The 288,358-nt window shown below is 40.0% G+C and overlaps 2 protein-coding genes across 3 annotated transcripts; one reads left to right on the top strand and one right to left on the bottom strand.

Annotated features, from left to right (window-relative positions):
• Positions 1-13,027: 13,027 nt before the first annotated feature.
• On the bottom strand, positions 13,028-13,759 carry LOC149183721 (uncharacterized). Its single transcript, XM_089415043.1, has one exon. The coding sequence runs from the start codon at positions 13,757-13,759 to the stop codon at positions 13,028-13,030; it is 732 nt and encodes a 243-aa protein (XP_089271169.1).
• Positions 13,760-25,187: 11,428 nt separating this feature from the next.
• On the top strand, positions 25,188-218,873 carry LOC149183722 (DNA repair protein XRCC4-like). 2 transcript variants are annotated; one of them, XM_089417225.1, is made up of 6 exons: positions 25,189-25,566; positions 25,818-25,960; positions 91,367-91,495; positions 125,449-125,571; positions 216,750-217,221; positions 218,507-218,873. In XM_089417225.1, the coding sequence occupies exons 1-5, from the start codon at positions 25,428-25,430 to the stop codon at positions 217,218-217,220; spliced, it is 1,005 nt and encodes a 334-aa protein (XP_089273351.1). In that variant the 5' UTR covers positions 25,189-25,427; the 3' UTR covers position 217,221; positions 218,507-218,873. The 2 variants fall into 2 exon arrangements, with proteins under 2 accessions (XP_089273353.1, XP_089273351.1); XM_089417227.1 differs by lacking the exon at positions 218,507-218,873 and having other exon boundaries at positions 25,188-25,566; positions 216,750-217,674.
• The last annotated feature ends 69,485 nt before the right edge of the window (positions 218,874-288,358 follow it).

Below are 288,358 nucleotides of genomic sequence, written 5' to 3' on the forward strand. Positions count from 1 at the left end.
AGAGGTAGGTTATATAGTTTTACCCACACAGGCATTTTGGAGACCACCATGGTGTTTGGATCAAAGTCCGGAAATCATGATGTCAAAAAAAGGCCAGCATTACCCCAGAACCATGGTCCCTCATTCAATGCATATTCCTTGTCATTGACTGTGTAGAATTTGACAATGAAGAAACCTTTTGAGCATAGGTGTATATCACAGTTTTTTGTCCATATGGAGTAAATCCATTGACTTAGGGCTTCCAGTTTGGGCCAAAACCCGTTAAATCTGCATATCACTGCTTTTGATAAATAATCATCATGTATTTCATTTACCTCAGGTATAGCGATCGATAGAGCAGGGTTCTGAGTTGTCTGCTCGACGATGTAGGCACCAGGAGTCGTGGCTTGCTATTCTGATTGTATTTGAGGCCCCATTTTCCCTTTTACTGCATCTTTGAAAGAAACAGGTCCTTTGGAGCTTGTACCAGAGCAGCCACCACGGAGTCTTGTATTGAGGTAGATAGTTGAGTCTCTGCCTATGTCGTATTCTTTTAGCTTGTATTCCTCCTGCAATACTTTTCCTGCGTGGGTCAAGAGTTGTTTGCAAGGTGGAATGCCCATCCTTTCTTGTATCCTCTGTTTGAGGGTTTTGATCTTCTCCCAACTCCCTATTTTTAAGCATACTATGTTTCCTTCTATGGATCTGATAAAAAGGGTAATTTGTTTACCTTCGAGCGGCTCTGCTACCGGGGCTTCAAGATCTAGTGGTGAGTTGATCGCTGCTTCCTGTCGTTCATGTTCAATCGCCAAAGCTTGTTGTAGATCTGGGCCGATTTGTTTGCAGGCTCGCGGTACCCACCAGTAATCGCCATATGCATGCCAGAGGTAAGCCATATCCCATGGCTTTATGTGCCTTTCTACCCTCAAACAATATATCATGGCTACCTCTGCTCCGTTGATGTCGCGAAACTTCGTCCTAGCGCCCCATTTTGCATACTGTGGATAACGCCAATCCTTAGGCTGAGGAAAACCCTGCAAGCGTGTTGTCTGACCAGTCCTCCTCGTGTCCAAAGCAACGGCGAGGGTCTCAGCCCAGATCTCCGTTGCATATTTCCTCTGCCCCGACTTCCTCCATTCGTCAGGTTTTCCAGAAAGCCCAGATTTGTATTTTATCTCTAGATCCGTGGATTTGCAGAGAGTAAGCCCAAAAATAGTGAATGCTTCCAGATCTGACCAATGCGGCATTTGATCTATGTGCTGGATGAACCCGTCTGATGATATTTGACCTTCTTCATAGCTATAAATTTGATCTGAAGCAGAGTCGATCTGGTGATATTTTCGGTAGGCTTGCAGTTCGTCATCGGTTGCAACTCCCTCTTCCAGCCTGTTGTGGCGGCTACGAGATTCCTCCCTACCGCCTTTATTGTGTCCCAGATCGCTGGGAAAAATAAAAGCTCCGTCGCAGGCACTATGTACAGAAACCCTTGCCATCGCCATCTCCATCTCGTGCTCCACTCCATAAGGTTTTGTTCACGGCTCTAAGTACGAATCTGGCCAGACAAAACGCACTCTAGGTAGAGGCTTCAGCTTCTCAGAGAGCTCCTCAGGGATTTTCCATCCAATTGCGAGGTAAAGCCTGGTGGACACAGAGTAAATAGCCTTCTTGGCTTCTTCATTGTTGCCCGTAACTATTTCGAGTGTCTGAACATACTTGGTGATGAGGTCCTCATGGGAGACTTCGGGCCTGAGCCATCATTTGTGCGCGGACGCGGAAGCCATGGGAGATCTGCAGCTCGAAACCCAACAAATATGATATATATATATATATATATATATATATATATATATATATATATCTTGAATATCAAACAAAAGAAAATATTAAGGGTCGGGGTCGCGGGTGACCTAGACCCCGCCCACGGCCACATCCAATGGTCACACTATTAACGTGAGGTCGACGAGGTTTAAACCCGCCCAACACGGTGGGGTCGGCCTGCCAAACGGGCAGCCTCGTCACTAGTTGAGTTTTCCTTCTCCTCTTTTTATCTTGTTCCTGGTTAGCATGAGTGAATGCTAACGAGGAACAAGCTATAAAGAGGAGAAGGAAAACTCAAATCCTTTGATCCCGGAGTGGGGCATGCAACACGAAGACGAAACATGGCAGATGAGGAAGCTCAATTGGAGGAAGAGCAAAATTGTCGCAAGATCTTCTTCACCATGGCAGAGAAAGTTAACAAGTTGTTTGCAGAATATGAGAAGACAATCAAGCCTGAGAATAAAGAACTAGATGATCATGCCTCGGTAAATCATGAAGGTGGAGGAGAAGATCCTCCTCCCTCTCCATCCTCCAGTCAAAGTTCTTCTGCTTCCTTGTCTCATCATTCTAACAAGAATAAGAGGAATGCATCTAAAAATCCCTTTTCAAGCTGAATGTCAAGTTTGATTTACCTGTATTTAGTGGAGAATCTAATACAGAAAATCTAGATAACTGGATAAGACAGGTTGAAGTGTATTGCTGCATACAACAAATCAAAGAGGATGAAGCCAAGATCCAACTAGCATCCCTTCAATTGAGTGACACTCCTCTCGTCTGGTGGGAAGGCAATCTTGTAAGAGTAGTCGTAAACTTCTTTCATCTTGGTTTGAGTTCTTTTTTGCTTTAAGAGGACAATTTTACCCATTGGGTTACAGGCAGAAGGCCATGATGGAATATCAACATTTGAAACAAAGTAAAGGTCAAACTATTCATAATTTTACAGAGGAGTTTATAAAACAAGTACTATCATTGAATGTTCCACTATATACTTCTAAGACGTTGATGAAATATATTGTCTCTTTGCATACTTATTTGCGTCATTCATTATTACTTTTTGAACCTAAGTCTCTTGATGAAGCTAGTGTGAAGGTTGTACATCTTGAAAGTAGGGGGAAGTATGAGCAAGATGACCATGTGAAGAAGGCAACACCAACAAAGAGAAGAGAAGCAAGGCCTTATTGTATTCATTGTGAGAAAGAAGGGCATGATGACAAGAATTGTTGGAAACTGCATCCAGAATTGAGGCCTACGAGGAACAATAGAAGAGAGAAGCAGAAGACAGTTGTAATTGTGCAATAAGACCAAGCATCTGAATCAAAGGATGATGAGAGGATTACAATTGTGAGATTTGCAAGTGTTGGACCAATTGACTTGGGTCCAGACTTAGGTGATGAAATGAAGATTGCAACTCTTGGGATTGCAGAAGGGACGAGACATCAAGGTGGCCACATCTTTACAAGGGCGATTCAAAATTCGACATCATATACTAGACACTCCTAGAAGGGAAGGAAGTTCTAAGTTTTCACCTTTAGGATGCACTATTATGCCACCTGGGACACATATGTGTTCCTTCAAGTGAGCGTGCCAAGATGATTTGGGAGGCGCACTATAGTCGGGTCGTTGGACATTTTGGAGTAGAGAAAACAGTGGCAATATTGCAGAAGTATTTTTATTGGTCGAAACTTCATCATGATGTTGGGAAGTCCATTAGATCCTGCACCACCTATGCCATTGACAAACCAACCATCAAGAAGTAAGGCCTGTATACTCCTCTACCTACTCCTAGCCAGCCTTGGGAATCTATCTCCATGGATTACATGTCGGGCCTTCCTTCTACTGACCATGACAACGATTGTGTTTTTATGGTCGTCAACAGATTCTCTAAGATGGCCATCATGACAACCTGCAAGAAGAGTATCACAGTAGAGTTTGCTACTAAGCTCTTCTTTGATCGAGTGTGGGTACACTTTGGGATCCCACAGTCCATTGTCTTAGATTGGGACAACAAATTCCTGAGTGCATTTTGGTCAAGTCTCTGGTCAATGTTGGATACAAAACTTACTAAGTCCACGACTTTCCATCCCCAAACTGATGGCCAAACAGAGGTTGTCAATAGGATGATCGTACACATTCTGCACATGTACAACTCGAAGCATCCATGCACATGGGATGAAATTATCCCCTATCTCCAACACAACTACAATATAGCTCTCCACAACTCAACAGGCCATAGCCCCTTTCAGGTAGGGCTAGGATTTCAACCATTATGCCCCATTGATGTGGCCAGACCATTTGCATCCACTCAAGTAGATTCGCCTCATGGTTAGTCCAAAGCTGAAAGGCCTAACAACTCCATTGAGTGCATTCAGCACATCTGCCAAGAGGTCCATGATATATTGGACAAACCCAATGCTAAGTACAAGCAGCGCCATGATCAACATCGAGTATCGCACAAGTTCTAGGTGGGCAAAAAAGTTTGGCTACATCTGTAGAAGGAGCACCTTGCTAGACCCCACCTCAAGCTTGGCCCGCTCTAATATGGGCCATACACCATCACCAAGGCCATCGGTGACAATGCCTTCGAGCTCATCATCCCACCATTCCTTGATATCCACCCAGTGTTCAATGTAGATCACCTTCGACCATACTTTCCACCATTGTTGGACACATATGACATTGCAGAACAACTCACACCAATAAAGCTCAACTGGAACTGCATGGAACATGCCACAATTGATAAGATCATGGACACACAAATTAAGAACACTCGCTAACAGAGGATGCAGTTATATCAAGTTGTCAAAGCAGGCCAACTCCTTCACCAAGGACTAGGTTCAACAAAAATTTCCTCACCTCATGGAGGCTCTACACGTAATGGGAACCATTACTTCCTAAGGGGGGAGGAATGATCTAGGTGGATATTGGTGGCCACCCGCCTATTCCACCTACACCCCCCAGTCAATTTCATCTGTATCCTTGTTCATTTCATTATTTACTATTTTTAGCAGTTTTTCGTGTCCTGAACTTCCGGAGCAATTTTGACCCCCCTAAATGACATTTTTTGGGGTCCACAACAGGCCCGTGGCCATAGGCAGGTGCTTGCGGAAAAACCTATAGTACTTGGTGAGACCTTTCCAACAAGGTATCGTGCGCACCAAACAGAGATAATATGACCAAGTTAAGACCCTGAGAAGTTGGCTGCCCAACTAACCCCAACGGGGCCCACAAACTCTTGGTGTTACATCTCTTAGGGTTAGGGTTTTGGTTGTTTAGGGTTTTCTCATGTTTTCCAATAATAAATAGGCCCTTGAGCCTAATTGTAACATAGTTCATAGGCATATAGCCGTCACATCTCTTCTCAGATATAAGCTACCATCGACCTAGCTATCTTATTTCCATTTTGTTTGTAAGCATAGTTCAATATTTTTCTATTAATGAAATGAAGACTTTTTCTGTTGCATCTCTGTGTTTATTATTATACATGTTAGTTGTTGTGTTCCTGTTTAAGTTTGGATCATTACTTAGCCATTCACACACATGTCTTTAACAAAGCCCATATATCAAGCGTTCTCAACAACTCCTCATTGTTACACCACAATGGCTCCTCGTTGTTGCAGTGGTTCATGTAGAGCATAGAGAAACTTAGTTCAACCTTGGAGAGAGATATATAGTTAATAGTGAAGAGGTTTTATCAGTTGTGTTACTCCCGAAGGAATAAGAGTGCACTGTCTAGCAACTTCTTAATGGAACTACCACCTGTGTTCTCAACCGAACCCCATGGAACTACCATAAGGTGTTATCAACCCACTAGTCCTGGGTGCCTCAACCTCTCAAAAATTGACAACCAACATAGTCTCTAGTGTATTTATCAACCCCATAAGGCACAACCACTGCTTAGTGATTATCAACCAACAAGCCTCTTAGGTTTCTCAACTAGGTTATCACTTGAGCTTGCTCTGTGATTATCAGCCAGCAAGCCTCATGGGTTTCTCAGTTGTGTTATCATTAGAATTATGTTTCGCGATGATCAACCAACAAGCCTCATGGATTTATCAAATATGTTATCATCAGAGCTTATCTACTCCACCGAACTCCCTTATGGTATCATTGATCAACGTAACGCTAAGTGGAGTACATACTCAATCTTGCAATCAAGGATTCCAATTATTAGTTAATATACATGTTGGCACAACCATCAACATTTCCTTGTCATCTGAATGACACGGCATCAACATATAAAAATCATATTCTCATGACATTAAAATCATCGGTCTAGGGCTTTCACCGCCCATCAATTCCTCACACAAATAGGATTCTCATTTGACAGCTTATTATGTCATCCCATCTAGCCATTTTCATTTGCATCAATTAGTTTTTTAATTTTTTTATACAATCATTCTTCCAAAAGAATGATTTATGACAAGACCTTGTCAGACAAAATGGCATTTATATATATACATTAGCATGATCATGAACATACATTAGCATATGTAATTAGAGTTTGGGTCAAAATAACATCCTTTGTATTATTTTCATGACTGTCTCAGTCCCGTCCATTATCTCGTGGATCAAACCAACCCACTTGGCTATCATATTGTTTTCCACTTAGTCATGGATATATTATACATTAACATATGTCAATTTAAATAAGAGTTTATATAACTCCCTACCTTATGCAAGCATGCATTAGTCACAAGAATTCTTTTACCATAATTCCTCCCTTTATCTTTTACACCTTACTATTTATTCCAACACCTTTGGATATTGTTTTATATCAACACTATTTGCACAACTAATTTCCAATCATTCATGTTTCCTCACTTATGATTGTTGTTATGTTTAGGAGCAATGCTCCAACACGCACAAACGATGGTCTTTCTCGACCCATCATCTAAGCCCAACCTTTCTCATGTTCTTTAATTATGCGTAGGGCCTTATTGGCTCTCTTACCAACCAATGTTCCTAAGGCCCCCGAAGCTTGGAAATCGAAAGGAAAATTTAAATAGAAACAAATGATAATCAGCAAAAGAAAGAAGCCACAACAACCGCTATCAAAATTCCACACAGTAGAATGGCCATGCGCAATTCATTAATCAAAATACAATCAATCCATGAAGCCAACACCTTAAGGCCTCGACAAATAAGCATAAAACAAGGTCATTCCAAAAATCAACTCAATCCCCATGAGTCCAACATTTCTAATGGTTCGTGAATAAGACTCAACCCAAGCCTTCTTCATGCTTTTGAGACAACTTTTAATTTTGTGGTGCCCCTCCAATTTCTCCTATAGGGAATTCTTTCAATGCTTATCATAGGGTCTCAAGGGAATGCCCCCTCCTCTTTCTTTTCTTCTAACACTTTACCTTGTTTTTTCAAGTGTTTGAGAGCTCTTACTAACTACTATTTTCTTGGTGTACCAACCTCTTTATGTGCTTCCACTTGCAGTCAATTGTTAGTTTTATTAGTGAAAAATACATGTTGGTTGTTGCCCTGCCATGCTATACCAAGCATGTTGTCTTGCAGCTACACACATATCTCAGTTTGTTCACTAGTCACATGTCTCAAAATCTAGGACATAATTCGGCATACTTATTTCTCAACAAAATTCTCAAAATTTAAAGTTCTCATACACATGAGCATATTGGTCCATTTTTCATCATGCCATCACTAATTTTAGAAATTAGTCTCTTTACCAAGACCATCAATATTAATTAAAATCAACCTCGTTATTTTTTTTTTTGACAGTAACGGTTAGATTTATTTGGGCGGTAAACAAGCTACCGTGTGCTTTTACAATTCTGGAGATTCATAGACAGAGAACTGGGGAATTCTTAGTGGTGCAGAGATTGATCGCTTCTAATCCGGAGATTTGCTGGTCCAACCGGTGTTTTGAGACGGAGAAGTAAGCAACGTCGACTTTGACATAGGGTCGCTTAGTATTGGCTGTAGAACGCACAATGCCATAGGACTTCAAACGGGGCTTGAGCTTACTGTGCCACAGAACATCGCTGCTAATGATCTTCCTGCGGATCTTTAAATTGCTGATCCAAAAGGCGTCATTGGCATAGGAACCTGATTGACCGCGATTTGGGGAGAATGCTTCATCAGCTGGAAGCCCCAACGCAAGATTTGGGTAGAACCGCTATTGCTGCTTTCCGGAAGTGATAGGCTCTGATTATGCTGAACCAAACCTTCAGGATAGAGAGCGTGGAGAAGATCCAACTGAAACTGGGATGCGCCCTTGAGGTTCCTTTGAGGGCTCTTGTGAAGCAGGAGCAAACAGAAAACAGAGGTCAATAAACGGAGATTGATATCAGGCTTGAATTGTCGGATTACTTGAACAGAGGTCCCGAGGAGCAGGAAAGAGGGGGAATAGGAAGCCCTTAATTCAAGGAGGATAGGAGGATCGAACAGCAGGAATTTTAAGGAATGAAACAAGAAGATTCTGTTGAGTTAACCACCAAGGATCTCCGAGAACATAGGGCACCGAGATTGGCCTCTGTATCAGCTTGGGAATTGAGGTTTCTTAAGATATGGAAGAAGGAGATTTTATTGAATTTGGGCAGCAATAGTCTGATTTTTCTGATGATGGTGGCTAACTGAACCTGGTGGGAGGTCTTAGGGCGAAGCATGGCCTGGATGATAAGTCTTGAATCTCCAAAGACTGAGAGAGAAAGGATATTTCTTTTAATCGCCAGTGTCAGCCCCTGCCATAATGCTAGAGCCTCCGCTCTGTTGTTGGTTTCAGTTCCCAGACCCCAATGAAATCTCAACTCCGAGAAACCTCCAGGGCTCATTAGAACTCCACCACTGCCAGCAACCCCAGGGTTTCCTTTAGAGGCCCCATCGAAGAATAAACAGTGATCTTCCAGGGCCGATCTCCACTTGATGAACTCTTGTTCTTCCAGTCTAATCTCCCAATCGGCATGTACGGAAACAGGATGAAAGGGCCTTTCCTTCAGATTTGGAACCAATTCTTTGAACCATTTCTCCTCTTCTTTGAGCAGACTCATTTCGTTCCTTGATGAAGTATTGGCTTCCAATGCCTCGCCCAGCAAAGCTTTTATTTTTGAGATAACTCTTATTGCAGTGCAACTTTCTTCTCGAAAAATTCTGTTGTTCCTTTCCAACCAAAGTTTCCAACAAATAAATTTAGGGATCCACATCCAGCTGGTTTTAAGAAGACTTTTATTTTTAAGGCAGAAGGGAGATAAGCTGGCCCAAGTTCTGAACAGGGCAGGGATGTTATCTGGAAGATCAAGGTTAGTTGGCTCTAACAGCATAACTCCCCTCCAGACTTCTTGAGCGAAGGGGCAAAGCAGCAACAGATGACTGATAGTTTCTTCATCAGACCGACAGAGAGGACATCTGGAAGGTCCTTCCATCCCTCTTCTTCTCAAGTTATCTCTGGTAAGAATGCTTTGGTGGGCAGCGGTCCAACAGAAGAAGTCGATTTTTGGAAGAGCTGGGAAATCCCATATAAATTTCCATTGGGCTGGATTTGGAGGAGCATGTGGGACAGCCATAGTTCTTTTATAACCTTCGGAAATAGTATAATGGCCAGAGATGGATCCCCAGCCTCTTTTGTCTTTAGCATTGGCCTTTGAAGGAGATTTACCTTGGAGCATATCTAGAAGTAAAGAGGCTTCCCCCTGCAGCATTATGGGGACCTCCCCCAGATATCAACCATCCCAGGTTCTATCAGGAGCTTCCTTCCAATTCGAGATGTCCCACAATGTGTGCAGATTGCAAGACTGGAGCCAATCTTTGATGTTTGCAAGACCATCCACATGATTCAATGGCTGGTCACCCAAGATCGAATCATCCCAGATTTTGATTTTCCTTCCATTACCGGGGATCCAATAAAGGTGTTGGCTGAATTGCTCCCTAGCAGCATTGCAAAGATTGAATATTGGTGAACCTTTTAGCATTCTTGGAGGCTTATCCAGGCATCTCAAGCGCTGCCCTTGGAAGTATTTCTTCCAAATAACTCTTTTACTCCAGCTAGTGTTTCCAGAGACTAAATTCCACAGAATCTTGGATCCCAAAGCAAGATTTTGGGCAGCCAAGTTGCGCAGATGGAGGCCTCCTTCCAGAAATGGTCGCTTGAGAGTTTCCCAGCTCACTAAATGGATCCTTCTATCATTGTTATTCCCACCTTCCCACAGAAATCTTCTCAACAGGCTATCTAGCTTACTGAGAAAGGTTTTTGGGGCAAGGAGAATAGAGTTTTGGAATAGAGGCATACTTATTAGGACCGATTTCAAAAGGATGACTTTCCCTGCATTGTTCAGCCAAGAGGCACCCCAAGCTTGGATTCTATTCTTTATCTTATCAAGCAGAGGCAACCAGTGAGCAACTTTAGGCTTAGATTTGAAGATTGGAATCCCGAGGTATTTAAATGACTCCCAGTTTCGAATTCCATCCATTTCTAAAAGTCTTGCTATGTCAGACAGCTCTTTGGTCGAACAGTTCCAGCCATAGATAGAGCATTTTCGATAGTTGATTTTGCTGCCCGAGATCAACCTGTAAATGTCCAGTTCCCTCTTGAAGTGTCTGGCAGAGATCATGCTGGCTCCTCCAAGCAGCAAAGTGTCGTCGGCGAATTGGGCATGATTAATGTCTTTCACCTTGTGAGTAGTTCTGAGGCCAGGCAGAGTTTGATTTTGCTGGTTATGATCTAATTGGAAACTAAGCACCGAGGCCTGGACTGCATATAGGAGCGGAGACAAAGGGCATCCCTGTCTCAGGCCCCTAGAAGCTTGGAAGAAGTCAGAAGAACGGCCGTTGACCAAAGGCGCAATCCAAGGCGAGGCAATACAGGCTTTCACCCAGTTTATGAAGTTTGTTGAGAAGCCTAGCTTCTTCATCACAGCAAACAGAAATTCATGTCTCACCCTATCGAATGCGTTAGCCAAGTCGAGCTTAATCACCATACCTTTCTCCTTTCTTTGGCAACTAGAGTGAACTGCTTCTTGGACCAGCACAATGTTATCCAAAATCTTTCTTCCTTTTATGAAACCGCCTTGATTTTCAGGGATGATGTCTGGCAAAATGTTTTTCAGCCTGTTGGCTATTATTTTGGACACCAACTTATAACTGGAATTGCACAAGGATATTGGCCTAAATCTACTGAAATCAGTGGCGCCTTTCTCTTTTGGGATCAAGGCGAGAAAGGCTGAGTTGATGCCACCGCCTATCTTTACACAATTCTGGGATTTTCTGACCATCCTCAATAGATCTTTTTTAATTGTTGACCAGCAAGTCAAAAGGAACCTGATAGAGAACCCATCTGGGCCTGGGGCTTTATCAGGCTCCATGTTGTTCAGCACCTCCTCTAGCTCTTCCATACTAATCGGAGCTGTCAGCATGGCGTTGTCCGAATCCTTGACACATTTGGGGATTAAATCGATCGGATAGGAATGGGGATCAATAGCTGGTTCTTCAGGAGCCGAATAAAGATCTTGGTAGAAGGAATATGCAGCTCTCTTGATGCCTTCGAAATCCTTAATCACAGTATTTTGGTAATGAATCTCTGAGACTGATTTGAAGTTCTTTCGGGCTTCCGCTTGCTTATGAAAGAAGCTGGTGTTCTTATCTTCGGATTTCAGCCAAAGGTTCCTAGACTTCTGTCGCCAAAATTCTTCCTCCTCCCTGCTAGATCTATGAACCTCTTTTTGGAGCTCGACTTCTTTTAGTAGCAGACTTTGAGAAACAGGACTGTGCTCCATATCTAGCTGATGAGCAGCAAGCCTATTTAGATTTTCTTTTCTTTTGGCTGTGGGGGATTGCAGTCTTTTAGCCCAATCTTTAAGATTTCTTTTTAGAACCCTGATTTTCTCTTCCCAGACAAAGAATGGAGAACCATGGACGGGCCTATTCCAAGAGTCGGAGACCACCTCTTGAAAGCCTTCTTGCTGGATCCACAGAGGGCTGAACCGAAATGGGATGGGGCCAAGATTGCAATCTAGGGAAAGCTCGAGAAGAATGGGCTTATGATCAGAGGTGAGATTTGGGAGAATTTTAGAGGATGCCATAAGACCGCAGGTTAGGAAAGAAGAGTGGACAAGGAATCTATCCAACCGGGCAGCAATGTGATTGGGGGCTATTCTTTTATTGGACCAAGTGAATTTACCTGAAGAAGGTTTAATATCCTCCAGGTCCCAGCCCAGCATTATGTCTTCAACCCATTCTCTGGCAGGATCCCTGACAATGGAACCTCCCTTTTTCTCATCAAGAGCAAGGGTGACATTCAGGTCACCTGCAATGATGATATTCTCGGGATTTTGCTCTAAAAGAAATGAATGAAGCGAATTCCAACAGATTTTTTTCTCGTTTGGCAAAACAGGAGCATAAACATTAAACATACTTACTTGCTGACCTGAATCCTTGTGGAGTAGCTGAGTGAAGAGCCAGTGAGGGCTGCTTTTTTCTTGAATAAAGTCATAAATGGCGCTGTTCCAGAAGGTGGCTATTCCACCAGAGGCGCCTCTTGCACTAACCGCTCTTCCATGGCCTTTTTTCCAAAAAACTTTACTAGATTGGAGGAGAGAAAGATCCTCCAGCTTTGTCTCCTGGATGAGGAGGATTTCAGGCGAGTATATTCTCACTATATCTTTCAGGGCTTCCTCTTTCGACCTGCTACCTAAACCTCTGCAATTCCAGGAGACGTATTTCATTATTTACTTTTTTGGGGAGATGAGGCTCCTATTGGAGCCTTGTTACTCTTGCGCCCAGATCTGGTATTCATCATTGATTTGAGAGTTTTTTGGGAGCCTTGGAGGACATCTTTGTAAGTTTCTTCCTCTCTCTGTTTCTTCTTGGATTTCCGCCCTCTAGTCGTCTTGATTGGAGTGACTAACGAGTTGTCAGTTTCAGAATCTCTCTCTTCTGATTCTCCCTCAGAGTCTGAGGCTAGACTAATGTGTTCTTCATTGCCTTCATTTCCCCTCTGACACTCCTCGGGTGGGGGGACTGATGGTTCTACTTCATTTACATTCCCTTGTTTCTCCTTATTTTCGGTTTCCTCTTGGGTCTCCTTATCATCCACCTTTTCTCCAGAGGGGGATCCATCTTTAGAAGCAGCAACGGTTTTTGGGTTGAAGTGAGGCTTCCCCGTTGGAGCGGAGATGTTCTGTCCCGGAGGCTTTGGAACAGCCTTTCCCTTTCTGATTTCTTTCCATCCTTCTTCTTCAACTGTGTTCCCTGTTGGAGCTTTTGGGCAGTTTCTCTAGAAGTGTCCATGCTCATGACAGGTTCGACATTTGAAAGGCAGTTGTTCGTAGTCCAACTTCTGGTAGTGCTGCCAATCTCCAACTTTGAGTTTGATCGCTTCTGGTAGCCCGGCTTCCAAGTCGACTTCCACGCAGATTCTAGCACATGTATATTGGCCCTTGTGATCAGCTTTGTCAATGAATCGACCCAACCCGTTACCAATCTTCTGCAGGGATTGATAGCTCCAACAGTGAAGAGGGAGATTGGGTAAACGAACCCAGACCGGCGCCTCCTTGGGGACATCGACGGATGGGTCAAAATCAGGACTCCATTTGTTGAGATACAACCCCTGATTTCCCATAAAATACGACCTGTTTCTGAATACCAGGTCGCGGTCTTCTTTGGTGGTAAATTCAAAGATGAAATAGCCTCGTCCTATAGCATAACAAATCACATTGTTTTCCAGCTGCGGTCTCCAGTTTTGCTGAATCCAATCGTCCGTGGTTTTAGTGGACGACCATCGGCCCATAAACTGCCCTACCAGGCCTCTGTCAGACAGCGCAAGAGCAATTTTAATCGGTTGTTCCTCTGGAAGTGCTATCTCTGGTATTTCATCGAGCTTTTCTATGAATTTCGGCACCTCAATGTGTTGTTGCTTCTTCCCTTTCTGCGTTAACAGTCTTCTGAATGCATCTGCGGAGGATAATGGAGGGGTGGGAGCGGACTCCCCACCCCCAGGTCCGCTCATGGCTGCGTCCAAGAACTTTGGCGGCGGCAAACCTACTCTCGGCTCCGTGGATCAGAGCAGCGCACGCGGGTTTCAGTTTTTTTGAAAATCAACCTCTTTATTAAGACCACCATTTCCAAAATTTTAAAGAAAAGTAAGTAGCCATTTTCTTTTAAATTTTAACCAACATTATCAATTCTAGAGATCAACCTTCTTACTAAAGCAAACAATAACCATTAAGTTCAGCCTCGTTGTCAACGCCAACAACCATGGTATTTGCAATCTCAAGGGGGTCAGTTAGGAAGCCACGTGCATCAATCATATTCATAATTTTTTCACATATACAAAATACATCATAGAACCTGCATGCAATCCCAAGTTAGCACATAAACATTCCATTACAATGCTACACCTTGCATTTTCTTGCACATGCAAACAACCAACATACAGTCCATGATTATAATGTTCTAACCAACACATACAACAAGCAATTTTCAGACCATTCGACTCTCTAATAGACTCACAAACATTATTCCTCCAATTCATCGAGGCCCTCTATCATATAACATACAGATCATGGGATTCTCTGATCCAAGTGGCTCCAGAAATATAAGTGGCCTTGAAAATAGCTCAAAATAAAAGTCATCAGATGGAAGTGAAAATGGGACCAGATCGTAGTGCTTATCGCTCTGATTCTAACAATGTGAACGACACTCAAATCCAAGTTCGTATGCTCAAGATATTGCCGGTCAAATTAGACCAAGTCGCAATCACTAACGAGGCAACAATTTGGCAGAATCTAGGCACACGGAACCTAGCCATCGAAACTGGCAAATTTTTTGCCTTGTTAATTTTTCTTAATCCCAATTTTGGCTGATGGATTTTTGAACCAATTTGTTCTTCGAAAAAAAAAAAAAAAAAACAAACAAACAAACAAACAAAACAAAAACAAACAAACAAACAAACAAACAAAACAAGCCCACGGGGCTTTGGATTGATGGTGAATGGGTGCACTGTTAAGGCACTCCTTGCGATAGGTCATCAGTTCAAATCCCCCGTGGGTACTTAGGTTAGTCTTAACTAGAAAAAAAAAACAAACAAAAAACAAAAAACAAAACAAACAAACAAACAAACAAACAAAAACAAACCGAGTGGCAGGTTGTCAACCCTGCCACCAAACAAATATGATATATTTTTCCAAAAAGAAAAATTGTAATTTTATTCATATTGAGCAAAATTACATGTTGTAGATGCTACATTTGCATATGTTGTATAAACTTGTCCTGATGCACAGGATCTAAAATGACAATAAATTATGAACTATCTATGCTTTCCTACCTTTCTTTTTTTCGACTTTCTGCCAACCTCTAGTGTTGGCAGTGGATGTTACAATGGACATTTCTGCCTCTTTGGTAGTATTTGGGGTTTCTTTGTCAGAATATTAGCTTTCTGTTGAGTGTATTGGCTTGCTGCCACCAATTTCCTTCCCTGGGATGAGTTGCTCATTTTTCTGCTGTGGATCGATTATCATTGGCACTAAAGCGACGCAGTTCTGGTTCTCATCATTTTGTGAGTTAAGTTGGGTGCTTTGTTCATTCAAAGCTGAGATATTTCTTACGTGTTCTGCTTCTTGGAATGTGGTGTTTGTGGTAGTTTCTGCATTTCCTTCCTCTTCTATATCATCTACTAGAGCGGCTGAATTATGCCATCCTTTAGGCTTTGGTGGTTGTCTTCTTTTCCTGTCTTTTTTATTTTATAGGCAAGCACTTTGTAGATGACCAGTTTGATGACAAATGCGACATCTAAAGGTATTGTTTTCATAATCAAGAGACTGGGACCATTTCTTTTCATTTTGGAATAAGAGGATGTGGTCTAGCAATCCTTGATTGAGATCAACCTCCATGCAGATTCTGGCGAAAGTGTAGATGTCCTTGGTAAGACACTCACTATGTACTTTTAAAAATTTCCCAGGAGCATTGCCAATGCCTACTAATACTTTGATGTGCCAAAAATGCAGAGGTAGGTTATATAGTTTTACCCACACAGGCATTTTGGAGACCACCATGGTGTTTGGATCAAAGTCAGGAAATCATGATGTCAAAAAAAGGCCAACATTACCCCAGAACCATGGTCCCTCATTCAATGCATATTCATTGTCATTGACTGTGTAGAATTTGACAATGAAGAAACCTTTTGAGCATTGGTGTATATCACAGTTTTCTGTCCATATGGAGTAAATTCATTGACTTAGGGCTTCCGGTTTAGGCCAAAACCCGTTAAATCTGCATATCACTGCTTTTGATAAATAATCATCATGTATTTCATTTACCTCAGGTATAGCGATCAATAGAGCAGGGTTCTGAGTTCTCTGCTCGACGATGTAGGCACCAGGAGTCGTGGTTTGCTATTCTGATTGTATTTGAGGCCCCATTTTCCCTTTTACTGCATCTTTGAAAGAAACAGGTCCTTTGGAGCTTGTACCAGAGCAGCCACCACGAAGTCTTGTATTGAGGTAGATAGTTGAGTCTCTGCCTATGTCGTATTCTTTTAGCTTGTATTCCTCCTGCAATACTTTTCCTGTGTGGGTCAAGAGTTGTTTGCAAGGTGGAATGCCCATCCTTTCTTGTATCCTCTGTTTGAGGGTTTTGATCTTCTCCCAACTCCCTATTTTTAAGCATACTATGTTTCCTTCTATGGATCTGATAAAAAGGGTGATTTCTTTACCTTCGAGCGGCTCTGCTACAGGGGCTTCAAGATCTAATGGTGAGTTGATTGCTGCTTCCTGTCATTCATGTTCAATCGCTAAAGCTTGTTATAGATCTGGGGCCGATTTGTTTGCAGGCTCGCGATATCCACCAGTAATCTCCATATGCATGCTAGATGTAATCCATATCCCGTGGCTTTATGTGCCTTTCTACCCTCAAACAATATATCATGGCTACCTCTGCTCCGTTGATGTCGTGAAACTTCGTCCTAGCGCCCCATTTTGCATACTGTGGATAACGCCAATCCTTAGGCTGAGGAAAACCCTACAAGTGTGTTGTCTGATCAGTCCTCCTCGTGTCCAGAGCAACGACGAGGGTCTCAGCTGAGATCTCCGTTGCATATTTCCTCTGCCCCGACTTCCTCCATTCTTGAGGTTTTCCAAACAACCCAGATTTGTATTTTATCTCTAGATATGTGGATTTGCAAAGAGTAAGCCCAAAAATAGTGAATGATTCCATATTTCACCAATGCGGCATTTGACCTATGTGCTGGATGAACCCATCTGATGATATTTGACCTTCTTCATAGTTATAAATTTGATCCAAAGCAGAGTCGATCTGGTGATATTTTCGGTAGGGTTGCAGTTCGTCATCGGTTGCAGCTCCCTCTTCCAGCCTGCTGTGGCGGCTACGAGATTCCTCCCTACCGCCTTTATTGTGTCCCAGATCGCTGGGAAAAATAAAAGCTCCGTCGCAGGCACTATGTACAGAAACCCTTGCCATCGCCATCTCCATCCCGTGCTCCACTCCATAGGGTTTTGTTCGCGGCTTTAAGTACGAATTTGACCAGACAAAACGCACTCTAGGTAGAGGCTTCAACTTCTCAGAGAGCTCCTCAGGGATTTTCCATCCAATTGCGAGGTAAAGCATGGTGGATACAGAGTAAGTAGCCTTCTTGGCTTCTTCATTGCTGCCCGTAACTATTTCGAGTGTCTGAACATACTTGGTGATGAGGTCCTCACGGGAGACTTCGGGCCTGAGCCATCGTTTGTGCGCGGACGTGGAAGCCATGGGAGATCTGCAGCTCGAAACCCAACAAATATGATATCTATATATATATATATATATATATATATATATATATATATATATATATATATATATATATATATATATATATATATATATATATATATATATATATCTTGAATATCAAACAAAAGAAAATATTAAGGGTCGGGGTCGCGGGTGACCTAAACCCCGCCCACGGCCACAGCCAATGGTCACACTATTAACGTGAGGTCGACGAGGTTTAAACCCGCCCAATACGGTGGGGCCGACCTGCCAAACGGGCAGCCTCGTCACTAGTTGAGTTTTCCTTCTCCTCTTTGGACTTGTTCCTGGTTAGCATGAGTGAATGCTAACCAGGAACAAGCTCTAAAGAGGAGAAGGAAAACTCAAATCCTTTGATCCCAAAGTGGGGCATGCAACATGAAGATGAAACATGGCAGATGAGGAAGCTCAATTGGAGGAAGAGCGAAATTATCGCAAGATCTTCTTCACCATGGCAGAGAAAGTTGACAAGTTGTTTGCAGAATATGAGAAGACAATCAAGCCTGAGAAGAAAGAACCAGATGATCATGCCTCGGTAAATCATGAAGGTGGAGGAGAAGATCCTCCTCCCTCTCCATCCTCCAGTGAAAGTTCTTCTTCTTCCTCTTCTCATCATTCTAACAAGAATAAGAGGAATGCATCTAAAAAGCCCTTTTCAAGCTGAATGTCAAGTTTGATTTACCTGTATTTAGTGGAGAATCTAATGCAGAAAATCTAGATAATTGGATAAGACAGGTTGAAGTGTATTGCTGCATACAACAAATCAAAGAGGATGAAGCCAAGATCCAACTAGCATCCCTTCGATTGAGTGACACTGCTCTCGTCTGGTGGGAAGGCAATCTTGTAAGAGTAGTCGTAAACTTCTTTCATCTTGGTTTGAGTTCATTTTTGCTTTAAGAGGACAATTATACCCATTAGGTTATAGGCAGAAGGCCATGATGGAATATCAACATTTGAAACAAGGTAAAGGTCAAACTATTCATAATTTTACAGAGGAGTTTATAAAACAAGTACTATCATTGAATGTTCCACTAGATACTTCTAAGACGTTGATGAAATATATTGTCTCTTTGCATACTTATTTGAGTCATTCATTATTACTATTTGAACCTAAGTCTCTTGATGAAGCTAGTGTGAAGGTTGTACATCTTGAAAGTAGGGGGAAGTATGAGCAAGATGACCATCTGAAGAAGGCAACACCAACAAAGAGAAGAGAAGCAAGGCCTTCTTGTATTCATTGTGAGAAAGAAGGGCATGATGACAAGAATTGTTGGAAACTGCATCCAGAATTGAGGCCTACGAGGAACAATAGAAGAGAGAAGCAGAAGACAGTTGCAATTGTGCAATAAGACCAAGAATCTGAATCAAAGGATGATGAGAGGATTACAATTGTGAGATTTTCAAGTGTTGGACCAATTGACTTGGGTCCAGACTTAGGTGATGAAATGAAGATTGCAACTCTTGGGATTGCAGAAGATGGACCTATTGATTTGGGTTTTGATATGACCGATGAGATAAAGATTTCAGCAGATGTTGTGCCAAAAATGAAAAGGACACCAAATGCGGCATGGCTCCAAGAAATCTAAGAAATAAAACAAAGCATTCAGGCGGAGAAGGTTGAACTAAGGAGACTCCTACAAGAAGCAAAGAAGGAGAAACAAAGGTTGCAACGTCGGTTACAAGCCAAGGAGGAGGACTTGGAAAAGTTGCAACATAACAAGCCTAAGGTAAAAAAATGATTCTTCAATTTCTTGTACTTTTTATGATGATGATTTCGTTGATTTTGAGAAACATACTATACGAATTGGATCAAAATTGTTGAAGAAAATGGGGAATCAATGAAAGGGCCTCAACATTAATGGCCAAGGCATCATGAATCCCATCTAAGTAGAGGAATTGCCTTGTTATGCAGGACTTGGATATGTCAAAAAAGAGGTTGGAGAATGCTCCAAGACAACCAATGACCAACCAACGACAAATGATGAGAGCACTTCATCACATTCCAGTGATAGTGAGGGTTCCCTGGGCACTTATCAGAGGCGCACCAGAAATAAACATTACAAGACAATCCAGAAAGTTTGGAGGAGAAAGAATCATTGTAGCCACTACAACAAGGTTGGACACGAGAGAGCCACATGTCAGATGCTCCAGGCCCAGAAAACACCTTTGAAGAAACCAATAGGAAAAGTTTTTTCATAAAGTGATCAGCTCCATGATGATGACCCCTTCACTTTGATGATTAAGAGATGGTTTTACTAGATATAGTAGCTTGTCATGGCCACATTTTGTAAATCATGTGTTGCGAATAATTGTAAAAGTGATGATGTGTTTTCCATCACTTATTAAAGCAATGATGATGTTTTTGGCCTTTTGTTGATAGTTGGGGTATTGGTTTCTATTATGATGTAAACTTGACCAAAGAGTGTGTGTTATAAACTCTTGGAAAGTATGGGGTTGTTTGAGTCATGTGTGGTTTTGTATGTGATTGCAAAGAATGTACCAGATTTGCATGCAATGCAGATGTTGAAAGTGTGGCTTGACGAGGACACAGGCAATGTGCAGGCTTTTGGAGGGCCAAAATCTCCTTAGTGGGGAGGAATGATCCAGGTGGCTCCACAAATAGAAGCATCTTGAAAACAACTAAAAAATAAAAGTCACATATGGAAGTGAAACCATAATCAGATTGTAATGATCGTCACCTTGATTCCAATGGTGCGAACGACACTTAAATCCAAGTTCGTATGCTCAAGACACAGTCTTCATAGGCAAACTAGGTCAAGAGGCAGTCATTAACGAGGTAACAAATTGGCAGAATCTTGGTGTGTGGAACCCAGTCACCAGAAACAGCGAATTTGTCCAATGACCCCAATTTTGGCCGACAGATTTTTGCACTAATTTGTTCTATATATATCAAAAAATATATATTAAAAAGATGGGTATATATATATCAAACAAAATAAAATGTTAAGGATTAGGGTCGCAGGTGACCCGGACCCCGCCCACGACCACAACCAATGGTCACACTATTAACGTGAGGTCGACAAGGTTTGAACCCCACCCGACCTGATGAGGTTGGCTCACCAAATGGGCGACCTCATCACTATATAACAAAACCTCCACCAAAATTAACAACGTCACGTATTTAAAAACTATTTTGAACCTTTATATGAGGTGCGGTAGGTTTCGAACCCGGTTTGCCCCCATGTTATTTGCCACCGCCACCAACGAGCCAATGACCCAACGTTGGTAGGTCCACCCACTTTTTAATATAAAGACTACACTCTTTGCCATTCGAGGGGGCAACGGAGGAGCGGAGCGGCATAACCAAGAGCGGCCAGAGGGGGTGGAACCCTAAAGAAGGGAATCTTTGAGATGCTAAAAAAATTCCTTTGGGGTCTAGAAGTGCAAGTGTTAAAATTTGACAAATTTATAGACATTTTTATATGGTTTCGCAACACAAATCCAACGGTGATCTCTATTTCTGCATCTAAGCTACCCCAAACCTCGTGCATGGGGCTGTTGGCGCCTTGCAAACCCCCCGCTGCGCTCGTTGCAACATACGACACATGGGGCTAGTTGTGAAAAGAATATAACACAGACCCAACAATGTTGAACCTGGAAGCTCTAATACCACTTTGTAACATGCCCCATAATATCCCCAACCCTAACTAAGGGTAGAAAGAGACAATTACTATGATGAACCATACGTCCATGGTTTAGTTATGGAAATGGGGTCCAAAATTATTGCTTTCTTTTACGCTCGAGAAACTCAAAACGAATTACACCATTGTGTTTGTATCGTCAAAACCTTTCCAACGATATAAATTTTACCTCGATCCAACTTACGAATTAAAATATATGGCCATTCAAAGTTAGGCCCAACAAGATCCTATCACATTATTAATGACTACCATATGGCATCCACATAGTCTCTAACATGGAGATCACGTGGCTATTCTGCCACTATGGATGAATCCATGTGTGAGGCAAGTTCCCTGTGTAGTCGAGAGTCAACCTACTCGGGAAAAAATACCAATGTAGTTCAAGAAAAAGCCTCGACTTGTGACCACACAACAAACTTGACTTGCACAGGGGCCCTGACCAGGGGTCCCACCCAACTAGCTCAATGTTGCTCCTTTCGTTGGGCACGAACTCACGTCGAGTTACATTTATCATCTGACTTGCTTGACCCCTGATTTGGACTCTTTAAAAGCTTGGGATGACGTGGTCCGTGTATGAGGCTTCCCTGCACCACTACGACGCATCCACTGACCCACCTTGCCACGTCCTCCTAGAGATAATATCCCAGGAGTTTTCCATAGTTCGTCTATTTGAAACCTACGAAGAAGAAGTTCTAGGACACGTGGATGAGACGAAAGCTTGACTCAATTTAATGATCCAGATTTCTCCACCCTTCATGCTTGGTCATAACGTCTTAACATATGGTTTAACAGAATCAAGCCTCTTGGACCCTCCGGGTCGTAGTCTTCCATCCCCACATCATATGCATATAGATATACATAAGGCTTGGATCCAATGGTTTTCAAGGGACTCTTCACTTAGACCTTGTCATATATATGTACAAGTTGAGACTTAGTCCAAGTCTTGGTTGTGGTGGTTATGTTGTGAATTTGGGAGTCCGACTCCAAGTTCAACTTCATATACATATAATTTTGTAAAGCCCCTTGGCCTCTAACCTGCAAAGAACATATATATAACTGTGTGCTACCCCTCCTAAGATTTTAACAGGGCTCGACGCAACCCATTTAACACATATATTTATATACATTAATCATATAACTAACGTTATCCTTCCTGAGCTTATGAGCAAAAACCTACCTAGTAGCCAAGACATTTCTAAAGTAGATATTCATATGACTAGGAGAGATTAAACTATCTCTTCCTACACAGGCCACTCAGACCAATTTGCAGACTGAAATAGTTACAAGAATTAAACCATTCATAAGATAATATTCATGGAACACTTATGCACAGGAAATCACATTCCATATTATTAGCATGTGCCAGTTAATAACACAGAGACCAAATATACCAACATGTCTGCACCACTAAATTACCCATTTACATAGATTTCAATCCCTTCATGCACATACATGCTTAAGCTATTTTGGGATTAGCACATCCACAGGTAATGAACCATATCACAAGATCTTTACACAATCATTTACATTCTCCATTTATGTAAGAACAACACTCCACAACATTAACATAACATTATTTCCATGCAAAAAACAGAGACATATTAACAAACTCAAGCAAAAAACATACGAGTGAAATTATCTTATTAGAGACATGGCAATTGAGAATCAAACTCTATCTCTCCACCTAACAATAGATAAGCTACATCCACAATCACTTGTAGTTGTCACCCCCGAGCCAGATTCTAGTGCTTGAAGTGGAATGCTTCTGAGGAATTTCAACCAATAGAACAACTGAAACATGATACCACATGACCACACTACCTTCACCCACTAGCTAAAAACGTTATCATTTAGTCTTTTCAAGCATAATCACATCCATGCCAAGATACCACATTGCATATAGTTTTTAGTTTTTAGCTGCAAGTTGTGATGTGTAGATAAATCAATAATATAAATTATAATGTAAAGCATAGACTATATAACAAAATCCTTCCAATGCTTGTAGACCAAGTAAAATAGCCACACAATGGCTAGTCCCTGCCTGTGTAATTAAATAAAATGAAAATAAATTATTGAAAGTATCAACTTTTCTGTAGTAGAGCGTGTAGGTGAGAGCTCGACCATCGACTCAATTCTCGTAGAAGTCAAGAGCTAGAGAGGTTGTACAAATATCCATTCACACTGAGCTGAGCCACCCATTCAGAACAAAGGCTCCTAGACTAGTGGGATACATTCATGAGACCAAGGTTGTTGGGAGGTCACAGACAACAAAGTATCGACCCTATTAATGAGATTTGGGAGTTGCACCCAAGGGTGATCATAATTCCATCCACCTTGGAGTGAGCCTAGGCACATCCCCAATGCTAGCACAAGAGTCAAGTGACATTGGACATATGACTAAAGAAGCATGCAAAGGTTTGGGTTAAACTTGGCATGGATAGGCATACAACAACACAAAATTGGGAGCATCGTGCCAACATCCGGATACAAGGTCATCAGACTCAATCAAAGTTTGAGTGATGAAGTCAAATAGTAAAGACCTAAACCATAATGGATTTGAGTTGTTTTATATCTAGTGTGGGGCCTAGTCTAGACTATATTAGGCTTAAGGAAGTCCAGGCCTCCATGGAATTGTGTCATTTTGATTAATCTAGATCTTTGGATTATCCTAGATCGGACAAATTCATCTTCAAACAAATCCTTGCACCCGTCTCTGCATTGGAATTTGACTACTAAACTCTTGGGCCAACATGGGACCCTCGCTCAAAAATCCAATTTTGCACTGAGGTTCCAGACTCAATACCTTGTGGAGCTGCAATTCACTAGCACTATAGATTATCATTTCCCAAATTGTAGCCATTGGATCAGGGCCCTCGACATTAAGAGTGCTGGTCACCCGCCAGGTAAAGCACTTGGGTTCAAGTGCATTCTTTTTTGGGGCCCAGTCCGGACTAGATATGGCTTAAGGAAGTTTGAGCCTTGACATAATTGTGTCTTGCCGATTAATCCAAATCATTGAATTGTCCCAGACCGAACAAATTTGTCTTTAAACAAATTCAGGCACCTGACTCTTTGTTGGAATTGGACTACCGAACTCCCATAACAATGTGGGACCCTCGCTTGGAAATTTGGTTTTGCATTGAGGTTCCAGACTCAATACCTTGTGGAGTCGTAATCCACTAGCGTTGTAGATTATCATCTGCCAAATTATAGTCATTTAATCGAGACCCTCATAAGCTATTGACTATTGCAAACCATCGACTATAATGCTAATTGTCTACTACAAATCAATCATGACAATGATGATAAATAGTGTCAGAGCCTTTATAGCAACCAATAATATATATATATATATATATATAATTTTTCTAATATCTAACAAATATTAAAATTAAATCCCTCTCCACCAAAAGTATTATATCACAATAATATTAACTAAACCAATTAAAAAATAAAATTTTAAATTTAAAAATTAGAAATATAATTTTTAATTATAGGAAAAATGAAATTAGTAAACATTTTTTTGGGTTAAATTCAAGAAAATTTCATAAACTAATACACAATCAAGAGTATTTAAGTGGGAGAATAAACCTATATTCCCTATTAAAACATAAACAAATAAATTAATTTGAGTATCAATTCATATTCAATCAAGGTACAACTTAAACTAAGGAAAGTTTAATGGTGGCAATAACCTAGGGTCAACATATTCATTCTTCTAGTTTTTCCTTAAATACTAAGGAGAGTTTAATGGAGGCAAGATCCTAGGGTCAACATATTCATTCTTTTATTTTTTTCTTACATAATAATTGGCATTTCTTATTATTTTAAGAATAATTTTGAAAACTGGCATTTTTTTGCAAATCCTTGGATTAGTTTTAACTATAATAGAATATTTTAGTCGACTATTAATTTTTTTTTAATCCATTCTTGTGAGGAGAACATATGTCATTTCCGAAGCTGACTAGTTATTTTATTTATCTTAGAGGACAATATACTTCTGAAGTCCACTCCACTCGTATCGTCGCGGGAAATGCATTCGAAGCTCCGCAACAAAACGTCAGCCAATACGCCCAACCTCTGAATTCCTTAAAAATCGTCATTCATATCCAAAAACTGCCCGCCAATGAAACCAGCAAATTTAGTGACAAAGCCGATGCAGATCTCTTCAGAAATTAACTGAAAATATCGAAACCCTCGTGCACAGACATGGCGTCCAGCGCGGATACCTGCGTTCGTATAGAAGCAAACGGTGCGAATAAGGATGTCATATACGTCAAGGGTACATGGTTTCCAACCCACTTTAGTCTCTCTATCACAGACGGTCTCCATGCCTGGATTTGTGACGGTACGCTTTCATTTTCTCCTTTCCCCTTTCTGTTCCTCAAAATTGTTTTAAATTTAACCAAGTAATGCTCGTTATATTATTGTTTCGCTTTTAATTTTCATTCTCTGGTATTAATCTCAGATCAAAGTCTGTAGATAGTGGGTTTGAGAGGCTTGTACGTTAATCTTGAAGACTATTAACTGTTATTTAATTATGTATTTTTCCATTTAATTTATTGGACCAGTGTTTTTTTTTTTTTGGTATTGGAGTAGGTTCAGAGAAGAGTGTGGCTGATCGTGCTAGCCAATGGGACCAGTCTGTCTCGGAGTATCTGGAAGATGCACAACGGTATCTCAGTCACCAGCAACCTGGATCGGTGTACACTTTTAAAGATGCTGGAAATGGGTCCATGAGGGTACTGTGTTATTTATTTATTTATTTAATTTTAAATTTTATTTTTAACTAAGCTTTCTCTTATAACGATGAGTCGAACGTGCCCGGATTTAGTGTTATGGGGATTCGTTACCTTACTCATTTGCTCTTCCACTAATGGCGAGTGGGCTCTGTATTCTGCCTGTACCTGGCTCTAACCACTTTTGCATGAGTGGGCTCTGTATTCTGCCTGTACCTGGCTCTAACCAATTTTGCATGTATTGGCGTGCGTCCATAGGCGTGGCCACAAGTACAAGCATGTCATTTGATAGGTTTTGAACCTTCGTGAAGCTGTGTTAACTCTTGGCTTTAACCAACTCAGTCCTCTACACTCTAGAGTCTAACTTGATTAATTTACAATCTTAATCTTCGAAATTTAAAGGAGTTATTCTTCATTACAGCACTAGCAGCTGTTAAAAGATGACTGCATGCTTTTAGAGTCCCTTTCTTGTGATTGTTGCCTTTATGATGCCTTCTTAACCTAGTTATGACATAAGGCCTAAGTTGCATGGTATGGGGAAACCGATACGCGTATCTGAAACTAGAACACGCTGGAAACATGACCCCCCCAAAATCAGGAAATGGGGAAATGTGATGTATGTGTGTATTGAAAGAAAGCACTTAAGCTGAAAGTTTTAACATTATATTTTACCCTCGACTAGGGTGCGAGCCGGACGACGGCCCCATTAAGGCAGAGTAAATGCTGAGTACGCCAAGGTATAGGACCACCACCCCCCACACGCTCGAGGCGATGTGTAAGGACCTGCAGTCCTGAACACTTTCCGCTCGAAGTGCAACCGCGAAGGGCGCGCGGTTGGGGGTTGAACGAACAGCACGGTTTGAACGAGGAGCGAGCTCAGACTTATGCGATGGCATTATGTTATAATGCGTGTGCATAGAGAGGAGGGCGAGCTGGTTATATATGCGTGGAGGCATGATTTAAGGCTTATGGAGGCCGACCCATACTTGAAGACAAGCTGACATGGTATTGCGACGGAGTAGGGGTGCGTTGAGGCGTGGAGGACGAGTCGGCCGGGTAGGCTAACTCGCCCTGCCACCCGTATAAAGAAGAGATGCGTTGGAGTCATTTAAACCATCGCTCAACAAACGAACTCGCTCATCATGTGAAGAAAAGGCACAGGTCTAGTGTGGACGCAGCAAAGAAGAGGAAGGCGCAGATTTGGATGATGCGCCCGCTCTTGGGCAAGGCCACACAGAGATAGCGTGTTTCTTGGTTTTGGGTGAGGGCGCGGGTAGAGGTCGCCCGCCGGTTGGAGAAGGGCGTGCACGGGTGTGGCGCCCGGGTTGTGCGAAGGAGAGCCCGATGGTGAACAAAGGTGTGGGTGCCCGGTTTGTGCGACGACTTGGCACGGGTTCTTGGGTGACTCGGGTGAGCACCCGCCCGTCGTGCAAGTGTGCACGGTATAACTTTTGAAGTGTTGAGATTGTGAACGGAGGTGCGACTCGTGCAGAGGCGCCCGTGTGTGGCGACTTGGAGGCGCGCCCAAGTTGGGCAAACAACACGATCGTGCGACGAGGTGAACGAAGGGTTGGTGAGTCATGCGGCGATCGTGCGGAGGTACCGACGAGCTGGGCAACCGAGTTTGCCGAAGTTGAAAATTGGCTAAGTGCAAATTTAGGGTTTCCCAAGATTTAACTTGTACCTTGTAAAAGTGAAGATTGTATAATATATTGATTCGGGCAGACTCATATTGCAGGGAGTTGCCCCTCCCTTTATACTGTTGTGCGTTTCTATTGTATAATGCTGTTATGTGAATGTTATGGTCTTTCACTTGTATAAAGGAACACATTAATAATATTTGGTAACGAAAATAAAACTAAGTATGGAATGTAAGGCGTAGTCTACAATCGCCAGTATTGGTGAAAAGAAAACGATTGGTAGTGCCGCACCTCGCTATAAACGGTTGAAAGACTACCGCAGGTGTAGGGGCGTGACAGTTGGTATCAGAGCAAGGTTGCTCGTGACGATGGTGTTGAAGCATTGAAGCTGATTCAGGGTTGAAGAAGCTTGACAGTTGATGACAGTGGAAGCAAGTACTTACAAGAGAATGAAGATGGTTTCACATACAAGTGGAACAAGCACTAGTTCATGGTTGCAGGGAACTTGGTGACGCTGGTGAATGGTGAAACAGGTTTAGCAGGGGTGAAGCTTAGTGCTTGGGCCAAGCTGAACGACAAGGCATGGCAGGTTTGGAAGAATGTGAAGGGAAGCTCTTGCTTACCTTATACAGGTTGAAGCGGATGAAAGAAGAGAACCCCCGGATTTGAAAGGAACTTGAAGTCTTGGAAAAAAATGTTGAAGACGAACTTGTTCAACTTGGTTGGACGATGGAGCAGGATGAAGTTGCAGATTGTGTCGACAAGGAAGAGGAAGTCGTGATGATCGAGGATGTTGCAGACATGACAATGATGGAGGATGAACTTGAGATTGATCAAGTTGGACCAGGATCGTGCAGTTTGCAGACATGGGTGGATGAGGATACTCACATGGAGGAGCCTCATGATGATGAAGTAAGTATTGATACTTGTGTTTCATTTGAGCATTTGGTAGATGGACCGTATGCAGGGAAGAGCAAAATCAGTTTGCCGATGCTAGGGAGGATCTTACCATGGATGACTATGATGAGACCTTGTATGGAGAAGCAAGGATTGTTGATTGTTGTAGGACTTGTTGGGGTTGTTTGTGACCTTATGGTAGAAGGTACAAAGGCCCGTGACAAGGGAGGAACATGATGATCGTTGCGGAGGATTGGGTCATGCTTTAGCCACATGGAGAATTGGCTAAGTGCCCGGCATGACTCATGGACAAGATAGCAGGAGGGCACACACTTGAGGTATGATGATGCTTGGGTAGACTTCTCATGGCCGAGACCAAGAGCAAGTCTTGGTGGAACCTTTAGTGGGGGAGCTATGATGGAAGAGACTCATGATATGATGATGATATGGTTGGGTGACCGAGTTCACTAGACCGAAGATTGCAGACTTGGATGAGGATGACCGATTGTTGTGATGGGTCTACTTAGTTGGACTACATGGGCAACTTAGTCATGGACATCAGGTTGGAGACATGGAGCATGGCAGTCTTATGCGGGGACATTATGCAGCAACACTTGTAGAGGTGTCACTTATGGGCATCCAATGAGGAGTGCCAAGGCAGGGATGTTGTGCAAGTGGATTTGCTAGTGTGACATGGAGATGTTTTACTTATGAGCCGATGGAGAGGTTGTGCACTCTTGTACAACAAGGCCATGGACTTGGATGGAGTTGTGAGCCGACTATGGAGCATTCCTGCTACATGGAGAGCTGAGGCATCTTGCAGAGACCTTTGGGCCGAGACTTGTATGCTCGCTGAGATGTTGGTTGGAAATGACTCATGGAGCTCATGATGACATGAGATTGTTGTGACTTTCAGGGAGACTTCATATATAGTGGACTGGAGGATCTGATGCATTAAGGAGCTGAGGTCAGAGACTTTGATGCAGGATGGGGTGCATACTTTCGAGTACATGTATGGGAATGGCTTGAAAGAGTGATTTGATGTGGAGGATCGATATGAGACACTTTGGAGTGATGGAGTTACAACGATGATGATGCCTTGGTGGCAACACTTGGGCATGGGTTGAGCTGAGACTCAACTACTTTTGACACATGGGAGCTGATTGATCTATGATCATCGGCAGCACATGGATAGATGAGACAGGTATATACTTGTTTCTATGGTAGACTTGAGGGATGGCACATACAGATGTGATGGAGGTAGCTTCGTGGACCTGGATGTGGCACATCGAGAGTCGGAATTTGATGAGGTGGTCTCTTCATGTTGAGGAGGCACACATATGGATGATGATGTTGGGGTAGATGTAGCTGATTTCATGCAACACATTAGTACCAGACATCATGGACAGCATGTTGCAGATGAGATGAGGGCTACTTCATGGACCTGAGCATGGCTTACACTTATATGGAAATGGATTCTTGATAGAGTTGAGGATGTGACAGGATGTTCTGAGAAACAACTGATGATGGCATGGGGATGTGCATTCTCATGGTTTGAGCGTGACAGTTGGATTAGCTACCCAACTAGTTCAGACATGGGGGACGTCAGTGTACAGAGATGTGTTAGCATTTGTTGAGGTATCATGACAACAGTTCACACGAGGACGACACATGATGAGGTCGACACAAGATGTTGCAGGAAGCATGTAGCTTGAGATGGAGGGATCAGCCTTCCACGATGGGGAGCAGCATGTGGAGATTGTGACAGGGTGGTTGATGATCATGGATTGAGATGATTTCTGATGTATGACATATCGATGGGGTGTATACCTTGGTATGGTGATCTTGGTGACAGATGGTTGCCGGGACGAGACATGATGGAGACGGTGGTTCTACATATGTTGCAGTATGTGCAGTAGTTGACATCATGGATGAGACAGATATTGATGATCTTGGTGGATGGTTACCAGGATGGTATGTTGTCGAGGACGACAACGACTTCAGGTGGAGGAGGATGTAAGGACCTGCAGTCCTGAACGCGTTCCGCACGAAGTGCAACCGCGAAGGGCGCGCGGTTGGGGGTTGAACGAACAGCACGGTTTGAATGAGGAGCGAACTCAGACTTATGCGATGGCATTATGTTATAATGCGTGTGCATAGAGAGGAGGGCGAGCTGGTTATATATGCGTGGAGGCATGATTTAAGACTTATGGAGGCTGACCCATACTTGAAGACAAGCCGACATGGTATTGCGACGGAGTAGGGGTGCGTTGAGGCGTGGAGGACGAGTCGGCCGGGTAGGCTAACTCGCCCTGCCACCCGTATAAAGAAGAGATGCGTTGGAGTCATTTCAACCATTGCTCAAGAAACGAACTCGCTCATCATGTGAAGAAAAGGCGCAGGTCTAGTGTGGACGCAGCAAAGAAGAGGAAGGCACAGATTTGGATGATGCGCCCGCTCTTAGGCAAGGTCGCACAGAGATAGCGTCTTTCTTGGTTTTGGGTGAGGGTGCGGGTAGAGGTCACCCGCCGGTTGGAGAAGGGCGTGCACGGGTGTGGCGCTCGGGTTGTGCGAAGGAGCGCCGACGGTGAACAAAGGCGTGGGCGCCCAGTTTGTGCGATGACTTGGCACGGGTTCTTGGGTGACTCGGGTGAGCACCCGCCCGTCGTGCAAGTGTGCACGATATAACTTTTGAAGTGTTGAGATTGTGAACGGAGGTGCGACTTGTGCAGAGGCGCCCGTGTGTGGCGACTTGGAGGTGTGCCCAAGTTGGGCAAACAACACGATTGTGCAACGAGGTGAACGAAGGGTTGGTGAGTCGTGCGGCGACCGTGCGGAGGTGTCGACGAGCTGGGCAACCGAGTTTGCCAAAGTTGAAAATTGGCTAAGTGTAAATTTGGGGTTTCCCAAGATTTAACTTGTACCTTGTAAAAGTGAAGATTGTATAATATATTGATTCGGGCAGACTCATATTGCAGGGAGTTGCCCCTCCCTTTATATTGTTGTGCATTTCTATTGTATAATGTTGTTATGTGAATGTTATGGGCTTTCACTTGTATAAAGGAACACATTATTAATACTTGGTAACGAAAATAAAACTAAGTATGGAATGTTAGGCGTAGTCTACAATTGCAAGTATTGGTGAAAAGAAAACGATTGGTAGTGCCGCACCTCGCTATAAGCGGTTGAAAGACTACCGTAGGTGTAGGGGCGTGACACGATGTGTGCGGTGGCCTTTTACATGCATAAGACTACTGCCACAGAGAAAGGTGGCAGAGATCTGCGGGTAAGTTTTCCGGTTAGTGGCGATTATAGTGGGAAGGAAGTTGGTAGTTTCTGCGACCAAGTGAGTGTGGTTCAGTGTGTGAGGCAAGGGGACTCTGGTATCGGGTCGTTGCAGCGTCTCCAGAAGCGATGAAGGTTCCATCAGCTCCAAACGAAGGAAATCGGGTATGTAAATTGTTTTCTCCTCCCCTCCATCATGCTCCCCTGTCTCTGGTTTGGTTTGTGGGTTCTGCATGGGGGCAACTGTCTGGCGTGCGAGGGCAATTGGGGTTGGGGGAATGGTCTGGCGTCGGTAGCGTGGAAGAAGAACTTGAGTCCTATTGGAACCTCTTCAAGTTAATTGGGCTATGGGGCAGGGTGACAACCGTGAGGAATGGTACTGCCTTTGGTTCGAAGGCCAGGGGGTCGGGTGCTAGGATAGTGTTCATACCTGTCTTAATGTTGAAGCTTTCTGTCTTATGGTTGGGTGGCTTCTAGCTTTTGGCCTGGGTCGAAAGGTCTTTGGGATTGTTGTTATGCGGAAGTGTTGTTGGGGGTTTGGGAATTGGCATGCAAAAGGGACTGGCTACACCAGAATTGGAATATTGGGTGAAGGCTGTTTGGCTAATGGGTCTCTGGCTGGTTGGCTTTCGAGGTTGGGCAACCAAGGCTTGCGTCGTAATGGCCGCAAGGTCACTATAGAGGGGGTGAGCCACCTGAGGGTCTGCAGGGTTGTCGAGGTGGTGTTGCATTACCTAGGATTGGGGAATGGTCACAAAAGGGTTGGAATTGGGTGCGAGAGGCTTGGAATTTGCGTTTTGGGTCACTATGTTACAGGGCCTGTGGTCGACTGGCTGTCGGGGTGCTGCACCCATGGCCTGGGTTGCAGTGTATGCAAGGTTGTTGCAGTGGTGGTGCGCTAGTCGAGGCACAGGAATTTTCACGCGAGCGCGAGAATGGGTCAAACTGGGTGTGGGATTGTTTATTTTGCTTGTTATGCAAGAGGTCAGGGGGGCACGAAACTGCATGCGCAATGGGGATGCTAGACTTCGGTGGGTGGCAGAGCTTGTGGGTGATGGAACGACACAGTATAATTGATTGCCAAATCTAGTTTCTTGCCTCCATGACAAGTACGTAGAGTGGTAAGCCTCCTTGGGCGCAAGGGGTTTCGAGGCTCGCCTCGCCACCAACACAGGGATCGACTAGCTTATATTTGATTACCAGGTGTCAGGCCTGTGTGGCTATGGCTCGAACTGCAAAGACTAGAGGCCGAGGCAAGAGGCTGCGGGGGACTAAGCAAGAAAATGAACCCAGTTCCTCGAGAGGAAAACGCGGCAGGCAGCCTGTCGCTAACCTCATCGATGAAGCGATAACTGTTTATCGGGAGGGGACCAGCAAGGAGATCAGGAGACTGATAGAGGAATGGGAAGCTGATCTGAACCGCCAGGCGAGCTTGACTGTGTTAGAGAGGGAAGACGGGCAAATCCTCATGTTGGATCCTGGACGCACCTGCGGACGAGTGACTCAGTTTAAGCAGACCTTTTATTTGTATTCGCTGATGAAAAGTCTCTTGGGCAAGGCCATGGAGCAGATTTCGGTGAGCATTGTGAAAATTTCTGAATCGAACAAACCATAAATCCTATTGCAATAAATTGATTTGCGTTACCTACTTGTGTTCTTCATTTTAACAAGTTATTTTAAGAAATATTCAAAAAATATTAATGCAAATACACTGCAACCTACACCACTATACAGATCAAGTACTGAAAAATAAATGAGACAACGATACAAAGGACACACTTATTTTTGGATTAAACGTCCTCGGAAAAACCCAATGCGGGAAAACCGGTGCAACAACTCTGAGGGTTTTCTATTATTAAGCAGAAGTTCTGAATACAAATGTTGGTTGCCCTCCCGACAAACCAGTGACAGAGAAATACAATGGTGAAGAACTTGAGTGAGTTTTACCTCACTTCACCTGGCAGAATTCGGCTGATGCGACAACAAATCTGGCTGGCCCTGGCTACAACTGTGTTGCCCCTTCGTAGTAACTGCGTGTTCCTGCGTGGAGCTCTTTGAGGCTCTGCGTCAGCACTACTGCCCACTGTGTCAGCTTTTTTAGTAGTTTCCGGCAGCTCCCTGACTTTCTGCGTGGAAGGCAGCTCTTCCTCTGCGCTGGCTCTGCATCAAGGTTGTGTGGGTCCAGACTAGCCCAACGCCAGCTCTCTCGGCTACTGCGCTGCCTCCACAAGTTTCTCTCCGCCTCTCTGTCTGTATTCCCGAACTATCATTGCCCTTCAGCTGCAACATCTCCCCAATCGATTTCCCTCCCAAGAACTTTTCACCTCAGAAAATCGATTCCCTCAATCTCTCTGTGTGTCTTCTCCAACTAAACCCAAGCCTCCATTTATACTTTTCCTGTTGAGAAATCAATGTTCGAGATTAAGTCTCTAATCAACGACTAAGATTAAATTAGACTTGATTCTCATCTCTTAGAATCTTCTCACCCATATTTTCATTAATACCCATTAATATTTTAATTTTCCTAAGTTTAGACTTAGGAACCCCATTAAAAATATTAATTATTTTAATAATATATAATTCGTGTGGAATTTCACCAAACAATTTTTGGGTCTTGGAGATCTCATGTGTTCTAGCCCCTCCACAAAATTTTGGAGCTAGAGCACATCCGATGCTATCCAAAAATCAACACTCCCTCTTAGCGAAGAATGTGCTCTAACAATATTTCCCAACAAAAGTATCACACTGATCCACGACATCTGTCCTCTGCGTTGCTGTTGCTCGGCTTGCTGCCCCTCATCCACTGCGCTACTGCAATTTGTACTGTTGCCCATGACACTACCATTGTCACTGTTGCATCTGTACTACAACTCCTTCTCAATATGCTGCACCATGCTGCCCATAGCATTTCCACTGCTAACTGTTTCACTACAACTCAGTTGCTGAGAAGTAAGCAACTGAAAAAGCCACCCAAATGCTGACATGCTGGTTAGTCTGGATCAATGTTTTAAAACTCCGACTTCAACTCTGACTCGGCCGAGGGTCAACTCCGACTCCGACTCCGAATCGGTATCGACTCGGCCGGGTCGATTTCAATGACTCGATCATTGTAAAAAATACATTAAATATTTATTTTTTTATAAAAACACATAATTTTAAAGATTTTCATTCATGTTTTCAAACACACAGCATTAAATATAGATAGAAAACAACATATTATCAAAGTAGGCTCATGAATATATCCATTATATCAAAATGGCACCCAGTGCATTGTCCAATACATACACGATGATGATATAGAGATCAAAACAAAAACAAATAACCAAGGAGGCTATAAATGGCCTCTACAACAAAAGTTTGTGACCAGTACTACTGGCTACTGCTAGACTTGCCAACATCATCTGGCTCAGTGTTACTTGGGAGCGGGAGCGAAAGTGGGGAGCAAGAGCGAAAACGGGAGTGGGAGCGACATTTTCAGAAGCTCCTGGTTTGGGAGTGAATCCTGGAGAAGTTCGACAACCAATGTCACTAACATCAAGGTACAAAGAGGGATTGGTGCTCTTGGTTAAATACGAGTTCCATACCCTAATACAAGACAAAATTCAATGGAAACATTGCAATCCTCCAATCCTGAAATCCTGAAAAACTGATAAGTCTGCTGAATTTTGAATGAAATCTAAAATTCTACTTTCTCCATATGAAATCCAATGAGGCTGGAACCACTCTCAAACATCCTGAGTCATTTCATGGTAATGTTAAAAATTTAAGTAAAAGGATGAAAATTAAGATTAAGGAGAATGTCACTTTTACTTTAAGAATTTAACATTACCATGATATTTGAGTAGCATATCAATACTAGGAGAGGTGAATGGACCCCAAATAACACTTAACCAATTTAGAAAACACCTTGGAGTCCCCAACAATCAGCTAAATGTTAAAAAGTTCAAAAAAAATTAGAAAAATCATTGTTTTTTGGGGGGACTGGCTGGATTTAATGACTCGGCCGAGTAGATGTGGAAACGGCCGGGTTGACCGAGTCATGATTGACTCGGCCGAGTCATGCAATAACTCGGCCGAGTCAGTCATGACTCGGCCTCCCGAACTGGTTTTTCTGCCGGGTCATAAAATTCTTCAATGGCTCGAATCAACTTGGCCGTTTCGGATTCGATTCGGTCGAATTTTAAAACTATGGTCTGGATGTCCCTGGACGCTGAAGCTACCTCTGTTGCTAATCTGTGCTGACCCTTTGATGCTATTGCGCTGTTGTTGTATCTGCTCTGTGCCTCTCGCATTGCTGCAACACTCCACTGCGCTGCTTCAGACTTTGGCACTCTAGCTCTGCCACTGTTGCTCCATCATCCCTCGCACCAACTGACTCCCGTCATTCTGCTACTGTCATTAAGGGCTCCCGTAGCCATATGTGATCCAAGAGTTTGGGAACCTCAAGGATCTTGCCCCTTACTGTAGTCCTCCCGACTACAGCTCAATATTGCCCCACCTCTTCTCTAGAGGTGCATGAGCACTCATGGCGCAATCATCATTGTCCTCTTTGTTAGCTTGCGCTGGAGCAGCCTTTGAGTCAGACTTCTCTTCTTTGCCCTTCTTTCGAGGGCACTGCATGGCAAAATGACCCATTTCTCCAGATTTGAAGCATCTGACTTTGGATATGTCCTTTTTCTTTCTCTTCTGCTGCCCTTTGCTATCTCGCTGATGCGAGAGACGCATCCTCTTCCTCCTTCTTGACTCTGATCCCTTTGTTGCTGCTTCTTGCCTTGGTCAACCGTCTGATCTCTTCTTGTCGAAGAGCTGCCCACATCTCCTCCCAACTGGGAAGAGAAGCCTTGCCCAAGATACTTTGGACAAAGGTTTCGTAGTCTTCAGTGACTGCATTTAGGGTAGTCCTGACCATAAACTCAGCATTTGCTGCAGACCCTACGGAAGTTAGCTAGTCATGGATCCTTTGCAACCTGAGAAGGAAGGGATCGATTTATTCTCCCTTCTGCATCTGAAACAGTCTCAGTTGACTCTCAAGCAACATTTTCCGCTGAATGAAAGTTCCCTCGTACAATGTGGTCAAGGCCTCCCACATTTCCCTTGCTGTGTCTTTCTCGACAATATGTGGGATCACATGATCCTTGATCCCGTCCAAGATCATGCACTTTGCTTTTGCCTGAGCCTCCTCGTACTTCTTGAGAGGATCAACATCAACCGGAACAACAACTGTCCTCAAGGCATAATCCTTGATGTGATTTTTATCCAAAACTGCCAGGATCTTGGCCTTCCAGATGACGAAGTTGGATGCTCCATCCAACCTGTCCCGATACCTCAGTTTGTTAATGACCATCTCTACTCAAATAAATGTCGAACTAGTTCTCTTCTCCCTCTTTCGCTGTTGCCCCAACAAAACTCGGATCTGGATTTCTTTGGTGCTAGAAATCCTCTAATGAACAAGCTCCCTCTGAATTTCCTTCACGGAATCCTTCTGCCAACCACTGTCGAACCACCCCTCTCTGATATCTCTTTGTTGTTTCTTAGCACTAGATCTAGATTTCTTGGCAAGAAATCTTCTGAGGAACTGATTCCCTCTACTTTGCTTCTGCCCCACTAGGTACTGTTATGCACCAACAGAATCAACACCTCACCAACAACTCTAGCTGAAATCTGTGTTGCACCTCTAGCCATGACAACCGGAAAAATGAGACTCAACATTCTCTGTGTTGGCCCAGTAACCATTGCACTGCCCTCTGCAGCAACAGTGTCACCCAATCAGGCTGATGCAGGCTTTGCGTGAGCCTCCCTTGGTGACTGCGTCACCCCTCCTCTGCACTCTCAGGCAGACGCTGCGCTGTCTCTCGGGACAGCTGTCTTCACACACAAATTTTCCTCTGTCCCTTCGTTGATGGCTTCAATCCTCCTTGATTTGCAATTGCTCTGATACCATGTGAAAATTTCTGAATCGAACAAACCATAAATCTTACTGCAGTAAACTGATTTGCATTACCTACTTGTGTTCTTCATTTTAATAAGTTATTTTAAGAAATATTCAGAAAATATTAATGCAAATACACTGTAGCCTACACCACTATACAAATCAAGTATTGAAAAATAAATGAGACAACCATACAAAGGACACACTTATTTTTGGACTAAACGTCCCCAGAAAAACCCAATGCGGGAAAGTCGATGCAACAACTCTGAGGGTTTTCTATTATTTTGTAGCGACTATAACCACCCTCCAAAATTTTGGCTCGCATGCAAATTTCGGAGCCTACTTTGGATCCTGCGATTGATCATCCTTGGTCGTTTGTTGGTAAGCTGATGATTTCAAGCTCCCCTCCTTGATCCTAAAGAGTTGTCTGCATTCTCATCTTTTTGTAGCATATGTCATTTTCGAGCATAGCGGTTGTTGTCTGTCATGCAAAGGGAATGTTGTCTTGCTTCAAGGGAATTGTGTGCGTATGAGTGGTTGTCATCACATAGACATGTTTCACACTCACCTCATGCACTCACGTCACGAAGGTTGTTGCATCAAGCAAAGTATGTATTACGTATTCTGGATGGTCTACGTGTCCGTGTGCGATCACAGTCGAGTCCTATCAATGTTTGCATATGTTTCACTGATCTCACACTTAGCCATTTTCCCAAGCAACCTAGCCTCATCTAGCTTCCCGGAACTATGCGCTTTGTTTTTGCAACCATCAAGCTTCCTCCCTTGCCTGCTGAAACCCCGCAGTGCGCAGAGACACCAACCTCCCTTGCCTACTGAAACCCCGCAGTGCGCAGAGACACCAACCTCCCTTGCCTGTTGAAACCCTGCAGCCTGCAAAGGCCCCAACCAACACTGCTCTCCAGAAATGCACAGAGCAGTCCAGCAGCACTGCACTCAGAAATTGCGCAGAGGTGTCCTCTTGGGACCCCTGTCCCGTAGTAGTGCTTTGAGCCTCAAAACTGCGCAGTGTTGTCCAAGTTGTCTTGTCGGCCTTGCATGCAGAAATTGCGCAGACGGGCCTCCCAGGGCCTCATCCCGGCAGCAGCCACTGTCCGCTGAAATTGCGTAGACCTACCTCTCAGTGACTACAGGAAAAGGTGACATGCTGAAATCGCTTCCAAGGAGTTGAGGAGAAGGACCAAGGAACTGAGTAATGGAAAAGATCAGGACCACATGCAAACTCCGTCGAATGCATGATCATCTTGAGGGTAAGTATGGTAAGTACGGAACATCTTTCGAAGTACACCTCTTAGTTGAGTTTGCAGGATTGCTTGTCATTATCATATCATCCTGTCCTTAGTAACATGCATGTGTGCAAATGCGAAAAGTCACTTTATGTGTTGCTTCTACATGTTGTGCTTCTTTTTCACTTGTTTGACCAACTGTCGTCTTCTGCATGTTGATTGCTATGTCATGCTCGCGACCATGTTCTGGTCGTGGCACGTGCACAAGGTCTTCGCTGCGTGTGTACATGTTGTGTTCGCTATGAAAACTTATGTCACTCTCACACACGAAGTTGTATGCACTGTCACACAAGCGTCGCACTTGTCGCTCGCATCATTGGTCAGTCATGTTGAACATGTTTGTCTTGATGGTTTGAGGTGTCTTGTTGTCAAGTCATGTGAGTGTGTTTGCAAGGTCGCGTATGCACATTTTCACTTGTTCGCACACTTAGTCGTTTTGCTGAAGTTCTGACGACCAGATCACCCTCTAATAGCCGGACCTTCACCCCGCCATTGAATCGACTGACTGTCACTCAGAACAACACAGAAGTACCCAGCAAGCCATTTCAAGTTGCATTGCCCGCAAGCTGATCAATCAGTGCTCCTGTTGGTCAACCAGAGAGTTTGACCGGACAGACCCTGGGACTCACTCCCCTCAAAAATTGCACAGAGGCTGCAGACCATGCTTGCTCCGCTGACTGAGAAAATTGCGCAGACAGGCCGGACAGACACCTAGTGCCCGTCCCTGTCTCCCTCAGAAAATTGCGCAGTTTTCCCAGCCAGCCCACCAGTCAGCCGATTGAGTGCTCACCCAGAAAACTGTGCAGATTTCATGAGCAAGCCCTCTGCTGCCCAACAGTCTGCTCAGCTCAGAAATTGTGCTGAGGTGGTCGGTAGGGCAGCCTCCTAGCATCAACGCAGTTTTTCTCGCCAGTAGCTCCCTCCACGAACCGCGCAATTTTTGCTGCCAAGCTCCCGCAGCCTGCTGCCAGCTCCCTCCAGGAATTCCGCAGTTTATGCTGCCAAGTTGCCGCTGCCCACTCCCTCCAGAAATTGCACAGATTTTGTCTGCCCAACTTTCCTGTAGCCTGGACTGCTCCTCCCAAAAATTGCACAGTTTTGTCCTCTAGCCGAGCCGGATCCCGCGGACAGTCACTGTCGATCCATATAGCCCGTCACTGTCTCCTAGTGACTTCTGCACAGTTTTCACTAGCAGTGCCCGGAGCTCGCATCCCAGCTCGAAACTTGTCTCACGCAGTTTCGTAACCTTGTCCTCTCTCCCGATCACCTGCATCCGAAATAATCATGCATCATGGTAGACTAGGAGGTTTATGGATTTGATATCGTCTCGTCATGAGTGACTGTAGATACAGGTACACGAATAAACATGGCGTGATGACAGATGGGATGAACAAAGGGAGTACATGCAAAAGGACATGTTCGCGAATGAACAAATAAACGATGCATGCAAAGAGTTGTGTTCGCAAACGGACGGTCATGCAAAGATGTGTTCACGAACAGACAGACGAACATGCGAAGATGTGTTTGCGGACGAACGAACGAACATGCGAAGATGTGTTTGCGGACGGACGGACGAACATACACTTTTCGCGAACGGACGAACCTGTCAAGCATGCCAACATACAAGCAAGGAGCAACGTGCGAATGCAACATCAAGCGAACCCAACGACCATCGAAGACTCCGCGCACCTTGCCATGTGGAGGTGAAGCTGTGACACACCATGAGGACATCCATCACCCAACAACACTGCAACTCGACATGCACACCAGCAGCAACACGAATGTACCAACACTGCCATGTCGAGTCTTGTCATCCACATCACTACTGTGGGCCATATTGTTGATCAATGTAATATAATGTGGAAGGCCAAGAGACCCACTTGTAATCTGAAGAGTCATGTAAGTCAAACAATCATGAGGGAAGTTGAACAATCATAAGGGTTAGTTTCACTCTTGGCTATAAATACCCCTCATTTGTACATGCAAAATACTTTTCACCTTGGCTCCTCCCACATAGCCTTGAGAGTCTGTAATCTTTTCTTTGAGGAGTAAGTAGTGGCTCCAACGCCCCGCTCATGGGGTTAGTTATGTATGGTGTATCGATGTGTCTTGGAACTTTCGCTTAATTCAAAAACTTGTTAACAGGCCAACATGTTTTCACACGTGTTGTAACTGTTTGTAAGATTCGTCTTGAACACTTGTAATGCATGTTGCTTTAACCTGTGTTTAACACTTGGATTCATTCAACTGTTCTAATACATATATATTAATCAAAATGTGTTGTATAAGTTGTTAACGCTATCCTGCCTGTGTTGGTTACCTCCCGGACATCAGACAAAACCTTTCATGTAAACTTGCTATAACGACTGTCGCACTCGCGCCGATTGTTCACTGAGTGTTGTACATGCTATTTTCTCTTGTGTGTTGTGACTGCCACATCCATGTCGATTGCTCCTCAGGAAGCTGCGCACGTCCTGTTGTGTTGTGTGTTCCTAACAGAGTTGGGCTTCCTCCCATTCAACTTGGGGCTCACTCCCACCCTCTCTCTCTGTGGTGAAAGAACCTTGACACAAGTAACACTATCAATCACCAAGCACGTGAACCTCGCTACTCGGAGACAAAACAAACCACTCTCCTGCGCTGACAAGCAAAAGCTAAGGCATATCTTTAAGATAATGGCAACTGGGCTATCGTACCAGATGGGACTCCTACCCCAAACGGTGTGAAGTCTAGTTGGGACTTCATATCGGGGAGATCCCCTGATGTTGGCGGGTCCAGCACAGTCAACATATTATTCAGCAGAAGTTCTAAATACAAATGCTGGTTGCCCTCCTGGCAAACCAATGACAGAGAAATACAACGGTGGAGAACTTGAGTGAGTTTTACCTCACTTCACCCGATAGAATCCGACTGATCCGACAACAAATCTGGTTGGCCTCGACTACAACTGCGCTGCCCCTTCGCAGTAATTGCGTGGGTCTGCGTGGAGCACTTTGAGGCTCTGCATCAGCACAACTGCCCACTGCATCAGCTTTTCCGGCTCTTCCGAGAGTTTTCGGCAACTCCCCAACTTTTTGCGTGGAAGGCAACTCTTCCTCTGCGCTGGCCCTCCTGGCTCTGCGTCAAGGTTGCGTGGGCCCAGATTGGCCCAACGTCAGCTCTCCCAGCTACTGCGCTGCCTCCACAAGTTTCTCTCTGCCTCTTTGTCTGTATTCCCGAACTATCACTGCCCCTCAGTTGCAAGATCTCCCCAATCGATTTCCCTCTTGAGAACTTCTCACCTCAGAAAATCGATTTCCTCAATCTCTCTGTGTGTCTTCTCCAACTGACCCCAAGCCTCCATTTATACTTTTCTTGTTGAGAAATCAACAGTCGAGATTAAGTCTTTAATCAACGACTAAGATTAAATTAGACTTGATCCTCGTCTCTTAGAAGCTTTTCACCCATATTTTCATTAATACCCATTAATATTTTATTTTTCCTAAGTTTAGACTTAGGAACCCTATTAAAAATATGAATTATTTTAATAAAATACAATCTGGGTGGAATTTCACCGAACTATTTCTGGGTCTTGGAGATCTCATGTGTTCTAGCCACTCCTCAAAATTTTGGAGCTAGAGCACATTTGATGCTACCCAAAAATCAACAAGCATGGTGACAACGGTTAAGGATTTCCCAAACTGCAAACAGGATTTTTAGACGCTGCAATTTCAAATGCAGAAACAAGGACGCCTTAGTCGCAATGGGAAACACCTTCCCTGTCTGCTCTCATAGATAGAGTTGCCAGGCTCCAATGCCAAAGATCCGACTTCGGTTGAATCTACCTCTGCTGAGCAGGAAGATTAGAATGTTTGCTTACTGTTAGTTTTTGTTCAATACTTATGGGGATAGCTTTTACTTTTCAGTATGCAGTTATATATGAGTATAGGAAACTAGAGTATGGTTGTGGACATGAGAATCAAACTTATATAGCTTGGGTAGAAAGACTCATAATTTTTTGCTACTGGATGGCTTATCATGTGGTTAGGTGGCCAACAGACTTGGTTTCCCACTGGGCAAGTTGAGGCCACCTAACCTGTTTTATGTGGTGTTAATTTGCTTATTATTAATGAAAAAGAAGGATCTACCAAGCTTACAAAAAAAAACATTATATTTTAGAATCTAAATACAAATTCATGAATAAATGAGCAAGTGCCAAGGCCCATGAAAATCATGCTTCAACAAATACCTACATATTATCAAAATCATTACCTATATTGGGATACTTATCATTAATATCACCCTCGAAGCATTAAAATAAGATAGAAAAAGCTTAACATGTCAAATCCATATTTTATTTGATTGATGGGTACACTTTTACTAGGGTATGATAGAGGAGTTCAACTATCAATGGCACTAACATTAAGGTACATAAAGGGCTTGGTGCTCTTGATTAAATGCTAGTTCCATACTTTTGTACACAACAAAATCCAATAGAAACATTGATCCCCTCGGTCTTGAAATCCTAAAAACTGTTAAGTCTACTGGATTTGGAGTGGGACCTAAAATTTTAGTTTCTCCATATAAAATCCAATGAAGTTGGAACCACTATTAAACATCCCGAGTCAATTAATGGTAATGTTAAAAGTTCAATTAAAAGGATAAAAAATGACACTCTGCTTTATCTTCATCATGGAATGAAGATAAAGGAGAGTATCACTTTTTCATCCTTTTAATTGAACTTTTAACATTACCATTAATTTCATAACATATTTTTAACATTACCATTAATTACATAGCATTAATAGGGCCTTATGGTTGAATATTAGGCTACTTCACTCAAATTATCTTTCTTTCAAAAATAATTTGCATTCGGCCCACAAGTGCCACACAAGTATATTGTACTGCCCCACATGTATGGATGTTGAAACACGATGTATGGACATTGAAACACTGGGTTTGGTGACTGAAACACATTTCATCCCGGCTGAAACGTGTTTCTGGCGCGTTTTAGACGTGTTTCAGGGTTTTCATACCCAAATGTGGTTAGTACGAGGGGTGTCACGACCCCCTCTCTAGTAGTGACTTAACTCCCACTTGTGAGCATGGTGCGACATCGCCTAACTCTTTCGTTTTCCACTACTTGATCTTACAGACTTCGCAACTCCAACACTTAGTCAATTTTTCTTAAGTGTTCACAATGTCGCAAAATAACATTACTTTCATTTATCGTTTATTCAATTATCTTTTATTAGTAGCAAAATCATAAACATCATCAAAACATAATGTACACCAATTATAAATGGGAGGGGCAACTGCCTAACAAGTCTGCCCAATCACTTTACAATTCTGTAACTTCGATTTTACAAAATTCAACAATTTACAATGTCATGCAGCGCCTGCACGTTGCTGTCCAAACACTACCCAACATACAGCCCACAATGGGTCACGTTTAGACAAATACGACTTGGGGCTTTCGTTCACTCCACAATGCCTATCGTTTAGCAAAGTAAGGCTTGCGGCCCACAACACCCATTGTTCAACAAAGTACGGCCTGCGGCCCATGTTCAGCCCACAGTGTCCACCTTTCATCAAAGTACGTTTTGCGGCCCACGTTCAACCCACAACACCCACCGTTTAGCAAAGTACGACTTGCGGCTCACTTGTTCAGCAAGTAGCAGCCTACAGCGCACGTTCAGCGAGTAGTGGCTTGACCGCCCTACAACAACCCTGAGTTTTGATCCTCCAAAGTTCACTTGTACTTAGCTTGCCCACCCTGTGGGCTCATGCCAAGTTCGCTCCTTTTCTTATCCTCTGAACTCTTGGTTGAATTGCTTGTGTCCAAATGAATGGCAACCTCCGCCAATATATATGCTTTGCTGCCTGTTCACTTTTCCAAAGGTCGCGTCTCTTGGCCATCTTCATGGGTCGGTCCGCCCATACGTCGCCCAACTGACCTGTCCTCTGTCCAACACGTGACCCTTCAATTTTCACTAAGTCATGGGATGAACTACATTTGGTCAGGTGGGCGCCTGGCTCGTCCCCACGCACTTGCCCATTGTACCGCTTGGTCGCCCAACGTCCCTCACACTGCTTGGTCGCCCAACGATCGTCAGACTCTCCACTGAGTCGTCTTTAACTGAACTTGCTCCTCGCGCGCCTTCAACTAAACATGAGCGCTTGTCGCTATGGCGCGCCTGCCACTACATCCACACGCCCGTTGCATAACTTGGGCGCGCTCGTACCTGCGTTGTCGGTTTTTCGACTCTCTCGCTCGTGGGTGGTTGACTTGGGCGCTCGCTAACTCAGAGCCTTGACATCCTCCCCCACTCTAAAATGGTTGTCGTCCTCGACAACATCGTCTCAGCAAACTCTATTTCCAAGACCAAATGTCGCAAAGTGTCACCAACTCCAACATCAAATGTCCATGTTGCTCAACCCCTTGCTCTCATCGCACGAACCTCCACCAAGGTCCATGACTCTATGTGGGAAAGACTCCTCAATCCACAGTCATCAACCACACTCGTCACAATCCTCCATGCTGCCTCATCTTATGGAAGGCTGCTCCCTTCAACTCAGCTGCATGCTACGGTCTTAACTCATATCGTGCTAATTCACCATGTATCATCATCATGTGAATTGTTGCTACAATACTCCAACTCAACTTCAACACATCTCAACACATTTGTCGGCCTCGTGACTCGAACTAGTTGGGTGATCAATCCAACTGTCACGCTCAACCCATGAGAATGCACCTCCTCATGCCTTCGTCAGTTGTTTCTTTTGCATTTTGTCACATTTTCAACTCGATCAATCCAATGCTCAATGTGCCATACCCAGGTTCATGAAGAAACTCCATCTCATCTGCGATATGTAGCCCATCAATGCTTTCAAAGTGGCAAGTTTACACCTGCTTCATCATCTCATCCATGTGTTGCCCATGGTCATAGATCAACGACCTCCATGTCCATAAAAAATGGCTAAGTCCAAACAACTCAACCCATGCCTAAGTGCTCCCACCAAGGCACCTCCATCGTTGTAACTCCATCCAACTCCAAGGTGTCTCCTCCTATCGTATCCATCAAGTCACTCCTCACGAACATATCCCATACTATGTCCAAGGTATGTGCCCCATACCACATCAAAGTCAAGTACAAAACTGACCTTAGCTCCTCAACGAATCAGATCCTCCAAGACCACCATAGTATGAAATTTTCACTGGCTGCAACTCTCTCATGTCATCATAAGCTCCCATGAACCATCTCCATCCAACACTCCGGCAAGCATACTTGTCTTGGTCACAAGTGCCATTGCAAGTTGGCTTTGCCCTCTTGGTCGCATGAATGTCCTCATGTTGCATCGACCAATTCATCCACACAACATCCTCACATTGGCACTTCTGCTTGATGCCCATATGTGACATCTCCATAAGTGCACTTGCTTGATGCCCCTGCACGATGTCTGCCATGTGCCCTTCCTCTTCAATTCGATGTCCATGACTTTAGCTGCCCAATTTGCCCACTCTAGTAGACCCAACACAACTTCAACCATCACATCCTTGTCTTCGTTCAGGTTAGTGCCCTCAGTCACTCTACTTTCATATCGCATCATAGGTCCATTCCATCATCGTTGACTCCCTCACTAAAGGTCTTCCCAAGATTGCCTCTTGGCCTCAACAAAACTGCAATGAAGAAGTCCACCCAAGTGTGTATCATGTCCACTTCACCTCGGTGTGCCCTCCCTTCTGTCTGTCCATGAGTCATGCCGGGCACTTAGCCAATTCTCCATTTGGCTAAGGATGACTCATCCGTCGCAAAGCTCATCATGTTCCACCCTTGTCACGGGCATTCACACCTCCTGCCACAGGGTCACAAATTGTCCCAACAAGTTCTGCAACAAACAATGTTCCTTGCTGCCCCAATTCACAAGGTCTCATCGTAATCTTCTAAGGAAAGACTACCCATTACATCGGCAAACAAACACCTCCTTTGCCCATCCCTACATATGGCTCATCTTCCAAAAGTTCCAACAGAACACAAGTCACTTCATCTTCATGAGGTCTCTCCATATGAGTGCCTTCTTCCATCAATGGTTGCGTTGTGCATGAATCTGGTCCAACTTGGGCAAGTAATGGTGCCCCAAGTTCCTTCTCTTTCGTCAGTACATCTGCAACACATGCAACTTCCTCCTCTTTGTCACAATCGGTAGCTTCATCCTGCTCCATTGCCCAACCAAGTCGAAGAATCTCTCTTTTGACATTTTCTTCCAAGATTTCAAGCTTAATCTGAATCCTTGTCTTTTCTTCTTTCATGTGCTTCAACCTGTACAATGTTTGCACAAGTCTCTCACAACAATCTTCCATCGTTCAACTTGATTCGGCCCTTTGGTGTGCCTTTGCCCAAACCAAACTTCCCTTGTGTTGCACTGCGACCAAATACTTTTTTTGCAAAGCCCACTTTCTGCAAAACCAGCTCTTATACCATCTGTCACGGCCACACTCTAGTGGTGACTTAACTCCCACTTGTGAGCACGGTTTGACACTGCCTAACTCTTTCGTTTCCCACTACTTGAGCTTATGGACTATGCTTATCCAACACTGTCAATTTTTCTTAAGTGTTCACAATGCAGCAAAATAACATTACTTCATTTATCTTTCATTAGTAGCGGAATCATAAACATCATCAAAACATTGTGTACAACAATTATAAATGGGAGGGGCAACTCCCTAACAAGTCCGCCCAATCACTTTACAATTCTTTAACTTCGATTTTACAAAATTCAACAATTTACAATGTCATGCAGCCCTTGGACATTGCTGTCTAAACACTTCCTAGTGTACAGCCCACAACAGCCCACATTCAGACAAATATGACCTGTGGCCCTTATTCAGTCCACAGTGCCTGTCGTTTAGCAAAGTACGGCCTATGGCCCACGTTTAGCCCACAACGCCCATCGTTCAACAAAGTACGGCCTGCGGCCCATGTTCAGCCCACAACTCCCACCGTTAAGCAAAGTATGACCTGTGGCCCACGTTCAACGGGTAGTGGCCTGCCCGCCTTACGGAAATCCCGAGTTCTAATCCTCCAAAGTTCGCCTGTACTTAGCTTGCCTCCCTTGCGGGCTCATGCCAAGTTCACTGTTTTTCTTATGCTCTGAACTCTTGGTCGAATTGGTTGTGTCGAAATGAATGGAAACCTCCGCCAATATATATGCTTTGCTGCCCATTCACTTTTCCAAAGGCATGTCTCTTGGCCATCTTCATGGGTTGGTCCGCCCATACGCTTCCCAATCCCTGTCCTCTACCCAACACACGCCCCTTCAACTTTCACTAAGTCATGGGCCAACCTACGTTCAGTTGGGTGGGTTCCCTACTCCTCTACGCGCGTCCGCCCATCGCACTGCCTGGTCGCCCAACGCTCGTCGCACTCTCCACCGAGTCGCCTTTAACCGAACTTGCTCCTCGCGCGCCTTTAACCGAACATAAGTCGCCTTTAACCGAACATGGGCGCCTGTCGTTACGGCGCGTCCGCCACAATGTCCGCACGCCCACCGCACAACTCGGGCGCGCCCATACCCAAGTTGTCGGTTTTTCGACTCTCTCGCCAGTGGGTGGTTGACTTGGGCGCTCGACAACTCGAAGCCTTGACATCCTCCCCCACTCTAAAAAGGTTGTCGTCTTCAACAACACCGTCTCAACAAATTTTATCGCCAAGACCAAATGTCACGAAGTGTCACCAGCTCCAACATCAAATGTCCATGCTACTCAACCCCTTGCTCTTATCGCGTGAACCTCCACCAAGGTCCATGACTCTATGTGAGAAAGACTCCTCCATCCATGGTCATCAACCACACTCGTCGGAATCCTCCACGCTACCTCATCTCGTGGAAGGGTGCTCCCTCCAACTCAACTGCATGCTACGACTGTAATTCATATTGTGCTAATTCACCATGTATCGTCATCATGTGAACTACTGCTACAATACTCCAACTCAAGTTCAACACATCTCACCACATTTGTCGGCCTCATGACTCGAACTAGTTGGGTGATCAATCCAACTGTCACTCTCAACACATGAGAATGCACCTCCTCATGCCTTCGTTAGTTATTTCTTTTGCATTCTATAACATCTTCAACTTAATCAATCCAATGCTCAATGTGCCATAACCAGGTCCATGAATAAACTCCATCTCATTTGTGATATGCTGCCCATCAATGCTATCAAAGTGGCAAGTTTACACCTACCTCATCATCTCGTCCATGTGCTGCCCATGGTCATAGACCAACAACCTCCATGTCCATAAAAAATGGCTAAGTCCAAACAACTCAACCCATGCCTAAGTGCTCCCACCAAGGCACCTCCATCACTGCAACTCCATCCAACTCCAAGGTGTCTCTTCCTATTGTATCCATCAAGTCACTCCTCACGAACATATCCCATACTATGTCCAAGGTATGTGTCCCATACCACATCAAAGTCAAGTACAAAACTGACCTCAGCTCCTCAATGAATCAGATACTCCAAGACCACCATAGTATGAAGTCTTCATTGGCTGCAACTCTCTCAAGTCATCATAAGCTCCCATGAACCATCTCCATCCAACACTTCAACAAGCATACTTGTCTTGGTCACAAGTGCCATTTCAAGTTGCCTCTGTCCTCTTGGTCGTATGAATGTCCTCATAGGCTGCCCATGTCTCCTTTCGAAAACGACCATGGCCTTGTTGTTAAGATGTGCACAACATCCCCATCGGTCCATCTACAAAATATCCTCATGTCACATCAACTAGTCCATCTACACAACATCCTCACATTGGCACTTCACCTTGATGCCCATATGCGACATCTCCATAAGTGCACTTGCTTGATGCCCCTGCATGATGTCTGCCATGCACCCTTCCTCTTCAATTCGATGTCCATGACTTTAATTGCCTAATTTGTCCACTCTAGTAGACCCAACACAACTATAGCCATCACATCCTTGTCTTCGTTCAAATTAGTCACTCTACCTTCATATCGCATCACAAGTCCCTTCCATCATTGTTGCCTCCCCCACTAAAGGTCTACCTTGGCCTCAATGGAATTGCAATGAAGAAGTCCACCCAAGTGTGTATCATGTCCACTTCACCTCGGTGTGCCCTCCCTTTGGTCTATGAGTCATGCCGGGCACTTAGCCAATTATCCATTTGGATAAGCATGACTCATCCATCGCAAAGCTCATCATGTTCCACCCTTGTCATGGGCATTCGCACTTCCTGCCACAAGGTCACAAATTGCCCCAACAAGTTCTGCAGCAAACAATGTTCCTTGCTGCCCCAATGCACAAGGTCTCATCGTTATCTTCCAAGGAAAGACTGCCCATCACATCGGCAAACAAACACCTCCTTTGCCCATCCCTTCATATGGCTCATCTTCCAAAAGTTCCAACGAAACACAAGTCACTTCATCTTCATGAGGTCTCTCCATTTGAGTGCCTCCTTCCATCAATGGCGGCGCTGTGCACGAATTTGGTTCAACTTGGGCAAGTAATGGTGCCCCAAGTTCCTCCTCTTTCGTCGGTACATTTGCAACACATGCAGCTTTCTCCTCTTTGTCGCAATCGGTAGCTCCATCCTACTCCATTGCCCAACCAAGTCGAAGAAGCTCTCTTTTGACATTTTCTTCCAAGACTTCAAGCTCAGCTCAAATCCTTGGCTTTTCTTCTTTCATGTGCTTCACCCTATACAATGTTTGCACAAGTCTCTAACAACACTCTTCCATCGTTCAGCTTGATTCGGTTCCTTGGTGTGCCTTTGCCCAAACCAAACTTCCCTTGTGTTGCACTGCGGCCAATTTTTTTTTTGCAAAGCCCACTTTCTGCAAAATGGGCTTTGATACCATCTGTCACGGCCCCACTCTAGTGGTGACTTCACTGTCACTTATGAGCACAGTGCGGCTACCTAACTCTTTCGTTTCCCACTACTTGAGCTTACGGACTGTTGACCCCTACTGGTCAACTACCCATGCAGTGCACCCCGTTTTTCTTGACAGAAAGAAGCAGCACCTGATCAGCATGTCCGTGCCATCCTGCCATCATCAGCAACTTGATCATTTTTTTTGTAAACCCAGTCTGCATGTATGAATTGTAAATAATCTAAGCAGATCAGAGTCATGTATGTAAAATTGCCTAGGTGGACCTAACTTTCTATGATAATCTATGTCCCGGAAGGTTTTTCGTCTCACCGATCCATGGATCGGCAAAGTTTTCCTTCAAACCTGACCCCAAAGCCGGGATTGATTTTGTCATTAGAACTTTAGGAGAATCCTAGTGTGTTGATCTGCTAGATTATCGTTGTGTCGCAGAACTGGGTGTTTTGTGAGGGTCTGTATTAAATGGGTTTGTCCCTTAAGATGTATTTTTGTAAAAGTCATGATGTAATGTGTCCTGAGGGTCGAGAAATGTTTTAAATCCCCTCGTGAGTCCTAAGTCCTAGGTCCTAGGGGATGTTTCCAACGGTTTGGTTCAAATGATCCATTTAGAAAATAAATAAAATATTAAAATAAAATTAAAAAAATAAAAAATAAAAATAAAAATATAAAAATATAAAAAAATAAAAAAATAAAAAAATAAAAAATAATAAAAAATTAAAAAATCAAGCAAAAACCCTAACTAATAAAATAATAATATTTTAAGTGAATAAATCGACGGATGAGATCAAGAGATGTCTTGATCCTCATCAACGGTCGAGATCATTTCTACATGGATCACTCGAACTAGCCGTTAGGATCATTTCCTTTATATAGGGTCTTAGGGGGTCATTTCAAATCATCTGATCTGTGAGTCTGTACTGAAAAAGCTCTCTTGTAATCTGATTTTCTGGTTAATAAAAAGACTTTGGGGTCCAAATCGTGTTGGTGTTGCTCTCTGGAATTGCTGTGAGATCTTTAATTTTCTGCATATTTCAGTTTTCAGCCATTAATCATAGCTTGTTTTTAGAGTAGTGTGAGCACAGGTATCTTGTTCACCTGCTAGGGTTTGAGGGCTGCTAGGGTTTCTGAAATAATGGCAGGTATCTCCATTATTTCCTGAGATCTAGCAGCTTTCTCTCTCTCTTTGCTGATGGTTGCTTGAGATGTGCAGGAAAACATTTTTTGAAGGAAATTTTGTGGGCGTTCGGGGAAGTTCTCGGCTGAACCAGCCAACTCCCGCAGGCTCTTCTGTGCAGAGCCCAGCTGATTGTGCCCTGGGTTAATCATTAGGAGTTTCTTTTCTGTTTTACATTGAGAGATTTTCTTTCTGTTCACAGTGAAGTTCAAGTTTTTCTGATATTTCGAAAGTATTACTGTTGTTATAGCTAAATCTGGCATTTCAGGGGCCACAATTTGTAAATTATTGGGCTGTCTTAGGGTTTCAATTTTTTTTCTGTTCTGGGGTTTCATATTTTGGTTCAGTTTTCATTAGGGTTTTTAGCTTATTTTCTGGCATACTTCATCAGGGTTTTGTTTTTCTTTTGCAGGTATAGGGTTTTGTCTTTGCAAGACCATCGTCAATCTTCTCAGCCCCAAGCACCTGCAAACGCATAAGCTGCTCAGCCAGCAAATCCAAGACAAATCGAAATACCTTGAGCTGAGCCAGTGTGCAGCGAGAGGTTATTATGCTGTCGACAAGGGCGAAGTGGAGAAAGCAATGTATCTCAGGCAGCCGACAAACAGTTTCAGTATAAATCTCAATACCGCCGTCAAAGTCCTTTGCTGGCAAATAGAAAGCCGTGACCCTATCTGCTGCTATCAAATCCAAAAGAAAAAGCGTTGAAACATTAGGGAAATGAGACAGCGTTCCAAGTCCACCATCAAAACACACGGGTATCAAAGCATTTGCATTCACCGCCTTTTGCAACGAGAAATGGCTCCCCACAGGTAATGCGTGTTTATTCTTGAATGAAAACGTATGACTGGTAATGGGTTTTGTTCCTGTCAGACAGCATTAGAAATACGACTCTCAGTTGACGGCTAGGGTTCTCTGCAAAATCCGAATCCAACTGAACTCTGTTAACAGAAGTTCTTCAGGTAAACAATCTAATCGTTCAACTCGCGCCTCAGGTAACAAATATGTATCGTTTCTTTGATTTCTGCTGAGAGGTATCATAATGCCCAGGCAAAACGACTTCAGTCTTTGGTCACGTATATCACTGCGTATTCGTTTTTTTGATTTGCGTCCATGTTAGCATAGGGTTTTCAGACGTAGCTCCTCGCTGGTTGCATGTGTTATATCGCAGGTAATCTCCAGTCTTTAAGTCGATCTCGCTCTGCTTGGTTACGCCCAGCCTTGTTTCCATTTTAACGCAGTTGATAACCTGCAAATCGTGATTCGTTTTTTTTGGTTTAGCGTAGTTTTGGTCAGATGTAACGCTTTGGTTATTCGATATACATATGCGTGATTCATGGCTTAGTTTATGTTTAGGGTTTGAATTTAGTTACGTTTCATTTGATTTCGATTTTGTTAGGCATAGCTTAGATTGTAGCTTTAATTTCAATTTAAATTTTTTAGTTTTGTGACAGTTTTTTTTATAGTTACGTATTTCATTTTTTTTAGATTTTAATTCTTTTAGAATAGTTTCATTCCTTTTAATTGTAATTTCAAAAAAGATCAAAAAAAAAAAAAAAAAAAAAAATGTTTTTGTTTTAGCCATAGTTTTGTTTTTTTTTTTAGTTTTAGATTAATTTTTAAATTTCATTTTTTAAATTTATTTAAAAAAAAAAAAATAAAAAAAATTGAAAAAATAAAAATTTTGCGGAAATTTTATTTTGCCAAGTTTCAGTGGTTTTCATGCTATATCTTTTATGCTGAAGATCTAAATTTTTTTCGAGATGCGAACCTGATATCTGGTTAATGGTTTATGATTCGTGGTGTTTTGAAACATTCATTTTTTTCAAATTTTTCAGTTGCCGGATATCATTCTAAGAGCATTGTGATCTAGCTGATGATAGATGATCGCTGTTCATGGTCCATGTTTTTATATCATTTAACAAAGTAATCGTTTCTACATTAGTCTCTTAAGGCACTGGTCTGCTCAATTAATTAAATCTTTCAAGTGCTTTTATATCGTATCTCGTGTCTCCCAACCAACTGTTAGGCAGTTGGTCTTCATTATCTCACAGGGTCTACCCCCCTTAGCCGCGGGAGACAGGCTTAAACGGAGGGATCGGGGATCAGAGTGACAGCCCCCGGTCTGAGCGTTGTCGTGTCAATCTGCGCGACAACATTTTTTGGCGCCGTTGCCGGGGACAGAGTTTTTCTGTTCCTGGGGTTTCATCGACATTCATCTTCTCATCTTCTCATCTCTCATTTGAGCTGGCAGATTCAAATATTTTGGCATCTTTTCATCACATATCAGCAGCATCTCTTCAGTTTTGTTTCTTGTTTGGGTGGCGACTCCATTTTTCTCATTTTTCCCAGACACGAAGCTTTCCTCATATCTGCTTGTGGTTACTTTTGGATCCTAGAATCAGATTTATTGTTCAAGTGGCGACTCCATTTCTCTCACCTCTTAATTTTCTTGAGCAGAAATCTCTTTCTATCATCCATTTGATCCCTTACTGTTCATCATGGATTATTCATGTAAGCCATGTCATTTTACTAATAATCTCCATGATCTTCCGAAAGAGGCCATTTCTAAATTACTTAAGTTCTCGGGTGATGATCCGGTCGCTGTTAAACATCATTTAAACATATTTACTTGTGTAAAGATCTTGTATTGTAGATTTCCTCAATATAATCATGAAGACTTCAAGATGCGTCTATTTGTCCATTCTTTAGAGGGTGATGCCTTGAATTGGTTTAATAATTTTCCTAATGATTTTTTCACTTCTTTACAAGACATTCTCGATGCTTTTAAAGATAGATATGATAGTCCAAACAGCTTGCCTTCTACCTCTAAAACTGTGCAAAAAGAAGAAAGTAATCATATTAAAGGTCAAGCTGTTGAAGAAAGTTTTCAGGATCAGAATGTGTCATCCACCGGAAATATTGTAGATCAAGTTCATGATAGTGAAAAATCAGGGACAAATAATAGTGAAAGGGAAGAACAAAAGCAAATTATACAAGATCTAATGATGCTGGTAAGAAACATGGAAAGCAATCAAACTAGTCTTATCAATGATGTTAAAACTTTAGGCACCCACCTGGAAAAACGTAATAGGGAGTTGGAGGTCACGCAAAATCAGCATGCTAAGGAAATTGAGGCCATGAAAATTAAGTATGAAACAGAAATTAGAAGCATGCAAAACAAGATGTCAGTCTTAGAGGAAAATATGGTGACCATGAAAGCTGATCATGATAAGGAAATTGACTCTATGACATTCAATCATAACAATCAGTTGGCTGACATGCAAGCGAAACATAAAGAAGAAATAAATTTCATGCAACATTGCTTGATGGACATAGAGGAAAAGAATGATAAAGTAATAAAACACATGCAAGAACACCATGCCATGCAAATCAGTGCTATAAGGGATGAATGCTCTAGTCAGATGGATGCCATTAGAATACAAGTTCAAAAGATTCAACAATGGTCAGATGATAAGAGAAACCAGGAGCCTTCTCATTTGCCGCAACAAGTTCCATCTTACTATGAGGAGGTCATTAGGTGGATAATTGAAGATGATCCAGATAAGCTTAAAAACGATAAAAATCAGATGCAAGACACAAAAAGACTTAGCATGCATATCTTACACACTTCATCTGATAGTTTCGAAACAGAAAGTTTCAGGTCATCAATAATTCATCCTGCCAGAAAGAAGAAGCGCAAGAGGAAGAAGATTAGACGAAGATTTGATGCATCAGACGGCCGTGAGCAGCTTGATTTTCGGATAGGAAGGAGTCCTACCATATGCAAAATTGGACATGGCACATCCGACAAGCAGCCGACAGATTTGCCTGAAAGCAGGCAAATGCTCAGTATGCACTATATTGAAAACATCTGATGCCGTAGGGCATCCTTTGTATCGTATTTCTAACCCTACTCCTTGTTTTTTCCGCATTTTCGTTTCTGTTTTAGATAGTTAATAAATGAAGAGCTTTTATCTTTATTGTGCTTAACGTATATGCTGATTTTTGGATGGACGCTACTTATTTTTGTGTTGTATGGATGCAGATTCTGGATTCTCACATTCCTGCAAGCAGCAACGTGTCCCCAAGTAGAGCCAGATGTTGACCCCTACTGGTCAACTACCCATGCAATGCACCCCGTTTTTCTTGACAGAAAGAAGCAGCACCTGATCAGCATGTCCGTGCCATCCTGCCATCCTCAGCAACTTGATCATTTTTTTTGTAAACCCAGTCTGCATGTATGAATTGTAAATAATCTAAGCAGATCAGAGTCATGTATGTAAAATTGCCTAGGTGGACCTAACTTTCTATGATAATCTATGTCCCGGAAGGTTTTTCGTCTCACCGATCCATGGATCAGCAGAGTTTTCCTTCAAACCTGACCCCAAAGCCGGGATTGATTTTGTCATTAGAACTTTAGGAGAATCCTAGTGTGTTGATCTGCTAGATTATCGTTGTGTCGCAGAACTGGGTGTTTTGTGAGGGTCTGTATTAAATGGGTTTGTCCCTTAAGATGTATTTTTGTAAAAGTCATGATGTAATGTGTCCTGAGGGTCGAGAAATGTTTTAAATCCCCTCGTGAGTCCTAAGTCCTAGGTCCTAGGGGATGTTTCCAACGGTTTGGTTCAAATGATCCATTTAGAAAATAAATAAAATATTAAAATAAAATTAAAAAAATAAAAACTAAAAATAAAAATATAAAAATATAAAAAAAATAAAAAAATAAAAAATAATAAAAAATTAAAAAATCAAGCAAAAACCCTAACTAATAAAATAATAATATTTTAAGTGAATAAATCGACGGATGAGATCAAGAGATGTCTTGATCCTCATCAACGGTCGAGATCATTTCTACATGGATCACTCGAACTAGCCGTTAGGATCATTTCCTTTATATAGGGGCTTAGGGGGTCATTTCAAATCATCTGATCTGTGAGTCTGTGTCAGGCCAGGGTAACTCCAGCAATTTATGAGTGCAATACTGAACTGACTATTTCACATTAGATAACTATTATTTATATACACAAGAAACAGATCAGTTCATCTTCTAGATGACTGTCCGGCTTCACCTCATCCGTTTCGGATTAGGTGTCAACATTCCCCCCCTTAATCTGAAGGGATGTTGGTGAGTCCAAGCATCGTTCTGAATCTTTCAAGCTTTTCTCTTCCAAGCGCTTTGGTGAAGATGTCTGCAATTTGTTCGTTTGTGGAACAATGACGGAGATGGATTGTTTTGGCCTCAACATGATGTCGGATCAGATGATATTTAGTATTGATGTGCTTAGTACGATCATGGAACTTTGGATTCTTGGCCAACTTTATTGCAGATGTGTTATCAATCATGAGTGGAGTAGATTGTATTTGTTTTACTTGCAAATCTTCAAGAATTTTCCTGAGCCACACAATTTCTTTCGTTGCTTCAGCTGCTGCCACGTATTCTGCTTCTGTTGTGGAATCTGCTGGTACTGATTGTTTGCGTGATCTCCAGGAGACAGCTCCTGATCCAAGACTCATAGCATATCCTGAAGTAGATACCCCAGTTTCTTTGTCTCCATCGAAGTCTGAATCAGAGTATCCAATCAAGTTGAAGTCGTCCACCTGTGTATACTTGATTCCAAGGTCTTGAGTTCCCTTCAAGTACCTTAGAACTCTTTTTGCAGCAGACCAATGTCCCTCACAAGGCTTTTGCATAAACCTGGAGAGGATTCCAACAACAAATGAAATGTCTGGTCTGGTAGTAGTGAGGTAGATGAGACTTCCTACAAGCTGTCTATACCTTGTTGCATCCTCAAATTCCTTTCCTTCAGTAGATGTGAGCTTCAAGTTTTGTTCCATTGGAGTAGAAAGGGGATTGCACTCTGTCATGCCAAATCTGTATAACAAATCTCCAATGTATTTCTTTTGAGAAAGAAATATGGACTTTGGATGTTGGGTTACTTCAATGCCAAGATAGTAATGAACATAGCCCAAATCAGTCATTTCAAAAATTTTTCCTAATTCTTTCTTTATGGATGCAATATAGCTTTCATTGTTCCCTGTCATTAAAAGATCATCTACATATACCACAAGATATACAACTGTTTTGCCAACTTTCTTGACAAATAAAGTTGCATCATCAAGATCAAAATGTTTGAAGTTGAGTTTCAGAAGATGCTCAGTTAGTTTTTCATACCAGGCTCGTGGTGCTTGTTTGAGGCCATACAAGGACTTCACAAGTTTGCATACTTTGTGTTCATGTCCTTTCACAGCAAATCCTTCAGGCTGGGACATAAAAACATTCTCTTTTAGATCTCCATTCAAGAATGCAGTTTTTACATCCATTTGATGGACTTTCCAACCGTTCTGAGCAGCTAGTGCAAAGAGTGTCCGGATGGTGGCCCATTTTGCTGTGGGAGCAAAAGTTTCCTCGTAATCGACCCCTTCTTTCTGTGCAAAACCTTTTGCCACAAGCCTAGCTTTGTGCTTGTCAAGTGAGCCATCAGCTTTGTACTTGTTCTTGTAGACCCACTTGCAGCCAATTGGTTTGGTTCCAAATGGAGGATCAACCAGCTTCCAAGTGCCATTCTTTATGAGGGCATCATACTCCTTCTGCATCGCTTCTTTCCATTCATCATAAGAAGCAGCTTCTTTGAAGGAAGTTGGTTCAAAATCTTTAGACAAGTTCAATTCACAATCATAAGTAACATCCATATCAACAGGTGAATTAGAGTTATCTACATCACCTCCATCTTGTCGATTTGAATTTCGGGTTCCTGTTTTTCCAATTTCATCAGGATGAACACTTTCAAGTGTCTTTGTCAGCCACTTTGGGGGACCTTTCTGAGATGGTCCAGGCTGTTCTGTTGATTGAGTTGGGTCTGAATCAAGATTGAGTCTCCCAATTCTATCAATTACATCACTTAAAGCATCATCCGTTGTTGGAGTGTCATGCAGGGGAGATTGTTCTTCAGAAGAAGATTCCACATGTTGATCTAGTATAGGAATCCTCCCTTCAAGATGTGGAATCTGATTATCAAACTCTTGGAATGATTTTGGTTTTGTGAATCTATCCAAGCGATCAAGTTGCCGCTCAACAACACCGTCAGATTTGGATGATTCAAGAAAAATGACATCTCTAGATAAAACAAACTTTTTATTTACTTCATCATAAAGGCGGTATGCTTTAGATGTGTTTGAATACCCCAGGAATATACACTTACGACTTCTAGCACCAAGTTTGTTTCTATGTACCTTTGGTATTAAAGCATAACAGGTGGAACCAAATATCCTGAGATGTTTTACCGAAGGAACATGTCCATACCACAATTCATAAGGAGTCTTGTTTCTTATAGCACTAGATGGACATCTATTCTTTATATATGTAGCACATAGAACAGCATCAGCCCAAAACATTGTCTTTACATTTTTGAAGAAAAGCATGGATCGTACCATATTCAAAATTGTTCTGTTCATTCTTTCAGCTACACCATTCTGTTGAGGATTATAAGGCACAGTTGTTTGATGTTTAATCCCATGTTGGCGAAGATAGTGTTCAAATTCATTTGATGTATATTCTTTTCCATTATCAGTGCGAATAGACCCAATATGAGATTGTGCATCATTTTCAATCCACTTATGAAAATTCTTAAATGTTTGAAAAGCATCAGATTTGTTCTTCAATAAGTAAACCCAACACATTCTGGTGTAATCATCAATAAATGTCATGATATATTTATTTCTATTTGCAGAAGGAACAGGCATTGGACCACATAAATCTGAATGAATAAGTTCAAGCTTCCTATGTGCTCTTGAATGTGAATCATGAAAACACTGTTTGCTATGCTTTCCTAGAATGCAAGCATCACATTGTTTATGTTTTCTAGGAATTGTAGGCAAACCAGCAACACCATTTTTCTTCAACAAGCGGAGACTATCATAGTTTAAATGTCCAAATCTAGCATGCCATAATAAACTTGATGGAAGTGCACCTTCTTCATGATGAGAAATATATGAGAAATGCTGTGCATGAGCAGAGGTTCCTTGCAGTTTAAGGAGTCTTTCTTCTTCTATACCCCTCATGACAAGTGAGTGGTCAGATGCCTTTCTTACCTCAAGCTTGCCATCAAACATGTGAATGGAGTGACCTTGCTGGCGGATGTGGACCAGGGACAACAAGTTTCTCTTCAGCTGTGGGAGATATAGAACATGATCCAGAAGAAAGTCTGGAAGACCAGGCAGTTTAAGCCTGATTGTGCCAAGCCCTGATGGCTTGATTTTTGACTGATCTGCAAAGTATACTGCTCCATCAACATTGTTAGTGAAATCTTCAAAGAAATCTCTCCTATGAGTCATATGACAGGTTGCTCCTGAATCAAGCAACCAATCATTTTTTGAAGAAGCAAGTGAAGCATTAAACAAGTCTTCATTTACTCCAATGTTACATTGTGCCTCAATATAGTGTGCAGATTCAGGTGCTTTACCTTTGTCTGAGTCATCAGTTTTACCTTTCTGCTGATTTCTTCTCTGCTCAACTTTGTCCCATGGTAGCTTGCATGTAGAAGCATCATGTGATCCATTTCGTTTGCAGCGAATGCAATGCAAATCTGCCTTTTCTGCTTGAGAATGTCTGCCCCCCCTGCCTCTGAAGTATCTTCCTCTTCCTCTTCGTCCACCTCTTCCTCTTGTAGAATCTTGAGCAGGCTGCCTTTCTTTATGAGCAAGACAAACAGTCTCTTCAGAAGATTCAGGGACTGTTTTCTTTCCAAAGGCTTTCTCTCTTTCAGCAAACTTTTTCACAAGAGTGTCAAAGGTTATATCTTTAAGATTTCCATTTGCTTGTAAAGACTCAAGATAGTTAAAGTAGGTAGGATAGAGTACTTTGAGAAAGGCAATAAGAGAGATATCCAGCTCAACCTTAGTGGATTTTATATCATGCATTATAGACTTTATTTCAGATGCAAGAGCAAGAGGATCATTATTTTTCAGTTCAAGAGTGAAGAGTTTAATCATGAGCTGAACAACTTCAAGTGCAGAATGTGTATCATAGAGTTCTTTAAGCTTTTGTAAAGCTTCAAAGGCAGTGGAATAGCATGAAATATGACGACTTACTTCCTCATTTACAGATGCTGCGATCAATGCAAAGGCTTTGCTGTTCTTGTTTTCCCAAATGGCGAGTTCTTTGTCTGATGTGGGCTGCACAGGGTCTCTGTCTTCTTCTCCAACACACACTCCTTTCCACAGTTCATTGTAGATAAGGGTGTGTTTTACCATCCGGGACCATTCAGAATAGTTCTCCTTGCCAGTGAGAACTATTCCGACCATAGAAATGATTGAATGCATTCTGTAAAAAAAATCTCTGCCAAAAACTTCTGTAAACAAAATCCTTCTGAAAAAATATCTCTGCCAGAAACTTCTGTAAAAATATCCTTATATCATAGCCTTATGCATTTTATTTTTCTTCCTATGTTTGCAATATTACTATGTTTGAATGCATTCACTTCAAAACACATAAAGGATATATTACTTCAATATATATTAAGCAATACTAAAGCATTCTGGAAACATAGAAGCAATGCTCTCATATAAACTGCTCTCATAAAACGCATTCCCACTATAAAAAACGCATCTCCATATAAACTTCTCATATAAACTTCTCTTTTTAAAAAACTCAGGAAAGCTGATATGGAAGATCAATACCACTGTTTTGAAAATGAGGGCGCTCAGCATATACCACTGTTCACATATATATCACAAGAGTCTTCAATAAAAAAAACCGCAGTTACCATATACCACTGTTCACATATATATCACAAGAGTCTTCAAAAAAAAAACCGCAGTTACCATATACCACTGTTCACATATATATCACAAGAGTCTTCAAAAAAACCGCAGTTACCATATACCACTGTTCACATATATATCACAAGAGTCTTCAAAAAAAACCGCAGTTACCATATACCACTGTTCACATATATATCACAAGAGTCTTCAAAAAAACCGCAGTTACCATATACCACTGTTCACATATATATCACAAGAGTCTTCAAAAAAACCGCAGTTACTATATACCACAGTCACCAACAAACAATACATTACAGGCTTTCATGTACCGGCTTCAATACAACGTAAGGCAGACAAAAACGCAGTCACTCAATGTATCAAAGAGCCAGAAGGTTGGCCGTATTCCATTCATCTGCTGGGGCACATCTACATACACGAAGAGGTATACTAACGCCTTTATGGAAAGACAATTTTGGGCACAAAATTAACAGTCATGAGCACGTGAATTGTCGAGCATATATGTTGGTACCATGTCATCAGTGCTATCTGAATGGGCAATACAGTATTGTAAGACAGGCAAGTATTGTTACATCGGGTTGAACACCAGGGGCTGCATCAAATAAGAAGCTTTTCGATACCACAGTATTAATACCACAGTCTTAGTACCATCACCATTCACCAAAGCTTCAAAACGCAGGCTTCTTCAAAAACGTTAAACGCTGGCTTCAATACATTAAAGGCATTAAAGGCGCAGTCACCACAGTTCTATATACCCACAGCTCTCTTTTTTTTTAAAAAACGCAGTCTCAGCTTGCATCAATACACCAAAAAACGCAGTCATGAAGGCACCAGCGATTACCTGGAAACGCATACCATTTTTCTTGAATGGAATGAGGTAGGTTTGAGCAGAAACGCATCAACGGGCGCAGTCTTCATGTCTCAGCAGTCTCAGCAGTGTCAGGAATCCCTCAGCAGAGGGCGCAGTCTCAGCAGGAGTTACACTATTTTAGGGACTGGGACCTGAGCTCTGATACCATGTCAGGCCAGGGTAACTCCAACAATTTATGAGTGCAATACTGAACTGACTATTTCACATTAGATAACTATTATTTATATACACAAGAAACGGATCAGTTCATCTTCTAGATGACTGTCCGACTTCACCTCATCCGTTTCGGATTAGGTGTCAACAGTCTGTACTGAAAAAGCTCTCTTGTAATCTGATTTTCTGGTTAATAAAAAGACTTTGGGGTCCAAATCGTGTTGGTGTTGCTCTCTGGAATTGCTGTGAGATCTTTAATTTTCTGCATATTTCAGTTTTCAGCCATTAATCATAGCTTGTTTTTAGAGTAGTGTGAACACAGGTATCTTGTTCACCTGCTAGGGTTTGAGGGCTGCTAGGGTTTCTGAAATAATGGCAGGTATCTCCATTATTTCCTGAGATCTAGCAGCTTTCTCTCTCTCTTTGCTGATGGTTGGTTGAGATGTGCAGGAAAACATTTTTTGAAGGAAATTTCGTGGGCGTTCGGGGAAGTTCTCGGCTGAACCAGCCAACTCCCGCAGGCTCTTCTGTGCAGAGCCCAGCTGATTGTGCCCTGGGTTAATCATTAGGAGTTTCTTTTTTGTTTTACATTGAGAGATTTTCTTTCTGTTCACAGTGAAGTTCAAGTTTTTCTGATATTTCGAAAGTATTACTGTTGTTATAGCTAAATCTGGCATTTCAGGGGCCACAATCTGTAAATTATTGGGCTGTCTTAGGGTTTCAATTTTTTTTTCTGTTCTGGGGTTTCATATTTTGGTTCAGTTTTCATTAGGGTTTTTAGCTTATTTTCTGGCATACTTCATCAGGGTTTTGTTTTTCTTTTGCAGGTATAGGGTTTTGTCTTTGCAAGACCATCGTCAATCTTCTCAGCCCCAAGCACCTGCAAACGCATAAGCTGCTCAGCCAGCAAATCCAAGACAAATTGAAATACCTTGAGCTGAGCCAGTGTGCAGCGAGAGGTTATTATGCTGTCAACAAGGGCGAAGTGGAGAAAGCAACGTATCTCAGGCAGCCGACAAACAGTTTCAGTATAAATCTCAATACCGCCGTCAAATTCCTTTGCTGGCAAATAGAAAGCCGTGACCCTATCTGCTGCTATCAAATCCAAAAGAAAAAGCGTTGAAACATTAGGGAAATGAGACAACGTTCCAAGTCCACCATCAAAACACACGGGTATCAAAGCATTTGCATTCACCGCCTTTTGCAACGAGAAATGGCTCCCCACAGGTAATGCGTGTTTATTCTTGAATGAAAACGTATGACTGGTAATGCGTTTTGTTCCTGTCAGACAGCATTAGAAATATGACTCTCAGTTGACGGCTAGGGTTCTCTGCAAAATCCGAATCCAACTGAAGTCTGTTAACAGAAGTTCTTCAGGTAAACAATCTAATCGTTCAACTCGCGCCTCAGGTAACAAATATGTATCGTTTCTTTGATTTCTGCTGAGAGGTATCATAATGCCCAGGCAAAACGACTTCAGTCTTTGGTCACATATATCACTGCGTATTCGTTTTTTATTTGCGTCCATGTTAGCATAGGGTTTTCAGACGTAGCTCCTCGCTGGTTGCATGTGTTATATCGCAGGTAATCTCCAGTCTTTAAGTTGATCTCGCTCTGCTTGGTTACGCCCAACCTTGTTTCCATTTTAACGCAGTTGATAACCTGCAAATCGTGATTCGTTTTTTTGGTTTAGCGTAGTTTTGGTCAGATGTAACGCTTTGGTTTTTCGATATACATATGCGTGATTCATGGCTTAGTTTATGTTTAGGGTTTGAATGTAGTTACGTTTCATTTGATTTTGATTTTGTTAGGCATAGCTTAGATTGTAGCTTTAATTTCAATTTAAATTTTTTAGTTTTGTGACAGTTTTTTTTATAGTTACGTATTTCATTTTTTTAGATTTTAATTCTTTTAGAATAGTTTCATTCCTTTTAATTGTAATTTCAAAAAAGATCAAAAAAAAAAAAAAAAAAAAAATGTTTTTGTTTTAGCCATAGTTTTGTTTTTTTTTTTAGTTTTAGATTAATTTTTAAATTTCATTTTTTAAATTTATTTAAAAAAAAATAAAATTGAAAAAATAAAAATTTTGCGGAAATTTTATTTTGCCAAGTTTCAGTGGTTTTCATGCTATATCTTTTATGCTGAAGATCTAAATTTTTTTCGAGATGCGAACCTGATATCTGGTTAATGGTTTATGATTCGTGGTGTTTTGAAACATTCATTTTTTTCAAATTTTTCAGTTGCCGGATATCATTCTAAGAGCATTGTGATCTAGCTGATGATAGATGATCGCTGTTCATGGTCCATGTTTCTATATCATTTAAAAAGCAATCGTTTCTACATTAGTCTCTTAAGGCACTGGTCTGCTCAATTAATTAAATCTTTCAAGTGCTTTTATTTCGTATCTCGTGTCTCCCAACCAACTGTTAGGCAGTTGGTCTTCATTATCTCACAGGGTCTACCCCCCTTAGCCGCGGGAGACAGGCTTAAACGGAGGGATCGGGGATCAGAGTGACAGCCCCCGGTCTGAGCGTTGTCGTGTCAATCTGCGCGACAACACGAACTACGCATATCCAACACTTTTAAGTGTTCACAATGCAACGGAATAACATTACTTCATTTATCTTTTATTCAATTATCTTTCATTAGTAGCGAAATCATAAACATCATCAAAACATAGTGTACAACAGTTATAAATGGGAGGGGCAACTCCCTAACAAGTCTGTCCAATCACTTTACAATTCTGTAACTTCGATTTTACAAAATTCAACAATTTACATTGTCATGGAGCTTTTGCATGTCGCTGTCCAAACACTGCCCAACATACAACCCACAACAGCCCATGTTCAGACAAATACGGCTTGTGGCCCTCATTCAACAAAGTAGGTCCTGCGGCACATGTTCAGCCCATAACGGCCATCGTTCAACAAATTACAGCCTGTGACCCACGTTCAGCCCATAGTACCTGTCCATCGTTTAGCAAAGTACGGCCAGTGGCCCACATTCAACCCACAACACCCACTGTTCAACAAAGTACAACCTGCGGCCCACTCATTCAGCGAGTAGTGGCCCGGGTTCAACTAAGTGTGGCCTGTGGCCCACGTTCAACGAGTAGCGGCCTGCCCGCCCTGCGAAAACCCCGAGTTTCGATCCTCCAAAGTTTGCATGTACTTAGCTTGCCCGCCCTACGGGTTCATTCTAAGTTCACTCTTTTTCTTATCCTCTGAACTCTTGGTCGAATTGGTTGTGTCCAAATGAATGGAAACCTTCACCAATATATATGCTTTGTTGCTCGTTCACTTTTCCAAAGGCCGCATCTCTTGGCCATCTTCATGGGTTGACCCACCCATATTTTTCCTTGACCAAATTAAATTCTTCCAAGGGCAAAGAGGGTCTTCTCTGGATGAGGAAGACTGTTCAAAGGAGTGAATTTGTCCCTGAGCTACCAAATTAACACTTCCTCTCAACTAGGGTAAAATTTCTGATTGCATCATGAATTTCATCTCAAAGATCTCGTCATCGTTATCACTAAATCAAGTCATGTCTCGTCTTTGCTCATCTTTGCTCATTTTCGCTCATCTGTTGAACACTCAAATCTAAATAAGAAGAATTTGACATCATAGGGGAGGTCAAGCTACCACCCTCTATCCAAGGACAATAGGTGAGATCTACTTACCACAAGGGTAAGGATCACACCCTATTCTATGGTTTGTTGATCTTCCCATCGAGACCCTCGAGAGTCAAGTGGTAGAACACTTGCATCCATTACCTTGGGGGAGATGCACACTTACCATGCGACGTAAGGATCAGACACACCCAAGGCACTTGGGGGAGATACACACTTACCATGAGAGGTAAGGATTAGACACGCCCAAGTCTCCCACCCATTGGCAAGATGGGTGGTAATCCTGACAAGCCTAGCTTATGGGTAGGATGCATACTGGGGTATACTCGGTAGGGGTAGATACACACTTACCAGGCGGTAAGAATTAGACACAACCCTACGATGACAATAGGGGAGATGCGCACTTACCATAGGGTAAGGATTAGAGACACCTCTTGTCCACGAGTTCTCTCAACCCCAGGAGCTCTCCTGCTCAAGTCCTCTCTTGGGAGCTCAGACAGGGGGGGAGAGCATAGCTTAGTGTCCTCGATCAGCCGAGACCCTTACCTGGGAGGGTCACATCCATTAGTCCAAGCTACTATCTGAAGACGAAGAACTTCCCTTTTGGCAAAGCCTTGGTGAGAATGTCTGCTATTTGCTCGTCAGTTGAAATATGATGGAATCTCACAACTCCTCTCTGCGCCATGTCTCGTATATAGTTACACCTGATCTCAATATGCTTGGACTTGTCATGAAACATGGGATTCTCTGCTAATCGGATACCACTCTTGTTGTCGCAATATATCGCCATCATATCTAGGACCTACCCAAACAACTCTCCAAAGATCTTCCTCAACCATATTGCCTCATAGCTAGCCATGCTAGCAACAATATACCCTACCTCGACCGTGCTCAAAGCTATGTGTTGAGAAATCAATGCTTATAGGAATTAGGGTTTGATTCCTTTTTCTTGATAATTACTTGTGAACTATGTTGGCTTCTTTTACTTCTTTATTAGTTTATCTTTCACCAAGCAATTACCAAATTATATGTATATAAAGACCACAAGAACAAGAGACACAAGATGTAGGCATTTAGCTAGGGAAAAACCCAGTCCAACTCTTCCACTAGTAGATTCAAATCACGATGAGACAATCCAAGACTCTTTAGACCTAGACAAAGACATTCTCTAATCACCAAGTCAACCCCTCCTTCCAATAGATGATCCTTGTCAAAGTCTCAAGGTGACAGCTTCCCAGTAGCAGCTACAATCCAGAATTTCAGCCCCCAACAATAGATTTTCGGCCCCGAGCAACAGATTTTCAGCCCCAAGCAACAGATTTTCGGCCCTGCAGCAGATTCAAAATTTTGACCCCAACAACTACCCAAAAACTTCGTACGTGTGAGCTATAGATAGCCCAAAAACTCGTTTTAGGTCTTCCCAACTTCTTTCTTCCTTCTCCAGCGACTTTGCTCTCTTTTTCTACTTCTCTTTCTTGTAGATCAAACTTGTTGAGTGAGTGCTCCAAATAGGTCGAGTTACCTCTCTATATCATAGTTTTAAAACTTTGACTCGGATTTAGAACTGGCCGAAGGTCGACATCAATTCCGACTCCGTATCGACTCAGCCTGGTTGATTTCAATGATTCAGTCGTTGTAAAAAATACACATATATATATATATATATATTTTCTTTTCTTTTAATGAAAAAACATATTTTTAAAGATTTTCATTCATGTTTCCAAACTCAAAGCATTAGAATATAGAGAAAAGACAACATATGATCAAAGTATGCTCATGAATATATCTATTATATCAAAATGGCACCCAATGCACTGTCCAATACATGTAATATATAGAGACCAGAATAAAAACACATTACCAAGTAGGCTCTAAATGGCCTTTACAACAAAACGTCACTAGTCACTACTGCTAAACAAGGCAAGATCTTCTGGCTCAGACTCTAAATTAGAGTCAAACGGGGAAACCCATGAAACCCATGGCTCCTGTTGACACCTAATCATAGGGATTGGGTGAACAACTGTAATTAGTGTAAATAAATAATAGAGAAAATGGAGAGTTATCGGGAGATGAACTGAACAATCACTCCCTCTTGTATATAATAATGAACAACCTGAATGAATAATACAATTACATTTGAGGAGTTACCTCCTGGTCTGACATGGTATCAGAGCCAGCTCCATTTTTGGCATCCCTTTCTGCCCTTGTAACTCCCTTCTGCCATTTTTTTTTGCAGTCTGTCCTTTGCCTCTCTCCTTTGACAGAAAATCTGTCCTGCAATGCATAACCCTGGTGTCCCAAATCTCTGCGTGAAAGCTATGAAAGATTAAACACTGGTGCATTGAAGCCGAAGGAGCTATCTGGTATATCTGTTGGTATTCTGTGGAGCTCGTTGATATATCAAGGTGAACGGTATGCCAACTCCTCTTTTTTAGACTGTGCGCTGTGTCGTTGGCAACACTATGTTGTTAGCATAACTATGTGTTGGTTCATGGTTATGGGTATTGTGTTACATCGCCCATACTGCCTAACTCCATTCCCATTCACGTTTTTTTTTCACATATTATCTGCGGGTGTTAATACAGTTGTGGTTGTTAATACAGCTCCACTTAACCATACTACGCTTGCTCCCGCACTCATACACAGTGAACCACGTTCCCATACCACACTTGCTCCCACGCTCATATACAATGAAACACACTCCCAGTTGATTACGTTGGTGCGGTGGGCACCCAGTCATACACCCGCAATAGTCATACAACGTATGGTATGCGCCTCCCAGTCCTCGTTACAATAACGTATGGTATACGCCTCTTGGAGCTATCAATGTATGATATGCGCTTCCCAGTCCCCGTTGTATTAATCGTTGCGCTATCACCTCCACACTGTCCTATTAATTTTTGCGCCTCCACGTTGTCCCATTAATTCCTCTCCATATAGAGGTTAACGCTACCATACCTCGTTGGTATACCTCTGTCCCATAAATATCAGATTACATTTTTTTTGCATTCCAACCACCAGAACTGCATTTTTTGCCACCAAAAGTATTTTTTATAGTACAAAGATTTTACAATGCATTCATTGATATCTATTGTGGGAGTGGTTCTCACCAGGAAGGAGAACTATCCAGAATGGTCGCGGAAAATCAAACACACTCTCATTTTTAATGAGCTGTGGAAAGGAGTGTGTGTTGGAAACGGAGACAAAGAGCCAGAACAGCCTACCTCAGACAAGGAATTCGCCATTTAGGAAAATAAGAACAGCAAGGCTTATGCATTGATTGCAGCATCAGTAAATGAAGAGGTGAGTCGCCATATTTCTCCATTTTCAAATGCTTTCGAAGCCTTACAAAAACTGAAGGAACTCTATGACTCACACTCTGCACTTGAAGTTGTTCAACTCATGATTAAATTGTTCACCCTTGAATTACAAAATGATGATCCTCTTGCTCTTGCATTAGAAGTAAAATCTATTATGCATGATATCAAAGTCACTAATGTTGAACTGGATATTCCTCTGATAGCTTTTCTCAAGGCACTTTATCCCACTTACTCAAATTATCTTGAGTCATTGCAAGCAAATGGAAACCTCAAAGATATTACCTTTGACTCCCTTGTGAAAAAATTTGCTGAAAGAGAGAAAGCTTTTGGGAATAAGATAGCTCCTCAGTCTTCTGAAGAGGTTGTGTGCCTTGCACATAGAGAAAAGAATCTTGCTCAAGATTCTTCTAGAGGAAGAGGTGGTCGAAGAGGAAGAGGAAGAAATTTCAGAGGCAGGGGGGGCAGACACTCTCAAGGAGAAAATTCAGATTTGCATTGCATACGTTGCAAAAGAGATGGATCACATGATGCATCCACATGCAAGTTGCGTTGGGACAGAATTGAGCAAGAAAGAAACCAACCCAAAGGTAAAACTAATGACAAGGAGAAAGGTAAAGCACCTGAATCTGCTCACTATGTTGTGGCACACTGTAATATTGGAGTAAATGAAGACTTATTTAATGCTTCACTTGCTTCTTGGAAAAATGATTGGTTGCTTGATTCAGGAGCAACTTGCCACATGACTTTTAGAAGAGATATTTTTGAAGAATTTACTGACAATGTTGATGGAATAGTATACTTTGCAGACAAATCAAAACTCAAGCCATCAGGGCTTGGCACAATCAGGCTTAAATTGCTTGGTCTTCCAGACTTTCTTCTGCATCATGTTCTATATCTCCCACAGTTGAGGAGAAACTTGTTGTCCTTCGTCCACATTCGCCAACAAGGACACTCCATTCATATGTTTGATGGCAAGCTTGAGGTGAGAAAAGCATCAGACCACTCACTTGTCATGACGGGGATAGAAGAAGAAAGGCTTCTCAAGCTACAAGGTACCTCTGCTTGTGCACAAAATCTCTCATACAATTCTCATTATGAAGAAGGTACATTTCCATCAAGTTTATTATGGCATGCTAGATTTGGACACTTGAACTATGACAGCCTCCGCTTGTTGAAGAAAAATGGTGTTACTGGTTTGCCTACAATTCCTAGGAAACTTAAGCAATGTCATGCTTGCATTCTAGGAAAGCATAGCAAACAGTCTTTTCATGATTCACATTCCAGAGCACATAGAAAACTTGAACTCATTCATTCAGATTTATGTGGTCCAATACCCGTTCCTTCTGCAAATGGAAATAAATATATGATGACATTTATTGATGACTACACCAGAATGTGTTGGGTTTATTTATTGAAGAATAAATTTGATGCTTTTCAAACATTCAAGAACTTTCATACATGGATTGAAAATGATGCAAAATCTCATATTGGCTCTATTCGCGCTGACAATGGAAAAGAATACACTTAAATGAATTTGAAAACTATCTTCGCCAACATGGGATCAAACATCAAACAACTGTGCCTTATAATCCCCAACAGAACGGAGTAGCTGAAAGAATGAATAGGACAATCTTAAATATGGTGCGCTCCATGATGTTTTTCAAAAATGTAAAATTGATGTTTTGGGTTGATGCAATTCTATGTGCTGTATATGTAAAGAATATATGTCCATCTAATGCTATTAGAAACAAGACTCCTTACAAAATGTGGTATGGGCACATTCCTTCCGTAAAGCATCTCAGGGTCTTTGGTTCCACATGTTATGCCTTGATACCGAAGGTACATAGAAACAAACTTGGTGCAAGAAGTCGTAAGTGTATCTTCCTTGGGTATTCAAACACCTCCAAATCATACTGTCTCTATGATGAAGTCAATAAAAAGTTTGTTGTATCTAGAGATGTAATCTTTCTTGAATCATCCATAACTGACAATGTTGTTGAGCGACAACTTGATCGCTTGGATAGATTCGCAAATGCAAAATCATTTCAAGAATTTGATAATCAGATTCCACATCTTGAAGGGGGGATTCCTATAATAGATCAACCTGTGGAATCTTCTTCTTAAGTACTCTCTCCCCCACATGAAACTCCAACAACGGAGGATACTTTGAGTGATGTGATTGACAAAATTGGGAGACTCAATCTTGATTCAGTCCCAACTCAATCAACGAAGCAGCCTAGACCATCTTAGAAAGGTCCCCCAAAGTGGCTGACAAAGACACTTGAAAGTGTTCATCCTGATGAGGTTGGAAAGATAGGAACTAGAAATTCAACCTGACAAAATGAAGGTGATGTAGATGACTCTGATTCACCTGTTGATATGGATGATTCTTATGATTGTGAATTGAATTTGTCTACAGATTTTGAACCAACTTCCTTCAAAGAAGCTGCTTCTCATGATGAATGAAAAGAAGCAATGCAAAAGGAGTATGATGCCTTGATAAAGAATGACACGTGGAAGCTGGTTGATCCTCCATTGGGAACCAAACCAATTGGCTGCAAGTGGGTCTACAAGAACAAGTATAAAGCTGATGGCTCACTTGACAAGCACAAAGCCAGGCTTGTGGCAAAAGGTTTTGCACAGAAGGAAGGGGTCGATTATGAGGGGACTTTTGCCCCCACAGCGAAATGGGCTACCATGCGGACACTCTTTGCCCTAGCAGCTCAGAATGGTTGGAAAGTCCATCAAATGGATGTAAAAACTGCTTTCTTGAATGGAGATCTAAAAGAAAATGTTTTTATGTCTCAGCTTGAAGGATTTGTTGTGAAAGGACATGAACATAAAGTATGCAAAACTAACTGAGCATTTTCTGAAACTCAATTTCAAACATTATGATCTTGATGATGCAACTTTCTTTGTCAAGAAGGTTGGCAAAATAGTGGTATATCTTGTGGTATATGTAGACGATCTTTTGATGACAGGGAACAATGAGAGCTACATTATATCCATAAAGAAGGAATTGAGGAAAGGTTTTGAGATCACTGATTTGGGCTATGTTCATTACTATCTTGGTATTGAAGTAACTCAACATCCGAAGTCCATATTCCTTTCTCAAAAGAGGTACATTGGAGATCTGTTGAACAGGTTTGGCATGACTAAATGCAATCCTTTGACTACTCCAATGGAACAAACCTTAAAGCTCACATCCATTGAAGGAAAAGAATTTGAGGATGCAACAAAGTATAGACAGCTTGTAGGAAGTCTCAACTACCTAACTACTACCAAACCAGACATTTCGTTTGCCGTTGGAACCCTCTCCAAGTTTATGCAAAAGCCTTGTGAGGGAGATTGGTCTGCTGCAAAAAGAGTTATAAAGTACTTAAAGGGAACTCAAGACTTTGGAATCAAGTATACACAGGTGGGTGACCTCAGCTTGATTGGATACTCTGATTCAGACTTCGATGGAGATAAAGAAACTGGGGTATCTACTTCAGGTTATGCTATGAATCTTGGATCAGAAGTTGTGTCCTGGAGATCACGCAAACAATTAGTTCCAGCAGATTCCACAACAGAGGCAGAATATGTGGCAGCGGCTGAGGCAACAATAGAAATTGTGTAGCTCAGGAAAATTCTTGAAGATTTGTAGGTAAAACAAGTACAATCAACTCCACTCATGATTGACAATACCTCGGCAATAAAGTTGGCCAAGAACCCAAAGTTCCATGATCAAACAAAGCACATCAATACAAAATATCATCTGATTCGACATCATGTTGAGGCCAAAACAATCCATCTTCGCCATTGTTCCACTAATGAGCAGATTGCAGACATCTTCACCAAAGCGCTTGGAAGAGAAAAGCTTGAAAGATTCAGAATGATGCTTGGACTCACCAACATCCCTTCAGATTAAGGGGGGAATGTTGACACCTAATCATAGGGATTGGGTGAACAACTGTAATTAGTGTAAATAAATAATAGAGAAAATGGAGAGTCATCGGGAGATGAACTGAACAGTCACTCCCTCTTGTATATAATAATGAACAACCTGAATGAATAATACAATTACATTTGAGGAGTTACCTCCTGGTTTGACAACGCCTCCTCACTACTGCTCCAAAAACGAACTCCAACTCTTCACAAACTCCTCACAAATGCTCACACAAATGTAATGAGATAGCTGTGAGTAAAAGGGTTGGGTCACTTTTATAAGCTTGGGAGAGGGGTAGAGGCCTTAAGAAAAAAGAAAAAACCATTTTTTTTGAGTTTGAAGTCCGAGTTGCCGCCTTTTATCCCCTTGGACTAGCTTGGTCAGTTTAAGACGGGTTCGGCCAAACCAGCCGATCCGTTACTGAACCGACCGAATCGGTGTCTTGCTCGGCTGGTTTGGTAACAGACCGACGTCAGACTGGTTTTTCTACCTAGCCGACTCGGGCATGGGTTTGGCTCGGTCTACCAGGCTGAATCCGATTTAGACCGACCTAGTTTTAAAACATTGCTCTATATAGCGCCTTTTTGTTGGGTCGAATTGCCCTAATGTAGGCTGACTTCATGGGGACAGGGCCGACTTGGTGTGGAGGTGACAAATAACCTTTTTGACTCAAAAATAATTCTTTTTACATGATACAAAAGCCCAAGAAGGGTCTAATAAAAATGACAATGACTCTATTGACTCAAGACAAAACCTAGAAGCCTTCAATGGAGGCTTTGACCTAGAAAACATTGACCCAAGCATGAAACCCATGCTTTAATAAGTCATTTTCTTTAATAATAAAATTTCTTTTGACAAGTACAATTATGAAGACTGACACTAGTTACATTCTTCAACACTCCCTCTTAACTAGGGAGGTATTCATAATTACATACATATAAAGGTACATGGAAGATCTCAAAATGATATGAACTATGAAGAGTTCTAGCACATGCAGTGCTACAGATTAGATACCTGACTAAGGTACTCTAATTGGGTGGGACTAAGGTGAACTCAAGCTTTAACCTCTCTAGGTACCATCATGCTTCTAAGCTCTATCACCAACCCAGGGATCTAGGTGCGTATCCAAGTTTGGAGCTCCATGACCAACGTTACCCTCCCTACTTTGGGATCTAGACATTAACACTTAGGCTGAGCCGCTGACCAAATGTCTTCCCAAGCATTTTATTGCCACAAGATATCTCATCTCTCCATATCAACTAAATCTGTAACATCAACCAATCCAAGCATGCTTCTGAAACATTTAAACTTCTTATTCGGAAGAGATTTCGTCAACACATCAACTACGTGTTCATCCGTCAAAATATATTTTAGCTTCACGACCCCATCTTGTACCAAATTCCTAATGTAATGGTACTTTTTGTTGATATGCTTCGTCCTGGCATGGAATACGGGGTCTTCAGACATCTGGATGTTGCTTTGATTATCACAATTTATCACTGTAGGACCAGACAAATCTAACAATAGTTTTTCCTACTTCACATGCAACAACATATTCTGCTTCAACACTACTTAACACAACAAGATTTTGTTTTCTACTCATCCATGAAACCATTGCAGATCCCAAACAGAAACAACCACCAATAATGCTTCTTCCATCAGTCTCACTGCCACTTCCATCAGTCTCACTGCCACCCCAATCGGAATCGGTAAAGCCTGTTAACTTAACTTCTTTTCCATCATACTTTAGGCAGTGATTTATTGTACCACGTATGTATCTCAAGATATGCTTGGTAGTTATCCAATGGTAATGACGAGGCTCCAACTGAAATTTACTAAGAACATTTACAACAAAACATATATTGGGTCTTGTATTTACCAAGTACATTAAAGAGCTTACCAACTTACGATAGCTTGTAGGATTGACGAGACTAAAGTCAGAGCTTCTCAACTTTTTGAGATTAGTGATCATGGGAGTGGTCATAGGCTTGGAATCCATCATACCGAAAATTTGTAACATCTTGATTATGTACTTACCTTGACCAAGATATATCTCACTGGGTTTCTGCCAAACTTCCAAGCCCAAGTAATAGTGCATGAGTCCCAGATCTTTCATTTCAAATTCTGCTGCCAACATTTTCTTGCATTCTAGAATTCTGTGCTCCACACATGTAATAAACAAATCATCCACATATAGTAGTATAATGACTGGTTCATTCTTCACTATCTTGATGTAGAGGTTTGCATCGACAAAACTTTTGACGAATCCAATCCTTAAGAGATATGCATCCATTCTTGCATACCAAGCCCTAGAAGCTTGCTTCAAGCCATATATTCTTGAGTTTGCAAACTTGTGTTTCGCTGCTATTTATCTCAAAGCCTTGCGGTTGTTCGATATATACATCTCCATCAATGGTTTCATTTAGAAATGATATTTTGACATCCATTTGATGGATATGCCATCCCACAGTAGCAGCTAGTGAAACCAAATATCTAATAGTAGTATACCTGTCAGTAGGGGCAAAGGTTTCTTCATAATCTATTCCTTCCTTTTGTGAGAAACCCCTTGCAACAAATCTAGCTTTGTATTTGTCTATGCTTCCATCAACGACATGTATGATATGGTAGATCCATTTGGAGGTGACGACCAATTTGTCACTTGGACTAGGAATCTTTTCCCAAACCCCATTCTTTATGATGGATTGGTATTCTTCTTGCATTGCCTTCTTCCATTCTTCTTGATGAGCCGCTTCTTCAAAGGTAGTTGGTTTTGCTTCAATTAATTTCGTCATGTATGTGCCATATCCTGAATATCTCTGCAGTCTTTTGCTTTCTCTAAAAGATCCTTTAATTTATCCACGTCCTTTGACATTTTCAAGTGTAGCTTTTATCCAATTTTGCCTCTTCTTTGTTTCAAGAATGATTATAGGTTGAATAGGCTCACTTGGTCCTTCTTCTTCTTCTTCTTGGTTTGTAGGTGCCTTGTCATGATGCTCTTCTTCTTCAAATAGCAGTTCATCTTCCTCATCGGATTCAATTGGTATATCTTTGGATCTTTTGTAGGCATGGGTTTCATCAAATATAACATCCTTGCTAATTTCAATTTGTCTTCCTTCCTTGATGTAGATTTTATAAGTCTTTGATGAAAGGCTATAGCCAATGAAGATACCTTTTATACTTGTAGAGTCCAACTTCTTTCTCTTGTCTTTTGGAACATGGATGTATGCGGGACACCCAAAAATTGAGAGTTTGTCTACACATGGCTTCTTCCCTGTGAATGCTTTTTTTGGTGTCATATTATCAAGGATTCTATGAGGACTTCTATTTTGTACATACACTGTTGTTATCGCTGCTTCTCCCCATAAAAAATTTGGTAGATCTTTGATCAAATATCATAGTCCTTATACATTCTTCAATGGTTCTATTCTTCCTTTCTGCAACTCCATTCTGCTTGGGGATGTAGGTAACAATGAGCTCCCTCTTAATACCCGCTTCTTTACAATATGCAATCAACGCTTTTGAAGTGGATTCCCCTCCATTGTCGGATCTCAAAGTATTTATCTTTCTATCGGTTAGGGTCTCAACTTTAGATCTAAATTCCTTGAATTTTCCAAATACTTCGCCCTTTGTCTTGAGAAGATAGAGCCATGTCTTTCTAGAGTGATCATCAATGAAAGTCACATAGTAAAGATGGCCTCCAAGAGATTTATTAGACATTGGCCCACACACATTAGAATGAATGAGGTCTAATATCTCCTTAGACCTTCTATTACTGCTTGTAAAAGGTTTCCTAGTATTCTTTCCCAAAGCACATGCCTTGCATACTCCTCCATGATCTTCCTTGATGTTGGGGATGCCTTTTACCATTTGACTAAGAGAGAGTATTATCTTGTAATGAATATGCCCATATCTTCTATGCCAAAGTTCGATGGGATTGATCTCCATGTGAACTATGGCTTGAAGAGATGGTGTTATAACTCTATATAGTCTTCCTTCATGAACGCCAATAACTTTTGTCTTTTCAATACTTGAATCTTTCCCCAAACCAAAACTTTCCATCTACAAAACCAACCCTATCTCCTTTATCTTCTAAACAAGAAATGGAAAGTAAATTCTTTTTCAAACCTGGGGTGTAGCTTTGCTCCACTTTCCAGCTTTAATGATGTAGATCCAAGGTCCTTGATTGCATAACTGTTGTTGTTTCTTAGCTCCACTGCATGTGATGATGGTTCCTTTGATAGAGTATGAAATTGTCCACTTTCTCGTGTCATATGTCTTGAGGCTCCACTATCAATGATCCATGCGTTGTCATCATCAAGTGTACTTGTAAATGCAACCAAGAATCCTTCACTCTTGCCTCTCTTAGATAGATTGTAGATGATCCTTCCAATCCAACTTCCTGCAAATTTCATGATATTGATACCCATCTTCAAATAACTTATCAATGATCCATGCGTTGTCATCATCAAGTGTACTTGTAAGTGCAACCAAGAATCATTCACTCTTGCCTCTCCTAGATAGATTGTAGATGATCCTTCCAATCCAACTTCCTGCAATTTTCATGATATTGATACACATCTTCAAATAACTTGCCATAGAGGGAGTAACCTTTCCTTCCAAGACTGCCTCTCCCTTCTTCAAATGATAGCCAACAAAGTGATCTTCATCCTTCTTCGACCTTAGCTTTGATACCATGTTTAGAAATCAATGCTTATAGGAATTAGGGTTTGATTCCTCTTTCTTGATTTTTACTTGTGAAGTATGTTGGCTTCTTTTACTTCTTTATTAGTTTATCTTTCATCAAGCAATTACCAAATTATATGTATATGAAGATCGCAAGAACAAGAGACACAAGTTGTAGGCACTCAACCAGGGAAAACCCCTCCAAGGGGAAAACCTAATCCAACTCTTCCGCTAGTAGATTCAAATCAAGATGAGACAATCCAAGACTCTTTAGACCTAGACAAAGACCTTCTCCAATCACCAAGTCAACCCTTTCTTCCAATAACTGATCCCTGTCAAAGTGTCCAAGTGACAACTTCCCAGTAGCAGCTACAATCTAGAATTTCGTCTCCCAGCTACAAAATTTCGGACCTGCAGTAGATTCAGAATTTCAACCCCAACAACTGCCCAGAAACTTCGTACGTGTGAGAGATAGATAGCCCAAGAACTCGTTTTAGGTGTTTCGAGCTTCTCTCTTCTTTCTCCAAGTACTTCGCTCTCTTTTTCTGCTTCTCTTTCTTGTAGATCGAACTTGTTGAGTGAGTGCTCCAAATAGGTCAAGTTGCCTCTCTATATATAGCCTTTCTATTGGCTCGAATTGCCCTAATGTAGGCCACTTCATGGGGACAAGGCCGACTTGGTGTGGAGGTGACAAATAACCTTTTTGACTCAAAAAAAAATCTTTTTACATGATAGAAAAGCCGAAGAAGGGTTTAATAAAAATGACAATGACTCCATTGACTCAAGACAAAACCTAGAAGTCTTCAATGGAGGCTTTGACCTAGAAAACATTGACCCAAGCATGAAATCCATGTTTTAATAAGTCATTTTCTTTAATAATAAAATTTCTTTTGACAAGTACAATTATGAAGACCAACACTAGTTACATTCTTCAACACTACGAACTTTTGTTTCCTGCTCATCCAAGATATCATGGAAAAACCCAAACTAAAGCAACACCCTGATGTGCTCTTCCTGTTAATAACATTTTTGGTCCAGTCAGTGTCAGTGTACCCATGAAGTTTCACATCTCCGACAATATATCTCAGACCAAGATTAATCGTCCCATGCAAATATCTCAGTACATGCTTGGCAACAACCCAGTGTGCATGAAGAGGCTCCGTCATGAATTGACTCAGAGTGTTAACTGCGAAACATATGTCCGAACGGGTGTTTACGAGGAACATAAATGCCCCAATCAACTATCAATACTCAAAGGGATTCACCAAGTCAGGTCCAGCAACATCTCCACATAACTTCTTGAAGTTCATTTCCATTGGTGTGCGTAGGGACTTGTATTCTACCATGCCAAATCTTTCCAATAGTTTCACGACATATTTTCCTTGAGAAAGGAAAATCTCACCGGGTCTTTGCCAAACCTCTAAGCTCAGGAAGTAGTGCATCAAACCAAGATCTTTCATTTCAAATTCAAAGGCCAGCTCACTCTTACACTTGAGCATTAGAGGATCACTACCTGTCAAGAATGAATCGTCAACATATAAAACCAAAATCAAAGGCATACCTTGGACCACTTTGAAGTAGAGGTTCAAATCAACATTACTTTTTGTGAATCCAAGTTTCACTAAGTAACTATCAATGCAAGCATACCAGGCTCTGGGGGCTTGCTTCAAACCATATAGTGCTTTCTTCAACCTGCAAACATGAGTCTTCCTGTCTTGAACTTTGAAGCCTAGTGGTTGCTCAACGAATACTTATTCTTGTAGTATGCCATGAAGAAACATAGTCTTCACATCCATCTGGTGAAGAGCCCATCCTTGACTAGAAACAAGGGCAACAATAGACCTAATAGTGGTATAGCGGGCAACAGGTGCAAATATATCATCATAATCTTCTCCCTCTTGCTGGGAGAAACCTCTAGCCATGAACATCACTTTATATTTCTCAGTACTCCCATCAACTCCATGCTTGATTTTGAATAGCCATTTCAAAGTCACGACAAACTTTCCTTTGGGTTTCAGAACAACATCCCGTTGAAAAATCTAGGGCATCTATGTATAGTGAGATTCTTCTGACGATGATAACAATTTGTGAAGTACTTTTTACTTTTCTTATTGACACAATCTTCTCTTATTATTATTAGTGTGAGTTTTCTTACTTCATCTAACAGTTACCAAAAACAAAAGAGACAAGAACACAAGATGTTTGGCTCTCAGCTAGGGCAAAACCTCTCTCCTAGAGAGGAAACCCTTCTGCAAATTTCTCTTATTGAAGCCTTGATTGACAAATTCCAAACCCTAGACCCTTGACTTCAGTATGCTTCCAAGACCTTGTCACTGCTCTTCTTAGTCACCTTATGTTGATCTTCCTTTCTGCACTGCTTTGCACCAGGACTAGGGAAACTCATTCCCTAGTCTAATAGCCCTTTACCATAAGCTTCTTTCCAACCTTCCTTAGATTTAAACTCAACCTTCTAGAGATTCCTTTTCGATCCTTTTTGTACACACTTGATACACCGTGTCAAGTTCTCTTTCTCACTGTGGAAACCTTCCTTCTCGTTGTGTATATTTTCGGTCTCTTCTAGGAATTTCTGAGATCAAAATAGAGACTAATATTGTCTCTCTTTCTCATACTTCGCAGTCCCTTACTTCTTGCGGTATGGTCTTTCCTTTTTCGTAATTCCTTTCAGCACTAGATAGTAGACTTCTTTACTGTCTTTTCCTGAAGTAAACCTCGGCCTATCTCAGAGATGCGAGGTAGGTACATAGCCAAAATATAATGCCCTTATCACTGCGCTATACTTCTTTTTGTTCTTCACTGAATTGCCTCTTCCTAATGCATCAGAACACTGGCTTTTCCTCGCACTTGATCTCAGAGCTTGACTGAATCTGATCTCCAAATGAGGACGAAATTCCTCGTTTATAAAGGGGCTGTCTCCCTCTTCTAGGCTGACTTGACTTCTGTGGGTAGGCTGACTTCATCAAGGGGTATGTTTAATCATATTTGAGCTGACCTTTATGGAGCTTCTTGACAAGGTCTTGGAGCATACAATTACTTCAATAAATTGCCCTTTTTCAAGTGTAACAATACTTCATATACATGACTCTAAAATATATTTATGACTAGATGAAAAATCCCTAAAGACATCAAGAAGAAGTCTTTGACCTATAAAAAGTTCTTGCTCATGAAACCCATGAGGCAAGCTTTACAAAAATACATTTTAAAATCTTTGTCTCTTCATTACTTAATTACTTAGTCAATATGAAGACCAAACCTAGTTACACTTTCTTCAACACATCCCACACATCATTCTTCATAATGGATTCATAATCTTTGGCCATGGCATCCTTCCAAACCCGTTCTTTCACAACTTCTTCAAAAGTGGGAGGTTCACGCTGTATGATGGTTCTCATAGCTACAACATATCCTTGGTACTGGCATGGCTTCTTACTTTCTCTAAAGGTTCCTTTGGCAGTGACATGTCTCTCAGCATCCTGTAATGTATCACGAAGCCAAAGGCGTCTCTTTCTTGTAGGGGGATAACATGGAGGAGGATCCAAGGGGTCCATATGGTCCATGGGATCATCAACAATATCCTTCTCAGATTTCGGCACAGAAGGACTTTCTAGTAGGTCCATGTTATTATCCTTCTTCTCAACAAGGAGAGGCAGGAGAAGGTCTATTGCTTTTCCAAGGGAAGCATATTCATCAAAAGTTACATCCCTGCTAAACTCGATTTTCCTTCGACCATACACATATATTCCAAAGGCATTAGAATTTTCACAATATCCAACAAACGTATCTTTCTTTCTGGTGGCTTCCAGCTTGTTCCTCTTATCCTTCGACACATGAAAGTATATAGGGCAACCAAATATTCTCGGATGTCCAACATCGGGCTTCACACCAGTGAACACTTCTTCAGGAGTCTTGTCACTTAGGGCTTGATGAGGAGTCTTGTTTTGAACATATATTGCTGTATTAGTGGCTTCTCCCAAGGAAACTTCGACAACTTTCGATCATGCAACATGGCTTGGGCAACTTCCACGACGGTCTTGTTCTTTCTTTCAGCCACACCATTATGTTTGGGACTATAAGGTATAATGGTCTCTTTCTTGATTCCAGCCTTCTTATAAAAGTCAACGAACTCATTTGAAGTATATTCTCCACCATTGTCAGACCTGAAAACTTTAATCCTCTTCCCTGTTTGATTTTCTATCAATGATTTGAAATCCTTGAACATATCAAATGCTTCGTCCTTATGTTTCAAATAAAATATCCATGTCTTCCTGGAAAAGTTATCAACAAAGATTATACAGTAAAGGTAGCCACCAAGGGAGTGCACTGGCATCAGTCCACATAAGTCAGAATGAATGAGTTGAAGAATGTCATTGGTCCTACTTATGCTAGAGGGGAATGGTCCCGTTGACTTCTTTCCACTGACACGTCTCAGACATACTCCATCATGGCTAGATTGAACATAGATCATTCCATAAACCTTCCTTGTAACTTTAGGTAGGGATTCATAATGTAGATGTGCAAATCTTTGATGCCATAACTCACTTTGGTTATTGCTATCATGAATCATTGGTTGCAATGGTCTTCCATTGACTTTATAGAGTCCGTCGACTCTAGATCCCAAGGTTAATGCATCTCTCATGCGAGATTCCATAGGCTAGGTGAGGAACTTTCCTCTTATGATGTCAACTCTCATCCCTTTGTCTTCGAAGGCAGATATAAATACCAAGTTCTTCTTCAATCCTGGAACATACATAACATCATGAAAAAGAACGATTCCCTAGAGTCCAAATGAAATTTAACAGAACTGAAATCTGTCACAGGATGAGTAGAGTAGTCCCCAAGGATAATCTTTAGATTAGTCTCCTTATCAACTAGATTTGAGAGGACTTCTTGGTATCCAAAGAAGTGTCTAGAAGCCCCACTATCTGCCAACTAACTATCACACGAATCAGGAGGAGAAGAACTAGAAAGAGTAGAAATAAGAATATATTCAGATTGAGTGGCAACGACATTATTTCCATACCTTGAGTTCCTTGATCTCTTTTGTGTTGAAATTTCTAAGTCTAACCCGTTAGAAATTCTTCCTGCACTATCTGGTTTATTTCACCAACTTGTTTAATTTCTTAACAAGTTATTTAACCATATAAACACTGAAAATAAACACAAATGCAGTCTCAACCATCTATAGATCATCAACCGAAAGAAATAGACAAACACACAAGGGACACCATTATTTTTGGACAATCGTACCCGGAAAAACCCAATGCGGGAAAACCGGTGCAACAGTTTTGAGGGTTTTATTATTAAACAACTTTTCTTGAGTACAACTAGGTGCCAAACTGGCTCACCCTATAGAGAAATCAATCTGGCAGTAATACCTCTCTTTGGAAGCAGATATTTGGCAAGTCTTCTCCACGAAAATCTCTCCAACGCCTCTCTGAGGCTTTGCGTCGACCCTCCTGGCCTCTGCGTCAACCTTTTGATGCTCTGCGTTGGCTCTTTGGCCCTCTGCGTCACCCACGCAGGCCCTAGTAGCCTCTGCGCAATCCTCTGGCCCTCTGCGTGGCTCCTGCTGGCTCTGCGCAACCTTTTTTGCCTCAACACTGATCCTTTGGCACTATCTCTGCCTCTCTGCTATGCACTCACTGCCCCTCGCTACAACTCTGATCATTGGTTCAATTTCTCTTAACAAACCCTGCTCCAGAAAATCGAACTAACTGATCAACTTGGTGTCTCTCCAACTGACCCTCAAGCCTCCTCTTATACTTTTTCTGTTGAGTCTTCAACGATCGAGATTAAATCTCTAATCAACGGCTAAGATTAGATTTGGCTTGATCCATGTCATTTAGAACTTTCTCACCCAATTTTATATTAATACCCCTTAATATTTTAATTTTCCTAAGTTTAGACTTAGGAACTCCATTAAAAATATTAATTATTTTAATATCTCTCTAACCAGGTGGAATTTCCCAAACCATTTATGGGTCTTGGAGATCTCATGTGCTTTAGCCTCTCCACCAATTTTCATGGCTAGAGCACATCCGATGCTACCCCAAATCAACACTCTCTCTTAGCGATAAATGTGTTCTAGTAATGCTCCACAACTAAACATCACCCTGATTATCTGGCACCAGTGCCTGTGCTGATGTTAGGCCTGCTGCCCAACATCCTCTGCACCGCTGCCTCCTATACTACTGCCCATGGCTCTGCCACTGCTACATCTGTACTGCAGCTCCCTTTGCATCTGTGCTGCTGTTGGTCCTTTCTCCCAACACTGCATCTACAATGGAACCCTCTCTCAGCATACTGCATTGTGCTGCCTATAGCACTACCATTGCTACCGCTGCACTGCAACTCAGTTACTGAGACTTTGGTAACTGATCTACCCAACTACTGACGTCCTTGTCAGGTTAGAAACCCTCCTGATGCTAAAGCTCTCTCTGCTGCTCTCCTGTGCTCCCTCTGCTGCCTCTGCGCTGCTGCAACAACTCTGTGCCTCTCGCACTGCTGCAACCCTCTCTGCGCTGCTACAGATCCCTGCACTCTAGCACTGTTTTGCCGCTCCATCTGCATCTTGCTTCTACCGACATCTGTCATCCTGCTACTGTTAATCGGGGCTCCCGTAGTCGGATATGATCCAGGAGTTTGGGTACCTCAAGGATCCTGCCCCTCATCTCCTGTAGTCCTCCTGACTATAGCTCGATGTCACCCCACCTCTTCTCTAGAGGTGCATGAGCACTCATGGCACAGTCATCATCAGTCTCCACTTCCTTCTCCACCTTAGCTGGCGCTGCCTTGGAGTCAAAAGCCTCTCCCTTATTCTTCTTCCTGGGACACTGGGTTGCATAATGGCCCAACTCCCCACAATGGAAGCACTTTATCTTGGAGATGTCCTTCTTCTTCCTCTTCCCTTGCTGTCCCGCAGATGCTAGAGCCGCATCCTCTTCCTCCTCTTTCTCGATTCGACTTCTTTTGCTGCTACTTCCCGCCTTGGTTAGCCATCTGATCTCTTCTTGGCGAAGACCTATCCACAATTCTTTCCATCCTGGAAGAGTCGCTCTACCCAAAATGCTTTGGACGAATGTCTCCCACTCCTCGGAGATTGCGTTCAGGGCGATCCTCACCATTAACTCCTGATCCGGCGTGGCCCCTATGGAAGTAAGTTGGTCCCGAATCTCCTGCAACCTGCTGAGGAATAGATCTATCTGCTCCCCCTTCCGCATTTGATATGACTGTAGTTGATTCTCCAGTAGCATCTTCCTCTGCACAGAAATGCCTTGATACAATGTTGTCAAGGTATCCCACATCTTCTTTGCTGTATTCTTCTTGGCAATATGTTGAACTACATGATCCTTGACCCCATCAAGGATTATGCACTTTGCCTTGGCCATTGCATCCTCATACCTTTCGTTATCAGCTGGGTCGACTGGGATAGCCATGGTTCTTAAGGCGAAGGCCTTGATGCGATGTCTATCCAGAACAGACAGGATCCTGGCCTTCCAGATGACAAAGTTGGACGCCCCGTCCAACCTGTCTTGATCCCTCAGTCTGTTCATTGCCATCTCCGCTCTTCTCTTCGATTGCCTCTGAGTCTCTACTTACCTCCTGGAAGTTCTCTCTTAGACTCCCTCTGAGTCTCGATTTCCCTCCTGGAAATCCTCCTGCCAACTGTCGAACCGCTCCTCTTCGATCCCTTTTTTCTGTAATACTAATCTGGATTTCTTGGCTAGAAATCTGCCTAGGTAGCGATTCTCTCTACCTTGGTTCTGTCCCGTTAGGTACTGTTCTGCTTCGACAACAACAACACTCCACCAACTTCACACTCCACAATCTGCCCACAGCTCCCTAGGCCCCAACAGTTGAAGAAACTGAGCCTCTTAGCTCTACGCAATCCCAGCAAGGCTGAATCGCTCCTTTGGCCAACTGTGTCAAGCCTACCTGACTGAGTAGGATGACGTGGCTCTTCGTGAGCCTCTTCTACCTCTCTCTGCCTCTGCGTTGGCCCTCTTTCTGGCTCGAAATGATGATGCAGGCCCTTTGCGTCACTCCTCTGCTACTTTCTGCTTAGGAACAACTTCTGTTTCTCGAGACAGCTGTTTCTGCTGCAAATTTTATGATTTAGTTGGTGCCTTCAACTCTCTTGTGATCTGCAATGCTCTGATACCATGTTGAAATTTCTAAGTCTAACCCGTTAGAAATTCTTCCTGCACTATCTGGTTTATTTCACCTACTTGTTTAATTTCTTAACAAGTTATTTAACCATATAAATACTGAAAATAAACACAAATGCAGTCTCAACCATCTATAGATCATCAACTGAAAGAAATAGACAAACACACAAGGGACACCGTTATTTTTGGACAATCGTTCCCGGAAAAACACAATGCGGGAAAACCGATGCAGCCTTTTTGAGGGTTTTATTATTAAACAACTTTTCTTGAGTACAACTGGGTGTCAAACTGGCTCACCCTACAGAGAAATCAATTTGGCAGTAATACCTCTCTTCGGAAGCAGATATTTGGCAAGTCTGCTCCACGAAAATCTCTCCAACGCCTCTTTGAGGCTCTACGTCAGCCCTTTTGGCCTCTGCGTCAACCTGGAACCCTTTGCGTCAACCTGGAACCCTCTACGTCAATCTTCTGATGCTCTGCGTTGGCTCTCTGGCCCTCTGCATCACCCACACGGGCCCTGGTAGCCTCTGCGCAATCCCTCTGGCCCTCTGCGTCGCCCACGCAGGCCCTGGTAGCCTTTGTGCAATCCCTCTAGCCCTCTGTGTGGCTCCTGCTGGCTTTGTGCAACCTTCTCTGTCTCAATGCTGATCCTTCGACATTATCTTTGCGTCTCTGCTATGCACTCATTGCCCCTCGCTGCAACTCTGATCACTGGTTCGATTTCTCTCAGCAAACCCCGCTCCAAAAAATCGAACTGACTAATCAACTTGGTGTCTCTCCAACTGACCCTCAAGCCTCCTCTTATACTTTTTTTGTTGAGTCTTCAACGGTCGAGATTAAATCTCTAATCAATGGCTAAGATTAGATTTGGCTTGATCCATGTCATTTAGAACCTTTTCACCCAGTTTTATATTAATATCCATTAATATTTTAATTTTCCTAAGTTTAGACTTAGGAACTCCATTAAAAATATTAATTATTTTAATATCTCGCTAACTGGGTGGAATTTCCCCAAACCATTTCTGGGTCTTGGAGATCTCATGTGCTTTAGCCTCTTCACCAATTTTCATGGCTAGAGCACATCTGTTGCTACCCCAAATCAACATTTTGTAGACGATAGCCTTCTTCACGATCATCAAGAGCATCTCTTCTTCTTTGATCATCTCCTCTTCTTCTATCATTGAACCTGTTGTTGTTGAAGCCACGATTATTGTTGTAATTGGATCTTGGAGCATCTCTCTTTTCCAGATAGTCTCGGGTATAGTGACCATGCTTGTGGCAGTTGAAGCATTCAACTTGAGGCCTGTCTTTTCTATACCTTCTCTTGGAGTCCTTGGATTCAGGAGAAGACTTTCTTGGATTAGATGGTCTCCCTCTACCTTTCCTCTTCTTGTCTTGAGCAACAAATGTAGAGGGATCTCCTTCTTCATGCTTTTGAATCCTCCCTCTAGATATCGTCTTGGTTTCTTCTTGAGTGCACTTAGAAACGAGCTCATCAAATGTTGGGAACTTATGATTGTTACTTATAGTAGTAATGAAGGTTTTCCAAATCAGAGGATAACCTTGAAGAGTAACAAGCACCAAGTCTCTGTCAGATATAGGCTCTCCAACAGTCTGCAATTGATCCATTAGTTGGGAATTGCGATATCCTCATGACATAGGATTGCACAAATTCCCCTTTGTTCATTTTAATGTCCGTGAGTTGATTATTCAAGGAGAGGATATGATTCAAATTGTTGACCTCATACATCACAACCAACTTTTCAAAGATATTCTTAGACTTGTTCAATTTTCCAACATAAGTAAGCAATTGCTCTTTCAAATAATCAATAAGAATTTTCTTGGCTTTGAGCTCACCTTTCTTATATTTGGCCTTGGTAGCAGCAAGAGCATTTTCCGGTGGCTCAAGTACTTTGCTTTCCACATATTCCAAACATCATTATCAGCCAATATCACTTCCACCCTGATCTTCGAAGCAACAAAATTTGACGAGTCACCCAACTTCTGTGTATCCTTGAAGTATGAATCAGGTGGACATCTTGACTAAGTCAAATAGGCTCCTTCAACTTCTTTCAAATATGATTGCTCCAAAGATGATTTCTTTAGTCTCTTGTCTCCTTGGTCTTGTGTTCACCTTAGCTCTGATACCATGTAAATTTTCCATTGTTCTATGCTAGTATAATCACTTAGCCCAATTCTTTTGTCAATTAACAATCATTTTTTAAACAAAATTAATCTTCCAATGACAATGGCAATTGTAGATAGAACAATAAATGCAATATACAATAGAAGACAGCCAATAGCAATGACAAGAGACACAAGATTTGGTCAAAGACCAAGGAAAAGCCCCACAAGGGAAAACTTTTTTAAATTCTTCTTCCATTAGATTCTCATCAAATGTTCAACAGAGAGATACAATGATCCACTTTGTCAATAAAAGAGTCAAAGGTCAACAGCTTTGACTATCCAAATATACTAACCAATATCCAATGAGAGATGAGCCCAAAAGACAAATTTGATCCAAAGTCAAAGTCTGCATTTTTTTTGTCAAAGTCAACAGCAATCAAAGATGCCTTAACCAGTCAACATTCAGCGGTCAAAGATGCTTCATATCAGCTCGGTCAACAGTCAAAATATTCGGTCTTCCTTGCTAGTCAAAGTCAAGTGAAAAAAGCCCCAAAAGACCATGGTCAAAGGAGAGAGAAAGCTGTGTTCAAACTTTAGATTTATGCAGTCAAACTTCAGTCAATGGACCTGCAGTCAACCCCAGTCAAGCAGCCCAGAAAAGTTCGATCTCTCCACAGAAAAATTCGGCCTCCAAAAATCAAAATTTTGCAAGTCAAAGTGAGTGAAAATGCCAAGTCAAACTTGGTCAATGGTTGCCCAAATACAAGGTCAATGCAGAAAATCAGAATGCCCTTCTTCCCTTCACATGTGTGAGCTCGGCTACCTTGCTTCAGACCTGTACGAACCAATCACAAGAGGAGAGAGAGAGATGTGTGTTGATGTGATGTCCAAATGAGGTTGCCTTGATGTGTATTTATATGCATCTTTGAAGACCCAATTATGACTTTAGACTGACCTGAACTTTTGTGCACTTGTGGGTTTTTCATTAAAAATAACATTTTTCCTTGACAAAATTAAATTCTTCCAAGGGCAAAGAGGGTCTTCTCTAGATGAGGAAGACTGTCCAAAGGAGGGAATTTGTCCCTGAGATGCTAAATTAACATTTTGCCAGATAGGTGAGAAGTCATATAGCTGATGCAGGTGGTGGAGATGAAATGGCTTGTTGTCATCATCTACTGGTGGCTGTCAGGCCAGCTGGATGCAAAGTGTAGGAGAAAGATTTCTCCTATGTGATCTCCCACTTTTGATGGATAACATGTACCAAATTACACTAAGCAATAGGTGGATCAATACTGGTTTGAAAATCAATTGAGTTGGAGATATGGTCTTTGTTTGCATACAACCATACAAGGTAAGAACAAACGTAGGTTCTATGGGCCATATAGAGCACGGGCAGGAGTTGTGATTTGTGGAGGTTGCATATGCACCTTATATTCCCAACAAGGGGACACTCTATGATGTGTTCCTTGTCATCTCTTTAAAAATGAAGTTTGGTAGTGAGGTGGTTGCCCAAATTGAGTTTGTCTCATGGATAAGGAAGGTAAACTCATATTGGAGGTAATGGTGAACTCTTTCAAGGCATGCATTTTGCTGTCTTGGTATAGATGAGGTCTAGGACCTTATTATTGGCCTTATAGAATCCCAAATTGGAAAATTTCATAAGAAAGTTTCCAAGATATTCCTAAAATTTAAATTGATTGTTGGGTTGCTGCCAATGGAGAAATTTATAACCCTTGTGTAATTACCATTGCCATGCAGACTATACAATTTACAAACAACTTACTGAAGTACCCCCTGAACCGTTGGCATCCTTTGTGCTGTCATAGTATCTCCACAAGGAGTGCTAGGATTACGAGCATGCTTGACATTTTTGGAATATGGAAATAAAAATGAAAATATGAGGATTACGAAGGCTCATTTGATGGCCTTTTTAGCTTTTGTGGACTGGGACTTTCCTGGTTCTCCTGTTGTCTGTATGATGTAACTATCTTGAACTCTCTTGTATTTATTTGTTCTTTGAGGTAAAATATGAAGCATTAAAAAAAGAAATGAGGACTTTGAATTGCTGGGAAAACCCACTGCTTCTAAAAAATTAAATGCTGGAACCTGTGCTGGAGAAAGCTTTCTTTGAGGTAAAATATGAAGCATTAAAAAAAGAAATGAGGACTTTGAATTGCTGGGAAAACCCACTGCTTCTAAAAAAACTAAATGCTGCAACCTGTGCTGGAGAAATCCAATTCTTGAGAAAAAATTGGTTCTGGCTTTCCCAACTCTTGAAATGCTAGCTGTAGATGCCATGCACACTTATCATACTGTGCCACCATTGATTAGAAATTCTCTTGCTGGGAAAACACCTTTGCTGCTACCAAAACCTGCAATGATTAAAATGGAAGTGGCCAAGTGAAAACAGTTAGAAAAGGTATATAAGGTTACTATTTATGTTTTCTTCTGTTGGGAAAAGTCGTCCTAGGGGTTCTACCCTTTGCCCCATTTGATTGATGTTTTTTCTTGCATATTTTTCTGTTTTTGGGTGGGGGAATATCACCTGTTTCCTACTGCAGCTAAGCTGATATTAATTTGATTTGGTTTTAATACATTTGAAGACTACATTGTGTTGCAGTTGTCATGGACCTTAGAGAAAGAAGGAACAAAGCTGGAATGGCGATGGAGATGTGACAAAGCACCAAATGACCAGAAAGTCAATTCTGAAATACTGGATTTTCTGATGGATGCAAATACGAGATTAAGTGTAAGAAATCACCACTAATTTGGTCTTTGTTATTAATTCAGGTCATCTATGATTCTATTGGTATAAGCTCTATTGATTGCTTTGTTTATCATTCACATCAAAAGAAGTTCAAGGTTAATTTGTTCCATTACTAGTATATTCTGAAGTTTGCACAGCATATCTCTTTTGATTTCCTTATTCAAGTTAATGTTTGGTTTGTACTGGAGTTTAAAGAAAAACCAAATTTAGCTCAATTTTTTGCTAATGCTGCTTTTGCTGTTTGTTATTCTGAAAATGAATATTCAAACTTATAGAAAGAAACAACAGAGAAAGAAGTCCCATTACTTATAAGAAATGTAATGAATGACTTTAAAGCAAGTTGGGCACGCTTGCATTCAGTAACATTACCATAATGGTGTTAACAAGGATGGTCTATCGTTCAGGCTTTGAAGGATTTACCTTACAAAATTTATTGCCATCAATCTAATTTTCTCCTATTTCAGGAAAGACTATGTTTGAATGGTTATAAAGTTTGGACTATACCATTTCTTTTAAAATGAATGTTGGATATAATCTTTTTCTCATTATGGATATAATGTTGTCCGATGCATCTGCAACAACAGCTGTAAACTTATAAAACTGTTAGGAAATGTGAAATTGGATATCACTAGTTTCTTCCGGTTCAGATAATCTTATTTGATGCATCTACATTGTGCAACAACAGCATTAAACTTATAAAACTTTTAGGAACTGTGAAATCTGATATCACTATTTTCTTCTGGTGCTTCTTAAAGCATTGAAATTGATAATTATATACATGTTCCTCCCATCATTTATCCTTACATTATCATTTGTGCTATAATGTGTGTCGTTAAAGAATTTGTGTTTGCCATGGTTATTCCTATGCATTTTTTATGCTATGGTTATTTTGATCACTGTCCAGCTGCTTTTACTATCCAGATAGCCTGATTGCGGTAGCTATCTTGGAATAATGGTGTGATGGAGCATGGTTGATGATATATAGCATGGTCCCAGAAACCTAAATGAAAGCAGTGTTTCATTTGCTTGATAAACATATTTGTTGAATCTCACATTTGTATCTCTAGAAAATTTCTCAGGAGTCGGAATATTATGAGATGGTGCAAATAAAGCAAATAGCCCAGTGTAAGTGAACAGCATAACATTTTTCATACCATCTTAAATCAATCGTTTCCCAGAAGTTTCAGTAAGACTAGTTTCCTTCTTTCCTTTTATGATAGAATCTTTTTAGATGCTTGACTTAAAGATATTGATAATCTATCCATTGAATAATTGCTAAAACATCTTAATCTTGATGGCTATGGAACTTATCCACCTAAGGTGGAGATTGTACGACCTTTGATTGGCTGCACAGGGGCAATAGTTAGACTTCTTCACATCAGCTCATGTTCTTGACCTGACAAATTATTTCCTCTGTCAGCTCATTCTTCATCTCCAATTTGTATCACCATTTTTTATCTTTTTGCTTTCTGGTGTCAATTCTTGTGTTGATGATGAGCATTATGAGGATTGTGATTGAGTGTCTAATCATAATGTATTAATTTTCCACTGTTCTATGCTGTTACAATCACTTTAGCCCAAACTTTTCTTAAATTAGCAATCAAATATAATCTTCCAATGATAAATAACAATTGTAGATAGAACAGTAAATGCAATGACAGTAGAAGACAATCAAGAGCAATAACAAGAGAAAGCAAATTTGGTCAAAGACCAGGGAAAAAAACCCCACAAGGTGGAAAACCCTTTCAAATTCTTTTTCTTATCAAACTGTCATAAAATGTTCAGCAGAGAGATTACTATGCTCCAATTCACCAAGAGTCAAAGTTCAACAGCTTTGAATTTCTAACAAACCAATATCCAAAATCCAAGAGATGAGCCCAAAAGTCAAATTTTGTCAAACTGTCAAATCTGGTCAAAGCCAACAGCAGTCAAAGATGCCCTAACCAGTCACAAGTCAATGGTCAAACAGCTTCCAAAAGAGCTCGGTCAACTGCCTAAGAATGTGGCCTCAAATGCTGGTCAAAATGAAGTCAAAACAGTCCCAAACAATTTGGTCAAATCTGGTCAATGGAGAGAGAAAGTACACGGCCAAATTTGCGGTCAAAGTCTGGTCAACTGCAGTCAAAGTGCCCAGATCTCTGTGCCAAAGAATGTAGCCTCCAAAAACAGTCCAAAATGCTAAGTCAAACCAAGTCAAACTATGCCCAATCTCTAAAAGTCAACGCTGGTCAAAGGCTGATTCATGATAGATTTCGGCACTCCTGAAATTCTCTCTCTCCTACTTGCACGTGTGAAAAGAAGACCTGCAGTTTCAGATTGTACAAACGTCCAAAGAAGAAGAAGAAGATGTGTGAGATGTGTGTCCAAATGAGGTGCCATTGAGCTGTATTTATAGGTGTTGGAGGAGACCCCATTTGTCTTTAAAGGTGACCTGTACTTTTGGGCGCATGTGGGTTTTCACATTAAAAATATTTTTTTCCTTGACCAAATTAAATTCTTCCAAATTAAATTGACTTCCCAGGTTAAGTAAGGATCACACCCTATCTTAAGTCACCTCAAGCCATTGGCCAGATGGGAAGGACCAATCCCAACAAGCCCATCTTTTGGGTAGGATGCCAACAGGGTATACTCTGCCCAGTCCTAGACTTGATGGTAGGGGGAGATACCCACTTGTCATAAATGACAAGAATCACAAACACACCCTACAACGACAATAGGCAAAATCGACTTACTATAAGGGTAAGGATCACACCCTATCCTATTGTCAAATCCAGGAGCCCTTATTGCTCCATTTCTCACCCTGTGAGCTCTGTTATCACTCAGACTAGTTGGGTTCCTAGGGGGGGATCCTATAGAGCAACTATTAGGTCAAGGGGCAACAATGGACTGATAGCCCAATGTCACCTTAGCTAAGGCTCCCTGCTCTTTACGGAATTTCACCTATGGGAGGAGACCTGGTATAAGGGGAATCACAATGATTAATGGACAATGATCGGATAAGAAGTGATTCCTAAAGCCTATTCACGGGAGAGACTCAATTAAATAGCTTGCTTGAGAAGCAAGAAGCCCTTCTCTCTAAGAAGGGCTATGAGGATCCCTTGGCCTAGGGTTGGAGGATATGCCTTGATAAGGGGCTTCCTGGACTTAAGGATCTTTATGGAGAAATGGATTCTATGTAGTCCTTGTGGAATTTGAGTTATAAATTTGCGGGACCACAAAGAACCCAAGTGGGCCCTGTTACCCGCCATTTTGTGGGTGATATCCCTAGGAGATTTTTTTTTTCCAAGATGGCCCTCAGTTGATAGCCAACAACGCCTTGCAGCCACCAGCTAGCTCATTGTGCCATTTCTCCACCACTTGAGCCAGCGATGTGGTCCCTCTCCCATTTGCCATGATCGTATGTTTGAAGGTGGGCCTCCTGAACCTAAAGCTATGCCTTGTCATTTGGTAATTGAGTATTGTAATTCACTTATCATGGACACTTCTGGGCATGGATTAATGGGTGATTCGGCGAAAATAATGGGCTAGGTCTATGCTCTTGTCGTCTAAGACCCCTTTTGGATATTAACCTTAGATTCTAGTCCCGTAGTCCCATGGGATCTCTTTCCTTGACCATTAGGCTTTAGGGATGGTATTTCACGGGAAACACTGATTTTGGTTGTGTGGTCCTACTCCCTTATCCACATATATTTCCCCATTTCCACTCATTATTACCCCATTCATCATTTCTCCCACTTGAGTCCACATTCCTCCACTAGGTCCACATAAGGTTAGCTGTCCCCTTCCCCTTGCCCCACACCTTGGGCTAGGCCTGGAATGATGCCCCACAGGTTGATGCAGCTAAAAAGAAAGATAAAAGCATAACTGGCCACATTCAACAAGAAAATGTATCACAAAATGCAAAAGATGGTTGGGACAAACACATTTAGCACGTGGGCAAAAGCCAATACATGAGCTTTACCCCATTAGCATGGCCATCACTTGGTTTCTACAGGTTCTATGAGCCTCCTTCATCATACGGAAACTCATGATTGTCCCAACCCTTGGTGGGCAATGAACCGCCCTACCTCTAAAAGGGAGTATCCACTGCTACATCTCACATATCATGCTCTTACCCCTTGAGCCTCGAGCAGTTAATCAAAGAAAATCATAAAAAGGCAAAAGGCATATAAAGAAGGGTGGAAAAATCAAGGTCGGGGCACCTCATGTACCACGATTTCTCCCTCTTATACATTATAAACCCAAGTGTGGGCTTCTCTTTTATTAGCTACACTGTACCCCAGCATGTGGCCCAAGGTTGCCTCTTCTCATCCCCTACTTCATTCACTTATTTGTCACATGCCACCACCTTTTGAAGGATGTACCTTGAACATATTATCCCCTTTAGAAGTAGAAACCACCTAATAGGATACTTGGTTAACCCCATTTGGAGTTTAGGAGACATTGGCACATCCCGAAGCCCATTATGGAAGAGCAGGCCATTATGAAGTCTCCACCTGTGGTCCATGGTTGGTAAGCTCATTTACTCGATTTCTCTAATGACTTGTTGTACTGGAAGGCTAGGGGACACATTGGATCTTATGCAGGATTGTTGATGGTCTCCATCTTGTTAGAAAATTATATATTAAGGAGCAATGGAACACATAAAATATTGCAGAAATATAAACACAGAAAACGCATAAAACAAGAGAGACACAGATATACGTGGTTCACCCAGTTTGGGCTACGTCCACCCCGAAGACACAAAATTTCCTCATCTTTTTCTCTTAATTTTTGTTCCAGTTTTGCAAGTTTTTCCTCTCGTTCTGTCATTTGCATCAGTACATCATCTTGACATTCTTTCACATTAAATAATTTTCCACATGTTGGACGACATAATTTGCAATTTTTATGAATCCAAGGATATTCAATGTATGTTATATAGAATAGACATTTAGTCCAAAATAATAATTGTTGTGTGGAACTCATCTGGACTTCATCATTTTCGAGTTGGACTCCATTTGTTTGTCAAATATTAATTATTTTGTGTTCATCAAAGAACTTAGGGTTTGTAAATAACCCCTTTTTTTCTTAATTTGTATAATTGTGTTGATTTGATTTGATTTGATTTTTTAATATATTATTTAACTAAATAGTATTCTTTTTAACTTTTTTTTTTATAATTTTTTTATCTTCATTGGTTTTTTATTAGTTTTTTTTGAATGATTTTTTTTTGATAATTTTATTTATAATTTTTTTTTTCCCTTTATAGATATATATATGATTATACCGTTGGCGGTTTTTTTTCAAATACCTCACATGAAACTTTTTATTAATTTTTTTTACCTTACTCCATCTAATGTTGATAAGTCCTAATCCTTTCTCATATATATATATATATATATATATATGTATATATATATATATATTATAAACTAGCTATATTATTATACCGTTGGCTGGCAAGTTTGGAGACAGAACACGTGAACAGTCGGCGGCCAGCGGAAAAAGCGAGTCAGCGGAAGAAAAAAATGTTGTGACTGTTGGCAAAAGTAGGTGACGATTGACTTGGATACAAGAAGGTGGTGGGACAGTGGTGGTAGATGATAAGAGATGTGACCGGTGAATAATGGCAATGACAAACAAGATGTCTAATGTAGAGGTTGGTGGCAAAGACCTATACAACGAAGAATGAGAGGGATCAACAAATTGTCAAAAAATTATAAAAAAATAGAGTCGCTGGTTGAAAATTCCTCAACACACAATATCACAAGCGAGTTGTCCAGGGTTGGGAAGATGGCAGACAAGGTGGATTGCATCGAGCGACACTGTCTATCGGAATTTCCTCAACAGAAAGATCGTATGTGCGTTGTCTGGGTTGGGGTGATGACGGATAGGAGGCTATCGAGTTGAAAGATGGCAAACAGTGGAAATGTGGCGGTCGAACTATGGATGAAGGATAACAGAGGTAAATCGTAGGGGTGGTTTGTGATTGTGATGGTGAGGATGGTGGACTTGGTCGATGGTTGACACGATGGGGGCGACTGCGCTGCAAGTACGCTGACCCAACGGTTTTCCTTTTTATTCTATTTTGTTTTTTTTTATAATATTTTTTTATACATATATATATAGATATATTTTTTTTTTAACTCTTTTTTTCTTTATTTTTCTTAAATTTTATTTCATATAGTTTCTTTTATCCTTTTCTCATATATTCCTTTTTTATAATATTTGCTTTAATATATACTTTTCTTCTTTTTTCCTTTTTTTTTCAATATCCAAGGGCTTGTTACCCACCATTTCATGGGTAATATCCTTAGGAGATTTTTTTTTTTCTCCAAGATGGTCCTTAGCCGGCAACTAACAACCCATTGCAGCCATTAGCTAGCTCATTGTGCCATTTTCTCCACCACCTGCGCCAACCGTGTGGTCCCTCGCCCATCTGCCATGATCGTATGTTTGAAGGTGGACCTCCCGAATCTAAAGGTATGCCTTGTCATTTTGAAATTGAGTATTGTAGTTTGCTTATCATGGACACTTTTGGGTGTGGATTAATGGGGGGATTCGACGAAAAGAATGGGCTAGGTCTGTGCTTTTGTCCCCTAGACCACTTCTAGGAATTAACCTTGGATTCTAGTCTTGTGGGATCTCTTTTTCTGACCATTTGGTTCTAGGGATGGTATTTCACGGGAAACCCCAATTTTGGTCGCGTGATCCTGCTCCCTTTTTCACTTATATTATCCTCTTTCCATTCATTATTACCCCATCCATCATTTTTCCCGCCTAGGTCCACATTCCTCCATTCGGTCCACATAGGGTCAGCTTGCCCCTTCCCCTTGCTCACACCTTGGGTCATGGCCTAGAATGAAGCCCGGAGGTTGATGCAATTGAAAAGAAAGTTAAAAGCATATATGGCCACATTCAACACGAAAGGTACCACAAAATGTAAAAGATGGTTGGGAGTCGGGACAAAAACATTTTAGCTTGTGGGCAAAAGCCAATACATGAGTTGTGTGAAAATTCCTCAACCGAAATTCTTACTGCAACAACTGATGATATTACTCCTATTTGTTAAATTCCTTTAAACAAATTACTCGCAGCTTCATACGGCAAATATCGTAATACATACACTGCAGCCTTCACTTAAATATTATGCGGAAACAAGAGGCTGAGTAAGAAATAAAATACAACACAAATGACACCATTATTTTTGGACAAATGTCCCCAGAAAAGCCCAATGCGGGAAAACGGGTGCAACAGATCTGAGGGTTTATTATTATTAAGCAGTAGCAAATTCTGAATACATCTCTGAATACCTCTCGAGTTATTCAGTTACAGAGAGAAATACTGGCAGAAAGATTTGTGATATTACCTCACACAATCACTGAGAAAATCCCGGCTGATCCAGACACTAGATGAAGTGCCTCTGGCAGGCCCTACGTTGCCTCTGGCAGGCCCTACGTTGCCTCTGCGCAGTCCTCACCCAGTCCCTGCATCAACCTCTCTAGGCACTGTGTCATCCAGTTTGCTGATTGATTTGCTACCTAGAGTCTTTGCTCTCAGCCTCACGGTCTCACACCCCGACTCCGGCTTCTGAAACTGATTCTGCCCAGCAAAATTTCGTGGCCCTGCGTCAGCGTCCGCGTCTGGGCCACTGGATCACTCTCTGCCTCTCTCTACTGATGATTCTCCAGCTGAGAAAATCTCTCTCTTCAGATGTTATCACTGCCCATCAACTGCAAGAAATCTCCTTGATCATAACTTCCTCCTGAGAACTTCTCACTTTAGAAATTCGATCTCTTGATCTCTTGGTGTGTTTTCCAAATGACCCTCAAGCTCCCTTAAATAATCTTTTCGTTGACATTCAACGACCCAGATTAAAATCTAATCAATGGCTAATATCATTTTAGTTTGATCCTCGTCTTCTTCTAGAAGTTACACCCACAATTAGATTAATACCCATTAATATTTTTAATTTCCTAAGTTTAGACTTAGGGGCCCATTAAAAAATATTAAATATTTTTAATAAAATTGCTTATGGGTGGAATTTCCCAAAACTCTTTCTGGGTTCCTTGGAATACATGTGCCCAAGCCTCCCTGCAAAATTTTAGGCCTAGAGCACATCCGATGCTACCCTAAATCAACAAGCTCTACTCCATTGTCATGGCCATCACCCTGGTCCCTACAAGTTCTATGAGCCTTCTTCATCATATAGGAACTCATGATTGTCCTAACCCTTGGTGGGCGATGAACCGCCCCACCTTAAAAGGGGGAATCCACTGCTATATCCTACACATCATGCTCTAACCCCTTTAGCTCCGAGCAGTTAATAAAAAAAAATCATAAAAGGCAAAAGACATATAAAGAAGGGTGGAAAAACCAAGGCCGGGGCACTTCATGTACCATGATTGCTCCCTCCTACACATTATAAACCCAAAGTGTGGGCTTCCTTCTTATTGGCTACCCTTGTACCGTAGCATGTGACCCAGGGATGCCCCTTCTCATCCCATACCTTCATTCACCTATTTGTCACATTTCATCACCTTTAGACAGATGTACCTTGACTATATTATCCCCTTTAGAGGTGGAAACCACCTAATAGGATGCTTGGTTAACCCATTTGGAGTTTAGGAGACATTGGGACATCTTGAAGCCCATTATGGAAGGGCAGACCATTATGATGTCCCCACCTGTGGTCCATGATTAGGTAAGCTCATTTACTTGATTTCTCTCATGACTTGTTGTACTGGAAGGCTAGGGGACGCATTGGATCTTATGCAGGATTGTAGATGGTTTCCATTTGGGGTTTGGTCTACCTATACGAGGTCCTAATCCTCCAGAGGGCTACATTGGCGTATGTAGGGTGAGTGTTGAAAGCCATGGGCTTCCACAATAGTAGATTACACTCCATGGATCCCCACAACCATTCAGCGATTGCTTGTGGTTCACCTATTGGATGAGGAGGATGAACTTGATCCATCATGCCAATTGGTCCCAGATCTACACTGTACACTTGGCAGATGATCCAGGACTTCCACGATGATGTGGCATCACCTACACCATCATCCTAGCCCTTGAGGGCAACCTACAGGCATCTCTATAGGCATCTTTGATTTGTTTGGAGACCCATGAGGACACTTATGTGTCCCTAGATGTCATTTGGAGCGCCACAGGTTATTACAAGGGGCCACCCCCTTGTCCACTGCTTTTGAGGGTCCTTCTCTTCATTATGGCACACATGGACCTCATTAGGCCTCTTAGAGGGCCCTACGACATGCATAGATTATTATTTGACCTCTTGAGAGGCTTATATTTTCATTCATGAGCTAGTTTGGTGGGCTTGTCACCAAAGGTTGTATTATTAGCACATTATTTTATTTTTGGGGCTTATGTAGGCCAAGGAGGCTAATTCAAACTCCTTAGATGTGTATAAATACAAGTGAGGTGAGATCATTTCTCATCATCACTTTGGATTGGATCTCTCTCTTCTTTAGAGAATTTCGCACTTTTTTCTAGAGGATGAATTGGAGCATTTATGGATGAATTTTGATGTATGGTTAGAGGATGAATTGGAGCATTTATGGATGAATTTTGGTGTATGGTTATTGGTCTACCTTCTCTTGGAGCTTCTCTATTGTCATTTGTGAATGGTTGGATATATTCTACTGCATGTAAGTACAAAATTTTGATGTTATTCTTGTTACTTTTGTCATATATGCTGGATGGGATTTTCGTTGTTTAGGGCTAATTGTTGCATGCAAATTATTGCTTAATATTGTGGGATTATCTCTGTTATAACGTTCTCTCCATGTATGGGCCATGTAGTATGAGCGAAATCTCCTAGGGGTACATCTGACCTTAATAAGCCATTCCTCTTGTGCATTTGAAGTATAAAAGCTGCAAGATTGCTTTCACTTGACCTAGAGGGGTTTGTGAAGTAATTTTGAGGCCTCCTTGAATGGGAACCAAGAAACCTTACACATAATCAACATAGACTCCATTCTCCCAAGGATTAAGACATTGATCTACCAAGGGTGGTCACCAAAACAATTGTTCTTTCACCTTCTCCCAAACCTAGCCACATTGGGGTGCCTAGGGCATCAGTTTCCGCAAGTTAGGCACTGAAAAAGTTCAATCTCCTAGGGTCTCTTGTGCTGGCCTTTCCTCTAGCCTGTGAAAATTCGGAAAACCCCGAATCCTACTGCAACAACTGATTAAGTTTATTCTATTTGTTAAATAAACTGAACAAATTATTTACCGTGTTCTACGGTAAATATCGAAACTAATATACTGCAACCTTCACAAATAAAATACTGCAGAAGAAAAATAACGCTGGAAGAATAGATGCATACACACACAAGTACACACTTATTTTTGGACCAATGTCCTTGGAAAAACCCATCTTGGGAAAACTGATGCAATAGTTGAGGGTTTTATTATTATGTAGTAGTAAATCTGAGTACAAAACTATGGATGCTCAAATATAGCAATCCATACAGAGAAATGACTGACAGAAAGTCTAGTGAGAAAAATCTCACTCCCATTGGCAATCTGACATTGACCTTGGCTCAAGATGAGTTGCTCTCTGCTGCCTTTGCGCAGTCCCTACGTTAGCCTATGCAGTACTGCATCCCAAAACTCGGAACTGCGTCTCTCTCGCTATCTGATCAACTACTGTTTGGAAGATGGACTCTCCTGGCCTCCGGGCTCCCACTCTGGCTTCTGGCATTGAATCACTGCTTCTCCCCAACAAAATATGGATTCCCCTCGAAATCACTGCGTTGCCTGTCTATGGTACTCACTGCCTCTCTGCTATGCACTCACTGGACTGGAAAATCTCCCTCTGGCCTTACTATCCCTGCCCCTCTCTCATTGCTTCAAGCTCACTAGCTCTCTCTCCGGCAACTTAGCGTTGCTACTCTAGAGTTCGATTTGTTAGTGAATTCGAGTCGCTGGTGGCTTCATGTGTGTTCTCCAACCCCCATCGAATTACTTCTTGTAATCTCGTTGAGACATCAACGACCAAGATTAAAACATAATCGATGGCTAAGATTAACTAGAACTAGATCCATGTCTTCTTCTAGAAGATTCTCACCATGACTTAATTAATACCCTTTAATTAATAAGATTTCCTAAGTTAAACTTAGGAAACATTGAAAAACGATTAATTATTTTAATTAAGTTGTCTCTAGGTAGAATTTCCAGAAACGATTTCTGGGTTTCGGAGAATACATGTATTCTAGCCTCTCCACCAAATTTCGTGGCTAGAACACATTCGATGCTAAAAAAACCAACATTCCCTCTTAGCGAGGAATGTGTTCTAGCGCTGCAACCCATTGAAGCAACACCCTGACTCTGCACCACCCCCTGTCATGTTGCTGCCCACCAACTACTGTGCAACTCTGATAAACGTTGCATTCGTGTTGCTGCTGGCCCTACTGAACTGTTGCCAACACTGCGACTCCCTCTCCATCTGCTACTGTTGCAACTACAACTGAAAAACATCCAAAATATTGAATCAACTGTGATCAGTATGATGCATCTGTCACTCGAGTCCTGATTATTGCTAGACTCTGTGCTGTCACTAAAGCCTCTGTGCTACTGCTGACTCTGCTCTGTGCCAATTACACTGCTGTCAACTCTACACTGCGCTGCCCACTATGTGACCAATGCTAGTTACTGCATCTGTCACTCTCGCATTTGATTGCACCATCTGCCACTGATCCATCCTGCCACTGCATGCTATGGGCTCCCGTAGCAAGGTATTGATTCATAAGGCGAACCTCCTCAGGAATCCTGCCCATCCTGTAGCTCTCTGGGGCTACAAAACCAAATCACCCCACCTCACTCCTGAAGGTATATCGATGATCATGGCAAACTCTTCCTCCAATCTAGAGGACAACCTGTCGATCTCTGCGGATGCAGCTTGTTGATCTTGCTTCTCCTCTTTGTCCTTCTTTCTAAGAGGACATTGAGTGCTGTAGTGGCCAGGCTCACCACATCTGAAGCATTTCACCTTGGAAATGTCCTTCTTCCTCTTGTGCTACTCCTCCTGCTCCTTTGATGCGAGGGCCACATTTTCTTCTTCCTTCACTTGCTTTGTCCCACTGCTGCTGTTGGTGCTCTTCACCAAATCTCGCCTCATCTCCTGCTGTTGTAGATCAGCCCACATTCGATCCCAATTTGGCAACTTTTCTCTGCCCATAATTCTTTGGACAAAGACCTGCTCTTTGGAAATGCTGTTTAGAGCTAACCACACCAATTCTATAGGTTGGGGCGTTGACCCTACTGCAGACAACTGGGCTCGGATATCCTGAAGCCTAGTGAGGAAGGGGTCTATGCGCTACCCTTTTTGCATCCTTGCGCATCTCAGCTTCTCCTCAAGATACATCTTCCGCTGCATGGAGGATCCCTCATATAACATAGCAAGTGCCTCCCACATCTGTCGGGCAATATCTTTGCCAATGATGTGAGACACCACGTGATCTCGAACCCTGTCAAGAATCAACCTCTTTTCTTTTGCCATCTCCTTCTTGTAGGCCTTCAGTGGATCTGCATTTGCGGGTACAACCACCACGCTATCGATGTAAGTTTTGAGATCGTATTCATCTAGAAGACTGGAAATTCTTGCCTTCCAGATAACATAGTTGGAGGCTCTCCCTCCAACCGATCTTGATCTCTTAGCCCTGTTGATGCCATCTCTGAAAAAAGTCGAATTCCTCCTCTTCTCCTCTGCACAACTGCTGACTGGCTCTACGCCCTCCCTGTTGGAGTGGACAAATCTGCTCACAACTATCATTGCTTTGCTAGGAAAAATCGAACTTCTGGGCTAGAAGTTCCTTGAGAAAGGAATTACCTTAGTGTATGCTCTTCCTTCCACCTGATGCTATTTTGCACTAGCAAACTGCTGCAAAATATCTGCATTCCAACTGAAGATCTGCTCTGCAAGGAAAATGTTGTTGCTCCCTCTGCCTTTGGTAATCTTTGATTTGGAAATTTTTATTCTATCGACTCTCTCAGAGCAATAAACTTTCCGCAAAAACTGACCTTCCTGGCCAAGGAACTTTGCTGCCTCCGAGGGTTTCGAACTGCTGCCTACGCAGAGTTTTGAAATTCCTCTTCCCTTATGCTACTGAGCTCTCCAACTTCTATGTGCGCTCTGATACCATGTGAAAATTCGGAAAACCCTGAATCCTACTGCAACAACTGATTAAGTTTCTTCTATTTGTTAAATAAACTGAACAAATTATTTACTGTGTTCTACAGTAAATATCAAAACTAATACAATGCAACCTTCACAAATAAAATACTGCGGAAGAAAAATAATGCTGGAGGAATAGCTGCATACACAGACAAGTACACAGTAATTTTTGGACCAATGTCCCCGGAAAAACCCATCTTGGGAAAACTGGTGCAACAACTGAGGGTTTTATTATTACGCAGTAGTAAATCTGAGTACAAAATTATGGATGCTCAAATCTAGCAATCCATACAGAGAAATGATTGACAAAAAGTCTAGTGAGGAAAATCTCACTCCCACTGGCGATCCAACATTGACCTTGGCTCAAGATGAGTTGCTCTCTATTGCCTTTGCGCAGTCCCTACGTCAGCCTACGCAGTACCACGTCCCACAACTCGGAACTGCGTCTCTCTTGCTATCTGATCAGCTGCTGTCTGGAAGATGGGCTCTCCTGGCCTCCGGGCTCCCACTCCGACTTTTGGCATTGAATCACTGGTTCTTCCCAACAAAATACAGATTTCCCTCGGAAGCACTGTGCTGCCTCTCTATGGCACTCACTATCTCTCTGCTATGAACTCACTGGACTGGAAAATCTCCCTCCGGCCTTACTATCCCTGCCCCTCTCTCACTGCTTCGAGTTCACTAGCTCTCTCTTCGGCAAATCAACGCTGCTACTCTGGAGTTCGATCTGCAGTGAAATCGAATTGCTGGTGGCTTCAAGTATGTTCTCCAACCCCCATCGAATTTCTTTTTATAATCTCTCGTTGAGACATCAATGACCAAGATTAAAACATAATCGATGACTAAGATTAACTAGAAGTCGATCCATGTCTTCTTCTAGAAGATTCTCACCATGACTTAATTAATACCCTTTAACTAATCAGATTTCCTAAGTTTAGACTTAGGAAACATTAAAAAAAATTAATTATTGTAATTAAGTCGTCTCTAGTTGGAATTTCCAGAAACGATTTCTGGGTTTTGGAGAATACATGTATTCTAGTCTCTCCACCAAATTTCGTGGCTAGAACACATCCGATGCTACAAAAACTAACATAGCCCTCCAAATTTGAAGACATTCTGACAGTGGAGTTGGGAGAAAAGCCAACCCCTAGCTCCGGGACTAAAACTTGTCCTGCCATCCCCAAGGTTGGCACTTCCCAAGGTCAAAACAACATCATTGAGTGAAAATACTTTCTTTGATCCTTCCCACCTTGGCTAGGGTAAGAATATCATTAATTGTTTCATACCTTCCCCATACCCTATACCGAGTCCACTTGGCCCTCTGTGGTCCCACTCCTTCAAAGGACCATTATTTAAGAACCATCCAGGATTCTAATTCTAACAAGGATTTAGGGTGCGGAGAACTCCGTTCAAAGCCTATTCCCATACACCTAACCCCCCAAATCCTCTTCCTTTCCCTAGAAGCACATAGTACCTTGCTTAGAAAGCAAGCAAGCTCCATGCTTCAAAACCTTTCGGGAGGCACATAGTACCTTGCTTAGAAAGCAAGCAAGCTCCATCCTTCAAAACCTTTCGGGAAAGGGTCTGGGTCACTCATATCCATTGGCTTATCATTAATTAGTGACTCCATGCATATCGGGTCTCCTCCCATCGATGAAAGTTCATAAATAGAAGGGAGCCTTAATTGAGGTGATAGTGGGCTAAGACTCCGTTTGTTGCCCTTGGCCTAGCATATGCCCTTTAGGGTTTCCCCTTAGGTCCCCTGCTAGTTTGAGTGGTAAGGGCCAATTGGCAAAAATGGGGGAACTCCAAAAGCTTGTAGTGAAACGCTGTTGACGAATTTCAATGGCCAAAGACCTCATTTGACCTCATTATTCATCATTTGACCTCTTACGAGGCTTATTCTTTCATTTGTGAGCTAGTTTGGTGGACTTGTCACCAAAAGTTAGATTATTAGCACATTATTTTATTTTTGGGGCTTACGTAGGCCAAGGAGACTAAGTCAAACTCCTCATTACTGTATAAATACAAGTAAGACGAGTTCATTTGCTCATCATCACTTTGGATTGCATCTCTTCTCTCTCTTGAGAAATTCACACTTTTCTTGGAGGATGAATTGGAGCTTTATGGATGAATTTTGATGTGTGGATTTGGTTTATCTTATCTTAGAGCTTCTCTATTGTCAAATTGTGGGTGGTTGGATATGTTCTATTACATGTAAGTACATGCTTTTAATGCTATTCTTGTTTTACTTTGTCACATACATTGGATTGGGATTTGCACTATTTCTAGGGCTAATCGCTGCATGCATTTACTGCTTAAATTGTGGAATTTGGTCTCTATATAGCATCTCTCAATGTATGGGCCATGTAATTTGAATGAAAATTCCTAGTGATAATTCTATCAACAAATTCATCTTGATAAGCCATCACCTTTTGCACATCGAAGTATAAAAGCTGCAAGATTGCTTCTCTTTGCCCTAAAAGGCTAGCGAGGTAGTCTTGAGGCCTCCTTGACTAAGAACCAAGGTCCTCATTCATATTTATCATAGACTCCATTCTCCCAAGACTAAGGCACTGATCTACCAAGAGGCGGTCACCCAAAATCAAACTCTTTTTCACCTTTTCCTAGGTCTAGCCAAGTTGGGTCACCTAGGGCATTATTTTCTTGACAAAATAGCCCCCCAAAAAGTTTGATCTTCTAGCCTCTCCTGTGTTGGTGTCTCATCAAGGCCTCCTCCAATTTTGAAGCCATTTCGATGGTGGAGTTGTGAGAAAAGCCAAGTTTTAGTTCCGAGATCAAACTTTGCCCTAGTATCCCCAAGGCTAGTGCCTCATAGGATCAATTCAACACCTTTAAGTGAAAATTATTTCTTTGATCCTTCCCCCCCCCTTGTCTGGGTTAAGAACATCATTGGTTGCTAAACTCTCACCTCCTAACCTAGGATGGGTCTACTTGGTCCCGTGTTGTCCCATTCCTTTGAAAAGATAATTCTTCAAGAACCATCCGGGATACCAATTTCAACAAGGATTTTAGGGATTGAGAAACTCTTTCACAAGTCATATTCCCTAAACCTAACCCTCAAATTGTCCCATCCTTCTCCTAGAAGACATTGTACCTTGCTTAGAAAGCAAACAAGCTATATTCTTCAACCTCTTTTGGAAAGGGATTATTGATTTATCCTTCTTTGGTGACTCTATAACATACCAGGTCTCCTCCCATTGGTGAAAGTCCGTAAATAGTAGGGAGCCTTAGTTGAGGTGACAATGGGCTAAGTCTCCATTTGTTGCCCTTGGTCTGACATTTGCCCTTTAGGTCCCCTGCTAGTTTGAGCGGTAACAAACCCAAACTAGGTCAAGGGTATGGAGTTGATCGACCAAAGAGGGGCTTGACCGAATTAGGGAAGAGAATAGGATCAAAGAACTAATTTTCTTTCGAAATTTGAATGCAATGATCCAAGTGAGGACACTAACCCAAAATCAGCGTAGGGAGAGAAATGATCCTCAAGCTAGGGCTTGTGATATCTTGGGATTCCACCGTCGGATTGTGCTCAAATTTGGAGGACCCCTTGAGAAGACCCCAATGCAGTTGTGGACCAATTTTCAAGGTGTTTGGATGGCTACAAAAGATTTCGTGTGATGCCCTAGGAGACTTTTTGGGGTTAGGCCTAGAATTGGGAAAAGTGAAGAAAAGAGAGGGAAATTTGACCACCAAAGGGATATGAGGATCAATGCCTTATTGCTTGGGCTTAATGGAGTGAAGATACGCATAGATCGAGAATTTTCGTGTGCTGAGGAGCCCTAATTGATCTTTGCTAGCCTCTCCAAGGGCAACAACTAGGTCAATAGGAATTTATACTTCAAATTTTCCAAAGAGATGAAGTTTTGCGGTCTTTCAACCTAAGATGTGCCTCTAGGAACATTCACCCACTCTCTTCAAGTACAACACATGCATTAAATCACTTATTCAAGGTTCCCAAAAGAATTTTACATTTACTTTAACCCATACATGAATAATGATAACAATAACATGCAGTAAACTAGTAAAATAACAAGAATAGAGTGAAAATTCGACTTACATGAGAGAGAGTGTATATCCATTCATCAACTTTGCATTACAAAGAAACTCCAAAAATGATAGCTAAAATCCAAACATCATAGTGCATCAAGAAATCTCCAAAAAGTTCACCCAACAAAAAGTGCGAAAATCTCTCAAGAGATACTAATCCGATCCAAGTGATGATGATGAAAATGAATCATCTTACTTCTATTTATACAATCCTCTAAGGGATTCGAATGGCCTAATTTGGACTAATAATGCCCCCTAAAATAAAATAATGTGTATAATAATAATACTTTTGGTGACAAGCCCGCCAAAATAGCTCAATAAAACAAGAATAAGCCTCTCAAGTGGGCAGAATGATCAATATAGTGAGTTGTTGGGTCTTTGAGGAGGCCTAATGAAGTCCTAGGGGTGCCATGATGTAACATTGAACTCCAAACATAGTGGACAAGGGGTTGCCCCCCTGTTTTCCAAGCAAAAACCTGTGGTGCTCCCAAGTGGGTGTGGGGGCATAAGGACATCCGCATGGGTCGGGGCATAAGGACATCCGCATGGGTCTCCAAGTGGATCGGAAATGGCTGTAGACCATCTGTAAGGGCTAGGATGATGACATAAGCCCTCCCTCTATAGCGGGAGACATCCTCTGACCTTGGAACATCTGCGAAGTTTATGGTGCATGTGTGGAGCTAGTTGGGCATGGTAAACCAGGTGCATCATCCTCATCCAAAAGGTGGAACATGAGCAATCAACAAGTGGTGTTGGGGATCCATGACGTACTCTCTGCTATGGTGGAGGCCCATGGCTCTCACCGCTCACCCTACAAGTGCCAATGTGGCCCTTTGTGGACCTTGTGTACGGTGACCAAGCCCAATATGGAGACCCACTTGCAATTCTGAGTATGATCCAATGCGTCCCCTTGCCCTCCAATACAACAAATCATTAGAATAATCAAGTAAAAGAGCTTACAAATCATGGGAATCAATGGGGCACTTCATGGTGGCATGCCATTCCATAGTGGGCTTTGGCATGTACAGGTGTCTCTAAGCTCATTAAGGGGCTAATTAAGGACCCTATTAGGTGGTTTTAACCTTTAAAGGGGGGTGACATGTCCATTTTACATCTCTCAAGTGGTAGGTGGCAAATGATATAGTAATGGAACAGAGTGGGGATCAGAGGATTCATCCAGACCACAGGTCATGGTACAAGGGCAGCTATTATAAGGGAGGCCCACACCTGGGTATGTGAGTGTAGGAGGGAGCAAATTGTGGTACATGAGTTACCCTGACCTTTGTTTTTCCACCCTTCTTGATATGCCTTTTGCCTCTGATTGATTTTTCTTCATAACTACTCGAGGCTCCAGTGTATGAGAGTATGATGCGTAGTATATGGCAGTGGATATCCCCTTAAGGCGGGGCGGTTAATTGGCCACTAGGGGTTGGGATAATCATGGGCTCCTTAATGATGGAGGAGGCTTAGCTAGGGCCTGTTAACCTCTACCGATCAACTACCCATGCAGTACACCCCCTTTTTTGCAAGAAAGGGGCAGCACCTGAACGATGTGTCCGTGCCAGCCTACAGTCATCAGCAGCTTGATCATTTTGATTGTAAACCCAGTCTGCATGTATGAATTGTAAATAATCTAAGCAGATCAGAGTCATGTATGTAAAATTGCCAAGGTGGACCTAACTTTCTATGATAATCTATGTCCCGGAAGGTTTTTCGTCTCACCGATCCATGGGTCGGCAGAGTTTTCCTTCAAACCTGACCACAAAGCCGGGATGGATTTTGTCATTATAACTTTAGGAGAATCCTAGTGTGTTGATCTGCTAGATTATAGTTGTGTCGCAGAACTGGGTGTTTTGTGAGGGTCTGTATTAAGTGGGTTTGTCCCCTTGAGATGTAAATTGTAAAAAGTCATCATGAAATGTGTCTTGAGGGTTGAAAATGTTTTAAATCCCCTCGTGAGTCGTGAGTCTTAAGTCCTAGGTCCTAGGTGATGTTTCCAAAGGCTTAGTTCGATGATCCATTTTAAAAAAAAATGAAATAAAATAATAAAATAAATAAAAAATTAAGAAATTTAAAAATTAAAAAAAATGAAATAAAATAATAAATAATAAAAAAACTAAAAAAATTTAAAAATTTAAAAAATAATAATAAAAAATTAATTGAATAAATCGACGGATGAGATCAAGAGATGTCTTGATCCTCATCAACGGTCGAGATCATTTCTACATGGATCATTCGAACTAGCCGTTGGGATCATTTCCTTTATATAGGGTCTTAGGTGGTCATTTCAGTGAATCTGATCTGGGAGTCTGTACTGAAAAAGCTCTCTTGTAATCTGATTTCTGGTTAATAAAAGAAGACTTTGGGGTCCAGATCGTGCTGGTGTTACTCTCTGGAATTGCTGTGAGATCTTTAATTTTCTGCATATTTCAGTTTTCAGCCATTAATCATAGCTTGTTTTTAGAGTATTGTGAGCACAGGTATCTTGTTCACTTGCTAGGGTTTGAGTGTTTCTAGGGTTTCTGAAATAATGGCAGGTATCTCCATTATTTCCTAAGATCTAGCAGCATTCTCTCTCTCTTTGCTGATGGTTGCTTGAGATGTGCAGGAAAACCTTTTAGTAGAGAATATTGGTGGGCGTTTGGAGAAGTTCTAGGCTGAACCAGCCGACTCCCACAGGCTTTTCTTTGCAGAGCCCAGCTGATTGTTCCCTGGGTTAATCATTCAAAGTTTATTTCCTGTTTTACATGAGAGATTTTCTTTCTGTTCACAGTAAAGTTCAAAATTTCTGATATATTGAAAACATCACTACAATTATTGTTAAATCTGGCTGTCCAGAGCTATAAATTTCTGTGACTTCTGGTGAATTTTGAAGGGTTTACTGCAAAATTTTGTGTATGTCCGCCAGATTTCGCTTTCGTCTTTGCAGGTTACAACCTACAGCCGTCATCAGGACCGGGAAATCTGTGGGTCGTGTCTCACAACGCCTTTAGCACAAACAAACACTGCCAAATCTGGGTGAGACATCCACACAGTCTCTGTCGGCGTAGCAGCTACACGGTTTTCGTCAAGAGCATTTTTTTTTGAAGGAGTTCAAGGCTGCCCAGCATTTTTCGGTGTAATTTTGATCAAAGGAAACTATACATTAGTGTTCCATGCGTGTGGCTGAATTTTTTACATACGCAAGTGAAGAATGGCAATGACTGAGAACCTTTTTCAACTTAAAACGTTCCATCTCTAGTGAATTTGTGAATTGACTGCATAAAGGAAAACGCAGTTACTGTATCCAGCGCCAAAAGCTTCAAGTGAAACTGCGGATTAACCAGTTCTATCGGGATCAAGCTATCAAAATACCCACGTGTCTTGTTAAATCTCTGTCGTTTTGGTTGTTGGTTTCAAGCAATAGCATGGTGGACGGTTTCGGCGTGGGCATCAGCAAAAATTTTGTTGCTGCACAAATTCTATTCACGCAGGCATAGCGTGTGAAAAACGTCAGAGAGCGCAGCCTTTTGGATACCCTTCAATGTATTCTGCGCCGGACAACAAATCGCCAGATCTGATCTCAGTCGAAAATCGATCTTCAGGTGAGTTTTGAATCGATTCAAGTTTTCCTTCGCCACTGTCTGAGGACTGGAAACTGCAGACTCGCAAACAGCCATCGAAGAAGCATCGCCTGAACCCTTTCATGTGAGCCGCTTTTCTCCCGAACGCCAGGTAAAATTCCGAAAAACATAAGCCGTAAATCTTTTAAATCTATGCGGCTAGGGTTTCAGGTATCAAATTTTCATAGCGTATCTTTGTTAGCACGAAGGATAGTTTTTCGATTTATTTTTAGGAACTTTTGTATATGTTATGACCATAGAATGCGTTGTTGGATCTTAGTCGTAGCGTTTAGATTTTAATTTCTATTTTTTTTTTTTTTTTAGAGTTTAATTTTAGATCGCATTTTTTATGAAAATTAAAAAGGATTTATTTGAATTAGTTTAGGCTTAGTTTATGTTTTAGATTTTTGTTTAATTAGGTTTTATTTTGTTTATTTAGATTTGTTTTCATTAATTTTTAAATGTGTTAGCGTTTAGTTTTAATATAGTTAGATTTTAGATTTTTTTTTAGTTTTTTTTGTATATATTAAATCATGTTTTAAATTTTCTTTAGTTTAGATTAGTTTTATTCTTAGATTTAAATTTGATTTTAAATTTTGATTTAAAAAAAAAATAAAAAAAATAAAAAAATAAATAAATTTTAGTCTTGACTCGGAAGTTACCTGTGTTTTATCTTTTATGTTGAGATTGAAATTTTTAACGTGGGAATTAGTGTTTAACTTGATTGAATTTTCAGCTGATGATTAATTGCATGAATGTGGCCTCCTGTTGTTATTTTACATGGTCATGCAAAACACTTTATATTTCGAAAATCTTAATTTGCTGGAGTATCACTAAGTCGTCAAGCATTTTTTTTCACTTGATAAAAGTTAAATGATAAATGATTGCTCCTAATGAGATTATATTCCTGCCAGCATCTGGTACTTAATCATTTAAACATTAACTCCGCAAGGCACTGGTCTTTTAAATTTCTAAATCCATCTAGTGCTTATCATATCGTGTATCGCGTCTCCCACCCAACTGTTTGGCAGTTGGTCTTCATTATCTCGCAGGGTCTACCCCCCTTAGCCGCGGGAGGCAGGCTTAGACGGAGGGATCGGGGATCAGAGTGACAGCCCCCGGTCTGAGCGTTGTCGTGCCAATCTGCGCGACAACATTTTTTGGCGCCGTTGCCGGGGATACTTTTTCTCGGTGTTTCAAACGACAAATCATCCTTCTCATTTTTTATCTTTTCATCTGGCCCGGCAACGCCAACATTTTTTGGCGTCGTTGCCGGGGACAGAGTTTTTCTGTTCCTGGAGTTTCATCGACATTCACCTTCTCATCTCTCATCTCTCAGTTGAGCTGGCAAATTCAATATTTTTGGCATCTTTTCATCCCATATCAGCAACATCTCTTGGGTTTATTTCTTGTTTGGGTGGCGACTCCATTTTCTCATTTTTCCCAGACAAGAAGCCTCCTGCATATCTGTTTGTTGATTACTTCTTGGATCTTAGAATCAGATTCATTGTTCAAGTGGCGACTCCACTTCTTTCATCGTTTGATTTTCTTGAGCAGAGATCTAGTTCTATCATCCATCTGATCCCTTATTGTTCATCATGGATTATTCGTGTAAACCATGTCATTTTACTGATAATCTCCATGATCTTCCGAAAGAAGCCATTGGTAAATTATTTAAGTTCTCGGGTGGTGATTCGGTCACTGTTGGACAACATTTAAACAGGTTTACTTGTGTAATGATCTTATATTGTAGATTTCCTCAATATAATCATGAAGATTTCAAGATGCGTCTATTTGTCCATTCTTTAGAGGGTGATGCCTTGAATTGGTTTAATAATTTTCCTAATGATTTTTTCACTTCTTTACAAGACATTCTCAATGCTTTTAACGATAGATATGATAGTCCAAACAACTTGCCTTCTGCCTCTAAAATTGTGCAACAGAAAGATGAATCTTCAGATCAGAATGTGTCATCAACCAAAAATATTGCAGATCAAGTTCATGATAGTGAAAAATCAGGGACAAATGACAATGAAAGGGAAGAGCAAAAACAAATTTTACGAGATCTAGTGATGTTGGTAAGAAATATGGAAATCAACCAAACTAATTATGTCAATGATGTGAAAACTTTATGCACCCACCTGGAAAAACGTAATAGGGAGATTGAGGTCACGCAAAATCAGCATGCTAAAGAAATTGAGGCCATGAAAACTAAATATGAAACAGAAATTGGAAACATGCATAGCAAGATGTCAGTCTTAGAGAAAAATATGGTGACCATGAAAGCTGATCATGATAAGGAAATTGACTCTATGCAAAACAAGTTATTAACTATGGATGAGGAAATAACTATCATGACGTTCAATCATAATAATCAGTTGGCTGACATGCAAGCGAATCATAAAGAAGAAATAAATTTCATGCAGCATTGCTTGATGGACATAAAAGAAAAGAATGATAAAGTAATAAAACACATGCAAGAGCACCATGCCATACAAATCAGTGCTATAAGGGATGAACACTCTAGACAGATGGGTGCCATTAGAATACAGGTTCAAAGGTTTCAGCAATTGGAAGATGAAAGAAACCAGGTGATATCAATAGATCATGAGTCTTCTCATGTGCTGCAACAAGCTCCATCTTATTATGAGGAGGTTATTGATTCAATTGAAAGATGGTTAATTGAAGGTGATCCGGATAGACTTAAGAATGATAAAGATCAGATGCGGGCTAGAGAAAGACATATCACGCATACTTCATCTGATAGTTTTGAAACAAAAAGTTCCAGGTCATCAGTAATTCAACCTGCCAGAAAGAAAAAACGTAAGAGAAAGAAGATAAGACGAAGATTTGATGCATCAGACGGCCGTGAACAGCTTGATTTTCGGATAGGAAAGAGTCCTACCATATGCAAAATTGGACATGGCACATCCGACAAGCAGCCGACAGATTTGCCTGAAAGCAGGCAAATGCTCAGTATGCACTATATTGAACACATCTGATGCTGTAGGGCATCCTTTGTATCGTATTTCTAACCCTACTCCTTGTTTTTTCCGCATTTTCGTTTCTGCTTTAGATAGTTAATAAATGAAGAGCTTTTATCTTTATTGTGCTTAATGTATATGATGATTTTTGGATGGACGCTACTTATTTTTGTGTTGTATGGATGCAGATTCTGGATTCTCACATTCTTGCAAGCAGCAACGTGTCCCCAAGTAGAGCCAGATGTTGACCTCTACCGATCAACTACCCATGCAGTACACCCCCTTTTTTGCAAGAAAGGGGCAGCACCTGAACGACGTGTCCGTGCCAGCCTACAGTCATCAGCAGCTTGATCATTTTGATTGTAAACCCAGTCTGCATGTATGAATTGTAAATAATCTAAGCAGATCAGAGTCATGTATGTAAAATTGCCTAGGTGGACCTAACTTTCTATGATAATCTATGTCCCGGAAGGTTTTTCGTCTCACCGATCCATGGGTCGGCAAAGTTTTCCTTCAAACCTGACCCCAAAGCCGGGATGGATTTTGTCATTAGAACTTTAGGAGAATCCTAGTGTGTTGATCTGCTAGATTATAGTTGTGTCGCAGAACTGGGTGTTTTGTGAGGGTCTATATTAAGTGGGTTTGTCCCCTTGAGATGTAAATTGTAAAAAGTCATCATGAAATGTGTCTTGAGGGTTGAAAATGTTTTAAATCCCCTCGTGAGTCGTGAGTCCTAAGTTCTAGGTCCTAGGTGATGTTTCCAAAGGCTTAGTTCGATGATCCATTTTAAAAAAAAATGAAATAAAATAATAAAATAAATAAAAAACTAAGAAATTTAAAAATTTAAAAAAATGAAATAAAATAATAAATAATAAAAAAATTAAAAAAATTTAAAAATTTAAAAAATAATAATAAAAAATTAATTGAATAAATCGACGGATGAGATCAAGAGATGTCTTGATCCTCATCAACGGTCGAGATCATTTCTACATGGATCATTCGAACTAGCCGTTGGGATCATTTCCTTTATATAGAGTCTTAGGTGGTCATTTCAGTGAATCTGATCTGGGAGTCTGTACTGAAAAAGCTCTCTTGTAATCTGATTTCTGGTTAATAAAAGAAGACTTTGGGGTCCAGATCGTGCTGGTGTTACTCTCTGGAATTGCTGTGAGATCTTTAATTTTCTGCATATTTCAGTTTTCAGCCATTAATCATAGCTTGTTTTTAGAGTATTGTGAGCACAGGTATCTTGTTCACTTGCTAGGGTTTGAGTGTTTCTAGGGTTTCTGAAATAATGGCAGGTATCTCCATTATTTCCTGAGATCTAGCAGCATTCTCTCTCTCTTTGCTGATGGTTGCTTGAGATGTGCAGGAAAACCTTTTAGTAGAGAATATTGGTGGGCGTTTGGGGAAGTTCTAGGCTGAACCAGCCGACTCCCACAGGCTTTTCTTTGCAGAGCCCAGCTGATTGTTCCCTGGGTTAATTATTCAAAGTTTATTTCCTGTTTTACATGAGAGATTTTCTTTCTGTTCACAGTAAAGTTCAAAATTTCTGATATATTGAAAACATCACTACAATTATTGTTAAATCTGGCTGTCCAGAGCTATAAATTTCCGTGACTTCTGGTGAAATTTGAAGGGTTTACTGCAAAATTTTGTGTATGTCCGCCAGATTTCGCTTTCGTCTTTGCAGGTTACAACCTACAGCCGTCATCAGGACCGGGAAATCTGTGGGTCGTGTCTCACAACGCCTTTAGCACAAACAAACACTGCCAAATCTGGGTGAGACATCCACACAGTCTCTGTCGGCGTAGCAGCTACACGGTTTTCGTCAAGAGCATTTTTTTTTGAAGGAGTTCAAGGCTGCCCAGCATTTTTCGGTGTAGTTTTGATCAAAGGAACGTATACATTAGTGTTCCATGCGTGTGGCTGATTTTTTACATACGCAAGTGAAGAATGGCAATGACTGAGAACCTTTTTCAACTTAAAACGTTCCATCTCTAGTGAATTTGTGCATTGACTGCATAAAGGAAAACGCAGTTACTGTATCCAGCACTAAAAGCTTCAAGTGAAACTGCGGATTAACCAGTTCTATTGGGATCAAGCTATCAAAATACCCACGCGTCTTGTTAAATCTCTGTCGTTTTGGTTGCTGGTTTCAAGCAATAGCGTAAAGTTCTGACATAGTGGACGGTTTCGGCGTGGGCATCAACAAAAATTTGTTGCTGCGCAAATTCTATTCACGCAGGCATAGCGTGTGAAAAACGTCAGAGAACGCAGCCTTTTGGATACCCTTCAATGTATTCTGCGCCGGACAGCAAATCGCCAGATCTGATCTCAGTCGAAAATCGATCTTCAGGTGAGTTTTGAATCAATTCAAGTTTTCCTTCGCCACTGTCTGAGGACTGGAAATTGCAGACTCGCAAACAGCCATCGAAGAAGCATCGCCTGAACCCTTTCATGTGAGCCGCTTTTCTCTCGAACGCCAGGTAAAATTCCTAAAAACATAAGCCGTAAATCTTTTAAATCTATGCGGCTAGGGTTTCAGGTATCAAAATTTTCATAGCGTATCTTTGTTAGCACGAAGGATAGTTTTTTTTCGATTTATTTTTAGGAACTTTTGTATATGTTATGACCATAGAATGCGTTGTTGGATCTTAGTTGTAGCGTTTAGATTTTAATTTCTATTTTTTTTTTTTTTTTAGAGTTTAATTTTAGATCGCATTTTTTATGAAAATTAAAAAAGGATTTATTTGAATTAGTTTAGGCTTAGTTTATGTTTTAGATTTTTGTTTAATTAGGTTTTATTTTGTTTATTTAGATTTGTTTTCATTAATTTTTAAATGTGTTAGCGTTTAGTTTTAATATAGTTAGATTTTAGATTTTTTTTTAGTTTTTTTTGTATATATTAAATCATGTTTTAAATTTTCTTTAGTTTAGATTAGTTTTATTCTTAGATTTAAATTTGATTTTAAATTTTGATTTAAAAAATAAAATAAAATAAATAAATAAATAAATTTTAGTCTTGACTCGGAAATTACCTGTGTTTTATCTTTTATGTTGAGATTGAAATTTTTAACGTGGGAATTAGTGTTTAACTTGATTGAATTTTCAGTTGATGATTAATTGCATGAATGTGGCCTCCTGTTGTTATTTTACATGGTCATGCAAAACACTTTATATTTCGAAAATCTTAATTTGCTGGAGTATCACTAAGTCGTCAAGCATTTTTTTTCACTTGATAAAAGTTAAATGATAAATGATTGCTCCTAATGAGATTATATTCCTGCCAGCATCTGGTACTTAATCATTTAAACATTAACTCTGCAAGGCACTGGTCTTTTAAATTTCTAAATCCATCTAGTGCTTATCATATCGTGTATCGCGTCTCCCACCCAACTGTTTGGCAGTTGGTCTTCATTATCTCGCAGGGTCTACCCCCCTTAGCCGCGGGAGGCAGGCTTAGACGGAGGGATCGGGGATCAGAGTGACAGCCCCCGGTCTGAGCGTTGTCGTGCCAATCTGCGCGACAACAGGGCCCATAGGAATTAGGGTGATGGCCATGGATAACGGGTAGAGCTCATGCTTGGCTTTTGCTCACGTTCTAAATTTGTATATCCCAGCCATCTTTTGAATTTTGTGGTACATTTTCTGTTGAGAGTGGCCAAATTATGCTTTTTCTTTTCTTTTTAGCTGCATCAACCTTCGGGCATCGTTCTAGGCCTGACCCAAGGTGTGGACAAGGGGAGGGGGAGGCCAACCCTATGTGGACCCAGTGGACACATGTAGACCAGGATGGGAAAAGAGATGAATAGGGCTAAATGAGTGGAAGGGGGTGATGTATGTGGTGTCGGGAAGCGGGACCACGCAACGAAAGTCAAGATTTTCCAAGTAGTACCAACCCTAAAGCTAGTGGCAAGTAAAGGAGATCCTAGTGGAATCCCCCCCAATCCATGCCCCAAAGTGCCCAGGACAAGTAAGGAAAATTACTCAACTATATTAATGAAAAGACATACCTTTGGGGTTTGGAGGCCCACCTTCAAACATACAATCATAACAAGTGGGCGAGGGACCGCATGGTTGACTCAGGTGGCGGAGATAATGGCACATCGAGCTATCTGGTGGTTGCAAGGGGCTGATGGCTATCGGATGCTGGCTGAGGACCATCTAGGAGAAATTTTTTCTCCTATATACACTACCTACATGTGGTGGGTAACAAGCTCAACAGGGGGAAGAGCTACTCTCAGTGTTCTAGATCAGTCGGGACCCTTACCCAGGAGGGTCACATCCATCAGTCCAAGTTGCTCTTTGAAGACCAAGAACTTCCCTTTCACAAAGTTTGGTGAGTATGCCAGCTATCTGCTCATCGGTCGAAATATGATGGAGTCTCACTGCTCCTCTCTGCACCATGTCTCGTATATAATGATACGGGATCTCAATATACTTGGACTTGTCATGAAATACAGGATTCTCTGCTAATCAGATGCAACTTTTGCATTCGAGCATCGAAGGATCGCTACTTGTCAAGAATAAATCGTCAACATATAAAACCAAAATCAAAGGCATACCTTGGACCACTTTGAAGTAGAGGTTCGGGTCAGCACTGCTTCTTGTGAATCCAAGCTTCACCAGGTAATTGTCAATGCAGGCATACTAGGCTCTGGGGGCTTGCTTCAAACCATATAGTGCTTTCTTCAACTTGCAAACATGAGTCTTCCTGTCCTTCACTTCAAATCCCCAAGGTTCAACTTGCAAACATAAGTCTTCTTGTCCTTCACTTCAAATCCTTGAGGCTGCTCAACATATACTTCTTCTTGTAGTATGCCATGAAGAAATGTAGTCTTCACATCCATCTGGTGAAGAGTCCATCCTTGACTAGCAGCAAGGGCAACAATTGATCTAATGGTGGTGTAGCGGGCAATAGGTGCAAATATGTCATCATAATCTTCTCCCTCTTTCTGGGAGAAATTTCTTGCCACGAACCTTGCTTTATACTTCTCAATGCTTCCATCAGCTTCATGCTTGATCTTGTATAGCCATTTTGAAGTCACAACAAATTTTCCTTTAGGTCTCAGAACAACATCCTACACATCATTCTTCATAATCGATTCATATTCTCCAGCCATAACATCCTTCCAAACCTATTATTTCATTGCCTCTTCAAAAGTGGGAGGTTCAGCTTGTATGATGGAGCTCATAGCTACAACGTTTCCCTGGTATCAACATGGTTTCTTGCTTTCTCTAAAGGTACCTCTGGCAATGACTTGTTTCTCAGCATCTTTTAACGTGTCATGAAGCCAAAGTGGTCTCTTCCTGGCATGGGGATCACTTGTAGGAGCATCCATGGGGTCCATAGGCTCCATGGGATCATCAACAATATCGTTCTCAGATTTCGGCACAAAAGGACCTTCTAGTAGGTCCATGTCATCATCATTCTTCTCAATAGGAGGAGGCGGAGGAAGGTCCTTGGCTTTTCCAAGGGAAACATCTTCATCAAAAGTTACATCCTTGATAAACTTGATTTTCCTTTGACCATGCACATATAATCTAAAATCTTTAGAATTGTCACAATACCCAACAAATGTACCTTTCTTTCCGATGGCTTCCATCGTGTTCCCTTTGTCCTTTGGCACATGAAAATACATTGGGCAACTAAATATCCTTAGATGACCAATATGGGGCTTCACACCTGTAAACACTTCTTCGAGAGTTTTGTTATCCAAGGCTTGATGAAGAACTTTATTTTGAACATAGACCGTTGTATTTGAAGTTTCTCCCTAAAGGAACTTCAACAACTTTTGATCATGCAACATCGCTCAGGTAGTTTCCATGATAGACATGTTCTTTCTTTCAACCACACCATTCTACTCGGGATTGTATGGTACAATAGTTTCCTTCTTGTTTCCAAATTCCTTACAAAAGTCAATGAACTCGTCGAAGAATGTTCTCCACCATTGTCAGTCCTAAAGATATCTTCTTCCCGGTTTGATTTTCTATCAACGCCTTGAAGTCTTTGAACATATCAAATGCCTCATCTTTATGCTTCAAATAAAATATCAAAGTTTTCTTGGAGAAGTCATCAATAAAGATTATGTAGTAGAGATTGCCACCAAGAGAAGATTATGTAGTAGAGATTGCCACCAAGAGAGTGCACTGGCATGGTCCACATAGGTCAAAATGAATGAGTTGAAGAATATCACTGGTCTTGTTCTTGCTGGAGGGGAATGATTCCCTTGTCTTCTTTCGACTGGCACATCTTGGACATACTCCATCATGACTAGCTTGAACATCAAGCATCCCATAAACCAACTTCTTTAATTTAGGCAGGGCTTCATAATGTAGATGTGCCAACCTTCAGTGCCATAACTCACTTTGATGATTGATGTTGTGGACCATTGCTTGCAGAGGTCTTCCATTGACTCTATAGAGTCCTTCGATTGTAGATCCCAAGGTAAAAGCATCCCTCATGCGAGATTCCATATGCCATGTGAGGACTTTTCTCTTATGAAAACTACCCTCATCCCTTTGTCTTCCAAAGAAGATATAGATGCTAAGTTCTTCTTTAGTCCCGAAATGTACATAACATCATGAAGAAGAATGAATTCCTCGTAGTCCAAATGAAATTTGCCAGAATCAAAGCCCTTTATAGGATAAGTAGATTTGTCTGCAAGGATGATTTTTAGATATGTCTCCCTCTCAACTAGGTTTGAGAGGACTTCCCTGTATCCAAAGAAATGTCTAGAAGCCCCACTATCTACCAACCAACTATCATACGAATTTGGAGGGGAAGAACTAGAAAGAGTGGAAATAAGAATATATTTAGATTGGCTAGCAGTGACATTATTTTCATACTTGGAGTTCTTTGACCTCTTTTTGAGGACGATGGCCTTCTTCACGATCATCCGGAGCATCTCTTCTTCTTATTCTTCTATCATCTCCTCTTCTTCCATTATTGAACCTGCTATTGTTGAAGCCACAATTGTTGTTGAAGTTGGATCTTGAATCATTTCTCTTTTCTGGACATTCTCGAGCATAGTGACCATGCTTGTGATAGTTAAAGCATTCAATTCTTCTTCCTCTTCTATTGAAGTCCTTTGATTCAGGGGGAGGCCTTCTTGAACCAGATGGTCTTCCTCTTCCTTTTCTCTTCTTGTCTTGAGCAACAAATGCAGAGGGCTCTCCTTCTTCATGCTTTTGAATCCTCCCTCTGGCAATCATCTTGGTCTCCTCTTGAGTGCATTTACCAACAAGCTCATCAAATGTCGGGAGTATATTATTGTTGCTTATAGTAGTGATGAAGGTTTCCCAAATAGGAGGAAGACCTTGAAGAGTGACCACCACCAACTCTCTATTAGATATAGGCTCACCAACAGTCTGCAATTGATCCCTTAGTTGGGATACCCTCATGACATAGGATTGCACAGATTCCCCCTTTTTCATCTTCATTTCCTTGAGTTTATTCTTCAAGGAGAGGATATGATTCAAGTTGTTGACCTCATACATCCCAACCAACTTATCATAGATTTCCTTAGACTTCTTCAATTTTCCAACATAAACAAGCAAATGATCTTGCAAAGAATCAATAAGAATTTTCTTAGATTTGATCTCACCTTTCTTATACTTGGACTTGGTAGCAGCAGGAGCATTTTCTGGAGGCTCAGGAACTTTTCCTTCCACATATTCCAAGACATCATTTTCATCCAATATCACTTCCAACTTGATCTTCCAAGTTGCAAATATTGATGAGTCACCCAGTTTCTCATTATCCTTGAAGAAAGAGGTAGACATCTTGACCAAGTCAAATAGGTCCCTTTAGCGTCTTCCAAAGATGATTGCTCTTGTCTCTTGTCTCCTTGGGCTTGTTTTCACCTTAGCTCTAATAGCATGTTAATTTTCCACTATTCTATGTTGTTACAATCACTTTAGCCCAATCTTTTCTTCAATTAGCTATCGAATATATTTTTCCAATGATAAATAGCAAATTGTGGATAGAACAGTAAATGCAATCGCAGTAGAAGACAATCAAGAGCAATAACAAGAGACACAAAATTTGGTCAAAGATCAGGACAAAAATCCCACAAGGGGGAAAACACTTTCAAATTCTTCTTCTTATTAGATTGTCATAAAATGTTCAGCATAAAGATTACAATGCTCCAATTCACCAACCAAGAGTCAAAGGTCAACAACTTTGACTTTCCAACAAACCAATATCCAAAATCCAAGAGATGAGCCCAAAAGTAAAATCTGGTCAAACTGTCAAATCTGGTCAAAGTCAGCAGCAGTCAAAGATGCCCTAACCAGTCACATGTCAACAGTCAAACAGCTTCCAAAAGAGCTTGGTCAACTGCCTAAGAACGTGGCCTCAAATGCTGGTCAAAATGAAGTCAAAACAGTCCCAAACAACTTGGTAAAACCTGGCCAATGGAGAGAGAAAGTCCATGGTGAAAATTGCGGTCAAAGTCTGCAGTCAACTGCTGTGCCCAGAAAACCTCGATCTCTGCACCAAAGAATTCGGCCTCCAAAAACAGTCCAAAATGCTAGGTCAAACCACGTCAAACTATGCCCAATCTCCAAAAAGTCAACGTTGGTCAAAGGCTGATCCAAGACAGATTTCGGCTTTCCTGAAATTCTCTCTCCTACTCGCACGTGTGAAAAGAAGACCTACAATTTCAGATTGTACGAACCTCCAAAGAAGAAGAAGATGTGTGAGATGTGTGTCCAAATGAGGGGCCATTAAACTGTATTTATAGGTGTTGGAGGAGAACCAATTTATTTTTAAAGCCAACCTGTACTTTTGGGCACATGTGGGTTTTCACATTAAAAATATATTTTTCCTTGACCAAATTAAATTCTTCCAAGGTCAAAGAGGGACTTCGCTGGATGAGGAAGGCTGTCCAAAGGAGGGAATTTTTTCCTGAGCTGCCAAATTAACATAATGCTATTCTTTCAAGGAAAAACTCCATTGCATTTAGGAAAAGGTCAAATTTTGTGCTTATCCCACCGATTTTTGCATTGTTATTAGGTAATCTGCCTTTAAATAAAATTCTGGATGTATTTTTCTCCTTCAGGTCTATCAACATTAGAAGCTTATAATTTATTCTGTGCCAAAAGTATATAATGCATTATATTGATTTTAGTTTCTTCAATCTGATTTACTTATCAATGTTGTTAGGTTTTGATCTATCCGCTGTCATTGCGGGAAAATGTGAATTTTTAAGATTCTAGATGCCCCAAGTTTCGAATTTGTTGGGCCTAGGTAAAGTGAGTTTATCTATTTGTTACCAGGTTTAGTCACACTGTTGTGAAAATTACTATAATAAAAACGAAATCTGAGTAATATAACAAAATATATTTACTATTGAAAGCTAAACACTTAAAGGTTATTTAATATATTTGCAATCTATCCATTTACAACTTCTCAACGAGATTTTGATTCCAGATTCCAAACTGCACATCTGAAATTCACACGTTCTTTGAGATGGAAAACGATTGTTTATAGGGATCTCATGGCTTGACTCTACACAGATTGCCCTGAGTCTCACTATATCTACCCCCACAAATCACGATTACTTATACACATGTTGCTCTTTAAGATACTCTATGTTTACTATTGAAAAGAGATTCAACCTTTTTTCAACTGAAGAAATCATGCCTGGAGCAACTCTCAGGCATACATACTCTGCCCAGGATTGGACCACAAGACCTGTGGGGACCAAACCTCCCCACCTAACCATTGGACCACATTCTCAGGACTAAAAGAGATTCAACCTATCCATAGCTATTTGCTAACTTTAGAACACATTAAATTCAATGTACTTTTTTTTCCTTTAAATTTTTTATAAGAACATTATGCGTACTTTGGTTGTTTTGCCTATTATACCTGAACTTGTATGGTCTTGGTTTTCAATAAATGCGTACTAATAGTGTTTCTGATCATTGTGATTGAAAGGTTAACTAGTTTAGGAAAGAAATTGTGAAGCATGTATTTAGAGTAAAATGTTTGTCACCTATCATGCAAAAATTGAAAGTCGATTATAAATCATAATAGTGTTTTTAAGAAATGAATTGATTCTAAAATTCATTTTATTGTTGTTCATGTAGGAAGAAGTTGTTCGGAAGACACGATCATTTGATAGAATGAAAGTAGAAGCTGAAAAATGCTTAGCACAGAGTGAAAAATTTAAGAATGAGAAAACAGAGTTTGAAACTGCTGTTTTTGCAAAGGTATTTCCGTAGTTAGAGTTTTAATGATTTTTGATATTGTTGGATAGAATGAAACTATTCTTAATTAGGAGGATGGCAAATGAATGTCCCCTCAAGGCATTGTGTTGAGTATTTTACAAGTAAAATTAATTATTAATTTAAAGCAAAATAAACATGCAATATTAATCCCTTGCGAAAAATAACCTTACATTGTAGGCGATTAGTTTCGGTGTATTTTCTAGGTGTAAGATTTTTTTTTTTTTCTCTTTTTGTTCTCCTTTTATTGTAGGTGTGGGTAGGAATGTCGACTGGTGAGCTTTTATATATATCTCTCCAAGGAAAACCTTGCACAATCCCATCCTCTTCCTTAGAAATATAGGATGGAAGGTGACTGAATCTCTAGCCACAATATATATCCAAGGAAAACCTTATGGGATCCCTCCCTCTTCCTTTGAAATATTTGAACAGAGGGTGACTCTATTGCCAGCCACAAATTTCCAAGGAAAACCTTGCAGGAACCCTCCCTCTTCCTTGGAAATATTTATATGGAGGGTGACTCAATCACTAGCCACGATAGCAATGAGTAACCTCAAGGGACTTGACTTTCTACTTGTGACCTATGGCCTTCTTGTTCGCAACATGCCTTTGGTAGATGGTTTAACTGTTTGAGCTAACACTCGGGGCTAGATATTTATGCATGTATTTTTTTTCCCTATGTAATCACACACAGGAAATCTTAGAAATTTCATTGTTTTCAATGGATGGTAAGTTGTAACCAAGGTAAATCATAGATGTAGATTGTAGATTCACACAAAGAAAATCAATAATTCATCTCCCAGCCCTAGATTAATCATATTTCAATCAATCTTGATTCTTAATCTTACACTCTCACCAACCAATTTTTCGTCCCTGCCTCTTCCTTCCCTAAACCATCCTTAACCCCCACTATGGCCATGTTGCTAGGTTATCATGAGTTTATGCTTAGTGTATAAACACACACACATGATGTGTTAGTAGGTTAGGTTTGTTGTTGACCTATTGTATGGAACCTAAAATCACATCTTGGATGGAATCAACTTGCTTCTTTGAGAGCAACTTTTTAACTACGATAATTGATCCATAGTAGAGTGCAATTTCTTTATTTGTGCTTATTTCTATGTTTGTATGTATGATACATAGTTCATGGCTTGAACTCATTCCATCAAAAAATGCATTACAAAAGAGAAATTGTTTACAAGGAGATTTGCATAAAAGTCACACGAGTACAACTTTTTGACACAATATAGTGCCTAAAATTGTTGTTTGACTGGAGACTACCCAATTGCAAACAATATCATGCTAAATTTTTTCCCAATCTATAGAAATGATGTGAACATATAGTCACAAGTTGCATAGCTAATCATCTTGGTGCTGAACCCAAGGGAGAAGTTATAAGTATCACTTCTATTGACAACAAAGGCCATGATCAAAAGCTCCTTTATTGTATGAAGCAAATTGCATCATCTACAAGCACATGTTTGCAACTAATAGATCATGGTTACCATCCAGTGAAATGATAACAAGGACATGACAATAAGTTGTTGGCCATATGAGATCAAGGCTAGAAATCCTCTCTAAAACAAAGTACTAGGAAGCTTGTTAACATGTCATGACAACTTATTTCAACCTGTATGTTCCTAAAATCTCATTGGCCAAAATTAAAGCAAATGATAGTAAGGACATGATATGAACTTGTTGGCCATATGAGATCAGGGCTAGGAATTCTCTATTAATATAGAGTATAAGGAAGTTCTCTAATATAACATGGCATGTTCCTTTAAATGTTAATGTCTATAAAAGTTTCAAAGGGAAGCAAGATTAGGTTTTTTCTACCATTTGTGGAAAATATATGACATCAACTATGTTGCACGAGGACCCATCTGTGCCAAAATTCATAACGTTTCCTTCATCTCGACGATCTGAGTACTTTGGAACTCATTGGAAACGTTCCCAATTGGCCAGGGATGTCATTGGGGACAGGGGGACCTCTAGGTTATTCCTGGGCCATCCCTCGAAAAAACGAGGACTTTTAGGGGACGTCCCTTCATTAGTTTCACAATCACGTGTAGTTTTTTGTTCCAATTTCTGCTGGGCTTTAAAGTACTTTCTACTTTCTAATGTCCAACAGATCGTAGAAGGGTCAACCTTGCTATCAATCCACTGGTAGTAAGACGTTTGTAGAGGTGGTTGGCGAAGGTATTTTTCACATCCACACCTCGACGATTAATAAATGCATGCCAATCACAATGAAAATAAGAAGTTAAGGCAGAAGAGGAAGCCATGGAGGAAAAAGAAGTGTCAACACTCGGATAAGATGCAGTTAGGTTTTCCATTGTGTTAAAAATTGGCAGCGCAAGGATGACTTTCCTTAAATAAAATTTCATTTCTGACAATTCTGTAGTGACTTTCTAAAATTAGAAAGTCATGTCTAGTATCTCAAGCATGACTTTCCAAAAATAGTAAATCATCTTGCATCAATTGGTAATCAAGTATAGATGTTGGAAAATCACTTAAATTTTCATTAATCAATCTTAATAGTTCAATTTTTGACGTAATCATTAATATTATCATTACCTTTATTATTATCCTTATTGCACTATGACATTATTATTATTAAAAGGAACTTCAAGTCACCTTAACTTCATCACTCAATCACTTCGTACTTCTATGTCTCACATAGCAAATCATAACTCTGTCTCTCTTAATGGATACATTTCACTCTCATTGAAGTCATGTCATAAAAGATTCTCTTACACTTTCATTAATGCAAACATTAGTCTCTCTCTTACACACTCATTAAGACATGGCATATTCCTCTTACAATAAAAGCATGTCAAAAGATTTCTCTTAAACCTCCTTAATAGCATGTGTTACGAAGGCATGCGTACCTCATTAATGGCATGAGTTACAAAGGCATGTGTACCTCCCTAAATGGCATATGTAACTCTTCCTCAAGGCATGCATATTGCTCCTTCTTTATGACCAAAATTTGTTGCTCCTCCTATATATGTATCTCATATCATCTCATTCTCACTACTTGTGCATGTTGAAGAATCTAGGGCAATGGGGTATAGTAGGATTCTTCAAGACTTGATAACAGTTTGTGAAGTACTTTTTATAATTTATCTTGTTAGCTTAATCTTCTTCTTCTTCTTATTAATGCATGTGTGTTTACTTCATCAAACTGCTACCAAAAACATAAGAACAAGAACACAAGATGTTGGCTCTCTGCCAGGGCAAAACCTCTCTCTCTTAGAGAGGAAAACCCTTTTGTAAATTTCTCTTATTGAAGCTTCTTATTGATCAATGCCAAACCCTTGACCCTTGACAAGAATATCCTCCAAGCACAAGTCAAGTCCTTCCTTCTTCCTACACTTTGTCCTCCTTCCGGCACTTCGTTCCTCGACACTTCCGACAATTGATGATAGACCTTGTTATGCTTAGTTCTAGAAGAGATATTTCTCCTTGATCCTTAGTGAACTCTTTCACATAAGATGATGCCTTCCTTCTCTTAACCAATTGAGCTCCTTCTTGATGTGAAGTTGCAGACTTGATGTGACAGCACTGCAGCCCTAGTTTTTTGCACGTGTGGGAGGTTTCCCTTAGGTTTTGACCCTTTTCTTCTTCGCTTGAGAGAGTCTCTTCTTCGCTATAGTGGGAGGCCTTATAGGCCTTAGTTTCTAGCCCAAACAATGAGAGATGAGCAACTTTGATGTTGCTGTTGTAGTGACCGCAGACAACCCTCCTTTTCCTCGCACGTGTGACTGCAATTCACCCTAAAACAGTCCTTTAAACTTCGGTTATGTCTCCTCCTTCTTCGCTGCACTAGAGGCTCCTTTAAACTCGACTTTTCCACCCTTTACTTGACTTCACTTGCTCGCTGATTTCAGGTGTAATCATGATGTCGTTGGAGGAGTGGACAACCTCTATATATAGAGGACCGTCCCTCCCTTAGGTTGACTTGACTTCCTTTGCATCGTTTTTGCTCCTTTGATGATGTCGTTGCATGGAGAGGACTTTGACTTTGCTTGGAGAGATATTATTTAACTCTCATACAAATATATACATGGTGTAACATGCCCTTAAGGTCTTCAACATATTTCTTTTGACTCTTTGACTCACCTATAGCACTTTAACATATGCTAGACCTATTTCAATGAGCAAGAAACTCATTGATAAATATAATTTTTTTTTTTTAATTTCTTGAATAAATATTAAATACAAATATCAAAAGTACAGTTATGAAGACCGAACCTAGTTACACTTTCTTCAACACTCCCTTTTAACTAGGGAGCTATTCATAAATCATTATAAGGTGTTTGGCTATTTTTCAATCTTGAAGAATTCACATAAGAGAAACCGGATTGGCAATCCATTTGTTATAGCATCATAGTAACCAACATTGTCCATAGCAAGGCCTTGACTAACAACTCTATCTCTCATTAGATCATAGCACAATGTTGGCGAGACCAATGATTTATAAACACCTTCGTCATTGTCTCTCAAGGTACATACCCACCCGAGTGTTCACTGAGTATGACCTTCTAGGACTATTCTTGTCTTGGGTTCCCAACCCTCAAAGAATATCGGTCCTCTTGCCTACTCTTGTCTTGGATGCCCTACACATCCTCAAAGAGTATCAAATGCTAGATGATTACCCAATCCTTCCATTCTTTCTTCCCAAGTGAAGAGAAGAATGTTGTGTCTATCTCTTCCTCTCAATTGAGGAAGATATGCCCAAGTATCCTCTGACAAGGTACTTGTCCAAGTTCCTTTGTGTTAAAATTGGCAACTAGGGCCAAACTCCACAGGGATCATCTTATTTATGACAACTAATATTTTCTTGGATTCCTCTCTCCGAGAGGTGTAGGATTGATCTAAAGATCATCCGATTCTGACATGTACAAATGAAGTTATGAATTTATTTTGATTATGGTCAAATTGTCAAGGTTGGCCATCAAACTTATGTAGGCTCAGAAGCCCAACAGTCATGTCTATTCATCCTCAAAGTTGCATATAAATAGAATGTGACTTAGCTTCATTTGGACACACTCATCTTCACACTTCTCTCTCTCTCCTCATTGATTGGGTACGGATTTCTGGGCCTCTCTCTCTCCACACGTCCGAAATTTCAAGAGAGCGAAATTTGAGGAGGCCGAAATTTCAAGAGATCGAATTTTTGGACAGTTTGACCATGCGTTGACCAACATCGTTGACCTGTTTGACTGCGTTTTTTGGTGAGGTATTTCTATTTGGGCAGGTTGCATTTCTGGGCACAAAAATCGAGGCCAGGCATTGACTTTGACCAATGTTGATTGTAGCTAGGGCTGACCGCAGGGTTGGTTGTTTGACCAAATTTGACAACGTTGTTTTTGGGTTGTTTTGAGGGTTGATTCATCTTGCCGTTTGGAGGCCAAAGTTGACCAATTTGTTGAGGGTCAAATTTTCCCTGTTGACCAATGTTGACTTTTCTGGTTAGGGCTCTTTTGTTGCTGTTATAAATTATTAGATTTGTAAATTGTACTATCTCTCTCTCTGCTGAACTATTGAAGACTATAAGAAGAATTAATCAAGGGTTTCCCACATTGGGGTTTGTCCCTGGTCATGTTGATGTGATCGCTAATCTGAATATTGGGCTAATAAAGAAATTGAAGTAAAATTGCTCTAAAGCATAGAACATACCATCGTTGCCTAAAATTACCACTTTGTAATTGGGAACTTGTTATAACTCCCTCTTAGCTAGGGACTTGTCCATTCATCAACAACTTCTTCTTTGTGGGTCCTTCAACTGCTTGATCTCCTTCTTTGATGTCATGAATTCTTTGTTCTAACTTCTTCTTGGTAGGGCACTGACCATCAATCACTTTCCTTCTTGGCTTGTCATGTCATTGCTTCTTCGTGGAAAGTGTCCTTCTAGATGTGTGTCAGGTTCTTTCATCATTTGGCTACTCCTTTGTCATCTATCTATGCTTTTAGAATACTTATCACATAGATGCTTAGTTGTACTTGCTTGTTTCCATGCTTCGATTTGGTAGCCCTTCATGACTTCCTCTTGACTTGATTCAACATTAGATAGTGCTTTTGTTGGATGGCCTCTTCATCATGTCATCTTTGTAGAGTTGAATCAACTATTTGCACCTTAATATCTCAAAGGCCTTCATAGGTGTCAAGGGTCCTTTGATCTTTTTCTTGCTTTGTCAGAGTTGTCATGCCTTCTTTCGGGAGATGTCTTTAATGGATCTTGTCGGATAGTGATTCCTTATGACCATGGTGTTCTTCACATGCTTGATCTCTTTCTTCATCTGCTTCTTCTTGAGTTGTTTAGATAACAACCTTATATTTCCCCATGAGAGCACTTTTCTTTTTTTCCTGCTTACTTGAACTAGTCAGCATTTCTTCTTCACATGTCTTTATGGAGTAGTCAACAACTTTATGCTCCTTATGTGAGCACTTCTCTTGTTGACTTGTATATGCTCTTGAGTATGTCTTCGGTGAAGGAGATCTTTTTGTACTTGATCATGTCTTAGATCTATTCCCATGACTTTAATAATATATAATATGACATGACTTTACCTTTTAGTGCATACATACCTCATCTTGATTTTGCTTTGATCATCTCGGCTTCATTTGATGGTCCTTGATTGATGTAGCCCTTCTTTGCTTCATCCATTCTTGCCTGCACATCATTCTTCCTTGTATTCCATGAACGAAATTCTTGTTGACACATTTGCTCTTATTTATGAACCTTCTTTTGAAGATTCTTGTCATAGGATCTTGTAGATCCTCATCCTGCAAATGTCTCTTTCTTTTGATGATGGTGGCCTTCTAGGATTTACAATCATGATCACTTATTCTTTTATCATGGATGAGGTCTTATAATAGGTATGCTCCTTCTATATGAATATATTGAGCTATATGTACACTATGCTCCTATATTCTAGAAGATATTTCTAACCATGCATTTTGTTCTATTTCTAAATGCTCCTTCTACATGAGTATTTTGAACTTTATGTACATCATGCTTCTAGATTCTAGAAGATGTTTCTAGCCATGCATTTTTATTCTATTCCTACATGCTCCTATACTACTCAAAACTTTGAAAGAAGACTTTAAGTAAAGAAGTAGACTTAGGTTGTTGTCCTTCTTAAGTTTTGGACAATTCCTTTTGTGCTGTCCATATTTTTGGCATCCAAAGCATTGAATTTTGGACATATCTCTATTGTTTGTTCTTCGTGGACCAAATTTGCCAAACTTTCCCTTTTTCTTGGCCATGGTTGCAAATGCTTGATCCTTTGATCCCACATCCTCTTTTGCTTCTAGTCTAGTTTCCTCTATCTTGCATAGAGACCATAATTCACTTAGTGGGGTAGCTTCCATCTTGCCATATATGCTTGATGTGAAGTTGCCCCAATCCTTAGGTAGAACATTGAGTACTACGATTGTCATTTCTCTGTCAGACATGACTTCTCCCAACTCTTGAAGTTGATCCCTCATCTCAGAGATCTTCATGAAATACGAAGCTATTCCTTCCTTTGATATCTTCATCTTATACAAATCATTTCGAAGAGATATCACTTCTCCAACTGTGCTTACCAAGAATAGCTCTATTAGCTTGTCAAGATTTCTTTTGATGTTTCAAGTTTGGAGACATAAGGAATGAGAGTCTTTGATGGATTCTATTAAAATCCTTTGAGCTCTTGTCTCATCCTTATTGTATTTGTCTAAGGCTTGAATTTGTTCCTTAGCAGGGATAGCGATATTCCCTTTGATGTGTTCTAGAAGTTCATTCTCTTTGAAGTAAATCAGTCCTCTTCTTCCATTCAAGGAAGTTAGTGGTTCCAACCAATTTATTGCTTTCCTTGCAAAAAGACGTTGATGTATAATTAGAAGGGGACATATACTTACTTGATAGAGTTTGAGATGTAGTGGACTTGCTTTCTTCTTGAAGACTTGATGGCTTGCCTTCCTTGGATCTTGATGTTCTTCAAGTTTCTTTCTTCAAATGGACTTGATTGATTGCTTGATGACTTGGCTTGTAGTGCTTTTCCTTTTGAAGATGGTGTGGCTTGATGTAGGTCCCTCCTTGATTTTCTCTTATTGTAGGTGCCTTTATATAAAAAGGCTTCTCCTCTTGCTTTGTAGTCTTCTTGTGGCCCTTTCTTGTTCTTGATGTGATTGAGGCTTCTTGGCTTGATGCTTCAACCTTGTAGATGTCCTTGAGATGTTTTTCCTTGATGAGTCACCTTATGAGTGTTCTTGAGATGCCCTTTCTTTGATGTGTCACCTTAGCTCCGATACCATGTTGAAGAATCTAGGGCAATGGGGTATAGTAGGATTCTTCAAGTTGATAACAATTTGTGAAGCACTTTTTACAATTTATCTTGTTAGCTTAATCTTCTTCTTCTTCTTCTTATTAATGTATGTGTGTTTACCTCATCAAACTGCTACCAAAAACATAAGAAGAATAACAGAAGTGTTGGCTCTCTGCCAGGGCAAAACCTCTCTCTCTTAGAGAGGAAAACCCTTTCGTAAATTTCTCTTATTGAAGCTTCTTATTGATAAATGCCAAACCCTAGACCCTTGACAAAAATATCCTCCGAGCACAAGTTAAGTCCTTCCTTCTTCCTGCACTTTGTTTCCCGGCACTACGTCCTCCTTTTTCCGGCACTTCATTCCTCTGCAATTCGTCCTCTTTATTCCGGCACTTCGTTCCTCGGCACTTCGTCCTCCTTCTTTCGGCAATTGATGATAAACCTTGTTATGCTTATTTCTAGAAGAGATATTTCTCCTTGATCCTTAGTGAACTCTTTGACATAAGATGATGCCTTCCTTCTCTTAACCAACCAAGCTCCTTCTTGATGTGAAGTTGTAGACTTGATGTGACAACACTGCAGCCCTAGTTGTTTGCACGTGTGGGAGGTTTCCCTTAGGTTTTGACCCTTTTCTTCTTCGCTTGAGAGAGTCTCTTCTTCGCTATAGTGGGAGACCTTATAGGCCTTAGTTTCTAGCCCAAACAATGAGAGATGAGCAACTTTGATGTTGCTGTTGTAGTGATTGTATATGACCCTCCTTTTCCTCGCAAGTGTGACTGCAATTCACCCTAAAACAGTCCTTTAAACTTCAGTTATGTCTCCTCCTTCTTCATTGCACTAGAGGCTCCTTTAAACTCGACTTTTCCACCCTTTACTTGACTTCACTTTCTCGTTGATTTCAGGTGTAATGATGATGTCGTTGGAGGAGTGGACAACCTCTATATATAGAGGACTGTCCCTCCCTTAGGCCGACTTGAGGACAGTAGGCCGACTTGACTTCCTTTGCATCGTTTTTGCTCCTTTGATGATGTCGTTGCATGGAGAGGACTTTGACTTTGCTTGGAGAGATATTCTTTGACTCTTATACAAATATATACATGGTGTAACATGCCCTTAAGGTCTTCAACATTTTTCTTTTGATTCTTTGACTCACCTATAGCACTTTAACATGTGCTAGAGCTATTTCAATGAGTAAGAAACTCATTGATAAATATAACAAAAATAATATTTCTTTTCTTGAATAAATACAAATATCAAAAGTACATTTATGAAGACCAAACCTAGTTACACTTTCTTCAACAGTGGATTGTGAAAGAAGGATTTGAACTTGAGAGAGAGAGTTGGAGAGACTTGAAGAAGATTGAGAGAGAGAGGGCGTTGGAGAGACTTGAAGAAGATTGTGAGATAGAGAGACTTGGAGAGTAAGAGCAAAACTTGAAGGTTGATTCAATGTGTGCATCAACTGCTGCTACCAGTTAGTTATCTTCATGCTGCAACTTGTTCAAATTTGGGTGAACTTACTTATTCTCTTGATCTCTCATTATACTTTGTATCTCTGCTGAACAATTGATATCTAATAGAAAAAAATCTGGTTGGGTTTCCCCCTTTGGGTTTTGCCTTGGTCATTGGACCTAAATTCTTTGTGTCTTATCTTGTTCTTGGCTGTTTTCAATTGTGGATTTGGTTTATGTTCTATCTACACGTGCTTAACTAATATTGCAACAAAAAAATGTTTTGCAACAAGTAATTGTTACAGCATAGAACATCACAATTTTAACATGGCATCAGAGCTTTGGTGAAGACAAGCCCAAGAAGATAAGAGCGATCATCTTTCTATTTTCTGCTGAAATATCACTTGCTGCTCTTATTTACTGCTGAAATATCACTTGCTGATCCTTCTATTTACTGCTGAAATATCACTTGTAGCTCCTTCTTCTTGCTGCTGAAATCTGTTTGACTAGATCAAGATGTCTCCTTCTTACTTCAAGAATGAAGAGAAACTGAATGATGCTTCAAATTTTTGACCATGGAAGGCAAGATTGGATATTACTCTTGAGGAACATGATGCATTGGAATACGTTGAAGGTGAGGTAGAAGAATCACTAGAAAATTCGAATGTTGCTATCAAGATTAGATACAAGAAAGGAAAAGTCAAGGCTAAAATGATTATCTTTGATTCTCTTGGAGACCATCTCATCACCTATGTCTCCAACTTGAAGAAATCTAAGGAAATGTATGACAAGCTGATTGGAATGTATCAAGTAAACAACTTGAGTCAAATCCTTGCTTTGAAGAATCAACTCAAGGACATTAAGATGAATAGAGGAGAGACCATTCAAGCATACTTCATGAGGATATCAAAAATCAAGGATCAGCTGTCAACTGTTGGTGAAATTGTATCTGATAAAGAGTTGGTGCTGATTATGCTTGGAGGTCTTTCTCCTACTTGGGAGACTTTTATTACTACCATTAGCAACAATGATAAGTTTCCCACATTTGATGAGCTCCTGGGAAAGTGCAGTCAAGAAGAGGTCAAAATGATTTCCAGAGGAAGAATTCCCAAGCATGAAGAGGGAGAACTTACTGCCTTTGCTGTCCAAGGCAAGAAGCAGAAAGGAAGAAGAGGTCATCATTTTTCAAGAAATCTTGCTCCTAGATCCAACAGTTCCTATAAATGGAACAGGGACTTATCAAAAGTTCAATGCTACAACTGCCATAAGCATGGCCACTATGCCTGTGATTGTCTTGAAAACAAAAGAGCACTAAGATCCAACTTCAACAATCGTAGCAACAACTTTAGATCTGATTATAGAAGAAGAAGAGAAGCTTCTATTGTTCGTAAAGAAAACCACCATTTTTCCAAGACTTCAAGGAACCCAAGGTATGATAATAATGCAGTTGAGACAGTCAAAGTACTTTCTTGTTTCTGCTCTTTCTAGTTCCTCTCCTACATATTCTTGTGATAATTGGTTGATTGATAGTGGTGCTTCAAGGAACTTTACTAGTTATAAAGAAGTTCTCTCAAATCTGGTTGAGAGAGAGACAGATATGAAAATCCTACATGGAGATAGCTCTACATATCCTATAAAGGGATTTGGCTCTGTTTCTTTCCATCTGGATGAAGGTAAAACTATTTCTCTTCAAGAAGTTTTGTATGTACTTGGTTTGAAAAATAATCTTGTATCTATATCTGCTTTAGAAGATAAATTAATCAAAATTGCTTTCATAAATGGAAAAGTTCTCACTTGGCCAATGAGATCTAGCATGAGAGATGCCTTCAGTCTGGGATCGAGGTTTGAAGGTCTCTATAAAGTCAATGGAAGACCAATGCATGCACTAATTCATGATAACAATCATCAATGTGAACTTTGGCACCAAAGGTTCACTCATCTGCACTATAAAGCATTGCCCCATGTGAGAAAGATGGTTTCCAGAATGCCGAAGATTAGATTGGATCATGATGGAGTTTGCCAAGGGTGTGCAAGTGGAAAGCATGTAAAGGGACAATACCCTTCACGCAAAAGCAAAACCAATTAGGTATTTTATCTTGTACATTCTGATTTACGTGGACCTATGCCTGTAAATTCTCTTGGTGGCTACTTGTATTATTATAATCTTTGTGGATGATTTTTCTTGCAAAACTTGGAATTTTTTTGTTTGAAAAACAAAAGTCAAGCATTTAACATGTTCAAAGACTTTAAAGCTTTGGGAGAAAATCAAACTGGAAAGCAAATCAAAATCTTCAGATTTGACAATGGAGGAGAGTTCACTTCAAATAATTTCATTGACTTCTACAAAGAAGGTGGAATCAGGTAAGAGACCACCATACCATATAACCCATAACAAAATATTAAAACTTGATGTTTTATGCTGAAACAATTACTTAAAATGAAACTTCTTCCAGCGACAATATCAGATAAGCAATTGTAGATAGAACATACACCATATAAACCATATGCAAAATAAAAGACAACTAAGAACACATTGAGACACAAAGAATTTAGGTCTAATGACCAAGGCAAAACCCACAAGGGGAAAACCCAACTAGATTATTTTTCTATTAGAAACCAATTGTTCAACAGAGAAACCAAATATAATAAGATATCAAGAGAATGAAGAAGTTCACCCAAATCTGAACTAGTTGTAGCAAGAAGATCTCTGATAGTAGCAACTGATGCAAACACTGAATCACTTTGGCTCACCAAGTTCTGCTCTTACTCTCCAAGTCTCTCTCTCTCTCTCTCTCAATCCTTCTCTAGTCTCTCCAACTCTCTCTTTCACAAGTTCAAATTCTCCTTTCACAATGCACAAGTGAGTAAGAAGTGAAGATGAGAGGCACATATATATAGGAGGAGCAAGGAGTTCGAGCCATGAAGGAGGAGTAACTCGCATGCCTTGAGGGAGAGTTACATATGCCATTTAGGGAGGTATGCATGCCTTTGTAACTCATGCCATTAAGGAGGTATGCTTGCCTTTGTAACTCATGCCATAAAGAGGAATATGCATGCCTTGAAGGAGAGAGTGTAACATATGCATTGAAGAGTGCGTAAGAGGAATCTTTTATGACGAGTCTTTAATGTGTGTAAGAGGAGTGCTATGACGAGTCTTTAATGCGCGTAAGAGAGAGTAAGAGGAGTGCAACGAATCCATTAAGAGAGAGAGAGAGGGTAATGCATCATTAAGTGAGAGAGGGGTATGAGTGCCATCAAGGAGAGAGAGAGGTGAAGTGGCATGATTGAGTGCCAAGTAGGAAAGATGACATGTATTTCCTTTTTAATAATAATATTATAGTATCATAAGAATAATAATAATATTAATGATAATATTGATTATTAAGTAAAAATTGAGCAATTAAGATTGATATAGGACAAGTTAAGTGATCTTCTGTCATTTAGACTTGATTACCAATTGAAGCAGGGTGATTTACTATTTTTGGAAAGTCATGCTTGAAATGATAGACATGACTTTCTAATTTTAGAAAGTCACTCTAGACTAGTTAGAAATGAGATTTTATTAAAAGAAATTCATCCCTTAGCTACCAATTTTGAACCCTCCGTCTCAGCTAGGGAGGAATTTCTTTTTGAAACAAGGATATCTATGTTGGAACAATGATGTTACAATCTAATGAAGAAGAATCATCATAGGGGAGATTCATCCATCACCCTATATTCACTTGGGGGGATTACCACTTGCCAACATTGTTGAGATTTGTAGCTTGGGAGGTACTCCAAGACTTGAGGATCAAGGGTTTGGAGGAAGGAGCTCCACAAGTGGCCTTATGGGCTTGAAACCCAAGCTTGGGTTTTGCACCCATCGATGTTTGGGCCAAAACTGTGATGATATTGCAACATGTGATGGATGAGGATGATAGTAGATGACGAGACGAATCCAACGCATTGAGAATCGTCCAATTCCGAGTTGTTGTTGAAGAGATATTAATTTTTGAAGATATGATGGGTTAATTTGTCTAGTTGGGCAAGTTGGCTTGAGGTCAAAGTGGTGCCAAAAGACAAATTCGTTGGAGCCACTTGATGCATATAAATATAGGTGAAGTGTGAGGTTATTGACACATCCAAGAGCATTCACATCAAAAGAATACCTCTGCGATTGAACAAAAGCTTGGAGAAGGATGACAAGGCAAGGAGCTCTGTTTTAGCGCCTGTTTATGGTGTGGTTTCTTGAGCAGTAGGGTCGCAGCCCTAAGACACCTTGCATGGAGGTAAGGAGGACAATTTAGGGAAGTTTATCCCTTGACAGAAGTGTGAGTATCCTTGCAGGTCCAACCGCTTGATTGAGGTAAGTTTTTGGGATTGTTAGTGCATGTTTTGGTGTTCTGTTTGGGCCGCAGGGGGTGCTGAAGCTACAACAACGTGTGGAGGGCTATTTGGAAGAGGGAGAGGGCTAGGAAGGATCCTCCAACCCAACCGCAGTCATCTCTAGGAGGCCATAGCTCAAACAAGGCCTTCTTCCTTGGTTTTAAGGCCAGTTTGTCTTGCTGTTAGGGTAAGCCACCTGTAGGGTGCCTTGTGTGGATATTACAAGGGCCATAACAGTTGTTTAGGAGCAATGTTGCACGAAGCGGGGACACGGAAGCGTCATTTTCCAAAAATCTAGGAAGCGGAGCGTCTGCGGAAGCATCTGCTATATATATATATTTATATTTTTTTGCATTTATACTCAAAACAAACATACCAAATGCCAAATTAGTTGTAGAAGACATGAAAACATGCATATTTTTGCATAAATCAAGATAGATATGTCATCCATGATTCCATTGTAGTTACTAGTATGTACATCAACCATCTATATTCTAGCGATTACAAACATACATCAAATTTTTAAGCATATTATAAAACATAAAACATTTAAGCATATTATAAAACATAAAACATAGAGCATATTATGATTTATCTAGCAAGTGAGCAACTGTCAACATTTGTCATGTCCAAAATTCAAATAATAATGTTTACAAAATATGTCACTTGGTCACCGCCAAGACAAAAAAGGTTCAAAATTCAAATTCACAAGCCTACAAGTCTAATGAGTAATCTATGACAAAAGTAGTAAATTGTGAATATATCTACTAATCTCTCCTCCTTCCACCACGAAGAGAATGTGGCGGCGGGCTTCCACGTGGTGGCAATGAAGAAGATGGTGCCTGTGGAATGAGCAAATGAGGAATGAATGGGGGCTTTATTCCCTTCATTCCTCACCCTAACCTCACCCTAACCCAAGGTGGACCCACCCCCTTTATGCCAAGTCAGCTAAAATTTAAAAAAAATTAAAAAAAAATCGCATTTCTTCCCTTCGCGCGACGCTTTTCTGGAATCGTACGGAACTGTACGGGAAGCGTATGCTTTGCCCTCCGAAGTGCCATGCTTCGGAGATTTGGAAGTGCGCTTCGGAAATTTCTAGGAAGCATCCAAAATAAGCGGAACTGCGCTTCCGAATTTTGGAGTCGCGCTTCCGGGGACGCTTCCTGTACGAATCCGTATGGGACGCGCTTCAGGCCTTAGAACCGTGGGGGGGACGCTTCCTACAACATTGTTTAGGAGCATAGAATAGAAAACAAGTAGGAGCAGTCCAATGGGAGAGGGTTCACAGGGTTTTGAGCAAGGGTTAAGGGTTGTTAAGGGTGCCCTAACCAGACTTGCAGGTGCACAGATCCCAAGGCAAGGTGGCAGCAACAGGGAGTTGCAGATGTCATCTTGTTTGATGGTTGGATGCTAGAGAACATAGTTTCCTAGGAGAGGACAAGTTGAGAAGTCTGTTAGCAGCCATGTGGAAGGGTCTCCATAGGTGTTGGATGCCTTAACTAGGAGCAGATGCTACAACAAGGATTGGTCACTCGTGGTCTATTGGAGGGCAGTGTGAGAGTGGACCAAGTGTGGACATGGATTGGGCATTTATGGTCTGTTGGAGGACAACGTGATAGTGCCCAAGTTGGAGCCTGATGTGCACCATCTTCATGGACCTAAGTGGTTGCTAGAGTGGCAGTTGTTGAGCTCATGGGTCTGATAAGCCAGATGAGCAGTTTGTGCAGCCCTCGACTTGTGTGTGGAGAAGGACTTCTACAGCAAATGATGGGCAATCCTCCTAGCCCGTGTTCATCGCGGGAGATGGACATCTTGCAGTGATAGGTGGCAGCCCTCCATGCCCTATGTTGGTCTTCATTGGAGCAGCGCAGGAAGAGCATAGTGGGCTAAAGACCCTGAGTGGATGAGGAGCAACAATGGGCAGATTGAGAGTTGTTTGTTGAATTTCCATGATCTTGGGTCTAGGATAGAATCTTAGAATCTCTGACATTACCAAACCAAGAATCTTAACAGAACTACTTTGCACAACGGAAAAATATAAAGCAGTAAATCACATATGCACAAGTATACACAATTTTTAACAAAATATTGTACAATAATGTACAATCCTTAAACCAATCAGAATAATACAACAGTATATGGAATACAAGATACAATGACAATCATGTTGCAGACTCTATGTCGTATCTTGTCCTGTCGGTCCTTTGCTCCTGATCTGCTCTCTAGCTGCCCCTTAGTCCATCAAAGGACAACACATAGAGTCTCCAGGAGGGCTGCCACCTATCACTACTGCATGTCACTTCTGCTACAATGAACACGAGCTGATCCAATCTGCTCTCTAGGTTGGCCAATACCTGAGCTCCAAACTGCCAATCTAGTAGCCTCTTTCGTCCATCAAAGAGCTACACATAGGCTCCAATCTTCACCCAATCACGTAACAATCAATGTCCTTCTTGTATGCTACTTTAGGGCTACTTTGGGTTATCAACACGTTCCCTCCAACAAACCAATGATGCCCAATACACTCACTACAAGATCTGCTCCTAGGAGGGACTTTCAACCATCAAGACAAGTCCTCCAAATGGCTCTCACAGGCTTCTACAAATTCCCATCCAAACTGATCCAAATACTAGGATCCAACACAAGACAAAATTCAGTCAAACACACCTTTTGACTGTTGTTCCAAACTGAAGTGAACTACTGTGATGAGGCTGCCTGGTTAGGGCTTCCAATAACCACTTGTCAGCCCACTCATTTACCCTCAACAAGCCTCCTACAACTGTGAAAATTCCCAACCGGAACCCCTACTGCACACACTGATGTTACTTCTCCTACTTATGAATTCGTACAAGTTATTTACTGTGTTCTATGGTAAATATCGAAGTAAATACTATTGCAACCTTCACTTCATTAAATTATAAGCGGAAACAAGATACTGAGCAAGAAAGAAAGTACAACACAATGGACACTGTTATTTTTGGACAAATGTCCCCAGAAAAACCCAATGTGGGAAAACTGGTGCAACAACTCTGAGGGTTTTATATTATTAAGCAGTAGCAAATTCTGAATACATCTCTGAATACCTCTCAGGTTATTCAGTTACAAAGAGAGAAATACTGGCAGAAAGATTTGTGAGATTACCTCACACAATCACTGAGAAAATCCTGGCTGATCTGGATACTGAATGAATGGCCTTTGGCAGGCCCTACGCTACTCTGCGCAGTCCTCATGCAGGCTCTGCGTCACTCAGTCTGCTGATCGATTTGCTGCCCGGAGTCTCTGTTCTCAGCCTCCTAGTATCATACCCAGCTCTCAGCTTCTGAAACTGACTCTCCTCAGCGAAATCGCAGACTCTCTCTCACCCTCTGCGCTGCCTCTGCATGGCCCTTTGTGGCCCTGTGTTAGCCTCTGCCTCTGGGCTATTGGATCACTCTCTTCCTCTCTTTGCTAATGATTCTCCGGCTGAGAAAATCTCTCTCTCTCCGGATGCTATCCCTACCCCTCAACTGCAAGAAATCTCCTCAATCGAATTTTCCTCCTGAGAACTTCTCACTTCAGAAAATCGATTTCTTGATCTCTCTTGGTGTGTTTTCCAAATGACCCTCAAGCCCCTTCTTATATCTTCCTGTTGGACAACCAACGGCCTAGATTAACTCCTAATCAAAGGCTTAGATCGTTTTGACTTGATCTCCGTCTTTTTCTAGAAGTTACACCCACAATTAGATTAATACCCATTAATATTTTAATTTTCCTAAGTTTAGACTTAGGAACTCCATTAAAAATATTAATTATTTTAATAAAATCGTCTCTGGGTGGAATTTCCCAAAATGGTTTTTGGGTTCTTTGGAATACATGTGCCCAAGCCTCCCTGCAAAATTTGAGGCCTAGATCACATCCGATGCTACCCCAAATCAACACTCCCTCTTAGCGAGGAATGTGCTATAGCAATATACTGCTGCTGCATACTGCTTTGGCTCTGAAGCATTGTCCTATGTGCTGCTGATGTCTAACATGTTGTCCACCAACTACTGCGCTGCTGCTGTATCTGTACTGTTGCCTATGACACTGCCACTGCCAAGGCTACATCTGTACTACAACTCCCTCTCAAATGCTGCATCTGCTATGCTGCTAGCATTGCCACTGCTAACACTACATCCGTACTGCAAATCAGTTGCTGAGAGAAGCAATTGAAAAACATCCAAAATTACTGAAGTAATTGTGTTCAGTATGATACCACGTGAATGCTGGAATTGACTGCTCGTAGTCTCTGCGCCGACCCTCTGAATCTACTGCACCACTGTTGACCTCTGCTCTGTGCCATATGCATTGCTACCAACTCTGCTCTGTGCTATTTAGTCTCTGGTGCTCCTAGCCACTGCAACTGTCTCCCCGAAATTCCTAGACACCATCCGACACTAGTTCATCCTTCTACTGCAGAACTGGGCTCCCGTAGCAAGGTATTGATCCAAGAGGTGGACTCCTCAAGGATCCTGCCCATTTGTAGCTCTTTCGAACTACAACTCCAAATCAGCTCACCTCCCTCCTGGAGTTATCTCGGCTGTCATGGCGAACTCCTCCTGTTCGATCTTCGCGGCTGTAACCTTAGGATCGTGCTTCTCATCCTTGTCATTTTTCTTCAAAGGACACTTGGATGCATTGTGGCCCATCTTGCCACATCTAAAACACTTCACCTTGGAGACATCCTTCTTTCGTCTCTGTTGCCCCTGCTGCCCATTCGATGCAAGGGCTGCATTATCCTCCTCCTCCTTGGGCTTCGACCCACTCTTGCTGCTTCCGTCAAGTTTGACCTTGACCAGGTCTCTCCTAGCTCCTCTTGTTTTAGAGATGCCCAGATCTCATCCCAATTAGGCAATGCTGCTCTGCCCCGGATACTCTGGAGTCTGGACAAAGACTTGCCACTCATCTGAGACAGAATTGAGGGCTAGTCTAACTAACTCTGAATCCTGAGGTGTATGCCCTGCAACAAACAACTCATCTCAGGTTTCCTTTAGCTCCGTGAGGAATGGATCCACATGCTTTCCATTCTGCATTTGAGCAAATCTCAGCTTCTGTTCCAAGTACATCTTCCGCTGCTCGGAAGATCCCTAATATAATGTGGCCAAGGCATCCCACATCTCCTTAGCAGTTGCTCTGCTAGCAACGTGACACACTACATGATCCTTGACTCCATCCAGGATCATCCTCTTGGCCTTTGCCATCTCAGCCTTGTACTTTTTCAGCAAATCTGCATCCACAGGTTCAACCACCATGTTATCGACGTATGTCTTGAGGGCATGCTCATCTAGAAGGAAAGACATTCTAGCCTTCTAGATGACGTAGTTGGATGCTCCGTCCAACCTGTCCTGATCCCTCAAGCCACTGGTTGCCATATCTGCCAAAAATGTCGAAAATCCCCTCTCTGCTTCTCACTGTTGCTACTTAGCCAATGAGAAAATAGACTTCTCAGCGGGAAGTCTACTGAGGAAAAGTTCCCTCAAGGTGCTTCTCTTCCTTCTTCTGACATTTTTCAGCCCAACAAATGACCTACTGAAAATCTGCGTCCCACCAACTCTCTCACGTTGAGGCTTCAACACTGCTCCCTCTGCCCCTACAAAAATTCGAACTGGAAGTCCTTCTCTTCGTCGGCTCACTCGGAGAGAGACTAGCTCGAAAATCTGCACTCCCAGCTTGGAATGACGTCAACCTTTGGGGTTTTCGAACTGCCTTCTCTTGCAGCTTTTTCAAACTCCCTTCTTTTGCTCAACACTGGATCTACTGGCTCTGCTCTTCTTGCTTCGCCTGCAGCTCTGATACCATGTGAAAATTCCTAGATCTAACAATCTCAGGAATTCTACTGCAACCAGTTAAATCTACTTCACCTAGATCGTAAATTACATTACAAACTTATTTCAAATTTCTTCTTGAAATATTGAAGTAAATTACTGAAGCAACCTACACCAAATTAAATATGATTATGAAACATAGAAACTGAGCAAGGAAATACAAACACATAGGACACCGTTATTTTTGGACAAATGTCCCCGGAAAAACCCAACGTGGGAAAATCGGTGCAACAACTTTGAGGGTTTTATATTATTAAGCAGTAGCAAATTTTGAATACATCTCTGAATACCTCTCAGGTTATTCAGTTACAGAGAGAGGAATACTGACAGAAAGATTTGTGAGATTACCTCACACAGTCATTGAGAAAATCTCGGCCGATCTAGATACTGAATGAATGGCCTCTCGCAGGCCCTACGCTGCTCTGCGTAGTCCTCACACAGGCTCTACGTCACTCAGTCTGCTGATTGATTTGCTGCCTGGAGTCTCTGCTCTTAGCCTCCTGATCTCACACCCTGGCTCCCAACTTCTGAAAATGACTCTCCTCAGCAAAATGTCAGACTCTCTCTCATCCTCTGCGCTGCTTCTGCATGGCCCTTCGTGGCCCTGCATCAGCCTCTGCGTCTGGGCTACTGGATCACTCTCTGCTTATCTCTATTGATGATTCACTGACCGAGAAAATCTCTCTCTGGATGCTATCCTTGCCCCTCAACTGCAAGAAATCTCCTCAATCGAATTTTCCTCCTGAGAACTTCTCACTTCAGAAAATCGATTTCTTGCTCTCTCTTGGTGTGTATTGCAAATGACCCTCAAGCCCCTTCTTATATCTTCCTGTTGGACAACCAACGACCTATATTAACTCCTAATCAAAGGCTCAGATTGTTTTGATTTGATCTCCGTCTTTGTTTAGAACTTACACCCACAATTAGATTAATAACCATTAATATCTTAATTTTCCTAAGTTTATGTTAGATGATCCAAAAATACAATTTTATCATAGGTTATAAAATTAGAATAAAATAATTATTAATTTAAGATATTAAATTAATAATTATTATTCTAGAATGTTTAATTATTTAATGGAGATTTTTAGAATTAGCATATTGTTGTAACTAGATATGACTCTCCAAATGTGTCGTATCTTAGGCTCTATTTTAGGAGATTTGTTAGCTAGTTGGTTTGAATAGCATTTATTGTAAATGGACACTTGTTATTTAATAAGTGATCCATAATTAGAGGTAGTTAGGACATGGAGCTTATAAATAGCTCATTGCAAGAGTGTTTGGTTGTTCGGGTGTAAACTCTTGCAAAATCAAATTATGTAATTATTTTTTCTGATTAATAAAATTACGTGTCTGAGGACACTTCTGCCATTATTGTGGTATCGGAGCTCCAGTAATGCTGCAGTGGATGTGAGGAGGAGATTCCAGCTCTACAAGTTTTTGGAAACCTCCATTGAAGTGATCAGCAAAAGATTGAGACAAACTGTGACAGCGTGTTGTGCAGAGGCAGATGCGGATGAATGGAGTTGGAGCTGGGTTATTGAAGCAGTGATTGATAAAGTCAATTCTGCAACGTTCAGCAAGAACCGGATCAGCGTTGAAGTAGTGGACCAATTTCCTGAGGCTGAAAAGTACGATGACAGTCATCGATTCCAAGCTGCGTTAGTTTTGGAGTGTACACAGGAATAAACTGTGTGTCAACGATTCTTACCGGTGCGTGTCTCATAAGAAAACTGTAAGTGTTTTCCCTGCGTGGAATCGCTGATTGGTGTGAGTATGTTATAAGCTGAGCATAATCGTTGTGCAAAAAGAAATCGATGTGAATGTGATGGCCATCGATTTTTTTTCCTGTGATAATCGATTGAAGTTTGGGTTCTTTGTTGTGATAATCGATATGAATGTTAGAACATCGATTAATTGTCGTGATGGTTGATATGAATGTTGGGTGTTTGCTGTGATGGTCGATTGTTATAGCCATTGGTACTTAAATTCCAATGCAAGTATAAATTGCTGCGTATTTTTCATAATTCATTGCATTTTCAGTCTTTATCTGAACCAGCGTTTTAAAGGTGTTAAGAAGAGCGTTTTGAAATCTGCAAGATCGATTTTGAATAATCGATTATGAACCAGCGTTTTGAAATCTGCAAGATCGATTTTGAACGGATGTGGTGATAACAGCCTCAGCGTTGAACGGATATGAACCAGCTTTCCAGCATTGAACGGATGTGGCATCAGATTTGATTGATTCCAGCATTCCAGCGTTGAACGATTTGAGCCAGCATTCTGCACTTTGAACCAGCGTACTATGAACCTTGAAAGCGTTGAACCAATTTGAAATGAGATCCTTCATTGCACGGTAGTCATTGGTGCGTTTTAGTTAAAGACTGTTAGGCTCTCTGCTAAACTGAACCTTGGCACTACTATTCGATTTTATAAATTACATTGTGATTGGCTAAAGAAAGCAAGAAAGAGGATCACGATGGAACCGGTTGCCAACCTCCCGAAGGGCCTCTTTTGTGGGCGAACAACTGTGGATTTTTCAGTACAGCTACAACGAATTTTTGCTCCAAATGTACATAATTTTATGTAAAGTTTTATTATTGGAGTAATAAGGGTTTTTGTAATATTTGTAGAGTAATAAGGTGATTTGTTTTTTTTTGGAGCATTCAGGAGTTTTATTTGTAATTTTTATTTGGAGAGATAAGTGTGGCATTGTAACTCAAAGTAATTTTACTTTGAGGGGGGTAACTTTTTTTTACCAAGTTTTGCAAGAGCATCATTGTAAAAGTAAAATTTTGAAAGTTGCCCTGTAATTTTTGAGAAATTGACTAGAGCCAAGTGCAAAGCTCAGTCATTTTTCTCCTGCTTCAACGACTATACGAGGGTCAAGGCCAAGCCCTGATAGATCGTGTTTTTTGCGTGGTGTGTTGTGTTGTCCATCTTATCATTTTTGTTCTGATTCTTGGTGCGAAGCTTCAACTACAATGTCTAAGTTGATTAATTTGTTTTCTGATTCCGACAAACTTGAAGGCACAAAATCTTATAAAACATGGCATCGTCTCATCGAAAGCACTCTCATTTACAATGAATTATGGCAGGGTATATGTGATGGAGATGTTAAGCCGAATAAACCCACAGATGCAGCTGCACTAGCAAAATGGGAAGTTAAGAATGCCAAAGCCTTAGCTCTTATTAAATCTTCTGTGAATGATGAAATGTATGTCCATATAGAAAATGCTACAGATGCATGGTTTGCTTTGAAAACTTTTAAAGACCTCTTTGATACTCAGCCTGAATCAAAGAAAGTTGATCTACAATTAAAATTGTTACAACAAAAATTGACTGAAGGAGGTGATGTACTTGAATATATCTCAAGACTTAAGAATATTAGGCAGGAAATCATTAATGCTGGTTTTCCAGCAATTGATGATAGCTTTATGGTAACAATTGTAATTGCTGGACTTCCTTCTTCCTACACGCATTTTTTTGAAACTCTACAATTAACTGGGAAATTAGAGAAACTAAAGTTTGATGAGCTTTGTGAAATGTTGACACAACATGATAAAACCTTTGGGAAGAAGAAGAAAGTTGGTGAAGATGTTTTTCTCACAGAGGCCAGCACTAGCAAATCATCAGCAGACAGTTCTCGAGGCAGAGGTAGAGGCAATCAGAATCAAGCAGCACATAATGTACAAAGTCGAGGTCGAAGCCAAAGCAGAGGAAACAACTTTAACAGAGGCAACAGTTCAGGAAGGAATAATTTTCAAGGTAGAGGAAACAATCAAGGAAGAGGCAAGTTTCAAGGACAAGGAAACAATAATCAAGGTAGAGGACAATCTCAACATAGAAGTCAAAGTAGAGGCAGAGGAAAATCTTAAGGAAGAGGAAGAGACTTAAATCAAATTGTGTGTCGAAGATGTAACAAAGTTGGCCATTATGCTGAAGATTGTCGAACATCTCTTAATAAAATTCCCAAGTTTCAGCAGCACTCAACGCAATTTGCAAATGATCAAGATGACGATAACTCAGAATATGTTTTTACTTCCTCACTAGCATCACAACTTTCATCCCATCTTAGAAGTGACTATGAAGATGCCTGGATCTTGGATTCAGGGGCAACTCAGCACATGACTTGTTGACGTGATTTTTTTTGGAATTTTCAAGATTGCCAACTTAATTCATTTTTCTTGTTGATGATACAAAACATACTCCTTATGGAAAAGGAGTAGTGAAAATTTTTCTCCCTGGCATTGGAGAAAAAATGATTTCCAATGTATGGTATGTACCAAGTTTTAAGAAAAATTTGCTCTCTTTAGTCACGATTCGACAAGCAGGACATCAGGTAATTATGGAAGATGGTTTAGTCAAGATTAATTCAGTTAAACGAAGTTTGAAAATTGTCATGACAGGATATGAAGATGGAAAACTGTTATGGATGAAAGGGACAGTTATTCCAAGGCATTCTGATTTTGCAGGGGCAGTGACTACAGGTATTTCACTTGTAAGACTATGGCATGTAAGATATGGACATTTAAATTTTGAGAGTCTTTCTCAATTGCAGAAACAAGGAATGGTTAAAGGACTTCCCACATTCAAAAGGGAAAATGCAAAATGTGAAGCTTGCATTTATGGCAAACAAAGTCGAGGAAGTTTTCCAACAAGTTCATGGCGTGCAAACAGGCGGCTACAACTAGTTCACAGTGATGTTTGTGGTCCACTAAAAACTTCATTTGGTGGTTGCAAATATTTCTTACTATTCATTGATGATTTCAATAGAATGACTTGGGTTTACTTCTTGAAGAACAAGTCAGAAGCATTTGATAAGTTTAAAATTTTTCGCCAACTTGTTGAAAATGAAGTCAAAGAAAAGATAGGTACTCTCAGGACAGATAATGGGGGAGAATTCACTTCAAATGAATTCAAAACTTATTGCAGTGAAAATGGCATAAGACGACATCTTACTAATGTCTACACTCCACAACAAAATGGAGTAGTCGAAAGAATGAATCGCACTTTGTTAGGAATGACGAGATCCATGTTAACTTTCAAGAGGTTAAGTCCAACATATTGGGCAGAAGCAATTCATACAGCGGTCTACTTAAGAAACATATCTCCAACTGCTTCTTTAGATGGAATCACACCTTATGAAGCTTGGTTTGGTTTCAAACCTCGAGTTAAACATCTTAGAGTTTTTGGATCAGTATGTTATGCTTTAGTTCCGAAAGAAAAACGAACTAAGCTTGACTCAAGAAGTTTAAAATGCACAATGATTGGCTATTCTGATGAGAAGAAAGGGTATCGTCTTTTGACCAATGGAAAATTCATTATGAGCAGGGATGTCATTTTTGATGAAACAGAGAGTAAGAGTGCTGAAGAAATTGAAAATCTTCTTCACAAGTTAGAAACTAAGGGAAGTAAAAGAAATGGAAAAATGCAAAGTCAACCAACTTCACCAAATTGGTATGAACTTGATTTTCCTTCCTCTGAAGATGAGTCATCCAGTCCATCTACATCAACAATATCATCTGGGTCTTCTAGCAGTTCATCCGCATCTCCAAGCAGTAGCAGTTCTTTTGACAGTGATTCTCCAGATTCTTCACCTGAACGAAGAACATCAATTTATATTAATCCTCTTTACAATGATGGAGATTTTACAGAAGCGCAAACAAGTGAGCACCAACTACCAAAATGGGCAGTTCAACTTTTGAAAGATGTAAAGCCTGATGAGCAGAATAAAACAAGCACGAGAAGGGCACATAGAAGTGAAGGCAATTTTGCCTTGATAGCAAATGATTTTACTGAACCTTCTACATACAAAGAAGCAGTAAAACATAAAGAATGGCAACAGGGTATGGTTGAAGAATATCAAGCAGTAATTGATAACAACACTTGGAAACTTGTTGATTGTCCAGCAAATGTTAAACCCATAGGATGCAAATGGGTTTACAGAATTAAGTATAATCACAAGGGAGAACTTGAAAAGTATAAAGCATGACTTGCCGCAAAAGGTTTTGCGCAGCAGGAAGGCATTGATTATGAGGAAACTTTTGCTCCTATAGCTAAATGGAACACCATCCGATTAACACTTGCATTGGCCGCTCAGAAAGGATGGAAAGTTCATCAAATGGATGTGAAATGTGCTTTTCTCAACGGGGATTTACAGGAGGAAGTGTATATGACCCAACCACCAGGTTTTGAAGTTGAAGGACAAGAACATAAAGTCTGTAAATTGATCAAGGCTTTATATGGATTAAAACAAGCTCCGCAAGCTTGGTATGCAAAGATGGATGAATATCTTAAGAGAGTTGGTTTTCAATGAAGTGAATCTGATGATACTTTGTATGTGCGACAACAGGGAAAATATCTGGTAATTCTTGTTATGTATGTAGATGATTTGATCATTACTGGCAACCATGATGATCATATTGCACAGGTGAAAAAGGAGTTGCATGCAGGTTTTAAGATGACAGATTTGGGATTACTTCACTATTATCTTGGAGTTGAAGTCTTCCAACGTCCACATCATATTTTCATTTCTCAGAGTAAGTATGCAGCGGAGGTTCTTCAGCGATTTGGCATGCAGGATTGCAAGCCCGTTCTCACCCCCATGGAGCAAAACTTGAAACTTTCAAAATTTGAAGGGGGGGAAAAGGTGGACAGTACAACTTACAGACAGTTGATTGGCAGCTTGATTTATTTGACAAATACTCGTCCTGATCTATCTTATGCAGTCAGTATTCTTTCATGTTTTATGCAGGAACCACGAGACAGCCACTGGAATGCAGCCAAAAGAGTTCTTCGATATATCCAAGGAACAAAAATTTTTGGTCTTCTTTACATTAAGACTAAAAATTTTGTACTTGGTGGATATTCCAATGCCGGCTTTACTGGAAGTATTGATGATCGAGCATCAACATCAGGTTATTTAATGAACATGGGGTCAGCAGCAGTATCTTGGAGTTGTAAGAAACAAGCTACAGTGGCCACTTCTTCAACAGAAGCAGAGTACATTTCAGCATGGGAAGTAGCATGTGAAATTGTTTGGTTGCGCAGAATTTTGCAGGACTTGGGCATTTCTCAGACAGAAGCTACATCATTATTCATTGACCAATGACAGCCAGTCAACCATCAAACTTGCCAAGAACCCAGTTTTTCATTCAAAGACAAAGCATGTGGACACCAAGTATCATCATATCAGATCTCTCATTGCCAAAGATGTCCTCATGCCAGTTTATTGTCCTTCCGAAGATCAGATCTCCGACATTTTCACAAAACCACTTGGCAGAATAAAATTTACTAAGTTCAGGGATGAACTTGGTATCTGTTGTAATGTATCTTTGGATCATAGGGGGGAATGTTAGATGATCCAAAAATACAATTTTATCATAGGTTATGAAATTAGAATAAAATAATTATTAATTTAAGATATTAAATTAATAACTATTATTCTAGAATGTTTAATTATTTAATGGAGACTTTTAGAATTTGCATATTGTTGTAACTAGATATGACTCTCCAAATGTGTCGTATCTTAGGCTCTATTTTAGGAGATTTGTTAGCTAGTTGGTTTTAATAACATTTATTGTAAATGGACACTTATTATTTAATAAGTGATCCATAATTAGAGGTAGTTAGAACATGGAGCTTATAAATAGCTCATTGCAAGAATGTTTGGTTGTTCGGGTGTAAACTCTTGCAAAATCAAATTATGTAATTATTTTTTCTGATTAATAAAATTACGTGTCTGAGGACACTTCTGCCATTAGTTTAGACTTAGGAACTCCATTAAAAATATTAATTATTTTAATAAAATCATCTCTGGGTGAAATTTCCCAAAATGGTTTTTAGGTTCTTTGGTGTTGATTTGGGGTAGCATCGGATGTGCTCTAGCCACGAAACTTGGTGGAGAGGCTAAGGCACATGAGATCTTCAATACCCAGAAAGGGTTTGGGCAGATTCTAAAAAGTTTGGGAGATATTAAAATAATTAATATTTTTAATGTAATCCCTAAGTCTAAACTTAAGGAAAATAAAATATTAATGTGAATTAATATGAAACTGTGTTAGAATGGTCCAAAAGTCATGGATCAAGCCAAATCTAATCTTAGCTATGATTAGGGACTTAATCTCGACTGTTGATTTATCAACGAGAAAAGTATAAGAGGAGGCTTGAGGGGCACTTGGAGAATATATTGAGGGAGACCAGTCAGTTCAATTTCTGGAGTGGGGTTAGCTGAGAAATTGAACCAGTGGTCTAGAGAGCAGTCAGGAGGCAGCAAGTACAGAACAGAGAGACGTGAGATCAACGCAAAGGCAGAAAAGGCAGACGCAGGGCCAGAGGGAGCCATGCAGAGATTGCGCAGAGCCAGCAAGGCCTGCGTCATCCACGCAGAGGCTGCAGGAGTGACGTAGAAGGCTAGAGAGGCTACGCAGAGTCTCAACAGGCTGACGCAGAGGGTTTCAGGTCACGCAAAGGTCAGTAGGGCTGACGTTGGGTTCAGAAGAAGTGCTGGAGAATTTGTCTATCTATGGGTAAGCCAGTTTGGCACCCTGTTGTACTAGAAAATTGCTGAATAATAAAATCCTCCCTTGCTGCACCGGTTTTCCCACATTGGGTTTTTCCGGGGACATTAGTCCAAAATAACTGTGTCAATGTGTTGATTCTTGTGCATATGTTTGTTTCTGTATTACGATGTGATATCTGCAACAATATTTATTTTAATATTTATTGAAGTAATTTCATGAATAACTTATGGTGAAATAAGTAGGAAAAGTAAATTAGTTGCTGCAGTGATAGAATTTTCACATTTGGAATACATGTGCCCAAGCCTCCTTGCAAAATTTTAGGCCTAGAGCACATCTGATGCTATCCCAAATCAACAACAACTGCGACATAGTCTCTCCTTCTTGCTGTTGTCCAATGCTAGAATATATGGCTAAAATCAGTCCTTATACACACCCTACAACTCACTGTTTAGGGCTCGACCTACCTGCAATATCTCCTGTGCAATCTGTTGCCCAAATAGTGTGAACCTAGCCACAAACACCCTCACAAACAACTCAGAAATAACCTCTAGTAATGCGGCCTTACTGCTGGTTCACTTGCACTTCAAAACAGTCATGAGAGTGACCCTAACGTCCCTCCCTTCCTCGCTGAAGTTTCCCTAACCTGCGGCCCAAAAATAGAGACCCTTCTCCTTCCTTGAATGAGCTATCTTCTCCTTCTACACTGCCTTGTATTGCTCTTTGGATGTGCTTCTAAATGAATCAATTCACCTCCTATTTATACACTTAAAGGAGGGCTTCATTGGACATCAATATGGTCTTGTACAACTATCATTAGCCTTTTAATCATTAGGCCGACTTGACCATCAATGTGCAAAACCCAACCATATACTTCAAAAATTCATAACTCCATTTCTACAACTCGGAATCGGATGATTTTCGTTGCGTCGGATTCGTCTCGATGAGAGCTATCATCCTCATCCATCACATGTCGAAATGTGTCTATGGTTTTGGCCCAAATCACGATGGGTGCAAAATCCCAAGCTTGGGTTCGAAGCCCACAAGTGACTCTTGTGGCGCTTTGCCCTCCAAACCCCGAATCCTAGGGCTTGGAGTACCTCCCAAGCTACTCAAAAATCAACATTGTTCACAAATAGAGTTGTGAACAACTCAACAGGAGTTTCGATGTGTTGTGCCCTTGATGGACTGAGGCACAACTAGTGAGCAGACTGGATAGCCGAGGTATAATGGCCAAATGGCCAAAAGGCCAAAAGGACTTGGATCGTTGATAGAGGCAATGCTACAAATCGGGAGCCAAAGGACCGGGCAGGTACATGGTATGACCGAGAGGAACTGAGAGAGCATGCGACAGCCAGATGGTCAGAGTATCTTGTTGAGGGTAGATTGGTTGTTGATGGATTGACACCAAGCCCCAGTTTTGTATTCTTGTACTAGTGGATGTATGAGGGCCATTATCCCTGGTACAGGAGCCCTAGACTGTTGTATTATTCAGTTTGATTAATATAACAAAGTTGGGTTAATTTTTTAAAAAAGTTGTCTATATTTTGTGCACTAGTAGATTTATTGTTTATATTCCGTTGTGCAAAGTAGTTTCGTTGTGATCCTTGGTTTGGTAGTGTCAGTGATTTAAGATTCTATCCCAGACACCAAGATCGTGGAAAAACAACAAACATATGACAAGGATCTTGCACAACTAATTCTGATCTCTCTTTGGGGGGATTACCACTTCTCAAGGATCACGCACAACCAAGTCTCTGCTTGAGGGGATTACCACTTGACAAGGATCACGCACAACCAATTCTCATCTTTGCTTGGGGTGGTTACCACTTGTCAAGGATCACACACAACCAAGTCTCTGCTTGGGGGGCTTACAACTTGACAAGGATCATGCACAACCAAGTCTATCTCTATCATCCATGACAGCCCCCTCCATCCAGGGTCACATCCGCCAGTCCTGTTGCCGCCTCACTTGCACACCTAGGTTAGTGTGGGAAAAATCCTCAACCCCACAAGGTGTAACTTGGTGGCAAACTAAGAGAAGGGGTTGTCACCTATTCCTAACCCTCTCCGTTAAAACTCTCTCCTAGTTAAAGCCAAGGGGTGTGGTACCCAGGAAGGTTAAAGGAAATGTGACTTTCTAAGACACTAAAATGAATGGAGAGCTTGTCACAATCAATTTGATTCCATAATATGAACAAGTAATGGAATATATATGAGAAACATTCAATGATTCATTCAAAAATATACAATCAAGACTAGTGCTTAAAACAAATAATTGTTCAAAATAAATAGTATGTACTTGCTCAAATAGAAATTTCCAAGTAAGATGACAAACAATCCCGCAAAAAGAAAAATGTTAGAGCGATAAATGAAATATCACTTGCAAGATGGAAATATTCTACTTATAAAGAAATGCCCAAGTAAAAAGACAATATCATCACATAATCATGAGCTTAACATCAAGTACATGAGATAACAACTTAGCAAGTGAAGTAAAGATTGCAAATGAAAGATCCACACTGCTTGCAAAATGCTACTTGAAAGATAGATAATGCTTGCAAATGAGATTCAATAAGCCCAAAAATATTACTTGCGAAATGTGAATAGAGGTTGCACTTGTTAAGGGAAGTGCTTAGATGACAAGAGATACTAACATCAAAGAATAATGAAGACATCCTTCATGACAAGTACATAAAACCAATAAAATTGCAAGTAGATCTCAATGTGCTTTAAGATGAGTAAATTAGAATGCTATACAATCGATTTAATGTGGAATGCAATTATCTTGGTAAATTTTAAGTTAAATGCCTATCTAGATGTGACATTTTTCTCGACTGTTTTGAAACAAGTCTCTAGTGTGAGTTGTGGAGGGACACTAGGAAAAGACAGCTGAGGCTATATTAACGATAGCTCCCTTGGAATATCCAACCATCCGATGCCTCTGGCAGCTATAGAGAATGTGGCTTTGACTACTGCAAGGTCACCATGTTAACCACAAAAGAGGGTCTATGTTCATCAAGTTGGGCGAGAAAAAGGGTCCTAAAAGTCTTTCAACCAAGTGTTAATTTTCCTTAGTGCTATATTGTTCTTTACTTTGATAATTGCATTTCATTATTCCCATATTTAAATTCACTCTATAGCATCATATCATTATTCAGATTTACATCATTATTCAAAAACATATGCAACTATGTAGAAAGAACAATATCATCATCAATGCAATGGAACGTAAAGGAACAATTGAAGAAAAACATTCACACATAGAGACACCAAGATTGGTCGGAGACCAAGGAAAAACCTACTACGGGGAAAACCTTTTCAAATTCTTCTTCTTATTAGATTGTCATTGAATGATTCAACAAAAGATAGTACAATGATCCATATCTTCATCCATACAACAATCTAGCAAAATCAACTAAACAATATCCTAAAGATGAACCCAACCATGCTAATAATCCAAAAATCCTGATTTAGGAAACCTATAGTCAATTGTCATTGACTATAGTCAACTGCGAAACTCTACGGTCAACAAGGAAAAACTTCTGTCAACTAAAAAAGTTCAACCTTTAGGTTCTAGTTGCAGGGAAGATATGTCATGCATGCGGCTTGTTCCACACATTTTTTCAACATTCCAAGGAAGTAGGATCTAGGGACTTAAGGAATTTCTTCAAAGTTAGAATCATCAACGAACACTCTATTTTATGTCATTGTAAACCCATTATGCAAAATTATAATGTAAATGATGCTAATACAATCGTCTTATTATGTAACAACCTAGGTAAGCCTATAATTTTGGCAACAGATTTCATCCTAGGAGGTTTTTTGTCTCACTGATTCGTTTGTGTTTCTAAACATGAATGATCGGCAAAGTTTTTCCCTCCAACCTCACCCCAAAGCTAGGGTGGAATTTATCGTCGAAATCTTAGGTGAGTCCTAGTGTTTTAGTCGAGTCTTTTGTAAAAATGATTTGGGAATAATTTAAACTAATTCGCTAAATTATTTTATTACAAATCACTTGGTTTACTACATCATATTGTGTCGTAGAATTGGGTAAATATTTTGAGAGTCTATAACGAACAGGTCTTCCCCCTTAGAGGGTTGAATTTGTAAAATCTTATGTAAAAAATATTTTAGTGCATGGTCCCTCGTATTTAGACACCATGGCTAAAATATTTAAGGGTGGAAAAAATAATTAATCCCCTCAAGTGTCAATTAATTAATTTTTCTAGCAAAAAATAAAATTAAGTCGTAAGCTAGAAATTAATTAATTAGAGTAAAAAATTAAAATGTTAGAGAAGTTAAATTCTCCAAGTGGAAAAATTCGTGGGTCTAAAAGAAATTAATTTTTGGAGGTATTCCACCAAGGGAATATTGGAAGTTTCAAGAAAATTTGGACCCTTGGACCTTGGTGGTTAAGTCAAAGTCAAATTTTTGAGGAAATTAATTCAAAATAATTATTTTTAAGTTAATAAAAAATGGTTTTAATGAGAAATTCGAAAATTCCTTAAAAATAAATATTTTCGATGACAAAGATTATAAGTTGATCAAGGGTTTATCAACGGTCGAGATTATTTTGACGAGGATCAAACCAACTAGCCGTTATTTTCCACTTGGAGGAATTTTTCTATAAATAGAAGGCCCGTTGCCTCTATTTTCATATTATGATGAGCTGAGCTCTGATGTAATTTCGCAAACGCTGGTGTGAAGCCACTGTTTTGCTAAGAATGTTTGAATATCATAATAAAAGACTTTGGGGTGCAGTTCATGGTGTCTTTGTCTCATTGATCTGTGGTATTTACTGGGTATGTGCATTGAGCATTCTTATATTGTGCTTTAATATTATCTAAATCGTTATTTCATTTATAGATGATAGGAACATTCTATTGGTAAGTTTTGGGCTCATCTTAGGTGATCCGATTCATTGCATGTTCTAACGATTTTTTCTTGAGAAAATATATAGGTTCCCCAACCCTTGGGCGCCAAGTGTTGATTTTGGGTAGCATCGAATGTGCTCTAGGTTAGAAATTTTGTGGAGAGGCTAGAATACATGAGATCTCCAAGACTCAGAAATTGTTTGGAGAAATTCCACCCGGATGAGGAGTTATTAAAATAATCAATATTTTTAATGGGTTCCTAAGTCTAAACTTAGGAAAATAAAAATATTAATGGGTATTAATAAAAATATTGGTGAGAAGCTTCTAAGAGACGAGGATCAAGTTTGTTTTAATCTTAGCCGTTGATTAGGGACTTAATCTCAGCCGTTGATTCATCAACAGGAAAATTATAAGAGGAGGCTTGAGGGTTAGTTGGAGAGACACCATATTGATCAATCAGTTCGATTTTTCTGGGGCATGGTTTGCTGAGAAAATCGAATAGGTGACCTAAGTTACAGCAGAGGGGTAGAGATAGTTGGGGCTAGAGGATCTTCTCCAGGACCTCGAATACTTAGCAGAGAGAGGTAGAGATATGCCAGAGGAGGCAGCACAGACCAAGGAACGCTGACGCTGGGCCGGGAGGGCCCACGCATTGCTTGACACAGGGGAAGAGTTGCTCTCATGCAGAAGTCTGAATTCAGCCGGGGAGTAGCAGGATCAACCGAGAAGGCTGATGTCAGAGCTCTAGGAGGCAGAGGAGGCAGCGCAAAGCTGACGTAGTGTCTCAAAGTGCTCCACGCAGCCCATGCAGCTACTGCTAAGGGGCAACACAGTTGTAGTCGGGGATAGTCAGTCCAGTTGTCGAATCAGAGGGATTTTGCTGGGTGAAGTGAGGTAATCTCACTTAGGTTTTTGCTAGTATATTTTATCTCTGTAACTGGATAGCTGAGAGGGCATCCAGAGTTGTATTCAGAACCACTGCTTAATAATAGAAAACCCTCAGAGCTGCTGCACCCGTTTTCCTGCATTGGGTTTTTCCGGGGACGTGTCGTCCAAAAATAACGGTGTCCCTTATATGTTTGTCTCATATTTGTTTCAGTTTATGATCTGTATGTCAGTGTAGTCTGCAGTAGTGTTTTTTATCATTGTTTATAAATTAAATAACTTGTTGAATCTAATAACAAGTAGTAGATGATAAACCAGTGATTGCAGTAGGATTTCTGATGAGTAGATTCATAAATTTTCACATGGTATCAGAGCATTGCAGATCATAGGACATTGAAGACATCAACCAGGAGATCTAGTGAATTTGCTACAGAGACGCAACTGTCTCGAGTGACAGTGCTATTTCAGAGGTGGAGGAGCAGCTGAAGGAGTGACGCAGAGCCAAATAAGTGACACAGAGGCTCATGCAGTGCTTGCGTCAACATTTCAAGCTTGTTGAGGGTGACACAGTACCCGAGAGGAGCTCACGCAGTGACTGCGTCAGCTCTTTGGGCCAACGTAGAGCCTGAGAGGCTCAAATCAGTGAGTTGCTGGGGTTGGAGGAGCAGAGTAGATTTGATCAGTGGAGTTGGTGGGATGTTGTTGCTGTTGGTGCAGAACAGTGTCTGTGGAGACAAAGCCGAGGTAGAGGGAGTCATTGCCTTGACAAATTTCTAGCCAAAGAAATCTAGATCCGGGTTGCAGCAGCAAAGGAGGATTGGAAAGGAGTGATTCGACATTTGGTAGGAGGATTTCCGTGAAGGAAATCAGGGCTCAGAGGGAGTCTAGAGGAGCTTGTTCCTTAGAGGATTTCTAGCGCCGAAGAAATCCAGATCCGAGTCTTGCTGGATTAACAATAGGAGGGAGAAGAGAACCAATCCTATAATTGTTGAGTAGATATGGCAGTCAATGGACCGAAGGATCAGGATAGATTGGATGGAGCATCCAATTTTGTCATTTGGAAGGCTAAGATCCTAGCAGTCCTAGACAAGAATCGCATCAAGGACTATGCCTTGAAGGTAGTTGCTATTCCAGTCGACGCTGATTTGCTGAAGAAGTACGAGGAGGCCTAGGCGAAGGCTAAATGCATGATTCTAGATGGGGTCAAAGATTATGTGGTTCCACACATTGCTGAGAAGGAAACAAGGGAGATGTGGGAGACGCTGACCAACTTGTAACAGGGGACTTCTGTTCAATGGAAGATGCTATTGGATAATCAGCTGAAGCCTGAGACAATACCGAAGCAGAAAGGAGAAGAGATCGATCCCTTCCTTCTCAGGTTGCAAGGGATTTGAGACCAACAGACTTTCGTGGGGTCTACACCAAATCCTGAGTTCATGGTCAGGACTACCCTGAATGCAGTCATCGAAGGCTGGGAGACATTTGTCCAGAGTATCTTGGGCAGAGCTTCTCTCTGCAGTTGGGAGGAAATTGTTGAAGGAAGTGTAACTAGGTTCGGTCTTCATAAATGTACTTTTGATATTTGTACTTATTCAAGAAAAGAAATATTATTTTATAATATATGTCAATGAGATTCTTGCTCATTGAAGTAGGTCTAGCACATGTCAAAGTGATATAGGTGAGTCAAATAGTCAAGAGAAAATATTGAAGGCCTTAAGGGCATGTTACACCATGTATAAATATATATTAAGTCAAAGGGAAAACCTCCAAGCAAAGTCAAGTCTACTCCTATGCAATGGCACTTTCAAGAAGCTCCTTCAAGCATGCTACACTACCATGGAAACCTTCCGAAGTTTGCTCAACGAATTAGCCTCCAAAACAACCCTCAAAGTCGGCTTACATGTTGGCCTTCTAGTCGGCCTAAATGGAGGGACAACCCTTTATTTATAGAGGCTGCCCACTCCAAAGACAACGCATCAATTGAGCTCTGAAATCCGCAAGAGAAAGAGGACTAGAAGAACAAGGAAAAGGGTCTACTAGGGTAGCAAGATAAGGAGGAAGAACATCGAAGTCTAAAGGACTGTTTTCCAGGGTTTACATAGTCACACGTGCGAGAAAGTGAAGGAAAGTCTACGGCTATATCAACAGTAAAATCACAGTTGTATATTCTTCATTGTTTGGGCTAGTAACTAGACCTACAAAGGCGTCCTACTCCAGCGTGGAAGGAAGACACTCAAGCAAAGGAGAGAAGAGCATATAACACCTAGTAATCCTCCCACACGTGCGAGAAACTAGGGCAAAAAAAACAACAACACTGTCATACTCTCATATCTCAGTAAGGGTCTCAGTTGGTCAACGTTGAAGTCTACTTGTGCAAGGGATAAAAGAGGAATACCTCACCTAGAAGGCTTACTCAAGAAGTGTTGGTTTGGGGTAGCATCAGATGTGCTCTAGCCACGAAAATTGGTGGAGAGGCTAAAGCACATGAGATCTCCAATACCCAGAAATGGTTTGGGTAGAATCTATCCACTTTGGGAGATATTAAAATAATTAATATTTTTAATGGATTCCCTAAGTCTAAACTTAGGGAAAATAAAATATTAATGTGAATTAATATAAAACTGAGTTAGAATGGTTCAAAAGTCATGGATCAAGCCAAATCTAATCTTAGCAGTTGATTAGGGACTTAATCTCTGCTGTTGAATTGTCAACGAGAAAAGTATAAGAGGAGGCTTGAGGGTCGCTTGGAGAACACACCAAGTTGATCAAGAATTCGATTTTCTGGGGCAAGGCTTGTTGAGGAAATCGAAGGAGTGATCAAAGTTGCAGCTGAGGGGCAGTGAATGCAGTAGCAGAGAGGCAGAGATAGTACCGGGAGCATCAGCACAGAAGCCGGGAGAGGGTTGACGCAGAGCCAGCTAGAGGCCACGCAGAAGCAGCCAAGAGCTGCGTAGAGCCTAAGGAGGGCCAACGTGGGAGACGCAGAGCCTCCAGAGGCTGACGCAGAGCCCCAAGAGGCTGACGCAGGGCTAGAAAGGCTGACACTGGGCCAGAGAGGCTGACGTAGACCCTAGAGGTTGGCGCTGGGAGATTTTGTGGGGCAAATTGGGGCTGATATCTATCTCTGACTGAGAGGTACTGCTGCCAAGGGCATTCTTTGTTGGGTGAGACATTTTTGGCACCCATATTGTATTCTGAAACTGCTTAATAATAAAACCTTCAGATAGCTGCACCGGTTTTCCCACATTGGGTTTTTCCAGGGACATTAGTCCAAAAATAACCGTGTCACTTGTGTGCTTGTTTTTCCTTCAGTTGATGATTTGTATGTTTTGAGACTGTACTTGTATTTATTTTCAGTGTTTACATGGTAAATAACTTTTTAATTAACATAACAAGTAGGAAGAAATAAAGTAGAAAGTATAGGAAGGATTTCTAACAGTTAGACTTAGAATTCCAACAAGAAGGTCCATCTCTAGACAAGATTCATAAGAGAACGAAGTGCCAGAAGGAGGAAGAAGTGCCGGAGAACAAAGTGCCGAGGAATAGGGTGCAAAAAGAAGGAAGGACTTGACTTGTGCTTGGAGGATACTCTTGTCAGGTGTCTAGGGTTTGGCACTGATCAATAGAAGCTTTAATAAGAGAAATTCAGTAAAGGGTTTTCCTCTCAAGAGAAGAGAGGTTTTGGCCCTGGCAGAGAGCCAATATCTTGTGTTCTTGTTCTTATGTTTTTGGTAGCAGTTTGATGAAGTACACACACATGCATTAATAATAATAAGAAGAAGATTAAGCTAACAAGAAAAGTAAAAAGTCTCCACAAATTGTTATCAAGTAACGAATAATCACACTACACTACTTTGCCCTAGATTCTTCAACAGAAATGTGGGCAACTCTTCGACAGGAAGAGTTCAGGAGGCTGACCAAGGCAGGAAGTAGCGACAGAGGAGCTCGGGTCAAGAAGGAGGAGGAGGATGCAACTCTCGCATCATTGGGACAACATGGGCAGCAAAAAAGGAAGAAAAATGATATATCCAAGGTTAGATGCTTCAGGTGTGGTGAACTAGGACATTTCGCCACTCAGTGCCCCCGGAAGAAGGGCAAGGAAGAGGCTTCTGACTCAAAGGCTGCTCCAGCGAAAGTTGACAAGGAGGATGATGACAAGGATTGTGCCATGAGCATTGTTTTAAGATCCGGCCAGCTCGGAACTGACTCGACCGAGTTGGTCTGAGTTGGAAAATAAATTTCAACCCGACATAAAATTTGGTTTGGTCGGCCGAGTTATGACTGACCCGGATGAGTCATAGCATGACTCGGCCGAGTCAGTCATAACTTGGCCGACTCGGCCGGATCCGTAACTACTCGGCCGGGTAGTTGACAGTGGCTAGTGAACCATAAAAACACGCCTTTTTTGATTTGTTTTTAATTTTTCTAAGTGTGGGGGACTCCAAAGGGGTTTATGAATTAGTTTGCTGGTCTTTGGGGTCCATTCCCTTCTCCCAAACCCTAGTATTTGATCATATTGCCCTACTAAGGCTATGCTATTCATGGTAATGTTAAATTCTTAAAGCAAAAGTGACATTCTCCTTAATCTTCATTTTCATCCTTTTACTTAAATTTTTAACATTACCATGAAATGACTCGGGATGTTTGAGAGTGGTTTTGGCCTCATTGGATTTCATATGGAGAAAGTAGAATTTTAGATTTCATTCAAAATCCAACAGACTTATCGGTTTTTCAGGATTTCAAGATTGGGGGATTGCAATGTTTCCATTGAATTTTGTCATGTATTAGGGTATGGAACTCGTATTTAATCAAGAGCACCAATCCCTCTATGTACCTTGATGTTAGTGACATTGGTTGTCGAACTCCTCTAGGATTCGCTCCCAAACCGGGAGCTTCCGAAAATGTCGCTCCCGCTCCTGTTTTCACTCTCGCTCCCCGCTTTCACTCCCACTCCCAAGTAACACTGAGCCAGATGATGTTGGCAACTCTAGTAGTAGCCAGTAGTACTACTGGTCACCGAATTTTGTTGTGGAGGCCATTTCTAGCCTCCTTGGTTATGTGTTTTTGTTTTGATCTCTATATCATCATCATGTATGTATTGGACAGTGCACTGGGTGCCATTTTAATATAATGGATATATTCATGAGCCTACTTTGATCATATGTTGTCTTCTATCTATTTTCTAATGCTGTGTGTTTGGAAACATGAATGAAAATCTTTAAAATTATGTGTTTTTATAAAAAATAAATATTTAATGTATTTTTTACAACGATTGAGTCATTGAAATCGAGCTGGCCTAGTCGATACCGAGTCGGAGTCAGAGTCGGAGTCGACCCTAGGCCGAGTCGGAGTTTTAAAACATTGGCCATGAGAGCTCATGCACCTCTGGAGAAGAGGTGGGGCAACATAGAGTTGTAGTCGGGAGGACTACACACGGGCAGGATCCTTGAGGTGCCCAAACTCTTAGATCACATACGGCTACGGGATCCCTTAACGACAATATCAAAAAGACGGGTGTCGGTTGGTGCGAGGTGTGATGGAGCAACATTGGCAGAGCTAGAGTGCCAAAGTCTGAAGCAACGCAGTGGATGTTGTAGCAGTCCGAGAGGCATAGAGAAGATTGCAGCAACAAAGGGTCAGCACAAATTAGCAGCAAAGGTAGTTTCAACATTACGAGGCATCCATACTAACCAGCATGTGAGTTTTTGGGTGAAGTTTCAGTTACTTACTTCTCAGTGACTGAGTTGCAGTGCAACAATTAGTAGTGGCAGTGCTATGGGTAGCATGATGCAACATTTTGAGTGGGAGCTGCAGTACAAATATCGCAGTGATAGTGGCAGAGTCATGGGCAGTTGTATAGGATGCAGCGGTGCAGTGGATGAAGGGCAGCAGGCCAAGCATCAACAACACAGAGGACCGATGCAGTGAATCAATGTAATACTTCTATTGAGAAGTATTGCTAGAGCACATTCTTTGCTAAGAGGGAGTGTTGATTTTGGGTAGCATCGGATGTGCTCTAGCTCCGAAATTTTGTGGAGGGGCTAGAACACATGAGATCTCCAAGACCCAGAAATCGTTTGGAGAAATTCCACCCGGATGAGGAGTTATTAAAATAATTAATATTTTTAATGGGTTCCTAAGTCTAAACTTAGGAAAATAAAAATATTAATGGGTATTAATAAAAATATGGGTGAGAAGCTTCTAAGAGACGAGGATCAAGTCTGTTTTAATCTTAGCCGTTGATTAGGGACTTAATCTCGGCTGTTGATTCATCAACAGGAAAAGTATAAGAGGAGGCTTGAGGGTTAGTTGGAGAGACACCATATTGATCAGTCAGTTGGCGTGGTTTGCTGAGAAAATCGAACAGGTGATCTGAGTTGCAGCCTATGTCACAAGGTTTGTCGAACTTTATCCTTGAGGTTCGAATTTTGGTGAACTTTAAAACAAATTTGAGGTTCGCAGAACCTCATCGAACCTCATAGCCATTGACCAAGTCCACAGATCAAAACTCACATGTCACAACTTAAGCTTGTAATTTATCCTTGCAGTTTCCATGTCTGTGATAACATTTTTGATGTTTACTGATGTTGATTTCTTACTATTTTATCCTCTAATTCATTATATATATATACGAACCTAAAGGCAAACCTCATCGAACCTCATCAAAAAATTTGAACTCAAACCGAACCTAATCATTGTCGAACCCGAGCTCGAACCCGAACCATGTGACATTGGTTGCAGCAGAGGGGTAGGGATAGTTGGGGTTGGAGGATCTTCTCCGGGACCCCGAATACTCAGCAGAGAGAGGCAAAGATACGCCAGAGGAGGCAATGTAGACCAAGAAAGGCTGACGTTGGGCCAGAAGGGCCCACACATTGCTTGATGCTGTGCCAACACAAGGGAAGAGCTGCCCTCCTGCAGAAGTCCGAATTTAGCCGGGGAGCAGCAGGATTAGCCGAGAAGGCTGACGTCAGAGCTCCAGGAGGCAGAGGAGCTAGCGTAGAGCTGATTTAGTGTCTCAGAGTTCTCCACGCAGCTACTGCGAAGGGGCGGCGCAGTTGTAGCCGGGTTAGTCAGTCCAGTTGCTGGATCAGAGGGATTTTGCCTGGTGAAGTGAGGTAATCTCACTTAGGTTTCTACCAGTATATTTTGTCTCTATAACTGTTTTGTCTCTGTAACTGGATGGCCGAGAGGGCATCCAGAGTTGTATTTAGAACTATTGCTTAATAATAGAAAACCCTCAGAGCTACTACACTGGTTTTCCTGCATTGGGTTTTTCCGGAAACGTGTTGTCCAAATATAACGATGTCCCTTGTGTGTTTGTCTCATATTTGTTTCAGTTTATGATCTGTATGTTAGTGTAGTTTGCAGTGGTGTTTCTCATCATTGTTTATAAATTAAATAATTTGTTGAATGTAATAACAAGTAGGGGATGATAAACCAGTGATTGCAGTAGGATTTCTGATGAGTAGATTCATAAATTTTCACACCAAGTTCAGATACTGTGGGCATAGGCTGACCTTCTTTGGACTTCAAATATTTTATGTGACGTTCTTACTTCGCTAAGGCTGTGGTTGAATATCTATCTTTCGAAATACATCTAGCCATCATTATATAAAAATTTTAATTCTCCAAAAAATATTTTCAAGCATTGTATATTTGTATAATTTGTAAATAGATTTTGTATAATAATTTTTTGTAACTAAATTTTATTTTCCAACCCTTGTTTTGCTGCTGGGGTTTGGGGTTTTGGGATTTTTAATTTTTGTATATATTGGGGTTTTGGGCACTTGTAAGTTTATTTGTGTAGGTAAGATTGAAGAGGATTTGCTGGATTAGAGCTAGATCTAGGCCCTTGAGGGTAACATCTAGTCTCTAAGAAATTTTGTAGGGCCAACATCAAGATATTTTGCAGGGCCAACGTCAAGATATTTTGCAGTGATTTTGGCGACAATTGCAGATCTGAAGCAAATTGAATTTCTAGCAAGGGATTCGAATTTTTTCTGGGCCTCTAAGCCCAACGTCCTCCTCACCTAGCCGCAACCCCAAAAGGGCCACGACCTCCTTGTTTTTCCCCTGCCATAAGGCCTAGAGGCCTCGGCCTTCTCTTCGAGTTGGACGACAACCCTTTAGGGCTTGTCGTGGGCATTTTTTAGGCCTATAAGGCCTAGCCGTAGGCTTGCCCTAGCTCCCTCCTCCTCTGCTGTCCCTTTTTCTCCCTTCAACCCCTCTTCTTAGCTCTGCTCAGCCTCTCCTTCCCTCTCCGTTGGTCTTCCCCCTCTTTTTCCCTCTCAGTAGCCTTTCCGCAGACCTGCCTTGCCTCCTCCTTCCTTCGTCTTCCTCTGTCCCTCCTCGACAACCTTCCTTACCCTCTACTGTGGGCTTCCAACCCTTCCTCACTCCTTCTCCCTTCTTCCTAACCTAACGCTGCCCTTCTAAAGCCCAACGTTTCTTCTTTCCAACCATTTCCTTGCACTATTGCATCATCTTTGTCTCTGTGGGTATTGTTACCCACCATTTTGTGGGTGATATCCCTAGGAGAATTTTTTTTCTCCAAGATGGTCCTCCGACAACTAGTAGCCACCAGCTAGCTCATTATGCTTTTTCTCCACCACCTGAGCCAACCATGTGGTCCTTCACCCATCTGCGATGATCGTATGTTTGAAGGTGGGCGTCACGAACTTAAAGGTATGCCTTGTCATTTGGCAATTGAGTATTGTAGTTTGCTTATCATGGACACTGCTGGGCATGGATTAATGGGGGGATTTGGCGAAAAGAATGGGTTAGGTCTACGCCCTTGATCCCTAGCCCCCTTTTGGATATTAACCTTGCATCCTAGTCTAGTGGGATCTCTTTTACTGACCATTTGGCTTTAGGGATGGTATTTCATGGGAAACCCCGATTTTGGTTGCGTGGTCTCGCTCCCTTATCCGCTTATATTACCCTCTTTCCACTCATTATTACCCTATTCATCATTTCTCTCACCTGGTTCCACATTCCTCCACTAAGTTCACATAGGGTTAGCCTGCCCCTTCCCCTTGCCCACACCTCGAGTCATGGCCTGGAATGAAACTCGGAGGTTGATGCAACTAAAAAGAAAGATAAAAGCATATTTGGCCACATTCAATAGGAAAATGTACCACAAAATGCAAAAGATGGCTGGGACAAACACATTTAGCACGTGGTCAAAAGCTAATACATGAGCTCTACCCCATCATCATGGCCATCACCCTGGTTCCTACAGGTTCTATGGGCCTCCTTCATCATATAGGAACCCATGATTGTCTCAAACCCTGGTGGGCAATGAACCGCCCTACCTTAAAAGGGGGTATTCACTACTATATCTTGTGCATCATGCTTCTACCCCTTGAGCCCCGAGCAGTTAATCAAAGAAAATCATAAAAGGCAAAAGCCATATAAAGAAAGGTGGAAAAATCAAGGTCAGGGGACCTCATGTACCACGATTGCTCTCTCCTATACATTATAAACCCAAGTGTGGGCTTCCTTTTTATTAGTTACCCTTGTACCCCAACATGTGGCCCAGGGGCTGCCCCTTCTCATCCTCCACTTCATTCACCTATCTGTTACATGCCACCACCTTTGAAGGATGTTCCTTGAACATATTATCCCCTTTAAAAGTAGAAACCACCTAATAGGATGCTTGGTTAACCCCATGTGGAGTTTAGGAGACATTGGCACATCTGAAAGCCCATTATGGAAGGGTAGGCCATTATGAAGTCCCCTCTTGTGGTTCATGGATGGTAAGCTTTTTTACTCGATTTCTCTAATGACTTGTTGTATTGGAAGGCTAGGGGACGCATTGAATCTTATGCAAGATTGCAAATGGTCTCCATCTTGGGTTTGGTGTCCCTATAAGGGGTCCTAATCCTCCAGAGGGATACATTGGCACATGCAGGGTGTGTGTTGAGAGCCATGCGCCTCCACAACAATAGACAACACTACATGGATCTCTGAGGATAGTCAAAGATGCTCGAGATACTCCCATTTGATGAGGATTATGCACCCGGTTCACCTTCACCTAGCCGGCCCTAGAGATGTACCATGCACTTGGCAGCTGTCCCAGAACTTGTAGGATGATGTGGCATCCCCTACACAATCATCAGAGCCCAGATGATCTACAGGGATCCTTGACTCATTTGGAGACCCATGAGGTTATTATTGTGCCCCCACACCCATTGGGAGGACCACTAGTTTATTGTTTGGAGAACAAGGGGCCAACCCCTTGTCCATCATGTTTGAGGGTCCTACTCTTCGTTATGGCACCCATGGACCTCATTAGGCCTCTTAGAGGGCCCTACAACATGCATAGATTATTATTTGAATTCTTGAGAGGCTTATTCTTTCATTTATGAGCTAGTTTGGTGAGATTTTCACCGAAAGTTAGATTATTAGAACATTATTTTATTTTTGGGGTTTATGTAGGCCAAGGACTAATTCGAAATCCTCATTAGTGTATAAATACAAGTGAGATGAGTTCATTATCTCATCATCACTTTGGATTGGATCTTTTCTCTCTTGAGAATTTCACAGTTTTTCTAGAGGATAAATTGGAGCTTTATGGATGAATTTTGGTGTGTGGATATTGGTCTATCTTATGTTGGACCTTCTCTTTTGTCAATTGTGGATGGTTGGATATATTCTGTTAATGTAAGTACATGCTTTTAATGTTATTCTTGTTTCACTTTGTCATATACATTGGTCTAGGATTTCACTATTTTTAGGGTTAATTGCTGCATGCATTTACTACTTGAAATTGTGGAATTTTGTCTCTATTATAGCATCTCTCAATGTATGGGCCGTGTAATGTGAACGGAATCTCCTAGGGGTATTTCTATCAATGAATTGACCTTGATAAGCCATCTCCTTTGCACATCGAAGTATAAACGCTGCAAGATTGCTTCTCTTTGACCTAGAAGGCTAGCGAAGTGGTCTTGAGGCCTTCTTGATTGGGAATCAAAGATCCTCACTCATATTCATCATAGGCTCCATTCTCCCAAGACTAAGGCACTGATCTACCAAGAGGTGGTCACCTAAAATCATATATTTTCACCTTTTCCCAGGTCTAGCCAAGTTGGGTCACCTAGGGCATCATTTTCTCGGCAAACTACCCATCCAAAAAGTTCGATCTCTTAGGGTCTCCTGCGCTGGTGTTTCCTCAAGACCTCCTCCAAATTTGAGGCCATTTCGACGGTGGAGTTGTGAGAAAATCCAAGCCCTAGCTTTGGGATCAAACTTTGCCCTAACATCCTAAAAAACTAGTACCTTATTGGATCAATTCAAGCCTTTAAGTGGATATTCTTTCTTTGATCCAATTCCATACCTTGTCTAGGTTAGGGACATCATTGGTTGCCATACTCTTCTCCCCTACCCTAGACTGGGTCCACTTGGTCTTATGTGGTCCCGTTCCTTTGAAAAGGCAATTCTTCAAGAACCATCTGGGATACCAATTTCAATAAAGATTTTAGGGATTGGGAAATTCATTCACAAGTCATATCCCATAAACATAACCCTCAAATCCTTCCTTCCTTTCCCTAGAAGACATTGTACATTACTTAGAAAGCAAGCAAGCCCTATCTTTCTAACTCTTTTGGGAAAGGGATTATTTGGGTCAATTCACATCCTTTCATTGACTTTTCCTTCATCGGTGACTCCATAATATACTGGGTTTCCTCCCATCGGTGAAAGTTCGTAAATAAAGGGGAGCCTTAGCTGAGGTGACAGGGGGCTAAGTCTCCATTTGTTGCCCTTGGTCTAGCTTTTGCCCTTTAGGGATCCCCCTTAGGCCCCCTGCTAGTTTGAGCAATAACATGTATCATTTGTTTTTTTGAGCTAACTCGTAGTGTATTTTGCGGAGAAGTTAGTGGAAGGCTTGTGTTTTCAAGTGGTATGGTTATTGAATAAAGTTTCGGCAAGTGGGCCAGTCTCCTCATAGGCCTAGGGCCTTGCTGTGGCTAAAGTACATCTTAAGAAGGCCAATTCGCTCAAAATTCATATTGGCAAATCTAGTTTAACACTTGAGTTTATATTGTTCATATTTAATACACATATGCACCTCATTCGTCATCTAAAGGAGCTATGCAACTAAAGTAATTTCACTGCTATCCTACGTATTATTGAATATCATAAGTGGAAAAATCATCTCCTAGCTGTTTGCATTGAAGGAAGGTAATAAGTTTAATGACTCTTGGCGTTTTGGTTCACTGTTTTCACAAGTAATCTACTACTGCTTCCACAATTAGCTCACCGCTTTCATTAGCATTGGAATACAAGTAATATAAGTGCTTTCATTGCTTTGCACTATAACTATTACTTGTTTCATGGTTGTATATGCTGAGGATTGGTTTCCAACTGTTTCAAGAACACTAACATATTTGTTGTGGTGAGTTGATTCAGGTTTTCATAAGATATCATCTAATAAAATCACTCTCTAAGGCACATAAATCTAAGCATTTATTGAATATTGGTAGCATCTAATTCATCATTGCCTCTCTAAAGTCTAATTGGCATAAGGACTTTGATAAATAAGTGCTCTTACATGATCATTCTTAGTTCATAGCTAATATCCATTTGTGGATGATAAATACACATTGGCATTAAGATCCTAAATGTTTTAATCTAACTGAGCATATCTTAGGCATTTATCTCTTTGAACTATCTTGCAAGCTTTTATTTGAAGCAAGAGCATTGATAATCTTGTGGTAATAATCGTTGGTATTTTGTTAAGCATTGGTTAAATTATTCTAAGTGCTTCAATTATCATTGAATGAGTTATTGCGGGATTTTGGCACATCCCGTCACTCTTGGATAATTGCATATTGTGGGTATCCTTTGTATCTTATTAGCACTTGGTAACTCAGCAAATTTTCTTGTGGTTAAAGATGTCTCTAAATTTCCATTAATAAGTACTTATCGTCATAATTGAAGATTAATCATAACTAAAGTACTTAACATAAACAATCTTAACTCAAGAATCACTCAATCCATCTTGCATTACATTCTAAGTGTAGTCTTGCATTAATAACTTACCTCCAAGCATAAACTTGGTTGATAGATATTTAGGGCCACCCTTTCTCAATTTAGCTTGAGGGGCTTAGCAACTCTTTAGTGGTTAACACGATGACCTTGCAGTCGTCAGAGCCATAGTCTCTGCAGCGCCAGAGGCATCGGGTGGTTGGAACACAGGGTGAGGTATCGTTAATCAAGCCTTTGCTTGCTTCCCGTTGGCTTCCATCGCACAACATACTCTAGAGACTAGTTCCAAAACAGTTAAGTGAAAGGTTATACTTAGAATAAACATATCATTAAAAGTAACCAAGATTCTTTCATCACACCTAGGTTTTAGGATTTGCATAGCATATAGGTTAGTGAAGCATCCAAACAACGATTGTTCATCCGGTTACTTGGCATCTAATTGGTATTAAGCAAGAAGTTGATTCCATAAGGCACTGGTCTCACATTCAAATCTAATATAATCTTTAAGTCTTGCTAAAATTAACCAAGTAGCTAGGCCATTCAATCGTGTCTCCTAGACTTGTTGATTGACAATGAGTCTTTCATTTCCATTATTTCATAGGGACTACCTCCCATAGCCTGTTGTTGGGAGACAATTAGAACAAAGACGTCGGGAATTAGGGTGATAGTCCCCGACCCGAGTCATTGTCGCAGTGCCTATACAATCTGAGCGACAACACGGTTGAAAGGCTTCGGTCAAAATTTCTCCATGACATGCCTGCGACTGCAGTTGAAATTTCCCCATGACATTCCTGTGGGAGCTTCAGACCCTACAATTTCGGACTTGTGCCAACCAATCTCCGTGAACTTGCCTTAGACCTTTTCGAGTTAAACCAAAGAAGAGAACAGAAGAACGTCTTACGATCATGTCCAAATAAGGTTCAAGTCAATTGTATTTATAGCCTTCCAAGGGTGTCCAATTTTCTTTAGGGCCAACCTGATCAAATATGCACATGTGGGCTTTAATTCAAAAATACACTTTCCCTTGTCCAAATTGAGCACTTCAATAGTCAAAATTGGTCCCCTCGAAAGGAGGAATCTCATCCCATGGTTGGAATTTGTCACTGAGCTGCCAAATTAACACTGCCTCTCAACTAGGGAGAAATTCACACTACATCTTGTAATCATCACAAGAATTCTGTCATCAAATCATATCTAATCTCAAGTATCTCTCCCGTCAGCAAATGTCACCACTGCTCATCTCTTGCTTATTCCTGCTTATCTCTTGATTGTCCCTACTCATATGCTGAACATTCTTGAATCTAAAAGAAGAAGAATTTGACATCGGAGGGGAGCTTAAGCTACCACCCTCTATCACATTGGAGAGCACATATCAATCTGAAACACTGCCAGCCGGGAGCCCAATGCTACCACTCGAGAAACATCAGAGAGCTTATCATCAGGGAGCCCTGCTCAACTTGGAAACATATCGGGGAGCTCAGTCTCAACCCAAAATCTCATGGGGGAGCTAAGCATCTTCAACCCCATATCGAGCAATAGGTGATATAGGGGAGCACACCTCAACCCATCCTATTGCCCATTGATCTTCCTAGGAATGACCGTCAAGAGTCATGTGGTAGAACACCTGCGTCATAATTCGAGCTTGAGTGAGATACCCGACTTACCAAAGGTAAGGATCACACACCCCCAAGCCTCCTCAACTCGTTGGCTAGACAGGGAGGGACAATCCCAACAAGCCCATCTTGTGGGTATTGTTACCCACCACTTGTGGGTAGTAACCATAGGAGAAAATTTTCTCTTATATGGTCCACAACCGACAACCAACAACCCCCTATAGCCACCAAATAACTCGATGTGTCACTATCTCTGTCACCTGAGCCAACCATATGGCCCTCATATGTTTGAAGGTGGGCTCCCCGACCTTGAATGTATGGCTTTTCGTTGGTGTAGTTGAGTAATTTTGTTTACTTGTCATGGACACTTTTGGGCATGGATTGATGGGGGATTCAATGGAAAGAGTGGGCTAGCTCTGTACTTTTGTCTCCTCTGCCTGATTTAGTGGTTAACCTTGTATCCTAGTCCCGTGGGATCTCCTTTAGTGGCTATTAGCTTTAGTTTTTGCACTACATGGGAAATCTTGATTTTGGTTGCGTAGTCCCACTTCTCGACACCATATACATCACTCCCCTCTGTTCATTTTGACCCCATTTATCACTTTTCGCATCTGAGTCCACATTTGTCCGCTGGATCCATGAGGGGTTAGCCTCCCCCTCCCCTTTGTCCACACCTTGGGTAGGGCCTGGAACGATGCCCCAAAGGTTGATGCAGCTAGAAAGAAAAGGAAAAGCATAATTTGGCCACTCTCAATAGGAAATGTACCACAAAATGGAAAAGATGGTCGAGATATACAAATTTAGCACATGGGCAAAAGCCAAACATGAGCTTTACCCATTTTCGATGGCCATCACCCTGGTTCCTATAGGCCCTAGATGAGCCCCCTCCACATTAAGGAACCCATGATTGTCCCAATTCCTGGTGGGCAATGAACTGCCCCACCTTAAAGGGGGTATCTACTGCTATATCCTACACATCATGCTCTCATCCCTTGGAGCCCCGAGCAATTATGAAGAAAAATCAATCAAAGGCAAAAGGCATATGAAGAAGGGTGGAAAAACAAAGGCCAGGGTAACTCATGTACCACGATTTCTCCCTCCTACACTCATATACCCAAGTGTGGGCTTCCCCTATTATAGCTACCCTTGTACCATGGCATGTGGCTTGGAGCCTTCCCTTGATCCCCACTCCATTCCATCATTATATCACATGCCACCTACCACTTGATGGATGTACCATGGACATGTCACCCCCTTTAAAGGCTGAAACCACCTAATAGGGTCTTTGGCTATGTTGCAGGAAACGTGGGGGGGGGAAGTCCGTTTCCAGCCGGAAACTGGGACGAAACGTGGAAACACATTTGGTACGGCTGTGAAACGCGTTTCCGGCCGTGCTACCATGTTTCCGTTTCGGGAAACGTGGCCAGTACGGCCGGAAACGCATTTCACGGCCGTACAGCCCACGTTTCCCAGCTAACTTGTGTTTTTTTTAATTTTTTTTTAGGTTATCTAGTGAGTTCTAGAAGCCTGTCTAAACTTATAAAAGAGAAGTTTGTCTCATTCTCTCATCACACTATTCAGCAAGTCATTTCTCTTGGAGACTGGCAGTTGTTTAAGCTAGGGTGTTTTGAGCAGTGAGCAAAGTAGATTTCAGCAGCAGGAGAAAGAGATTTCAACAGCAAGAGAAAGAGATTTCAGCAGCAGCAGATTTGGCTCAGCTACAACCATATTTTTCTTCTCTTTTCTGGCATTTTGGGGTAGTTTCAGCCACAAAAAATTAATTTTGGTAAGCCACATTCATTTTGTTAGTTTTTTCTTACTATTTCTTCAATTTTTCTAGGGTTTATGCAGCCAGAAATATGAAAAACGTTTTTTATTTATAGATTTGTTTTTTAAATTTATTTTTGCAGCAGATTTGGCTCAGCTACAGCCATATTTCTCCTCTTTTCTAGAATTTTAGGGTAGTTTCAGCCACAGAAAATTAATTTGGGTAAGCCACATTCATTTTGTTAGTTTTTTCTTACTATTTCTTCAATTTTTCTAGGGTTTATGCAGCCAGAAATATGAAAAACGTTTTTTATTTATAAATTTGTTTTTAAATTTATTTTTGCAGCAATGGCTTCCAGCGAAAGTGCAGCTGCAAGTTCAAGCCCTAGGGCCAACCCAAGGGCTGAATATTATCCTCTTTGGAGGAATGTGATGAAGCTTCAAAGATGTGGAGGTGGTGGCTCATGGGAATGGCGATGCAATCTTTGCAATAATACGTACAAGGGCTCCTACCCAAGAGTGAAGGCACATCTATTGCATGGAGGAGGACAGGGGGTTTCAGGTTGCACAAAAACAGCAGATCCATTGGCAAGGAGGGCATATCAAAGAGAGCAAGATGAGGCGGATGGTACTAAGAGAAGGCATGATGACCTTACTCAAGCTCCATCTAACATTGAGCCAAGGATTGTAGCTGAAGCAAGAAAGAGGAGAGCTGGTCACACTCAACAACATGAACAACCAGCACCCAAAAATACCAGAGGCCCAGGGGCATCCCCTTCAGTTCAGGATAACAGAATTGCTAGATTGGTGAATGTGCAAGCAAGAGAAGAAACTGATTCCAGAGTGGCTAGGTGCATTTATGCATGTTGTTCGCTCTCCTTACTGGCAAGATATGATAAGGGCAGTTAACAAAGCTCCTCAAGGGTACAAGGGGCCCAACTATGAGAAAGTCAGAACCCAGCTTCTCAAAAATGAGAAGGACCTTGTGGAGGAAATTTTAGCTCCAATTCGTTCTTCCTGGAGTAGCTCTGGGGTTACCATAGTCTCAGATGGTTGGACAGATATAAGGCGCAGACCATTGATAAATATCATTGCCACTTCCCCCAAAGGAGCAATGTTTATCAAGGCAGAAGACTGCTCAGGAGAGGTGAAAGATGCACAGTTCATTGCTGATGTTATTATAAAAGCTATTGAACAAATAGGGCCTAACAAGGTGGTGCAAGTTATCTGTTATGAAACCAGCTCAAGAAAAGATAGAAAAGATAGATCAACGCCTTAGAATTCAGCCTCTTCGAGGGGGAAACCTCCTTTACATTACATAAATGAACAATTCTTGGATGATACAAATGACAAAACCTCCTTTCTATATATAGGAGTCTAAGGAGTCACAATATAATCCAGCCGACCTAACAATAATAATATAAAGCCACAAAAATAACAATAGAGGGATTCTATGGGGCACAGAAATAACAATATGGGGGTAATAGGGGCACAACAATATAAATAAGGGGTATAACTACAATAGTAATGGGGTAATCACTAGTATTATAGGGACCCAACATGCCCCTCTCCTTCAAAAAAGTGTTGTCCTCAACGCTTGAGTAGTTCTGGATACTTCTGCATAAAATTCTCATCCTCCCATGTGGAATCTTCAGCGGATAAGTTCTTCCACTTGATAAGATACTCTGAAATTGATCGATTTCGTAGCTGTCGAGTTCTTGTTTCTGTGACTGCTTCCGGTTCCAATATAATTTTTCCTTCCTCGTCAAGTTCTGGCAATATTGTTTGAATTGGGAGCTTGTCACCTATAACCTTCTTTAAACATGAAACATGGAAAACTGGGTGCAATCGAGAAGCTGCAGGAAGCTCCAATTTGTATGCCATAGTACCAATCTTTTGCAACACCTTGTACGGACCATAATACTTTGGTGATAATTTATTATCCTTCTTAGCTTGCTTTAGGGACATTTGCTTATATGGTTGTAGCCGTAGGAATACCCAATCACCTACATCAAAACTTCTTTCACTGCGATGTTGATCTGCCTGTTGTTTCATTCTATTTTGTGCCAACACGAGGTTATCCTTTAAGAGTTGGAGGACTTGTTGTTGATGTTCGATGTGATGTTCCACTGCCTGAACCTTAGAATTTTCTCTTAAATATGATGTGATGGATGGTGGTTGATACCCATAAAGTGCCATAAATGGGGTCATTTTTGTTGCTGTATGGAAGGAAGTGTTATACCACCATTCAGCCAGAGGCAACCATTTGACCCATTGTGTCTGTTTATCAGATACAAAGCAACGAAGATATCCTTCCAAACATTTGTTTACTATCTCAGTTTGCCCATCAGATTGAGGATGATAAGATGAGCTATGAGCTAACTGAGTACCAAGACAAGAAAATAATTCTGTCCAAAAATTTCCAGTGAAAATGGGATCTCTGTCACTTACAATAATCTTTGGGTTTCCATGTAGCTTTTGAACTGTTTCCATAAATGCAGTAGAAACTGTACTGGCTTTAAATGGATGTGATAATGCACAAAAGTGTGCATACTTGGTAAGTCTGTCAACTACCACCATGATGACACTCTTTCCCTCAGACTTGGGTAAACCTGTGATAAAATCCATTGAAACCTCCTCCCAACGTTGGCTTGGAATGGATAAAGGTTGTAATAGACCCGGTGTCTTAATTGTTTCAACTTTATTTTGTTGGCAAACCAAACATTCCGCCACAAACTTTTGAATATCTGATTTAAGGCCATCCCAAAAAAATTCCTTCTTAACCCTGTGGTAAGTTTTTAAAAATCCTGAGTGCCCTCCTAAGGGAGAAGTGTGCAATTCCATAAGAATCTTTTGTTTTAGCTGGGAATTCTTACAGAGGTATAAGCGATCTTTGTACCATAACGAATCATTTTTCCAGCTAAATGTATCAGAAGTACTGGAATCTTGTTGTAGCTTTCGAATAAGTGCCCACACTTCTTCGTCATTCTTCCATTCCTCCCTTGCTTCGTTTATCCAATCTGGTTGGATAATAGAAATGGCACACAACAATGCTTCCACATCCTCATCCTTTCTTGAGAGTGCATCTGCCACCACATTTTGCTTCCCTTTTTTGTAGATGATTTCAAAGTCATAACCCAACATCTTTGTGACCCACTTTTGTTGCTCTTCAGAGGATAATCTTTGTTCTAAAAAGTATTTAAGGCTATCATGATCCGTTTTTACCTTGAAGTGTCTTCCCATTAGGTAGGGTCGCCATTTCTTAAGTGCATGGAGTATTGCCAACATTTCCTTCTCATAAATAGCTTTGCTTAAAAACTTTCCCTTGATTGGACGACTTTCAAAAGCAATGGGTCTTTCATCTTGCATTAGAACAGCACCAATTCCATTTCCTGAAGCATCACATTCCACAATAAAGGTTTTTGTGAAGTCCGGTGTAGCTAAGACCGGTGCTTGGCACATTGCCTCTTTAAGATGTTCAAAGGCCTTTGTTGCTTCCGGAGTCCATGAAAATGAATCTTTCTTCAATAATGTTGTTAGAGGTGCTGCTATTCTCCCATAATTCTTAACAAACTTGCGATAATACCCTGTCAACCCAAGAAATCCTCGCAGATGCTTTATGGATGTGGGGATTTTCCATTCCTTAATGGCTTTAATTTTGCTAGGGTCTACCTTAACTCCTTCATGAGATACAATATGACCCAAATATTCCACCTCCTGGACTCCAAAGAAACATTTGGATCTTTTTGCATATAATTGTTTCTCCTCCAATAGTTGTAGCACCCTGTCAACATGTTCAACATGATCCTTCCAAGACTTGCTGTAGATTAGTATATCATCAAAAAATACTAACACAAATTTTCTAAGGAATGGTTTGAAAATTGAATTCATCAAACCTTGAAATGTTGAAGGTGCATTGGTAAGGCCAAAAGGCATGACCAAAAATTCATAATGACCCTCATGAGTTCTAAATGCCGTTTTCGGAATGTCTTCAATCTTCATTCTGATTTGATGATATCCCGAACGAAGATCCAACTTGGTGAAGTAAATTGATCCATGCAATTCATCCAGTAATTCATCAATAACAGGAATGGGGAACTTATCTTTAATAGTGAGCTTGTTGAGCTCCCTATAATCTGGACACATGCGCCATGATCCATCCTTCTTGTGCACCAATACTACTGGAGCTGAGAAAGAACTTTGACTCGGTTGAATTATACCAGCCTCTAGCATTTCTGCAACCATACGTTCAATTTCACTTTTTTGGACATAGGGATATCTGTACGGCCTGATGTTTGGAGGAACACTTCCTGGAATCAGATGAATAGCATGATCATGATCACGCATAGGTGGGAGACCTTTGGGAGTCTCAAATACCTTGGAATGATTGTCCAAGACTTTTTGGAGATCTGGAGAAATAGATGATTCCAATGTGGAAACATCTAGCGAACATAATTGTGCAATTACACCTCTTTGCTCCTTTTTTAGAAGCTTTGTCATACCATTAGAGCTGATTATCTTTCCTGGTTTCCCTGCAATACCCCTTAATTCAACTTCCTTTCCTTCCGAGAAAATTTGATGAAAAGTTCTTGAAAATTAAAAGCTATTGTACCCAAGGATTGTAGCCATTGGACTCCTAGTACAACATCAGCACCTCCCATTGGAATGGAAAGCATTGGGCTAGTCAATACATATTCTCCCATGGATAGCTTGATATTATGGCACTTTCCAGAGCAATTTATTGTTCCTCCATTTGCAATCATCACTTGACACTCTGGTGCTGGATATAGGAAGCAATTCAATTCTTTTGCTACCCTACAATGAATAAAATTGTGGGTGCTTCCTGAATCAATCAACACTATTACCTTTTTCTTCTTGATTTGTCCTTCTATCTTGATGGTTTGAGGAGTGGTAATTCCCGCCAATGCATTACAAGATATGGTCGGATTTATTTGTTCTTCATCTAGGCTTTGTTCCTGGAATATATCCTCTTCTTTTGACCTTTCTTGCTCCTTTTCTTCTTCCTCTTCACAATCTATGTAGAATAATTTCTTCTCAGCACACTTATGACCTTTTGTGTATTTGCTATCACAATTGTAACAAAGCCCTTTTGCTCTTTTTTCTTCCAATTGTTGTGGTGTCAACCTTGTAGGTTGTGGAAGACTATGGGCAACAACACTTCCGTCTTTATAGTTGTGAATGGTATGCTTCCTAGTTGCCATAATTTTGCTTTCCATTTTTCTTGCTAACCTGAATGCCTTCTCTAATGAATCAGGTTCCCAAAGGCGACATCATGTTGGATATTATCCTTTAAAGACCCTATGAACACATCAATCCTATGCTCCTCTGGAATATCTTTTACCCTTATGTTCAATTTTTGGAACTCCTCAATGTGCTCCATTATTGAACCCTTTTGTTTGAGACTTATCAATTGGCTAAAAAAAGTGTTGCTTTTTGTATCCTCATAATGTGCTATCAATTCTTCCGTAAAAATTGCCCAAGTGATAAATTGTTTACGAGAACAAAGCCATTGATACCATACAAACTGATTTGGTTCCAAATATAAAGTTGCCATACGTACCTTTTGTGTGTTTTGCACATTATTGAGATCGAAGAATTGCTCCATCTGTAATATCCATGTGGCGGGATCCTTGCCATCAAACTTCCTCATATCGATTTTTGGAATATGGTGAGTCTTCGATCCAACATTAGAGTCTATGGAATCATGATTAACATTTCTTTTGTTCTCATCATGAGTTTCCTTTACTACCTTTTCACCATTAGTGACCCTTTCTTGTAGCAACTTCTTCAATTCTTCCATGTCTGTCTTCAAATCTATCTTCAAATTTACCATCGAATCCTCCATCTTAGCTTCCATGCCCTTTATCTTAGATTCCACGCCATTTATCTTAGATTCCACGCCACTTATCTTAGCTTCTGTTAGCTTTTGTGAGCGTGACATTTGTTGCACTTGTTCTTGTAATTTTGATATATCATGTAGCATTTCTTCCTCTTCTTCATGAGTCATGCTAGAGCTTTCAGGTTCCTTACTAGGTGTTTGCATTTTCTTTCCTCGGGGCATCAGTTACCGATAATAATGCTTTACTATGCCCTTTGAATTCCGTTAAACCAAGCTTACATAAAAAATTTAAAAAAAACTACACATTTTTTCACTTTATAGAAGCCTGATATTGAATCTGATGTATCTCTGTAATTTCGGATCATCCAGTTCTGAAATTGCTACCTGTAGTAGCCTTCTGCGTCCTCTTTCCAATGCCACAAGTCTGAGCCAAATTGGATTCTCCAAGGAAGAGTTATGTGAAATCTCCCACAGTGACTTGCTTTTAGACTGGTTCAGTAGAGCGAACTTGTACGACGTGCCACGAGTCACTGTTTCAACCTTTGAATCTGAAACACACATACAAGAAACTACAGTCCGTCCTCTTTCTGTACCTTTTTACGAAATTTCAATCCGATCCTCAGAGAGAGAGTTATGACGATTTTCCCCAGGTCACCTGTTTTGAATGTAATTCAGGAGTCTGCAAAAAGGCCAACTTCCTCAGATCATATCTCCGAAAATATCGCGCGAAAAGCTCTGAAATTCGGACCCAAGGTTCAGCGCCAATTCTTCTCAAATGGGTTTTTTTTGCGACTTCTGAAACGTCACAGAAAAAAAGTTATAGCGAAAATGCCACGATGACCTGTTTGGAGCAGCGAAACCCTAGAATCCAAAGCTCTGATACCAAATGTTATGAAACCAGCTCAAGAAAAGATAGAAAAGATAGATCAACGCCTTAGAATTCAGCCTCTTCGAGGGGGAAACCTCCTTTACATTACATAAATGAACAATTCTTGGATGATACAAATGACAAAACCTCCTTTCTATATATAGGAGTCTAAGGAGTCACAATATAATCCAGCCGACCTAACAATAATAATATAAAGCCACAAAAATAACAATAGAGGGATTCTATGGGGCACAGAAATAACAATATGGGGGTAATAGGGGCACAACAATATAAATAAGGGGTATAACTACAATAGTAATGGGGTAATCACTAGTATTATAGGGACCCAACATAGTCTCAGATGGTTGGACAGATATAAGGCGCAGACCATTGATAAATATCATTGCCACTTCCCCCAAAGGAGCAATGTTTATCAAGGCAGAAGACTGCTCAGGAGAGGTGAAAGATGCACAGTTCATTGCTGATGTTATTATAAAAGCTATTGACCAAATAGGGCCTAACAAGGTGGTGCAAGTTATCACGGATAATGCACCAGTTTGCAAAGCTGCAGGTTTAATTATTGAGGGGAGGTATGACCACATCTTTCGGACACCATGCATTGTCCATAATCTGAATTTGATCTTAGAGGAGATCGACAACAAAGTTTCCTGGATAAAGGAACTCACAGGGGAAGCAAGGGAGATTATCAAATTCATCACCAACCACCACCAGTCTCAGGCCATATTTCGAGAGTACTCCAAATTGGAGTTGTTAAAAGTTGCTGAGACAAGATATGCCTCAAACTTCGTGATGTTGCGCCGCCTTGTTGAGGTTAAGCATGCATTAGTTTCTATGGTGGTGAGTCAACTTTGGATTGAGTGGAGACAAGCAGATTCAGAGCGGGGATCTATGGTGCGTAGATTGTGCCTTGATGAGGATTGGTGGAGCAAGGTAGATTTCTTGCTAAAGTTCACAACCCCTGCATTTGAGCTTTTTCGGAGTGCTGACACTGACCAACCTTTCTTGGGAGAGGTATATGATGGCATGGATTCCATGGTTGAGAAAACTATGGAAATCATTTTGCAAGAGTCTCCACAACTTTTGTTTGTTGATGATCATTTTGCTGGTTTGATCAAGAAAATCATTGTTGATAGGTGGAACAATTTCAATACTCCATTGCACACTTTAGCACATGCTTTGAACCACAAATTTTATGATGAGGAGCTTATTGTTCAAAGCAATGGGAAGAGGAAGGCACCCCATAAGGATAGAGAGGTGGCTAATGGGGTGAAAAAAGCCCTTATGAGAATGTTTCCTTCTCATCTACATAGGGAGGTAAAGGAGGAATTTGCCAGTTTTGCTGCAGGAATAGATGATTATGCAGATATATCAGCTTTGGAGAAGAGAAGCACCATGAATCCAGTTAGGTGGTGGATTTGTCATGGAGCAAATGGTGTACATTTGCAAAACCTTGCCATTCGTATACTTTCACAAGTGGCAAGCTCTTCATCAACAGAAAGGAATTGGAGCACTTATGGTTTTATTCATTCTGTGAAGCGCAATAGGTTGGGCTCACAGAAAGCAGAGGATCTTGTTTATGTGCACTCCAACCTTCGCCTTGCATCTCGTAGGGGTCCAGAATACAACAGTGGTCCTTCTAAAGAATGGGATGTGGATGTAGAAAATCCTGATTTGGAGCTCTCTCTTGTTGCCCTGAATATTGAGGCCGAGTCTGGAAGTGGAATTGGTGCATCATCTTCTTCAGCACCACCATCCAATGTTGAGCATTGTGCTACTTCTATTTTTGATGAGGATTGTTATGATGAGGATTAGTCTTTTGTCTCTATAGTTCTTGCAGCCTTATAGTCTTTATTGTACTTGCAGCCTCATATACTAATATAAATAAAGGCTGATTTTGAGATTTTGCCCTTGGATATATAATAAAGGTTGCTTTTGGATTTTCCTATATTTTTATTTTCATTATGTGATCATTCATGACTCATGAGTAAATGTGATGTAAATTTAATCTTAATGTTTAAATGTAATAAATTATAATGTATCATTAATGCTTTATGATTGCACATATATATAATAATTTTTAAATATTTTTAATATATATACATGTATATGTATATATATATATATATATATATTCGCGTTTCCCCGTTTCCTAAATTTGGGGAGGTCGCGTTTCGTACCGCTTCCCGTTTCCGAAACTCGTTTCTGTTTCCCCGTTTCGTGCAACTTAGGTCTTTGGTTAACCCCCTTATTGAGTTTGGAGATACCAGTACATGCCATAGCCCACTGTGGAAGGACATGCCACCATGAAGTGTACATTTGATTCCATGATTTGTAAGCTCTTTTACTTGATTAATTTAATGATTTGTTGTTTTGGAGGGCAAGGGGAAGCATTGAATCTTATGCAGGATTGCAAATGTGTCTCCATATTGGGTTTGGTCTTCTTATACGGGGTCCAAGCCCTCTGAGGGCCACATTGGCACGCGTTGGGTGAGTGTAGAGAGCCATGGGCCTCCACCATAGCATATAGCACTTCATGGATCCCCAACACCATTCAATGATTGCACTTGTTCCACCTTTTGGATGAGGATGATGCGCCTGGATCACCATGCCCAACCGACTTTACGCTTGTACCACACACTTGGTAGAGTTTCCAAGGTCTAGATGAGGATGTTTCTCACCGCAAGAAACAAAGGGAGGGCTTATGTTTTCATCCTAGCCCTTACAAATGGTTTAAAGGCATTATTGATCCACTTGGAGACCGATGAGGATGTCATTGTGTCCCCACACCCACTTGGGGACACCACATTTGATTTGCTTGGATATCAAGGGGCCACCCCCTTGATCACTATGTTTGAAGCTTATTCTCTCACATTGGCACACTTTGGACTCCACTAGGCTTTTCCAATGGCCCAACGACTCATTGTATGTACGATTTTGCCCACTTGAGAGGCTTATCTTTGTATTATGGAGCTATCTTGGTGGGCTTGTCACCAAGTTTTGTTATTCTTGCACATTATTTTATTACTAAGGGGCATTATTAGGTTAATAGGCTATTCGAACCCCCTTATGGATTGTATAAATAGATGAGAGGCTCATTCATTTCTCTCATCACATTTTTGGATTGGAATATCTCTTCTTGAGAATTTCAGCTAGCTTCTTTGATGGATGAATTGGATTTCTAAATGCATTTCGATATTTTGAAAGCTTATCTTTGTGTTGGAGCTTCAATATTTTGTGCATTGATGATTAAAAGATTTTCACTATACTTGTAAGTGTTATTTTCACGTTCTACTTTACATGTATTGCCACTTGTGTAATGTATGAATGTTTTTCACTCATGAAGTTGGTGTAGCTTCCTTTAAGAAATGTGAATTTGTTTAAACTTGTCTTTGGTGAGGACTTTTCATATGTTTCATGCAAAGTATGGTTAACAAATGTCCTAGAGGTATATGATTATTCATTATTACCTTGATAAACATCAATTTTAGCATCAAAGAAGTCTAAACTTTTCTAACGACCTATTTGCTACCTCAAGGGCTATGTGAAGTTGGTAGGAGACTTTTTGATTGGGTATAAGACATCTCTAAACATTGATTTGCATTGACTCCACTCTCCCAATAGGTTAGGCACTGGTCTAGTCCAAAGGTGATCACAAAAAGAAAACTCTTTTCACTGTCTTCCTTCTTTTCTAAGCCCTAACCTAGTAGGCCTCCTAGGGCATCACCTAAAATCATTTCTAGCCATTGAAAATCCTTAAAAATTGGTCAACTATTGTGCTGGGGTCCTTTCAAGGGGTCCTCCAATTTTGAGCTCAATCTGATGTTGGAATATCGCGATATTGCAAGCCCTAGCTTGAAGACCGTTCTTATCCCTAGGTTCCCTTGGGTTAGTGTCTTCATTTGGATCATTGCATTGAAACTCCAAAATAAAATTATTCCTTTGATCCTATTCTCCTCCCAAACCTGGTAATGCCCATCTATTGATGATCAACCCTGCACCCTTGGCCTAGTTTGGGTCCACTTGGGTTCTTTGTGCTTCTGTTACCCTCAACTTGTGGGTAGTGTATATAGGAGAAATTTTTTCTCCTAGATGGTCCTCAGCCAGCAACCCCTTGCAACCACTAGATAGCTCGATGTGCCATTTTCTTTCCCACCTGAGCTAACCATGTGGTCCCTTGCCCATATCTTATGAATGTATGTTTGAAGGTGGGCCTCCCCACCCCAAAGGTATGAATTTTCATTAGTGTATTTGAGTAATTTTGTTTACTTTTTATGGACACTTTTTGGCATGGATTGGTGGGGGGATTCAACAGAAAGAGTGAGCTAGGTCTGTGCTCTTGACCCCTCTGCCTAATTTGGTGTTTAGCCTTGTATCATAGTCCCATGGGATCTCCTTTACTGGCCACTAGGTTTAAGGTTGGCACAACATGAGAAATCCCAATTTTGGTTGCGTGGTCCTGCTTCCCGACACCACATACATCACCCCTTTTTGCTCCTTTTGACCCCATTCATCATTTATCTCGTCCAGGTCCACATGTGCCTACTGGGTCCACATAAGGTTAGCCTCCCCTTCCTCTTGCCCACACCTTGGGTCAGGCCTGGAATGATGCCTTGGAGGTTGATGTAGCTAAAAAGAAAAGAAAAAGCATAATTTGGCCACTCTCAACAGGAAAATGTACCACAAGATGCGAAAGATGGCTGGGGCATACAAATTTGGCACGTGGGCAAAAGCTAAACACAAGCTCTACCCCTCATATATGGCCATCACCCTAGTTCCTGTGGGGCCTAGATGATCCCCCTCTACATTAAGGAACCCATGATTGTCCCTGTTGAGAAATCTATGGCATTCAATGTTAACAATTTCTCTGCTTGATAATTGCTTGTGATATGTTTTTCTTCAATTACTTATGATCTTTCACTTTGTTAGTCTATTAGTGTGTTCTTTTTCACCAAGACAATTACCAAAATAAAGACAAGTGACACAAAATATAGACTTCTCCAGCCAGGGCCAAAACCTCTCACCTCTAGAGAGGAAAACTCGATAAAATTATTCTTCGAGATCTTCAATTGATAAGTACCAAGACCATGACACTGATCCTTGACTCTTAGTATCCTCTTTCAAGAACCTTGTCACTAACCTAGTCTTCCTTCTTCTTCCTTCTCTTGCTTCTTCTAGAGAGACTCGGTGTCTACTTCTTATGGTGCAACTTCACAATTTCCCTAGAGAATGTCGGTCTCTAGGTCTTCTTAGAGAAACTTGGTCTCTACTTCACTATTCCAGAGGATTCCTTTGTTCGCTATCCCAGAAGAAACTTATTCATTGCCTCCCAGAAGATTCCTTCTTCGCTGCCCCAAAAGATACTGTTGCCTGCTGCCCCAAAAGAATCTACTTTGATGTACCAGAAGAATCTACTTCGCTGTCCCAGAAGAATATACTTCGCTGCTCTAGAAGATTCTACTTCGTTTGCCCCAAAAGATTCTTCCTTCGACACCCTAGAAGAGTGTCCCTTTACCTTAGATAAAACCCTTTCTTACTACTTCCTTTTTTGCACTTCCTTCTGCACTTCTTCGTTGGAATTGAGTTCGAATTTGATACCTAGAATGGAGGTCGAGTTCCCCTACTTATACCTTTCTTCTCTGGGTCTTTAGGCCGACTTGACAGCTAGATGTAGGGCGACTTGTTCTGGCAGCTTCTTTAGTGTTTATAGGCCGACTTGAAGAGGTTTGGTGACAAGTTCTTTGGTGGGTACTTTACATAGATAAGATGGCCTTTTACATAGTGTAACATGACTTCATTTACATGGCAATGACTCTTATATTTTATGATTAGATGACAAATAAATCCTAAAGACTCTCAATGGGAGTCTTGACTCAAAAACAAAATTCTTGCTCATGAAAACCATGAAGCAAGTCAATAAAATATTTTTCATTTTTCTTATTTACATCTCCTTACATAAAATCATAATTACATGTCATTATGAAGACCGAACCTAGTTACAACTTTCAACACTCCCTCTTAACTAGGGAGGTATTCATAATGGTACCTTGGACTTTCTCAATCTGAAGAATTTCTCTTAAGAAGAATTCGGATTTGTAACTCATTTGTATAGCATCATACCAACCAACATTTATAGCAAGGCCTTGACTAACAACTCTATCCATAGAGAAAAATGCTAGCGAGACAAATGATTTATAGACATCCTCATCATTGTCTCTCTCAGAACATACCCCACCCAGGTTCTCTCAAGATATGCTCCATGAGGACTATTCCTTTCTTGGACTCCCCAGTCCCCAAAAGAATATCGGTCCTCCACGACTACTCTTCCATGGGATTCCCTAACTCATCCCACCAGAGCATTGGATGCCAAATGATTACACAATCCTCCATTCTGTCTTCTCAGGTGAAGCACATAATAACATGTCTATTGCTCCTTCTTATACCAGGAGATTTTATTCCTTTGATGTACCCATTCCTATCACAAAGGAATGTACCTAAGCTTACAACTTAGAAATTTCCAAGTTTCTTCCAAGTAAGAAACTTCTTCTCAAGCTCCCTCTTAACCAGGGACCTATAGAACACTTAGCTGCATGAAGAGCTCCTTTCTTTGATGTCATGAATTTCTTTTAAGTAGTCGTCAGCTTTTGGGAAATTTTGTATATAGGGCACAAATCATCCATCACTTTTGTGCATGAGTTAGTCATGTCCCTAACTCATCAGAAAGTGATCTATCAAATTTTCTATCTGGTTTTGCTTTATGTCATTCTGCTTTCATGTCATATTTATGGAAGAACATTACATCCTTCCATATGGTCTGCTTGGAAATCATTCACAGATCTTCCCTTCTACAATTCTACATAAGCCCAACCAGATGTTAGTTCAAAGATAATCAATGTACATTTCAAATTAGAATTACCTTTGTGATGATATTTTACCATGACATCATCCTGTAAGAATCGGCATCCTGCATGCAGATTGACAATCTCCCACATATATTCAATGTCAAGGGACTCTATCTTTTTCCGATTTCTTCCGAGAGATATTCTAGTCAAATCTTCTTGGACTTTGAATGTTTTCTATCTTCGTTGTATATTATCATGATCTCTTCCTTTCTTTTCACACACTTTATTCTCAGGAGCTTTCAATCTTGATTGTAGTTAGCTTCCTTATGTTGCATATATTATGTTGATTTCGTCTAGTGTGACTTAAGCTCTTCTGCAATACCTAGGAGGAGGAGATCCTTTCTTCTCTAGATCATATTGTAACCATATGATTTTCTTAATAATTCATGTGAACATACCTCATTTTTTTACTGTCATCCAGACTTCCTGTTCTAGCTTCATCCGAAAGGACTTTATCATTCAGACCTATTTTCCTTGTTGTGTCATCATATTATTCCTTGAATCCCAAAAGTTGGAATTCCTTAATGAAAAACTTTTGCTTCCTTTCTCTATCGGTGATTCCTTCATAGAAACTTGAGGATATTTTATGTCCTTATTCGGTAGATGTTTTTCTCCTATGATGATCCCAGTCGATGGTGATCTTTTGCTTCTTATAAATATTCACGAGGTTTCCTAAGAGATTCCTAATTAGTAGGATTTGGACCAAACATACTTTCTTTCTATGTCATGAGCTCTTATTTCTAATGTTTCTATGCTATTTTTCTAATGAGATGCATCCTATTTAATTTTAAACTGCACCAAGACCATAATTTAGAAGTGGAAAGTACCTTATTGAGAAGAAGATTGTCTTAGTCATAGTAGAGATCTTTTACTTCTTCATTCTTAGGCTTCTTAGACTCAGGTTCTTGCACTTCTTCAGTAATGTGTGCTCCTTCCCTATTCCTCTTGTCCTTACCACGATTAGGACAATCTCTTTTATATTGTCCAAGTTCCTAACATATGAAGCACCTTATCTTATCCATGTTCTTTTTCCTTGAGGGACCAAACTTTCCAAAATTTCCATTTATTCTTGTCATTGTAGCATATGCTTGATTCTATTCGCTTGGTTCAACATCAACTTCTGCTTTTAGTCTGGTTTCTTCAATCTTACATAGTGACCATAAATCTTGAAATGGAGTAGTTTCTTTCTTTCCATATAAGCTTGAAGTGAAGCTGCCCCATTCTTCCGGTAGTGCATTTAGCACCACTGTGGTCATCTCCCTATCAGACATAACTTCTACTAGTTCTTATAGTTGATCTCGAATTTCTGATATCCTCATGAAGTATGATGCTATTCCATCTTCCTTGGATATCTTTAGCTTGTAGAGTTCTTGCCTTAAGGAGATTACTTCTCTTGCGTTACTTACAGAAAACAACTCTATTAGTTTGTCATATATAGCTTTTGTAGTTTCTAATTTTGATACATATGGAATTAGAGAGTCTTTTATAGATTCTATAAGAATCCTTTGAGCTCTCACTTCTCCCTTAATGTATTTAGCATGAACTTGAGTATCCTCTTTTGGAGGTTGGGTTATTGATACCTTAATGTGAACCATGACCTCATTCTCAATAAGATTGAGGTCAGTCCTTCTCTTCCATGCAAGGAAGTTTGCAGCCCCACCTAGTTTATTGCTTTCCTTGCAAAAAGATATTTTGATATTATCAGATATAGTCATGGACTTGTCAAATTGTTGCTTGCTTCCTCCTTCTTGATGTTGATGGATGGCTTTTTTGATGAGAGAAAGCTTGATTTATGATCCTTTGATGATTTGAAGTGATTCTAGGGTTTTTGTTCCCGCTTCCTTCTTATTACGAAGGTCTTGGATTTGTTGATAACTTTTGACTTGCTTTTATTCCCCTTTTGAAGTTTGATTTTGTTAAAATTGGCAACTAGGGCCAAACTCCATGTGGGTCATCTTATTTATGGCAACTGATATTTTTCTTGGATCCCTCTCATCAAAAGGTGTAGGATTGATCCAAAGATCATCCAATTCCAACAAGTATTCATGGAGTTATGAATTTATTTGTGTTATAAGACAATTCGTCAAGGTCGGTCAGCAACTAAACAACACCCACATGTGCTCAACGTTTTAGTATAAAAAGAGATGACTTGAGAGTAATTTCACACACACTTCTCTCTTGATTTCTCTCCACTTGTCTTGGGTTTTAGTGTGAGAGAAATCTAGGAGGAAGAAGCCCTAGACGTTGGAGGAAAGGAGTCTGCCCTAGCCGCAGCAAAGAAGACAGGCCAACGAAGCTATGGAAAGGATCTACGTTGACCTAAAGAAGCTCATGGAAGAAGTTTAATGCAACTATGGAGGAGGCCTTAACAAGCCCTAGCCACAGTCCTAAAATAGCCCTAACACTGTCATAAATCTGCGCTAACCACATGTCTGTTCAAGCCCTAGACGTAGGTCTATTGAGGTGTCTTTGGTGCAAGAAAGGGCAGCGTATGATGCTACAAGAAGAGGCCAAGGCAACGAGGGAGTTAAGGTCTTGTTCAAGGCTAACCAAGTTGCTGTTAGAGGGCTAAGGAGCTGAGCTTGGAGGTTGAGTTGAAAGGGTGCTCACAGGTCTGTTTGGGGCAACGAAAAGGTAATGGAAACCTGTTTTGAGTGGGCTGTAGGTGATAGCGTGGGACTGTGGTAGGCCGCAGTCCTAACCACCTCAAAACAGGGACAACGTGGAGAGGTTGAGGGCTCAAACATGCCCAAAACAGTGATATGCTAGGGGAGGTGTCTCATGAGGGTGTGCCGTAGTTTTCCAGAGGGCCGTTCAAGCACTGTGTGAGGAGTTTAGGGCTGCCCTAGTACCCTAACCAGAACAGTCACGAACAACAGTATACAAACATATTTGGAGCAGCGTTTGTATGGTGTGTTGGCAGCTAGATACATGGGACAACAAGGTCACTTGGTGGAGAAAGCAATAGGACAACAAGCAATGACATGGTACAACAAGGCTACAATGGAACAACAACATGGTAAGTGGTACAACAGGACATGGTGCTTGCTGGAGCTTGGTACTTGGGACAACAAGCTATGACATGGCACAACATGCTAAACAATGGGACAACAAGCAAACATGGAATGGCAATGTCACTAACAGTGGGACAACAATATGCCACATGGGACATCAGTGGCTAGCATGGTGCAACTATGGCACATGGGACAGTTGTGGTAGCATGGTGCAACAATGGCACATGGGACAGTTGTGGTAGCATGGTGCAACAATGGCACATGGGATAGTTGTGGCAGCATGGTGCAACAATGGCACATGGGACAGCAGGGTGCAACAGTATGATGCGTGTAGCATGGTCGTGAGGTCCAGCATAGTGATGATGGGTGCAGCATGGTGCAACACGGTGAGGTGCAACATGATCACGAGGTGCAGCGCAATGATAGGTGAAGGAGTCACCTTGGAGAATTAGTTGAAGTAGAATGCCTTCAACTGAGTTCAACTATCACATGTATCATCTTCTTAGAGATGATCTATGCTCTTATTTAGATAAGTCAAAGTGTTGACTTCTGTTGCAAATGTACTATCTCTCTCTCTCTTTGCTGAACTATTGAAGAACATATAAGAAGAATTGATCAAGGGTTTCCCCACATTGGGGTTTGTCCCTGGCTAGCACCACATCTTGTGTCCAGTTGTCTTGGCTTGTCTTCTGCGATCTATGTTTATGTTCTTTCTGCAATTTACTTTAATGTTGATATGATTGCTAATCTGGAAAAGATATTGAGCTAACTGTGAAAATTGAAATAAATTGCTCCAAGCATAGAACATACCTAAAATTAACAGATTTGTATGTCAACTTGCTTTGTCTGCCCTTTCTTGACTTCAACACCTTCGCTCCGATACCATGTTGAGAAATCTAGGGCATTTAATGTTAACAAATTCTCTGCTTGATAATTGCTTGTGATATGCTTGTTCTTAAGTTACTTATGATCTTCCACTTTGTTAGTCTATTAGTGTGTTCTTTTTCATCAAGACAATTACCAAAATAAAGACAAGTGACACAAAATATAGGCTTCTCTAGCTAGGGCTAAAACCTTTCACCTCTAGAGAGGAAAACCTGATAAAATTCTTCTTCTAGATCCTCAACTGATAAGTACCAAGACCATGACACTGACCTTTGACTCTTAGTATCCTCTTTGAAGAACCTTTTCACCAACCTAGTCTTCCTTGTTCTTCCTTCCCTTGTTTCTGCTAGAGAAACTCAATCTCTACTTCTTATGGTGCACCTTCACAATTGCCCTAGAGAATCTCGGTCTCTAGGTCTTCTTAGAGAAGCTCGGTCTCTACTTCACTGTTCCAGAGGATTCTTTCCTTCTCTATCCCAGAAGAAACTTATTCACTGCCTCCCAGAAGATTCCTTCTTCGCTGCCCCAGAGGATTTTGTTGCCCTAGAAGATTTTGTTGCCCCAAAAGAATCTATTTCGTTGTCCCAAAAGAATCTACTTCACTGTCCCAGAAGAATCTACTTCGTTGCTCTATAAGATTCTACTTCATTTGATACCCTAGAAGAGTGTCCTTTTACCTTAGAGAAAACCCTTTCTTACTACCTGCTTTTTTGCACTTCCTTCTGCACTTCTTCACTGGAATTGAGTTCGAAATTGATACCTAGAATGGAGGCCGAGTTCCCCTACTTTTACCCTTCTTCTATGGGTCTTTAGGCTGACTTGACAACTAGATGTAGGTCGACTTGTTCTCGCAACTTCTTTAATGATTGTAGGCCGACTTGAAGAGGTTTGGTGACAAGTTCTTTGGAGGATACTTTACATAGACAAGATGACCTTTTACATAGTGTAACATGACTTCATTTACATGACAATCATTCTTATATTTTATGACTAGATGATAAATAAATCCTAAAGACTCTCAATGGGAGTCTTGACTTAAAAACAAAATTCTTGCTCATGAAACCCATGAAGCAAGTCAATAAAATAATTTTCATTTTTCTTATTTACATCTCCTTACATAAAATCATAATTATGCCCTTATGAAGACCGATCCTAGTTACAACTTTCAACACTCCCATTTAACTAGGGAGGTATTCATAATGGTACCTTGGACTTTCTCAATCTGAAGAATTTCTCTTAAGAAGAATTCAGATTTGTAACTCATTTGTATAGCATCATACCAACCAACATTTATAGCAAGGCCTTGACTAACAAATCTATCCATAGAGCAAATTGCTGGCGAGACAATTGATTTATAGACATCCTCATCATTGTCTCTCTTAGAACATACCCCACCCTGGTTCTTTCAGGATATGCTCCATGAGGACTATCCCTTTCTTGGACTCCCCAGTCCCCAAAAGAATATTGGTCCTCCACGACTACTCTTCCATGGGATTCCCTAACTCATCCCACCATAGCATTGGATGCCAAATGTTTACACAATTCTCCATTTTGTCTTCTCAGGTGAAGCACATAATAACATGTCTATCACTCCTTCTTATACTAGTGGATTTTATTCCTATGATGTACCCATTCCTATCACAAAGGAATGTACCTAAACTTACGACTTAGAAATTTCCAAGTTTCTTCCAAGTAAGAAACTTCTTCTCAGGTTCCTTCTTAAACAGGGACCTATAGAACACTTAGTTGCATGAAGAGCTCCTTTCTTTGATATCATGAATTTCTTTTAAGGAGTCTTCAACTTTTGGGAACTTCTGCATATAGGGCACAACTCAGCCATCACTTTTGTCCATGAGTTAGTCATGTCCCTAACTCATCAGAAAGTGATCCATCAGATTTTCCATCTGGTTTTGCTTTATGTCATTTGGCTTTCATGTCATATTTCCGAAAAAACATTACATCCTTTCATATAGTTTGCTTGGAAGTCATTCAAAGATCTTCCCTTTTACAGTTTTACGTAAGCCCAACCAGATGTTAGTTCAAAAATAATCAATGTACATTTCAAATTATAATTACCTTTGTGATGATCTTTTACCAGGACATTATCTTGTAAGTATCGGCATCCTACATGTAGATTGACACATCTCCCACATATATTCGGTGTCAAGGGTCTCTATCTTTTTCCGATTTCTTCCGGGAGATATTCTAGTCAAATCTTCTTGGAATTGGAATTCCTTCTATCATCATTGTATATTATCACGAGCTCTTCCTTTCTTTTCACACACTTTATTCTTAGGAACTTTCAATCTTGATTGTAATTAGCTTCCTTATGTTGCATATATTATGTTGATTTCATCTAGTGTGACTTAAGCTCTTCTGCAATACCTAGGAGGAGGAGATCCTTTCTTCTCTAGATCTTATTGTAACCATATGATTTTCTTAATAATCCATGTGAATATACCTCATTTTCCTTTCGGTCACCAGACTTCCTGATGTAGCTTCATTTGAAAGGACTTTATCATTCAGAGCTGCTTTCCTTGTTGTGTCATCATTTTATTCCTTGAATCCCAAAAGTTGGAATTCCTTAATGAAAAAATTTTGCTTCCTTTCTCTATCAGTGAGTTCTTCAGAGAAACTTGAGGATATTTTATGTCCTTATCTGGCAGATGTTTTTCTTCTATGATGATCCCAGTCGATGATGATCTTTTGCTTTTTATAAATACTCATGAGGTTTCCTAAGAGCTTCCTAATTAGTAGGATTTGGACCAGACATACTTTCTTCCTATGTCATGAGCTCTTACTTCTAATGTTTCTATGCTATTTTTCTAATGAGATGCATCCTATTTAATTTTAAACTGCATCATGACCATAATTTACAAGTGAAAAGTACCTTCTTGAGAAGAAGATTATCTTAGTCATAGTAGAGATCTTTTATTTCTTCATTCTTAGGCTTCTTGGACTCAGGTTCTTGCACTTCTTCAGTAATGTGTGCTCCTTCTCTATTCCTCTTGTCCTTACCACGATTAGGACAATCTCTTTTGTAGTGTCCAAGTTCCTGACATCCGAAGCACCTTATCTTATCCATGTTCTTTTTCCTTGAGGGACCAAACTTTCCAAATTTTCCCTTTCTTCTTGTCATTGTAACATATGCTTGATTTTGTTCACTTTGTTTGACATCAACTTTTGCTTTTAGTTTGGTTTCTTCGATCTTACACAGTGACCATAAATCTAATAATGGAGTAGTTTCTTTCTTTCCATATAAGCTTGAAGTGAAGCTGCCCCATTCTTTCAGTAGTGCATTTAGCACCATTGTGGTCATCTCTATCAGACATAACTTCTCCTAGTTGTTGTAGTTGATCTCGAATTTTTGATATCCTCATGAAGTATAAGGCCATTCCATCTTCCTTGGATATCTTTAGCTTGTAGAGTTCTTGCCTTAAGGAGATTACTTCTCTTGTGGTACTTATGGAAAACAACTCTACTAGTTTGTCATATATAGCTTTTGCAGTTTCTAATTTTGATACATATGCAATTAGAGAGTCTTTTATAGATTCTATAAGAATCCTTTGAGCTCTCACTTCTCCCATCATGTATTTAGCATGAACTTGATTATCCTCTTTTGGAGGTTGGGTTATTGATCCCTTAATGTGAACCATGACCTCATTCTCAATAAGATTTAGGTCAGTTCTTTTCTTCCATGCAAGGAAGTTTGCAGCCCCAACTAGTTTATTGCTTTTCTTGCAAAAAAATATTTTGATATTATCGGATATAGTGATGGATTTACTTGTCAAATTGCTGCTTGCTTCCTCGATGTTGATGGATGGCCTTTTTGATGAGAGAGAGATTGATTATAATCCTTTGATGATTTGAAGTGCTTATATGGTTTTTCTTCTTGCTTCCTTGTTATGATGAAGGTCTTGGAGTTGTTGATAACTTTTGAATTGCTTTGATTCCCATTTTGAAGTGTGATTTGTATGTCAACTTGCTTTGTCTGCCCTTTCTTGACTTCAACACCTTAGCTCCGATACCATGTTGAGAAATCTAGAGCATTCAATGTTAACAATTTCTTTGCTTGATAATTGCTTGTGATATGCTTGTTCTTCAATTACTTATGATCTTTCACTTTGTTAGTCTATTAGTGTGTTCTTTTTCATCAAGACAATTACCAAAATAAAGACAAGTGACACAAAATATAGGCTTCTCCAGCCAGGGCCAAAACCTCTCACCTCTAGAGAGGAAAACCTAATAAAATTCTTCTTCTAAATCTTCAATTGATAAGTACCAAGACCATGACACTAACCCTTGACTCCTCTTTCAAGAACCTTGTCACCAACCTTGTCTTCCTTGTTCTTCCTTCTCTCGCTTCTTCTAGAGAAACTCAGTCTCTACTTCTTATGGTGCACCTTCACAATTGCCCTAGAGAATCTCGGTCTCTAGGCATTCTTAGAGAAACTCGGTCTCTACTTCACTATTCTAGAGGATTCCTTCCTTCGCTATCCTAGAAGAAACTTATTGACTGCCTCCCAGAAGATTCCTTCTTTGCTGCCCTAGAAGATTCTGCTACCCCGAAAGAATCTACTTCGCTGTTCCAGAAGAATCTACTTCGCTGTCCCAGAAGAATCTACTTTGTTGCTCCAGAAGATTCTACTTCGTTTGCCCCAGAAGATTCTTCCTTCGATACCCTAGAGGAGTGTCCTTTTACCTTAGAGAAAACCCTTTCTTACTGCCTCCTTTTTCACACTTCCTTTTGCACTTCGTCGTAGGAATTGAGTTTGAACTTGATACCTAGAATGGAGATTAAGTTCCCCTACTTATACCGTTCTTCTCTTGGTCTTTAGGCTGACTTGACAGCTAGATGTAGGCCGACTTGTTCTGGGAGCTTCTTTAATGTTTGTAGGCCGACTTGAAGAGGTTTGGTGACAATTTCTTTGGAGGATGCTTTAAATAGACAAGATGACCTTTTACATAGTGTAACATGACTTCATTTACATGACAATGTGTTAAAATTGGTAACTAGGGCCAAACTCCATCTGGGTCATCTTATTAATGGCATCCGATATTTTTCTTGGATCCCTCTCATCGAGAGGTGTAGGATTGATCTAAAGATCATCCGATTCCGATAAGTATTCATGGAGATATGAATTTATTAGTGTTATGGTACAATTTGTCAAGGTCGGCCAGCAACCAAATAAACCCCACTTGTGCTCAATGTTTTAGTATAAATAGGAGAGGTCTTCAAGTCATTTAATACTCATCTCTTGTGATCTCACTCTCCACTTGTTTGGGTTTTTGGTGGAAGGGGAGGTCTAGAGGAGATGCCTTCTACGCAGCCCTAAAGGAGAAGCCTTGGATGTGCCCTAGCCGCAATCAAGAAGGGCAGTGAAGTGTAAGCCCTCAACGCAGCCAAGGAAAGGCTCTCTAGTCTAAGGGAGCTTCAACGCAAATCTAAGGAATCCTAGAGGGAGCCCTAGCCGCAGTAAAAGAGGCCTTCACACAGTTGAAGGTAAAGCCCTCATATGCTGTCCCAAATGCCCTAGCCACAGGTCATGAAGGGACCCTAATTTGCTGTCTCAAGAGACCCTCAAACGCAGCAAGAAGAGAACCTTGATCTGGTGTCTATGGAGCTCCTAATCCACAATCCTTAAAGGTTCTAATACGCTGTCATAATGGAGACTCTAGGAGAAGAGTCCTATACGCTGGAAGTGCAGTGAGGAGATCTGGCCGCAGGCAAAAGGGAGATGAATTACGTTGTCATAATGAAGCCCTCAAACAGTTAGGAAGAAATCTAAATGTAGGGCTAAAGGGAGATGCCCTAACTGCTGTTTCAAAGCACAGTCATAAGCCCTAAACGCTGTCAAGAAGAGGTGACCTTAATACGCAGTGAAGGGTGACAAAGAAGCCCTTGTTCGCTGTAATAAGGTGTCTAAAATACGCTATCATTAAAGGCCTCAATCCACAATTGAGGATGACTGTTCTAGGAAGCCCTTACTTGGTGTTTCACAGCTAGAGGATGATCCACAGCTTTAGGAGGATGGTCATAGGCAATACTAACAGTTGGTTGCTGTCCAGAAAGAAGCCTTACATAGTCACCTAGCTATTGTTGTTGAAGGTGACAACAGGGCCATGTTTGGGTATGATATGCTGGGCAAAAGTATCCAATGAGGAGGAACTATGGGGCTGCTGCTTGAAGGTTGATTGGATCACTATATGAAGGGACAAGGTTACAGTCAACTGTTAGTTGAGTTATTTTCATGTTAATAAGAGGGTTGTCACAATATGTATGAAGAACCATATTTACTAATATGAATATTATTAATACATAATAAGATGTGTGTACGTGATATATGCTTATCATAATTAAGTCTATTATATACATCTTTATTTCCATACCAATACATTTTGAGATCGGTATTATATGTGCATAAATTGTCATAGGAGAAATATCGAGGGAATCACACCAAGTCTATACCCATAAGACTTGTGTTGAGGTGAACCTTCTCTAAGCAATTGTTGACATAGATAGGATAGTACAAATGCAATGACAAACTAATGGGAACAAAGTGGAGAGCATTGAACTAAACCCGCTCGAATAAATGGTCAAATTGCTCAAAGAGATCGACTTGAGTTTCTCTATTATGTATGAGCTATAATCGATGAGCAACATCCACCATTATCTATGTGATAAGATTGGTTATTTGTTAGATTATGGTATATTCTATGCTTAGAGCAGTTTACTTCTTTTCTTCTTATTAGCCACAGATTAGCAATCACATATACATTAAGTAAAGTGCAGATAGAACATTAAACAATCAACAGAAAACAAGCCAAGACAAGAGACACAAGGTGTGGTGGCTAGCCAGGGACAAACCCCAATGCGGGGAAACCCTTTGATCAAATCTTCTTTTATCTTCAATAGTTCAGTAGAGAGAAATAATACAAAATTAGAATTCTGTAATTTTATATCAACGACAGCAAACCCTAGAACAACAAAGTCAAATTTGGTCAAACGAGTTGAAATTGACCTCCAATATGCTTGGTCAATTTCCGGTCAACTAGCTCTTGAACAACCTGAAGAAACAACCCTTGAACAGCGTCAAAAACACAGTCAAACTGTTGTTGACTAAAGTCAACCTGTTGCTCAAAACTAGGGCAGTCAACGTTGGTCAAACCTGTGGACGGATTGCCTCAATTTTTATGCCAAAATCTGCGGCCTACCTAGGAGAGGCAGCTACACCAAAACCGCACCCTTGATGAGTCAACGCTTGGTCAACGCAGGTCAAAGAGACCTTTAGCAGTGTCAGCGTCCTCCTTGCTCTAATGCGTCCTTCTTCTTCCCACGTGTGAATTGCTCCTTGTATAACCCAAAGCTAAAGAGAGAGAGAGAAGAATGAGTGAGATGAGATGATGAGAAAATGAATCAACCTCTCTTGTATTTATATGATTCACTGGGCATGTGTGCCACACTTTTAAACGCTGGCCGACCTTGACAATTTGTCAAGTAAATACAAATAAATTCATATCTTCATAAATACTTGTCGGAATCGGATGATCTTTAGATCAATCCTACACCTCTCGACCAGAGGAATCTAGGGAAAATATCAACTGCCATAAATGAGGTGACCAACATGGAGTTTGGCCCTAGTTGCCAATTTTAACACTCCCTCTCAACTAGGGAGAACTCCATCTGCAATCCGTCTGACCGTCGCTACTATCCTAGCGATCGATTGTCTTGCTTTCACTAGAAAGGAATGGTCCCTTTGTAAGTTTCCCAACTGCACAACCCTGTTAAACACCTTCATGATTCATGTTGAACTCGAGCATACCTATGATCATCTTCCTTACCCCAGGTAAGGCTTTGCAATGCAAGTGGGCAAACCTCCTGTGCCATAGCTCAGATTGAAGAGAAGTATTGCTTGCCAAAGCTCCCAAAGGACTTCCTCCAACTTGTTAGAGACCATCAACCCTAAATTCAAGAGTAATGCATCTTCAGGGCTTCTTTGCCAAATACGTACCTTTCCATCAACGAATGCTACCTTGAAGCCTTTATCTTCCATCGCAGAAATAGACACCAAGTTCTTCAAATCGGACACATACAATACTTGTTGTAGATGAATGGTCTAACCTTGATTCAGGTGAAGAGTGACAGTACTTATCCCTTTCACGGGGTAGGTGGCATTATCTCCAAGTATGATCTTCAAATTAGTCTTCTTTTCAACGAAATTTGAGAGGTCCTCTTTGTATCCAATGAAGTGCCTTGAGGCTCCATTATCAATCAACCAATGATTCAACGTATCTGGAGGAGAGGCAGTAGATAAAGTGGAAATAAGATAAAACTCATATTGTTTTTCTACAACATTACTTTCATCATACTTGACAATTTCTTGTCCTTTTGGGAGGTCGACCATTTCCATTTCGAATAGCGGCAGCATTCCTCTTTCCTTCTTTGTTGAACCTGTTGTTCTTTTGATTGCGATTGCTTTTGAAATTGTTGTGGTTGTTGTTGTCGTCATCCCTTGGAGAATTCTTCTTGTGAGGGCACCCTCTAGCATAGTGGCCGAACCTGTTGCAGTTGTAGTACCTTCCTTGAATCCCTTCTTGTATCCTTGACCCTGTTTCCTTGGACCAAAATTATTCTTCGTTTTTGCATGAGTAGAGAAAGCAGTAGGTTCATTTCCATTTGAGGGCTTGTCTCTCTCCATCATCCTAATCTCTTCTTGAGTGCATCTAGCCAATAACTCATCGAAACCAAGTATCTTATCATTGTTGATAATAGTGGTGACAAATACATCCCGAGGTCTTGTAAGATCTCCAAGTGCAATGAAGTGAGCTCCCTATCAACAATAACTTCTCCAATGGATAGTAGATCATTCTTGATTTGAGTTATTCTCATGAAGTAGGATTGGATAGACGCCCCTTTATTCATCTTGATATCCTTCAACTTGTTTTTGATAAAGAGGATTTGATTTGCATTGTTCACTTTGAACATCCCAACCAGCTTATCATATATTTCTTTAGAAGTTCCCAAATCAGAAACATAGGCAACAAAATGCTTTTTAATGGAGTCAATGATAATTTTCTTAGCTTTGATTTCACCTTTCTTATACTTTGTCTTAACAACAACAAGTACAATTGAAGGAGGCTCCACCATTTTTCCCTGCACATAGTGCATTGCATCATGCTCTTCCAAAGTCAAGTCCAAAGTCATTTTCCATGCATGATAGTCAGATTTGTCATCAAGCTTGTCCTTAGTTTTGAAGTAAGATGTAGATGCCATGGAGACTTGTCCAATAGTCTTTGTTCAACAGATCTCTCTTAGTGATTGCTTTTCTCTCTCTTGCTTGGGTTTTGTCTTCACTTGGGCTATGATACCATGTCAATTTTAGTTAACAATGGTATGTTCTATGCTTAGCACAATTACTTCAATGTACTTTTAGCAGCCCAATGATAGTTTCCAATAGCAATCACATTAATCATAAATCCCATTGATAGTAACTATAGATAGGACATGAATAGTGAAATGCAAAAAACCGGCGAAGACAAGAGAACACCAGATTTGGCTAATGCTAAGGAAAATCCCCAAGATGAGGAAAACCCTTTGATCAATTCTTCTTATTATTATATCAAATGTTTAGCAGAGAGAGAGTATACAATAAAGTCAAAATTGACTTGCCAAATGATGATTAAAGCAACCCTGTCAAATGTGAAATTTTTTGTAGCACTCAATAGCCCTAACCAAAAAGTCAACGTTGGTGAAAGCAACAACAAATTGTCCTCTAAGCAGCTCAGTCATACCCAGTCAAACTCGGCCTTCTAAGGTGGTCAAAGTCAACCCAAAACAATCATGAAAACAACGATCAAACATGGTCAAACTCTGCAGTCAATTCTGCGGTCAACCTTGCAATTGGTCTGCGGTCAAAGTCAACATAATGCCTCAATTTCTGTGCCAATATATGCTTCTTTGCAAAAATGAAATTCTGACCCAACAATCACAATCAAATGTGGTCCAAACACCCTTGGTCAACGTTGGTCAAACTTGCAACAGACTCTGAAATTTTGGCTCTGTAATTTGTCCTGTGATTTGTCCTTCTATTGCCACCTAGCTTACACAATACGGGGAAACGAGTACGAGTTTCTGAAACGAGAACGGGTACGAAACGTGGTCCCCCCAAATTTTGGAAACGGGGAAACGCAATCTATATATATATATTAGGACATTTAAGAAATATGTGCAATCATAAAGCATACATGATACATTCTAATTTATTACATTATGATTAAGTTGTCAATTGTCAATGTATAAACTATAAGTCTCTAAATTTACATCACATTTACTCATGAATGATCACATAATGAAAATAACAATATCCAAAATCAGCCACGAGAAATTTCTAATTTCTTGTCTCGTGCTTGATTGGGAGTCTCCTACATAGTCGAACGACCTTAGTGCTCTTGATTAAATACAAGTTCCATACTCTAGTACCCTAGGTGCTCTTGATTATTGGGAGTCTCCCCTGCATAGAAGGCTTGGTTCTCTTGATTAAATACAAGTTCCATACCCTAGTACATGACAAAATCCAATGGAAACTTTGCAGTCCCCCCAATCCTGAAATCCTGAAAAACAGATATGTCTGCTGGATTTTGAGTGAGATCTAAAATTCTACTTTCTCCATATGAAATCCAATGAGGGCGAAACCACTCTCAAACATCCTGAGTCATTTCATGGTAATGTTAAAAATTTAAGTAAAAGCAACATTCTATTTGAAAATGAAAGATAAAAGAGAATGTTGCTTTTACTTTAAGAATTTAACATTACCATGAACTGCATATCAACACTAGGGCCATAAGCTTGAACATTAGGTTGCCCCACTCAAAAAAATTCTCTTTCTTATAACTTGAGAGACGCATCTAGAAGCATCCAGAAGATATTTTATTCGCCGAATAAAAAATTAGAAGCGAAAAATTAAAAATAAAATAAAAAAAAACACCAAGTGTTAACTAGAAACTCCGCCATACGGCCTGGAAACTCATTTTCGGCCGTACTGGCCACGTTTCCCTAGCGTGAAACGAGTCAGTATGGCCGGAAATGCGTTTCTAGGCCGTACGGTACGAGTTTCCTTGTTTCTGTTTCGTTTCCGGCCGGAAACGAACCCCTGGGCAACGTTTCCTGCAACTTAGGTTGCCAAACGTGTGAGGAAAAGAGTGTTAGTTTTTATAGCACCGAATGTGTTCTAGCCTTGAAATTTTGTGGAGAGGCTAGAATACATGAGATCTCCAAAACCTATAAATCCTTTCTGGAAATTCTGCCTAAAAACAACTTAATTAGATTATTAACTAGTTTTTAAATTTTCCTAAGTCCAAACTTTGGGAATATGGTTGATTAATTAGTATTAATTAATTCAAGGTGAGAATCATCTAGAAATTCACATAGATCAATCCAGAGATGATCCTAGCCATCAATTATGTTTTAAGCTTGGCCGTTGGTGCTCCAACATAGGATTATAAGAGGAGGTCGATGTGGTGATGGAGAATACACTTGAGAAGTTCAATTTCCTTGGCAAATCGATTTCCTGAGTAGCAGTAGTCAGTTGTCGGAGAGAGAGTTAGTGAGATTGAAGCAGTGAGAGAGTGCACAAACAATGAAGCCTAAGGAAGGATTCCAGATCCGGTGAGTGCATTTGCAGAGAGGCAAAGAAGCCACAGTGAGGCTGATGCAGAGCAACGTAGTAGTTTCTAGAGGCAATTTCAAATTTGCTAGGGAAAAGCAGAGTTTCAGTGCAGAGGCCGGGTAGAGGTTCCAGAGGCTAGGAGAGACATTTTCCCAGACAACAACAGACCAAACAGCTTGAAGAGACGCTGGTTCGAACTGAGTGCAGAAGTGACTGCGCTAGGGTGACGCAGTAGTTGCGCAGAGCCAGTTTGGATGACTCAACTTGAGCTGAGGTCAGAGCCCATATTTCCTTGTGGAGTGAGGAAATTCATCACTAGATTTTTCTTGCCAGTATTTCTCTGTAGGATTGATAGTCTCAACATCTAGTTGTACTTAGATTATTTCACTGTTGCTTAATATTAAAACCCTCAGCTGCTGCACTAGTTTTCCCAAGTTGGGGTTTTTTCCAGGGACATTGGCCCAAAAATAACTGTGATTTTATGTGTGTGCTATTATTTCTTCCAGTGTTTATTTCTTCCACAATTTATTTGTGTAGGTTGTAGTGTGATTGATTTAGTATTTGCTGTAGCAAACAGTAAATAAATTGTTAAAAATTAATTTAACGGTTAGGAGAATTATTTCCAATTGCTGCAATAAGATTTGGGTTTCTGAATTTTCACAATGAGATGCCCAATACGCTGTACGAACCAATCAGATGAGGATAGAGAAGAATGTGTGAGATGAGATGATGCCAAATGAGGTTGGAGGTCTCTCTTATTTATACAAGTTGTTGAGGGTGAAGTGACATGTCTCTTGGGCTTCATGAGCCTACATGATGATGTGGCCGACCTTGACAATTTGTACATGTGAGGGCATAAATTCAAAAACACATTTCTGCTTATCCAAATTTGATGATTTTTAGGTCGATTTTGATCCTCTTGAAAAGAGGAATTCAATGCGATAATCATCTCCATCAAATGAGCCGTCCAAAGTGGAATTTGGCCCCAGTTGCCATTTTAACATTTTCTCTTGCCATGTCTTTTCCTTCACGCTAAAAATATGGATTTGGGAAGTCTATTGTAGTAAAAAACAAAAACAAGAACAACAAAACCTTGGACCAAACACTGAACATCATGTCCACTGCCAAACTAATGAGACAAAGGCAAACACCACCAATTTGTTCCCTGTAGAAATAGTACAATGTTAGTGTAGATCAAAGAAAGTTGCTTACCATGAGAAGATACAATCTCCATCTTATGTCAAATAAAGGACAAATGCTCATCCATTGTTTACTACATGTTGGTTGCTCCCCATGGTTCTCCCTGTGTGGGTGAAGTAAATATTGCGGAAAGATGAGAGAATGATTGGGAAGGAGGGGAAGAACATAGATCAATGGTTTGGACTTGCTTGCTAAACCTTGCTCAATTGTGGACCTAGCGCATTCCTCATGTATATTCAACAAGAAAAGGCTGTGATCCGAAATAAGACAAAGGGCCTTTAGGATTCCCCTTGAGCAATAGGGGAGAGGGATTTGATAGGGTTTGAAGGAGATCGAACCTTTGGGAATGGAGAGAGGACACAACTACGCTTAATTATGGCATAGTGTTGATAGCATCTAAGCAAAGGCAGGAAGTCCTTTATCTCCCTCAAGGTAGTTGAGTTATTTTCATGTTAATAAGAGAGTTGTCACAATATGTATGAAGAACCATATTTGCTAATATGAATATTATTAATACATAATAAGATGTGTGTACGTGATATATGCTTATCATAATTAAGTCTATTATATACATCTTTATTTCCATACCAATACATTTTGGGATCGGTATTACATGTGCATAAATTGTCATAGGAGAAATATCAAGGGAATCACACCAAGTCTATACCCATAAGACTTGTGTTGAGGTGAACCTTCTCTGAGCAATTATTGACATAGATAGGATAGTACAAATGCAATAACAAACTAATGGGAACAAAGTGGAGAGCATTGAACTAAACCCACTCGAATAAATGGTCAAATTGCTCAAAGAGATTGACTTGAGTTTCTCTATTATCTATGAGCTATAACCAATGAGCAACATCCACCATTATCTATGTGATAAGATTGGTTATTTGTTAAATTATGGTATGTTCTATGCTTAGAGCAGTTTACTTCTTTTCTTCTTATTAGCCACAGATTAGCAATCACATATACATTAAGTAAAGTGCAGATAGAACATTAAACAATCAACAAAAAAAAAGCCAAGACAAGAGACACAAGGTGTGGTGGCTAGCCAGGGACAAACCCCAATGCTTGGAAACCCTTTGATCAAATCTTCTTTTATCTTCAATAGTTCAGCATAGAGAAATAATACAAAATTAGAATTCTGTAATTTTATATCAGCAACAACAAACCCTAGATCAACAAAGTCAAACTTGGTCAAACAAGTTGAAATTGACCTCCAATATGCTTGGTCAATTTCCGGTCAACTAGCCCTCGAACAACCTGAAGAAACAACACTTGAATAGCCCTGAAAACACAGTCAAACTGTTGTTGACTGAAGTCAACTTGCTGCTCAAAACTAGGGCAGTCAACGTTGGTCAACCCTGTAGACGGATTGCCTCGATTTTTGTGCCAAAATCTGCGGCCTGCCTAGGAGAGGCAGCCACACCAAAACCGCACCCTTGATGAGTCAACTCTTGGTCAACGCAGGTCAAAGAGACCTTCAATAGTGTCAGCATCCTCCTTTCAACGTCCTCCTTGCCCTAATGCATCCTCCTCCTTTCCATGTGTGAGCAGCTCCTTGTATAACCCAAAGCTAAAGAGAGAGAGAGAAGAATGAGTGAGATGAGATGATGAGAAAATGAATCAACCTCTCTTGTATTTATATGATTCACTGGGCATGTGTGCCACACTTTTCACTGCTGGCCGACCTTGACAATTTGTCAAGTAAATACATATAAATTCATATCTCCATAAATACTTGTCGGAATCGGATGATCTTTAGATCAATCCTACACCTCTCGACCAGAGGAATCTAGGGAAAATATCAGCTGCCATAAATGAGGTGACCCACATGGAGTTTGGCCCTAGTTGCCAATTTTAACACTCCCTCTCAACTAGGGAGAACTCCATCTGCAATTTGTCTGACCGTCGCTACTATCCCAACCATCAAATGCACTGCCCTGCACTGCTTGGCACTGCTTTGCTCTGCTCGAATTATGAAGAAGAAGAAATGATCGAGGATGTATCATACCATCCTCAACTGACCTGAAGTCAGTCTCAGAGTGTGTGACACCACTTTCACTGATCCCAGATCAGTATCATTGATCCTAGATCAATGGAGGTCATCCTAGCATAGGTAGTATGGTAGATACAACGATGCGTCCATCGATAGTACTACTAATGGTCCCTAACCCCATTTCCCTACTCATTGATAAGATGAGAGGTACTTCCCATGAGTCCCAGACTGCATGGGTAGGATGCCTCGACAGGAGAACTAATCATCTTGTCCGCAGGAGAATGAATCATCTTGTCCAACAATCGCCACAGGAGAACTAATCATCCTGTTCCACAGTCGCCATGGAGAACTAATCATCCTGGCCCACAAGAGAACTAATCATCCTGTTCCATAGTCGCCATGGAGAACTAATCATCCTGGCCCACAGGAGAACTAATCATCTTGTCCTACAGTCGCCACGGGGTGTCACAGGGGAAGGTTGAACCTTTCACCCTGTACATAGTGCACCACCAGGGGATGGTGAGTCACCCTGTGGTTGCATGTCACTCCAAGAAGTACCCTGTGCCCCCTAGAGCTCCCAGAGCTCAATACATCATACTCGACCCTCATAAGAGGGTCTCTGAACGACACCAAGTCGTTCTCGGAAAGTCAAGAATTTGACCTTTCCCAGGGGCTTCGTCAAAATGTCGGCGACCTGTTCATTTGTACCGATATGTTGGAGCCTTATTTCTCCCCGCTGCACCATATCTCGAATATAGTGGTACCTGATATCGATATGCTTGGAGCGATCATGAAATACGAGATTCTCTGATAAACGAAGCCCGCTCTGGTTGTCACACAGGATCATGGTGGTATCCAATGTAAATCCAAACAGCGCACTGAAGAGCTTTCGCAACCAGACCAGCTCACAAGAGGCCATACTAGCAGCAATATACTCTGCCTCAGCGGTGCTCAAAGCCACCGACTTCTGCTTCCTACTCATCCAGGATATCGAGGCAGATCCCAAAGAGAAATAGTACCCAAAAGTGCTCTTTCGGTCCACGACACTGCTTGCCTAATCAGCATCGGTATATCCATGTAGTCTCACATCTCCGACAGTGTATCTCAACCGATGAGTGATTGTGCCACGAAGATATCTCAACAGATTCTTGACACCAATCCAATGTGAGTGGTGAGGCTCAACCATATGTTGACTCAACGTGTTGACTGCAAAACATATCTCCGGACGAGAGTTCACCAAGAACATCAATGCTCTAATGAGTTGACGAGACTCCGTAGCATTTCGTAAAACAGGTTTGGCAGCACTACCGCTTAACTTCTTGAAGTCAAGCTCCATCGAGGTAGTCACGGGCTTACAATCCACCATACCGAATCTCTCCAATATCTTCACCACATATTTTCCTTGAGATAGGAAAATCTCCCTTGGCTTCTGCCAGACTTCTAGTCCTAGGAAATAGTGCATCAGTCCTAGGTCCTTTATTTCAAATTCAGAAGCCAACTCCCTCTTACATCTGTGAATGAGAGGGTCTGCACCTGTTAGAAAGAGGTCATCAATGTACAACACCAGTATGAGAGGTTTGTCATCTTCAACCTTAAAGTAAAGGTTAGGGTCGGCTTCACTCCTAGTGAATCCCAACTTCATCAAGTAGCTATCGATCCTCTCATACCACGCTCGGGGTGCTTGCTTCAGCCTATAGAGGGCCTTCTTCAACCTGCACACATGAGATTCTCGATCATGAATCTCAAATCCTTCGAGTTGCTCCACATAGACCTCCTCTTTGATCGAACCATGCAAGAACGCGGTCTTGATATCCATCTGATGTAGGTTCCATCCTTGCGAAGCAGCAAGGGCTATGATCGAGCAGATGGTGGTGTATCGGGCAACATGTGCAAATATCTTGTCATAGTCTATACCTTTCTTCTGAGAGAAGCCACTAGCGACAAAACGAGCCTTATACTTTTCCTCACTTCCATCAACTGCATGCTTTGTCTTGTAAAGCCATTTCGAAGTGACAACCACTTTGTCCTGGGGTCTGGGGACCACATCCCAGACATCGTTTTTCATGATGGACTTATATTCCTCAGTCATAGCATCCTTCCATACTTGATGCTTGACAGCTTTTGTGAATGACGAAGGCTCATTTTGGATGATCGTGTTCATGATGGTCAAGTATCCCTGATACCTGGTCGGCTTCTTACTTTCTCGAAAGGTTCCCCTCGGTGCAATGTGCCCTTCAACATCATCAAGTGTCCCCTTAAGCTATGAAGGCCTCTTCCTAGAAGAGGAAGTCTCTTGCAGAGTGGGATCAATAGGATCTATAGGTTCTTCCACATCGTGCATCGTCTCATCTTCCTTTTCCTTGGGTTCCCTTGTGTCAGCTTCTTTAGATCCCCTTTGAGTAGGAAGACTATCAACTTTGCTAAGAGCCATATCTTCGTCAAGGTGACATCATGGCTAATCTCGATTTCCCTTTGAGCAGCCACATAGATTCTATAGCCCTTAGTGTTTTCGCTATAGCCCACGAAGATTCCTTTCTTTCCAGATGCACCCAATTTGTTCCTCTTCTCCTACGCACATGAAAATATACTGGACTTCCAAAAATTCTAAAATGAGATACGTTAGGTTTCTTACTAGTGAACATCTCTTTGGGAGTCTTGGAACCCAATGCTTGATGAGGGCATCGATTTTTCACATATACGGCGGTATTCGCAGCTTCGACCCATAGAAACTTCAGAAGTCTTTGATCGTGAAGCATAGCACGAACAACTTCCATAATCGTACGATTCCTCCATTCTGCCACACCATTCTGCTCAGGAGTATATTGTGTTGTAGTCTCCCTCTTAATGCTAGCCTCTTTGCAGAAGTCAGGGAACTCATTGGATTCATACTCAGTGCCATTATCAGTCCTTAAGATCTTGATCTTCTTTTCGGTTTGATTCTCGATCAAGGCTTTGAAGTGACGAAACCAAGTGAACACTTCATCCTTCTTTTTCAAGAAGTATATCCAAGTCTTGTGAGAATAATTATCTGTAAAAGTGAGGTAATATAAATATCCTCCCAAAGAGTTCACAGGTATCATACTAGATATGTCTGAGTGAATCAATTGCATTATATCGGAGGTCTTGCTTTGGCTTGAGGGGAATGGTCCCCTTTTGAGCTTTCCTTCGGCACATCCAGGACATACACCTTCTTGCTCTACTCGGAACTCAGACATCTCTGTCGCCATTTGTCTTGCATTGGGTAGAGCTTTATAATGAAGGTGAGCAAACCTCCAATGCCATAGTTCGGACTGAAGTGATGTGTCACAAGACATGACACCCAACGGACTTCCTTCGACCTGATATAATGAATAGACTCAAAACTCAAGAGTGAAAGCTTCCTTAAAATTCTTTTTCCATACACGTACCTTGCCATCGATGAAGGTTACCTTGTAGCCTTTGTCCTCCATTGCCGAAATGGACACCAGGTTCTTTTTGAGATCAGGTACATATAGGACTTCTTGCAAATGAATTGTATTACCCTGATTCAATTGAAGAGTGACATTCCCTACGCCTTTCATAGGATATTTTGCGTTGTCCCCAAGAACAATTTCCAGGTTGGTCTCCTTTTCTATCAGATTGAAGAGAGCTTCTTTGTAACCAGTGAAGTGCCTTGAGGCACCACTATCAATAAGCCAATTTCCCAGCGAGTCCGGGGGAGCAATAGTAGAGAGGGCACTGGTAGACAATATTCATCTTGCTTATTTTTAACAACATTACATTCATACCTGGAGTTTCATGCCTTCTTGAAGGGTTGTCCTCTTCCTTGATTTCCAACATTTCTTTTGCCTCTACCATTGGACCTGTCATTCCTTTGATTGCCTTGAGAGTGATTTTGGTCATCGTCATGGTGTGAGTCCCTTTTATTAGGGCACTCCCTCGCATAGTGGCCCATTTTGTTGCAATTTTAACATCGACCTTTTCTTCCACCCTTTGGTCCAGCCTTTCCTTTGGATTTAGCCCCAGAATTGTTTCTTCTTTTAGCATGAGAAGAAAAGGCAGGGGGATGGCCTTTAAGTGCAGGCATTTCTTGCTCTTCCATCCTTGTCTCTTTTTGAATACATCTAGCCATCAATTCCTCAAATCCTGGGATGGCATTATTGTTGAAAAGTGTAGTCCTGAATATATACCATTCAAGTGGCAGTCCTCCAAGAGTTGTGATAGTCATTTCCCTATCAGGATCTACTTCCCCAATAGATAGGAGATCATTCTTGATCTCGGTGATCCTTAAGAAATATGCTTGCATACTCTAATCTTTTCCCTTCTTAATTTCCTTTGGCTTATTTCTAAGGAACAGAACTTGATTTGCATCATTAACTTTAAATAAACTCACCAGTCTATCGTAGATTTCCTTGGAGGTTGTTAGCTCAGAAACATAGGTCACCAGGCGCTTGTCGATAGAGTCTTGGATGATCTTCCTTGCTTTAACTTCTCCCTTGGACCACTTGCTTTTGGCAACAGTAGATGCATTTGATGGAGGCGCAACAATATTGTCTCTCACATGGTCCAACACTTCCTGATCTTCTAAAGTCAGATCGAGCGACATCTTCCATCCGTGATAGTCAGATTCCTCACGGAGCTTGTCTTCAGCGGGGAAGAGTGTTGAGGACTCCATGAAGTTTTTAGGATAGCCTTGCCAACCTTCTCTTCGGCGATTGCTCTTGCTCTTGCTTGGGCTTTGTCTTCATGTCAGCTCTGATACCATGTTAAATTATGGTATGTCCTATGCTTAGAGCAGTTTACTTTTTTTCTTCTTATTAGCCATAGATTAGCAATCACATATACATTAAGTAAAGTGCAGATAGAACATTAAACGATCAACAGAAAACAAGCCAAGACAAGAGACACAAGGTGTGGCGGCTAGCCAGGGACAGACCCCAATGTGGGGAAACCCTTTGAACAAATCTTCTTTTATCTTCAATAGTTCAGCAGAGAGTAATAGTACAACATTAGAATTCTGTAATTTTATATCAGCAGCAGCAAACCCTAGATCTGCAAAGTCAAACTTGGTCAAACGAGTTGAAATTGACCTCCAATATGCTTAGTCAATTTGTGGTAAACTAGCCCTCGAACAGCCTGAAGAAACAGCCCTTGAACATCCCCAAAAACACAGTCAAACTGTTGTTGACTGAAGTCAACCTGCTGCCCAAAACTAGGGCAGTCAACGCTGGTCAAACTTGTGGATGGATTGCCTCGATTTTTGTGCCAAATTCTGTGGCCTGCCTAGGAGAGGCAGCCACACCAAAACTGCACCCTTGATGAGTCAACGCTTGGTCGACGTAGGTCAAAGAGACCTTCAGCAGTTTCAGTGTCCTCCTTTCAGGGTCCTCCTTCTTCCCACGTGTGAGGTGCTCTTTGTATAACCCAAAGCTAAGGAGAGAGAGAGAAGAATGAGTGAGATGAGATGATGAGAAAATGAATCAACCTCTCTTGTATTTATATGATTCACTGGGCACGTATGCCACACTTTTAACTGCTGGCCGACCTTGACAATTTGTCAAATAAATACAAATAAATTCATATTTCCATAAATACTTGTCGGAATTGGATGATCTTTAGATCAATCCTACACCTTTCGACAAGAGGAATCTAGGAAAAATATCAGCTGCCATAAATGAGGTGACCCACATGGAATTTGGCCCTAGTTGCCAATTTTAACATTATTAGACTAGGTCGTACTATGGATGGTGGGTCTAATGAAAGGGGACTTGGTTGAAATGTACTAAGATAAAAGTGGTTGGATAACTCACCTGACTATCAGTTAGGACTGGAATTGAAATGAGTTAGATCTAATCTATGATATTGAATTTGGGGTCTTGATCTATGCTCGCATCGCACTCTAGAGTTTAAAGTTTAAACCCTTATTCTCATCTGAAGGACTAGGGAATAATGCTGTGATTGGGACTGGTGTCATATTCCAGTACAGTTGTTTATCCTAATTCTAAAATCACATATAAACTTCCTTTAGTTTGCGTTGAAAATGGGTTACAACTTACAGTTAAGATGCTATGGAACGGCCTTGCATCTGAGATGCCTTGTTGCATGATACAAATCAGTTACGTTAACATATGATAGCTGTTCATAACAAAATCCTATAAATATATGGAGATGTAACTGAGTAAATTTATGAGGAAACTCAGTTTGACATGACTGTCTATGGGAAGAAACCTTGTTACTTGGAAAACTAAGGTATTTTTATTCTTTGATAAACTGCTTACTTATAATTTAATATATATTTCCAATTAGCTTTCTCATAATAACATTAAAATCGCTCATATGGATGTCATTGCTACTAAAATTTTCCGCTCAAAGTTGGTTTCTTGTGACTGTCTGCAGGAACAATGTCTTATTACTTGAAAAAGCAGATCTGTGCCTATTCCTCTATAATTGATGTTTATCTCAAGTACCAAGGTTCTATAATGATTAGTTATAGTTTAATATATGATAACTAGCTTTAGTTTTGTATATTAACATTTTCTGAAAGCTATAAATATCAATGTTACCAGACTCAGAATCGGCAATAAATCGGTGAGGCAAAAGAGCGAAGAGTTTTAATCGGATCGGGGAAAAATCGGGAAAAAATTGGTGAATTCAATAATTTAAGATATACACATATATTGAATTAAAAAAAACATTTTTCATTGATATTCAATAAAGCCATGTCCAAACAATGCATAATATCAATAGATGTCCAAAATATCATGAATGAATAACTATCTCATATATGAATAACCCTTTGCCATGGTCTGCCTCTTCATCTAGTCTTGATGATGAACCACACTTATTGGTTCGAAATGCGTCGGCCAAAAATTTCTCGTATGTGATTTCTACCGAAAGACTTTGCTTATCTCATATATGTTATGAGTCCAAACATGATCCAAAGTACTAGGTCTTGACTCCTAATCTGTGACTACTTTGAACCAGAAGCATCTGCTTCTAAAAGATAATAAAATAATGCATACTAATTAGTAAAAAAACAGTAACTGAAATCTCTTGATTGCTGCGAAAATGATACGATAATGGTTTGCTACTGAAATCTCTGACCAAGCACACGCTGAAACTACAATGGAGCACACTATGCCTCTATTACACTACGACTCTATTACGTGGAGTAAATTGAAACTGAAACCATGCCTCTATTACCTTCTCGACGTATGAGTTATAGGCCTCAGCAGTGAGAAAAGTCAATTACAGACCGACTTTTAATTTTTAACCTAACTAAACTACGCAACAAAAAATGCAGGAACCCTAAAAGTTAAAACCCGTGCCCCTCGAGTTGAGGGTTGAAAATCACCTCAGTCACCTAAATCTCAATTAATCGGTGAGTCGCAAGTGAAACTCACGTTGACCACGAGTCAAACACGGTCAACGCAAGTTTGACTCACCCATAGTTGAATCGGATCGTTTGAGGGAAGAGCAGAGTTTGACTCGTGATTAATCGCGAGTGATCGGAGATTCATGTTTCACTGATAAATATACTATCTCCCAGCTTAGTTAATAACATGTGTGTTAAGAATGCTTTGCATTGTCAGTATTAGCGAAGTGATCTGCTGATAGTTGAGATTATCTTAGTGGCGTTTTCTTAAAGCACCTTGCTAAATGCTTTAAGTCAAGCATTGGATTTAATATTTATTTTTACAGGCTTTGTAATAGATGGTTGTGCAAGTATAACTTTTACATTCTTCATCTAAATTTATGCCTGTCCAGAGTGGCTTCAGGTTTGCTAAGTGCAAAATTTAAGCAAATCGAGCGGAGTGAATATTTCTTTGAGTATACAGGTTAACTGTATGGTTTTTGGTCAAAGGGATAACGTTGATACCAAAATATTGGGAACATACTAATAATCCGAGTCCTAGCTGGAAAAGCTCGCAAAAAAGTATCATAACAAAGTGTCACAATTAAATATCGTCATGTCAAAACAGTTATGCTACACATAGAGATACCAATTCAGTCTGCATTTTTAGAAGTTTTTGAGAATAGTATACATATATTGAAGCTTAAAAAAGAGTAATTTGTATTTGTTGTTTATATGGTTGGCATCTATTTCATCTTTCTGAGTTTTTTCTCCTTTTTTGTAGTTTGTTGCAGTGCTCAATTCAAAGAAAGCAAAGCTTCGAGAACTAAGGGAGAAATGCTTGCATTCAGAACCGGCGAAAAAAAATGTTCAAGAAGATGCAAGTGACTTCTCTGAGGAAGAAACGGACAGGGAAAGTGACCAAAATGATAATGATGAAAGTAGTGCTGGTCCTACAAACAGTGATTCAAAGGATTCTGAAGTTGCAAAATTAAACAAGAAGCCTCTGAAGAGCACTGGTGGAGTTTCTCCAGGACAATCAAATAAGCTAGCAGAAAGCCGATTAGAAAAACAAAATCCAATAGAGGAAAAACAAAACATAATTAGTAAACCAACGGATCCAGATGCAACACAAGTGTTAGATGATGCAGAGATATCCAAGGATTCTGATCATGGGGAAGCTTCAGCATCTGCTGCAGGCCTGCTTGCCGTACCAGAGTACACAAGTGCGCCAAAGAAAAGACGACGACGTTGATGTACACTACTGCCTTCTCCTTTTTATTATTTCTTTTGTACTATGAATGCAGAACTAATAAGCCCCTTTCAGCTTTTACCATGCAGAATTAATAAGCCCCTTTTTTCTTTTGTCAATGGATGTTATCCTGGGTGGTTGGGAGGGTTTAATGATAACCTCCCCACCCGGGTTCCAGTCTCATAAAAGACATGATATGTTGCCTGTCAGATGATGCAACCATGATGTAAATGAACGGATATATGTACCGTGCTTCTTCCAGGGGGTCACACCCCTTTTTAAAAATGAATGGAAAGGTGTTAAGCCTTTTTTCTCCCTTTTAACGAGACAGAGAGTTAAATTTCATCCAAACCTGATCTAGAGTGTAGGCAAAGGTTCCAAGAAAAATGTTACTTAAAATCACATTATGTTAATCACATTTCAAAAATGAATGGAAAGGTGTTAAGCCTTTTTTCTCCCTTTTAACGAGACACAGAGAAAGTTAAATTTCATCCAAACCTGATCTAGAGTGTAGGCAAAGATTCCAAGAAAAATGTTACTTAAAATCACATTTCTTATTGTCATAGGGATGAAGAAAGCAAACTGTATTGTACTGGGTATTGTACAAAGCATTGAGCTGGATATGGTTGAAAAGTAAAGGAGGAATCAAACTAGATTTAGTTGCAAGTAGCAATCCAGAAAATTATCTTAGGTTAAAACGAGTCATTCCACATGTTGCTTGTTGAATAGGGCAGGGCTTCGTACCATACATTTATTTGGATTCTAAATGTCATTTTAATTAAAGAAAAATGATGTGCTTTTAGTGATGGGTGATTTGTAAGTTATTATGGCAATAAATTCAAACCAGTTAAGGAAACCTATAGGGCAAATAAGTTGTTTGATTTTGTAAGAGATTAGGTTAATTGTAAAATACTTTATTGTATTCAGTTCGAATGTACGCGTTTGCACTTGGAGGGAAAAATTGCTATTATCTGAATCAATCTCCCTGCAAATCCCATGTCAAAGAATGTATATCTTTCCAAAAGGTTGCAGAGGCAGTGGAATGGCCAGGGGTCTAGATGGTCAGTAGACAACCACAATAACCACAATAATGTACAATTAATTTGTAACAACTAACAACTATTCGGATCACATGTATATACATTATGGATCACAAAAGTCTTAGATCTAAAACTATTATGATTTTGGTTTGCTGGTCCTTTGTAGTCAACAACAATAATGTTCAAATTTGTAACAACTATCAGTTTTGGGGTTTCCACTTAACTATTGTTCATCTTCATTGTTAACAGCATTAAAATCTTGCATTGCAAGTGGTGGGCATCTCATAAGCGTTGAGAAAATGGAAACAAAACCCTTTTAGCTATGAATGTCACTTGTTACAATCGCAGAACAGGAATATGGTCTGTAACACTGTAAAAGTGGCATCCTACATGAGGTTAAAAAGGAAACTTGTTCCTAATTAGTAAGTGCAAGTAACAGTTGGTGGTTCTATTTCTTTTTCAGTAACATTGCGTCAAAGCCTGGAGAGAAACATTCTGCATGCCTCCACGGTATGTAATGAGTTGTACGTATCATATATTTGTAAAATGAGTTGAATTGTTTATGTATAGCTTTCATAACCAGTGTGTGTCTATGAAATGAGTTTAATTATTTTTATGTTTGTGTATTTTCAGTTGATTTGAATAAATCTTACTTTCATTTCTTGGAAGGGTGAGCGGTGGATTGTGTCCATTTTCATATTTCAGATGTGTCTTGGGAGGGTGGTTGGTGAAGGTGTATTTGTATTAATTTTTTTATAATATGATGTTGTTTTATGATAACTCGAGAGGATGCGTGAATTTGTATTAACTTTTTTTTTTTCTAGAGAAGATGAGAGATGGGTGGTGGGAAGGTGGAGGTATGTATTTGTATGGAAAATTTGATGAAATAATATTTTAAGATCATTTGTTTTGTAGTATCATTAAATATAGGAAAAAAATGAAAAAATAAAAAGAATAAATGCTAATCTTTTTCAAGTTACATTAACATTTTTTTAAAATTTTGGTTTAAAAATTATTATCAAAAATATATTATGAATGTTAATTTTTTTCCAAGTCTTATTAACATATCTTTTTAGTAAATTAGTTTAATAATTATTGTTATTATTTTTAGTAATTTAGTTTAATAATTACAGTTAATTATAGATATAGCACTAGTATATGGGATATGGATAACAAACTTGGTTTTAGAATAATTAATGATGGGATATGGATAACAAACTTGGTTTTAGAATAATTAATGATTTTTTTAATTAAAATAAATTATGAAGAATTTATAAAATTTAGTAGGATTTTATTTTTTTTTATAATTTTTTTATTCGTATTAAAAGAAAGAGAGGATGTAATGCTTTTCTTTATTTATTTTTAAAATTTAAAAGAGAGTTATTAATATATCTGTAATTATGCGAATTTTGAAGAATAAAAAATGTAATGATAATTTCGAATAATGAGTAAATTTAAACTTTAAATTATTTAGTTTGTTTTATTTATTTATAAAAATGAAAAAAAATATTAATATAAGCTTTACATTATTATTATTTGCAATAATAATGTTGGACATTTGTTTATAGTAGGGGTTTATTTTTACTTTATTGAATGAAACTTTTTACTTTTGCTATAGATAATTTCATGGAAAAACTTGAAAACTTTATTGATTGTAAGTTAAATATTGGATAATAAAAGTTATTAAATTGTAAATTGATTTTTCTCAATGGTTGTGACATTTCCAATAAAATAATTTCCTTCAACTCCCTCAAAAAAATTATGTCCTTGAATTAGACAACTTTGTAAAACAAAATAGAGGTTAGGAATGGAAAATCAAAATATAAAATTGAAATTTTCTCTACTCAAACAATTAGTGTTTTTTGTTCTAGCTTATAATGGCTTAGCAAGTATATTGTCTTACACATTACTTCCCCAAGTAAACCACATGACAAAACATAAAACAAAAGATGAGATAAATATTGGATTTTAGAGCCATTATGAGCACTTGTACGCATAAGTTCCCTTGGCTTGTTTTTGATCCAAAATGGATTTAGAATAGACTTCTAAATCTAAAAATCTTTCTCACAGAGGAAAATGAAAGTCAAATGATGCTTTTGGAAATAGTCTCATTGCATAGATCTCTTCATTCTGAATCTAACGCAATTTGAATATGCTAAAATGGACTTTGGATGAAGAAGTTATTGTAAAAAGAAATTTGCCCAATGTCCTTAGAAAAGGAGCCATTTTTTTTATAAAAGTGGATTTAAGGGCTCCTTAAAGAAAATCGCATTGGAAAGATTCAAAGGGAGGACTTAACCAAAGGTGAAAGGACTCCTCGATAGCGATCTCTGATATATCACATCGGAGGAAGGCTTTCATGCGATATTGGAACCTTGGGCAGGGAATTAGCGATTGTGATGAGCGATTTGCGATTGCGATCGGTGGATCGACGATCGACACAGTCAAAGGGAAGTTGTATAGACCCTGGGCCGTTGCGACTTGCGATATGCGATACGTTGATAGCGCAATCGTTGATTGGGATCGCAGCAATACAAAGGGACCATGCCATTGCGACTTGCAATGAGAGATGATGCGATCGCATCCGGACTGTTGGATCGCGAGCTTGATCAGACGGTGGAGGATCAATGGTGGGATATCACATCGCTATTATGTTAAGTCCATGAACCGGAGCTCCTGCTTGTTGTGATTGCGATATGCGATCAGAGCCCGGACCCGATAGGGTTATAGACGCGATTTCATAAATTTTGAAATCCGGATTTACAGGATCTCTTTGTATTTTCCCGTGTATTGGTTTTTGGCCATGCGCAGTGCGATATGCGACATGCGATGGAAAGGCCAACCCGATAGGATTTTAAGCGTGATTACATATTATTTGAAGTCCGGTTAAATGGCTCATGATGTGTTTTTCATGCATTTCCTGTGTATTTCAGTTATGATGGCTATTACGGGATTAATGGCAGCAGGAAGGCAAAACGACCGGGCTTCCTGTGTCTGTCGGTTCATTTCAATGGTGAACTAATTCTTGACAGGAAACAGTCGATTCCACGCTTCAGAGGAACTGTAACTGCTGTGTATTAAATACACAGAGAACAGAATTGATAGGGATGAGCAGAGGCCAAAAGAAACATAGAGAGCCATAGAACTGCAGAGCTCGAGAAAGCTAGAGAAGCCACCAGAGGTTGGGGGCGATGGCAAAGGGGTGATTTCCTAGAGAGCTGAGCGCAAAAGAGTTGCAGAGTGCAGAAAGCTAGAGAGCCTTGAGCCGATGATTCGCAGAGTGCCACCAGAGGTTGTGAGGACAACGAAAGAGCCATCAGAGGTTGGAGGCTCGACAGAGGCATAACCACCAGAGGTTGGAGGCAGAGCCTCAGAGCCAAAGAGCTCAAAGCAGACTTCTAAGAGCCATGGAGCTGTAATGAAGTTCAGAACAACAAAGAGATCAAATGATCAAGCTGTTGTTGGTGTCTGATGTGTGCTGAAGACAAAAGAAGGAATTCCAGAGACATAAAAGAATTCTGAGGGAGTTGGTGCAAGCCAGGAGCTCAAGATAGCTCGGAGCGCTGATTGAAGGAATCTAGTCCAGAGAAGCCTAGGTCTGTCTTCAGAGTATGGACAACCAACGGGTTAAGATGGTATTCTGACGCAGGGTTACCCCCGCTTACACCCACAATATGCATGTACAATGCATAAGCACATTAGTCCCAAGTATTTTAACTCACCATCGAGTCAAAATCTTCAACCATCAATGGTTAAGGCCCCCTTAACAACTCAACGAAACCATTCATTACAATAGCCTAGTCTTTCATTTCCTTCTATCAGAACTCAATCACCCCTTATAAACCTTAGTTTAAGCCTTACCCACGCTTTAGGCCTTCATAGCATTGTTGCTGCATATATATAACAAACCCCTCTTTAAACCTTGGTTAATGCGGACTTAACCACAAAACCCTCTATCAGTGCTTTATTTCTATTATAAATAGAAATACACATAAACGACATAAACTTACATTTTCTGCGCTTTTAAAGCCTCTGCACAGTTCTCGAGGTTTCCCCTTTATCGTTGATCGTAATCGAGGTTCTCCGCGGTCACATTAACACACACCTCCTCCACATCCGATATGCGATTATACTGTCGGATTTCAAATACTATACAACTGCGCTTATAAACCTTCTCGGGTCCACTTCTTATCGCAATATTGCTATCGCATATATTGGAAATACACGAATTAACGCAAATACACAGAAAACAACGGGAGAACCCGCTACGAACACATAAACCGGATCTCAAATCTTATAAACCCGTATTCATATTTATCATCGGGTCCACTCCTTCAGACCTTTCCGCAGCGCTAACACCGATCTCTGATACCTCCGATCTCCGATCGGCGATATCGCTTAATCGCATATCGGCACATCGGCATTCCACTATTTCCAGCCCTTTACCTATTCCGGAATGCGATCACCGATCACTTCTGGACCGTCGATTTGGCTTCCGATCCGACGGTCCATGTTCCATCGCATCAAGCGCAATCACACTAATTCAAAGGCCGGTTTCGATATCGCATAAAGGGTTTTGCTGATGTGATTCAATCCTGGCCGTTGATCATAAAGATCCAACGGCTACAGTTCGCCGAGACTTCATTTCTTCGCTCTTTCGCTTCACTTAAGTATTACACCATTTTTTTAGGTTTCTATGGTTTCTGGGTTTCCAAAGGTTTCACCTTTCGCTCTTCTGTTGCTCAATTCTTTCCCGCTTGAGCTTAACTCCACATGCTCCTTTGATCGATGTCACTTTAGAGCATTTCTTGATCCTTCAAGTGGACTCAATGATCCATTACGATTCCTCTGAATCCTTCTTCTCCTCTGCGTAGTTCTACAGAACTCTGCCTGCAACCTTTGTTACAGAACCTACGATTTCACGCATAAATCAATCATTACATACTTATTTCACACATTACACAGTTCCGGGATAAACCTCTATATAAACAAGTATAAACAACTGATTACATATCGACACACTCTGTCTCTCAGGACTGATCTTCACTATCAGTGGCCTCCTTCCTTTTACTTTGCCCATAGGCTTACATTTATACTAGAAAGGTTCTGTTGAACTAATTTTGGTTCAAACGCTTAATCTACTGAATTGACTCCTAAATGTCCTCTAAGTCCCTAAGAATTCTCTCTAGTTCCTCGAATCATAAAACTACCTTAAGAGTTATAATTGACTTTTAATTCTTTTGTCATTATTAACCACTCATGTTCTCCTTAATTCGAGAGCACTTACAACATCCTCACATTATCTAATTAATCTTTATCTTATTCACTCAAAAGCCTAATTATTACATTAATTCACCACTTAGGAATCCAACTTCCTTAAAACATATGACCCGCTATTTCTACTAAAATACAATGATTTCCTCTTGGGTTGAATGCTCCTGCATTATATTCTAAGCCCATAGGTTCAGTTGTAAACCAATGGAGTTGAGTGTGGAACTTGTAAAAGAAGCATTACCATAATTCCAAAGAGCCTAGTTGAGTTGACTAGAGCTCATAGAGATGTAGCCGAAGATATCAAGGTGAACTCCTAATTAAACTTGTTGTTTTTATGGTTTGTTTATTTGCTGCATTTACTGTTATGTGTGTTTATATATCAGTTTAAGCAAATAAACTTAAGGCCATTAACAGTTAAAAACAAACACAAGCATACACCTATTTAAAGTTATTTTAATTTCGCAAACCAATATAAGCCTAGATCTTGGAAATTATTTAAGCTTTAGAGTGGGAGAGGTTCTTGTAAGCATGACAAGAAGCTTTTAGGTCCCCATTTCAGATCAGGTGGTATCAGAGCATCAGGATGATTAACCCCACCTTCAAAGAAGGTGATATCAGAGCTAAGTTATACCAGAGCAGGTTGTATCATGATGCAAGTGGTATCAGATCAGAATGCTTGATTGACAGAGCAATCTATTTGCTTGCTTAACTTGAAAGGTGTTTAAACAGTCAAGGATTGATTGTTTGATTGTTTGTAAACTGACTGTTGTTTGAGTTTGCAGAGGTGAAGGGAAAGCTATTGATAGCTAAGTCCAGGAGAGGACAAGAAGGAAGAAGGTCTGAAGGCATTCTTCTTATCTCGAAGGACCTCAGGGCAATCCTTGAAGCACAAGAGGTTTGTTGCAAAACGTTGCTTGAATAAGCTCTTTGTTAATCTTGTTTGAAGTTCTTTTGTTCATTTTGATAATGACAACTTCTACAAGTAAGTCCTCAAATTCTTCTTTCTTCACAAGCTTCTGCGATACAGACATGAAGCAAGACTTGTTCATCATGATGGATATGGTGAGAGAAATGAGTGTTGGACTTAGAGAGCAGTTGAATTCCATGAAGGAAGAGAAGTAGTTGCTTTATGACAAATTACAGGAAATGAAGAGACAACTTCATATTGCAAATATGAACCTGGAAATGATGCATGAGTTGGAGACACAACGCTTTGTTGCCAAAGAAGTCTTAGTCAAGTATTAGCTTGAAGAAGAGGTAAATAATTCCAGTTTGTCTTCAATTTCCTCTAAGAATGTTTATATTGGTTCTTTTGAAAAACATACCAGAGGCATAGGTTCCAAGTTAATGTCCAAGATGGGCTATGAAGGAAAAGGCTTGGGAAAATATGCACAAGGTATTGCTGAGCCAATAATGGTTGAGGAAAGGCCTAAGTATTTGGGTCTTGGCTATGTACAGTCTTATGGAGAATGTTCCAAAGATGCCATGAAGACCATTGAAACAGTTCCAAGAAGGAGTTTCATTTCAGGTCTTCTACCTCAAAAGTGTAAAGATTGTATTCATGGAGAATGCAATGGCTTGAAACATCATGTGTAGGATGCAAGTGTTCATAAGCATGCACTTCAACTAGAGAGCTATGGAAATTCTGACAGCCTTGAAGAGATTGATGGTGTTCCAAAGGGAGCTACTTCTTCATTCAATTCACCTCCTCATGAAGGCAATAAAGGTGAAAAAGAAAGGTATAAATCTGGTTCTAAACATATTCCTTTTTATTATGTTCAGCATGGTAAATTTCCATATAAGTATGGGAAAAGAATTGCATGTTCTTTTTGTGGTTTGGATAACCATAATGTTTCGAGATGTTGGAAAAGAATGGCCACATGCAGGAAACTTTGGAAGGAAACGAAGCAAGAAGCCAAAGGTCCATTGGACAAGGCAAAAAATGCTGTCAAGAAGATGGACATGCATTGCACTTACTGCGATAAGCAAGGACATATTGCTGAAAGGTGTTGGACTTTGAATCCAACAATGCTTCCACGAAACTTGAAGAAGGTGGAAAGAGAGAATGGTAGGAATGGAAAGGAAGTTTCCATAAATGATGTGTTTCAAGATGATTCACATGTTGATGTTGATGTGTAGATAAAAGAAGGACCTTTGAAATGGATTGGTAAGAAATGGTTAGAATTCTTATCCAATTAAGATTGCATGTCTTTTGAAAATGCATCAAATCAATAGAATGCATTTCTTTGTTAATGAGATGCAAGTTGCAGGGTTTTACCAAGAAGGTGAATGGAAAAGTTGGATAGGAGACTCACTTTATTGCTGCAACATTATATTCATTTCAACTTCGAAAGTACAATGTACTTAAGCGAAAGTTGAAAGGTGAAATGCATGCATAAGCATGATATGCATGAACACAGGGATGTTGATGATTTCCTTGTATTTGAACATGTATGTGTGATTAACTTGAAGGGTTGATTACTTTGTTGTAAACATGCATGTAATGTAATATTGACTTGGGAAAAGTTGATTTGGTCTCCAAGATGGAGATAATGATGAAGTGTTTCATCTTTGAAGAAGAATCCTAAAGTTCTTTTTCTACATGTTTGACTTGAAGGGTCAATTGTTTTAAAGGCATGTTTTGTTGGCTATTATCTAGTCAATCATTTGTATGTAGATGTAAACACATGGAGGTGTTCACAAGATGTGAAATCTGTTTCTTTTGTTGAAGCAGGAGTTTAGGCCATCTAGTTGTCTGTAATCCTGTTGTTGACAGTATGTCAAACAGGTACAAATGAAAATTTTGTGAAGCAGATGTAACTTCACATTGGTTTGAGCCACCTTGGATCAATGATCAAGGCAGAGAAGTTCAAACTACCTTCTGTGACCTTCTCAGCAGGAGTTTTGCAGGAAGTCAAGGAGGAAGACAATTCTTCCCAGGAGGACAAGCACATCCAGGAAGGAAGTGTTCAAAGGCTTTGGTTCAGAGGCACTATGCAAGGCAAGTGTATGGAGGCTGAAAGAAGAGGGTGATGTACTCTCATTTACTGTTCAAATCAATATATCAGTCTTTTGGAGTCCAAAAGCTTTTTAGTGGGAAGGCGTGATCCAAAATGGATCTAGAATAGACTTCTAAGTCTAAAAATCTTTCTCACAGAGGAAAATGAAAGTCAAAGGATGCTCTTGGAAATAGTCTCATTGCATAGATCTCTTCATTCTGAATCTAACGCAATTTGAATGGGCTAAAATGGACTTCGGATGAAGAAGTTATTGTAAAAAGAAATTTGCCCAATGTCCTTAGAAAAGGAGGCAATTTCTTATAAAAGTGGACTTAAGGGCTCCTTAAAGAAAATCGCATCGGAAAGGTTCAAAGGGAGGACTTAACCAAAGGCGGAAGGACTCCCCGATAGTGATCTCCGATATATCGCATCGGAGGAAGGCCTTCATGCGATATCAGAACCCTTGGTAGGCGATCAGTGATTGCGATGAGCGATTTGCGATTGTGATCAGCGGATCGACACAGTCAAAGGGAAGTTGTAGACCCTGGGCCGTTGCGACTTGCGATGCGTCGATAGCGCGATCGGCGATCGGGATCGCAACAATACAAAGGGACCATGCCATTGCGACTTGCGATGAGCGATGATGTGATCACATCTGGACCGTTGGATTGCGAGCTTGATCGGACGGTGGAGGATCAACGACGGGATATCGCATCGCTATTATGTTAAGTCCATGAACCGGAGCTCCTGCTTGTTGCGATTGCGATATGTGATCAAAGCTCCGACCCGATAGGGTTATAGACGCGATTTCATAAATTTTGAAATCCGGATTTACAGGATCTCTTTGTATTTTCCCGTGTATTGGTTTTTGGCCATACGCAGCGCGATATGCGACATGCAATGGAAAGGCGGACCCGAAGGATTTTAAGCGCGATTACATATTATTGAAGTCCGGTTAAACGACTCATGATGTGTTTTTTCATGCGTTCCCTGTGTATTTCGGTTATGATGGCTATTACGGGATTAATGGTAGTAGGAAGGCAAAACGACCGGGTTTCTTGTGTCCACCAGTTCATTTCAATGGTGAACTGCTTCTTGATAGGAAACAGTCGATTCCACGCTTCAGAGGAACTGTAACTGCTGTGTATTAAATACACAGAGAACATAATTGATAGGGATGCGCGGAGGCCGAAAGAAACACAGAGAACCAGAGAGCCATAGAGCCGCAGAGCTCGAGAAAGCCAAAGAAGCCACCAAAGGTTGGGGCCGATGGCAAAGGGGTGATTTCCCAGAGAGCTGAGCATAGCAGAGTTGCAGAGCGCCAAAAGCCAGAGAGCCTTAGAGCCGAGGATTCGCAGAGTGCCACCAGAGGTTGGGAGGACAACGAAAGAGCCACCAGAGGTTGGAGGCTCGACAGAGGCATAGCCACCAGAGGTTGGAGGCAGAGCCTCAGAGCCAAAGAGCTCAAAGAAGACTTCTAAGAGCCATGGAGCTGTAATGAAGTTTAGAACAACAAAGAGATCAAATGATCAAGCTGTTGCTGGTGTCTGATGTGTGCTGAAGACAGAAGAAGGAATTCCAGAGACAATAAAAGAATTCTGAGGGAGTTGGTGCAAGCCAGGAGCTCAAGATAGCCCAGAGTGCTGATTGAAGGAATCTAGTCCAGAGAAGCCTAGATCTGTCTGCAGAGTATGGATAGCCAACGAGATAAGATGGTATTCTAAACCCATAGGTTTAGTTGTAAACCAATGGAGTTGAGTGTGGAACTTGTAAAAGAAGCATTACCATAATCCCAAAGAGCCTAGTTGAGTTGACTAGAGCTCATGGAGACGTAGCTCAAGATATCAGGGTGAACTCTTAATTAAACTTGTTGTCTTTATGGTTTGTTTATTTGCTGCATTTAGTGTTATGTGTGTTTATATAGCAGTTTAAGCAAATAAACTTAAGGCAATTAATAGTTAAAAACAAACACAAGCATACACCTTTTAATTCCGCAAATTGTCAATATAAGCCTAGATCTTGGAAATTATTTAAGCTTTGGAGTGGGAGAGGTTCTTGTAAGCATGAAAAGAAGCCTTTAGGTCCCCATTTTAGATCAGTTTTGATCAGCGTCAATACATTTGTTTTCCAATTGTGGTAATAGAGTGAGCTTTACTTGTGTCTTCGTCCAATTTCAATTCAAGAGATCGCTGTAAACCCATGAGGTTCTCCAAGGCTCGTGAATGGCCATGAAGAGAGGATTCCAATAATGCATTGAGTGTGCATGAGGGGGAGAGTGAACCATTAATTGAGGAACACCAAAGTGAGATTCTTTGTCCCACTAATTGTTGAAGGGAATTACTTACCCTTTCACTCTAGAGGTCATATGTTGTATCCCCAAGAGTGTGTCTACTTCCTTTTGTCAATCTTGTATTTTGAACATGCGCCTAACAATGTCCACTACATGAGTTCATCACACCATTGTTGTGTGCTCGTTGCTCAAATTTCACCTTCCATTTGTTGTAGTGGATTGTGGAATTCATAACACTACATTGCACATTTGTAATTTCTTGTGGACAACTCTCCACTTTATGCTTTATGTCCTAGAGCTCACATGGTACATAATAGCCACTCTTGCAATGACAATGAGTTGTATGAACAAGTTTTGTGCATTGGATAAGCTTAAGGCACCAAATTGAACTCATGCCTTCTGTAAACAATACCACAATGAGCACTTGCCTTTTCTAAGGAAGTTAGAGCTTGGAGGATGAGTTCTTATCACGCCGACGCTCTATAGCCTAATATGGGGGAGATGTTGTAATGCTTGTAAATGAGTGTAAACATTTAAATGTCGGCTCAATATGGGAGAGATATAGTGTATACAAAATGAAGCACTATATAATCATAATAATAATAATAATAAAGCATCATGTGAGACTCGAGGAAAATATAAGTAAAAATAAAAAAATAATAAATCAATTCAATTCAATTGTTTTATTGTAATTTTGTTTTTATTAACAAAATTAGAAGCCATTTTTTTCTAGAAAATTATCATAATATGCATATCAATTAAAATAAATTTAAGTAATAATGATATATATATATATATATATATATATATATATATTCATAAGCATGATATTTCAAAACATATAATTAATAAACATATAAAAACTTAATAAATTTAATTAATAAACATACTATATAATGGTTTATATTTACATCCATTATATTTGAGAACTTTGTATCTAAATACAATTAATAGGCTTTTGATATATATATATATATATATATATATATATATATAGGCTTTTGATATATATCTATATATATATATATATATGTCAAGTATATATTGTGAGAGTTTTAATAAAATAAAGAATAAGAATATTTATATTTAGAGATTTGGTTTTTGCATCGAGAGGGGCTCTATATCTACTATGGGGGAGATGTTATAGTGCTTGTAAATGACTATAAACATTTGAATGTCTAGTCAATATAGAAGATATGTAGTGCTCACAAAATGAAGCATTAGACAAAAAATTAATAATAAAAAATATAATGTTAGCTAAAGGAAAAAAAAATAAAATGTAAAAATAATAAAAATAATAAATTGATTCAATTTAATTTGTTATATTGAAATTTTGTTTTTACTAATAAAATTACAAACCATTTTTTTGTAGTAAAATATCATACGTTGCATATCAAATTTAAATAATATTGACATATTTTCATAATCATGGTATTTTAGAACATATAATTAATAAACATCTAAAAACTTGATAATTTTAATTAATAAACATATAATAAAAAATAAAAATATTTTTAAATATAGAAATTGAAATAAATTAAGATTCGTTTAACGATAAAATTTAAAATGATAATGTGTGTGTATATATATATATATATACACACACGTTTGTCAAGTTGTCTTAGATCCTCCAGGCTTGACCTATGGCTGGAGGAGCCCTGACCCACGGGCATCTAATTCGTCAAAGTCACCCGAGGATCGCACTCTTCCTGGGCCATACCTGCCCTAAGCTGACTGGATTTTTTTAGCATGTCTCCTCCCTGTAGCGCACAACACAACTGCCCCTTGTGAGGTTTGATCTTGGGCCGCCTTGCTAACGATGCCCATCCTCAACCGGTTGTGCTAGTGAAACTTGACTATATCATTTTATATTTAAATTTAATTTATAAAGCTATTAAAATTCAATTGTTACAATAATTATTTGTGCTAATTTATAATTCTATTTATCTATTTATATATATCATCAAAGTTATCTATATATATATATATATATATATATAAAATCATGGTTTTAATAAAATTAAAAATAAGGATATTTATATATAGAGATGATGATTTTTGTAAATGTAAATAATATTATTGAGAACCAATATTGATCCATCTTAACTCCAAATCTATTAGGTGACTAGATAAATCAAATCTCTAGAGGTGCAAACATTTTCTCAAGTTTTACAGTAAAAAATAAGTTTACATCTTGAGAGATTTGATCCCTCTTGTTGCTTGGTAGATCTAGAAATAGATCTATGTTGATTCTTACATACAGTAGAAGAGAATTACCTTGCAATAAACCCACAATCCACAATGCCAAACTCTAGAATATTAACAATCCACTCCTTGGTGTTAGGCATATTAAAATTGCTGTCCATTAAATTTAACCCCCACAACATTGGTTTTAGTTCATGTAAGTGGTAATGAATAATATGTGGTCGATGCAATAACTTAATGTTTATTTCTTGTTGGTTCATTATAACATGTCATGGGTGTTGTTGAATAATGTTCCGATATTTATTTTATATTTAACCTTTTAGATTAGGGGCCCTTTGAATAATGGTAAGCCCTTCAGCTCATTATTTATTGAGATATTGATGCTACATGCAAATTTTGCAAATTTTGTCTCTTTCTTGGTTGAGAACACAATCAAACTTGTGTAATAATTGCTATATTTATATAACATCGTTTTCAAATTTATCTATGTGTGATCAATTTTGACCATATCAATTGACTAACCCCCTTTAGGAGTATTGATTGAAGGTGATAATGTCATCGAGTTACCTTTTAAAGATGGTGGTTAAGTCATAGAAATGATTGGAACATACTATATCTAAGTTCTTGTTATTTTAATTTGAACTTGTGATGAACTTGTGATTGATAATATTGTTACACTCTTTTTCCCTTGAGTTTTTCTCACATTCAGTGGGTTATTTGCAATGCAATTTGTTACTTATTGGTTATATGTGCCTTTTTCTAAGACAAGTAATTAATTTCTTTATATGATTAACATGGTAAGAGGTTGCATTTTTGTTTTTAAATAGTGTTTTCAACCAAATAACAAAAAAAAATGTGTTAATATGTACGTATTCCACATTATTACTTGTTGGTTATATGTGCCTTTTTCTAAGACAAGTAATTAATTTCTTTATATGATTAACATGGTTAGAGGTTGCATTTTTGTTTTTAAATAGTGTTTTCAACCCAATAACAAAAAAAAATGTGTTAATATGTACGTATTCCACATTATTATTTAGTATAAATTATGAGAACTTCCTTATCATTGGTGGTAAATTTAGTTGTTTGTTAAACCCTTTTTGGATTTAACAAGCAACCTCTTGCAATTTCCTTGATGATCACCTCTTTCATAACACATAACTATCCTAAACAAAGTTATCATTTTTTAATCTTGCTATGCATCAACTATTGTCTACTTTGTTTTATCTAAATTGAATTATGCCCAAGGACATCCTCCATAGTTCAATGGCACATAATATGTTAGATGTTTGATGAAAACTTTATGATAAATTATAAGTTCTAAAATAAAAGATACCATCTTTAAATTTAAAATGAGAAAATAATATTAATGTACATAAATTTTAAAGATAAATTCCAATAAATATTATTAATAATTATAATAATAATTATCTAAAAAATAATATAATTTTTTAATAGATAAATTTGTGATTATTTTGAATTTAAATATATTTTTATTGAAAATTTCATATAAAACTATAATAAATAAATAAATGTTTTGTGAATCTAGACTTTTATTAATTCATGTCAAATATACATGGAGAATTGCTTTTAAGCAATTTTTTTTAGCCTCATTCCTACCAGACTTATTAGCTAGAAGATAATAACAGAGGAACATTGTCAACGATAAAAGCAAACTAAGAGACCACATACAGATAGCCCAAAAGTACCAGAAAATCCCAAGAACTAGAATACATCCAATTTTCATCCCTGATCTAAGAGGTTTCTTGGATATGGATTATCGGGGCCGTTGGTTGGTGGCGGAGGAGGACAAAAAGCCTCGTGAACATGTCCCTCCATGTGTTCCATTTTGCCTTCCAATCTGTCCAACCGCTCATGAAATTTTTTGGCCTCGATGCAAAGCTACCAAGTAGTTCATCATGTGCCATCGATTATGTTGGAGATCATTCATAAAACCAATTATTTCATTCCTATCGTCATGGCGGTCTCGCACAAGCTGCTCTAAGAGTTGAGTAACCTGTTGAAGCTAGTTTCCAGAGAGTCGAAAGGAGGGGGAAATTCTATTCTTCACGGGGAGTGGGTAGCCTGTTGGTCTAGTTCTTCACCTAAATTCCGAATCTCCACTTGGTGTTGTGCTCCATGTCCCTATGGTCCACCACTCCTGCATGTTGAAGAATCAAGGACAATTAGGTGTAGTGTGATTCTTATTTACTTGATAACAATTTGTAAAGTCTTTTGACAATTTGTCTTGTTAGCTTGATCTTCTTCTTCTTCTTATTAATGCATGTGTGTGTACTTCATCAAACTGCTAACAAAACATAAGAACAAGAACACAAGATGTTGGCTCTCTACCTGGGCCAAAACCTCTCTTCTCTTGAGCAGAAAACCCTTCAGTAAATTTCTCTTATTGAAGCTTCTTATTGATTAATGCCAAACCCTAGACCCCTAACCAGAGTATCCTCCAAGCACAAGTCAAGTCCTTCCTCCTTTCCGCACTTTGTCTTCCTGACACTTTGTCCTTCTCCTTCCGGCACTTCGTCCTTTTTTCAACTGTTGATATAACTTGTTGCACTTGCTCTAAAAGAGACACCTTTTGATGAGTTCCTTTCCTTGTGATGATTCCTTCCTTCTTCTTACCTAAGTGAGCTTCTTCTTTGAGGTGTAGATACAAACTTGTTATGATTGTTTTGTAGCCCTAATTTATTGCACGTGTGGGAGGTTTACTTGATGTTATAGGCTCTTTCTTCTTCGCTTGAGTAGGAGGCCTTGTAGGCCTAGTTTTAAGCCCAAACAATGAGAGATGTTTGACTGTGACTTGCTACTGTCACAACCGCAGAGAAAGCCCTCCTTTTCTCACACACGTGGCTGTAATTAGCCCTAGAATAGTCCTTGTTCACTTCGGTTTGTGTCTCTCCTTCTTCGCTGCACTAGAGGATCCTTCTATTCGGCTTCTTTCACCCTTTACTGGGCTCTCTTACTTAGCTGATTTCAGAGGTGTGTGCTTGAGGTTATGAGGGAGTGGACAACCTCTATATATAGAGGTATGTCCCTCCTTTAGGCTGATTTGCTGACTATAGGAGGAATTAACTTCTTTGCTTCAGATGGTTCCTTTTGATGGTGCCTTTGCTTGGAGGAGGCTTGACTTTGCTTGGAGGTGTCTTCTTTGACTCTAATACATAAGTATACCTAATGTAACATGCCCTTAAGGTCTTCAACATAATTCCTTTGAATCTTTGACTCACCTATAGCACTTTAACATGTGTTAGACCTATTTCAATGAGCAAGAAACTCATTGACATATATAATAAAAATAATATTTCTTTTCTTGAATAAATACAATTATCAAAAGTACATTTATGAAGACCGAACCTAGTTACATTTCCTTCAACACTCCCTCTTAACTAGGGAGGTATTCATACAACATTACAAGGTGTTTGGCTATTTTTCAATCATGAAGAATTCACTTAAGAGAAATCGGATTGGCAATTCACCTATTATAGCATCATAGTAACCAACATTTTTTCCACAACAAGGTCTTGACTGACAACTCTATCTCTCAATAGATTAGAGCACAATGTTGGCGAGACCAAAGACTTATAAACACCTTAGTCAATGTCTCTCAAGGTACATACCCACCCAGGTTTTCACTGAGTATGACCTTATAGGACTATTCTTATCTTAGGTTCCCAACCATCAAAGAATATCAGTCCTCTTGATTACTCTTGTCTTGGATGCCCTACACAACTCAAAGAGTATCAGATGCCAAATGATTACCCAATCCTCCCATTCTTTCTTCCCAAGTGAAGACAAGAATGTTATGTCTATCTCTTCCTCTCAATTGAGGAAGACATGCCCAAGTTTCCTCTGACAAGGTACTTGTCCAAGTTCCTTTGTAATTGGGAACTTGTTATAACTCCCTCTTAGCTAGGTACTTGTCCATTCATCAACAACTTCTTCTTCGTGGGTCCTCGAACTGCTTGATCTCCTTCTTTCCTTTGATGTCATGAAGTCTTTGTTCGAACTTCTTCTTGGTAGGGCACCATCCATCGATCACTTTCCTTCTTGGTTTGTCATGTCATTGATTCCTTCGTGGAAAGTGGCCTTCTTGACATATATTAGGTTCTCTTGTCATATTGGCTACTCCTTTGTCATCTCGTATATGCTCCAGACTACTCTTCACATGGATGCTTTGTTGTACTTGCTTGTTCCCATGATTTGATCTAGTAGCCCTTCATGACTTCATCCTGATATTGCTTCAACATTAAATGATACTTTTACTGGATAGTTTCTTCATCGTGACATATTTGTAGAGTAGAATCAATTATCTGCACCTTTCATATCTCCAAGGCCTTCATAGGTGTCAAGGGTCCTTTGACATTTTCCTTCCTTTATCAGAGTTATCCTGCCTTCTTTTGGGAGATGTCCTCAATGGATCTTTTTTAGATAGTGATTGTATGTGACCATGGTGTTCTTCTCATTCTTGATCTATTTCTTCATTGGATTCTTCTTGGATAGAATGATCAACCACCTTCTACTCCTTATGGGAGCACTTCTTCATTGCCTACTTCTTGGACTAGCTAGCATTTCTTCTTGCTTCTTAGTCAGCAATCTTATACTCCTTATGTGAGTATTTCCTTTTGTTGACCTTCATTTCATTGTAGTACATGCCTTCGAGCATGTCATTGGTGAAAGAGATTCTTTCATACTTGATCATGTCATAGAACTATTCCCATGACTCAATAATATACATATGATGACATGACTTAACTTTGATGCATAAATACCTCATCTTAATTCACCTTTGATCATCTTAGCTTCATTTGGTTGTCCTTGGTGTGGCCCTTCTTGCTTCATCTTAGCTTTCTTGCATATCATCCTTTTCTTGAATCCCATGAATGGGACTCCCAGTGAGACATCCGCTTTTGTTCTTGAATCTTCTTTTGAATATTCCATCAGAGGATCTTGAAGATCCTCATCTTGCAAATGTCTCTTTCTTTTGATGATGATGGCCTTCTAGGATTTAAAACCATGATCACCTATTCTTTTATCATGGATGAGGTCTTATAATAGGTATGCTCCTTCTATATGAATATCTTGAGCTATATGTAGACTATGCTCCTATATTCTAGAAAAAATTTCCAACCATGCATTTTGTTCTATTTCTAAATGCTCCTTCTACATGAGTATTTTGAACTCTGTGTACATCATGCTTCTAGATTCTAGAAGATATTTCTAGCCATGCATTTTTATTCTATTCCTACATGCTCCTATAACACTCAAAACTTTGAAAGAAGACTGTAAGTAAATAAGTAGACTTAGTCATAATAGAGATCCAAAGGATCTTCCTTCTTTTGCTTCTTTTCTTCTTCTTTCACCTCTTGAGTCATGTGAGCTTCTTCCCTTTTTCTCTTGTTGTTGTTGTCCTTCTTAAGTTTTGGACAATTCCTTTTATAGTGTCCATATTCTTGGCATCCAAAGAATTGGATTTTAGACATATCTCTATTGTTTGTTCTTCGTGGACCAAGTTTGCCAATTTTTCCCTTTTCCTTGGCCATGGTTGCAAATGATTGCTCCTTTGATCCCACATCCTCTTTTTCTTTGAGTTTAGTTTCCTCTATCTTGCATAGAGACCATAATTCACTTAGTGGGGTAGCTTCCTTATTTGCATATATGCTTGATGTGAAGTTGCCCCAATCCTCAGGTAGAGCATTGAGTACTATGGTTGTCATTTCTTTGTCAGACATGACTTCTCCTAGCTCTTGAAGTTGATACCTCATCTCAAATATCTTCATGAAGTATGGAGCTATTCCTTCCTTTGATATCTTCATATTATACAAATCATTTCGAAGAGATATCACTTCTCCAGCCGTGCTTACCGAGAATAGCTCTATTAGCTTGTCATAGATTTCTTTTGATGTTTCAAGTTTGGAGACATAAGGAATGAGAGAGTCTTTGATGGATTCTATTAGAATCCTTCGTGCTCTTGTATCATCCTTATTGTACTTGGCTAACACTTGATTTTTTTCGTTGGAAGGGATAGTGATATTCCCTTTGATGTGTTCTAGAAGTTCATTTTCCTTGAGAAGTAAATCAGTCCTCTTCTTCCATGCAAGAAAGTTATTGGTACCTACCAATTTGTTGCTTTCCTTGCAAAAATACATTGATGTATATTCAGAAGGGGACATATACTTACTTGATAGATTTTGAGATGTAGTGGACTTGCTTTCTCCTTGAAGACTTGATGGCTTGCCTTCCTTATATCTTGATGTTATTCAAGTTGCTTTCTCCAAGTGGACTTTCTTGATGATGAGATCTACTTGATGGCTTGTAGATGATGTAGGTCCTTCGTTGATTTTCTCTAGGCGCCTTTATATAAGTCTCTTCTTCTTGCTTTGTAGTCTTCCTTGATGAATGATAGATGGTATACATTCTTGTCCTTGAGGTGATTGAGACTTCTTGGCTTGATGCTTCAACCTTGTAGATATTATTGAGATATCTTTCCTTGATGAGTCACCTTATGAGTGTTCTTGAGATGCCCTTTCCTTGATGTGTCACCTTATCTCTGATAGCATGTTGAAGAATCAAGGGCAATTAGGTGTAGTGTAAGTCTTCTTTACTTGATAACAATTTTTGAAGTCTTTTTATGATTTGTCTTGTTAGCTTAATATTGTTCTTCTTCTTATCAATGCATGTGTGTGTACTTTATCAAACTGCTACCAAAACATAAGAACATTAACATAAGATGTTGGTTCTCTGCCAAGGCCAAAACCTCTCCTCTCTTGAGAGGAAAACCCTTCGGTAAATTTCTCTTATTGATCAATGCCAAACCCTAGACCCATAACCAGAGTATCCTCCAAGCACAAGTCAAGTCCTTCCTCCTTTCCACACTTTGTCTTCCCGGCACTTTGTCCTTCTCCTTCCGACACTTTGTTACTTGACACTTCGTCCTTCTTTCAACTGTTGATAGACCTTGTTGCACTTGCTCTAGAAGAGACACCTTTTGATGAGTTCCTTTCCTTATGATGATTCCTTCCTTCTTCTTAACCAAATGAGCTTCTTCTTTGAGGTGTAGGTACATACTTGGTATGGCTATTCTGCAGCCCTAATTTCTCACATGTGTGGGAGGTTTACTTGATGTTATAGGCTCTTTCTCCTTCACTTGAGGTTGCTTCTTCTTCGCTTGAGTAGGAGGCCTTGTAGGCCTAGTTTTAAGCCCAAACAATGAGAGATGTTTGACTGTGAGTTGCTGCTGTCATAACCGCAGAGAAAACCCTCCTTTTCTCACACGTGTGGCTGTAGTTAGCCCTAGAACAATTCTTGTTTACTTCGGTTTGTGTCTCTCCTTTTTCGTTGCACTAGAGGCTCCTTCTATTCATCTTTTTTCACCCTTTAATCGGCTCTCTTACTTTGCTGAGTTCAGATATGTGTGCTTAACATTATGAGGGAGTGGAAAACCTATATATATAAAGGTTTGTCCCTCCTTTAGGTCGACTTTCTAACTGTAGGCCGACTTGACTTCTTTGCTTCAGATGGCTCCTTTTGATGGTGCCTTTGCTTGGAGGAGTCTTGACTTTGCTTGGAGGTGTCTTCTTTGAATCTAATACTTAAGAATACCTAGTGTAACATGACCTTAAGGTCTTTAATATAATTCCTTTGACTCTTTGACTCACCTATAACACTTTAACATGTGCTAGACCTATTTAAATGAGTAAGAAACTCATTGACATATATAATAAAAATAATATTTCTTTTCTTGAATAAATACAAAAATCAAAAGTACATTTATGAAGACCGAACCTAGTTACATTTCCTTCAACACTGAATGCATGACCATGTTGACGTTGCATGGCCTACAGGGTATCAATTTGACTTCGCCACAACAAAGCCCAACACCCTGTGTGCAGGTTCTTCCAAATTTTCCAAGCCTTGCTGGCGAGCCCAAATTCAATGTAGAGATAACAATGTGGCCTATAAGAAGAGTGACTAATTGGAACTTACCCCCATACTGACTTTCCAACACTAAAAGGACTACCTCGCACACCAGGCTCGAAAGGAAACAATCGACCATGCCTACTCTTCCCCCTATGGTCACAAAAGAACTACAAAACTTGATAATTAAAGGATAACCCTAGTGAAAATCAACCCAAACCTCCCAATTTTCCATCAGAACGAAGTCCCTACTGGAGGGAAAGGCACAATTCAAGGAAGGGTTGGGAGAAATAGTAATAAATCTTGCACATGAGCAACAAATTATTAAAGGAGATGGGTCTGCAAAAGGGTCACTACCCCTACCAACTGTTTTAACTGCAAACTCAGACCATGATGAGTAGAAGAGGTCTATCCCTCTTTCCACGATATCCTCTACTAAGACAAGTGCAACTGTTGAGAATCATACTACTACCTTGACATAAAAACCAATAGACCCACTGATATAGTGATTTTGTGACGAACTGATCCGAAATGGATACTAAATCAAGAAGAGAAGGTATTATAGACTCATGTGCAGGATAATGCCTATATTACTTAGTGCAACAGATCGAAAAGATTGAGAATAATATAGACAATTAACAGTCAGAAAGCATAATAGACACACACACCAACACAACCAAATAATAAAGGAGTTCACCAGACTTCTTGTCTACGTCTCCTGGTCTAGCTTTCAGTGTCAACCTCTATATTATGTCTTCAAGAACATAGTTTACAAGAGTGAGCTCAATCAGAGCCATAACAAAAAAACAATGATATTACACAGGGATTTCGCTCGAAAACCTCGAGTCTAAAGAGTACGCAGACTCTCCCTCTTAGTGCTTTTGATCAACTGTTCATAGCTGCGCTTTCTTTGATTCTTTGTCTTTGAGCAACTGATTGTCTTTGTTCTGTTTTGGGATGGCCTTTTAAGCATATTGGCGCTTGTCTGTTCATCTCCCTTTTTGGGCTCTCTGGCTCCTGGCGCTGTCCCTTCATCTTCCTGCCGAGCGTTAAACACTCATTGCAAAACGCTTAAGGCACATAGGTAGTCATTTACAAACGGAAGGATCTTGGGCATGGGTGAAAATCCCCTGAAATTACACTTCTTTGTTTACATAGAGAAATACCGGGAAAACACTAAAAACACAGGAAATACCGACCGAAACGCCAAAGCCGGACTTCAAACGATATAAAGTCCGCCCCATAATCCTTTTGGGTCTGCACTTGATCGCTATCGCAAGTCGCAGCGCTACGGTCATAATCCCTTTGTATTTGGTCCATAGCGAGAATACACAGAAATACATAGGAAAAACACTTATTATCGAACTTCAAATTTTATACAGCCGCATCTATAATTCCTTTCGGGTCCGCCGAACGCCGATATCGACATATCGCATATCGCGGGGTCGTGGGTCCATTGGTATCACCCCTTGTATCGTTGTGATGCGATATATCACAATTGCATATCACCAATCGCTATCGCACATCGACCCTTTGCTATGCTTCGGTCCTTCCCCTTTGGTTCTGTGCGACGCGATAAGCCACAAATCACATATCGCTTAAGCCTGCCATCATGTGTTAAGTCCTAGCTTTGGTTCCATGCGATGCGATATTGGTAGTTGATCTGGACTGTTGATCTGCGCGCTCGATCAATGGTCCATGCTGGGTCGCGATCAAAATTTCCATAGGGCCGTCTCCGATATACTCCGCTGGCCTCTCCCGATTGCGATATCCTGATTCAATCTGGGCCGTTGATCTATCCGATCCAATGGCTCTGGTGTAACGAGACTGCATTCTCCACTGAACTTGGTTTTTCCGCCATTCCTTAGTGTTTTCGCTGCGATAATGTTTTCCGATAGTTTTAAAGACTTAGACTTAGAGGTTTTAGGATCCATTTTGGATCACGCCTTCCCACTGAAAAGCTTTTGGACCACCAAAAGTTGGTTTTTAGGCATCGATCAAGTGAGGATACAACTCCCTCACTTGTCCAATTTCTATCCATCGTGCCTTACTTGGATTTGAACCTTTGAGCCCTATCCTCAGGTACTCGACATCCCCTTGACGCATAGTTCTTACCTTCCTGTCCAGAACTGTGTCCTCCTGTAACTCATTGAGATACTCAGGCAACAAATCCCCAATAAAAGGCAACTGACTTTGCTCTTTAGGATCTTCAATCAATGAAGGTTCATACAATCTCAAGTTTTCTGTATTAGCGACTGAATAGATCTGCATATAAGTTGGAAAATCAAGGTGAAAAGCATTTTCACCAATTTTATCAAGTATATTAAAAGGTCCATACCTTATTGGTTTTAGCTTCTTACCTTCACCTTGCATTCTGTCTTTACTGATGTACAACCAGACTTGATCACCAACTTGAAAACTATGTTCAGCTCGATGTTTGTCATATCTTGCCTTGTACTTGGCTTGACTTCTTTCTAGCTGTTCCTGTACTTCCTGGTGAATTTCCTGGATTTGTTCAATGAATTTGGTTGCTTTGTCCACATCACTGTGTCCATCAACTGCTATGTCTTTACCAAAGACAAAATCCAAAGGAGACTTTGGTATAAAACCAAAAAAAGTCTCAAAAGGAGATCTTTGAGTAGAAGAGTGCTTGGCACGGTTGTAAGCACGCTGCACATAACACAAATGCTCTTCCCAACCCTTGGGATGCTTGCTGCAATATCCTTTGAGCAACTGGATCACTGTCCTGTTGACCACTTCTGTCTGACCATCTGTTTGTGGATGAAATGCTGTGCTCTTCTTCAACCTGGTGTCCATCAACTCCCATAGATTTGACCAAAACTTCCTAACAAATCGAGAATCTTGATCAGATACAATAGAAGTGGGTAACCAAAAATGAACCCATACATTCTGAAAGAACAACTTTGCTGTTTGTTCAATTGTAACCTACTTGTTACATGGCATCAAAATACACATTTTATTGAACCTATCCACAACAACATACAAATAATCATGACCTTTCCTAGACTTTGGCAATCCCCCAACAAAGTCCATGGAAACACTTTCCCAAGGACGAGAAGGAATTGGAAGTGGAGTGTACAAGCCTAATTTTCTATTACTTGCTTTGCTTGTAGCACACATTGTACATCCTTTGATATATCTAGAAACTGTCTCATGCATTCCTTGCCAATAACAGAACCTTTGTAATTGTGCAACTGTTTTACTTACACCAAAATGCCCTGATATGAGAGAAGTATGTGCTTCTCGGATTATGTTAACTCTTTCAGTTTGTGGAATGCATAACTTTCCCAAATGATATAAGAGTTGGTCCTTTACATAATAATCCAATTCTTCTACTTGCTTGCCATGACTTAAAGTTGCATATACATCTTTAAAATCTACATCTTGAGCATATTGTTCAATGTAACTTTCATGCATTACTGAGTTATGCTTAAGTATAATAGATGCATTTATGATTAGTCTTGATAACATATCTGCAACCTTATTGTGTATGCCTTTCTTATATCTGACAACAAGATGAAATTGCTGTAGAAAACCCATCCACCTATAACGTCTTGATTGCTACAATTTAATTTGTGAGTGCAAATATTGAAGTGGTTGATGATTTGTATGTACGATTGTTTCTTTGCCCATTAGGTAATGTTTCCACCTTTTCACACTTTGTACTAATGCATACAATTCTTTATCATATGTGGGATAATGAACTACTGTAGAAGTAAATGTCTCAGAATGATAGCATATGGGTTTTCCGTGTTGCATCAACACTGCTCCCATGGCATAGTCATTGGCATCTGTCTCAATCTCAAATGGATGTTGAAGATCTGACAGTGCTAGTACTGGTGTTGTACTGATTTTCTCTTTTAAGGTGTCGAAGGCTTTCTGCTATTTGCCTCCCCACTTAAACACCTGTTTCAATCCTGTTAAAGCATGTAATGGAGCTGCAATCAAAGAAAAGTTAGCAATAAACTTTCTCCAGTATTGTGTTGCCCCTACAAAACTCCTAACCTCTGTAGCAGATTTGGGTTTAGGCCAGTTCACAATGACTTCAACCTTAGAGGGATCTATCTTCAATTCACCACCCCCTACAATATAACCCAAATAATTTAAAGATTTTCTTCCAAACTCACATTTTGACAGTTTTACATAGAGATTTTCTCTTTTTAAAACATCTAAAGTCTGCTTTACATGCTTCACATGGTCTTCCCATGTCTTACTAAAAACAAGAATGTCATCTAAATAAACAATTACAAAGGCATCAATAAATGGTCTGAGTACATTATTCATGACTCTCATAAATGTAGTAGGAGCATTAGTTAAGCCAAAAGGCATAACCAACCATTCATACAGTCCTTGCTTTGTCTTGAAAGCAGTCTTCCATGCATCCTGTTCTACAACTCTGACCTGATGATAACCACTTCACAAGTCTAACTTAGAAAAGTAAACTGCTTCTTTTAATTGATCCAATAAATCATCAATACGAGAAAGAGGATAACGATTCTTGATCGTTATTTTATTCAGTGCTCTATAATCAATGCACATTCTCCACGAACCATCTTTCTTTCTCACCAGCACGATTGGAGATCCACATGGTGATGTGCTTGGTCGTATAAACCCTTTATCGAGCAACTCCTATATGTGCTTCTTTATCTTTGCATTCTCTAAAGCTGACAACCTGTACATTCGAATGTCAGGTAATGGAGCATCTTGCTGCAAATAAATATCATGTACTATTTCTCTCTTGGGTGGCAAACCTTTTGGTTCTTGAAATAGAACATCATACTATGAAACAACTTTAACTAAATCAACTTTCTGTTTAGAATCACAACCTTCAAATGCATTGGATTTTTCAGGATCCTTTGCCTTTACAACCATTAGTAAAAATTGCTTACTTGAGTTCACAATTCTTTTCATCTATCCTGAGTTTATGAGAGAATAATTATCTTTGAGTTTATGAGCTATTACAATGTATTCTATTCCATTTTTAGTGAGTTGATACTTATTTTTAGCTCTATAGAAAATAGCTTTCCTATCATACAAGTATGGACTTCCCAAAGCAATACCACATATATCCAATGGAACTATATTTAACTCAACCTCATCTACAAATGTCTATCCAATAGCAAACCTAAGTTTACATTGTCTCGTTACTTGTAGCTTTGTTTTATCACACACCCAACCTAATGGATATGGCTTCTCATGAGGTTTTGTTTGTAATACCAAGTTCTTTACAATTGTTTCAGAAATCAAATTTATTTATGATCCACTATCAAATAAACTATCAATGTTATTATGCTTGGAAATTACTCTAATATGAAAAAGCTCATTTCTTTCCCTCTCATTATTTTCATTATTAACAGATTGTGCAGAATTATTTGTGGATGCTTCAGAATCTTTACCTTTAATACCCGTGGCAGATGTGTGTAGAGAAAAGGTGTGCGGGGAATGCATGTGCCAAGAGAAAAGGTGTGTAGGGAATGCATGTGCGAAGAAAAGATGTGTGGGGAATGCATGTGCAGAGCAAGGGACACAAACTATGCTGCACTCCCCACACACCTTTTTTCCGCACATCAAAATAGTAGTAGTAGTAGTTTGATATTGAATTATCGATTGGACAACAAAATAAACAATAGTTTATAAAAGGATACGGTGCGGAAGTCTGTAAATTATTTCAACACTCCACCCCCTTCCAACCTCTCACTTATGTAAGGGACCTCATACCCCATCAATTCTAGCATCATTGGGAAGAGAAAAAGTAGTGTCAAGCGTAACAATGTCAGTGCCAGTGTTACAGCACTCCTCGACAGAATGACCACATATAAAAATAACCCTTTTTTTATTTTTATTTTAAAATGATTTACTAGAAATAAATCGCCCTCCACCAGGGGAATTATATCACATCAAGGTTTGCTCAGCCAATTGAAAATTAGAAATATGATTTTCTAGAAATTAGAAAAATATTTTTGAATTTACGAGAATATAAAAATATTCAACATTTTCCTGAAACTTTTATTAAAATTATTAAAAAAAGCAAACTAATAAAAAATATAGAGACTTTGGCTGCAAGGTAAAGCTAAAAATACAAAGTTTATGAGGAATTTTGCTGATTTAATATGCTAAAATATCCAACATACCCATCATGAAAGTGAAGTAAAATGGCTTAAATGGTCCAATTTGATAAGTGAATTCTTTTTCAAATGCCTACTTTGGTAGTCAATAATGTAAAAAAAAATTAGAAAATTAAGTTGTGTAATATAAAAATAAAAATAAAAATAAAACACTTATCAATAATAAATATTTACCATTTAATATACTTTTTGAATAAGAAAAAAATAAAATCTTATTCTTAGTAAGGTTTTATAAAATTACTTGTATATGATAATGCACTATTTTGTGCAACCTACTTTTTGCAAATTATAGTGTAGGTCTACAAGATTTATAGGGAGATGGGCCATTTATAATAGCAATTACACTATTGGGTTGGGTCTTCTTACAACGTGAGCAATGAGCCACTTAGACCTTCCCATTGCTAATCAACAACTCCTAGCATGGTGATACTAGTTGGTCTTTTCGCACGGTAAATGGATAATGGATAGTTCATGTGAGGTGGGAATGCACACATAATTGGCCTCTTCTTCCAACCTAAATGATAGATGATAGTGTTTGAACTTTGGTGTTGGTCATATCCTAGGCTTTGAAGCCTTTCAAAACAGCGGTTGACTTTTGAGAGCGATTTGTGGTTGATTATGATCCTTAACCCCTAATTTGTTTTATGAATTCCCTTGCTCCCACTCTTTTCTATTGATTCCCCATGTGAATAGTTGCTCTGATAGCCATTACGAATCTAAGACATGTATAAAAATTCCCTGATTAACAAAAAGTACCAAAAGGAAACTACGAAGAAGTTGATGATGTATATTGAACATACGAATAGGATCCCATTGATGTTATACATAAAAATAAACCCTGCAATTAGTTAAAATTATATTGTCCTATGCTACTCAAAGAGCATGATTATAAATTTGAACAACAAAAAAGCCTTTGGAATACGAAGGCTAATACCCATTAAATTTGGAAATATCAACATCTTTTTCGTATAACAAATGTAGAAGTGTGACCTCGAGTGTTGTAAGCTCTCTCACCATTGGCACCTCCTCAACATGCTATATAGGCACTAGTGGGAGAATGAATATAAATTAGTTGGAGAGGTAGATTTGTTTTTGATGGTTTCTTGAAATGACAACCTAGCACCCACCACCCACCATTATTTTATGTAATTGTAGCTCATGCTAAAGTTGAATCTTTGCAAATATGATAATTAACCAGTTGTTAGTAATTCTCTAGTTGTTTACCCTCATATAAAGAATGTATTGTTGAGCAACAAGAATCCTTGAACTATGTTCTAACGTATCCTTTAAATCCACCACATAACTATTATCATTCACTCACATACACATGGATGGTTTTTCTATAGATAGATTTAATCAATCTTAATTCTATCTTTGTATTAGGATCTCAATTAAGTAGTTGGCGCACAAGATGTAACACCCTTGTGTTAGTTATGATATTTATGCATTTTTTTTTTTGTAATTGAGAATCTCAACGTAATATCTAATTGCTTACATGGAAACTCGACATGGTTAACATAATAAAATTACTATAGGTAAAGTTCATCCCTGTTCTGATAATGATATTAAAAGGTATGAATATGTGTTTAGTGTTCATTATACATTAACGGTTAATCAACATCAAAATCCGATCGTGTATTAATGCTAAATTAAAGAATTATGCTTTAAATTAATTAATAACAATTAGTTAATCATAATATTAATTAATTAACTATGAATTAATAAATTTAATTTAATTTAATTATAATATTATTAATTAAATTTTAATTAATTAATAAATATAATATTTGCAATTAAACATTTAATTGATTATTAAAACCCAAGGAAGAGGTAAGTAAAGTAGCCATCAATGCATGGCTATGTTGTCCCAACTCGTTTATGAAAGGGTAATGTGATGAGTGAAACATAAGGGTAGGGGCAAGAGTGCCCTCTCAGCCACACTCGGAGGCAACTCTAAAATGCCTCAAATACACAAGCTGATCAAAACACAAGGGGGAATTGGTCTTGGAGAGAAGTCTTGGAAACATGACCTATGCAAAGTATTTCACTAAGTTAGACTTACGAAGTGGTTATCATCAAGTTAGAATAACTGAAGAGGACATTTGGAAAACCGCATTTAAAACTAAATAAAGATTGTTTGAATGGCTTGTTATGCCTTTCAGTCTTACAAATGCTCCAGCTACTTTCATGAGAGTTATGAATGATGTATTCAGACCATTTCTAGATGACTTTGTCATTGTTTACTTAGAAGATATTCTCATATTCAGCAAATCCAGAGATGAACATGCCATGCATGTGAACAAAGTACTTGATGTCTTGAGAAAAGAACAGTTGTTTTTAAAGATGTTGAAGTGTGAATTTGGAAAGACTTCTTTAGTGTGTTTGGAACACATTGTTGGAGGAGGTGAGTTGAAGATAGACCCCTCTAAGGTTGAGGTCATTCTGAATTGGCCCAAGCCCAATACAGTTATAGAGGTAAGAAGCTTTCTAGGAGCATCACAATATTGGAGGAAATTTATTGCTAATTTTCTTCCATTGCAGCTCCACTACATGCATTAACTAGTGTCAAGAAAGTCTTCCATTGGGGTGATGTACAACAAAAAACATTTGATGCTTTAAATTAAAATATCAGTTCAACATCGGTATTGGCTCTTCCGGATCTTAGACAACCATTTGAGATTCAAACAGATGCTAGTGATTATGCCATGGGAGAAGTTCTTATGCAACATGGTAAGCCCATTTTATTTCATTTTGAAATTTTTAATGGTGTTGTGACTAACTATCCCACTTATGAAAAAGAACTTTATGCATTGGTACAAAACGTCAAAAAATGGAAACACTACTTGATGGGAAAGGAGACCATTATCCATACCAACCATCAACCATTATAGTACTTACAATCACAGTCAAAGTTGCAACAATCACGACACTTCAGATGGATGGGTTTTCTACAACAATTTCATTTGGTTATCAAATACAAAAAGGGAATCTACAATAAGGTAGCTGATATGCTTTCTAGGCATATTGTAAATTCATCTACTATAATGAAGCACAATTCTGTTTTACATGAAAGTTACATTGAGCGATATGCATATAATAATGACTCTCAAGATGTGTATGCAAGCTTGAGGCAATGAAACCAAATTGAAGAGTTAGATTACCATGTACATAAAAGTTTGTTGTATCACTTGGGAAAGTTATGTATTCCACAGGGAGAAAGAAACAATATCATAAGGGAGGCACACACTTCATTGATTGCTGGACACTTTGGTGTAGGCAAGACAATAGCGAATCTCCAAAGGTATTGTTATTGGCCACACATGTTTGATAATGTATCTCGTTTCATTAGAGGATGTTATTTTTGTGCAACAAGTAAGCTTAGCAATAGGAAACTAGGATTGTACACTCCAATTTCAATACTTTCACGTCCATGGGAGAGTATCTCAATGGATTTTGTAGGAGGTCTTCCATTGTCAAGGAAAGGTCATGATTACTTGTATGTAGTTGTAGACAGGTTCAACAAGATGTGTATTCTAACGCCATGTAAAAAGAAAATTACAGCTAAACAAACAACTCATCTTTTCTTTCAAAATATTTGGGTTCATTTTGGTCTTCCTACTTCCATTGTAAGTGATCGAGATTCTTGATTTGTTGGGAATTTTTGGTCAAATTTGTGGGACATGATGGACACTAAGTTGAAGAAGAGTACAACCTTTCATCCGCAAACAGATGGAAAAACCGAGGTGGTCAATAGGACAATCATTCATCTTCTTAGAGGATATTGCAACAAACATCCCAAGTTGTGGGATGAACAATTGCATTACATACAACATGCATACAATAGGGCAAAACATTCTTCCACAAACACATCACCATTTGAGGCATGTTTTGGGTACTTTCCAAGATTGCCATTGGAATTCATCTTTGAGAAAGATGTCGCCATTGATGGTCATAGTGACATCAATAAGGAAAGAAAGTTCATTGAGCAAATTAAGTTGATACATCACACAGTGCAAGAACAACTTGAAAGAAGTCAAAGCAGCTACAACGCAAGGCATGCCAAACACTGTGTCGATCATACATTTCAAGTTAGAGACGAAGTTTGGTTATATATTAGCAAAGAGAGACTTCAAGGGGAAGGTAAAAAGCTTAAGGCAATCCATTATGGTCCTTTAAAAATTCTGGAAAAGATTGGTAACAATGCATTTAAGCTAGATTTGCCTCCTTATATGCAAATATACTCTGTTGTTAATGTTGAGAATTTGAGATTGTTTGAGCCTCCTTTGATTGATGATCAAGGAGAGCATGTTCAACTACCATCAATAGATGATTTCATGCCAGAACATCTTGATGAACTTCAACAAGATCTCATACTTGACAGAAGCACCAGAAATTCGAAGAGAGGGAATGCCGAATACCTTCGAGCGGGACTGAAGGGAAAAAATCTTTCTAAAGCTAAATGGTTGCAAATCGAGAAGGTGAGGGAGCTGTACCCTCACCTGCTGAAAAATTGATAGTATCTTTTGGGGTCCAACAAGTTTCCAGTGGGGAGGAATGATCAAGCGCTCAATATTTAGCTCAAAAATCAAAGTTCTCAAAATCACTCAAAACCTAAATGTCTGCATTCGTCTCGGCGATAGGATCCCAACACAACTCATTTCATTCAAAACCAAGCTCATATGAGGAAGATATCACGTTCTGTCCACTTTGCCAAACAGAGGAATTTTTGAAAAAAAAAGGTACAGTCACTGTACAGTCAACAGTCCGTACTGCTGACGTGGTAGGTGTTTGGGAAGGTCAAGGTTGGTCAATGTCCAGTGTGGTTTTGCCAAGTGGCGCATTGCTATTGGTTTGCAGGTTGGTGTTTTGGAGTGATTCTATTGGTTGGAGGTGGACCAATGAGGAGGGGACATGTGTCAACCCTGGAGGCTGCCACGTGTCCCTCCCCAAAGGTTGGGCTCATCGGCGCGCTGTAGTAAATTTTTTATGGCAGGTTGGTGGGGTCGAACTCGCGACCTCACCCGAACGAACTCAACAACATACCACTACACTCGCATCATGGTTCTTAATAGTCTATGGTTTCAAGTTATATTTAAAGTGTATTATGTTTGCGGTTGGGGGGAAAGAGGGAGCCAGCCCGCGGGCCAACCCCCTCCCATGTGAAAACCACCATAATAGCTTACGACTAATGGTTAACTGCTAATCCATAATCGGTGGCCAACATAACCATGGCATTTACTGCTCATACATGACCACTACAACATAACCGCCAGACTAACGATTTACCATAAACGCACGGTGTTAGCGCTAATCACGTTTAACCATAATTAATCTAGGTTTAACATTTAATTAAATTGCGAGTTTAGTATGGTGACACTTCTGGCAGATTGACAAATTCGAGGATTTATCCAAAATTAGCGGGACTAACTGGGGTTCCTCCAGTTTTAGTGGAGTTTCATTAGGAAAAGTTGTTTTGGTCATAACTTTTGCGAAATTCGACCAAATTGGGATCAGGAAAAGGTGTTCCTAGATGATTTTGATGTTCTGAACACATTGAAGTAGGTTTCAGGAGCATTAGAGCATTGTAAAAGACAATTTTTCCATTTTGAGCTAATACAGAGGCCTAAGCCATGGAAGCTGGACCAAGGAGATGTAGCCCAGGAGGGGTGAACTCCTTCATCAAAACACTATGTTAAGTATTCATTTTGATGGTTTGATGTACATTTGTTTTCTTCTGTTCAACACTTTACTTTCATGTTATTTTTCTCATGAATTTGACATAAAACTTGATAGAATTTACTTGTTCATTCACAAACGCCATAAAGGAAACCTATGCACATGAAGCCAATGATAAGCATTTATTTTTAATTCTAACGTTGAAATTAGCACAACAAAACTAACATTCAACAACAGAACAACAACCCTCACCCAAGAAGTATAAAATTCTAATGGAGTTAGCAATGTCAATAATCACCGAGCGATTCCAAAGTTCAAGAGCGAGTCCCAAAAACTTGGCCCATACAATCTTATGCCGAAGAGATGCCAATTGAGTGTTAAAACCAGCCTGCTAATGTTGCAACAAAAGGAACCCCTTACACTTAACCTAGAGTAGAGCCTGGATGAGATCAATGTCTTCTTGGCAAAGAAAATGAAATCACACACATCTATTATGCAACATACTAATCCTCGGTCGATATCCAAGCTTGGGAACCCAGATCGAAGTCATCCAACTCTTAATTTTCACACCAGTGAAGTGCATGAATTGCCAGTGACTGAGCAAAGCATGAAGATTCAATCTCTTTATACTATCCCAGAATGACTCAGGCCACAAAGCCAAGGGTTGCAGAGTGATACTCACCTTAAGGGCTTTGTGGTGTTTTCCACCACCTTTTTTCTAGTGAAATATGCTTGTGTGCCCTTCTGAGAAACCTGAGGTGAACCAGATCCATAATCACAAAATACTTCGCTCTGTAGGTCGAGACAAATCTGGTTTTCAGCATCTATGGTGATGGCAACGAGGACCTCAAGGTCCGGGGAGGAAGGGAGCTGCATGAAGGAAAGGCGTTGTCAAATGAGTACAACAGATACAGATGGAAAGGAGGGGGAAATGTACCAACTTGCAAGAGATCATAAAGGGGAAAAATGGCAACAAAAATCTAACGGTTATAAATAATCCAACTGCCAGATGTCGAAAAGATTTAAGGGTAAGGAACGAATGTAGACTTATAGAATCCCCAAAAAATACGGGATAAATGCAATGTCAACAAGGCTACCAGCTTCGGGAGAATATCATAAATGAAAAGCTCATGGTGTCCAGATGGCCAGAAGATGAAAGGGAGAAGAGGTACTGAAAATGACTCTTTGAAATCGTCCTAAGGAGAAAGACCCCACCACTAAGTCAATTTGGGAAAATTCAAATTGACCCCGTCAGTCCTAAATACCAGCAGTTCTCAGTAAACCACCATGCTCCAATATTTAAAAATTTATGCTAATTGCAAGAGTTCTAGTCCGCAGGCTGAAAACTGCCAATCACAGGTTCCCTCGAAATATCCTACTCCAAGAGCTAATGGATAATCCTACAAGAAGTCTAAAATGGTGAAAAAAATAAGGTGTCCAATAAGAGACCCCCTGAGACGAACTATCAGTAGATCTTCAGTCAATTTCTTCAGTTCTTGATGTCGATCATATTGGCTAGAATATCCATACTCTAGTTGCACTCTGTTCAAATAAAGACATTAATATAATGGAACCTAGTGTACTATTTTGAGATGTTGAGATCTTGTTTAAAAAGAAGAAATAGTCCTGGCCACTAGCTCCAGCTTTGGCATTCGCATTTGAGACTTCACATCGCAATCTCCAGTTCTATGCTATGAACATACATAGTCAGTAAAATGTTGAAGTAGAATGAACACACACTTCCAATGTAGCTAACAACAGAACTGCAACTCCTATGCAACCGTCCCCCTGAAACTGTCTCTTATTTCACTGTGGAGTTGCCTTAATCTTAGATAATACCAATAAAATCATGAATGTTTTCTGTTGAATCCTTTAGAAAGTCTCGTATTCATGCGTTTTATCCTGCTCTAAAATATCTGAATGTAAAAAAGAAAAATTAGATAGACCTGCAAAAACATGGAGGGTTATCGTCTAGGAAAGGCGTTCAATCTTACTCCTCGTAGAGCACTGCCAATCTTAGAGCATGAATCTGTGATCCTGGCCCACTTCCATAGTTACCATCTGCATCAACACTATCCTATGCATCATCATCGACTACTCTCACTCGCTACAAAATTTTCATATACTTGCAAGTTTGAACACCTTACATCAAAGCCGACCATGTTACATTGCACTTGGACTAGGCCATTACTTTTTCAATTGTGTAATATATATGTCAAACCTACATGGTTATATATATATATATATATATATATATATATATATATATATATGTCAAACCAACGTGGTATTTATAGGAAATCTAGCCCACATCATTACTTTCTCAATTGTGTAATATATATGTCAAACCTGCATAGTTATGTATAGTGAATTCCCTCTCTAATTATGAAATAATTCCATAATATATGTATCAAAATCGAAATGGGTATACTTGAATTGGAATAGACATTGTTAAAATAGGTAATTACTCCCGCATGCACAATAATCTAGAGAAAAAGACCGAGTTAGTTTGAGTTTAGTTTAAATTTAGAAAATTAAAGTTAGTGTGAGTTTGCATGAAGTAGTTAGTCTAAGTTTTACTTAAGAAGCTAGTTAGAAAGAATAAATACATTATATTGGGTTCAATTGTAAAAAGAATCAAGTTTGTGTTTAATAAAGAAATAGAGAAGCAACTCATGTTTTTGTGTGTATCTTTGTGCTTTCCTCCTCTTCCTTTCCACTAGATTGGTATTAGAGTTGAAGAAGAGTTATAGGATTCGAGGAGCCAGAATATCCATGAATCTGGTTTATTAAAGGAGGTGAGTAGCCTGCATAGCTGCCACCATATCAAGAGAAGAGAATCAGGAGAAGGAGAAGTAAGAAGAAGACAACTGCAATTTGAAGACTTTTTTTTGAGGGGTGATGTAATGTACCCCAGAAGCTACCGCACTCATGGTATGATGTATGATCTAGGAAGAACAAGAGTTGCATTAGTGTTATAACACAGGAGCGACATAACCTGGCTGTTGCAGTGAGAACAACCATTCAACAAAACCGAAGACCATCCATGGGCAAGTTTAAAGCTGCAACTTCCACCGTTCACAGGGAAGAATTATGATATGAGGGCTATTAAGATGGAGACAATGTTACGAGCTCAATACATTTGGGATTACATCAAGACTGGATACGCTGAACCTATAGATGACACAACAAAACAAGTTCTCACAAATGCACAAAATGACCAATTGAGGTTAAACAGAAGGAAGAATGGACATGCATTACAACTTATCTAACAAGCAGTGGATGAAGATATCTTTTAGAGAATCATGACCACGAATTCAGTAAAGACAATGTGGGAGATATTGGCAACGAGCTATCAAGGTATGACCAAATTAAATATTGTTAAGTTGTAGATTACTAGGAGAGAATTTGAAATCCTGCAAATGAAAGAACTGAAGAATATTGATTCATTCATGAATCGGGTTTTGACCATTATAAACCAGTTAAAAATATATGGTGATGAGACTAAAGATCAAATAATGGTTGAAAAGGTCCTCATATTTGATTTTGTAGTAACAACTATTGAAGAAGCCAAGGATTTGGCAATGCTGTCAATGGATGAATTAATGGGATCACTTCTATCCCATGAGGCGAGGATATACAAAAATAAGGATTCCTCCATAGAAACTGTTTTTAAAAGCCAAGTTTCCATCTCAAGAGATAGAGGTTGAGGCAGAGGTAGATCAAGAGGTAAAGGTCTATGCAGAGGTAGAGCAAGAGGCAAAGGCCGAGGCAGAAAAATGGGTGGTTAGAGAGATGGCAAAGAAGTGTAAGAAAAAGAAAGTGGAAGCAACAATAAAAGTTTCAACAACAATCAAAGACTCGATAAATCAAAGGTGAGATGTTATTATTGCAATAAATTTGGTCAATATGCATGTGATTGTAGGAAGAGGATAGATGATCAAGGGAAGCATAGAGAAAATGTAACTACAAAAAATATTGACTCCATGTTCCTAGCTTGTAATAAAGTGCATGAACCTTCTGATAATGTTTGGTTATTAGGCAGTGGTTGCAGTGACCACATGATTCGCAACAAGAATATAGTTGTAAATATGGATGAATTGAACAAGACAAAGGTAAAATTGGGGACTGATAAGACCATGGATGTAGATGAAAAGGGAGTGGTCAACATACTGACCAAATAGGGGGAGACGAAGACAATTTCAAAGGTATACTATGTTCTAGGTCTAAAACATAATTCAATGAGAAGTGTTGGTAAATTAATGGAGAAATGATACAAAGTTATTTTTGAGGGACAAGATTGTCTCGTATATGAAAAGCCTCCAAGAAAGCAACTAATAGAAAAGGTACAAATGACGAAGAACACTGGTTATGACTTCTAGAAATCACGTAAGTTCTTTTAAGGTTTCATGTGTTGATGATTATTGGTTATGACACTTTTGATTTGGGCATTTGCATTTTTTTGGTTTGAGATTATTGCAGCATAAACCGATGTTTAAAGGATTACCTCCCATCCAAGAACTCTCTAGTACCCATGAGTGTTATATCTTGGGAAAGAGACATTGTGAAAGCTTTCTGAAAGAAGATGCATATAAAGAAAAGAATCCACTAGAGTGGGATCATACAAACTTCTGTGGACCCATGCAGACATAGACGATTGGTGGAATTTATTACTTCCTCACATTTATGGATGATTTTAGCAAAAAAAGTGGATTTATTTTTTAAAGCAGAAGTCTGATACCTTTGAAAAATTCAAATAATGCAAATCCCTAATAGAGAATAAGAGTGATCTTTAGATCAAAGTATTGAGATCAGATTGTGATGGAGAATACAAATTGAAGGCATTTCATGGTTACTGCAAACAACATGGAATCAATAAGAAATTTTTGACTAGGTATACACGCAGAATGAAGTGGCAGAGAGAAATAACAAAATGATTATGAACATGGCAAGGAGCATTTTCAAAGGAAGAATTTATCAAATGAGTTATGGGTAGAAGCAGTTGCATGCATAGTTTATGTGATAAAAATATCTCCTACAAAAAGCATGATGAATAAAGTTCCGCAAGAAGCATGGTCAGGTATGCCTTGTAGTGTATCTCATTTTAGAGTGTTTGGATGCATAACATATGTGCATATACCTAAAGAGATAAGAGGCAAGTTAGATGATAAAAGTGAAAAGTGTATATTTACTAGGTACAGTGAGCATTCAAAAGCATATAAATTATATAAATCTGTCACCAAAAATACTATAATCAATAGAGATGTGGTGTTCAAAGAACAAGAGCCATGGAATGGGAGTGTAGACAAAACTGTTGATGCAAAAGTACCACTCATAGAAGAAGAAGATGTAGCAGAAAATGAGCAACAAGGATCACATGAAATGACACCAATCAGAGACACACCAACAAGGACTCCACAATATTTTGGATCATCGAGGAGGTCAATAGATCAGAATACTCCCAACTACCATTCAGGTAATAAATCAAGTAATGGTAAGAGAAAAATGAGAAGTTTGAAGGATATTTATGATGATTTATATACATTTTTGAATTTTGCATTATTTTCATTTCAACCCTCATCATTTGAAGAAGCTATCAAAGACAAGAATTGGGTGAAAGCTATGGATGAAGAAATAGAATCTATAAAGAAAAATGATACTTTGGATTTGGTTGAGTTACCTAAATATAAAAATATCATTGGTGTGAAATGGGTCTACAAGACGAAGTTGAATGAAAAAGGGGAGGTTGACAGATTTAAAGAAACGCTTAAAGCAAAATGGTTCTCACAACAACTAGGAATAGAATTTGGTGAAAATTTTTCTCCAATAGCCTGGTTGGATACAGTAAGAGCAGCCTTGGAAATAACGACTCAGAATAAGTGGAAAGTGTGTCAGATGGATGTCAAATCAACCTTCTTAAATGGAATTATGGAAGAGGAAATCTATGCGCATCAACCTTCAGGTTATGAAGTTGAAGGTCACAAAGACAAAGTTTGCAAATTGAAGAAAGCTCTCTATGGACTCAAACAAGCTCCAAGAGCCTAGTATAATAGAAATGGCAATTATATGATCAGGAATGGATTTAGCAGAAGCAAAAATTAACCAACCTTGTAAATAAACATGGGAAAATTTTGATTGTCTATTTGTATGTAGATGATATGATTTATACAGGTGATATTGAACTAGACCAATTTAAAGTAGAAATGAAAAAATAATTTGAAATGAAAAATCTTGGTCTTATGAAGTATTTTCTTGGCATATAAATTGAACAATCAAAGAAAGATATTTTTATTTGTCAAGGTAAATATGCAAAAGAATTGATAAAAGGATTAAGAATGGAAAGTTGTAAACCTGCACCTACACCAATAACAACATGTACAAAGTTAAGCCTAGGATGATAAAGGTTCATATGTAAATCCAAATCTGTTCAAAATATTGGTTGGTAGTATTATATATATCACAACTACAAGATGAGATATTATGCGTGGAGTTAGTCTGATTTCTAGATTTATGGAGTCATCAAAAGACTCACATTGGAAAGCTAGCAAAGGGATTTTGAGATATATTGCAGGAGCTACAATTTTTGGCATATTGTGTGCAAGCACAAAGAAGAAATATTTGGTTGGATATACTGACAATGATTTTACAGGAATTTTGGATGATAGGAACGACACTTCCATTTATATATTTCATCTTCGTTCAGTAGTAATGTCATGGGAATCTAAGAAGCAACCCATTGTGACACTTTCATTGGAAAAAGTAGAATATGCGGTAGCAACATCAACAACCTGTCAAGAAATATGGTTACACAGAGTTTTGGATGGACTTCAACAAAACAAGAAGGGGCCCAACAACAATCTATTGTGACAACAACTTAGCCATTGCGCTATCGAAGAATAATGTGTTCCATCAAAAGAGCAAACATATAGATACAAGATACCATTTTATTAGAGAACTTGTGAACAATGGAGAAATTTATTTAGAGCCTTGTAATCGAATGATCAGTTGGATGATATATTCTCTAAGCCATTGGCAAAAGATGTATTTGAGTTTCATAGAGGAAACTCTGGTGCTGTAACCCTAGTTGAGACTTACACCAACATGCATGCTTAAGTTAGGATGATTATGTCTTAGTTTAGTGGCCGTAATGAACGGGGAGTGTTAAAATAGGTAATTATTCCAACATGTAGAATAATCTAGAGAAAGAGTCTAAATTAGTTTGATTTTAGTCTAAATTTAGAAAAGTCAAGTTAGTGTGAGTTTGCATGAAGTAGTTAGTTTGAGTGAGCTTTAGTTAAGAAGCTAGTTAGAAAGAATAAATACATCACGTTGGGTTTAATTTTAAAAAGAATAAAGTTTGTGTTTAATAAAACAATAGAGAAACGACTCATGTTTTTATGTGTAACTTTGTGCTTTCCTCCTCTACCTTTCCATCTGATCTTAGGCAACACAATTATATTGTTGATTGGATTGTCAATGAATAACCTAGGAAACTGCTCTCGCAAGTATCCAAGGTGGTAAGCTCCCTATATGGTAATTGACAAATGAAAGTCATGGTTTGATTCAATGTTTGCAAAGTGTTCTTGGTTTTTGTGCCATAGGCCTTTGGGACCTCGAACCCCGATGGGCAGAGGGCGAGCCTTATCATCATTACAAGGTGTATACACACACACACATGCATGATGGGTTGTTTTTGTTTCATATATGCCACATTTATTAATTAGTCATATATTCGTTTAGGAGAGATATAATTGTTATGAAAAGTGATTAAACATATAATTATATTGCAATATATATTTTTTCATATATTTATTCAACTGATGTGGGTTATACACATAGAAATGTTGCATTAACATTTGTTTATATATATATATGTACACATTTGTTTAAGGAAAGTGGGTTATATATGTGTGTGTGGGGAAGCCATCTGAGCACCATGTGAGATAATGTGGTTAGCATGATCAATCTTATTAATATCAAGTTTTCCATTTTTTGCGATATTTCATTTGATCCTTGATCATTGAAACATTTACATCGTAGGAGGGGCTCTCACTGAGATCTGAAAAATGCATTCATATTTATCCAATTTCGCAAATTCATAGAAAATGGAATTTTTTGGCCTAGTTAATTATTAAACATGGAGAACTTTGAGTAAAAATGTTACTAACACCTCACATAACCCATAAAAATACAACCATAGGAGGGTCTCTCATTGAGATTTGAAAAATGTATTCATATATATCGAATTTCACGAATTCTTAGAAAATGGAATTTTTTGGCCCAATTCGTTATTAAACATGGATAAGTTTGAGTAAAAATGTTACTACCACCTCCCATAACCCATACAAATTCAAGTGGCATGGTAGGTAGTGTTACACAAGGCTTTCTTCAAACACTTGACATGCATATATTTTGTCAAATACATGCTATGCATCAAACATTAGACACAAATAAATTTTGTCAAACACTTGGGTAGTACATGTTTCAACAAACACTTATCAAGCATCTCCACAATAAGATAGAACCTAGTTCAAACCTACATATGAGTTAGAGATGTATAAGCCGCAAGAATTAGAAAAATAAAGTTTCTTTAGCTCACCCTAACATGTATAAGAAATGAAAAGAAACATGAATGCCAACATAACCTGAGTACATCCATATGCAACAAAATAGATATTAAATCAAATTCCAAAAGAAATAAAATATTAAAGTAATCATAACCCCATACCAATGCCCTCACTTGGTTGCATCAACCTACAAAATCACTTGGAAATTCCACATGGTTGAAGATCCTATTCCTTTGTGAAGGAAATAAAGGTCAATGGTGATGTATTTACCCATGATTTATTTGGGAATATAATCATTGTGGACCTGCATGTCCACTTGAAGGAGACTTGCAGGTTGCTTGTGTAATCTATTTGGGTGAGACTCATACATTTGGAAATATTTTGAAGGATACATATTCCACATTGGAGCCCTATATGTCTACTTGAATTATGACATGGAGGCTGGAGCAAGCTTCTTGAAGCTTGTTTTCCCACACTTGAAGATTGTGTTTGATGATTTCATGGAGGAAATGAAGCTTTGGAGGGATTTTAGAGGTTGGATATTGTGCCAAAACCCCCCACTTCTCCTCATTTATTGGAGATATGTCACTTTTGTGGGTTTGCGCCTCCTATAATTTATATAAGTGGCATGAACGCCTCTTAATTTTCTCAATTTAGATTAATTAATGGTGGAGAGGACCATTTGCCTCTCCTTAGGATAGATTAAGGGATTTTAGCCCTAAAGACGAATATTTTAATGTAAAGGAAGTTGAGAACCTCCTCTATGAATATAGATGCAATTCCCCTCATTATATCATGGTTATATTGCGGGTGAAATCCCTTAGCAAGTTTGAAATTTCTAAATTTTTCTCTCTTTTCTAAGAAAATAATTTTGGCTCTGGAGGAATAAGTAGAGTGGTCTCCTGGAGGACTTTGTTGTTTTGTATGTTTCTATTTTCTTTATGGATATTGATATAACTTGATGAGAAGGCCTTGTTTCTTTTCATGGATGATTATTGGTGAAATTTGACGTATATGCTATTCAATGTGAGTTATCTTCTTCCAATATAGTTTATTATTGATGGATACGAGTTATTAAATATTCACCATTGTTTTGTTGGTATTTTTATCTCTTTATTCTCCTAGAAAAATTTCCTTCATTATGTTCTCTTGAGGTGACCTAAGTTAAGCTCCCTCCCTTATTTATCCTTGAAAAATGTAAGGCACCTAGTCCAAGCCTCTAAGGTACATTATTTAGTATGCCCTTGTCCTTGATGCTAAACTTTTTTCAAGCATATATGCATCTCTCATCAAGGTATTTTAAGATGACCTAAGTGAATCTTGTTCCCTTATCCCATATTTGAAGAATGAATAACGCTAGGGTTATAGGTCTAAGAGACACATGTTAGTCTCCCTTATTTATTTGAACATGCATCCATATGCTCTCTCTAGTTCTATTGCTACTTGACTCTGTATGCCTCCAAAAAGATATTAGAAAGGTAAGGCAACAATATTATATCCTCCATCACTATTTTTCTGTAAGTCATTCAAACTATTTTGTTAGGGACTCTAATGGCGATTCCTTGGTTGTGTGTGTTTAGAGATCTTTCCCCTTGAATTCAAACCTTGAAATTACCCAAAGGGCCCTAGCAATCCTACCTTTCACCTTAAACCATAATGGTGCAATGTTTGATTGGTGATATTTGAAGTAGAAGCCTTAAGGGGCTTTTGACTTGGTTTTATTAGGCCATTAAATTCCTAACATATACAAGGGAGAAAACCCCCCTTGAGTAGGAAGAGATTTATCTAGAAGTGAGAGGAGGGTTGGTGAGGTGAAAATTTCTTCTCCTCCCAAGGTATAGTGGTTTCACACTTGAACATTTTGAATTTATCTCGAGAAGTGAAAGTTTTTGCTGTAACATTTTTGGCATTGTTGTTGAGGATTAAAGTCCATTGCCTTGAAGATGACATTGGATGAAGTTCAACCTTGAACATATTTCCATCCATGAAACTCATTTGCAAGAAGGAAAACCTTATCCTTTACATATATGAAGACTTGGTGCCTATGAGGTGAAACAAACATCATTGTTAAGCAATTTGACAACTCACCTAAGTGACTCTATTGTGAAAATTGCATTTATCATAAAATTGGAATTTTGATGGTGAAAATTTGACATGGATGAAGTATATTTCCTTGATATTTTCATGTATTATATCCTTATCTTGATGTTGAGCATATCCCAGGATACCATAATAAGCCTCCTCCACAATTTGAGAATCTTTCCGAATTTGGTGGTGACTATGTTTCATTGTTCCTCATGTCTTGGAATTTATGAAGGAATACTTGAAAATTTGAAGAAAGACATGAGGATTCCCTGACAAGGTTATCTATTCTCTTTTGGGTACATGAATAATACCTGGCTCAAGCACTCTTGTAGACTAAAGATCATACCCTCTCACAAAGCTCTGGTTGAGAGCTTTCTCAAACATTATATCCTTAGATTGAAATTTTTTGAAGAAACTTACAAGGAGCTATTGGCTACCCTAAATCGAGAAGACCTACTGGATATGTTTGAAGAAGATGAAGGTGTTACTAAAGATGAGACACATATTATCCCTATTGTTCCAAAAGAATAATTAGATGACAACTTTGATAAAGATGAAGAGTAAGTATTTGGAGAAGAATATTCTATTGATAATGATGCTACAAATCAAGAAGATGATTTAGAGTAAGAAAATCCAATTCATGATGATGCTAGTATAGGTGAAGATTTATGCCCAACATTCGAGGAGGTCAACATTGTTGACCACACAAATTAAGATCACCATGAAAATTGTGATGAAACTGTTGAACAAGATCCTTGTGAAAATGAAGTTAAGAAGCATGTTGAGGAGGATTAAGATAAAGCATCCTTAGAGCAAGATGTATTTGTTCACCATGAAGACAAAGTTATTGGCTCCACTGAGAAAGGTACAACAAACCTTGAATAAAACAATTTTGATTCCCATATTTTCCTTGATACAAACAAGGCAAATAATCTAAAGAAGAGAAGTCATGAAATTTATTTTATACAAAGCAAAGAAATTCCAATTTATGATGATTTAATGATTTTTTTTTATAAGAATAAGAAACATAGAAAAAGGATTCATTACACCCCAATCTAGAAGATAATGTGAACGAAGAAAAGGTTGATGATTATTACAAAATATGTAGATAGGTATATATGGAGTGTTTTGATGTTTGAAGAATGTGGCCCTTGAAACCCATAAACGTTATTAATATTTCCATGAATACATGCAGTTGTAATGAAACCAATGAGCACCTCAAAACCCAATTACTTGAAATTTCATCCACTGATCTTGGACTTTTTGAAGCTATTTGACAAATTTCAAGTAAATAAGAATTAAAAGGAGAAGATCGTGGGTTTCCTGTGGGTCATAAATCTAGGAGGATTTGTGCTTAGCATAATGCTATATTTTCACTTTGTAAAGAAGGTATGAGGGAGCCTTTGAAATAAGAACACTTGATAGGAAATCTTTGGTATAGGCTTGAATTGGAAATGGGGTTGTACTCTTTGATGAAAGAAAGAGAATTCTATTATGAAGGGTATATCATCTCTATGGTGATTATGATATGCTTGGTGGTGCATATGGAGCTATAGGACATAGTAAAATTTCTCATGAGAATTCCAATCCAAAAAGAAAAAATATTTTATCACACAAATACTTAAGTTCGACTATTTTCTTATTTTACATGACAATCAAACACAATGGAAGATGGAAATGTATGTCAGAAATAATGAAGTGGTTACATTGGACTGTATATATGATCTAGGTTGTACAAGGAACATAATGAAAGGTAGGAAAATAAATAAAACACACGCACACAAAGAAATATAACAAAGAGCACAATAATATAGTGAAAACCCAACTTATATTAATAAATAGAAGAGAAAAAAACTTCAAAACACAAATTGGTTGGAGTAGTGGTAGGTATTTCTGAAGTGAGAGAGATTGTGGCTACATGCATTCACAAAAATATTTTACAATAGGTTGAAAGAATAAATTTTAAAACAAATAAAGAACCCTATAGGTCAAAAACCATAATACTAGAAGATGAACTGCCAAAAGGTTTATGGGCCCCAAGGTGGTTATTTGTTACATCAACTTCCTCGGGGCACAAATTTTGCATACAATCTTTGTTTGGAGCACAAACTAGCTCACTTTAAAGAAATATTTAAGGATTACAACTTTTTATTGGGGGAAACAAATTCCATGGCCCTTAAAATTTTCAAAAACCATTGTTTAGGGACTCAAAATCACCATGGAGATTTGGGACCCAAAAATCCATAGAAAAATTTCCAAGAAGATAGAGAACCATTGAGTTAGTGGAATAGGTAGGTGGCCATCGAAATCCACCTAGATCAATATTCCCCCCTTAGGAAAAAACCCTCTCCATAAAATCAAGTTCCCTCATCATATGGGGAAGCTTTCACTGAGTTTGGATCCTAGTGAGCCAATTGCCTTAGTGAATAAACTACCCTTCTTTGACAATGTGGTATAGTTGTATGTATTGATGGCAGGAATCCTTTGTCTTGGTGTTGATGATTTGATCCATTGCAGGTTATTCAGTACAATCAAAATTGATTTATGTGATGTCCAATTGCTTGATTACCTTCGAGGTGTCCAACAAAGGTGGAAAATATGGTTGAAGATCCTCCACATGAAATAATGGGTGTAAGCTAAGGAATGAGGGAAATACCTAATTCAAAATCATATTCACCCACATTCTTCATGATTTTTTAAGGCCCATATTATAGTGGTTTGAGCTTCTTATGGAGGCCTTTGATGTTCTCTTTATTTAAATGCAACCACACCTTATCATTGACTTGAAACTTGTATGGAACTTGGTGCTAGTCATGCTGCTGCTTGTACTTGGCATTGGATTTATGCAGGATATCATGAATCTATTGTTGGAGGTGTTGGATCTATTCCAAAAAATTGGTTACTCTATCTGCCTTGGCTTAAGCATGGGAGAACTCTGTTAGTGAAGTTGAAATGGGTAGAGCTACATCAATTGGGGCCAATGGTTGGAATCCACATACAATCGAAAAATACTATGGCTAATAGAGTTGTGGAGGGCTTTGTTATAGCTATGCTAATCACATGGAAGGATTTCATCCCATGTACACAAATGATCATAATTATACATGTGCAAGATATGCACAATCACCCTACCATTTTTATTTGTCCATATTTTTGAGGATGAAAGGTGGTTGTTTTGGTAAACTTGGTATTCATTAGAGACCATAGATTGGACTAGAAGGTACTGAGGAATCTACTATCCCTATCTAAAATAGTGGTCTGAGGTAGCAAAAAATGAACCAAAACATGCTCAAAGAAGAGTTTAACAATGGTTTTGACTATGATACTCTTCTTGCATGATGCCAAAATTGCCATCTTAGAAAACCAATCGATAACCAAAAACACACAATTGTTATCATGCTTAGTGGGGGTTGTTGTAGCAAAATATTGCAAAGCAAAATTTGTCTAGAAATGGAGTTTACAACTATCATGGTTCAAAAAGAGCATCTTATTATTTTTGGTGGACTTCTTATTATTTTGGGTGGGCTTTTGTTTTTAGAAGAGATTGTTTTCAACTGTGAGTATTTGCATTCCACATGTGTTCATGCACCATGAAATCCAAACAAAAAACAATGAAGAAGATGATGTTGTCCTTCTTCTCAGAGATATTAAGAATTTAAAACCCAATTTGTCCAGTCATGTGCTTTCCATGAAGATCTGGGAGAGCACTCTCTTGCACCTAATAAAGGGTACTGTAAAATGTGTTTTTATGATGTTCTCTTGGGGTTTCCTATGGATTTTGATCCAAACAACCTGCACTTAATGGAAAAAGATGTAAGGATTGGTGTACACAAGCAATGAGACACAAAGATTCAAATCCACTTTTAGGGTAGTAAGGAATTTTTTTGACTATATTTGCTTTTTGGTGAGGCAATATTTGAAGTCAAATCCACCATCGGGTCTCATAAAAAGTGAAGGTAGGTTGTCAACAGTTAAGAAGCAAGTACACATTGCTCTGAGAAGGTTGGCTTCGGGTGAGTCTTGAGTTTCTGTAGGAGAACATTTTGGTGTTCGTTAATCAACAATTTCACAGGTGATATGGAGATTCATAGAGTCAATCAAGTAATGAGGAAGGCGCCATTTGACATGGCTTGATGCCAATGGAATGGAGCAAATCAAGGTCAAATTTGAAACCATTCAGGGGCTGCCAAATTGCTATGGATCTATTGAGGCCATGCACATTATTATGACTTTACCTTCTATTGATTCTTCCATGGAGTGGAGTGACTGTGAAAACAACTACAATATGGTTTTGCAAGAAATAGTGGATGATGACATGAAGTTTTGTGATATTGTAACAAGCTTCTAATTATTATAATGTGAATTCCACGAATGGGTGCAACCAACTCAAAAGAATATATGATCATTCACTCGGGAAATCATCGAAGGCACGGGATCAAATGATTAAATGCATGAAATTGGGAAGAATGAATATAAATTAAGGATCCATTGTTGCCTTTTTTAACACCTTCGAAAAAATGGATTACTTGGGCATGTTGTTATGTAACCAACTCACAAAATAGAAGAAAAGATAGATCAATGCCTCCAAAATCAACCTCTTCGAGGGGGAAACCTCCTTTACATTACACAAATGAACAATTCTTGGATGATACAAATGAAAAAACCTCCTTTCTATATATAGGAGTCTAACGAGTCACAATATAATCAAAGCCGACATAACAATTATAATATAAGGGCACACCAATCACAATATTGGGCTTTTATGGGGCACAATAATAACAATATGGGGACAATAGGGGCACAACTATAACAATAAGGGCTACAACGACAATAGTAATGGGGAAATCACTAGTATTATAGGGACCTAACATGCCCCTCTCCTTCAAAAAAGTGTTGTCCTCAATGCTTGAGTAGTTCTAGATGTTTTTGTATAAAATTCTCACCCTCCCATGTGGAATATTCAACGGGTAAGTTCTTCCACTTGATGAGATACTCCAAAATTGATCGATTTCATAGCTGTCGAGTTCTTGGTTTTGTGAATGCTTCAGGTTCCACTATGATTTTTCCTTCCTTGTCAATTTCTGGCAATATTGCTTGAACTAGGAGTTTGTCACCTATAACCTTCTTTAAGCATGAAACCTGGAAAGATGGGTGCACTTGGGAAGCTACAAGAAGCTCCAATTTGTATGCCATAGTAACAATCTTTTGCAACACCTTGTACAGACCATAATACTTTGGTAATAATTTATTATCCTTCTTAGCTTGATTGAGGGACATTTCTTTATATGGTTGTAGCCGTAGGAATACCTAGTCACCTACATCAAAACTTGTTTCACCGCGATGTTGATCTACCTGTTGTTTTATTCTATTATGCGCCAAAATGAGGTTATCCTTTAAGAGTTCGAGAACCTATTGTTCATGCTCGATGTGATCTTCCACTGCTTGAACCTTATAATTTTCTCTTAAATATGATGTGATGGAAGGTGGATGATATCCATAAAGTGCCATAAATGGGGTCATTTTTACTGCAGTATGGAAGGAAGTGTTATAGCACCATGCAACCAGAGGTAAGCATTTGATCCATTGTGGCTATTTATCAGATACAAAGCAACGAATATATCCTTCCAAACTTTTGTTTATTATCTCAGCTTTCCCATTAGATTGAGGATGATAAGATGAGATATGAGCTAACTGAGTACCAAGACAAGAAAATAATTATGTCCAAAAATTTCCAGTGAAAATGGGATCTTTGTCGCTTACAATATGCTTTGGGTTTTCATGTAGCTTTTGAATTGTTTCCATAAATGCAGTAGAAAATGTACTTGCTTTAAATGGATGCGATAATGCACAAAAGTGTGCATAGTTGGTAAGTCTATCAACTACCACCATGATGACACTCTTTTCTTCGGAATTGGGTAAACCTGTGATAAAATCCATTGAAAACTCCTGTTGGAAATAATACTGAGAGGGGGGGTGAATCAGTATTATCAAACTCTTTCCAATTTATACAAATATTTACTAATGAAACTTGTGTATACCTTCCAGACTAATAATTTAATATATTCTTCAGATGTGGATTATTAATCTGTGTGTCAGAACCATATAACAGTAAACAAGAATAGAGCAAACAGTCACACCAAAGAACACAAGATATAAGGTGGAAACCCAATGTGGGTGAAAACCACCTGCTGCAATATGTCTCTATCTTCTTTCAATTAGAAACTTCTTTTTACAATGATTCTGTACTGGTGCAGTCTTATACCAGCACGCAGGCTTCAACCTGCAGAAGGCTACAACCTTCTCTTTTTCCTCAAGGACCACGTTTCATGAATTTTCAGACTGGATCCATGAATATCAATCAAACATCAAATAGATCTGCAATTAACCAACTTCCTTGTGCAACTACTGAATCAATAACTTCTCAGAACACAGTACTAGTAAACAATTCAGAACCCTGAACACTGCAGTAATGAGCAAAAGCAGTGTTGGACACCTAATCCTAAAGGGTTAGTGTGGAAGCCGAAAAGACTAAGCAGTCCAAGAGACCTTGGGATCTGAAACCCAAGAGACACATATTTGTACTATAAATGTACATCTATTGTTAATAAAAAATATGCACTCACTGATTTATCTTTCATATTGTTTGCTGTCCATGTGTGTTTGACATGGTATCAGAGCCACTTGTTTTTCTGTGGCCTGTTACGTGCTCAGACCTGCCATCTCTGCCCCAGCAAGAACGTATCTCTGACTGCAATGCATTCCTGACCATGGCCTCTGCGCATTCCTGAATTTGTAACGCTGGTCCTTTGATTTAAACATTGAAGTGTTATCTGCCATCGTCTGCGCCATTGTATGCCTGAAACGTTAGTCTCTGCGCATTGATTGTCTGCCTGAAACGCATTGATTGTCTGCGCTCTGCCCATATACTCTGTCGATTCGCTGCTCCATATTCATAATGCATCTGCCATCCGCTCAGCTTGTCGGATTTCTTGTTCTGGCTCAAACGTTTTTGCAGTCCCAAAGTTCTCTGCTATGTTAAACGCTCTCTGCGCTCTAACGTTCTATGTGAGATGATTTTCTGCTACATTATCTCTCTCTGTCCTCTCTGCCAACGCTCTAGTGCTCTGGCATCGTTTTTTTGGTTCATGAAACGCACTGCAAACTCACTTATTACACCTCATTACTGAACATTGTTTTGACATTATTGAAACGATGTGCTGCTTTTTCATTCCATCTCAAACGTAAACGCTGTGCTACCCTTTTTCAATCCATTGAAACGCTGTAGGATAATTTGTGGCAGCGATATTTAGCCTGCTCTCAATTGCCGTCATTTTCTCAAGCGCCACCGAATCTTCTCCAATCTGCTGCAGCTCGGGCATCAGGGATTTACCGAAGGAATTGATTCCTTACCAACAGGATATGAATTACCAAGAATGGCAACGACTGACTACCTGGAATGGAAACGACTAAACGAGGCCCGAGGTCGATGATACTAGTTCTGTCCGACATTCAACACAAGCAAACTGCTGCTACCGAATCGCATGTTTTGAAGTTTGTCCTCCATACCGAATCGCGTGTTTTGAAGTTTGTCCTCCATTATGTTATAGTTAAAATTCCTTTAATTAATTCTGTGCAAAATATTCGATGCATATAGTTATATGCACGAGAGGATGCATTATTAACGTTCACTGATTCGGCCGTCAGGCTTTGGAAGCTGTGGGGTTTAAACTCAAACGATATATTATTTTGTCACCAAACGAACCTTAATCCATGGTGTAACATGGTATGAAATCGGTCTGTGCAAGGTGTATGGGATCGTTTTCATCCAATGGTGCTTGGAAGGGGATCATAGCATGGTCGTATTGTTCATGTGCTCAGTTGTGTTAGAGAAGCCTGAGCTTTATTGTGGTTGTTGGGGACTAGTTTACAGTCAAGAAGGGGACGGATTTTCCCTCTATTCCATGGACGTAATCATTTTCTTCATTGGGGGTCGAGTTTTCTATGGACCGTAACTATTATTTCACGTTGTTGGCATGTGTATTGACCAAAGGGTGGCATATTTGTTGATCTGTTATTCCCTGTGGGTTGTCGAAGGTCGTTTTGGGCCTGTGTAAGTCGTATTCCCTTTACTAAATGAGGATAAGCGCTTTGTGTTGTTAGTTGACTGTCTCCACCTCTTGTTGGAGCACGTGTTGTAGTGTTTGTGTAGCAGTATCAGTGGATGCCCATTGTCTACTGTGTGCATGGTAAAATGTGAGGCAACACGACTTGCAGCATGTGCATTGGGGCACTAACGTAAGTGACTGTCTTACAAAGAAGCAAAGTTTCCGCTCACATTGACTGCGTCAGAAGGGAGAGTCTGGAAGCTATAGAATCGAGTGGCAGCAAGACAATGTGAAGAACGATTTGCAAGAGTAGTTTTCTCTCTTCTCCAATCATCCAAGAAATTATATAGCTTGGCCACGATCATGTGCTCAAATATTTATTATAGAGAATATGTTTTGAATTCTGGAGCGTAGCATTGGTTGAGGAAAAAGACCACGTTTTCCTTTTGTTGGGCATATCCCTGGTGGGTACAGATTTACAGTATTCTTGTGGCTAGAAAAGGATGTATTAATATTGCTGAAAAATAAATGTCAATAATTTCAGACTGCTCGTGGACATAGTCACTGTCTGTGGGAGCTGAATATTGACTCACCTGTGCGTAATATCTCCCATTGGTTTCACATGGGTCCTGATGATCCTCGAATGCCATTCTGAGTAGTTATTGTGCATTGTATGGCTATTTGCCCTAGTTTGATTTGTATTGCCGAAGGGATTTAATGAACATAATTGGTGTGAAGTTGAGAGTTGGGATGTCAAAAAAATCTTTATAGTGACAGAAAGTGCCCTGTTGGATCCTGCTGAAGAGTGGAGCATGCTTTGTTGGAAGTTAAACTCTCAGGTGAATTGAAGAAAATTCATTTTTTTGAATGAGGAGTCTGTTTTCTGGATATCACCATTCTTTGTATGTTGAATCTATTGCAAGCTGATCGATTTGAAGATTGTTGCCATAAGTTTATTTGGTGTCCATCTTTTCCTCATTGTTTTACTATCTTTTGAGGTTAGAAATGGCTCCAATCGGTGCAATATTAGAGTTAGTGGACAATCTAATACTCTCTAGTATGAATAATACAGTCAAAATCAGCAAGGATTTTCTCACCGATATTCATAGTTGTTTGCAAAATGTACAAGAAAAGATCGATTTTTTGCAGCTTGAATCACAGCTACAGCAAGAAGAGCTACATCAAAATAGACACCATTCTGAACCTGTGTTTGTTCAGAACATTGAGACAACCACCCATCAGCAGCATGTTAATAATGGTACAGTTCATTCAAATAAAGCAGCAGTTGTATATGCAGATGCAGAAACTCAGTCTGCATTTCCCATGCCCATCATCAGACCTTGGGAACAGGTTGTCCACAACAAGCACAGAACTGGTCTTGGTTATGACAAGGACTTGTCCTTTCATATTCCAGACTATGCCAAGCCCATTTAGTTTCAGAGTGCTGGATTCATTGATGACAGTTCACCTGCTTCTCATGACAGTTCAGCTTCAGCTGTTCCAGATTCTACTCCTCTTCCACCACAGCAACAACAACAACAGATTGTAAAATGCCAACACTGTGACTGAGTTGGCCATTTGAAAGATCACTGTTTTGATCTTCATCCATGTAAGCACTGTCATAAAACCAACGATTCTTCACACAGATGCTTCAGAAACAAACGTCCTGCAAGAACAAAGATTCATCTTGGATGGATCACTTCTTGGCAATGGGCATCAACAACCAAGAAGATATTCCAAACACATGTCAGAATTTGTTCCAGAGTATTGAACAGTCTTGCAGTTGAGTTTTCTCCATCTTCTCACCTTGTACCTGACAGGGGGGAAATGATGGTCATCTACAAGCTTCAAAGCCACATCAAGCGAGCCTGAGCCACAACCTGCCACACCAGTTTCAGAGTTGTAGCCAGAGACAAGATGCCTGAACATGCCTTCAGTTGGCAATCTGGGACTTCCTCTAGTAGAAGACTCCAGCTTCTTGCCAGTTTTGGAAGAGTTCCAGCAGAGTTGTTGGTCATCCTTAAACCATCACAGATTAAGGACACTTCCTCTAGCAGAAGACACCAGCTTCTTGCCAGTTTTGGAAGAGTTCCGGGAATTGCATTAAGCATTCCAGAGTTGTTGGTCATCCTTAAACCATCACAGACTGAGAACACTTCCTCTAGCAGAAAACTTCAGTTTCTTGCCAGTTTTGGAAGAGTTCCGGGAACTGCACTAAGCGTTCCAGTGTTGGTGGTCATCCTTAAACCACTGCCCTTTATACCAACATTTCATAGAGCACATTCAGCCTAGTGCTGCCATGCATTTTTGCACATTTTGTATTACAGCTCTCTTCTTGGACTCATACATAACCCTTCGGATTAAGGGGGGGAATGTTGGACACCTAATCCTAAAGGGTTAGTGTGGAAGCCGAAAAGACTAAGCAGTCCAAGAGACCTTGGGATCTGAAACCCAAGAGACACATATTTGTACTATAAATGTACATCTATTGTTAATAAAAAATATGCACTCACTGATTTATCTTTCATATTGTTTGCTGTCCATGTGTGTTTGACAAGCAGCTAAACAATATTTCAAGAAAAGGTCCGCAACTTCACCAACAGTAACCTGCGCACATCTGCGCCTTATCTGTGTCGAATCTGTGGGTCTCCGCGCCCACACTGTGTCTGTCCTGTGAACTTCGCACCTGCGGTGTGCAAAACCTGCGAACCTCCACACCTGCGCCTTGACAGGCCTACGGGTCTCCGCACCTGCGCCTTGACTGGCCTGCGGTTCTCCACACCTGCGCCTTGTCTGCCCTGCGGTTCTCCGCACCTGCACCGTGTCGCACCTGCGGTCCTGCGGGTATAGATATTTTTCAGACTTCAAGTATACCCCAGACTAACAGATTTACAGATCTGATCATGTGCCAAGGAGATCTCGACCCATCAGTAGATCCGTCTTGTAATGCTCAGGTTTCTCCTTGATTCAGATCCAGTTATCACTCACCAACCGATCACCAGAATTTCAGATCTTGCTCTTCTTAAGATATTCAACACATGAGTGCTCAGCCAAATGATCTCCTTTCCTTTTTATAGACAAGCCCTCACTCAAACCATGGAACAAAACCATAGAAACCCAATACAAGGGACCAAAAACCTGGGTTCAATACTTTAGAAGCAAAACCACGGACCAAAACCATAAGATCAAAATCGTCGGACAAATACCATGGACTAACCATAAGATTTCCCACGTGCGCGCATTTTTCTCTGCATGAAAGTTCGTGAACTTTACGGCTGCACTTTTTGTTTGGTACACCCGCGAACATGTTCACACCTTTTGTTCTGCGTGCTTGCGGAACCTACCGATGACTGCAGCTTTGTGAACATGAACCTACGAACCTGCCATTTTCTACCATTATGAGAGCCTGAACTTGTGATCTGCTACTTGAGTGAATTTCCATCAAGGACAACACTTATGTCATCGAGAGAAACCTATGTCATAATGCCAACAATCTCCCCCTTTGGACTTGATGGAAACCCAAAGTCACTCAAGGTCTTTCCTCCCCCTTTGACATCAAGGGCAAAGGGTTATGCTCCCCCTGAATGCATGCCGAAGTCTCAACTCTGCTATGCTGTCCAAGCTGCCCCTGAGAAATAGGCAAGATCTTGACAAAAGAAAGATAGAGACAAAATATCAGCAACATCAGTCAAGCACTATTCAGATTAGTATCCATGTTCTCCTTTTTCACTTTGTCCTCTTGAAATCAAGACAACTGAAGAATTGAACCAAGATCTTCTATGATAATGCCAACAATGCATTATTAGAAGAATATATGCTCCCCCTGAACCTGTGCTAGATTGTCTCTGACAGACCCATATCAGACTCTTCATCCTTTCTCTTCTTGAAGTCGACTGTACCCACATAAACCAACATATGTACGCATATACCCCATATGAAACTCGCGTATAACCAACAATCTTTGAAACAGACAAGATTCAACAACAAGATGATGCATCAACTACCCCCAGCTTTTTTCTGAGATATTCAAAAGTCTCCCTGGGCAGTGGTTTGGTGAGGATATCAGCAACTTGTTCCTTAGAGGGAACATACTCCAACTTGACCTTTTGTTCAAGCACTTGTTCCCGGAGAAAGTGATACTTGATTGGTATGTGTTTAGTCTTTGAATGCATGACAAGATTCTTTGAAATACTGATTTCACTTGTATTATCACAGAAGATGGAGATAGGTGGATTACAAGTGATTTGCATGTCTTGCAATGTTTTCATCATCCAAAGGAGTTGTGTGCAGCAAGATGCATCAACTACATATTCTGCTTCAGTTGTAGATAATGCAATAGAGCTTTGTTTCTTGCTGAACCAAGATACTAATCTAGGACCCATGAAGAATGCACCACCACTAGTGCTTTTCCTATCATCCACGCTTCCTGCCCAATCCGCATCTGTGTATGCATGAAGTGTGAGATCTGTACCTCTAGGATACCATAAGCCATAGTTTTGAGTTCCTTGAAGATACTTGAAAATTCTCTTAACTGCCTGAAGATGAGTTTCTTTTGGATTTGCCTGAAACCTTCCAACTATTCCCACTGCATGCATAATGTCTGGTTGGGTACCTGTTAGATAGAGCAGACTACCAATCATGGATCTATAGGTTGGTTGATGTACTGCTGCCGATTCGTCATTTGCACTGAGGCTGCATCCTGTCACCATAGGGGTACACACTGGTTTCGAATCCTCCATCCCATATTTCTTCAAGATCTGCTTGAGATACTTGGTTTGTGATAGAAAAATACCGTCTTTGTTTTGTTGGATTTGTAAACCAAGGAAATATGTGAGCTCACCAAGCATGGACATTTCAAACTCCTTTTGCATCACCAAGGCAAAATTTTGACTCATGTCTTCTTCATTGCTGCCAAAGATGATATCATCAACATACACAACAAGTATTAGCAATTTTTCATTATCAACCTTTATATATAGATTGCTATCAGTTGATCCTTTTATAAAGCCTTGTTGATGGAGGTACTTATCCAACCAATAATACCACACCCTAGGAGCCTATTTAAGGCCATAGAGAGCCTTGTTGAGTCTGTATACAAGTTTGGGATCATTTCCAAGAATAAACCCATCTGGTTGTTCAATATATACTTCTTCCTCCAAGTCTCCATTCAGGAAGGTAGACTTCACATCCATTTGAAATACTTTGAGCTTTTGAAAGCTAGGCAGAGCAAGGAACATCCTTATAGCCTCAAGTCTGGCAACTGGTGCAAATTTTTCTTCAAAGTCTATGCCTTCTTGTTGCGCATACCCTTTACAAACAAGTCTTGCCTTGTTTCTAACCACATCCCCATTTTCATTCAGCTTATTTTGGAAGATCCATTTTGTCCCTATGACATTCTTATCTTTTGGTCTAGGAACCAACTCCCAGGTATTATTCTTTTCAATCTGCTCAAGTTCTTCCTCCATGGCCTTGACCCATCGTTCATCTTTGCAAGCCTCTCTTACATTCTGTGGTTCAGTGGAGGAGAGCAATGCTAGATAACTTGAAGCTTCTGAAATGGTTCTCCTTGTTTGTACACCTGCCTCTTTCTGCCCCAAAATTTGAGATTCTGGATGATTCTTCTAAACGTATCTGGATGGAGTCTTTTCTTCTATCCTTATCTGTTCTTCTGGTGCTTCATGGGTTTCTTCTTCATCATGAATTTGATTTGATGTTGATAGATAGTCTTCGCCATCTTCGAAATCTTCAGATTTTACCTTCCTAGGAGTGTTTCCTTCTTCATCAACCACCACATCAATGCTTTCAACAATTTTACCAAGTCTTTTATTATAACACTTGTAAGCTTTGCTGTGGGGAGAGTAGCCAAGTAAGATGCCTTCATCTGCTCTAGGTTCAAACTTGCCAAGATTTTCATCAGTCCTTTTAATGTAGCATTTTCTTCCAAAATTTTTGAAGTATTTTACCGTGGGAGTCTTACCGTACCAAAGTTCATGAGGAGTCTGAGTGCTGTTTACCCGGACGTTGGTATTGTTGAGAATAGTAACAGCGGCAAATGCAGCTTCACCCCAAAAGGTTGCAGGAGTTCCAGACTCATCAAACATAGCACGAGCCATTTGTTGAACTGTTCTGTTCATCCTTTCCACAACTCCATTCTGTTGAGGAGTCCTTGCAGCAGAAAATTCCCTTCTTATTCCATATTCTTCACAAAAATCGAAAAATTCATCTGAGGTAAATTCCCCTCCTCGATCAAATCTGAGGCATTTGATTCTGCGATCTGATTGGTTTTCAACCAAAGCTTTGAATGACTTGAAATTTTTGAAAGCTTCATCTTTATACTTCATGAGTCCTATCCAACACATCCTTGAAAAATCGTCAATGAACAATATGAAATACTCTTCTCCTCGAGGTGACTTCTTCCTAGTTGGACCACATATATCAGTGTGGACAAGTTCAAGTGGCCTGCTAGCTGATCCTTCCTTCTCAGGGAAATTAGTTCTGGTTTGCTTACCAATTTCACATGATTTGCATATTGTATTGTCTGGAATTCTGATATCAGGAAGATCTTGAACTGCCTGATATTTGCATGCTTTCCTTATCTGAGAGAAGCTAAACATTGGCCATTGAAGAAATTCCTGCGATTATCAAATCTACCACCCATATGATTATAGTTTCCATACATTCTTGAGCCAAATTGAGAATGATTCACCTGTGATCTGTTGAGGCTTCTATTCATTCTTGAAGTAAATTGCCCCCGATTTACTTGCTGATCTGCATTATGCTTTTACTGTCGATTGTCCACTTGTTCACTTCTCCTTGCTGCATCAAGATAACTTTTGGAGGTGGATGGCTTCTGTGCTTGCTTCTGAGCTTGAGATGCTTCTTCGGAATATCCGAGACCTGTCTTGATTAGAGGAGAGCGCTGCACTTTGATAATCTCATCTAGAGTTTCAGATCCTTTAGCAAATCTGAGATTAAGGGCTTTTGTTTTCTCAATTTATTTTTTAAGTCCCACAATTTCACATTCTAACTCTTCATTGTGTTTATCTTTTTCAACAAGTTGGAATGTTAGAGTATCTATAATCATATTCTTTTCCTCTAAACTAACTTTAAGTTTAGAGATTTCTTCATAAAGCCCTTCTTCATTTGTAGCATCCAAGAAATCATCATCTTCAAAAGCCATCAAAAGTCTATCATCATTACCTGGTTCTTCTTCATCACTATTTGACAATCCATCACTGTCTTCATGAGTGTAATAGCTCTTCTTATTTACATTCTGTTTTCTGTTCCATCTAACTGGTTCCTTACCTTTGTCTAGTTTATCTTTATGAGGACATTTTGCAGCATAATGACCGACTCTTCCACAAGCAAAGCATTTGAAAGGCAGCTTACCTCTGAATCTTCCAGATCCCCGTTGGAGGTTCTTGACAAAATTTGATTCTTCCTCATCTTCTGACTCATAGTAATCTCCTTTTCCTGAAGTCTTGAATGCAGCTTCTCTTCTGTCTGATGGTCCTCCTTTTCTCATTTCGTAAGCCGTTAGAATTCCATGCAGCTGTGACATGGTAAGGCTCTGTAGATTCTGCTTTTCTTCTATGGCAGAAACTTTTGAATCAAACTTAGGAGATAAAGATCTTAGAACCTTTTCAACCAAAACCACTTCTTTTATTTCTTCACCCAAGTTTTTCATACAATTTACGATCTCATCTATACGTAGGAAATAGCTAGCCACACTTTCATCATTATGCATTCTGAGACTTTCATATTGAATTCTAAGAGTTTGTAATTTTTCTCGTTTTACCTGTTCATCTCCTTCATAGCTTAGAACGATCTTGTCCCATATTTCTTTTGCGCTTTTGAGCTGCATCACCTTGACAAATTCTGATTGAGATAGACTTCCTAATAGAGTATTGACAGCCTTTGCATTTGTTTCATACTGCTTCTTACCAGCTGCATCTGTAGGAGTTGTTGATGGAAATGCGTATCCTGTTTCCACAATATCCCAAACTTTTGTACCAAGAGATTGAAGATAAGCAGTGATTCTTACCTTCCAATAGACGAAGTTGCTCCCATAAAAAATCGGTGGCCTGATAGATGCTTCTTTCTCGTAGTTGCTCATGATGATAGATCTTCCTTCAAGCGATCAAGCTTTTCCTGAAGGACCTGCTCTGATACCAATTGTTGGAAATAATACTGAGAGGGGGGGTGAATCAGTATTATCAAACTCTTTCCAATTTATACAAATATTTACTAATGAAACTTGCGTATACCTTCCATACTAATAATTTAATATATTCTTCAGATGTGGATTATTAATCTGTGTGTCAGAACCATATAACAGTAAACAAGAATAGAGCAAACAGTCACACCAAAGAACACAAGATATAAGGTGGAAACCTAATGTGGGTGAAAACCACTTGCTGCAATATGTCTCTATCTTCTTTCAATTAGAAACTTCTTTTTACAATGATTTTGTACTGGTGCAGTCTTATACCAGCACGCAGGCTTCAACCTGCAGAAGGCTACAACCTTCTCTTTTTCCTCAAGGACCACGTTTCATGAATTTTCAGACTGGATCCATGAATATCAATCAAACATCAAATAGATCTACAATTAACCAACTTCCTTGTGCAACTACTGAATCAATAACTTCTCAGAACACAGTACCAGTAAACAATTCAGAACCCTGAACACTGCAGTAATGAGCAAAAGCAGCTAAACAATATTTCAAGAAAAGGTCCGCAACTTCACCAATAGTAACCTGCGCACATCCGCACCTTATCTGTGTCGAATCTGCGGGTCTCTGCACCCACACTGTGTCTATCCTGCGAACTTCGCACCTGCGGTGTGCAAAACCTGCGAACCTCCGCACCTGCGCCTTGACAGGCCTGCAGGTCTCCGCACCTGCGCCTTGACTGGCCTGCGGTTCTCCGCACCTGCGCCTTGTCTGCCCTGTGGTTCTCCACACCTGCAGTCCTGCGGGTATAGATATTTTTCAGACTTCAAGTATACCCCAGACTAACAGATTTACAGATCTGATCATGCGCCAAGGAGATCTCAACCCATCAGTAGATCCATCTTGTAATGCTCAGGTTTCTCCTTGATTCAGATCCAGCTATCACTCACCAACCGATCACTAGAATTTCAGATCTTGCTCTTCTTAAGATATTCAACACATGAGTGCTCAGCCAAATGATCTCCTTTCCTTTTTATAGACAAGCCCTCACTCAAACCATGGACCAAAACCATAGAAACCCAATACAAGGGACCAAAAACCTGGGTTCAATACTTTAGAAGCAAAACCACGGACCAAAACCATAAGATCAAAATCGTCGGACAAATACCATGGACTAACCATAAGATTTCCCACATGCGCGTGTTTTTCTCTGCATGAAAGTTCGTGAACTTTACGACCGCACTTTTTGTTCGGCACACCCACGAACATGTCCGCACCTTTTGTTCTGCGCGCCTGTAGAACCTGTCGATGACCGCAACTTTGTGAACAAGAACCCGCGAACTTGCCATTTTCTACCATTCTGAGAGCCTGAACTTGTGATCTGCTACTTGAGTGAATTGCCATCAAGGACAACACTTATGTCATCGAGCAAAACCTGTGTCATAATGCCAACACCTCCTCCCAACGTTGGCTTGGAATGGATAAAGGCTGTAATAGACCTAGGGTCTTAATTGTTTCAACTTTATTTTGTTGGAAAACCAAATATTCCACCACAAACTTTTGAATATCCGATTTAAGGCCATCCCAAAAAATTCCTTCTTAACCCTGTGGAAAGTTTTTAAAAATCCTAAGTGCCCTCCAAAGGGAGAGGTGTGTAATTCCATAAGAATATTTTGTTTGAGTTGGGAAATATTAGATAGGTATAAGCAATCTTTGTACCATAACGAATCATTTTTCCAACTAAATGTATCAAATGTACTGGGATCTTGTTGTAACTTTTGAATAAGTTCCCACACTTCTTCATCATTCTTCCATTCCTCCCTTTCTTCTTTTATCTAATATGGTTGGATAACAGAAATGGCACAAAGCAATGCTTCCACATCCTCATCATTTCTTCTGCCACAACATTTTGCTTCCCTTTTTTGTAGATGATTTCAAAGTCATAAACCAACATCTTTGTGACCCATTTTTTATGCTCTTCTAAAGATAATCTTTGTTTCTAAAAAGTATTTAAGACTATCATGATCCGTGTTTACGTTGAAGTGTATTCCCATTAGGTAGGGTCACCATTTCTTAAGTGCATGTAGTATTGCCAACATTTCTTTCTCATAAATAGCTTTGTGTAAATACTTTCCTTTAATTGGATGACTTTCGAAAGCAATGGGTCTTTCTTCTTGCATTAAAACAACACCAATTCCATTTCCTGAGGCATCACATTCCACAATAAAGGTTTTTGTGAAGTCCGGCGTAGCTAAGACCGGTGCTTGGCACATTGCCTCTTTAAGATGTTCAAAGGATTTTGTTGCTTCTAGAGTCCATGAAAATGCATCTTTCTTCAATAATGTTGTTAGAGGTGCCGTTATTCTCCCATAATTCTTAACAAACTTGCGATAATACCCTGTCAACCCGATAAATCCTCGTAAATTCTTTATGGATGTGGGTATTTTCCATTCTTTAATGGCTTTAATTTTGTTAAGGTCTACCTTAACACCTTCATGAGATATAATATCACCTAGATATTCAACCTCTCATACTCCAAAGAAACATTTGGAGCTTTTTTCATATAATTGTTTCTCCTCCAATAGTTTGAGAACCCTGTCAACATGGTGAACATGATCCTTCCAAGACTTGCTGTAGATTAGCATATCATCAAAAAATACTAACAAAAATTTTCTAAGGGTTTGAAAATGGAATTGATCAAACCTTGAAATGTAGAAGGTGCATTGGTAAGGCCAAAAGACATGACCAGAAATTCATAATGATCCTCATGAGTTCTAAATGTTGTTTTTGGAATGTCTTTGAGTCTTCATTCTGATTTGGTGATATCTTGAACGAACATCCAACTTGGTGAAGTAAATTGATCCATGCAATTCATTCAATAATTCATCAATGATAGGAATGGGAAATTTATCTTTAATAGTGAGCTTGTTGAGCTTCCTATAATCCAGACACATGCGTCATGACCCATCCTTCTTGTGAACCAATACTACTGGAGCAGAGAAAGAACTTTGACTAGGTTGAATGATACCAGCCTCTAGCATTTCTGCAACCATATGTTCAATTTCACTCTTTTGGGCATAGGGTTATCTGTAAGGCTTGATGTTTGGAGGAACACTTCATGGAATCAAATTAATAGGATGATCATGATCATGAATAGGTGGGAGGCCTTTGGGAGTCTCAAATACCTTGGAATGATAGTCCAAGAATTTTTGGAGATCTGGAGGAATATATGATTTCAATGTGGGAACCTCTAACAAACATAATTGTGCAATTACGCCTTGTTGTTATTTATTTAGAAGCTTTGTCATTCACGTTAGAGTTGATTATCTTTCTCGATTTCCCTCTGATACCCCTTAATTCAACTTCCTTTCCTTCCGAATAAAATTTCATGAAAAGTTCTTTAAAATTAAAAGCTATTGTACCCAAGGATTGTAGCCATTGGACTCCTAATACAACATCAAAACCACCCATTGGAATGGAAAGCATTGGGTTATTCAATACATATTTTCCCATGGATAGCTTTATATTATGGCACTTTCTAGAGAAATTTATGGTTCCTCCACTTGCAACTATCACTTCAAATTATTGATCCAGGTGGATATTGGTGGCCACCTGCCAAGTCCACTTGGACCCCCACCATTGTTTCTTTCAGCTTTTCAGTTTCCTTGATTGTAGCACAGTTTACTATTTTTAGCAGTTTTTCGGGTCCTGAACTTCCAGAGCCATTTTGAAGCCCTAAACGACATTTTTTGGGAAACTTGGGAGCAACATGGGTCCATGGACCGATGTTTTTCTTCCCAAAGTTGTAGTTCTCGGATAGATCTTTCTAACGAGATACTGTGCTTGTCAAACGAAGATTGTATGCCAAAGTTACGACCCCGGGAAGTTGATGTACCAATTTACCCAAACGGGGCCCACAGTTTGGTGTTTCATCTTCTAGGGTTAGGTTTTTGGATGTTTAGGGTTTTCCATTGTTTATTAAGAATAAATAGACCTTCGAGCCTCATTGTAACACAGTTGAGAGGCATGTAGCCACCACATATCTTCTCAGAGATAAGCTACCATCGCTTTAGATGGTTTATTTCTGTTGCTGTTTGTAAGCATATTTCAGTATTTTACATTAATGAAATGAAGTATTATTTCCAGTGCATCTCTGTGTTTATGGTTATCTCTGTAATTTGTTGCGTTCCTGTTTAAATCTGGATCAGTGGTATCAGAGCGGTCTGCTTTTTCTCCGTTTTTCTTTGCATGTCCCTAACAAGGTCGGGATATAAGGAGTTAGGGCTTGAACTGGTCGAACCTTTGAAAGACCAACCTCGCAAACCCCGACGACCTCCCATGGCGAATGAAAAGAAAGATGAGGGGGCAGGAGATCCTATCAAAATATTTCTCGAAGAAGCCCTCGAGTGACAAAGGAACGCGATGATGGACAACTTTGCCCAGATCTTTCAGCGGCTACCCAGGGGCAATGCATCGGCTTCCAACAGCTACTCTGGAAATGCCACACCGTTTAAGGTACAAGTTAATTTTTAAATCCCCATATTCAAGGGTCAAATAGACGCAGATGCCTTCGATAAATTGTTAAATCTGCTAGAGGGTTATTTTTCTATTCATGATTTTTCCAATCGGGAAAAGATTATTTTCACTCTTCTCAAAGTAGCCCCCCACGTCAAGGACTGGTGGGAAACCTATTGCAAGCATAAGGATGAAAGTACAGGCTAACTATTTTCAGTCGCACGCACTTGGGATTCATTCCGAGATGCCATCAAGGAGTAGTACTACCGTATCGAAAGCTATGAGGATCAATACATAAAGTGGACCACGCTGCGGTAGGGAAGGGACCAAGACGTGCCATAGTTTACCAATATTTTCCATACCCTTCGCAAAAATTTAGGTATGAAGGATTTGAAGCAGCATTTGGTACTCAAATACCGTGGCTGCTTGCACAAGTACATCCAGGGAGAAATAGAATTTTTGAACATCCCCTCACTCGACACGACATGCCGATATGCCGTCAAGGTTGAGCAAAAGTTTAAACAGAAGAAGCGAGACTTTGGATCTGCGAATCCGAAGCAAGGGAAAGGTGCCCCCAAACCGCAGAACAAAGGACAAAGCCAAGGCAGGGCGGCCCAAGACAACTCGCCAAAGCTGCAAGCAAAGAACAGTGCCGTGAAGCCAAAAAAAGACACAAGAAAGTGGTGTGAGTTCCATAAGAGCTCCACTCACAACACAAGTGAGTGTCGGGCCAAGCAGTCACTGGTAGCTGAGTTAAAGGTTTCAGAATCAGATGCATTTTCCGACTCTGAGTCAGAACCCGACAAGGGGAATAACAAAGGGAAGCAGATTATCGATGCAGAGCCCAATGACACCGTTGCCACCACGAAGATTTAGAAGGAGGAACCCGAAGATCCAGAGGAGGAGAAGCGTCTTTTCCACTCCCAGATGTGGATAAAGGGCTCCCCGCTATAGTTCATTATCGACAGCAGAAGCCAAAAGAACCTCATTTTGGTAGAGGTCGTGAAGCGGCTGGGCTTACCGACCATAGCACATCCACAACCGTACATCATTGGGTGTCTTCACCAAGGACGAGATCTTCACGTGAACCAGCAGTGTCGCCTTCCATACAACATCAAGCCCTTCATGGATGAGGTATTGTGTGACATTGCTCTCCTTGAAGTTTGTGATGTATTATTAGGACAACCATACTTGTGGAAGCGACATGTTGTGTATGAATCAAGGCCTTGTGTTGTTATTGTTACTTTGGGAAATAAGTTGTATAGGATAACGGAGGTAGCATCGCCTACCACCATCTCTTTGATTACTGCAAAACAATGCAGTAAGCTCGTTTCCAAAACCGGGAAATTTGTTTTCCTAATGATACGGCCTCAAGGAAAGAAGAAGATGGTGGCCACGACCTCCAGACAGGGCCCCTCCTCACGACAACTACAGATGGACAAGGACATCTTCACCTCCCCCGCAGGGGTCCTCTACTCTATCAGGTCAAGCACTCCATCGATCTGACCCCAGGTGCACCGCTGCCCAATGGACCAATCTATCGGTGCTCCATTCTAGAGAATGATGAAATCAAGAGGCAGATTCAGGAGCTTTTGTAGAAAGGTCACATCCGTCCAAGTTCATTGCCCTGTGGGAGCTTGATCGTGTTGGTACAGAAAAAAGATGGGACTTGGAGACTCTGTATTGACTATCGGACACTGAACAAGATCACTGTCTGTAATAGGTACCGATCCCATGGATTGATGACCTCTTGGACCAACTGAAGGGGGAAAAATATTTCAGCAAGATCGATTTGAAGTCAGGAAATCACCAGGTACCAATTGAACCCTCCGATGTGTGGAAGACTGCCTTCAAAGCCAAGGAGGGCATTTTTTAATGGTTGGTTATGCCTTTCGGATTGATGAATGCTCCTGCAACCTTCATGAGGCTAATGGATGACATCTTGCAGCCATTCACCAACTCATTTGTAGTGGTATACTTGGATGACATCCTCATCTTCAACCAGAGTTGGGAAGAGCACCTCCACCATATCCGTCAGGTTCTCCAAACACTGCGGCAACACAAGTTATGTGCCAGTTTGGAGAAATGCACTTTTGGCATGACCCAGGTTCAGTATCTGGGATACATTATTGATGAACAGGTAGTGCATGTGGATCCATCCAAGATCCAAGTCATTCTATATTGGCCATCTCCAACCACTCTGACAGAGCTCCGCAGCTTTCTAGGTCTTCCCAACTTCTACCGCAGGTTCGTGTTGGGATTTTCTCATATCGCTTGGCCCTTGAGTCAAGTCACCAAGGGAGGAGTGAAAGAAAAAATTCTTTTTGTCTGAATCTCAACAGAAGGCATTTATAAAGTTGAAAGATTGCCTCTGCACGACACCAGTGCTCGCATTACCAGACTTGCAACAACCATTTTAGGTCGAGACAGATGCCTCTGACTATGCTATTGGGGCAGTCCTTACTCAACACGGGCATCCAGTGGCATATGATAGTGAGACACCTTCAGACACAGCCCGGAAGTATCCCACTTATGACAAAGATATGTATTCCATTGTGCAGGCCTACCAACAATGGAAGCATTACATTTTGGGGAAGGAAACGATCATCCACACAGACCACTGACCCCTGCAGTTCATACAGACCCAAGGGAAATTGCAGAATGATCGCCATCAGAAGTGTTCCACATACCTGCAACAGTGCCATTTGAATATCAAGTATAAGAAGGGTAGCACCAATAATGTTGTATATTGCATCAGTCAACCACCGATCATGGCGTTAACCACTGTGCTCAACTCTTATGGGCATGAGACTTCTGATTGGCCACTTCTCTACAAAAGTGACCCATAATTCGGCCACACATACCAGACACTCTTGGAGGGTCATCATGTTTCATATTTTCACCTCTAGGATGCCCTGTTATGCCACCTAGGTCACATTTGTGTTCCTTCAAGCGAGCGTGCCAAGATGATTTGGGAAGGACACTATAGTCAAGCTGTTGGACATTTCGGGGTCGAGAAAATGGTGGCAGTGCTGTAGAAGTATTTCTATTGGCTGAATCTTTGACAAGATGTCGGGAAGTACATCAGATCATGCACTGCCTACGCCATTGCCAAGCCAACCATCAAGAAGAAATTCAATTCCTTGGCTATCTTACAATCAATAAAATTATGGGTACTACCTGAATCAATCAACACTATTACCTTTTTCTTCTTGATATGTCCTTCTATCTTGATAGCTTGAGGAGTGGTAATTCCGGCCAACGCATTACAAGATATGGTCGGATTCATTTCTTATTTATCTAGGGTTTGTTCTTGGTGTATATCCTCTTATTTTGACATTTCCTGTTCCTTTTCTTCCTCCTCTTCACAATCTATGTAAAATAGTTTCTTCTCAGCACACTTATGAACTTTAGTGTATTTACTATCACAATTTTAACAAATCCCTTTTTCTTTTTTTTCTTCCAATTGTTGTGGTGTCAACCTTTTAGGTTGTGGAAGGCTAGAAGCAACAACACTTCCATCTTTATAGTTGTGAATGGTAGGCTTTCTTATTTCCATAATTTTTCTTTCCATTTTTCTTGCCAACTTGAATGACTTTTCCAATGAATCAAGTTCCCAAAGGCGAACCTCATGTTGGATGTTATCCTTTAAACTCCTTATGAACACATAAATCATATGCTCCTCTGGAATATCTTTTACCCTTATATTCAATTTTTGGAATTCCTAAATGTGCTCCATCATTGAACCCTTTTGTTTGAGATTTATTAATTGGCTAAAAAAGGTGTTGCTTTTTTATCCTCATAATGTGCTATCATTTCTTCCATAAAAATTTCCCAAGTGACAATTTGTGTTGATGATTAAAGCCATCGATACCATACAAACTAATTTGGTTCCAAATATAAAGTTGCAATGCATACCTTTTTTGTGTTTTTCACATTATGGAGATCGAAATATTGTTCCATCTGTAGTATCCATGTTATGGGATCCTTGCCATCAAACTTCCTCATATCGATCTTTGGAACTTGGTGGGTCTTTGTTCCAACGTTAGAGTCTATGAAATCATGATTAACATTTCTTTTGTTCTCATCATGAGTTTCCTATACTACCTTTTCACCATTAAGAATTCTTTCTTGTAGCAACTTTGTCAAACCTTCTTTCAAACCTTCCACGTATTTCTTCAAATCTTCAATGTTGTCATTCTTCGAATCATGATTAACATTTCTTTTTTCTCATTATGAGTTTCCTCTACTACCTTTTCACCATTAGGAAGCCTTTCTTGTAGCAACTTTCTCAAACCTTCTTTCCAACCTTCCATGTTTTTCTTCCAATCTTCAATTTTTCCTTTCATACCATCTATCTTAGCTTCCATTCCTTTCTTTAAACCATCCATCTTAGCTTCTGTTACTTTTTGTGAGAGTGAAATTTGTTGCACTTGGTGTTGTAATTTAGATATATCATGTTGCATTTCTTCCTCTTCTTCATGAGTCATGCTAGAGATTTCAGGTTGCTTACTAGGTGTTTCCATTTTCTTTCTTTGGGCATCAATTAATAATAATAATGCTTCACTATGCCCTTTGAATTCCTTCAAACTAATTTTTCAAACCAAACTTATGCAAAATTTAAAAAAAAACTACACACATTTTTTCACTTTGTAGGAGCTCGATATTGAATCTGTTGTATCTCTGTAATTTCAGATCTCTAAGGTCTGAAATTGCATCCTGCGGTATCCCTCTGAGTCCTCTTTCTAACCCTGCAAGTCTGATCAAGATTGGATTCTCCAAGGAAGAGTTATGCCAAATCTCCCACGATGGCCTGATTATAGACTAGTTCAGTAGAATGAACTTGTACGAAGTGACACGTGTCACTTTTTTGACTGTAGGACATGAAACTGATACAAAGAAAACTACAATCCATCCTCTTTCTATAAATTCTTACGAAATTTCAATCTGATGCTAAAAAACAAAGCTATGATTATTTTCCCTAGGTCACCTATTTGAGATATAATTCGGGACCCTACAAAAACCCTAACTTCCTTGGATCATATCTACAAAAATATAGCGATAAAAGATCTGAAATTCGGACCTGAGGCTCAGAGATATTTCACTCAAATGAGTTTTTTTTGAGCTTCTGAAACGTTGCAGCCAAAAATTTATAGTGAAAATTCCACGATGGTCTATTTGGAGCAGCGAAACCCTAGAATCCAAAGCTTTGATACCAAATGTTATGAAGCCAGCTCACAAAATAGAAGAAAAAACGGATCAATGCCTTCAAAATTAGCCTCTTCGAGGGGGAAACCTCCTTTACATTACACAAATGAACAATTATTAGATGATACAAATGAAAAAACCTCCTTTCTATATATAGGAGTCTAATGGGTCACAATATAATTAACGCTGACATAACGATAATAATATAAGGGAACAACAATAACAATAATGGGCTTCTATGGGGCACAATAATAACAATATGGGGACAATAGAGGGACAACAATAACAATAAGGGCTACAATGACAATAGTAATGGGGGGATCACTAGTATTATAGGGACCTAACACATGTTTTCTATTTGGTGATAAACTTCAAAATATAAGAATGGTGTGTGGTCTGACAGTTGGATATGCACATAAGACATAATTGAATATTATTAAGAATGATGCATCTACGAGAGTTGTTTTATGAAGAATTAGATATTATATTTTCTCAGGAAGACAATTGTGATATAAGCGAGGGAGAATGTTATATAACAACACACCAACATGTGAAGGTTTCCAGTGGTAAAATTATTATATAATTATAGAGCCCTGAATCGGAAATGGGAAATGACAAACATGTTTCCAAAAACATCCATATTTAATACATATATATGTCTGGTACCATTTAGATGTTACCTCATACTTTATTACTTGGAATATATTTGAGATTAGTGCAAATATGATGTTTGTATGGTTATTCTCTGTTCATCTTCATCCCAACTTCGTTCATCTTAATAATAACAACATAGATTTTAAGGTGGATCATCATTTCACTTGCGGTCTTATTATCAACTTTCTTTCTAACTCTCAATTTGTAGTCTCATATAATGGACACAATTGACAAACAATGAATAAAGGGATGTCTCTTACATATAATGAGAATGC

Source organism: Pinus tabuliformis, chromosome 3_2 (genome assembly GCF_031772625.1).
Source record: "Pinus tabuliformis cultivar Carrire ecotype Pingquan chromosome 3_2, CPIR1, whole genome shotgun sequence".
Taxonomy (NCBI): Eukaryota; Viridiplantae; Streptophyta; class Pinopsida; order Pinales; family Pinaceae; genus Pinus; species Pinus tabuliformis.

Coding starts and splice junctions, on each gene's coding strand:
- LOC149183722 (XM_089417227.1), top strand. CDS start 25,428: ATGGCGTCCAGCGCGGATACCTGCGTTCGTATAGAAGCAAACGGTGCG. Junction 25,567..25,817: donor CCATGCCTGGATTTGTGACG/GTACGCTTTCAT, acceptor GTATTGGAGTAG/GTTCAGAGAAGAGTGTGGCT. Junction 25,961..91,366: donor CTGGAAATGGGTCCATGAGG/GTACTGTGTTAT, acceptor ATTGTGTTGCAG/TTGTCATGGACCTTAGAGAA.
- LOC149183721 (XM_089415043.1), bottom strand. CDS start 13,759: ATGAGCGGACCTGGGGGTGGGGAGTCCGCTCCCACCCCTCCATTATCC.